This window comes from Stenella coeruleoalba, assembly GCF_951394435.1.
Source record: "Stenella coeruleoalba genome assembly, chromosome: X".
NCBI classification, from domain to species: Eukaryota; Metazoa; Chordata; class Mammalia; order Artiodactyla; family Delphinidae; genus Stenella; species Stenella coeruleoalba.
The window spans coordinates 11,346,350-11,634,707 of record NC_137152.1 but is presented as its reverse complement, the minus strand read 5'-3'; the positions used below and the strand labels follow the sequence as shown (position 1 = coordinate 11,634,707).

Here is a 288,358-nt window from a genome sequence, read left to right as displayed (position 1 = left end):
ACTCCAGGGCTTCCCTGGTGGCGCAGTGGTTGAGAGTCTGCCTGCCGATGCAGGGAACACGGGTTCGTGCCCCGGTCTGGGAAGATCCCACATGCCGCGGAGCGGCTGGGCCCGTGAGCCATGGCCACTGAGCCTGCGCGTCTGGAGCCTGTGCTCCGCAACGGGAGAGGCCGCAACAGTGAGAGGCCCACGTACCGCAAAAAAAAAAAAAAAAAAAATTTGGCTCCAAACACCAAGAATTTTCTAGCATAAGTATTCTTTTATACTTTATGACTGATTGCTATTCTTACCTCCCATAGATATTTTCTTTCAGTGAAAGAGCATTAAAAATACAGATTGGGAAAATGGGGAAAAAAGAAATCCCTCATAGCAGACATTTTAGTACTGGAAAGTGAAGTTCTTTTTGGCTTGCCTACCTGAGACAGTTGGGAGAGTGATTTATTCATATCTGTTATGATAAATGTCCTCTGTGTTCCATTTGTGCTGGGAGAGACTAAAAAACTTGTTTACAGCATTTTTGTCTTTGGATTTTGCCACCAGAAATAGACGTAAGTAGAGACATGGGTAGAGTTTGGTCTTCACTGAAAGCCTGATCAGGAAGCCCAACATGTGTTGATGACCATGCCTGAATTCTTTGGATTTCATGGTATGTAGTGGGCCAGCAAGCACAGGACAAGTAACCTTAGATGTGAGGATTTTCTCATGGACAAATTAACGCTGAATTGGGACACATGTTTATGCATTGACCTAAAAGTTACCATTTTCTTGGTTATGTGTTAATGTTTTTTTTTTGTGGAAGTGTAGTTGATTTACAATGTTCTGTTAATTTCTGCTGTACAGCAAAGTGATTCAGTTATACACACACACACACATATATATATATACATTCTTTTTTATCTTCTTTTTTTTTAAACATTGTATTTCTCATTTTTTTTTTTTTTTTTTTTTGCGGTACGCGGGCCTCTCACTGTCGTGGCCTCTCCCGTTGCGGAGCACAGGCTCCGGACGCACAGGCTCAGTGGCCATGGCTCACGGGCCCAGCCGCTCCGCAGCATGTGGGATCCTCCCGGACCGGGGCACGAACCCGTGTCCCCTGTATCGGCAGGCGGACTCTCAACCACTGCGCCACCAGGGAAGCCCTGTATTTCTCATTTCATTAAGATAATGACAGTGTCATAACATGAAACTTTACATTTCTTTCTGTAACACAACATTATTGAAGTACACATACAAATCCAGTTGCCCTTGCAGCTCTCATATAGATATATTCCCCTGAAAGTGGGCCAAATTGAGAGCATCCTTGCATTTGTGAAATCCACCATGCATTTTAGATTTGATACTTCACACATCATCAAAAGTTTGTCAGCAAGTCAGGAGACACAGAAATTTGGAGATGGAACATAGCATTTCTGAGTCCCTCTCAGACATGTCAAGTCTTTTGTTTCCCAGACTTTGTAGGAAGAAAAGCTTAGCAGTGTCCGTGGGGAGAAGTCTCTGTATTTAAAGGTATAGCAGTGTTTTCCAGTATTACACTTAACAGCCAGGCTGTGTTTATGTTGTTCAAAATGTCTGCATTTGTACATCACAATATTTAGTCTCTGAAACCAAAGGCAGCACCCTTTCACTGTTGTTCGCCTTCCCCCCAAAATGTATTGAACAATGGCTGGAAATTTGTAACCCAGTGAATACACTTAGAGTTTACATTTTTGACTTGCACCATGCTACTCAAGCCCTATCCATTAATATGAATTCTTCTGGGGATGTGATGGGGGAAAAATTAATGCCAAGACTGATAGAAACCTGTAGTTTAATTGTATGAATGTAGATGAGTAGCTTTTTTTTTTTTTTTTGCGGTGCACCGGCTTAGTTTCTCCGCGGCATGTGGGATCTTCCCGGGCCAGGGCTTGAACCCGTGTCCCCTGCATTGGCAGGCGGACTCCCAACCACTGCGCCACCAGGGAAACCCCGATGAGTAGCTTTTTTCCTCACCATCTTTTCTGGAATGGGAAGAGCCAGAGGCATAACAGTCTCCATCCTGTTTTTATTTTTTAAACTGTTGATGTTCCGAAAAGGAAACATCACATGTTTATTTAGGCATTCTCTCAGCCTACCTGTCAATCATTGCAAACTTATTTCTGGTTGATGAGGCTTTTCCTTGTATTATTTCTGATTCACAGGCTTGAAGCCATAGACTTATTTGGCCTCCCTCTTGCTTACTGGTCCATCCCAGCATTTGCCATGGCCCAAACCATAAGAAAGCAATTGCACAAGAAGACTTGGGTTTCACTAAAGAAGATCCTATGGTCATATCTCAGTAATGCTGAAGTGGCTTCTGTTGGAGACGGTGGTTTCTGATTTTCCATTGCCTACCATGGCACTAGTGCTCAATGTATAATCTGTACCTTCAAATACATAGGGTGTCAGTAGGAGTGGCTTACGGTAGCAGAACCACAGGGGCCTCCTGATGCTTCTCTGCTGCTTCCAGGAGTCTCCTGGGAACTCCATTCAGATCCTTGTAATAGGAAAGGAATCACACTCTTATGGGATTCCCACTTCCCATTTCCTATTTCAGACAGGATCGTGTACTGAAAAGGACCAGGTCTCTGGAGTCAGGGAGGTCAATGTTTGAGTCAAGTCTCTGCTCTCCGATCTGGAGTGAGTCAACTTAACTTTTCTGAATACCAGTTTTCCCCTCTGAAAAAATAAAGCAGAGTAACACCTATCTCACACAAAGCTGCTGCAATGAATAAAAGTACTAAAACAAGTAAAGCACTAATAATCATAGTAGATGCTCAGCCAGTGTTGATTCTAAGCTTTGCCCCTCTTCACACAAGCCTTGTCTCTCTTACTCTTTATTATATTATTCAACAAACATTGGTTGCCCATCTGTTATGGGATTCACTCTGTGGAAGGTCATGGGGAGAATACAAAGGTGAATAAGACAGTCCTGTCCCCAGGAAACAGCATTCTAGTATAATACATTGTTTCTCAACCTTAGCTGCACTTTAGAATTACCAGGGGAGCTGTAAAGAATGCCGATGTCCAGGCCACGCCCCAGGTCAGTTATATCAGAATCTCTAGGGGTGGCGCCTCAGTAAAAGTATTTCTAATTACCTATTATCCTAGGTAACTCTAACATGCATCCAACTTGAGAATCACTGTTCTAGAGGTAATTCTAATGTGAAACCTAGAGTCATAAAGTCCAATTCTGTGTGATACTGCGGATTCAGGGCCAGTGGAATGGATAGGGCTCAATCATGAAGTGTCTTATATATACATCATGTTATAGAACGTGGCTTTTATCTTAAAGATGTTGGGAAACCAATGAAAGAATGAGCTGATTAAGCTCTAGAATGATTCCTCTGGCATATATGTGAAGGATGTTTAGCAGATGCTGTTCCACCCATATAGTCCAGTATCTTGGAATTTACCATTGTAGACTTGCTACCAACTGCCTGTTGGCATTCTCTGAGTGATGGAAGTGTATTCTTTCTCCGCTCCTGTGTACAGCAGACTAGAAGTATGGGATAATTAGGCAACTCACAGTTCCACTGCTGTAGCAGCTACTACTGACTTACAGAGGACGTTGTTTAAATACCCTAGTTCTCACACCCCTTGGATGGGATAACTCTGAGACGTGTGGTCTGTTCTCTCTCCTAAAGTGGCAGAACTGAGCTGTGGTTGCCCACAGTGCTAACTAGCTTGATAATGTACCTTTATTGGGCTTCTTTCTCTTCACTGTCTCACTTCTGTACTTCTCCATTGCAGGGTTTCTCAACGTGGGCACTACTGGCATTCAGAGCTGACTAATACCTCACTGTTGTTGTGTGTGTGCCCAGGGGAGGGTGTCCTGTACCTTGTAGAATGCTTAGCAACATCCCTGATTTCTATCCACTAGAGTCCGTTGACCCGCCCCCCCCAAACTGTACCAACCAAAAATATCTCCATCTATTGCCGGATATCCCTGGGGGACTCAATTGTCGCTCCCTACGGGTTAAAACTACTGCCCTACTGATATTTCCTGCGACTTGCCTTTCAATCCTTGTCTCTGGATGTGCTTCTGAGGAACCTAAACTAAGAGGAGCTGAAGAGGGACACACCAGGGATATGGAGACGAATTGGGAGATAATCGTGTCAGTCTGAGACAGAGAGGATGATATCTGAACCTCGCATGAGGCTGAGGTGGTAGAGTGGGAGAGATGCATACGAGATACCAAGATAGACACCAGCTGATGGAACCTGGAGCCTCAAAGAGTGAGGAGTGAGGAAGAAGAAGAAATGTAGCATGACCCTGGTGGTGTCACTCAATGACAGGAATTCCAGAAGTAAGGGCGGGATTTTATAATAAAGTCTGGGGTGGTTTTTTAGGGGCTTTGTGAGAAGATGGAGGAGTTGGATTCCATGTTGTTTCTCAGCTAAGAGCCCTACTGTAATGTCGACATCCCCCTAACTCCCCGGGACAAAGGTCACTTTAGAGCAGTTGGTCTGAATCTTGGGATTCACACTGGCATCACTTGAGAACTTTAACAGATTCTGATGCTTCAGACTCCACACTCAGAGTCCTTGATTGAGTTGGTCTGGGGTGTGGTCTCAGGATATTTAAAGCTCCCCAGGTGATCCCAATGTGTAGTCAAAAATCCAGTAAAAAAAATTTTTTTTTTGCTGTATGCGGGCCTCTCACTGCTCTGGCCTCTCCCGTTGCAGAGCACAGGCTCCGGACGCGCAGGCTCAGCGGCCATGGCTCACGGGCCCAGCCGCTCCGCAGTATGGGAGATCCTCCCGGACCGGGGCACGAACCCGCGTCCCCTGCATCGGCAGGTGGACTCTCAACCACTGCGCCACCAGGGAAGCCCAAAAATCCAGTAACATTTAACAAGATTAGAGAAATTGTTTAGAGAGAGGATTTCTATCTCTCTCTCACACCCACACCCACACCCACACACATGTGCATGCACAAACACAGACACACCCCTCAACATTTCATCTCATACTTTCCTACTACAAATATGGCCATGGTATTAAGTTTAACTTTATTAAAATGAAGCTAAAGATAATGCTTGAACGGTTTAAAGTATTGTATGAACTGTCTTCCTTTGTCCAGATACTTTTCTACACACTTCTTATACTTGATCTCATTTAATCTTCACAAAAACCTTAGGAGTTAGTGCTATTATTGTATCCATTTTACTGATAGAGCAGCTGAGCGTCGGGGAGTTTGGTTTGCATGAAATCTGGTATGTGGCACCAGGGCTGCCTCACTCTAGAGCCCAACCTGTCAACCATGGCACTAGATGGTTAGTCTCATTTCCTCATTTTGCCCCAAGTTTATTGGGAAATTAGCATGTGGATGAGAAGCTTGAGGGAGAAAATGCAGCATTTTAAAATCTAAGTGGTAACCAGGACCTTTTCTACAGGTCACACAAATCAGAAGGATTCGACCTGATCAGGATAGAAAATGACCATTACCTTCATAACTGTACAAACATACAAAAATATTTTTGCTCTCTCAAATTCAAAGTGGAGCACTTAACTCAGAGCTTATCTGAGAAAGACTGATGGTTTGGGTAGAGTTTTAGAATGCTTTAGGAGATTATGTTGTTTTTTTTTTTTTTTTGGCGGTACGCGGGCCTCTCACTGTTGTGGCCCCTCCCGTTGCGGAGCACAGGCTCCGGACGCGCAGGCTCAGCGGCCATGGCTCACGGGCCCAGCCGCTCCGCGGCATGTGGGATCTTCCCGGGCCGGGGCACGAACCCGTGTCCCCTGCATCGGCAGGCGGACTCTCAACCACTGCGCCACCAGGGAAGCCCTATGTTGTTTTATTTAGCTATCTTTTTAGTAGCTAAATTGAGGATTGTAATCGTTTATTTATTAAAATTTCTGTGTAAATTTGAGGAGGGGAAACACCTACCTTGTTTCTCTGACATGAGTTTCCAGGCATCTACACCATCCCATTATGCTCATAAGTTTCCACTATCTTTTGATGTTTAGTTAATAGAGAGAATACCTTTACTGGCATTTGACACTTTACTTTGAAGCACATGACACGTGGCCTGTTGACCTATTTCTCTGTGCTTCTTTATAGTATCTTTTTTTTGCAAGGAGTGTGAAATACTTCACAACTATTTATTTTATTTTTATTACATTTTGGGGGTGTTCAGAATGGACAGAAATATTTAATGATCTTTTTTTTTTTTTTTTTTTTCTTTGCGGTATGCGGTCCTCTCACTGCTGTGGCCTCTCCCGTTGCGGAGCACAGGCTCCAGACGCGCAGGCTCAGCGGCCATGGCCCACGGGCCCAGCCGCTCCGCGGTATGCGGGATCCTCCCGGACCGGGGCACGAACCCGTATCCCCTGCATTGGCAGGCGGACTCTCAACCACTGCGCCACCAGGGAAGCCCTGGACAGAAATATTTGAGCTGTTTCAGATTTTCTTTTTATTGCACAGATGTTAGAAAAAAATTTACCAAGTGGTATTCATCTTTTAAGATGAATCGGGAATTATGATTTTTATGCTACTTTCTCTAAGCCTGGTGTCCGCATTTTTTTTTTAATGGCACTCATTTGAGTAAATGGTGTGTTTAATGCCATTGTGTACTATCAGTACATTAGTTTGTGGACTGAGACTGCAAAGGCCAGGGGTCAGCAAACTTTTCCTATGAAAATGCCAGATAGTAAATATTTCAGGCCTTACCGGCCGTACAGTGTCCGCTGCAGCTACTCAACTCTGTTATAGCATGAAAGCAGTCGTAGGCAGTACGTAAATGAATAAGCATACTGCTGGTGTTCCAATAGACCTTTATTCACAAAAATAGAAGGTGGACCAGATTTGGCCTGCAGAGCTATAGTTTGCTGACCCCTGGCATGAAATCATACGAGAAAGGCTATAATCTTGGCTTCACAGTGTCAGGGTACTAATTCCACTCTTCATTTGTGTGTGCCCTTCAAAGGTGTCAGATGACAGTCTCTAAATAAGAGTGGTTAGTTTGTGTAAACAAACACAGCTGGGCAAATCCTATTAGTTGGACCCCAAATGACTTCAACCACCTGGCCAGTCCTTGTTTACTAGGGTTCAGCCTCATCTCAGAAACTGGGAGAAACTTGACCTCAGTGAAGTTTGGGTGTGACTTACTGCCCAACAGCAGTCTAAGGCCATCTGCTCATTCATCAGGACAAATGTGGCCTTTAAGGTGACCACACTCAAAACATCACTAAGTCCTACCAGTCACTGATTTAATGCTAGTAAAAATAATGATTACTTTCTATTGAGACATCTGTCCTTTTTCTCCTGTAAACCTCATGATGTAAGACACTCTGATCCCTTCACAGTTAAGGCCACTGAGACTTATTTTTCCCCAAATCACTCAACTAGTGAGTGGTGGAATTGGTACTCACACCCACGTATTCTGAATGCAAACCTATATTCTTTTCACCTCGAAAGCCCCCTCCCCATGAACAACAGCTAATGGCGATTGAGTTTACAAGGTGGCTGGCGCTGCTTTAAGTGAACTCACTTATCCTTCCAACGGGCCTGCATCCTCTTGCCATCCCCATTTTCTAGATTAGGAAACTGAGGCGCAGATGATGACCCAAATAACACATCTCCAGGCAATTCGTAGAGTCAGAAAGCATCACTCACTCCAAGTGGAAACAGACTAGGCAGGAAATGCTTTCTTCATTTTCTGGTGTCAAAAGAGGAAGAAAAACCTTGGTGGTCTAGAGAAGCAGTTAAGCCCCAGCCTGGCTTTGTATTCTAACTGCATCCCTTCTTTCTCTACTCACGCTTTCGTGTCAGTTCCTTTTGTGCTGATAAATTCCAGCCGCCCTGGAGTCTTCGCTGTGCTGCCCGGTGAATCTCACATCAAAGCCACACATTTTGGAGAAACCTCACGTGGACAACAGCAGAGAATAGATCTGTCTCTGTCAAAACGTGAGACAAACCAATTACTTCTGCCTGTCCCTTTCCATTGTTCTGTTGAAAGCCACACAGCAGTGACACCAGAGCAGCCCAGGCAGCACTCCAGAGCCCAGGTATTCAGGACATGCCAGGCAGATGGCATAAAAGGAGAAGGGGAAGAGAACTCTACGGGTCACCAGCCGGGTCAAGTCGCTTCAACTGTGAATGCAGAAGTACCTTTTCAAAATATCTCCCTGGGGGATCTAGGCGTTTTCTTGTTTTTGCTGTTGTTAATAATAATGATGGTGGCATCAGATTCAGTCCCATCAAATTCTAATCCCTGCTGTGAAAGAAACTAGATGTCCTCTAGATCCTCTTTGTCCTGGGGGATTGTGAGGGGACAGGAGTTAGCCATCATTTCTTTCTTCGCAAATTTTCTGCCATTCGCCCCTCTTCCTTCACGTATTCTGAAGATCTTTCCATGCCTGAGGATAACAGTTGCAAAGCTTGGAAATGCCAGAGTAACCGAGACCACTTCTTGTGAACTAACCAATAACTAGACTAAGTGATAATCATAGGTTAGGTATCATGCCCATAGCATTGCTACCAGATTACAAGGCCAATGTCAGATAAAATGCCACTACACAAAAACGTCTTTTAAATGTTTATTTTTGAAACTTGTTACTTTAAAAAAGTCTTCAACATAGAGAAGAGCTGCTAAAATAGTACAGAAAGTTTCCAGATAAAGACCTTACCCAGCTTCCCCTAATGATTACATATTGCAGGGCCATAGTACAATGATTACAACCGGGAAATTAACCTTGACAGCACTATTCACCAAGCTACAGCTCTTTTGTGACTTTCTCCAATTTCCCCACTACTGTCCTTTTTCTGGTCCTGGATCTCACATTAGATTTAATTGTAGCTCCTTAGTCTCTGCCAATCTGTGACACAGAATGAATGGTTAAGTAACGTGCCAAAGGTTATACGCTTATTAAATGATATTGTTGAGGTTTTGAACACAGAGGTCCCCCTGTAAAAACCACTTTCTTAATCACTATATCATTGGCCTAAGTTTCCTTTTGGCCATTGACTGGACTGTACCTGAGTAAAAAATAAATGTCTGATTTTTATGCCTTTGACAGTTTAAACATTTATTTGTTTCAGTAGCTGGCATTATATTAACTAACATATGGACCCTATATGAGTCCATGTAGTATAGAGTTATAATAGTAGGTTAATAGTTTAGTGTAGTATAGGGTTACCTTAGTACTATACTACACTTGACACAAGAAAGCAACATAAGTGTACCTGTCCTTTAATTTAGGCCTTTGTTTTTTATATATCTTCATTTATCTTTGATTATTTTAAGGTTTAATCAAATGTTAAAAACTAAAATAAATTTACTTTTCAAAATAAATAGGTATCACAAAATAGTTTTTTTTAACATCTTTATTGGAGTATAATTGCTTTACACTGGTGTGTTAGTTTCTGCTGTATAACAAAGTGAATCAGCTATACATATGCATATATCCCCATATCCCCTCCCTCTTGCGTCTCCCTCCCTCCCACCCTCCCTATCCCACCCCTCTAGGTGGTCACAAAGCACCGAGCTGATCTCCCTGTGCTATGTGGCTGCTTCCCACTAGCTAGCTATTTTACGTTTGGTCGTGTGTATATGTCCATGCCACTCTCTCACTTCGTCCCAGCTTACCCTTCCCCCTCCCCGTGTCCTCAAGTCCATTCTCTATGTGTGCGTCTTCATTCCTGTCCTGCCCTAGGTTCTTCAGAACCATTTTTTTTTTTTTTTAGATTCCGTAATTCAAAAAGAGTCATGTAGCACAATGTTCATCGCAGCTCTATTTACAATAGCCAGGACATGGAAGCAACCTAAGTGTCCATTGACAGATGAATGGATAAAGGAGATGTGGCACGTGTATACCCTGGAATATTACTCAGCCGTGAAAAGAAATGAAATTGAGTTATTTGTAGTGAGGTGGATGGACCTAGAGACTGTCATACAGAGTGAAGTAAGTCAGAAAGAGAAAAATACCGTATGCTAACACAAAACAGTTTTTTTTAAATGGTGGAGAGGGCGAGTAGAGGCTATGTGTTAGGAAATCCAGCATCCTTACAGTATTAGGACCTGTCAGTATTTCATAAAGTTTGGCAATCTCTACTTTAGCATATGGTTGATGCTAACGATTTTTAGACTTCTGTGTGTGTTTTTTAAGTCTCATATCAAGACACTTGATAATTAAATTGAAAGTTGGAATCATTAATCAACAAAATGAAGTTAGAGCTAGGAAATTTGTGTGGGAGCTAATTAGAGCATAGCCTGTGGGATAAAATTTAATAAAAATTCAACTGTGGCATGTAGCAGCAAACAACCTTTTCCCAGCAGAAACACCTCGTAGAGCTGACTTCATTATTTCAAGCATCGTGTTTGGTCAAGGATTTGGAAGACAGCCCAGTCTGCTATAAGAGAGCATTCTATCTGAGAAAGCATCTGTACAACTGGATTTTGTTGTACAGATCCCACGGGCTAATGATGTGCCCTGTCAGGCTTCACTGTGGATAGACTGTGTGGTGGGCTCTATCCCTCCATACTCAGCAGATGGGTTAGGTGGGCTGGTGTGTATGCACTGGAGATGCTGACGCAGGCTGGTGTCGGCAAGCTTATTTAGAATTGGATGAAAGGCAGGAATGACTTCACTTGTCCTGGTGGCGCTCAACCTAACATAGAACCTGGCAGCTTTGCCTATTGTACTGCTGTAGCGACCGTGAAGGTACTCCTCTTAGATAGATCTTCAACTGCAGAGGGTGATGGCCCCAGCTTCTGCTCTCTGAAATGCATCACCACATTTTATAAGAAGAGCTTCATTGTGTACTGCGTCTGTTTCATGATTCTCGTTTTTAAAAATCCCACTCACCATGTATGCCAAAGTTTCTGTTTGACATTTGGTTATTAATTTCCATTTTTCATGATACACATCAGTTGTTCTTGCAAACTGATGCAACATTCGCATTTAAATCGATTTTAATGGGTTTAGAAGCCAGTAGGCCTTTGCATTTAAATAGAGTTTTCAGTTTAGAATATTCAATTTCAAGGCTTTTCTGTATATATTTATGATAATATTTTTATAAATGATATACTTACATCATTTTTGGCAAGAAATTACGTAATGCTGGAAAATTTCCCAAACATTTATTTTGAAAATGCTCTCTTCGAAAAATGTTACTTCTGCAAACTTTGCTAAAATGTTAATATGCACCTTGGAGACACATAAATGCATTAATTTTGTTTCAGTCTAAGTAGCCAACTACTGACAGCCGCTTGTCCTTATGCAAAACTTCTCTTCCTTGCCAGAAAACTAGGAAACTAGCCTTCTTATGAAAGAAAAATATTTAACTTATCTTTAAGTCAATAACTATTTTAAGTACTTTGCCACAAGATAGCCAGAAAATTCTGTAGCAAACACCGTGGAATGGTATACCATCTTGTTACAAGGCTTTCTAAAGAATCTACTGTGTAAAGGTCTTATAAAAGAAAACTTGATGACATCTTGTCGTATGTGAATTGAAATGTCACAAAGTGCCAATGCTGGATGAGAGTGTCAATCCCTCCACATTCTGATGGCCCCCTCTTCCTTTGGGACATCTGAGGGACTAATTGTGACCATCTGACATACAGTTGAGAGAACATGCCAGTGTCAGTATTTGTATAAAATGTTAGTGACGCTTTTCAGTTGTGGTAAGCTGGGAGGTTGGGTTTTACCACACATGCAGGGACTGGACACAAGGTCTTCAGTTGATGCAAGGCAGATAATAGGAACCAAGATCCTTGCAAAAAGCCAAGATTCTTAACGTGCTGCATATATAGGGCAAGAGTTGAAAAGTTTCATCCATTAGTATAATAAGGCAGCAACAAAACTTTTCTACCCATGAATGGGCTTTGGGTAGAAATAAAAATGGACTCCTTTTAGGTTTTATCATTATGGATGTGTGTTTCACGTGATTTAGGGTTAGACTTTAAGCTATGCTTCTGGATCAGGAATGCTTGAGCTGGAAATTGACACAGAACTTGAGTCCAAGCTAGTGATAAACTTAAGGTATCGGGAAGCAAATATAAAATTTCTCTGGCTGGGGTTGCCCTCCCCCGCTAAGCAATAGGGGCTTCTAACAGATAAGGCAACGGTGATCATGAGCTTACAGTTGTGCAGAACGTTCTCCAGTTGGCCCTGCAGATCTTTGTTCCATCCTTCTCCACTCTGCTTTGATCCCCCAGCAGATCGACCTGTATATACTGAATCAGCGGGGCTTCCCGGCTTTTCTTTCTTTCTTTTTTTTTTTATTGAAGTGTAGTTGATTTGCAATGTTTTATTAGTTTCAGGTGTACAACATAGTGATTCAATATTTTTATACATTATACTCCATTTCAAGCTATTACAAAATGATGGCTATATTTCCTCGTACTGTATAATATAACCTTGTAGTCTACTTATTTTATACGTAGTAGTTTGTACCTCTTTTTTCCCTACCCCTATATTTACCCTCCCTACTGGTAACCACTCATTCATTCTCTGTATCTGTGAATCTGTTTTGTTATATTCATCTCTGTGTTTTATTTTTTAGATTCCACATATAAGTCATAACATACAGTATTTGTCTTTCTCTGTGTGACGTATTTCACTCAGCATAATGGCCTCTAGGTCCTCCATGTTGCTACAAATGGCAAATTTTCATTCTTTTTTATGGCTAAGTAGTATTCCATTGTATATACGTACCACATCTTCTTTATCCATTCATCTGTTGATGGACACTTAGGTTGTTTCCACGTCTTAGCTATTGTAAATAGTGCTGCTATGAACATTGGGGTGCATGTATCTTTTAGAATTAACGTTTTCATTTTCTTCAGATACATACCCTGAAGTGGAACTGTTGGATCCTGTGGTAGTTCTATTTTTAGTTTTTTGAGGAACCTCCTTGCTGTTTACCATGGTGGCTGCACAAATTTACATTCCCACCAACAGTGTTTGAGGGTTCCGTTTTCTCCCCATCCTTGCCAGCATTTGTTATGTGTAGACTTCTTGATGATAGCCATTCTGACGGATGTGAGGTGATACCTCGTTTTGGTTTTGATTAGCATTTCTCTGATGATTAGTGATGCTGAGCCTCTTTTCATGTGCCTATTGACCATCTGTATGTCTTCTTTGGGAAAATGTGTATTCAGGTCTTCTGTCCATTTAAAAAATCTGGTTCCTGGCTTTTCACTGTGTTCAGCCAGTGGGAGGTAATGGCAGGATATGGAAAAACAATAGATTAGTAAGGTCATGATATTAGTTCCACCAGCTACTGGGCTGCTGGTTGGCAGTGTCAGCCAGCCTCTACCAAAGACCACATGGTTCCTGTCAGGCAACCCTGGCCTCCAACTACATGTCTGATATTCACTTCCTCCTTGTGCCACTCAGGTTTGGGGTAGCAAAAGCTTCGTGTTTCACTACCTTTTGGCTTCTGTTAGCACTTCCCACACCTTTGAAATAGTCCTTTCATTAAACTGTCCACAATTACTCTATTTGATATGCCATCTGTTTCCTGCCAGGAATTTGACTGATACATTATTGATAATTTTAAAACTTAATATTCGTGATAATAATTGAGGACAAAATCCACCATGATCCAAGAGTCCATGGACCTAACAAATAGAATAATTAGAACTCAAAGAACTTGAAATAATAGAACAGTTTACACGTACACACTGCTATATTTAAAATGGATAAGCAACAAGGACCTACTGTGTAACACAGGGAACTCTGGTCAGTATTATTGAGCTGGCCGGGAAGTTCATTCAGGTTTCTCTGTAACAGCTTACAGAAAGGCCTGAATGAACTTTTTGGCCAACCCAATATGTAACAACCTAAATGGGAAAAGAATTTGAAAAAGAACAGATACATGTATATATATAACTGCATCCCTTTGCTTTACACCTGAAACTAACACAACATTGTTAATCAACTACACTCCGATATAAAATAAGTTTAAAAATAGAACAATTTAGTGGAGACTATAAAAAATATGTTTAGCATAATTAAAGACATAAAAGAAGTAATCAAAATCATAAAAAATACAATGAGGGACTTCCCTGGCGGTCCAGTGGTTGCGAGTCTGCGCTTCCAATGCGGGGGGTGCAGGTGCGATCCCTGGTGGGGGAACTAGGATATCACATGCCGTGTGGTGCAGAAGAAATAAAATTACAATGAAAGAATAGACATTTGAAAAATAGCCAAATAGCATTTGTAGAAATAAAAAAAAATGGTTATTGAAATTTTAAAACTATTGGACACATTAAACACTGGATTATGCGTAGCTAAAGAGAGATTTAGTCACCAAGAAGGTGGATCTGATTATGTTGGTCAGAATGAAGTATGAAGAGGTAAAGGGATGGAAAATATGAAAGAAGGGTTAAGAGACATTAAGAGATTGGCAGAGAGGCAATACTTGCAGGATAATAACTGATAATTTTTCATAATGGATTAATGACATAATTCCTAAAAATTTTAAAATACAACACGTCCTGAGTAGGATTAAGCAAACATGCCTACATCTAGACATAGGAAGTGAAACTGCAGGCAAAGTAACAAAGAAAACATTTGAAAAGCAGCCGAAAAGAAACACCAGATTATCCACTATACTAACAGTCAGACAGTAGGTTTTGCAGCGCAGTAATATAGACCTAGTAACACTGGAAGGATATCTTCAAAATAATGAGAGAAATTAACTGTCACCTATAATTTCACACCCAGCTAAAATAGCATTCAAAATAAAGGACAGAATGAAGACTTAGGGAAAAAAATGGTTCATTTCTTACTCAAACATTTAAGTTATAAAATAGACCAAAAGAAAAAAAATTAAAACATAACCACTAAAGAAATAGAATCAGTAATCTAAAATCCGTTTATAAAATGAGCATTAGGCCCAGGTGGTTTTACAGGCAAGTTTTACTAAAAACGGAAACAACCCGAAAGAGAAACGGGCAAAGGATGAACAGCTAAGTCAGAGGAGAAATTCTCAATGGCTGACAAGCCCTGTAGAAAGTTCTCCAGCCTCATTTATAATCAGACGTATGAAAATTCAAATAATAATGAAATATCATTCCACCACTCTCAGGTTGGCACATATTATTCAAGTCTGAAAACACCAAATGTTGGCAAGAGTTGAATATAGAGAAATAGGAAGTCAAAGGCATTGGTGGTAGGCTATAAATTGGATTACTTACTTTGGGAAGCATTTTTGCAACATTTAATAGAGGTGTACATAAACATACACTCAACTGGGCAATTCCATTTCTAGAAACTTTCACACATGTGCACCCGAAGACAAATACAAGATAATTTAGTGGAACACTGGAGATACTCTAGCTCTATCCCTCAATAGAATAATGGGGAGCTGTAATATTCAGAAAATGGCTATCGCACGACAGTGAAGATGCATGGACTAAGTCTGCATGTATTATCTGGATAAATCTAAAGAGCGTAACATTGAATGAAAGTAGCAAGGAATACAGTATGCATCATTATATCACTTATGTAAAAACTAAAAACAAAGGAAAACAATGTAATTTCCTATGGATATGTGTTTATTAAAGTTAAAAACATACAGAAGAATACACATCGGCTTCCGGCTGAATGAGGACAAAATGCAGTGGTTACTGCCGTATCTCTTAACACTTTATAAAAAAAGATTTTAAAAAGGTAAGACATTTGCGTTTATTTAATATTGGTGTAGAAACAAAGGTATATTAGATGAGTTTCTGTACTGTTATGTTTGAAAATGCCTTATACTTCTAGACAAAATAAGACCAGTATGTTTTTATAAATCATCAAAATATTTTTCCTGGGGATTACATTCTTATTATTTTTTATACCTGTAGCAGAGGAATAGGACAGCCAGATGGATTTCTAAACAGTTTTATCATGCATAAAATTTACATTACACATATTGGTATTCAGGGCTGTTTTAAACCTGCTTCCTGCCCTCTGGGATATAAGTAGGGATGGAAATGGTTAGCCTTGAATTTGAGAATGAGCGTCTGACAATAAATGTTTCCTGTGAGACTATGCCACCTGCTTGCTGTATGGCCCCTTAAGAAGCTTAAAGGAGGCCACACAGTTATCATGTTTCCACTTTTCCCCCTGAGACACTCCTTGTTGTTATTTATTCTGGCTGCTGGCTTTCCAGACCTTTCCTTTCCTATTAAAGTACTGGCTGGTGACGCTAATTCAAGAGAAAGAAATGTAGAAGGAAATCCACCTGCAACCAAAGGAAATACATGAGTTCTTATGAACTCCTTTGCTTCCATAAAAGTTAGAAAGGTCGATTGAACTGAGCTCATTGAATTTCTGTTTCTAACTTTTTCTATGCTAAAGAGCCTGTTCTGTGCACACAGTGGCAGTTTGAAACCGCCTTGAAGACTTTGCTATATCCCAGAAGGGAACATTAGCTGTTGTTTCTAGGAACCTGTTGAAATTCAAAAATGAGTATGAATAAGGACCTGGACCATTGGATGAGAAAGAGGCTTCAACAGCGTATTTCATTATACAATGCGAGGTATTTGCTTTAGGGAAATAAAAGTGTTCATCTTTGGGTATGATTGGGGAAAAAAAAGCTTACAACCATGTTATCTCAATGAAAAATTGTAAATCTCAAATTTGCTCAGTTTCTAGAAAGACAATGTACTAGCACTGGCAAGAAATAGGGAAGAAAAATGTTGAATAATGTAATGACTAGATAGGGTCTCTGTCATGGAGCACTTTTAAATCTAGTTGGCAAAAGAGGACATAGGTTTGTAAAACAGAAGAACGGGCAGAAAACTCTCATAACATCCTCATGTTTGCATGTGTTAATCTCCAACTTGCCAGTGAACTTGTTCAGAACAGCAAACACTAATTGTGCACCCATTATGTGCCAAGGGTTGAGTTAAGCACAAGAAATATAAAATCAAGTCAGACAAAGTCCTTGCCTTGGTCTATAGGTGAAGACAACAATTAAATGGACTAATATAAAAGGATTATTCTAATATATAAATAATGGATTATTCCAATATGAAATGTGCTATAAGAAAGACCTGGTGGGGCACAGGATGGATGGAATCTTGAGTCAAAAGTAATCATTAGCCAGGCAAAGAAGATTATTCTAGGCACAATTAAAAGTATGAGCTAAAGGTTCTGAGGAGGGGAATTTCATGTAGTTTGAAAGAGTATCGTCTTTTTTTTTTTCTTTCACCTGAGTTTTAAACAGTGATTCTTTTTTCTGTTTGTTTTAGTATTTATTTATTTTTGGTTGCGCCAGGTCTTAGTTGCGGCAGGCGGGCTCCTTAGTTGCGGCACTTGGGCTCCTTAGTTGCGGCATGTGAACTCTTAGTTGCGGCATGCATGTGGGATCTTTTTCCCTGACCAGGGATTGAACCCAGGTCCCTGCATTGGGAGCGCGGAGTCTTATCCACTGGACCACCAGGGAAGTCCCTAAACAGTGATTCTTAAAGTGGAGAGGAGAATGCTCCAAAACACCTTTTGCAGAATATTTGTGTTTCCATGCAGTTTACTCTCCCTCTTATCCCTGGTGCCACAAGCAAAGTATAAGGAAGGGGACAAAGCAATGAGGGTAGACACATTTTTTTTGGCACTTCAGTGCCTGGCTCATGGATGGATGATGGATGGATGAATGGGTGGACAGAAAGGCTTAGAAGACAGAAGTGTATTCGTGTGTACGAACACACACATATCTATATCTGTATATAATATCTATCTAGAAGGCTTGTTGAATTGAATCGAACCACTAATTAACAAGCACAAACTAAATTCTTATTTACTTTACTGCATGGAGGTAAGATGGACATTGCTCAATTTTCTAGGTCCTCCCATCCAATTTAGATGCTTTATGACACAGAATTAGGAGACGCTAGGTCTACAGGCTCAGATATTATGTCAGTGTACAGGGGGAAGGAAATTCTCCCTTCCCCATCAACTTAAACGTGTGCCGGGTTTCCCTGTGGGAACCTAAACTTGTTAGAAGTATTGACTGCTCTCGAAGCCAAGTCTTTCTAACTGTTAAGTTGATTACTTTCAAATTTCATCCTGTGTCGTGGTGCCTGAGGCAAGCTGGGAACACCCACCAGGGCGCTGATGTTTCATTCTCATCCAACTTAATTGCATTATTTTTCAATGATTTCTCCATACTCCCGACCCCATGGGAGCAGAGTATTTTCTTTTGCACACAAAGGTGATTTTACTCAACGTATTTATTATTAGATATGTTGACAATGATATATATAACTATAAGAACTTTTACTTCTGCAGGGTAAAAAAAATGCTCTCGTTTCCAGCGTTTTGCCTTCTTGATCACTAATGTAATGTGTTCTGTCCTGGATCTTCATTTTCCTTTCTCCTCAAATGATGTTCTCTGGTGGACAAAACTTAATTATGTTGATGAAAGCAGTCTTTGAGTTTTCATACTCTGCAAACTTTGGTATTTATTTGCCTTCAGCCTAACCTGGTTTTGCTTTCCAATTGCTGTTCAAAGGAGCACTTTATAGAATTTGATTTGAGGTTCAGATTTCTAGAAGGCAGAAAAGTCTTAAAAGTAATGGGAAGAACATGATAGAAATGAAACTAATTTTTGAATAAGGATATCTATGTATCTATCTGTTTTAATCGTGGGTAACTTGTGATCCTCAGCTAGAACCTTCTGTTCTCAAAAAGTAAAATGATCCTCCAAACGAGGGGCAATGTCAGGAAAAGCCCTTTGGTATGAGAGTTAATATGAATCCATGCAACCAGTAAGGAAGTCTTTCTCTGTAGGTAAGTATCAATCAGGGCTCAGTCAGAAGACAAAAATCACACCAGCAATTTTAATAGAGAGAATTTCTTTTTATTATTGTCTTTTAAAATTAATTTTAAAAATTTATACAATTTTAAAGGTTACTTTCCATTTACAGTTATTACAAAATATTGGCTGTTATTCACCAGGTTGTGCAACACATCCTTGAGTCTATCTCGCACCCAGTAGTTTGTTTTCTACCACTGTGAGTCTGCTTGTTTTTTATTATATTCACTAGTTTGTTGCATTTTTTTAGATTCTATGTATAAGTGGTATGCAGTATTTGTCTTTCTTAATAAAGAGAATTTAATATAAAGAACTGTTAACTAGGTATAAAGTGTTAACTAGGTAACTGAAAAGGGCATTGTAGAAGTAGCAACTACAGGAAGCAGCTATTACGCCTGGGGAAACAAAGGGAAGAGGTTGGGATTGTAATGTTCTAGAACAGGGGTCCCCAACCCCCGGGCCGTGGACCAGCACTGGTCCGAGGCGTGTTAGGAACCGGCCCCGCAGCAGGAGGTGAGCGGTGGTCCAGTGAGCGAAGCTTCATCTGCCGCTCCCCATCGCTCGCATTACCGCCTGAACCATCCCCCCCCATCCCTGGTCCCGGAAAAATTGTCTTCCACAAGACTGATCCCTGGTGCTAAAAAGGTTGAGGACCGCTGTTTTAGAAGGTTGAAGGAGGAGGGGCCCATGGATTTAAAACTCTGAGCCCTGAGAAAGGCACACTGCTTGGCCGGTGGTGGAGTGCAGTGAGGCTGCCTGTGCCCGTGTTAAAAAAAAAAACAACAAAGTGAAATTTGAATTCAGCTGCTGCTAAGGACTTGCCACAGCCAGGGTAAAGAAGTGAGACTGGGGTGATGATAGAAACAAGAGTCCAACAGGAAGCCCATAGAAAACAAAGAGGAAACAGGAACAAATAAGCCCCTCTTCCTTCTCTGGCCTTACACTCTATTACTGGCATCCCCTAGTGAGAGCCTAACAGGCGTTAGCTGGCAACTTAAAAATGTGTTTTGCAGACTCCCAGCCCCAGCATCAAAGAGCCGAGTATACAAGGGCAGGTTTGGAACTGGGGGACAGTAGTTTAACAACTGGCACTTAAGTTTGCAGAAGTAACCCCATCTACGGTGTGAGCTGGTTATGAAATTATAAAGTACTGCCTATAGATCACTTGGATGGCCGTGCTAATTGACTCCACATCATTCAATGGTCCCTAGTGATTTATCTGAGCCGAAACCCATACCCCTTGCTAGTGACTGATATAGAAATGAGTTTCTCATATTTTATGTGTAACTTAAGAGTTTTATATGCCCTTCAGCAAATTAATTAAATTGGTCCAGTGCCAGTATTTTTAATAAGCCACAACCACTGGCATTAGGGCTTAGATCCAGAGAGCTGACAAGTAGCAAATTTGAGCCCTTATTGTCTGCTTCATATCAAAGACAGAGAAGAATTTTTGAAAACTTTAATAAAGTTTCTTACAAAGAAAAAAACTAAGCAAAATACTGAAAAAGGAGCAAGACAAGTTTGGCTGTTTTCATTCACTCAATCAACATTATCCTGGGATCCCTAGACAGGACATTTAGACAAGAAAAATAAATAACATACATATATGAATATTAGAAACTGTCACGATTTGGAGTTATTATCATTATCCACCTAGAAAAGCCTATTCAGTCAACTCAAACTCTAACAGAATATTGGAGTTCAGTAAGTAACCAAATGTAAGATCAACATATGCAAATCAGTAGCTTTCCTTCAAATCATCCACAACAAAGTAGAAAATATAATAGTGAACACAAAAAGAATTTAAAGTTTATTCATAGCAGTATTAGAAACTGAAATGCTATTGGTTTTGTAAATAAAGTTGTGTTAGAACCCAGCCACATATTATTCATATGTGTACCATGTATGGTTATTTTTGTGCTACACTGATAGAGTTCAGTAGTTGTAACAGAGACTCTGTGGCCCAGAGAGTGGACAATATTTATTATCTGGTCCTTTACAGAAAATGTTTGCTGATCCCCGATGTCTGTGATCACGTTATAAATGAGCCCAGTCCACATTTGCATTTGTGTTTTTAGTCACACTAGTGCCTGAAGTGCCTGTATTTAACTCTCTTTTTTTTTAACTGAAGCATAGTAAAGTTACATTGTTGTGTTACTTTCAAGTGTACAGCAAAGTGATTCAGTTATATACGTGTGTGTGTGTGTGTACTTTCTCAGATTCTCTTCCATTATAGGTTATTACAAGATATTGAGTATAGTTCCCTGTGCTATACAGGAATCCTTTCTGGTTATATATTTTATATATAGTACTGTATATATGTTAATCCCAAACTCCTAATTTATCTCTGCCCCCTGCCGCTATCCCCTTTGGGAACCATAAGTTTGTTTTCTATGTCTGTGAGTTGGCTTCTGTTTTGTAAATAAGTTCGTTTGTATCATTTTCTTAGATTCCACATACAGGTGACAGCATATGATATTGCTCTTTCTCTGTCTGACATACTTCACTTAATATGATAATCTCTAGGTCCACCCATGTTGCTGCAAATGGCATTATGTCATTCCTTTTTATGGCTGAGTAATACTCCATTGTATGTATGTACCACATCTTCTTTTTTCATTCATCTTTCGATGGACATTTACATTGCTTCCATGATACAAAAACAAGACCCGTACATATGCTGTCTACAAGAGACCCACTTCAGCCCTAGGGACACATACAGACTGAAAGTGAGGGGATGGAAAAAGATATTCCATGCAAATGGAAATCAAAAGAAAGCTGGAGTAGCAATTCTCATATCAGACAAAATAGACTTTAAAATAAAGACTATTAGAAGAGACATAGAAGGACACTACATAATGATCAAGGGATCCATCCAAGAAGAAGATATAACAATTGTAAATATTTATGCACCTAACATAGGAGCACCTCAATACATAAGGCAAATGCTAACAGCCATAAAATGGGAAATCCCCAGTAACACAATAATATTAGGGGACTTTAACACCCCACTTTCACCAATGGACAGATCATCCAAAATGAAAATAAATAAGGAAACACAAGCTTTAAATGATACCTTGAACAAGATGGACTTAATTGATATTTATAGGACATTCCATCCAAAAACAGCAGAATACACTTTCTACTCAAGTGCTCATGGAACATTCGCCAGTATAGATCATATTTTGGGTCACAAATCAAGCCTTGGTAAATTTAAGAAAATTGAAATCGTATCAAGTATCATTTCCTACCACAACGCTATGAGACTAGGTATCGATTACAGGGAAAAAAACTAAAAAATTCAAACACATGGAGGCTAAACAATATGCTACTGAATAACCAAGAGATCACTGAAGAAATCAAAGAGGAAATCAAAAAATACCTAGAAACAAATGACAATGAAAACATGATGACCCAAAATCTGTGGGATGCAGCAGAAGCAGTTCTAAGAGGGAAGTTTATAGTAATACAATCCTACCTCAAGAAACAAGAAAAATGTCAAAAAAAAAACCCCCTTAACTTACACCTAAAGCAATTAGAGAAAGAGGAACAAAAAAACTCCTAAGTTAGCAGAAGGAAAGAAATAATAAAGATCAGATCAGAAATAATGAAAAAGAAATGAAGAAAACAATAGCAAACATCAATAAAGCTAAAAGCTGGTTCTTTGAGAAGAAAAACAAAATTGATAAACCATTAGCCAGACTCATCCAGAAAAAAAGGGAGATGACTCAAATCAACAGAATTAGAAATGAAAAAGGAGAAGTAACAACTGACACTGCAGAAATACAAAGGATCATGAGAGATTACTACAAGCAACTATATGCCAGTAAAAGGACAACCTGGAAGAAATGGCCAAATTCTTAGAAAAGCACAACCTTCCAGGACTGAACCAGGAAGAAATAGAAAATATAAACAGACCAATCACAAGCACTGAAATTGAGACTGTGATTAAAAATCTTCCAACAAACAAAAGCCCAGGACCAGATGGCTTCACAGGTGAATTCTATCAAACATTTAGAGAAGAGCTAATACCTATCCTCAAACTCTTCCAAAATATAGCAGAGGGAGGAACACTCCCAAACTCATTCTACAGGCCACCATCACCCTGATACCAAAACCAGACAAAGGTGTCACAAAGAAAGAAAACTACAGGCCAATATCGCTGATGAACATAGATGCGAAAATCCTCAACAAAATCTAGCAAACAGAATCCAACAGCACGTTAAAAGATCATACACCATGATCAAGTGGGGTTTATCCCAGGAATGCAAGGATTCTTCAATATATGCAAATCAATCAATGTGATACACCATATAAACAAACTGAAGGATAAAAACCATATGATCATCTCAATGGATGCAGAAAAAGCTTTTGACAAAATTCAACACCCATTTATGATAAAAAAAAAAAACTCTCCAGAAAGTGGGCATAGAGGGAACCTACCTCAACATAATAAAAGCCATATTTGACAAACCCACAGCCAACATCACTCTCAATGGTAAAAAACTGAAACCATTTCCACTACGATGAGGCACGAGACTAGGTTGCCAGCTCTCACCACTATTATTCAACATCGTTTTGGAAGTTTTAGCCACAGCAATCAGAGAAGAAAAAAAAATGAAAGGAATCCAAATCAGAAAAGAAGAAGTAAAGCTGTCACTGTTTGCAGATGACATGATACTATACATAGAGAATCCTAAAGATGCTACCAGAAAACTAAGTTTTTTCAGTAAGTGAGTTCAGCTCCAGGTTCCTCTAACAGAGAATTACTGACACCAGGCTAGATATTTATTATTATTCCTAACTGGTGAAGGTATGCTACTGTGAGGTCACTCAGGGTATAATCGCTGGTTTCACAGTGGTTTAATTTACGCATTTGATATTTGGCTGATGGATTTACATTCTTTCACAAATAATGATGCAATTTTGTTTTTGTCTGATAACCTCACTTGCATTTCATATTGCTAGAAACCTACAGACTTTATTTAATGGACACACAGCCCACAGACTTTAATGTTTTTCTCATGACATGAGTAATAAATATTCATTATTGAAAATATGTGAAAAAAATTTTAAAAGTCCAAAGATGAAAATGAGCTATTATCCATACTATCAATATAACCTCAGGGTTTAACATGTGGGTGAATCTATATCCAGCATTTTATATGTAATATCAATATATATTCATAATACACATATACGTATTTTATATATGTTACAATGTACGTATACATACAAACTTTTAAAATACAAATAGATTTATACTTTACATGCTGTTCTGTAACCTACCACTTTTCACTTAACAAAGTATTAACATTTTTCATGACATTGAATATTTTCTACAACCTCATCTTTTTTTTAAAAGGATTTAAAATTTCTTTGTTTTTATTTTTTTAATTGAAGTATAGTAGATTAACAATATATTAGTTTCAGGTGTACAACATAGTGATCCAATATTTTTATAGATTATACTGCATTTAAAGTTATTACAAAATAATGGCTATATTTCCCCGTGCTGTACAATATATCCTTGTAGCTTATCTATTTTGCACATAGTTTGTATCTCTTAATCCCCTACCCCTATCTTGCCCCTCACCCCTTCCCTCTCCCACCGGTAACCACCAGTCTACAGCCTCATCTTTTATTTCTTCCCAGTAGTTCACTATATGACCATATCATAATTTATTTTTTTCCTCTTTAATCATAATTTCTTTAACCAAGTCCCTATTGTTGAAAATTGAGGTCATTTCCATTTTTTCCCAGTTATAAACAGGGCTCTGCAAGTATGTTGATGCTAAATCTGTGCATATTCATGGCAGTTTCCTTAGGAGAAATTTCTCGAAGTGGAATTGCTGAGTCAGTGGATGTGTACATTTTGAGTTTAACTGAATCCCCAAATCCTTTAAATATTTCTTCCCTTTGGAGTATTTTTCAAAGGTTTCTTCACATTTCGAAGTTTCCAGATCAAGATATAGACCATTTCCAGCCCTCCAGAAGGCTGCTTTGTGCCTCTTACCAATTTCTACCCACCCCACACACCCTACAAGTAACTTTTACCCCAGTTTCCATCACCACAAATTCGTTTTCCTGTTCTTAAACTTCTTATGAATAGATTCATAATTCTGTGTGTATGGCTACTCGTAGTCATCATCACGTCTGTGAAATTCACCCATGTTGTGTATATATCAGTACTTTGTTCTTTATAACTGCTATATAGTAGTCTGTTGTCTGAATTTATGTACCATTTACATATCCACTGTCCTTCTGATGGCCATTGGGTTGTTTCCAGTTTGGGCTACCATGAATGAAGTGGCTACGAACATTCTTATACACATCTTTTCTTGGACATACACACTCATTTCTCTTGGAATTGCTGTATCACAGAGCAGGCATATGTTTAGAAATATGTTTTCTTAAATGAGGGCAGAAAATCATGTGAGGAAAGGAAGCAATCGGTTAAGCCCCTGAATATAGGAATGGATGCTGACAGGTGCCAATAGAGAGGAAGAGCTGATCCCGATCACCTCGGTTGTCCTGGGCAGTGATACCATACAAAAAATTCCCTGGGCCAATTTTAAGGCTGCCAGTTTCCTCTAAAATGTATGTTTCTTTGGGAGTCAGAAAGAAGAATATTCAAAATGACCAGGAGGTTTGGAAAACGTGGAGCAGACTGCCTAGAGTAGTAGCTGGGATCCTCTGAGTTACTTCTGTCTCAAGACAAACTAAGTGCACTTTAATACCCTTCCCCCATAGATGTGAAAGAAGAAAGGCTCTACAGTAAACTAAGACACTGTCTTTCTAGGAGTCATTGTAGTTTTAGTGCAGTGTGCTGATTCATGGCAAGATAAGAAACAGGCACCAGAATGTAAATCAGTGCTCTGCTTACTTTATTGAGAAAATTTTGCTACCCAAAAATTTAGATGAATTAAACAATGTTCTTATTCATGTATTGAACTTACATTCTGGTTCAAGCTCCTGATCTCATCGTAGATCAATAACAGTTTGCTAAAAGGCAGCCAATCTGCAGACCACACAGACTTTAGAGTAATAGGATCTGGGTTCAGAGGTCCACTATGCTACTTACTATGTGACTTTGTATATATTTCTTAATCACCTTAAACCTCAGTTTCCTCATCTGTAAAATAGGAGTGATAAATAGTACCTAACATGGGGGTCTGGGAAGAATTTGAATACATATATGTAAAGTGTTTGCTCTTCACACAAAGTAAGTGACTCTGTGCATGCAGTCCAGAATCCATGAAATACGATAGGTCCCGGAGAAGAGACCTCAATCCTAGCTTTTTACCATGCAGCACAGGTGCTGCAAGCAACAGATGAGAAAACCATTTCTGAAATTTGGAAATGGTGTGGTACATGATGTATCCAATTTTCACAAGGTTGCCCAAGATTTAGAATCTCCTACCCCTTCTTTTTCTCTGACCAAGCAGAATTTTGATCATCGATTTTTGCGTTATTTGAAGACAGCATGAAGTTTGGTAAAGAGTTAAGATTCTGGACTAAAATGTATTCTTGGGTGAAAGGTGATGTGTCTCACCTAATTTATGGACCTCCTCACTTTCTCTTGACCCCTCCTGCCTCACTGGTCCTTGGCTAAGAGCCTAATGGAGAGGTTGAAGGCCATCGTGTCTGCCTCGTGTTCCAGCACCCTCTCAGTCCCACTTGCAGGGAAGTTGAGCCACTTCAGTGCCAGCCTGCCCTGCTCTAACTGAGGCTCTGGCCCCTCTCAGCACTCTGGAACTCAGTTGGAGGGCTGTACGTTGGGGGATGGCGCCTGGGGAAGGTAATGTTCTGTGGGACAGGCATTATGGGGGAGCCAATGCATTTTATCCCTTTCGGTTCAGTTCCTCTTGCCAGCTAAGTTGTAACAGTGTAAAAAGTCATGTTATTTGTCCTTTATCCTAAAAGGGATATTTCTGTGTACTTTTGGGTCAAATTTTTCAACTTGAAAAATTTTTTTTATTGCAGTATAGTGGACTTATAATGTGGTATTAGTTTCAGGTTACAGCAAAGTGATTCAGTTATACAAATATATATGTATATCTGTTCTTGTTCAGATTCTTTTCCACTATAGGATATTACAAGATATTGCATATAGTTCCTTGTGCTATGCAGTAGGTCTTTGCTGTTTATCAACTTGAATTTTTTTGTGCAATGAGAAAGGAGTTGGGTTCTGTTTTGTAGATGTAACACAGAAATAGTAATCACAAGCTACTCGTTTTAGCTCAAGTTCTCCAGAAAATAGTCTATGAGCTGTATGCCATAGACGGTTTACAGTCTGTACGGGGTACAATTCCAGGGCAGCGAGAGTGAAGGGAAAAAGTAAGTGAAACAGGAAATGAGAAGAGGCCGAGTGAAGTGTCACCGGGAGAGTGCTGCAGTTGTCACAAGAGCCAGTTGTGGGCATCTTTTTCCGACTGCATGTATGGTCACATCTCTACTGCTCTTCCCAAACCCAGAGCCTCATCGCCTCACATCCATCCATGGCAGCAGCTTCTTACCTGGTCTCCCTGCCTCCCGTCTCTCCTCGCTGCAGCCCAGCCTTCACGCCATTGCCAGAGCACAACTAATGCAGCTGAATCCTGATCACACCCTCTTCATGCTCAGAAACCCTCAACAGCTCCCCACTGCCCACAGATTAACACTCAGCTTCCCCACACTCCTGAAGACTGTCCACAGCTGGTCCAAATCCTTCCATGCCTCAGGATACCAGCTCCATCTAACTGTCTACTTAGGTCTGAACATGTTGTGTACTTTTCTGCCCATGAACCGTTATTTCCCCTGTTCAGTCTAAGTGGGATATCTTCCTGCCCTTTCTCCGCACTTCCCACCGCCCCCGCTTTCTTGACTACTGAAATCCAGTCTTCCCTTCAGAGGTAGCCCCAGAGCTGCCGGCAGTATCCATTCAACTCTGTACTTCTCTCTGGCTTAGATTACTTTATCCATTTTTTTTTTCTGTGTTTGCATGGCATTTTGGTTTGTATAGCGTGGCCTCTTTGGGTTTCGCATTTAATGATTTGCATTTTTAGTGATGTATGTGCATCTCCCCTGCAACCTGTAAGTTCCTTAAAAAGGACTTCTGGATTCCCGTATCTCAGGGATCCAGGAGTCATCTCAGACGGACTCAGTCCCTGACGCGTGCTAAGTAATTGAATTAAACCGTAACACATACCTTTGAGACAGCCTAACTTCATGTAGCTGTTCTCCTGTGTTATGTATCAGGGACCAAAACAATAACAGAAACCACCTCGCTAAAGGCATGCCGATGTTTAGAAAAGTTTCTGAGGCCTGGCGCAAGAGCAAAGCAATTTTTAATTCTTTTTAAATGCGGTTTAAGTACAAAATAGAAGGTATCGAACTTTCCATGACCAACTCCTTTTGATGAAAGACGATACTTTCTGTTCCAATAAAAACATTATAGTGATAATGAAATAAATTGCTCCCTTACCTAGAATCATCAAGTATCCGACACACTGTGCTGTCTGGAGTTATTTGTTTGCGCCCTATTGAGTAATTTTTTTAAGCCAGAGGGAGAAAATTCTATGATTTCAATCTATGCCGTCGCAATCGTTTAGCATTACACCGTAAACTCTCCGTACTGAAGTCAGTCTCAGAGCACTGCCCGCTTTTCAGCTTGGAGCTTAGACTATCTTTCAGAAAAGGAAGCTGGAGGTTGTGTTGACATAAAGGAAATGCCATTTGTAAAATCCCCACATTAGCTGTGCTCTTCTGGGAAGTGACGATGCTTGCATTTCAGAGGTAAGTGTCTATCTTTGCAGGGAAATGCATATTTATGTAATGTCATAAAGTCCCTTAGCAGTAAGTGACTGAGGATGCCTTCAAGTAATAGCTTTCAGAGAATCTCTGCAGAAGAAGGGCACGATCAACAGAATAATGTTGGAGGGTCTAATAAAGAAGACAAAGATAGCAAATGAAGCCAGCCTTATGTATCAAACAGTGAGTCAGTTTATAGGATTTAATTTGATATCCTGATGAAGTTGTACACTTAGAGATTCATTACTTTGGGCAAAATACGGTACCATATTTTTCCACTTTGATATTTCTAGTATTGACTATAAAACTCTAGTATTGACTATAAAACAATTTCGCTGGGATGTTTTCCTCACTGATTTCAAGGATAATTATGTGGAAAACTTAGGAAAGTCAAGGAAAACATAAGTAGAAAATGACTTGTAATCCCATCTCCCAGAAAGAATTCTGCTAACGTTTTGGAGCCTATCGTTTCCGCCTTTTTTCCCCTATGCAAACATAGACTTTAAAAAAAACTTATAATAATATCGTGACTGCTATCTTATGATCTGTTTTTTTTGGTTTGTTTGTTTTCCCGCATAAAGTAGCCGTTCTCAGCCCTACTGTGGATTAGAATCCCTGGGGGGTTTTAGAAACATGGTCGGGGGTGGTGGATGCGTCATGAAGAGTTGATTTGGACAAGGCTTTTTCAGCCTTGAGTGAACAGTAGAATCTCCTGGGGTGGTTTGACAAATCCCCATGCCCAGACCACATCTAGACCAATTGTATCAGAATCTCTGGGGTCGGCACCCCAGTGTTTTTTAAAGTTCCTACGTGATTCCAGTGGGTGGCTAACAGTTGAGAACCTTGGGTCCGGATGTAGGGTACACATCGGGCTGTCTTAAAAATCTTTCAGTTGATTTCAATATATTTCCCTAGGGTTGGAAAACCTATGCCCAGGACTCAGATTTCACTCAGCTCCATTTGAGGCTGTGACTGTGCCTAGGCAGGTGTTATACCTGGGTCCATCGGCTTCTCCTCCTTTCCACCCAGGTCAGTCCACCATTGGGTCCACTGCCTTGAGGTACCAGAAGGTTTTAGGTAGCAGTTGTAGAAAATGCACCGGAAAGGCAGGCCTAGCAAGGGCGTGGCGTAATCATAAAAGCTACTAATTTGTCATTCTTTCCCTTGCCTGAGGAGACAGATGTCAAACAGTGTGTTATGTTTTCTTCTAGAAGTTTTATGGTTTCAGGCCTTACATTTAAGTCTTTCATCCACTTTGATTTTATTTTTGTCTGTGCTGTGAGAAAATGGTTCAGTTTGATTCTTTTGCATATAGCTATCCAGTTTTCCAAACACCATTTACTGAAGAGGCTGGTCTTTCTCCCATTGTATATTCTTGCCTCCTTAGGAAGGGCCACGTCTAATGCAAGGTCTCCACGCTTCCAAGCCTTAGGTCTATCACTCCCTGGGCAGCCTTCAAAAATGACTAATGAAAACGCAAGTGCCTAGAGTAAGAGTGAACCCTTAAACTGTCAGCCGTCAACATTTCTGGGACTGAGCTCGCATCACCTGTGATGGTGGGTGGAGGCTGCAAGGCAGCAGAGGCAGGACCAGAAGCAGATGTCGCCTTACTATGCAATTTTGTTCAGGTCCAGCTGATGGCGAAGGGCCACTCCAATGTGGAAAGCGAGGTACTAGGGCAGCGGTCCCCAGCCTTTTTGGCACCAGGGACTGGTTTCGTGGAAGACAGTTTTTCCACGGAGCGGGGGGGACGGTTCAGGCGGTAATGCGGGCAATGGGGAGCGGCAGATGAAGCTTCACTTGCTCGCCCGCCGCTCACCTCCTGCTGAGCACCCTGGTCTGCGGCCCGGAGGTTGGGGACCCCTGTACCAGGGGGACGGGGAGGATGGGGGCGCAAAGGAGCGTGAGCCGGAGATGAGATGCTCTCCAACCCAGTGCTACCTCAGATGGCGGCAGCTGCTCTTCCTGGAAGCCTGTTCCCTGGGGCTCCCGTTGCCAGGCAAAACAGTGGTCTGTGTTCTCTGAGGAAGTTCTTTTGGGAACATGCCTACAGAGATTTGTGGCATGTTTTGAGAGAATGGTCACTGCTAGCGGTGTTATGAACCCAGAATAAGCACTGCTTTCTCCACGGCAGCACGTGGAAAATGGACATAGAAACGGCTGAACAGTGCTCTTTGGGGGTGGTGATTCCCCTTGTTAAAGGAGTCTTGGGAATTTGCTATTAAATCTCTAGTTGCACCTTTGCATTAAACTTATTGTAATTATGGCATTTTCCTTTCTTTATTCACCTGTCAGCACTATATCCGTGGCATGGCATTTTGGTAAACAACAGTATTTTTTTCTTTTCTTTTTTTTCCCCCAGAACCAATATCTTTTATTTTCATTCATATATTTAAAAAAATTTTTTGTTGGGATATAGTTGATTTACAATGTTGTGTTAGTTTCAGGTGTACAGCAAAGTGAATCTGTTATACATATACATATATCCACTCTTTTTTAGATTCTTTTCCCATATAGGCCATGACAGAGTATTGATTAGAATTTCCTGTGCTATACAGTAGGTCCTTATTAGTTATCTATTTTAAATATAGTAGTGTGTATGTGTCAATCCTGATCTTCCAATTTATCCCTCCCCCCATTATCCCCTGGTAACCATAAGTTTATTTTCTATATCTGTAACTCTATTTCTGGTTTGTAGGTAAGTTCATTTGTAGCCTTATTTTAGATTCCATGTATAAGCGATATCATATGATATTTGTCTTTCTGTGTCTGACTTACTTCGCTCAGTGTGATAATCTCTAGGTCCACCCACATTGCTGCAAACGGCATTATTTCGTTCTTTTTTATGGCTGAGTAATATTCCATGGTATATATATGTACCACATCTTCTTTATCCATTCCTCTGTTGATGGACATTTAGGTTGCTTCCATGTCCTGGCTATTGTAAATAGTGCTGCAGTGGACATTGGGGTGCATGTATCTTTTCGAATTATGGTTTTCTCCAGGTATATGCCCAGGAGTGGGATTGCTGGATCATATGGTAGCTCTACTTTTAGTTTTTTAAGGAACCGTCATACTGTTCTCCATAGTGGCTGTACCAGTTTACATTCCCACCAACAGTGCAAGAGGGTTCCCTTTTCTCCACACCCTCTCCAGCATTTGTTGTTTGTAGATTTTCTGATGATGCCCATTCTAACGGGTGTGAGGTGATACCTCATTGTAGTTGTGATTTGCATTTCTCTAATAATTAGTGATGTTGAGCAGCTTTTCATGTGCTTCGTGGCCATCTGTTTGTCTTCTGTGGAGAAATGTCTATTTAGGTCTTCTGCCCATTTTTGGATTGGGTTGTTTGTTTTTTGATATTGAGCTGCATGAGCTACTTGTATATTTTGGAGATTAATCCCTTGTCGGTTGTTTCATTTGCAAATATTTTCTCCCTTTCTGAGGGTTGTCTTTTCGTCTTGTTTATGGTTTCCTTTGATGTGTAAAAGCTTTTAAGTTTCATTAGGTCCCATTTGTTTATTTTTGTCTTTATTTTCATTTCTCTGGGAGGTAGATTGAAAAAGATCTTGCTGCGATTTATGTCAGAGAGTGTTCTGCCTATGTTTTCCTCTAAGAGTTTTATAGTGTCCAGCCTTACATTTAGGTCTTTGATCCATTTTGAGTTTATATTTTTGCATGGTGTTAGAGAATGTTCTAATTTCGTTCTTTTACATGTAGCTTTCTAGTTTTCCCAGCACCACTTATTGAAGAGACTGTCTGTTCTCCATTGTGTATCCTTGCCTCCTTTGTCATAGATTAGGTGACCATAGGTGCATGGGTTTATCTCTGGGCTTTCTATCCTGAAGGACAGTATTTTTCTAGCTGGGATTTTTTTTTTTTTGGAATTTTCTTTCTTTCTTTCTTTCTTTCAAGTATAGTTGATTTACAATGGTGCATCAGTTTCTGGTGTACAGCAAAGTGATTCAGTTATATATATGTATATATACATAATTCTTTTTCATATTCTTTTCCCAAGTTGTGGTTTTTAGATGTCTGGGATTCTAATATTGGCCTCTCAGGGGAGTTAAGTTCTTACTAACTTATTAAACTTTGGCCCTATTTTTGGTGAAAATCTGAAAATTAATTTAGGCACAATATAGATTATCAAGATGATCACCTTTAAGAAATGTGTTGAGCTCTTACTGCTTGGAGTTATTTTATTTTGGTAGTCATGGAAATTCAGTGAAGTGAGTTTATTTTTATCCCTGCTTTGAAGATAATTAAGGTTTGCACAGAGAGGTGAGCTAACCTGCTTTGGGTTAGTAAAAGGAGGAGGCACCATTAGTAAGCTAATCTCGACAGTGTTTTCGTGCCAACTTCAGTTGTCTCAGACTAATGAGCCAAAGCAGAGACTTCAGAACATAAATCAATTACACTTGAATAAAGGCTGATTATGTCCCAGTGTGCACTGATGTGCAGTGGAAAATTTAGTGACTCCTAAGAGAAAAGGTTTATCTCCAAATTGAGAATTAAGCAAACTGAGTGTTCAGTTGTCTTTGATTGCTAGAGAAATCTGCTAATAGCTGCTTGGAGGAAAAGCAGGACCTTTGTCTACGTTGGTTGAATTTTGCTTGGTACTGTTTGGTGCCATTGTGCTAATTGCCTCTGTCAGGGGATACGACCTTTGTTGCTTGGTACACCTAAGTGATACCATAGATAAGTGGCTTATTGCTTACATCTCATGCATATTACCTGTTATTTCATACATGTGTAGCAGTTATGGAAAGATGATCCTAAAGTCCCTATGCCCTAAATATTGACCCGTGCCACTTGGTAAAGAAATGGCCAGTTTGCTGCTGTGATAAGATGAGCACTCAGTGAGAGAAACCAGAGCCATCACTTAGGAACTGAGCTGTGTGCTCAGTCAGCCCCTCACTGAGAACACGTATGAGAGGGTAGCAAGGCAGGCCTCTTGGCAGAGATAACATTTGAGCAAAGATTTGAATAAAGTGAAGGAGAGAGCCAAGAAAAGATACGGGACGAACATTCCAGATACAGGAACAAGAGTAGGGGAAAACGTGTTTCACTGAAAAGCTCTACATTGTTTAGAGCAATGATTCTCAGCTGGTGGTGACTTGCATAACCCCTCCCACCACCCCATGATGTCCAGTAATACCTGGAGACATTTTTGGTTGTCACAGCTTTGGGGGGAAGTTGCTATTAGCATCTCATCGGTAGATGCCAGGGATGCTGTTCAGCATCCCATAGTGTGCAGAAAGGTTCCCCCCCTCTCCCCACACCCCAACCAAGAATTATCTAGCCCATAATGCCAATAGTGCTGAGGTTGAGAAATCCTGGTTTAAAGCACGCCCTTCCAGATTATTTGATTCTGGTTCTGTGACGGCTCTGCGCCTTTCGTTACCTTCGAGTTACCGTACAACTCAGTAAGTTGCCGGTAAGTGATAGGAATGCAAAATAATAGTGCTCTGTGGACATGTAATAAATTTTCCCTTGGAGATTCAATTAACGTCCCTCCCCACACTGGGGAAGGGGCTGATTTTGCTTCCATTTGCACATTCATTTCAATATCTCTAATCTATAAATGTGTCTGTCCTTTGAATTGACTGTAACATGCTACTGGTTCCTTCATTGATAATGAGTTAAATCCGTAACACAGGTTCATCTTATAGCTATATGAGTCATGATTTTACTATTTTTTTGAAAATTGTCCTTCAACACAAGCAAGTTTAACATAAGCAAGTAGAAAAACCCTGAAGTGTAACCTTCGCTCTTTTGAGAAACAGAGGAAGAAGTGTGTGGAATAGGGCCAATGAAGGAGAAGCTGGTAGGAAATTGAGTCAGAGATAGTCAGGGGCCAGATAATGAGGGCCTTGGAATCATTGGTGAGGACTTCATGTTTTACACCACATGTGCTAATTCTCCCACAGACTGCTTGAAAATCAGGGGAGGGTCTTGAAATAATTTCTGTTTTCTAAAGATCCTTCTGGGTCTTTAAGGATTTGAATTTATTAAGGTAAGATTAGAGTATTTTGAGCTAAGGGTTCATCAGGGAGGTCGACTTTGAGGCTTTCAAAATGATCCAGGGAGAAGAGAATGGTAGTTTAGACCCAGAACGTATTGATCAAGGTGGGGAGAACTGTTCAGATTCAGGATGGTAGATCTTGACATTTGCACCAAGACTTGCTGAAGCCATGCTGTCCAATTTGGTAGCCCCCGATACACATGGGTATGAAGCACTTGAAATGTGGCTAATTCAAAATGAGATGTGTCATAAATGTAAAATACACACCAGATTTCGAAGACATAGTAAGAAAAAAATGTAAAATATCTCATTAATACTTGTTTTTATGGATTATGTTTTGAAATGGTAGTATTTGGGATCTTATCAGTAAAATTAATTTCACCCATTTCTTTTTACTCCTTTTTAACATGGCTACTAGAAATTTTAAAATTACTTCCGTGCTCACATATTCCTATCAGACATTGCTGCGCTGAAGAATGGCAAGTAAGCTGTTATATCCAAAAGGGGAAAAAGAATATCGGCAAGGTTTTTTAAACTGAGCCAAAAAATATTAAATAGTTGATCATAGTTTTGATTTATGTAGCAGTCATTCTTCACAGTGGAAGAGGGACGTTAATTGATCCTGTTTTTATGTATAATAAATCATAAACATATAACTATATAAATAAATCTATGTCTAATAAAACTAGGGTACCCTTTAAGAATTTTAAAGGAAGAAAAATGGGGTCAGTGCCTTACTTGTGTTTGAAGAAGCAGGGGAGAGATCATTGGACTAGTAATTAGGAGACCCGAGTTACTCCTTCTTAACTGTCATACTCTAGGAAACTGTATGACCGTGGGAAAGTTGCTACCCGTTCTGAAACAGTTCATATTCTCTCTTTTACGTACCCCACGGTGTCATTGGAAGCCCTCAAGCCCTGAATATCTTACTCAGCTTTGTGTCTTCCGTAGTAATGTCTCGCATAAATAAAAAGATACATGGTGCTCCTTCTGGAACTGAAGAAGATTCAAATGGTAGTCCTGTCCTAAAAGAGTAAGTTAATTTCCCTAAGTCTCAGTTTCTTCATCTTTAAAATAGAGGTAATAACTGTGTATGACGTATAAGGTACTTGTAAGCCTTAAATAATTTGTTTTAAGCGTAGTATCAGTTTCCTAGGGCTACCGTAACAAAGTACTACAAACTGGAAGGCTTAAAATAACAAATTTATTCTGTCACATTTCTGAGGCTGGAAGTCTGAAATCAAGGTGTTGGTAGGGCCATGCTCCCCCTCCCCGAATCTTCTAGGGAAGCATCCTTCCTCGTCTTCCAGCTTCTGGTTGCCCCAGGCATTCCTTGGCTTATGGGAATGGAACTCCATCTTCACGTGGCCATCTTCCATCTGTGTCTGTGTCCAAATTTTCCTCTTACAAGAAACCAGTCATATTGGACTAGGGTGGGCCCACCCTAATCCTTTACATCTGCAAAGACCCTAGTTCTAAATAAGGTCACATTCACAGGTACGAGGGTTAGAAATTCAACATATATTTTAGGGAAGACAGAATTTAATTTAACCCATAACAGGCATTTTGCAGAAAACCCATGACACAATAAATATTATTGCTATTATTAATAGTCTAGAGCAGGGTTTAACACACTGGACTGTGGGCCAAATCCGGCTGCCACCCATTTGTCTTCATATTGTCTGTGGCTGCATTTGTGCTACAAAGGCAGAGTTGTGACAGACTTCAGACTTCAGTCTGCAAAGCCTGAAGTTTTCACTGTCTGGCCCTTTACAGAGTAAGTTTGCCGATCCTTGGTCTAGAACCTTGTTCCTTAAAGTATGCTCCACAGATAAGAAGCATCAGGGTCTTGTGGAAGCTTGTTAGGGATGTAACATCTCAGGTCCCATCTCAAACCTACTGTATTATATTAGAACCTGCATTTTAGCAAGATCCGCAGATAATTTGTATGAACATTTATGTTTGAAAAGCACTGATGTACAGATGATCTTTTAATGACTCACAATTGGTACTTATCAGTCTTTAGGGTTTTTTCCATGTTTTTTGTTTTAGTTTGTGGAAGTGGTAAGACTTGAATGTAGAAAAAATTTCAAATAGGACAAAAGAAAATGTAGTGAAAATATATCAAATTCTTTTTTATTCTTTGTTTTTACCCAAAAGGGACCATACTGTGTAGATTTTCATGGACATAGCTTTTACACACGACAGCATAGTTTAGCGATAGCCCCATTAGCACATAAATCCATCTCAGTCTCTGCATGGCTGCATGGTATTCAGTTTTGCTTATACTGTATACCATACTTAATTTAACTGGTTTCCTTATAAAGCGTTTGCAGGGATAAAACTTTTCATTTACTGAAGTTATTTTTATGATCACTGTTTCCCTTTGGACAACTTCAAGTTCATCATTGTTTTCTAGGGGATGGTTAGTCTAAAACGTGATCCCTGTAGGCCCCCCAAATTGGCAGTTTCAATGAACTCATCAGGAAATCTTATCATAGAATCAAGTATGGTAGAGCTTAACTTTTTTTGAGTTGTTGAGAGAGCCTGAACCAGCACAGCTTCACCAGGGTCCTTGGACTGGAATCTTCTCGTTGCCTTTCCAGATCCATACTCCATCTTTTCCTCCTCTGCTTTCTGCCATCTTTCTTCCAATTTAGTTAATGAGGAGCTTGGCAAGAGGCTGGGGGAAGGAGGAGAATGAAATCGGCGTTTGGTTTTGTTTTTCCTCTGGTTCTCTCCTGGACCTCCACTGAAGGTCAGTGTTCTTTCATAAGTGGCTTTCTCCATACGGCTCTCTCAGCTTTCTGTATTCTAAATCTCACGCATCCTGTAGGCCTGTGAGTGGCAGTGGCTGCCCTGCACCCAGCCCAGTGCTCTGCCTGTTCCTTGTGGTCCTGTGACACTCTCTCCACAGCTTTATATATAATCTCTTTGTAACAGATTTTCTCAAATTATCCGAAATTGAGAGTTGGATTTCCTATTGGGTCACTGATGCAGTCTCCCTCCCTCCTGTGCTCCCCAGCAATGGAAAGTGGTGAGTGGACCAGGCTTTACATGCGAGTAATCACCTCAGTAATGCAGTTGCAGAGATACTAGAAAAGATTTTGCGATATGGATCCCAAAGATACTTCATCTGTGGCTCCTGAATCAGTTAGGATCTTCTGATTGCAAGTGATAGAAAACCCAAGTCGAGCTGGCTTAGTACCAAAAAGGGACTAAACTGACTCATGAAGATGAAAAGTGCAAAGGTCAGTTTGGCTTCACAGTCAGTCAGCTGGTAAATCCAGGAAGTCCAGCCTTATCCGCAGGAGTTGTTCTTTTTGTATCTCTTTGATCCGTTCTTCTCTGTATTGGCTCGTGCTCAGGCTCCCATAGGGGACCCAGATGAAGGCTTCAGACCTACATCCTCCTGATTTAAGATCAGCAAGAAAGAGAGAGAGAGTCTTTTCCAAAAACCTTAACAGAAGCCTTAGCGCTCATTCTCACTGACTCAACTTCTAGTGAGAGTCATGGGCTCATCCCGGACGCAAGCACTGTGGGCGTTTATGGAAGAATAATACAAATGAACATTTATTGAGTACTCAGTTTGTGTCAGGCTTGGTTCCAAGCACTTTTCTCATGTGATAGGCATTATTATTTTGTCTACGTCACTGAGGGAAAAAAATGAGACATAGAAAGACTATGTCCCAGAGCTAATAAGTGGTAGAATTGAAAGTCAAACTTAGGTAGTTTTGCTCCACCCCCAGTAGAAACCACTATACTCTGTTCTCTATCTGGCTTAGACCTGCATTCCCATGTCGATCTCTGGAACTGGGGTGGAGTCACCTTCACATAAAAATCAATGGGCTTGGAATGGCAGAAGGGTACTCACCACAGAAAATGTCAGAAATTGTTACCGAAAAGAATTGAAATTGGATGGCTACCAGCTGTAATCAGTAAATTTCCACTTGAACAAGTTATGATATATTGCTAAGGTCAAGTTCTCATTTTTCCCCAATCAACGCACCATAAGGTGTGTGTTACCATCAATAAGAATGATAGTCACTCCCCTTTAGGGGTACCCCCCCAAAAGCATACTCTGCATACTCAAAGATAATTTTCAGAAAATGGTAAAATCATGACTCCCATACAGATATAAAAATAAACATGTGCTAAAGGTATTATTTAACTCATGAGAAAGCCATTTCAAGGGCAAAGTAAAAAAAAAAAGCACAAATTTATATGCAAAAAAGAAATATTTAATTGAGTGTGCAAATGGACACAAAACTGGTTTTTCCACAAGGGTCAAAGAAGTCAGACCTCTATCAGAGAGGACAGAATTTGCACGCCTATAAGAATGATTTTACATTGGTATCACTTAACTATGGTTTACAGAATTGTGAAATAGCTCAGACAGCGAAAGGCTAGAATCTGATACCTGGGCAGGGGGAGCTCTAGACCATGCATCGTTGTTCATTGAAACACAATATTTTTCTACAATTTTTTAAAATAGTATTTTATTATAGTAAGAAAACATAAAATCTATACTTTTAACAAAAATTTAAGAGTACAGTACAGTATTATTAACTATGGGCACAGTGTTGTATAGCAGATCTCTAGAACTTACTCATTTTGCATAGCTGAAACTATACCCATTGATTACCAATTCCTAGCTTCCCTCCAGCCCCAGGCAACCACCATTCCATTCCCTGACTCTGTGAGTTTGGTTATCTTATACACCTCATATAAGTGGAATCATACAGAGTTTGTCCTTCTGTGACCGGCTTACTTCACTCAGCATAGTATCCTCAGTGCTTATCCATGTTGTCACATATCGCAGAATTTCCTTCTTTTTTAAGATTGAATAATATTCCATTGTATGTATATGCCACATTTTAAAATCTATTCATCTGTCAGTCAACATTTAGGTTGTTTCTACCTCTTGGCTGTTGTGAATAGTGCTGCAAAGAACATGAGAGTATTGGGACTTCCCTCGTGGCGCAGTGGTTAAGAAACTGCCTGCCAGTGCAGGGGACACGGGTTTGATCCCTGGTCCAGGAGGATCCCACATGCCGCGGAGCAACTAAGCCAGTGCGCCACAACAACTGAGCCTGTGCTCTAGAGCCCATGAGCCACAACTACTGAGCCTGCGTGCCACAACTACTGAAGCCCACGTGCCATGAGCCCATGCTCTGCAACAAAGAGAAGCCACTGCAATGAGGAGTCTGCGCACCGCAACGAAGAGTAGCCACCACTTGCCACAACTAGAGAAAGCCCACGTGCAGCAACAAAGACCCAATGCAGCCAAAAAACAAAATTAATTTGAAAAAAAATACTTTAAAAAAAAGAACATGAGAGTATTAATATCTCTACGAGATCCCAATTTCAATTCTTTTTTTTTTTTTTTTTTTGTGGTACGCGGGCCTCTCACTGTTGTGGCCTCTCCCGTTGTGGAGCACAGGCTCTGGATGCGCAGACTCAGCGGCCGTGGCTCACAGGCCCAGCCGCTCCGCAGCATGGGGGATCTTCCCGGACTGGGGCAAGAACCCGTGTCCCCTGCATTGGCAGGCGGACTCTCAACCACTGCGCCACCAGGGAAGCCCCAATTTCAATTCTTTTGGTTATATATCTGGAAGTAGAATTTCTAGATCATACGGTAGTACTATTTTTAATTTTTTGCAGAACCTCCATAATGTTTTCCGTAATGGTTACATCATTTTGCATTCCCACAAAGAGTGTATAAGGCTTCCAGTTTCTCTATATCCTTGCCAACACTTGTTGTCTTTTCATAATAGCAATCCTAACAGGTGAGAGGTGATAGTTCATTGTGGTTTTGATTGCATAGGGCAGAGATCAGGGAACGTACCACATGTCGAGCTTCCTTTGTTCTCTCCTCATGGAGTCATTGACAGTGTTACTTTCCTGGCATTAATGTATGACAATACATATGAAGTATTACCAACCAGGGAAGCTCACTCAAGCTTTAGTGTCCAGAGTTTTTATTTGGGCCTGATCAGTTACTACCCATGTGGCTGTCCTTATTTTTGAGAGCCCTTCCAGAGGTAGAATTGATACCTCATGGTCCAAAGCTCCCATCATAAATCTTATTATTTGACTATCTTGTGACCAACGTCCCAAAGCAAACAAAGATATTCCAACCAGGCATGACATTCCAAGGGGTAGAGATCACTTCCCAGTAGTCAAGGGTAAAGGTGAGACTTCTTTTGGGTAAGGTTAATTCTTCACTACGCAGGGGGTCCCTAACCAAATTCTTTAAACTAATTTAACCCTCAGGTCTGCAAATTACAAATATGAATAACAACATGAAACACTCTCACATACTGAGTGCCTACCAAGTGTGATGCCTAGAGTTAAGACTTTTACATACATTGTATTATTCCATCTTGGGTCATATCATTATATCCTGTGAGGTGGGCCCCGTTAGCCCTGATTTATGCATAAGACAGTGACACTCAGAGAGTTGGGGGAATTTAGCAGGGACTCAGAGGCATTGATTGAGTTAAATTCCAGCCTTTGTCGGACAGACTCCAAGCCCTTCTTTTTAGCCATAAGACTTCATGCCCTCTAGTTAGTGTGCTTTGAATGAAATAATTCAGGCCAAAGTGTTGGCATAAAATAGATTTTAAAAAACTAAGTAATCATACTGGTAAAATGGCTTGTTATATCCTATCAACACTGAAGTGGAGAGAGGATGGTTGATCGCTCACTACTTTTGCCTGGGGCAACAAAGGAAGCTATTAGGCATCCAAACATCAGCCTTGCGAGGAGAGGTGAGGAAAGCATGGGGGTGGGGGAATTTTTTTCTTTTTTCCTAAGCTGTTGGCAGAGTCTTAGTCATTACGAAGAAGTTGAAATCTAATCTATCTTGCATGGTTAATGTAGTGGGCATTTGTCTGTCTCCATTTGGGAAATTTCAGTATTGTAATTTTCACCTGCCAAAGCTGTACAGGGAGGTTATGAGAAATAACAGTGTGATTTGAAAGAGCTCATAGCTATTGTTCATAAAGGTGAGGAATGGGAACAAAGTGTTCTCAGAGGAACTTGTAAATGTGCGTGTTGCTCAAAGGTGAATTTGCTCCACTAGTTCGCGGGCTAGTGGAATGATTTTGCTACAGGGTCCCTTTGAATGTCATCTGAATGATACCTGATTTTGGTACTTCTGTTGTCTGCACAGTTGTGTATCTGAGAGTTGTAAAGGAATGAAATGTTTTCCATTTCTAGAAAAGAAATCATGTGAACAGGCAGGCTGATGAGTTGTGTATCCATAAGAATAGATAAGAAATGAAGAAAGCTCAGACTTTCTTCAAGTGCCACTTACGGACGTGATACAAATGCTATCGGAACTTTATTTTTTGTTTGCTTTTTTGTTTTCTAATCCAAAGACATGCATGTGGAGGAGATTCACTGACAATTGTAGCAGAAGTGCCTTTTTTTTTTTTTTTTTGGCCTCACCACACAGCTCGCGAGGTCTTAGTTCACCGACCTGGGATCGAACCCGGGCCCTCAGCAGTGACAGCACGGGGTCCTAACCACTCGACCTCCAGGGAATCCCCATAGAACTTTAGATCAGCTCCTCATACCAGGACATTCTCTCTTTTCCAGAAAAAACAAGTCAAAGTAAACCCATGGTATCCTTGGAATATTCAAACCCCAAATCCTCCATGATATGTCATTTTTAGAATGGCCAGCACCATCACTAATGAACATGACTCTGTTTTAATATAGAACAATGTAAGCCCAGATTTTGCTGTGATTTGAAACTAGTATTCAAATGCTGTGTATTCACATATTATTTGTCCATAAACAGCCTTTCAGTAAGATCTCCAAAGGAAGTTGAGTGAGCATGGAAAAACTAAATAAACTAGCTTTGACAAGAGTAGAAGTTTTGTGTTGTTTAAATAGGGCTCAGCAACCCCACTTCTAAGAATCTGTCTCATGTATACACTAGCAAAAATATGAAAAAAATATGTGCCCAAGACTATTTATTGCAGCTCTGTTTATAATAGCAAAAAACTTAGAAACATCCAAATGCCCATCATTAGGAGATTGGTAGAGTAAACTAGGATACACCCACATAACAGAGAACAGTACAGCTGTGAAAACGAACATGGTATATCTCTAGTATTACTTTGGAATGACTGCCAGGGTATATTATCAAGTGAAAAAAGCATGGTGTAAAAATATATATATATATATATATATATATAACTAAAATATAAATAATAAATTTTAACTAAAAAGGATGAGAAGAATATCTACACCTATTTGTTTATATGTGTATAAACAAAAACTTTTACAAAGGAGGTTACCTATAGGAAGAGTGGGGGAAAGATATAAGGGGCAGAACTATAAGCTACGCTCCTGTAAGTATGCCTTACTCTGTAGATTTGACAAAAATTGCATTTAAAATAATGGTTTATAAGGTTTCTTTGCGGGGGGGAGGGGTGATGAAAATGTTCTAAAATTAGCTAGTCCGAGGTCATCTTCACTGAACTTAAACCAAAATGTCAGCAGGACCAGGCTCCCTCTGGAAGTTCTAGGGGAAAATCTGTTTTCTTGCATTTTCCAGATTCTAGAGCTATATACCTTCATGGCCCCTTTCCTCCATCTTCAAAGCCAACAGTGTAGCATCTTCAAGTCTCTGCTTCCATTGTCACGTAGCCTTCCGCCTTCCGTGTCAAATCTCCCTCCGCCTTCCTCTTCTACTGACAATTGTGATTACAGTAAGGGCTGATCCAGTTCACCCAGGATCCTCTCCCCATCTCAAGATCCTTAACTTAATCACATCTGCAAAGACCTTTTTCCCTTATGAGGTAACATTTACAAGTTGTAGGGATAAAGACCTAATATCTTTGGGGCCATTATTTAGCCTACTACAGATGATATGAAGAAATTTTCTATTTTGTTGAGTTTGAGACTGGCATTATGGCTATGTTTTTGTTTCAAAAGTCCTTATCTGTTAGAAATTCCCAGTGAGGTATTCGCCTGTGAAATAGTACGTTGACTGAGATTTGCTTTAAAATATTTGAGCGAGGGGAGGGATGAAAGGACAGAACGATGATAATTTTTGAAGCCGAGTGAGAGACGTGAGGGCTTATATTATTTTCTCTACTTTTGGATATATTTGAAATTTTCCAATAAAAAGTTTTAAGACAAGTAAATAAATAAACAAACAGACCTCTTTCCCTGTGGCATGACTATTCAGAGGTTGACTATTCTTAATTGTATTATTAATTACAAGTCCTGTTGCCTCCATATTCCCCTGAGTGAACTACCTCGTACTGTGAGTTAAGAGCTGAAGGCTGGAGGGATGAGTCCTTAATAAAGGCCTGGGGCCACCTAGGAGCACGTTGGAGGGATATCAGCTTAGATCGGGGGACCAGAATGACTTTTCTCTCCTGCGCAACTATGCGACTCACGCCCAGTTAATTAACCTCTGTGCACTTTGGTCCTCACCTCTGAAGAGGGGGGTGAGAACATTACCTATCCCACGGGCCTGTGTGGGAGGAACTGAGATAAGCCATGAAAATTCTTAGCATCCTGGCAGAGCCTGGCATCACTGACGAATCCTGGCAAATGATAAGCATGCCTCCGTGAAACAGTGTCCACTTCGCTTCCAGACCATCACTCTCCTGTGTTTCCTCCCGGCTGCCAGGCCACTCTGTTTCTTTTGCTGACCTTTCTTTAGATGTCAGTGCTTGTCTTAGTTTGTGTTCCCCCTCAAAATAGAGCTCAAACCAAGAACTTGAGAAAGAGGTTGTTGATTGGAGACTGGTTCCCAGGTTAGGGTTTCCAGATTTAGCAAATGAATATGGAATGCCCCATTCAATTTGCATTTCAGATAAACAGTGAATACTTTTTAAAGTATTTTTAGTAAAAAAAAGAAAAAAATTGAACTGTCCTCTGTTTTATCTGGCAACCCTATCCCAGGAGGCATCATGGAAAAAATGAGCAGCGAGACATAGAGGGAGAAAAATCCAAATGGCGTGTTAATGAGTCATTACACCCCTGGGAGGCCACGGAGGCCCAGTCCCACCAAGGGCCCTCTGAGGGACCATGCAGAATAAGGCTCACAATTGCCCTTTCCATGGATGGTGAGGCTGGAGCATCCCTTCTGAAGGTTGCCCTGGGAAACTGACTCTCCAGCACTCTCCTGTTTGGGCCAAGCAACCCCTCACAGCTTCCGAAAATGCCCTGTGAGAGATTCCGTATGACCTTGCATCTCTACTTTGCAGCCCTCTTCACAAGCGCCATCAATTATTTTGTGATTATTTTTAATGCCCTTATTTCCCTTCATTAAACTAAGTTCTACAAGAGCAGGATTTTGTCGTCTTCACTACTGTAGCCCTAGAGTTCAGCTGTGTCACATGTACTGAGAGAAGGAATGTGTGTTAGTTGCCATTGCTGTGCAGTAGATGCTGATGACGTAAGAAGGAGCTTACTCTTGGGCCCTGGATGGTGACCCCAGTGGGTGATAGAGTGGACAGTCTCATAAGTACTCCACTGGGTGGAAGAGGTTCTGGTCCTAAGCACCTTTTACCTGCTCCTCCATCTTAACACCTGTCATCCTGATTGATGGGCTGCTACAGGCAAGAAATCTGCATAATCCCACTCAAAATTAAACCTGCCGCTATACATATCCTTGGAGCACCTACTGTGCATAGAGCCTGTACCATGGTAGATGCCACGGAGAGATGCACACATGAGTTAGGCCGGGTGCTCCTCCTTCCCTCCGTGAACTAATCATTGTAGATGAGACATACATGAAAAGCTTTAACATGGGGTAGAACTGAAGTATAATTGATGACCTGCCTCCATCTTCCCCATCTCCCTGGAAGCTTTATGCACTGGTCTGTGGGCTGATCATCTCGGTCCTGCTTCCCAGAGTGATCCAGGCTCAGAGGGGAAATACTTAGGCACCTGAGTCATGAGGCTGATCTGGAAGTTCCCTGCAGGTTCCATCATTGTCCCTGTAAAGCCTCTGCTATTATTGAATGAGTGCAGATCACAGGGCCCCCTTCCTCTCTGTGGTGGCTCACTCCTCCTCCCCCATTGTTGTCTAACTGTTGGCAGCTGAGTTCCTGACCTGAGTTCCTCCTTCTCCCCAGCCTCTATGTTCTGCACATCTCAGAGCAGTGCTGTGCTTCTGCTTTGCTGTCTATCTACAGTTCCTCTGCCGGTAGTCTGTCTGGTTCTCAGCTTTTCTTTAAAAACCAGAGCCTGGTCTTGTCGTCCCTGACAATACTCACTAAACCACGTTTCTTGTCATTGGATAAGGCACAGTTACCGTGAACATACTCTCAGATGCTTGACCATGGGCTCTTGCAAAGACCAAGGGCCAGGGTCACGCAAGAAGGGCTCCATCCACCAGGGAGAGCACAGATTACTTCACCTCTTCCCTGGGTGTGAACATTTGCCTGAACTAAAGCTGGAGGTCATCTTGCCCTTGAACGCCGTCCATGCCTGGTGGCCAAATCTCTTCTGACAGCTCAGTCGAGCACTCCTGTACCTGACCAGATTTAGTGCCAGGCCCCAGCGTCTACCCCTACCACAGAATCTGCCTGGTGTGATTTGTGTAAACCCCCAGGCCTCATTAAGTGGTTTTGAAAGTTAGCACCCTGGCGGTTGTGGGCAGGGAAGAGAGTGACACTGATTGTCATGGCCTGGGATCACTGGGAAAATGGCATATGGGCTGGGATTCAGGATGAGTAGGACTTCCAGAGTCTACTGAATTACCAGTATTGGGTGAATTCTCTCTGTAGCCATAGGAGTCAATTAAAAATACATCAGTCATCTCTTCTTTCTCTGTCTGCTCTCTGCTCCCCAGTACCTCTGTTGGAAATATGTAGATGCTTCCAGGAGCATGTTGTGGTGAAGCCCTCAAAATTCCAGAAGGTTGTGGCAGCTTTGAAGCCTCTTGGGAAAGATTGTTCTCTTTCTGAATTAAAAGTGTCATTCCAGGACTTCCCTGGCAGTCCAGTGGTTAAGACTCCACACTTCCATTGCAGAGGGCGCGGGTTCAATCCCTGGTCAGGGAACCAAGATCCCGCGTGTGGCGCAATGCGGCCGAGAAAACAACCAAAAAAAGGGTCATTCCATGATAACTTCTGTATTACACTGAATTTTTGGGAGGTGAAAAATTACGTGGCGTTTCCTTCACAGGATACCTCTTTGGGGTTTTACATTTATGTGCAAATATTCACCTTCGGGATCTGAATTCAACTTCTCAATTAAATTTTTATGCAAAGCCAAATTAGCTGTGCAAACATATAGTATATTTGTAATTTTTGCTCATCTTAATTATGGTTTCAGTCAGCCCTCAACAGGAACGTTTGTTTTCTTACCTATAGATAGTCTGCAAAACAGAAAAAAATTCGTTTCAATTTTGTTGATTGCATTTATATCTTTCCAAGAAAAAGTGTAGTAGTATTATCTTATTTCATTTAAATTGAATGTTTTCTTCGGATAATGTTGTATAGGAAGACATATACCATGCTGTTTTAATGAAAATTTCCAAAATTACCTCCTTCAGATTATCCTATCTCCCTTCTAGAGGAAATAACTTTACTTAAAGGAATCAAATATAGGTTAACAATTTTCCATCAGTTTTTTTCTTATAATCTGAACACATACAATGTGCTTAAATGAAAAGAGAGAAATATATTTGCTATTATCATGGCTACATCAATGTATTAGTTAAGAAGTACCGCTTTCAAATGCATTTTTGAGATTTAAATTTCTCATATCCTTGTATGAACTCTTCTAATTCTTTCCAACCTATACATTGTATCTATTCAGTATTTTACATTTCTACTTGATGCAAAATATAAGGTAGGGAAATAGACAAATTCAGGCTTTTATGGAATCTACTCTAACATCCACAGAATGATGATTTGGGGTTAAAACAAAAAGAATCACTCTTTTGATTTCTCTGAAGTGAAAACTACTGTTGAAATTTACCCTTACTGGTGTGTTGTGTATGTACCCGAATACACAGAGGTATACATAGAGGTATGTACCTCTGTAATATCAAGGAAAAATGAAATTTAGGTGAGAGATAGCTGTAGACTTATGCCATCTTAAGACCCAGTTACGACATAATCTCATTGAGATCCTCCCAGCAGAACTCCAGAGGAAAGGGAAGGGAAAGGACATTGTTGCCTACCAGCCTCCTGCTCTCCTGCTCTACAACCAGCTTCTCTTGGACAGAGGTTGTCTTACCGAGTCCACAGAACAAACACACAGCAGGAACCCCCCAAAAAGGCAAAGTTGGAATGCATAATTCCCCTCTCCCTTTCTGGAACACTTCTCCCATGCTGAGTCACAGCCCCATCCTTGGCACTTGGCACTCGACTGGAAGCATGCCATTCAGGTGAGAAGGAAGGTTTCATGAAGTTGGCCCAAGTATGATTTTCGGGTAGGGGCGAGACTGCACGTCGGGAAACACGCATTTCTTTCCCAAATGCATCAATCAAAGTAAATCTAGCCTTTTCTGAAAGTTCCTTATATTTAGTAAAAATCACTAGCCTAATGTATCCACACTGTATTTCCTCATGGACAAGGTTTCAGGTTTCCTGGGGGCCTTTCCCCAGGCTCCCTATCAGAACTTGTATTTTCCTTTCGAACGCACCATTTCACCGGAAGTCCAGTCATGCAGGAGACTTGCATCACTCAGTTAACCTCAGCGCCATTGGCAAAGACCTCTCCTCTAATTCTGCAACAGGCACCTCTTCCACACCATCTAGTTAATCCTTCTCTTCTGCAAGGTTAAAGTAAAAGTGCTCCTGTGGATTTCTTTTTTTCTCTTCTCAGTGCTAAAGAGATGCTGTCGAAACATTTTATGGATGGGATGGAGGTATCACAGAGTTGAGAGAATTTACAGGTATCTATATCTTTTAGCCTGTGATTTTCCAAAAGCAGAGCCTTAGAAGAAGACTTGTGTGCAAGAGCGTTTATTTGAGACCTGATCCAAGGATGTAGGAGAGGAAGACTGGGGCCGGGGCGAGGGGGTCAGTTGGTAAATCAGGGAAGTAGGAAAGCCAATGCAAAGATGTGTCATTGAGTCAGCTCCTGCTCTAGGCTACTTGTACTTGATGACCCAGGCCCCTCCCAGGAGACTTAGGAGGTGCATCTCAGAACTGTCTGCCCAGGGCACAAAGAAGGGAGCCTTTATCCTTCAGTTGCCAACCCCACTGGCCAAGGGTGGATCTGCACGTGTTCATCCCCACACATACTTTCTCCTTGTATTTGCATGAGGGCCAAGTGGGTTCCTCTGAGTGGCTCATGCTGTGGTGTTGCAGAAGCCTTGGGGCACGAAGAAGAAGTAAGAGGTGTGACACGTGGCAAAGCACTGTCAGGTTGCATCTGTGTGAAACTGCTGGCCACCACAGCATATAACATGTGACCAAAACGCCATGCTTCCTTAGGATTTAAGCGTGATCGTTTTTTGAAAGTGGGAAGGCACTCCCGGCAGGGGAGTGGGAAAATGAGACAGGGGAGGGAAGACAGCCACGAATGGTGCATTATGAAGACTGCAGTCCCTGTGGACAATTGGAACCTAATCCCATTGCGGAGCTCTCAGAGCCAGTAATAGAAAACGTGCTTCTGGATTTTTCTATCCAAGGGTTAGGGAGCTGGGGTATTTATACCAGTTCACAGCAGTGATTGGTTGTGGGCTACCGCTGGGGAACATTTACTCCCTAGTACTTTGTAAGTATGGCCAAGCAGGCTCCAGCAACACTCTCAGGCAAAGAAATGTATGTACTGTCTGTTGGTTGCAAGGCAGACTGGTGGGCAGTGATGCAATAAAGTGAGCATATAGGGGCTGGACACTGCTGACAGTCTGCCTCAATCCTTGACAAACATATCTTCCGTTATTTGTAGTACTCTTATTTCTGCACGATAGTCTTTTAATAAAGGGACTGCTGGGTTAAAGTATATATTTATATTAGTTACAATAGATGCTACCTAATTGCTTTCCAAAAGAAATGTCATAATTCAGATTTCCACAAGCAAATTTTGAAAGTACTCTTTCCGCCTGTTAGCAATGAATGTTATGATTCTTCCAAATTTTTGCCAGTCTGGTAAGTGTAACATGATGTCTTGTTACTTTAAAAAGTATTATCCAGATTAGTATTTTTGTTCGTCGGCCAAATGGATTTACTCTTCTGGAAAATCTCTCTTCAGATTCTTCATCCATTGTTTTTGGTAGGTTGTTTTTCCCTTTTGGGCAATTTTTAAGAGTGCTTTGTGCATTATTTTTACTAACCCACTGTCTGTTCTCTGTGTTAGAAATATTTTTCCAAGTCTCTTGTTTGTCTATCAAAACTTGTTGAAATCTTTTTTATAATATATATAGAAGTTTTTAGGGAACATTTTCTGGATGTACTGTATTGTGATAAGTCAAAGATACCAAGACTCGCTGTTACATGCCACTAAGGAGGAAAAATCCCTGCCAATTAAACTGCTACAGTGCTTTCTCATGAATTGAATTTAAGCTTGTGCTGGCAGTAAGGACTTTCTTTGACCTTTAATATTGACAGTATAATTTTGTGGCACGTTGAAGAACACTGCGTTTTGTGACTACTGCCTACTTGCCTCATTCTCTTATATTTCCTCTATTAAACTAAACGTAGCTGCAAGTTTAGCATCAGCTTCTGTTCAGAGTCAGCAAGGAGTTTCTGACATGTTGATATTCTGCTCCTTAATGATAGTGCTGCATGAATTGGTCACAGTGGGCGCTCGTTCCTTCGAAACCTTTTTCATGTTTTCCAAGAAATTTGGCATTTTCTCCAGTCTCCGTCTCAAGGCTGGGTGTTGAGAGGCAGTACTTTTCCTTGTATCTCAACAGCAAAATGTAATGCAGTTTCACTCATTTGTGAGCATCTTCCTTTTTAATCCCACAAAGCTCTGTGTGAAGCATGGAACAGGTAGTTATTCCTCCAGTGGTGATGAACGTTTGCTTCTCTACTATTTTTTTCTTAACATCTTTATTGGAGTATACTTGCTTTACAATGGTGTGTTAGTTTCTGCTGTATAACAAAGTGAATCAGTTATACGTATACATATGTTCCCATATCTCTTCCCTCTTGCGTCTCCCTCCCTCTCACCCTCCCTATCCCACCCCTCTAGGTGGACACAAAGCACCGAACTGATCTCCCTGTGCTATGCGGCTGCTTCCCACTACCTACTTTACATTTGGTAGTGTATATATGTCCGTGCCACTCTCTCACATCGTCCCAGTTTACCCTTTCCCCTCCCCATGTCCTCAAGTCCATTCTCTACGTCTGCGTCTGTATTCCTGTCCTGCCTCTAGGTTCCTCAGAACTTTTTTTTTTTTTAGATTCCATATATATGTGTTAGCATAAGATATTTGTATTTCTCTTTCTGACTTACTTCACTCTGTATGACAGACTCTAGATCCATCCACCTCACTACAAATAACTCAATTTCGTTTCTTTTTATGGCTGAGCAATATTCCATTGTATATATGTGCCACACCTTCTTTATCCATTTATCTGTCGATAGACACTTAGGTTGCTTCCATGTCCTGGCTATTGTAAACAGAGCTGCAATGAACATTGTGGTACAAGACTCACTTTGAATTATGGTTTTCTCAGGCTATAAGCCCAGTAGTGGGATTGCTGGGTTGTATGGTAGTTCTATTTTTAGGTTTTTAAGGAACCTCCATACTGTTCTCCATATTGGCTGTATCAATTTACATTCCCACCAACAGTGCAAGAGTGTTCCCTTTTCTCCACACCCTCTCCAGCATTTATTGTTTGCAGATTTTTTGATCATGGCCCTTCTGACCGGAGTGAGGTGATACCTCATTGTAGTTTTGATTTGCATTTCTCTAATGATTAGTGATGTTGAGCATCGTTTCATGAGTTTGTTGGCAATCTGTATATCTTCTTTGGAGAAATGTCTATTTAGGTCTTCTGTCCATTTTTGGATTGGGTTGTTTGTTTTGTTGATATTGAGCTGCATGAGCTGCTTGTATATTTCGGAGATTAATCCTTTGTCAGTTCCTTTGTTTGCAAATATTTTCTCCCATTCTGAGGGTTGTCTTTTGGTCTTACGGTTTCATTTGCTGTGCAAAAGCTTTTAAGTGTCATTTGGTCCCATTTGTTTTTTTTTTGTTTTTATTTCTATTCCTCTAGGAGGTGGGTCAAAAAGGACCTTGCTGTGATTTATGTCATAGAGTGTTCTGCCTCTGTTTTCCTCTGAGAATTTTATAGTGTCTGGCCTTACATTTAGGTATTTAATCCATTTTGAGTTTATTTTTGTGTATGATGTTAGGGAGTGTTCTAATTTCATTCTTTTACATGTAACTGTCCAGTTTTCCCAGCACCACTTATTGAAGAGGCTGTCTTTTCTCCGTGGTATATTCTTGACTCCTTTATGAAAGATAAGGTGACCATATGTGTGTGGTTTATGTCTGGGTTTTTATCCTGTTCCATTGATCTTTATTTCTATTTTTGTGCCAGTACCCTTCTGTCTTGATAACTGTAGCTTTGTAGTATAGTCTGAAGTCAGGGAGCCTGATTCCTCCAGCTCTGTTTTTCTTTCTCAAGATTGCCTTGGCTCTTTGGGGTCGTTTGTGTTTCCATACAGATTGTGAAATTTTTTGTTCTTCTTCTGTGAACAATGCCAGTGGTAGTTTGATAGGGATTACATTGAATCTGTAGATTGCTTTGGGTAGTATAGTCATTTTCACAGTGTTGATTCTTCCAATCCAAAAACATGGTGTATCTCTCCATCTGTTGGTATCATCTTTAATTTCTTTCAGCAGTGTCCTATAGTTTTCTGCATGCAGGTCTTTTATCTCCTTGAGTAGGTTTATTCCTAGGTATTTTGTTCTTTTCGTTGCAGTGGTAAATGGGAGTGTTTCCTTAATTTCTCTTTCAGATTTTTCATGATTAGTGTATACGAATGCAAGAGATTTCTGTGCATTAATTTTGTATCCTGCTACTTTACTAAATTCATTGATTAACTCCACTAGTTTTCCAGTAGCATATTTAGGATTCTCTATATATAGTATCATGTCATCTGCAAACAGTGACAGTTTTACTTCTTCTTTTCCAATTTGGATTCCTTTTTCTTCTCTGATTGCTGTGGCTAAAACTTCCAAAACTATGTTGAATAATAGTAGTGAGAGTGGACAACCTTGTCTTGTTCCTGATCTTAGAGGAAATGGTTTCAGTTTTTCATCACTGAGAACAATGTTGGCTGTGGGTTTGTCATATATGGCCTTTATTATGTTGAGGAAAGTTCCCTGTATGCCTACTTTCTGGAGGGTTTTTATCATAAATGGGTGTTGAATATTGTCGAAAGCTTTTTCTGCATCTATTGAGATGATCATATGGTTTTTCTCTTTAATTTGTTAATATGGTGTATCAAATTGATTGATTTGCATACATTGAAGAATCCTTGCATTCTTGGGATAAACCCCACTTGATTATGGCGTATGATCCTTTTAATGTGCTGTTGGATTTTGTTTGCTAGTATTTTGTTGAGGATTTTTGCATCTATGTTCATCAGTGATATTGGCCTGTAGTTTTCTTTCTTTGTGACATCTTTGTCCAGTTTTGGTGTCAGAGTGATGGTGGCCTCGTAGAATGAGTTTGGGAGTGTTCCTCCCTCTGCTATATTTTGGAAGAGTTTGAGAAGAAGAGTATTAGCTCTTCTCTAAATGTTTGATAGAATTTGCCTGTGAAGCCATCTGGTCCTGGGCTTTTGTTTGTTGGAAGATTTTTAACCACAGTTTCAATTTCAGTGCTTGTGATTGGTCTGTTTATATTTTCTATTTCTTCCTGGTTCCGTCTCGGAAGGTTGTGCCTCTCTAAGAATTTGTCCATTTCTTCCAGGTTATCCATTTTATTGACATATAGTTGCTTGTAGTAATCTCTCATGATCCTTTGTATTTCTGCAGTGTCAGTTGTTGCTTCTCCTTTTTCATTTCTAATTCTGTTGTTTTGAATTTTCTCCCTTTTTTTTTTGATGAGTCTGGCTAATGGTTTTTCAATTTTGTTTTTCTTCTCAAAGAACCGGATTTTAGTTTTATTGATGTTTGCTATTGTTTTCTTAATTTCTTTTTCATTATTTCCTATCTGATCTTTATGATTTCTTTCCTTCTGCTAACTTAGGAGTTTTTTTGTTCTTCTTTCTCTAATTGCTTTAGGTGTAAGGTTAGGTTTTTTTTTTTTTTTTTTTTTACTTTTTTCTTGTTTATTGAGGTAGGATTGTATTGCTGTAAACTTCCCTCTTAAAACTGCTTTTGCCGCATCGCATAGATTTTGGGTCATCATGTTTTCATTGTCATTTGTTTCTAGGTATTTTTTGATTTCCTCTTTGATTTCTTCAGTGATCACTTGGTTTTTCAGTAGCATATTGTTTAGCCTCCATGTGTTTGAATTTTTTACAGTTTTCTTCCCTGTAATTGATATCTAGTCTCATAGCGTTGTGGTCAGAAATGATACTTGATATGATTTCAATTTTCTTAAATTTACCAAGGCTTGATTTGTGACCCAAAATATGATCTATACTGGCGAATGTTCCATGAGCACTTCAGAAGAAAGTGTATTCTGTTGTTCTTGGATGGAATGTCCTATAAATATCAATTAAGTCCATCTTGTTTAATGTGTCATTGAAAGCTTGTGTTTCCTTACTTATTTTCATTTTGGATGATCTGTCCATTGGTGAAAGTGGGGTGTTAAAGTCCCCTACTATGATTGTGTTACTGTGTTGATTTCCCCTTTTATGGCTGTTAGCATTTGCGTTATGTATTGAGGTGCTCCTATGTTGGGTGCATAAATATTTACAATTGTTATGTCTTCTTCTTGGATGGATCCCTTGATCATTATTTAGTTTCCTTCTTTGTCTCTTCTAATAGTCTTTCTTTTAAAGTCTATTTTGTCTGATAGGAGAATTTCTACTCCAGCTTTCTTTTAGTTTCCATTTGCATGGAATATCTTTTTCCATCCCCTCACTTTCAGTCTGTATGTGTCCCTAGGTCTGCAGTGGGTCTCTTGTAGCCAGCATATATACGGGTCTTGTTTTTGTATCCATTCAGCCAGTCTATGTCTTTTGGTGGGAGCATTTAATCCATTTACATTTAAGGTAGTTATTGATATGTATGTTCCTGTTACCATTTTCTTAATTGTTTTGGGTTTGTTTTTGGAGGTCTTTTCCTTCTCTTGTGTTTCTTGCCTGGAGAAGTTCCTTTAGCATTTGTTGTAAAGCTGGTTTGGTGGTGCTGAATTCTCTTAGCTTTTGCTTGTCTGTAATGGTTTCAATTTCTCCGTTGAATCTGAATGAGATCCTTGCTGGGTAGAGTAATCTTGGTTGTAAGTTTTTCCCTTTCATCACTTTCAATATGTCCTGCTACTCTCTTGTGGCTTGCAGAGTTTCTGGTGAAAGATCAGCTGTTAACCTTATGGGGATTCCCTTGTTTGTTATTTTACCCTTGCTGCTTTTAATATTTTTTCTATGTATTTAATTTTTGATAGTTTGATTAATATGTGTCTTGCCTTGTTTCTCCTTCAATTTATCTTGTATGGGACTCTCTGTGCTTCCTGGACTTGATTGACTATTTCCTTTCCCATATCAGGGAAGGTTTCAACTATAATCTCTTCAAGTATTTTCTCAGTCCCTTTATTTTTCTCTTCTTCTTCTGGGACCCCTATAATTCGAATGTTGGTGCGTTTAATGTTGTCCCAGAGGTCTCTGAGACTGTTCTCCGTTCTTTTCATTCTTTTTTCTTTATTCTGCTCTGCAGTAGTTATTTCCGCTATTTTATCTTCCAGGTCACTTATCCGTTCTTCTGCCTCAGTTATTCTGCTATTGTTTCCTCCTAGAGAATTTTTAATTTCATTTGTTGTGTTTTTCATCATTGTTTGTTTGCTGTTTAGTTCTTCTAGGTCCTTGTTAAATGTTTCTTGCATTTTGTCTATTCTATTTCCAAGATTTTGGATCATCTTTACTATCATTACTCTGAATTCTTTTTCAGGTACACTGCCTATTTCCTCTTCATTTGTTTGGTCTGGTGGGTTTTTACCTTGCTCCTTCATCTGCTGTGTGTTTCTCTGTCTTCTCATTTTGCTTAACTTACTGTGTTTGGGGTCTCCTTTTTACAGGCTGCAGGTTTGTAGTTCCTGTTGTTTTTGGTGTCTGTCCCCAGTGGCTAAGGTTGGTTCAGTGGGTTGTGGAGGGGACTGGTCCCGGTGTTCTGGTGGATGAGGCTGGATCTTGTCTTTTTGGTGGGTAGGACCGCATCCAGTGGTGTGTTTTGGTGTCACACTGATAGCCACAGCTTGTGCCCATCCTTGGGGCTTGTTTAGGTGGTGCTCTGAATCCCCTCTCCTCACGCACCCCGAAACAATGGTCTCTTGCCTCTTCGGCAGTTCCAGACTTTTTCCCATACTCCCTCCCAGCTAGCCGTGGCGCACTAGCCCCCTTTAGGCTGTGTTCACGCAGCCAACACCAGTCCTTTCCCTGGGATCTGACCTCCGAAGCCTGAGCCTCAGCTCCCAGCCCCCGCCCGTTCCAGCAGGTGAGCAGACAAGCCTCTCGGGCTGGTGAGTGCTGTTCGGCACTGATCCTCTGTGCGGGAATCTCTCCGCTTTGCCCTCCGCACCCCTGTGGCTGCACTCTCCTACGCGGCTCCAAAGCTTACCCCCTCCTCCACCTGCAGTCTCCGCCCGCGAAGGGGCTTCTGGTGTGTGGAAACCTTTCCTCCTTCACTGCTCCCCCCCACTGGTGCAGGTCCCGTCCCTATCCTTTTGTCTCTGTTTATTCTTTTTTTCTTTTGCCCTACTCAGGTACGTGGGGAGTTTCTTGCCTTTTGGGAAGTCTGAGGTCTTCTGCCAGCGTTCAGTAGTTGTTCGGTAGGAGTTTTTCCACATGTAGATGTATTTGTGATGTATTTGTGGGGAGGAAGGTGATCTCCCCATCTTACTCCTCTGTCATCTTGAAGGTCTCCCCCTGCTTCTCTACTATTAAAGTCATATCCCTATATAGTTTTATGCCTTTCTGTGAACCCAGTCACTGTTCATTTCAATCCCAAATCACAATGGAATCTTTGGAAGCCATTTTAAAAATGACAACTATACAAGTGAGACACCAACGATCCATGTATGTGACTGTTGAAGTGATAACAATATCAATAGTCACAACCAAATCTGAGCGTGCTTGGGCACATAAAACTATGTCACAAATGGACAGTTACATCCGGGTTCGGAGATGTGAAATGAGGGGAAATCTTGGGATCAATAAAATAAGGTATATATTTTCTTCTCTTCTTATGTAGACTGTAACAGACATGGTTTAAGCTTCCATTAAGGGTCAGGTTCAGCGAGAACATCTATCTTTACACTGTGTAATCAAGCAGAGATAACTTCTATGAGTATTGATATAGGTGACAGTTGCCCCAGGTCATGCCACTCAGGGAATGCTTTGACCCTTCATTTTCTACCTTCTTGCTAAATGTCAGGCAATGAGTCAATGCCACACGTGGCTATCTGTGTGGTCTCACTTCTCACATTCAATCTGCTGTGAGCTAGAAGACCACAATACCAGGAAAAGCTGCTTTCCAGGCCAGAAGTCTGAGGAAGGACAATTACAGAAGGTGGGCGGTGTAACAAAATTACACAAGCAGAGGTGTGGGGCTTCTCCCTTCTGGCTTTACCCACTAGCGTATTAAAACCTCTACATTTCTTTATCAGGGAGACGTTGCCCATCGATCGCTGCCTTTCATTTTGTTTCCGTCCCTGACGATGCGGCTTTCCCATTTTAGAGCTTATTTTAGCCCTAGGTCTGTGGCAGCCACCCAGGGCCCCTTTGTGCTTGAGCTGAGGCTACTGTTACTCTCCACCCTGCAGAGACCTTGGGACCACCAGGTAGTACCACCAAAAGACAGGCGTGAGTCACTGTCCTGGAATGGACAGGGGTGATTATTGCTGGGGTCCTATGTTGAGACAATTTCTCCCCCTTGTCTTGGGTACCTAGGAAACTTGACGCACTTGGGTCCAGGTCAGGGAGAGTGGACTGGGTCCTCCCACCACACAAGCCATAGCTGCGCCCCCTCCTTCCCTCCTTCCCCAGTGCCTCCTGCCCATCTCTCTGGGTTCTGCTTTTTGTTACCCCCAAACCGTTAAAACTTCTTATTGTGAAATGTAATACACATCCAGGAAAGTAGGCTAAAATACTAATACAGAACTTTTAAAAAAGTATTGCACAGTCAACACCCATATAATTAACACCTGTTTGGATCCCTGTAGAGCTGTCAAAGGGGAATTAGTTACAGCTGCACATAAAAGTGTGAATGAATCTCAAAACATAATGTCAAGTGAAAATATTTGTCCCAGGAGGATGGATACAGTGTGATGATTGTATTTTTAAGAGTTCAAAAGCATGTGAAATTAAACAGTTATAAAGAAAAAATAATTATAAAGAAAAGCAAGAGAAAGTTAAACACAGAATTCAAGACAGTGGTTATCTCTGAGGGGCAGGACGGGATGAGAATGGGTGAATGGGGACTTTTAAAGAAGGAAGTGTTCATACGTGCTTACATTTTTGGAATTCTTTATCATACACACGTAATTTTAAAATTATTTTGTATCTACTCAATATTTAATAGAAATATTTTTAAAAGAGTACATTAACCATAGAGGCTATAGTTAGTATCTTCTGATCTAACCCAGATCAGAAGAGCCAGTATATCACTGTCTCTCAGGTCTCACTTCTCCCATCCAGTCTACTGTGGGCTATAAAAACACAACACTTGACAGAGGTACTTTCCAGGCCAACAACATAAGGAAGGAAAACCAAAAAGTTTGGTAGTCCTTTGTAACGCTGTGTTCCCCTTACAATTTGCAACATATTTGAGTCATTCTGAGACCAAGGTCACGCCAATGAGAATTTAGCACTGGTCAGAAAGTAGTGCCACTCTCTTAGGACCAAAGAGCTTATCAAGTAATTTTATATATTAGTTTTATCCTAACCATGGGTAATAAAAAATGTATAAGATATTCTGGCTTAATGATAGTCCTGAGGGTGAGAGTCCAAGAAGGGACACCCTTTTGGAGCAAAAGCTCCATGTTATCAAGTGCTCAGGACTGTTTCGATTTTATTATACTTGTATATGTAAGAATACGTTCCTTATTGAAATTCCTCTAAGAGATAATTGCTTTGTTATTTCAAGTCTTAGCCCAGTGGAAGCCAGAGCCTACATCTATCCATGCCTTAAAATAAGAGTAAAGGTAATACTAATGGCATAGAACATATGGAAAATATTGAGGTCATGGGAGATAGTTTATTATCAACTGCAATCTCTTCAAAGGAATACCATTTATTTATTTTAAATCCAACTCTCAGTTTCTTAAAAACTTATTTAAAAATTCATTCTTCTTTATCTTAATTTTTTCCACAAGTAATATGTGAATTCATTCTTTGTGAACAAAATAAAGCAATACCGAATAAATAAAACACCTCATTAATTCTCATCCCACTCCTATCTAATAGACATAATAATAAAAGTTAGGATTGAGAACTTATGTGTCGGAGATTATGCTAAGGGCTTTTGTGTTTTCATATTTGATTACACCTACCCTCTGTGGTTGGTAGTGGTAGTATTCCTATTTTTCAGATAAAGAAACTGAGTCCCAGAGAAGTTAAGAAATTTTCCCGTGATCGTAGGACTCATAAGTGGTAGGGAGGGGATCGAAATCTGGGCAGTCTGATTGCAGGACACTTGCTACTAAATTCAGTTGCACTTTTCCATTAACATGAATCCTCTCCGTTCCTGTAACAAACACAGACCCCCTTGCATTAAGCATATATGTGGGTGTTTGTACTTACTCTTTTTTGACATATTAGAAGTTGGTAAATGGAAAATGAAAAAAGATGAGGCACAAAATGGAGCTCCAAGATGGTTGATAAAAGATGAGAAAAATGCAAGGATGAGCAAGGGAGAAATGACCAGGGAAAACTAAAATGAAGAAAGATGATTAGAGAATTAAATGTGTACACACCATGATAAGCATGGAAACAACAGAAGATGCAGTGAGGTGGTGACTCTACACAGTTTCTCAGAGAGTCAAAGACAGCAGAGAAAAGGGGATTTCAAATCTTCCTCATGCCACATAATGGTGCTGTGTAGTTGTTTTGTATAGACATTTTATAGACAAAGATTCCTAACCCTGTGGTCAGATGGACCTTATATTCTAGATATTTGGCTGAGCTCTACTATTCATGTCAATGATTCAACAATGAAAATATTGTTCAATGGACTCCACAACAGGACTGTATTCCCCAGAGGGTAGTCTAACTAAGGAGGAGGCCATGGTTCTATTCCTTTGTTGGAAGCAGCTGACAACATCCATGGCAATCACAGGAGTAATCTCTCTATGGAACCTCTGTGTGTGTGTGTGTGTGTGTGTGTGTGTGTGTGTGTGTGTGTAGAATGTTCTCAGTAAATATTGACTATGATGTTTAGAAGACTATTTATAAGATGAAACCTGTGATAGACATCTTTGGCTGTCTACCCAGCACCATTCTCCCTTATTCGTAGCTATCATAACCCTAATTTTACTTGGGAAAAAATGGATCTGGAACTAGAGGGTGAACCATGACGAATCTAAACCATAACAGCAGTCCTGTTCTCCTTTGCTTAGCAATCTGTTGATGTGTGAGTGTGACACAGTTCTGGCAAAAGAAATGGAATGGGAACCCTGTTGGGGAGATTCTGGGGAAGCAAAGAAGTTAAAATCTGCACAAAGAGAAAGCCCTTTTCCCTCTTCCTCCACTTAGTGCTTTGAACACTGTCTTGGGAAGATGTTCTATTTAGAGCTGGGCCAATAAGAACAAGAAGGTTTAGAAGCATGGTCCTTGATGACACCATTGCCCTGCTGAGCTAATCCTAGACCACCTACCAACAGACTTCATGTAGTAAACAAGATCTTTATGTTAGTTAGGTTTTCTGTGACTTGGATCACATAAAGAAGACATAATAAGTGAATGAATGAATGCTGATCTACATTCATACAATCACTTACTGTATTTTTGTTATTCACTCTTATATCCAAAGAACACATCATATTGACTAGCACTCAACAAATAATTATTACAATTATTGAAGAAAGGAAGGAAGGGAGGGAGGGAGGGAGGGAGGGAGGGAGGAAGGAAGGAAGGAAGGAGAGAGATGAAAATACAAAAATCAAAATCCAAGATAAACCCTAGTGGACACACTTTGATGATTGTTCCGTAAAACAATATACCTTAGTGCTGAAGCTCAGCCAGTAGTTGGAGATGGTGCAAATTGCCAATCTCATATTTGATTTGGTTAGATATATGCTAACTTTAAGAAGTGGAATGCAAATAAGCAGAGACTAAAAGCTTTTCCTGGCTCTGTCATAAGGTACTTTGGCAGGGGAACAACCCAATAGTGGAACTAGAATAAAGAATTCGGTGTAAATTGAAGAGGCTAATTTAAAGATTCAGCTTACATCATCTTTTAATATATTTCAGTCACCCAGAAGAATATATATAGCATTGTATGGAATATGTTGATCTATCACTTCCATTTGAAAATGAAATTCTCCCACAGAAATACCCACTAAAGCAGCTCAACATGCCTCATCCTTCAGTCCTTCCCAGTTAGCCTCTCAGCAGATCGTCTTAGATTAAAAACTGTACCGGAAGTCACTTAATGCATGTCATGATTTTGATCTTATTTACAGAAATTTCTGCCAGCTGGTCAGTATAGGTAGTAATCATGATTACAGGTGGTGTGGAAATGAAGAAATTATGGAGTACACAACTTGACGTATCTATCAACAATGGTACAAGTTATGAGGAGTCAGCTTGTCTAAATGATTATCCTTTTTTTTTTTTTGGTATGCTTACTCTCTCCCTGTCATTATTGCCTTCCCGTGAACTTTTAAATCTCTCCATTTAAAACAACAAAATAATCTCTCTTAACCTTATATCTCGCTCCAGCCAAGTCCAAATCTCCCTCCTATTCGTCATCTCCAAATTTCTTGAGTTATCCGTACTACGCTGAGGCAGATGCAGTCAGTGACCCCCTCAGCTCCACTCAACACTCAGCTCCTGGTACAGGCCAGTGGCATCCTACTTTAAGCACCTTGGATACCCATCTTGAGACTTCTCTCCAGTCTAGTGCAGGGCACACCAGAAGAACTGGGAAATTCGTGCCCTTGGGAATATGCCTCAGCCAGTGATGGGTGGGGGTTGGAGGAAAAATGCAAACTTCCCAGCAACTGGGTGAAATGAGCATGACTTTGAGTTACGTTCTACATCGTCTCCCAGAGATCCCCAGCAGGGCTGAACGACAGTTGCCCACAGCATTAATATGCTCAGTATCTTACCCTTCGATTGCTTCTTTCCCTTTTGTTCTCACTTCCCCTCTCTCTCCCTTACTGAGATCGTCTCCCAAATAAACCACTTTATGTCAAACTCTTGTCTCAGGATCTGTTTCTGGGGGAGCCGGACCTCAGACAACCCATTTCTATTTCATCACCTCTTACCACTCTCCAGTCACTCCCATGTGGGTTCTGCCCCATCGTGTCACTGAAGACTGCTGTGTTAATGAATGCAAAGGGCATTTTCAGTCCTTACTTACTTAGTCTCTGAGCGACATTACACAAATTGACTGCATACACCTCTTGCAATACTCTCTTGACACCTTGACACTATTTTTGTACCACTGGTTCTCTTTTTATTTCTCTGCTTCTTCCTGCCTGGTCTCCCTCACAGGCCCATCTGTCTCTAACTAAAGATTAAATGTGAAGGTTCTCCAAGGCTCAATTCTACACCCACTCCTCTTCTCAATCTAGACTCTCTCTCTGGATAATTTCATCTACATTTTCACTTTCAGTTGCCACCCATAAGGAAATAAATCACACATTTGTATCTTTAGCCCAAACCTTTAGTCTGCACTCCAGACCTGCATATCTAATTATCTACTTTATACCTCTTTGATCTGTTGAAGGCAGCTCAAACTCAACAGGATCCAACGGAAGATACGACCTTTCCTCCCACACCCTGTACTGTCCTGTTGATCTCTACTTCAGGGAATGTTAACACCATTCATCAAGTTTTGAAAGGCTGAAACCTAGTAATCATTCTCAATTCGTCTCTCTTCTTTATCGCCATTCCCCAGCACATGTCTAATCCATCATTAATTGGATCCTTTTGGTTTTACTTCTTAAATATTTTTTAACCTGTTCAAAACATTTTTAAAAATAAAAAATAAAAACCTGTCCACTTCTTTTGCCTCTCCACCATCTCCTGAACCTCTACAAACACCTCCTCACTTGCTTGCCCACTTCTTCTCTACCTCTATGATTCATTCTTAACACTATGATCCAACTGGTAGGATTATTTCCACCCTCATCCTCGTCCCTAGGTTTAAAACACTTTAAAATGTTTACTCATCAAATAGCCACAAAATCGTTAGTCTGTGCCACAAGATCCTTCCTGTATGGCCTCTACCCATTTATCCAGCCTCGTCTTATCCCAGACTTCCCCTCCATCCTCCTGATCTGGCTATAGTGACCCTCTTTTACTCCTTCACACATCCTCCCGTGACATGGGGGGTCTTTGTGTACACTGTCTTCTAAAACACTTCCTTCTCTCCTTCATTTGTTCCATAACTAATAATGTTTCAGACCTTGGTTGAATTGTTACTTCCTTAGGGATGGTTTTCATTCACATCTCTGACCAGGCTGATTCTTCCTAATATAAGCTTTCATCACCCTACGTATCTCGCTTGAATTACAGTTGAGATTCACAGTTATTTGTTCATTAAATGAATAACTGTGTTGAATTAGTGAATGAAGAAAAACTGCAGTCTCAAAGCTAGAAGAATTTTGTTCTCTTCTGTTATGGGCTGAATTGTGCCCCACCTGCCTCAAAATTCATATACTGAAGCCCTAACCCCCAGTATCTCAGAATGTGGCTGTATTTGGAAATGGGGCCTTTAAAGAGGTAATTAAGTTAAAATTGGGTCATTAGGGTGGCCCTATACCAATATGACTGGTGTCCTTATAAGAAGAGTAGATTAGGACACAGAAAACACAAACAGAAGAGCAGCCATGTAACGACCCAGCGAGAAGGCAGCCACCTGCAAGCCAAGGAGAGAGGCCTCAGAAGAAACTAAACCTGCTCACCTCTTGATCTTGCACTTCCAGCCTCCAGAAGTGTGAGAAAATTAATTTCTATTGTTAAAGCCACTCAGTCTGTGGTATTTTATTATGGCAGCCCTAGCAAACTAATATATCTTGGTTATATATCTTGGTTATCTCAATGGGTTGGTGTATACTATCTTGGAATACATCCAACACCATCTTATTCCTCAAGAACTGTTCTCACATACTTTGCCACTTTGCCAAATACAGTTTTTGATGCTGCCAGGATGTTCCCATCTGCTCTAAATGAAGCAGCATTCATCATTGTTGCATGTGTTCAGCTTGAAAGCCAATTTTTATAAATTGGGGGATTAAATGACCTTGGTGTTATGCGTAGTACCCTCACTCTGTGGGTAGAAATCAATAATACGAAAGACAGCCTTTTTAGAAGCAAGAGGCTGTACTTTTTAAGGAAGCTGACTTCGAGCTTTTCATGACACCTTTGTTGTTGGGGAATCTACAGTTTCCCTCTCTTTTTGAAGAACAACATTCCCTGCAAATCTTATGACCAAGAATTCTAATATTTCTACTCTTGCTATTCGTTTTTCTTAGAGCAGATGTGACAAATGATAAAGTCTCATGTTTGAAATGATAAGACACTTTAACTGGGAAGATGGCATTATTCAGTTGCAGGAGATATAATGTTTTCTATTTATTTTTACAAAATATTACATCTTGGTTTATTCATTCTTATAAGATACTATTAATAGTAGGATAATCATTTCCTTTGAATATGTTGTATCGTTTCTATCAGTGGCACTATACCTGGTTAATAGCCTAACCCTGAAGCTAGCCATATTTTCAAATGTGATTAATACTTCTCTGTCTTTTTCTTAATGCTCCATTAACTACTGCATAGTAAGTAGTCCTACTGCCAAAAGCCTTTTCCATTAAATGGAAAATACATTTACTCACTTTGTGAATTAATTAATGCCATATGGAATTTAGAGCAGAAGATTCTAACTTAGGCATTTTGTTTTAGAAATTTAGAAAATATGGAGCCATTTGTGTCCAACAGGACTCCCATATGCTTTCTTATCTTAAAACAAAAATACAGAAACAAGTGTTTCAACTTTTTCTCAACTATCACAATTTTCATGTCTCTGATTACAGCAAGATTCCAAAGTGTACGTGATTAATAGCAGTGAGTTTACACTGAACATCAGAACCTTTGAATGGAGGGATATTTTTCAGGGGGTTTTCTCCTGGTTCCATAAATCTCTAATATTTTAGAGATTTGAGTGTGTGGACAGGGGGCCTGGCCACATGGGTAGTTTAGGTGATGGATGGCCATATCCATAGCCTGAAAGAAATCCTGTGCTTATTCAACTCAACGGCTATGCTGAGCCAGGTACACAGGTATGGCATAAGGCGGCCCACAGACAGGAAGTTGCTTATTCTAGGATTTGTGTGAAGAAGAGATTATGGTAGCTTAAGCACTGGAACACATTGAGGACTTTTGTCCTTGGCATATCTTCCCTTCTTCAGTAACTACTCATTGAACACCTACTATGGGCCAGTGGTCCAAGCACACACAGAGTAGCTGAGCTGCATCTACACATTATGATGTGGCATACAGAGAGGTGGTAGTGGTCCTCTCTTACTGCTTGCTCCATGGAAGGCCAACTCTAAGGGTTGATGTCCATTTATGGACATCCATGAAGGAATTTTCTGGAAGTTTCTTGCCTCCAGAGGTACTGCTCCCCATCTAACATGAAAAAATCAAGGTCCCTTTCATCTCTTTTTCAAAGCCTAGCATATCAGCTCTAAAACTTGAATGCGCATCAGAATCACCTGAAGGACTTGTTAAAAAACCAGATTACGGGGCCTCAGCCCCAGAGTTTTGGATTCAGTAGTTTGCCGGTGAAGGCTGAGAATTTGCATTTCTAATATATTCCCAGTTGATGATAGAGTTGGTCTCAGAACCAGACTTTTAGAACCACTGGGCCAAGACATAGCCAGCCCCAAGCAACCAGAGCCCCTGTTATTCTCACCCGGATACCACTCTAGGCCCTCTCAGCTCTTCTGTCCCAAAGGCACCTTCCAAGAAGGCACATGGACCTCCAAGTTTCACCACCCAAGATGCCCCATTCAAAAAGGAAAAGAGAAGCATCATCAGAAGGAGGAGGTCTTCTATCATTGCTTCATTGCTATTTGCAGGAATTGTACCTCAATCTTAATAACAGACAATTTGTTGAACACTTAGTATATGTCAAACACTGTGGTAGGACTTTGAATAATAGTGAGTTAGCATACACTGAGTGCTTACCTGTGGGTTAAGCTGTAGTCATGGTCATTTCAATAGATTGTTTCATTTGATTTTCACTATAGCTCATTGTACATATGAGGAAACTGAGGTATATAGAAGCTAATAACTTACCCAGCGATATATGATGTATAGCTACTGAATAGTGGAGCCAAAAATATGAAACTAAGAAAATGTGAGTCTTAACCATTAAGATATAGTACCTTTTAACCTATGTCTGTAGCCCTGTCTGTCTACCTGTCTGTCTGTCTATCTGTCTCTATCTAAATTCCATTTAATCTTCCCAAGAACCTTAAAAAGTGAACATTGTAGCCTCATCTATAGATGAGGCAACTGAAGTTTAGAAACATTACAACTTGCCCACAAGGTCAGGGGTGGGTGGGAATGCAGGCTGGCTGACTCCTGAGCACGTGCTTCTGGTGCATAGAAGATTATATTTGCTTAAGCAGGTAGGACCAGCCATTGTCCTCCCAATGCTCATTGGCAGCCCTTGACCTGGCCAGAGCCCCTCTCCAAAGCAGCTGAAATGAATGGGGAAGATGAATTGGGGCCACCAGGATTTATAGCACCCGCATGTTGATGTACTCACATCAGAGGGCTAGAATAGCTTCTCATATAGACAGAAGGTTGGCCAGAATTTCCCTAAGTGCCAAGAACTCAGCAGAAACAGTTGGGGGGAAAGGCCATTCAGTGTGGGGCCCTTGGTTCTCCAGATTAAGATGGCTGCTCTGTAAGGGACCAACTGGACCCACATTTGGATCCAGCAATATTCAGGGACTTTCTAAGAGCCCAGAATGTAACTTATTGCAAAATCAGGCATCTCCCAATACTGCCCCCTTCAGGACTGAAACACTCATTCTTCAGCTGCTGGAAAGTTTGGTCAAGGACAGCTCACAGCTGAGTCCCTCTCTAGAAATTGCCCTTGGCTGAAGAGAGTCACCTCGTCCAAGGTTATGCCTCTTTGGGAGCTAAGAGGACATCCCCTATCCAATGACTGGTTGATACAGGAACATAAAGGCCCAGCCACCTGGTTGCAGTCAGGATATTTCTGCAGGGCCATCCCAGCTCTAGAGGCCCGAGGGTGACCAGCCCTCCTCGCTTGCCTGGGACTGAAGGGTTTCCCAGGACTCGAGACTTCAGTGCTAAGACTCAGGCAAACTGGGACAAGTTGATCACCCTAAGAGGTCCCCTTGTGATTGTCTGAGGCCTATTTTCTCCTTCTGCCCAAGCCTGCTTCCTTCCCTTCCCTTCCCTTCCCTCATAGGTGTTGATTCCAAGACCATCTCCCAATAGATTTCCCTCGTGCTAATCCCCATCTGAGTCTGCTTTTCAGACCTAAAACCTGACGGGTTTCCCCTAACATCTGTGACACCAGACTAGGGGACGGCCACCTCCCATAATTACTCCTTCCCTCACCTGCTGAAGGACTCATAGGAAGGGTCTGGAGAGATGGTGCCAAAGATGATGGACCAAATGAAGCTAACTGGGATCACAGCCAGATATTGAATTCACTCAGCATCTCCAGTAGTTGAAATCCGTTTATCAGAGATGAGGTCACAGTATCTGAAACAGTAGAGTAAATCTAACTGTGCGCTATAACGCACCTTCTAATTTGAATTTGTGGGAAAATCTGTTCATATTGAAAGAAATTCTTAAAGACTCTCTACCCCAAAGTCTGGTCTGTCTGTCTTTCTTCCCCACCACTCCCTTTTGCTTTTTTTTTTTAATTTTTATTTTATATCAGAGTGTAGTTGATTTACAATGTTGTGTTAGTTTCAGGTATACAGCAAAGTGATTCAGTTATACGTATACATGTATCAATTCTCTTGCAGATTCTTTTCCCATATAGGTTATTACAGAGTATTGCGTAGAGTTCCCTGTGCTATACAGTAGGTCCTTGTTGGTTATCTATTTTATACATAATAGTGTGTATATGTTAATCCCAAGCTCCTCATTTATCCCTTCCCCCACCTATCTTTCCCCTTTGGTAAAGTTTGTTTTCTAAGTCTGTGAGTCTGTTTCTGTTTTGTGAATAAGTTCATTTGTATCATTTTTTAATATTCTGCATATAAGTGATATCATATAATATTTATCTTTCTCTGTCTTTGTCAGGGTTTCTGCCTTTACCAAAACTTTTAGCTAATAATAATGTGTTTGCTGAGCCGGACTCCCTAAAGCTGGTGCAACATGATTGAATTCTAAATTTTGTATAACGTGGGCTATAATCAAGGTAGAGATCCTCAGCAAAAAATAATTAGCTTTGGGGTTAGAAAACTCAATAGAAACATAATAATTAAATTGGCTGTCTGTTTTTATTTTATTGAGAACACTAAGCTATATCGATCTTCTTTCAAACCAGATGCTGATTCATGCAGCCCCTTGCAGATCTTTGCTGAACTGCTTCTAGAAAAGGAATAAACTTGAAAATTCCACCCTAGTACGCTAACAGATTTTGGAAAATCCCAACACTTAGAGCTTCAAAGTGCCTGGCTTGGGGTTCTGACCTCCTCCAAGTGGGAGAAGTCAAGTGGGCGATGCTGATCCTTTAAATATCTGGTGGGTCTCCCAACATGGAGGGAAAATCTAGGAAGAGAACCAGATGGGTGGAGAATTTCAGTTTTGCCAGATGAAAGTTCTAGAGATCTGTTATAGAACAATGTGAATAAGATTAACACTACTTAATTGTACAGTTAAAAAAATATTAAAAGGCTAATTTTTCTATTATGTGATTTTTTACTGCAATTAAAAAAAAAGATAGTGGGGCATTCTAGGCCAAGACTGAAGTAGCGAATGACTGACTTACTGGTTCTGCTTGCAGCTCAGACGTGATCCTAGCAGGAGGCCTGTAGAAAAAACCTCAGAGGTCTGAACTGACTCCACTCTCTTGAGATGTTTCTCCCAGACCCACTCTTCTTCCTAATCTTCTGATCTTCTGACCTTGGTTCCCAAGCCTGTACCTCAGCTGTTCTTGTTCACTCTCTCAGGACCACCCTGCACCTCTGCACCCCATTAAATGTGTTCCCTCCCTGGTGAATGGCCTCCTCTAGGGCGGGCACCTACTTTGTATTGGATCCCCTTATCCAGGCGTCCCTCTGTGTACTGAACCAGAGGCTACCAGCAGCTCATGCTCTGGTGCTTCCAGCCTCCTGGTCTTTCAGAAGGGAGTTCTCTGCCTGAAATGTGCCCTCTTCATATTCAGGAAGTTAGACATACCCCTCTCTAATTTTCTTCCCACAACCCCATTTGGACCCTGGCCATGTTGTCTTTTAATTGTCCATTCACATTGTATCTGCTTACGCTTCTGTCTCTCCAGTCAATACCAGACTGTGAGCAACTTGAGGGCTGCAACCAGTATATAGCTGACTAGAAAGCTATTTTATTTTTAATAGCAGAGCTTGTTTTTAATTTCACAGTTTTTGATTGTCCTGATAAAATTGAGTTGCTTCTGAGAAAAAATTTGGTTTGAGAGAGATTTTGTTACTGATTGAGCACATAGCAATTTTAGAAGACATTGTTCTGATTTTACGTATCATAAAAGTATAAAAGTTATTAAATAATTGCTATAAGATAATTTCATTGATTTCCCCCCACGGGAAAAGTGTAATAGTCTTCCAATATTTATCTACTATGGAAAAATAGGTCTTTTAAAAAATAAAATCTTGATGTTAGTGTAAATAAATGGACTGTGGCATAAAAATGATTTCTTTTACTGTGAACATGCCTCATTCAGTCTCCTTTTTATTTATGTCACTCTTACTAAATTTACATCTCAAAAGAAAGAAAACCAAATCTATTTGCTGTCACCTTCTTTTAGCTAATTGTTGACGTGAAAACCATCAGTTCCAAAGAAATTTAGAGCTTAGGGTTTCTAAGAATAGAGAATGAACTAGATAGAACACAAGATTTGTTTTTGTTTCTTTAACTCCTACATTTATCAAAGTTATATTTCTATGTGTGAAGTTACAGTGTGCGTATAATGTTTTTACTGGTTTATATAAAAACCAAATGTCTGCCCTGCCATTTGCCCCCTTCCAGAGAAAAATCACTTTCTCCTTTTCTTAGATGATTTATTTTTACTTAACTATTCTATTTCTCTAAATAGGACATTTCTCTCGATAATCACTGCTTCTTGATTTTTCAGCTCAGGTATCATTAGTTGATTTCCCACTGTGGAAAATGAGCATTTAACATCCTCCCCTTTCCCCAATGTTCTTATATCTTAATTCCAGGTAGGCTAATATTGTTGTTTACCTCATGATGGCTATATAAATACTATATACTGGTGAGCTTTGTAGTAAAATGCGGTTACTTTTCCTTTCATACACTTTTGATTCTCCTGTGATTGATAATTGCATAGGAATTTGCATAGGAATGCTGTTTCCTATGTTTTTAGCTTTAAACATTCATTAAATACCATACTTTTTAACAAATGTCTGAATCTCTTTTCAAGAGGTCCCCTCACACTCATTGTTCTACAATGTTTACTTTTCTTTTAGAAACCTCTCTCAGCGCTCTCCCATCTGTGCTACTCCAGCTGCATTGCCTTCTGTGCCTTTTGCACTGCCGCCGTGCTAGAGAATTGCTACCTCTCTCCTGCGTTGGATCTCCTGGGGTTTCTGGTCTCTTCAGGGGTTTCTTCATTGGTAAAGCACACCCTGAAGTGGCTTCCTAATAACGAATATAAGATGGTAAGTAAGTTTTTGACACCTTATATATCTTCTCATTTGACATAAATTTGGTTGAATATAGAATTCTAGGTGGGAAATCTTTTTTTTTTTCTTTTTTTGCGGTACACGGGACTCTCCCTGTTGTGGCCTCTCCCGTTGCGGAGCACAGGCTCCGGACGCGCAGGCTCAGCGGCCATGGCTCACGGGCCCAGCCGCTCCGCGGCATGTGGGATCTTCCCGGACCGGGGCACGAACCCGCGTCCCCTGCATCGGCAGGCGGACTCTCAACCACTGCGCCACCAGGGAAGCCCGGTTTTTGGGTTTTGAATTGTCCTCTCCCTGCATAGCCACTGTAATATCTAACTGGCGTTTTTTCTGGTAGGCTGTGTTAGACGCTTTCTTCAGATATCTGGTAATCCTTGGTGTCTGCTCGTATTTAGGATTGTGAGATTAAATATCTTGTTAGAAACTCTGGCCAATCAGAGTCTCTCATCCCCCTGAATGAGTGATTAATTCGGGGATGAGCATATTGCTCCAGGCTGGGTTAATACGTATCCTCTTTGGACGATTAGGAAAAAACGACTTCCTATTCCTGGTGTTACTAAGCTAGCAGGACATGAGTCTTGATTTACTGGTGTGATCTTGCCCGATGCATGGAGAGAGATTTCAAGAGATGGAGAGACAGAATGTGTTGCTAGATGACATCACTTGAAGCGCTGGGTCTGATTAATCACATCCTTTAACTTCTCCTTAAGTTCAGCTTTTTCCTGCTTAAATTATTTTGAGTTGGGTTTCTATGACTTTCAACTGCAAGTTTTTTGACAGATACAATGTCTTTTCACAATGTTTATCTGTCTGCCTGAAAAGAATGCAATTTACGCACCTACAAATGCCAAGGGTCATCAACTATCCATCATTTCACCTCAGCTTTCTCATAATGGCTCATATATCCTGTGAGTCCCAGTGTGTCATCCAGTGTCCAATATAGCAACAGTGAGAATGGATGTATGGGAACAGACACAAAAATATCATCTGTAAGTAACAGTGATGATCAATTCACATTTTCTCTGAGGGCCATCTCCTCTCCCTCAAAGATCTCATTCGGTTCCAGGCTATTTAGATAGGGAGAAATTGTGCCAAGTATTGTTCTCTGATTTCTTATTTTTCACGCTTTCTGATTTCCTCTTGATGGCATATGTATTAATGCCTCTTTCTTAGAGTTTTTCCTCGTTTAGCTTGTTTGTGAGAATAGTGTCAACATTCCTTATTCATAATGTCCTTATTTCCCAGATGCAACTACGCTTGATCTTGAACATGTTTATATTACCACTTTAAAACTCAGATTTCTTACACAATTTCCAGTTACTCCTTTTGGAAGGTGAGAGTTAACTTCTCAATTTGGGAAGTACGTCTATTATTTAGCAAATTCTGGTTTAGATTCCTCTAAGATAAATGAGAATTTAGCCTATCATAATCATACTTTTTTTAGTTGAACCATGTCTGAATGTGAAATACCTTTAGCTTTCCAGTGCTTCTAAAGATAGCTGTCATAAACTTCATATTCCTGCAAAATCAGGTTGCTTTGGAAAGCAATTGAGAGTCTGTGTCTCACACTGCTGTATCCACAACACCTAATGCATTTTCTACATCCATAAAAAAAAGCCTCATGGGCTTCCCTGGTGGCGCAGTGGTTGAGAGTCCGCCTGCCGATGCAGGGGACACGGGTTCGTGCCCCGGTCCGGGAGGATCCCACATGCCGCAGAGCGGCTGGGCCCGTGAGCCATGGCCGCTGAGCATGCGCGTCCGGAGCCTGTGCTCCGCAACGGGAGAGGCCACAACAGTGAGAGGCCCGCGTATCGCAAAAAAAAAAAAAAAAGGAAAGCCTCATAATAATGACTAATTTTACTTGGAAACAGTTTTTCCTGTCAAAAATATTTTTAGTGCTTTGTTTAATCAATGTTCTTGATTCTGAAAACACTGGTAAAGTGGTGTTTAGCATATTTATTAGTCGATTCCATCACTCATGAGCCTCTGGGCATGCTTATAAGATCCTGGGGCTGGAGGAAAACAAGACAATCATTCATTAAGTTTCCTGCTCTAAGAGTAAGTGTAATAAAAACAAGAAATATGCTCTTATCTCAGCGCCAGGAGTTGCTTATAGGGCCAGAATTTTAAAATAAGGAACTGGGCATCACTGAAAAGAGGCAGTGCGCTTAGAGACGCTGGAGAGAAGGACCAGGTGTCCCTCAAACATCACCATGTGATAGTTAAGGCCCCAAGAGGACCCTTCAATCCTTGCCTGTCTCCCCTCTTACCCCCTTTTTTTCTATGGGATCCATGACTCAATCTCACTTTTTTTCTTTTTACATTTTGCCAATTTTTCCATTTTGAATATTTCTATTCACTCTCTCTCCCAAGATATGACTCCACAGATAAACCAGTCTGATTATTTTTCCTTTGGGCCTTGTCTGATTTTAAAATACTTGTTAGCTTTTCAGTCATTTGATCTGGAGGCAAATACACCATGCACCCTAATTTAAGGACAACTTGCTAGTATCACTACAGTGGAACAAATAAAGAATGATACATGAGCACATACAAAATTTTAATAATGGAGACAGACCCAGTCTAAAAGTTTCCATTACCTTTTTTCAAGGATTCTGGAAAGTACCTCCTTCCACCTGGAAAATATCCAAAAGGTGGGACAAGGAGGCGTTTCTTTAAAATTCACACCTTCTTCTTTCTCCAGCCAGTGGAAGAGTATTATAGAGTTTGATCTATAAAGCAGTGTGAAATTTCTTATGTTTAGAAAATGAAGTGTCCATGAAATCTGGCTGTGCAAAAGGAGCAGATTCATCTATACCAATGTCATTGTCATTGGTCCTAGCGGCCCAAAGTTAGAAGGTTTCTGGTTACATGATCATAAGGCTACGATCCTAAGTATATGTTTTCCCTGAAGTGACTGTGTGCTGTGCCTCTGGATTTATAAAATTTAGATTAGATCATTAAGGTCTTTTCCAGCTGTAACATTTTATGTTCTAGATCAATATGGCTGTGCCCTCTTGGAAGAATTTTCTCTCTTCATCTTTTCATTTTGAAGGGGAAAAAAAGCCTTATTTTGTTTTTGTTTTTTATAAATTTATTTATTTTTGTCTGCGTTAGGTCTTCGTTGCTCCGCGTGGGCTGTCCCTACTTGCGGCGAGCGGGGGCTACTCTTCATTGTGGTACGCGGGCTTCTCATTGTCCGCGTACCAGAGAGACAGGGGGTCTCTCTGCTGCCCAAGACCCTGAAGAGGTTGAGACATTCAGCTTTGGCCCCTTCCAGCCTCTCATCCTCCACAGCTTCTCATTACTGAGGTTATCTCACTGAGTAGGCAGCCATCTTGGCTGGCATATCAACAGGATGAATTGAATCCCTTTACTGCCTTAGTTCGGGTCCCCAAAAGCATACTGTCAGACAAGAAATGCAGAAAAGGAGTAGGAAGTGAGACAGAGAAAGGAAGCCAGCCAGTGAAGAGTGTATCAGCAAGCAACTTACCCCTTAGGGAAGCTGGAGCTCAGTTCCCTGGGAAACCCCAGGAGCTAATATAGAATGCGGGTCTTAGAGTTATCCTGCCCAAGGAGGAAGGGAGACGGATGCTATACAGACATCTTTGTCAGTCACGAGTTGAGAGTTATTGTCAAGGATGTAAACTTCGCAGCATTTTTGGCCTGTGTGAGCACGGGCAGGGTGGGCTCCAGTGGCCAGAGGAAGCTCTTTGGCAAAGAGACACATGCTAGAAGTTGGTGGTCCCCTTCATGGAGCCATCTCCAGTCTCATGCCCACAGGTCTACAACTGGCCAGGCCTGCACTGCTTTAGGATGCAGATCTATGACACAGGCCTCACTCCCTGACTCAGGCGAGAGGGACAGAGACTAGGTGGTGCATTCTCCCCACGGCAGGAGGTGCAGACTCCCAGAGAGGTGGGAGAAAGCACGCAAGGCTTTTTAAGGACTAGCCTTTGAAATCCCCCCTGTCACTTCAATGGTCAAGTCCAGTATTCATAGGGAGATGGGAAGAATACTGTTTCTCCCATGGAAACAGAGCAGGGAGCAGGGGAGGTGACTGCTTGGTAAACAGTAATGCCATCTACCACATATAGTTTCCAAGCATGGAAAAGATTTAAGAATCTCAAAGCGGATAGTAACAAATGTCCAGAGAGAACAAAGAAATGGCTATTGTGCTTGGTGGTTAAAGATGCTATTGCTTATCTTCTTTTTAAAAAAATTTTATTATTATTATTATTTTGGCCGCATTGGATCTTTGTTGCTGCATGTGGGCTTTCTCTAGTTGCAGCGAGCGGGGGCTACTCTTCGTTGCGGTGCGTGGACTTCTCATTGCGGTGGCTTCTCTTGTTGCAGAGTGTGGGCTCTAGGCACACCGGCTTCAGTAGTTGTGGCACATGGGCTCAGTAGCTGTGGCTCGCGGGCTCTAGAGCGCAGGCTCAGTAGTTGTGGCGCACGGGCTTAGTTGCTCTGTGGCATGTGGGATCTTCCCAGATCAGGGCTTGAACCCATGTCCCTTGCTTTGGCAGGCGGATTCTTAACCACTGCGCCACCAGGGAAGTCCTGATTACCTTCAGATGTATATTTTCACCAGAAAAGAGGAGACCGAACTAAGATTTTAGGTAGTTATTAGAAATTTTAAAATAATTTTAATTTATTAATAAATAATAAGTACTTTTATAATATAGCATTATAATAATTGATGTATTCGTTAGAGTAAAATATTAAGAAGTGATAACCGAGGCAGCTGGTGTATGGAACTCTTTCTTAGAGCTTTGCAGAGAGAAAAATGAGAAGATCGGGTAAGAGCCAGAGGAGAGATTCAGAGAATATCACAGAAAAGACATGTGACTTTTTGATGGAAAAGAAGAAAAAACATTATGAAGACAAAAAGAGAGGGGTTAACTGCAAAGGAACATTTCCTAAGTAGGTGGGAGTTCATTTTGGCAAAGAGACCTGTGAGGCCAGAAAGAGAATGCCAAATGTGGTTAACAACTTCAAAAAAATATATTTCTAAGGCCTTTGGGGTAAGATTCCAAACTAATTATTAGTTAAGATAACAATTATTAACCGTCGTTAATTTTGTCATGAAAACGAATATCTGGTATTTTCACTCCCTTTATTTTCAGTGTTCTCTTCTCCTACACCCTTAATTTAACAAATCAAGACCTGAAATAATAAGAATAAAGATAATAAGCTGCATAGCGGCTCCCAAAGATGCCCATATCCTAATCCCTGGAAACTGAGAATATCTTACCTTACGTTAAAAAGCAATCTTGCAGGTGTGATTAAGTTAAAGCTCTCGAGTGTGGAGATTGTCTTGGATTCTACAGGTGGACTTGATGTAATCGCAAGGGTCCTTATAAGGGGGAGATAGGAGGAGGAGTTTACGTGAAGAAGGTGGAGGAGAGATAGGAGAGATGCAGCCAGGAGCCAATGAATGAGGACAGCTTCCCGAAGCTGTAACAGGTGGGGAACAGATTCTCCCCTGGAGCCTCCAGAAGGCCCAGCCCTGTCAGCACCTCATTTCAGCCCCTTTTAACTTATTTCAGACTTCTGACCGCCAGAACTGTAAGAGAAGAAGTTTGTATTCTTTTAAGCCACTAGGTTTGTGGTCATTTATTCCAGCAGCCCTAAGAAACGAATCCAATAAGCAGCACTTATTGGGTGCTCCCTGTGTGCCAGGCACTGTGCTAAGTGCTATGAGGTGTCCTGTCTCCTTCTCCCGTGTTATAATCAGGGAGCTTGTCCCCAGCTACACGGGTGTTATGTGCTGGAAGTCAGGACTCAGATCTGGACTTCGGACCGCATATTGTTCCCATCCTGTTAAGAATCAGAGCCGTACTGTTCTCCACTAAAATGCACCAGAGCCTCTTAGGGAAATTGCTGCTTCTAGAACTGGAGCAGGGAAGACAAGGTGAGATGAGATGAGCCTCAAGCATCTTGCGGTGCCAGGGAGCAAGGAAGTACTCAGAAAAACAAAGATGGCGGCATGTCAAAGGGCCACGGGAGCCAACCTGAACATGCTCCCAATGGCCAAAGTTGGAACAATTTGAGCCACAAAATTAAGTAGTATTGGGTTATAACCCAAAGTAGAAACTAAATAGCCAGGCACCCATACAAATAGAAATAAATGATCAAATAAATAAATAGGGGAGAAAGGACATACCTTCCTTATAAAGGGTTCCAAATAATACATTTAAATACCCACCCCCTCCTGGAGGTGGAGTTTAATCCCCCACCCCAGTGTGGACTAGGTTTAGTGACTCATTCTAAGGAACAGAGGATGGACAGGGAAAAGTGGTAACTTTACAGTGGGGAAGCCTGGTGGACAGCACCGTATCCAAGTGGTCAAAGTTAACATACCAGCGATAAGTCATGTGGACATTATGTATGCCCTGAATTGATGTGATGAGAAGGGTACTTCACCTGCTTGGTTCTTTCCTCCAAAATCCGTATCTCCAGTCCAAATTATGAGAAAACGTCAGACAAACCCAAATCGAGGCACATTCTAAAACCAGTCTTCAGAATCATTAAGATCAAGGTAGGTGTGAGAAACAGTCACAGACCAAAGAGCCTAGGGAGACTAGGCTACTGACAGCTAATTCAATGTAGTATATTGGACAGGATCCTGGAACACAACAAAGACATTAGTGCAAACACTGGTGAAATCCAAATAAAGTAAAAAAAAAAAGATAAGAAAAGAAAAAGCAAAACGGGAGTGTGTGGGAAGTTGGTGGTCTGAAGAAAGATGAACTGTGGTTATAAAACACTGTGTTGGTGTTTATTATTCTTCATTACAAAGCAACAACAATTTGATGGAATCTATTGCTCTTTCCCATGTGTTACAGCACCTGAAGAGGTAAAGTTAGGCAGATTATATTGTGCTCATTATTTTTTGTTTTTTTTAAAAATTTTTATTGGAGTATAGTTGATTTACAATGTTGTTATATATTGTCCTCATTTTACCATATAATTCAGTGCTCCCAATTTATTGGGCACAGTTCTAAACAGATTAGATTATAACATCATGTAACTTGTTTAATCCTTACAGCAACCCTAGAGGGTAGTTACTATTTTCATCCCCGTTTTCCAGAGGAGGACACGGAGGCACAGAGAGGTTAATTGACTTTCCCAAGTTAACACAGTAAGTGGAGGAGCCTGACTGAGCAGAAGGGTTGGCTCCAAGTCTTGCCCGTAACCACTAAGCTACAGTGCTTTAGGTCTTTGGGGCTCAGAGAGCCTAAGTGATTGGCTCAAAGTCACGAAACCAGTTATTTCAGGACTGAGACTAGAATTGAAGTCTCCTCGTTTCCGGTTCAGTGCTTCACCCCTGTTTCCAGGCACCACCATCCACGCTCGTTGTTCCTTTTCCAAAGCACAGTGAAACTCTTGGAATGTCAGGAGCTAATCTGAACATGCTCTCAGGAACCATTTGAGCAACAAAATAAAGTAGTATTGGATTATAACCCAAAGTATAAGATAAATAGGCATGCATCAACACTAATATCTGTAAATGACGGACGAAATAAATAAATTGGGGAGAAAAGAATTCTTTGACCTTCACTCTACCTGAATAACTCAAAAATAGGTAAGAAGTCTCAATTACATATATTTGTGGTCCCAGGTTGAAAGTCGAATAGAGAGAAAAACTTTGTCACTGGTTTAGTTTCCCGACAGGATTCTGATGATTGTCTCAGAGCTGATGACAATTCAAAATTTCTTAGGCTTTGCAGATATTGTCCTGACCGTTCTTGACTTTTTTTTGATCCTTGAGGTTTACCTTTGTTTACACTGACTTTATCATTAATATCTTTTGGCACCCTTGGGAGTGTTACCTTCGTATATGTTCTCTGTAGTTGGATAGTAGTGTTGATTATCACCAGTTGTGCTCTTTAAAATATTTCATTTTAAAATGGAAGAATGGGGGCTTCCTTGGTGGCGCAGTGGTTGAGAGTCCGCCTGCCGATGCAGGGGATACGGGTTCGTGCCCCGGTCCAGGAAGATCCCACATGCCACGGAGCGGCTGGGCCCGTGAGCCATGGCCGCTGAGCCTGCGCGTCCAGAGCCTGTGCTCCGCAATGGGAGAGGCCACAACAGTGAGAGGCCCGCGTACCGCAAAAAAAAAAAAAAAAAAAAAAAAAAAAAGGAAGAATGTCTTTCAAGGTTTATAGGCTTTGGGAATGTGGTTAAGATTTTTTCCAAACCTTGAAACTATCTTTCCTGCTGTAGTATTCAGATTGACGCTGAAAGATTGCGGAATACTAACGGTGATCATATTTTCTTTAAAAATATGTCAGTATCTCAGGGTTTCTTGGATTTTCATGGAAAGTGGGTTGAAACTCTTAATTGAGAAAATTACCACTCGGATTCATGATTTAATTGTATTATGGTCTGAAAATAATCAAACTGAAGAAAAGCATTTCCAAATTTAGCAGCAATTGTAATAAACATAAAATTTGTAAAGGGCATTTCCATTTCCAAAATGTTCTTATTCGTGTTTTTTCCCTAGAGTCTCACAAAACCCAGTGAAGTTGGCATTATTGCCTTTCTTTTTATAAGTGAAGAAATGACCCAAGTTCACTCAGCTAGTTGTGGGCTAAGCTGAGATACCATCATTTCATGTTACCTTGAGTCCTTAAAGAGAGAGCATTATAGTAAGCCAAAATCTTGGCAACATGTCAATAATCATTGCTTTGAAAAGTACTACGTATTAATTCATTCTTCTTAGAGATGCCACTTTCGTCAAAATGACAACCAACATTCACTAGTTTATTATGGTAATAGAGGATGAAATAAAATCAAGATCAGTAGTGGCCATTTATTATGATTTTACCCACATTTCAGAAGTGGGAATTTAAAAAGTCATTGTGAAGCAAATGTCTACCATAACATAGTGAGATAACAGATCAAATCTCTCAAAGATAAATTTTGTAAAAGGAAAGATCACAGTGCCTTAAAAATACCTAGCATAAAAATTGATATTCAGTAATTATTTTTAAAAAATAGTAAGTGATGCATGGTGAGGGTGGGATCTTCAGTCTTGGACTCCAGCCTCTGGGACTTATTAGTTGGGATGTTTAATAGGGATGATAGAATCTTCCTTGCAAGGTTGTTGTATTAGAAATGAGAAATTTTATTTCCCTTGCCTAAGACACTATCTGGCACTCAATAATCATATTTTTGTTTATATTTTTATTAAATCATTGAATGTCCAGCTACCTGATTTAGGTAATCTATGAATAAAAGCTTTCTTTTCCCTGGAATAGAAAATGTCAGCCTTGAGATTTGTTCTTTCTCCATAGTTGCTACCATCCAATGCTTTCAAAATTAATGTGCCAGAGAATTACTTGTTTAATGCTCATAAAACCACTTCTTATTCTATTTACTTGGAAATGAATTCCGTGGAGGGGAAAACATCAGGCAATAGGGCAGGAGGAGAATTTTCTCTAAATGTGATATCAAGGAAGTGTGACGAGTATTGAACCAGCAGGTACTTCTGATGAAGAAGTACACGCTTTTCAAATAATGACAAAAGCCACATGAAGCAGAACAATAGAGACAAGTCCAACTTGTTAAACAATCTTAAGATGTAGAAGTAAAAGTTCAAACATATTCAGCCTCTGCCTTCACACCTGAAAGGAGTTTTCTTCCAGTAACCATGGTTACTTTATGTACTATTCAAATCCTCATAAAGTGAAAGAGATGAGTGAAGAGTAAAGATAAGCCCTACTAAGGCAGGGACTGGTAATACAATGGAATTTCCTTTTGCTTTGAAGATTTAAATTTGGCTAGATACTGATCTATGCAAAAAAAAATTTTCCCTTTTTCTTTTTTTAAAAAATTTATTTATTTTTGGCTGCTTGGGTCTTCGTTGCCGCGCATGGCTTTCTCTAGTTGCGATGAGCGGAGGCTACTCTTTGTTGCGGTGCGCAGGCTTCTCATTGCAGTGGTTTCTCTTGTTGCAGAGCACAGGCTCTAGGCACGCAGGCTCAGTAGTTGTGGTTCATGGGCTTCAGTAGTTGTGGCTTGAGGGCTCTAGAGTGCAGGCTCAGTAGTTGTGGCTCAACGGTCTTGGTTGCTCTGCAGCACGTGGGATCTTCCCGGACCAGGGCTCAAACCAGTGTCCCCTGCACTGGCAGGCGGATTCTTAACCACTGCGCCACCAGGGAAGTCCCTGTTCTAGTTATTTCTGTATTTGATCAGGTAGATAATAATGTCTTATAATCTAAAAACGCAAAACTTCTCATAGAAAAATAGTATACTAACTGGTGGTAGGATACTGGAAATAATATGGCAGTAATCAATTAAGCATAGCATATCAATTGTAAGAAACACTACAAATCACAGTGTTTACGAGAAGGACACACAATTACAGTCAAGGATAAAAAAATACAGGAACTCTTCCCCAGCGTAAAGCAATAAGTGAGTCCAAAAAGCTGAATTGTGTTACTGCATGATGAATGAATCATTTGCTGCAAGCCTGTGCAGCTAGCTGACCACAAACCCATTCTTTTTTTTTTAATTAATTTTTATTGGAGTCTAGTTGATTTACAATGTTGCATTAGTTTCAGGTGTACAGCAAAGTGAATCAGTTATACATGTACATATATGCAGTCTTTTTTAGATTCTTTTCCATATAGGTCATTACAGAGTAGTGAGTAGAGTTCCTGTACTATTAGAGTTCCCTGTCCTTATTAGTTATCTATTTCACAAACTCATTCTTGTCCTTGCTCTGGTTTAACATCACCTGGTGACAGTTGTGTGCTCCAGCTTAAATATTGATGGGGATGATTCTAAGAATCCTTCTGTTATATGGTACCCCTTTTGTTAACCCAGTGTATGAAAGTTGGTCTAAGAGAACACTCAGGTCACAAGGGCATACCTTCCACCTCTGCTTCCCAAAGTAAGGTTCCCTCCCATTTATTTTTCTAACAGATAACAATTTTAGAAAGGCCCTTAATATTAGTTGAAAGTCCCACTAATATTTCCTAGTCAACTCTCCTACTCTCTACAATGTCTAGTTTTCATTTTAAAAATGATTAAACTGAAGCATCTGCATGGTAAAAAGCAAAGAGGACTGGAGAGCTTATGAAGAAAAAGAATAATCTCTTACTTCACCCCATACTACCATCCAGTGATATTCCTTGATGGGACTCTTTAACCATTTCTATTTTTAGTTCTTCTAGTGATGATTTCTATAATTCTAAATAATATTCTTGACTTATCAGTTATGATAATTTTACTGATACCTGTAGGAAATGTGAGAATTAGCTCATTATATACTTTCTTCCACCTGTTTCCCATATCCTACATCCAATGTTTATAGTTAACGTTATTTGGTTACTTTTGTAATTTTAAATAATGTATTTATATCCCTGTTCTTGTTCCATCGATTCCAAACTTGATGTAAGATAACACTATTATGTTCCTGAAAAAGGGGAAATTAGCAACAGAAAACAAATAAAACAAACATTAAAAAGTAGAAAAATGATAGATTTAACCCCAAACATAAAAATAATCACAGTATGTGACTTCCCTGGTGGTCCAGTGGTTAAGACTCAGTGCTCCCAATGCAGGGGGCCTGGGTTTGATCCCTGGTCAGGGAACTAGATCCTGCATGCATGCCGCAACTAAGAGCCCGCATGCCACAACTAAAGATCCCGCATGCCGCAACTAAGACCCGGTGCAGCCAAATAAATAAATAAATAAATAAGCACAGTAAATGTAAATGGTGTAAACACTCCAATTAAAAGGCAGAAATCATGAGATTAAATAAACAATCAATACCCAACTGGGGGAAAGGATAGTTAGGGAGTCTGTGATTTCCATGTACACACTGCTATATATGCTCAACATTATGTAACAACCTAAATGGGAAAAGAATTTGAAAAAGAATAGATACATGTATATGTATAACTGAATCACTTTGCTGTACACCTGAAACTATCACAACATTGTTAATCAACTATACTCCAATATAAAATAAAAAGTTAAAAAAAAAGACCCAACTATATATTGCCTACAAAAACATCACTTTAAATATTAAAATACAGATAGCTTAGAAGTAGAAGGATGGAAAAGATATTTCATGATAACCCTAATCAAAAGAAATCTGGAGTGGCTATATTAATATCAAACAAAGTAGATTTCAGAACGAAGCATATTACCAATGATAAAAAGACAAGTTTCAAAATGACAAAGACATTAATTAATCAAAAGGACATCATAGTTCTAAATGACCTTAGACCTAAAACAGCTTCAAAATGCATAAAGCAAAACTTGATAGAACTCCATGGAGAAATAAATTCCCACAATTATAGTCAGAGATTCTAACATATCTTTCTCAGTAATTGATTAGAACAAGAAGAAAATCCACAAGGACACGGAAGACATAACATGATCAACCAACTTGACCCGTTGACAGTTATAGAACAAACTAGTGAAAAACAAAAAGTGCATATGAAACATTGACCAAGATAGATAATATTTGGGGCCAGAAAACAAGTGTCAATAGATTTTAAAGGATTTAAATTGTACAAAGTGTATCATCTGGTCACGATGGAATTAAATGAGAAATAACTAAATATATCTGGAAAAATCCCCCAAATATTTAGAAACTAAATGCATTAGTTTGCCAGGGCTGTTGTAACAACAATGACAACAACAAAAACGAAAACTGTGTGGCTTAAACAAGAGAAATTTATTGTCTCACCGTTTTGGAGTCTAGAAGTCCAAAATCAAGTTGTAGCAAGGTTGCTTCCTTCTCAGTGCTGTGAAGGAATCCAGGATCCCTTCTTTGTTCTTTTGTAGTAGCCACTTTCTTTTCCTTCTCACCACCTATTTCTCATGTCCCACGTTTCAAGCAACCCTCTATTTCCATTGGAGACCCATGGGTTTTAGGTGCACGCACTTGTCTCTCAGGCCCGTGAGTCAAACATGAATTCAGACAAGCTCGTCAGAACATTTCATCTTTCTGGCCATCTACTCATGGGCAGGCGCATCTCCTATGCCTGTCCAATGGAGTGAATCTCAGGACTTTTGGGGGGAACTCTGAAACACAAACCCTTTCTCCTTTGCATACCACAGTGGTATGCAAACGTGAAGACTGGATCTTCTTCCACAGTTTACCCTTATGGTGAAAGCCTGTCTTGGAAGAGCGCTGACTCCTGAAAAAGGGAAGGGCTGAGGGGATGACAAAGAAATGGAACCAGAGCCCTGCTCAGACCACACCAGAAGCATGACATTTAGGTGAGCTCTCTATCTCTACCGCAAATTCAGCAGATAATTTTTCCTTTTATTTCAAGGAGGAAGAAGAAATTATTAAACAGCCCATCACCAGATTTGCAAACCAAATTTACAGTGGTGGAATGTCTTTTCTTTTCTAAGCCTCAGGTGTCTCCCATGCTTTGGATCCCAGGTCTTTCTCTCTCTCCATTAACATTCAAAGTCACTTACACTTCTCCCAGTTAAAAATCCCTCACTCTATCCAATTTTCATCAAACAGATGGTCTTTTTTTTCTCCCTCTTCTCACCCAAACGTCACAGAAGGATGCTCAATACTTTCCATTTCTTCACTTTCCTCTCACACCTCACGTTCTGATTCTACAACTTCCATGTGATCAAAACTGCTTTTACCAAGATCATTGGTGACCTCCATGTTGCTAAATCCAATGGACAATCTTCAGACTTCTGACTTAACATCTCAATACCTTTGACAATATTGTGCTCTCTGTCTCTTCCTTGAAACTCTCTCTCTCTGTGGTTTACATACACCATGCCTTTCTGGCCGCTCTAAGGCCCTCTTCTTTTAATCAACTGAGACACTGACCCTAAGCCTGCTTCTCTTCTTCATTCTTACCCTCTACCTGAATGATCTCACCTCTTGCCATGGCCTCATTATTGTCAGTGTGTCAGTGGCTTCAGACTGGTTCTCTCTCATGAACTCTAGATACATTTATTATCTCTGGGACATGTTAGGCTAATTGTATCTAAACTTGAACTCATCATTTTTGCTTCCAAAACCTGCTTCACCTTCAGGGTTTGTATCTTAGTAGATAGCCTTCCATAATGTTGTCCAATGCTAAAAGCAGAAACCTGAGAGTCAAAAGTTGATGACCACCTCATCCTCTATCAAGTCCTATCATAGGAGTAAGAGAATGAGATAACCATACCATACGAGGTTATGAACTGAGAGCAGTGCTTCAGAGTCCACGATTTTAGAGGTGGAAAATTTTCAGGCAATGTTATGTTCCAAAAGGTGCCTAGGAGTGTAGAAGCCTTAAGTGGATGGGGAAGTGAAGATCATAGATTGAGAAGGTTAAGGCAGCTATGACATTAACATGTTGGAAGTTTCTACATCATTCTAGAAAAAGCTTAAATATCTGCATACATTTAATTAAAAACAAGCATTAGTTTTTCTTAATTAACATTCCCTCAGTGCAAATTGTTTTGCCAGCAGTTAGTGGACACGTGGTTCTAAATGATTTGCAGCAACATGCAAACGAATTCTGAGACAAATAGAGACATTCTATACAGGTAAACATTAAACTGCATACTTCTTTTTTCCCAGTTAGGAGAAAATGATTTTTTTTTTCTCCTAACCTTGCCCATTGAAGATAGAACTAATTTCAAAGCTCTGGTGTCTTAGCAACCATAGCTGATTCAAACACTTAGCGTGGATAGTACATGTGCTTTTCTGGAAAGATTTGAAGTTACTACCTAAACTTCACAGAGAATGTTTTTAACATGTATTTAAACAGGATAGAGCAAGGTATTTTAACAGAGATAAGAGTACTTTCATCTCAGTAGTCATACTTATACATAATCTTCATGACAGATCTACTCCAAGTTTCTTGACTTCCCACTCTTACCTGGCTACAGTGGTAGAACACGTTGGCTTGCTCTAATTCAGGGATTTGCATTCAAATTTGGTCTTCTGTGCCACTCACAATAAAATGTTAGTAAATTGTTATTCGTTACAACACTGTGTTTTTCTAGCCACTATACTGGTTGGTGCACAAGTACATTCTGACTAAAGACTCACTCCCTTGTTTGGGATTCAACCTCTACACTTCTTAACTCAAGAGCCACAAACTTTGTTGAAAAATCTCCTGTCACAGTCAAGGTTATTAATTATGGTAGTAGAGGAAGCTGTCAAAACATGGCACAGTAAGCTGTTTGTGGGAAATTTAGTCATGGCCGCGTGTTTTGTTTTGTTCTTTTCCCAGGGCAGAAATACACATTCATGTAATTGCTTTCAACGTACATCAGTAAGAGGAAGGTCAGAAGTTCTCAAGTTTGATTTTTGTATTTACCCCATAGGTTCCAACACTTCGTCAGGGGCTTTCAAATTGATGGAATTTGATTTATTTTCCTCCAAATAATGAATGTCATAGGCGCTTGGTCAGTAGTTTAAGGAAATTAAGAAAAAAAGTCTTACAGGCAATGCAGAAAGAGCACAAAGAACCAGAGAGAGAAGTCAAGCAGTTTTCAAATAAGCTTGAGGATAGAGCTCAACCCTGAGGAGGAAATTCATTAGAGAATAAACTTCCTCCCAGATGTAAGAGGTTTCTGGGACCATTTACAGTATTCTGGCTCTATTCAGACACCAGTTTTTCTGTTCCTTTCATCCCTAACTGGAGCATCTTCCAATCATCCTCTGTTGATAACTCTAACTAAATAAAAGCAGTGAAATTCCCTTAGTCTCCCTTGGTTCTCTTCTGCCTCACCTGGTTTAAATCATGAGCTCTCTCTAGCACAAGCCCAAGTACCCTAGGCGTCCATCAAATATTTATGGCATAAATAAACTCATCTTTCTGAAATACCAGTGAAATAAGTTTCTTTAATGTTTTATCTTGTGATACAACATGTGCATAAGACATAAATATTTAGTTTAACAAATTATTGAAAAACACCCATGTGTCCTCCCTGCAGGTCAAAACATAGAATGGCATCTGCCCCCTAGAAGGCCTCCACCTGTTTCTTCCTGATCACAATCCCGAACTACCTCCTACTGGAGACTGTTATCCTGACTTCCACTGTATTGTTTTGCTTCCTTTGGAGTTGTGCATAATTATTATATAGTTATATTATCATTATTGTATTGTATAATAATAATTTAATTTGGCCAGGATTTGAAATGTAAATATATTAATAGGATCATGCAGTAGGTAGTCTGGCTTCCTTAGCTCAGTCTTCTGTGCTTAAGATTTATCCATGCTGTCATATGGAGGTGTAGCTCGTTCATTTTCTTGCTGTAGAGTATGGTGTGGACCTGCCTCCATTTGCTTACCAGTTCTGTTGAGTTGTTCTTATTTGGAGCATCTACTAACAGTGCTGTTGGGAACATGCTAGGGCATGTTTCCTGGTGCGCATAAGCACGCATTTCTGTGGGCTATAGAGAGCCAGAAACAGAATCGCTAGGTCATAGTCTGTACACATTTTCAACGTTATTGTCAGACACTACTTAAATGTGAGTTTACACTGTTTAGTCCCATCAACGGTGCATGAGAGTTCTCATTGCTCCACATCCTTGTTAATATCTACCAAACGCATATATGTAAAAAAGTCTTGCCATTCTGATACACGCGTATTATCAGATGCCACTCTGATGTGTATGTAGTGACATCTTGCTGTAGTTTGAACTTGCATTTACCTAGTAGCCAATGAGGTTGAACACCTTTCCATATGATATTGGAATGTGCCTCTTCAGGTGGTTTTCCTATTTTCCCCTTGCATTGTCTGTCTTTTTCTTATTCATTTGTAAGAGGTCTTTATATAGCAATAGGAAGGTTGATCTTAATCTTCTAATTTGCCCTCACCAGGCACTGGACGTGCTAATGTTTACATTTTATCTGTATGTACTTTATGGTATTAATTTCCTTGATGGTTCATAGTGGGCTATCTGTAAAGTTGAAAAAGATTAAGATAATTAAGCTAAAATCTACTTTTCATTAAGCTAAAATCTAATTTTCAACATACCTTCCATTTTAATTCTTACACAGTTCTATTGTCAATATTTTCCTTTCGTTTTCATTATTTATAATGAAATGGTTTACTTAGCAACCATTTTATCACTTGGAAGTGTCTATCAATCAGTCCAACTAATCTTTCCCAAGTACAGGACAAATTAAAGTATATTTCTCAATGGAACCATGTTTACTAATACGTGTAATAATAAACTGAAAGTGATAGTATTCTAAAGTGATTAGCACACTGTATGAGCTCAATTGCACTAGTTATTAGATTCTATTTAAGAATAGCGTTAATATTACCTTCCTAAATCCTGATTCCTTAAAAGTAGATAACCTATATCTCGTGAAAGTTTTAGGAAACAGAACTTTGATTAACCAGAATACTTGATTTCATCTAAAATATTGCATAACTGCACTCTCATTCAAAATCTAGAAGAGAAAAATAGTCTTTTATATCTGACTTACAATATTTCATTTTAATACACCTTCAACTATCCTGTATCTTTGCAAACATTCTTTCTATTTTTCCTCCTCCTGAACTCTACCAAAAGAGGAAGCATTTATCTGAGAACAGTATCAGTTCTCTAGAGAGCTTGGTTTAATATGGAACCCTGCCTCCTGTGGTTACGTAACAAATTGCAAAAGGATATTTGCATAAATGAAAACATAACTCAAATTCCAATACATTACAAATTTCTCATCATTTTGCAACTCATTGGGCCTAAAAATTGTAAGACTAAGTGAGAAATTTTAGTATTAGCTGTAGAAGGCAATTTCTGGCAAGTCTCCCTGAAGAAAAAGAATTCTAACAGAGAAAAATATTTCTTCTGCTACTTTCTGAAGAATTTCTGTTTGCTTTAGAACCCACTTGGGACAGAAAGACACCAAGGGCTCCAGTGATCAATGTCTCCTTGGCATCATTGGAAACTGTGCTGGAGGAAACTTACGGACTCCAGAACCTCCCTCTTTAGCAGTTACAGCCTAAGTGGCCCTCTTAGGTATTTTACAAGACGTAAATGCTCAGTGCTTTGATAGACACCCTCAGTCTCAGAGCAGTGCAGGATCCTTTCATCATAAATGGTCTTTGAAAATCAAAGGTTCCCCATCCTCAGTGTGAAGACCCATGAGACTAACATCTGAAGTGCTTTTGTAACTTCTTCTAACTTACTACTTTAGCTCTAGGGCACCAGAATTGTGATTTCTCCTCCTTTTCAGAGAACACATTTTACAATGGATTTAAATATTATGCTCTCATACAAATTCAGCATGACAGAAAATGTATAGAGACTCTTTGAAGGCTTCGAATTTGATGGGATCCTTTCATGAACCTGATGGAACGGGATGTTAGCAGCATAATCTATATTTCTGCTTGGAGCTGGAGTCTGTATACTGTGATTATATTGGGCCAGACTCTAAGAGGATACAGACCCTCTACTAAGAAATGACTGAACTGTGAGAAGCTATCTCTGCTGAATTTGCATTACTATTCTAGGTGTAGGTATGATTTTTTAATAATGAAAAAAAATGTAATGACCTAAATACGTTCTGCCCATAGCATTCATGAATTACCAAGTGAACATGGAAATGGAACACTGAGATTATTGATTTAAGCAGGGGTGCTTTGTAAAAAAAAAAAATTAGGTATTTCGTGGTAAATAACTCACCTACACCACTGACCGCTAATGGCATGTATCAAGGTCCCTTTTACTAAAAAGCACAGAAAGCCTGCCTACAAAACATGCCTGGGGGCTTCCCTGGTGGCGCAGTGGTTGAGAGTCCGCCTACCGATGCAGGGGACATGGGTTCGTGCCCCGGTCCGGGAAGATCCCACATGCTGCGGTGCGGCTGGGCCCCTGAGCCATGGCCGCTGAGCCTGCGCGTCCGGAGCCTGTGCTCCACAATGGGAGAGGCCACAACAGTGAGAGGCCCGTGTACCGCAAAACAAACAAACAAACAAACAAACAAAAACATGCCTGGGAGTGTCCACATCTTAAAAAAAAAAAAAAAGAGGAGGGACTTCCCTGATGGTGCAGTGGTTAAGAACCTGCTTGCCAATGCAGGGAACATGAGTTCGATCCCTTCTCCGGGAAGATCCCACATGCCGCAGAACTACTAAGCCCCTATCCCACAACTACCGAGCTCTGTGCTCTAGAGCCCACGAGCCACAACTACTGAGCCTGCTTGCTGCAACTACTGAAGCTCACGTGCCTAGAGCCCGTGCTCCACGACAAGAGAAGCTACCGCAATGAGAAGCCCACGCACCGCAACAAAGAGTAGCGCCCGCTCACCACAACTAGAGGAAGCCCACACGCAGCAACGAAGACCCAACGCAACCAAAAATAAATAAATACATAAATTTATTTTAAAAACCTCTAACCATTATTATTCATATTTTTACATATAGATAAGTTAGGGAGCTGCCATCTTTGCTTGTCAATAATGGCCAACTATCAGGGACTTCCCTGGTGGTCCAGTGGTTAGGACTCCACACTTTCACTGCCGAGGACCTGGGTTCAATCCCTAGTCGGGGAACTAAAATCCCGCAAGCCACGTGGTGCAGCCAGAAAACGGTCAACTATCAGCACTTTCATACAGTTCAACCTAACACACACCATGAGAGCCCCTCTGATCTTGGGATCTGTCGGTTTACCCTTTAAGGCTTTGATTCAGTGACCTAGAAGCCGGCACCTGCTTTCCTGACCCTTAGCTACATTTAGAATTCTTAGAGCCTAGAAATATTTATCACCTTGTACTATTTCTTGTGAGTAAGGCTCTTCGTGTCAAATTCCCCTTGTGAGGACCTGGGCTTTTGCTGCCCTCATCAAGGGGTGGGCAAACTACAGCCATGGGCCAAATGGGCTGCCACATGGTTTTGTAAATAAAGTTCTTTTGGAACACAGCTCTGCTCATTCATTCATGTATTGTCTGTCGCTGCTTCTGCACAGTAACAGCAGAGTTGTGTAGTTGCAAACACTGTGTGGTTCACAAAGTAGAAAATATTTACTCTCTGCCCCTTTACAGAGGAAGTTTGCTGCCCCCTGGTCGAGACTAAAGATCTGTAAAAAAAAAAATAGAGTCCACACCTTTTAGGGACAAGATGTTCTAGTGTAGTACAGGGGAAAGAAAACTTTTCTTTACAGTTATTTTTCTCATTATTAATAAAAGGGAACACTTAGATCTTCTAGTATGTCCCCATATGGGCTCATGCATCTGGAGAAAGCACTGGCATCTCATAGTAGGGAGGAGTGGCCAGTGGCCTCTTTGCCTTCATTTTCTGGCTGTCAGTGTATCGTGAAATAGTGGACTTTACAAATGCCCATGCAGTGCGTCTCCAGATTGTATTATCGAGTGGTGACTAACTTGAACCCCCCAAATGGACAAATGACTTTTAAAAATACCAGTAAACAACAATAATATTAATAACACTAATAATGCCAGCCCCGGGGGGGGGGGAATGAGATGTGTATCAGTCATGTTAGGAATGAAAACCAATCAAATCTAACTTTAAAAGGTCCGCTAAGGGAAATTCAAAATGATCAAGAAGTTTACTTGAAATAAAGTTTCTCATGCAGTGCAATTAAGAATAAAATTCACCTGAAACTAACACAACGTTGTAAATCAACTCTACTCCAATAAACATTTTTAAAAAAAGAAAAAAATTCACATTAAGTATCTGTTGTGTTTCAGACTTTTAAGATCTCTTTTATTTCATCTGTATCACATTAAGTTTGCAAATTTGCTTTCTTTTACAATCTAGGTACTGTATCAACTATAATATATGCATATAATTAAAAACTATACAACCAAGCATGTAACAGTACGTAGGTACTCAAATTTCCCTTTATTTCCCCTTAGAGCAGTGTACAATACATCAAAACTAGGCACCAGGGGCTTCCCTGGTGACGCAGTGGTTGAGAGACCGCCTGCCAATGCAGGGGACACGGGTTCGTGCCCCGGTCCGGGAAGATCCCACATGCCGGGGAGCAGCTAGGCCCGTGAGCCAGGGCCACTGGGCCTGCGCGTCCGGAGCCTGTGCTCCGCAACGGGAGAGGCCACAACAGTGAGAGGCCCGCGTACCGGAAAAAAACAAAACAAAACCAAAAAAAAACTAGGCACCGTAAGTCCAGGCTTCTGTGTGCTGGAGCTCCTTTGTAATGCCTGTATTCAATGGTGTTTCTGTAGGTGCCCCCTCCTCCCTTCCTATGTTGACTTGTACCTCCAGTCTCCTTGTTCATCTAAGCTAGTGAAGTATCCAAGGCCTTGCTGGATGACTTGGGTAGCCTTTTTACTTTGAATAAATTTCCTCCAGACTCTGTCTTAAATATCTCTGCGGGAGTGGGGGGAAGCTGTAGCGACTAGAGAGCAATGTGTTAGAGTAGAAAAGTCATGCAAGTCCTAGGGATGTAGTGTCAATGTAAAGCAGACTTTCCTAACTAGCCCAGTACCCACGTGTGCTAACACATTTATTCCCCCAGCCTCCAAGGTGGAGGGCAGAGTCTAGGACAGCCAGAGACCACAGGTTGGTGGCCTCTGGCCAGAAGTGGCCTCTTCCCCTGGTTATTCCCGTTTCCCTTATAAATATCATTTTTCTCCTTGTGCCATGATGTGGGAAAAGGTTAGGAAGCAATTAAAAACCATAGGCAAACCCCTAACCTCGTTGAGTTTTCATCCTATTACAAGACCATACATACATAAAACAATAGTTTGTATAGTTATTATTTATGATTACTTCATTACCTTTGTGATAAGTGCTAAGAAGAAGTACTAGATGCTAAGAAATCTTATAACGGAGGTCTCACCTACCTGGGAATCAGGAAAGAGGTTTTTTGGTGGAAAATAAACTGAGAGCTACATAATGAGCAGGAAGTTTTCTATGTTGGGGGTGGAGGATTGGCGGAAGGAATGAGAACGTGAAATACCCCGGTAAGAATTTTGAAATTTATACTAAGGAGCAAGTGGAAGAAATTGAAATGCTTAAATATGGGCAGATTTGTGTTTTAAAAGGTTATTATTAGTAAACTGATTGAAGGGGACAAATTGCTTTTAAGGAAGACAGCATTGTTGTAGCAAGCCAGGGCTAGGCTGGGGCCATGGGGTTGGAGCAAAGTACAGAGTGTCAGATGTTTAACTGTCTGGATTTGGGATGTAGACATGAAGAAGGACGTATCAGGAGTGATTCCTGGGCCTCTGACTTTTCTGAACTGTGGGTAGGTGATGGGGCCATTCCCAGAGAGGAGCATCCCTAGGGTGGGAGAAAGGGTGCATGTCCAGTTTGCAGCATGTTGAGATGGAGACGCTTCTGCAATAACTGGGTGAAGATGGCAAGTTAAGAGTTAGGCATACACGTCTTTAACCTGTGGCTGAGAGGGGTACCATGGGTAAATGAAGCCAGAGAGTGAATGACACGGGTAGAAAATCGGAAGAAGAAAGGGGAGAAACAAAGGGGAAGGACTAGGCTTCAAGGTCAAATAGGAGAGACAAGGGGATTCCGAGGGAGCATCCTGAGCCTTAGGAAGACAACCAGAAAAACTGGTGTCGTGCCAGCACCATGAAGAGGTTGCTTTTGGAAAGGGAGCAGTCACCTGTGTTTAATGACGCCAAGAGCTCAGGAAGGATGGAAGCAGAAGAGTTTTTCTGGGATTTAGTGGCTTGGAAATCCTGATGACACGAGAGGGAGTTGTTTGGTGAAAGCCTTGTTGGGAAGTGAATAAATGCTGAAAGTTCAGACACAAAGTGTAATTTAAAGGGAGAGGGAAACGCGAGCACTTTCTGGGGGTGGGAGGTGGGGTCGAAATGGACTCGAAAGAGGTTTTCTTTCTTTTTATCCAGATGAGAGAGACTTGATCATGATCAAAACCTAATAGAAAGGTTCTTTGCTCAAAAGTCAGCTGCCTTCTAATTTTAATACCGTCTTATTCACGTGGGGAACACTGGTTCCCCCTAAATGCTAGATTAATGTCACCTGGTCCTTAATTACGAATGCAGAAAATGGGTTGAAATAGTTAAATAGGGGGCTTCCCTGGCGGTCCTGTGGTTAAGACTCTGCGCTTCCACTGCAGGGGGCACGGGTTTGATCCCTGGTTGGGGAACTAAGATCCCGCATGCTGTGCGGTATATCCAAAAAATTTTTTAAAAGAATAGTTAAACAATAGCACATACTTTCTAGTAAAAAAAAATATATATATATATATTATTTCTAATTCCAATTCTCCATATCTTACTATTCAGCAAATATTTATTGAGCATGTACTATGTGCCAGACTCTGAGCGAAGCCTGGATACAGAGGTAACCAAGATCTTCTTGTGCAGAAGACAGAATGTAAGTAGGTTAAAATAAATAATTTATACATATATTATTATTATGAAAATATAATGATTTGATCATTATATCATAATATAATGATTTTATTATAATATTATGAGAATAAGTAAATAATGTATTTTAAGTGGAGTTCAGTGCTCTGAGGACAATAAAGCAAGGTAAAGGTGTGGAGAGAGACAGATGACAGGGGTGGAAGCAATTGACAAGGGGTGGTCTAGGAAGGCCTTTCTGTGGATCACTGTTGGTCAGAGACCTGAATTATAAGGAGGAAGGAGGCAGCAATGGAAAGACCTGGAAGGAGAGCATTCCAGGGAGAAGGACCAGAAAACAGAAGTCTGAGAAAAGCGAGTGAAGGCAGCAGGATAAGACCTGGGTGATGCCCCAACCTGAGACGTAACACGTAAGGCATGGTAAGGGCTTTATTATACGTGCTCCCGGAAATCATGGAGGCTTGTCTGCGGGAGAATGACATCATTTTAACCTTGCTCAGCTTTTGCCCGTAACATCTTTCCCACTCCAGCTTTAATAAAGGATCACTTTTGTTTCACGGGTGCAGAAGTCTGTCCTAACAGATTTTCCATGAGATTAGAGTCTTGCTTTGGTTATTCTTGGTGTGTAAAGCAAAGTCATTCTTGAGTGCAGTATCAGAGAGAGGAATTATGGTGTGTGATTGTATAGTGATTTCTGCCTATTTCCAACATCCGTGGAGAGCAGCTGGTTGAAGGGCGACCTGAGCCACAGGGAACGGCCCTAGTGGTGCTTTGCAGCTGATCAAGGCAGCAGAAGCATGCGTGGCAGCGTCAAGATGTCCATCACCTTGGCCATGTTCATTAATTAGATAGGGGGAATCCTTTCACAGTATATACGTGTATCAGATCATCATGATGTACACCTTAAATAGTTGACAATTTTATTTGTCAATTGTACTTCAGTAAAGCTGTGGGAATAAAAGGATATCTGTCACCTGCTTGCTCGCTGGCGTTCGAGGAAGAGAGGGAGGAAAGGAGTTAAACACGGCCTTGAATTCAACTTGAGAGTGTGTCTGAATTCCCGTGAGGTCTAATCAACTCCAAAAGAGATCTCTGAGAATCCGCGGCCAGGTAGCAGGTGTTTATTAAGCAGCTGACCTCTCACAGAAAGACACATAAACCAGTGGAGTAGAAATTAGACTTGTGGGCTTTTGGCATTTGGAATATGTCAGAATATTTGCAATCATGCCCTGCTGTTCCCCAGCCTGGTTTTGTTTTATTCATTTTGCATAAAAGTTTGCCTCTGGCTTTGCATTTAAATCTCTTGATAGGAAAGGATGCCCCAGAACTGGCTTCTGGCGTGATTGTGCGGCTTTTGCAAGGCAGGTCTCAAAGTCATCGTAGTGAAATTTCTACAGGAGAATGACTGGACCCGGAAAGTATGGAATGACCCTAGAAATCTCAAGAGAATGCAGAGGAGGGGGCATGTGACCTCTGTAAATTCGGGCTAAGAATGCAGATGATGCTTCTAACTCAATGTTTCTGATTCTCTACGTAAAGCAAAGGGGATTTGTCTGGAACTAGGCTCAGGGATGGATGTGTGCTTAATGGTGGAATTATGCAGTTAAGTAATGAACGGGAATGCAATGGGTGAGGGAAATGCTAGAGGATCAGTCTTCCATAGATGGCCCAAGATCTCGTTATGCGACAGGAACAATGATGGTTTGCTGTAAACATACCATTTCTTGTGTTTCAGTGTTCAACTCCAAGACTTCTTATGGTTTACCAGACTGATGAGTTCATTTCCAAGAATTGCTTTTCTTCTTTCTTGGAAGAGAAGAACCACACTTCTTCAGTTCTAAGAGTCCTGATCATAGTTCTGGAAAAATGAGCTTTTCAAATGCACTTCCTAGGCTGGCAAGAAAGAAGGAAATCTATAAAGGTCAAAGGGGAAGGGAAAGTGGGAATCTCAAGAATTGAGGCGGGCTCTACCTGGTTTTCATCCTGAGGGTGTCTGATGACCCCCAAGCTCTGTTTTAGAGGCTTCATGGGGCCCAGGGAGCAGAAAATAAAGCTTAGGAAATACTAAGGTAGAGACTTTAATAGGAGAACCCTCCATAAGGCTAGGATCATGAAGAGTTTCACCCTTAGGGTTAGAGTGAACAAGAAATCCACCCATAATGCAGAGGAGAGAGCTCAGAAACTTCCCTGTCTCCACCTTTTCCCCAGATGGAAGGAATGGGGAACCAGGCATATTGATGCTGTGGAATACTATACAGCAGAGAAAATGAATACACTATAGACAGCTCCATGCACCAGCCTGGGTAAATCTCAGACACATAACACTGATCAAAAAAGCAGCAAGTCACAGAAGAGCACACGTATGATTCCATGTATGTAGTTATATGACCCCAGTCATACTGGATTAAAGACCCACCCTACTCCAGTATAATCTCATCTTAACTAATTACATCTACTACCACCCTATTTTCAAACAAGGTCGCATTTGAGGTACTGGGAGTTAGGACTTCAGTATATCCTTGGGGAGGTGTAATTCAACTCATAACAGCATAGGCCAGCGCCCCACAACAAAAGATTATCCCATCAAAAATGCCAATAGTGCTGCTACTGAGGAACCCTGGAGTACGGCAAAAAAGAAAGCAAGGGAATGACTGAAATACTTTTGAATACCTTTTGGGGGTGGGGGAGTAAAAATATGAGACTAGGGAAGGTACTTCAAAGATCCTGGAATGTCTTCTAGCTTCAGCTTGGTGGTAGGTACACAGATGTACATTTTATAATCCTCAAAGATGCTTATATATTGCATACACTTTTTGCCTGTATAATTAAATTTTTACAAGATACTAAAATTCAAGAATTATGAGGATACAGATAAGTTATAAGTGTAAGGAAACAGGCATAGAAGAAAATGAGCCTCTTCGGATGCCTGCATGCATTAATTCATTTAAGGTTCCCATAAGGTGTTTGAAGGTGTTATTTTGGGTCTCAGCCAGGAGCAGTCGTGAAAAATAGACCACGTAGTTGGCCAGGTGTGAGCTCCCTCAGAGCTTCTTCTTATGACTGTGCCACATGTGTTGAGGGTTCCCCAGTTGTTGGGGTTCCCTGATTCTGCCAGATACCTGCTCTGTTCAGCTGCAGTTTCATTCCTGAGAGAGAAGAGAAACCACACACACACACACGCACGCACACGCACACGCACACACTCTACCTTCCACTGGTGGTTGGATCTCCTCTCCCAGACCCTGAAACTGCCTAGTTCAGTGGATACAAGCCTGAGATCTGGAGGGAGACTGCCTTCGCTCTTAGCTCTGCCACTTGCAGAGTGGTCAAGTTCATTTCTCTGGGCCTCTGTTTTTGCCCTTGCAAAAGGAGAATATTAATAGTACTTAATAATCGGGTTGTTGTGGAGAGTAAATGAGGCAATCTGTGTAAAACTGTATAACAGTGGTGGCACGTGATAACCCCTTAATAGTGTTAGTTATCATCGTCATCATCATCATCATCACCATCACTGTTATTACCCCTGCCTTGTCTCCTCTGGTGAGGTTACTTGGACAGTCTGTGAATCGTCTTTTCATCATTCTCATTCTTTTTTTTAATTTTTATTTTATTTTTATTTTTTTGCGGTACGCGGGCCTCTCACTGTTGTGGCCTCTCCTGTTGCAGAGCACAGGCTCCAGACGCGCAGGCTCAGCGGCCATGGCTCACGGGCACAGCCGCTCCGCGGCACGTGGGATCTTCCCGGACCGGGGCACGAACCCGTGTCCCCTGCATCGGCAGGCGGACTCTCAACCAGTGCGCCACCAGGGAAGCCCTCTTTTTTTTAATTGAAGTATAGTTGATTTGTAATGTCATATTAGTTTCAAGTGTACAGTGAAGTGATTCAGTTATATATATATAATATATATATTATATATGGAAAAGAATCTGAAAAAGAATATAAATATATATTAATTAACCATATGTTAATTATATAATTAATATTAACTATCTAGTAATATTATTTGTTAATAATTAATCACTGCTTCTTGTTAATTATATAATTACTATTATTGTTTGCTGTATAATTAATAATTATAAATTATAATACTATAGTTATAATATTACTAACATATTCTTAATATATTAATAAATGATATATTAATAATCATTCTATCAATCAATTAAAATTAATATATTAATTATTAACTAATATATATTAATTATTTATATTGATATTCTTTTCCAGATTCTTTTCCATTATAGGTTATTACAGGAGAGTGAGTATAGTTCCCTGTGCTATACAGTAGGACCTTGTTGTTCATGTATTTTATATATAATAGTTTGTATATGCTAATCCCAAACTCCTAATTTATCCCCCCACCTTTCCCCTTTGTCAACCGTAAGCTTGTTTTCTATATCTGTGAGTCTATTTCTATTTTGTAAATAAGCTCATTTGTATCATTTTTTTTAGATTCCACCTATAAAAGATATATGATATTTGTCTTTGTCTGACTGACTTCACTTAGTGTGGTGATTAATCTCTAGGTTCATCTGTGTTGCTGCAAATGGCATTATTTCATTCTTTTTCATGGCTGAGTAGTATTCCATTGTGTGTGTGTACCACAGCTTCTTTATCCATTCATCTGTTGATGGGCATTTAGGTTGCTTCCATGTCTTGGCTACTGTAAATAGTGCTGCTGTGGACATTGTTGGTGCATGTATCATCATTCTCATTCTTAAAACCAACACAAGCAGTAGACCTAAGCAATCAGCTTCTCCTTGCTCCTTCTTTGGCTCCCCATACTCTCCTCTTAGTAGAGGGACTCTCCCAAGCCCTACTGCAACAGTCTAGCAGCAGAGAGGCATAGCAAGAGGGGTCCACAAGGAGGAAGAGACCCTCTTCCAGTCCTGCGACAAATACCTTGCTCTCTAGGATGGGATGGGGGCTATGCTGTGACCTGGGTGACCCATGGTTCTCTCTCCACATCCCCAAGTTCTTCTCCATGGAAGGTAGACCGTGTTGGTTGCAAGGTATACTAATTAAAATATGGCTAGCTGCTGTAAAGAATTACAAAAGGTGGAATGATTCAAACACAAAAGAACTGTATTTCTCCATAAAGTCAAAAAGAAGCGTTCCTAATCGGCAGGAAGCTCCCTTTCCATCTTGTGGGTCTGCCATCTGCAACACATGGCTTCCAAGTTGCTGAACTCATTTGCACAAAGTTGGCAGAGGGGAGAGCACTTAGAAGATCACATGGGGAGAGATTTTTATAGGCCCGGTCTGCATGCCATGCACATTATTTCTACTTACATTCCATTGGCTACAATCCAGCCACATGACCATACCTAAGAGCAAAGGAGGCTGTGACTGGTAGACCAGTAGGGAAGAAGATGATGGCATTTGGTGAACAGCTAGTGTGGGAAGTAAAGGGGGGGATGTCACTGAATAACATGTCCAATGCAAATCACACATTTCACAGAATTTGGGTGGTGGAGGGAAAGGGGAATGCCTGACGACTTAGAGATTCATTTGCAAGGCTTAGGCCGATGCACATCATGTGGAAGAATATCATGTCCTCTGAAATCTGATTTCACTGAGCAGTGCTAAACATAGGGTTGCTAAGGGCTCATTGAATCCATCAGTCTATCCAGAGGGGCACGGTATTCTATACCAGGAAATCCGGAGCATTTCATGCAGTGAGGCTAGGTAAGAGAAATTAGCATTTCAGCTGTTACTGGAGTTTCCTTGCCTCCTCGCCAAAGACAGGATATTAACACGCTCAATGGGGCTGAACAGCAGACATCCTCCTGACATTATCTGGGGTTTGCTCTGACTCCAGGCAAGCAGGAGGGTCTCAGCAACAGGAGATCTTTGCATTCAATGGAGCACAACTTTGCCGGTCATTTTGCTGCTTTTCTTGCACTTGAGATACATTGCGGCATCAGCTCCATCTAGGAGCTTGCTAGAAATGCAGAATCTCAGGCCCCACCCCAGGCCTACTAAGTTGGAATCTGCATTTTAGCAAGATCCCCAGGGGAATCCTATGCAATGTAAAATGTTAGAAGTGCCCTTCAGGACACTCTTGAGCTTGGGTGCACATTGGCATCACCTGGGCAGCTTCAAAAATGCTAATGCTTGGGCTTCCCTGGTGGCGCAGTGGTTGAGAGTCCGCCTGCCGATGCAGGGGACACGGGTTCGTGCCCCGGTCCGGGAAGATCCCACATGCCGCGGAGCGGCTGGGCCCGTGAGCCGTGGCCACTGAGCCTGCGCGTCCGGAGCCTGTGCTCCGCAACGGGAGAGGCCACAACGGCGAGAGGCGCGAGTACCGCAAAAAAAAAAAAAAAAAAGCTAATGCTTGAATCCACCTGCAGAGATTGTATTGTAATAGGTCTGGGCTAGGGCCTGGGCTTTGGATTTATAAAAGCTCCCCAAGTGATGCCATTTTGCAGTGAAGTTCGAGAACCACCACTTTAAACGGCCCACTCTTCCTCTCCAAAGATTCCTCCTTGGTCAGTGTGGGCGCTTGTTCAAAGGATTGTTCCAGTGCGTGTTTGATAGCTAATCCAACAGTCCAGATCCATTCACCTGAAAGTGAAAAAGACTAGGGGTATTGTGTGGACCGTGGTCAGCAGAGCAGCAGCTGACCCCGATGTCACAGCTGGGGGCTATGTTACAAAAGGCTTGGGCTGATGAACAATGACTATTTTTTCCCCTAAAGGCCACTGCAGGTACCCAGGACCGCCACCAGCACCTTCTTCCTGTTTGGCACAGGCTTGGATAGAAGAAAAAGAGTTTCAAATTTTTTTCTGTTCCTCTGTATCATTTTCTCAGAACACATAATTGATATAATGTTGTGATTTGAAGGCAGTCCTGTATTTCAGGTTTGAAATCTGCACAGAAATAGGTTACTGGCATTTTCCCCATTTCTTGAAAGATCCTAATAACACTAGAAGACATCCCTTCCTTTAATTTCACGCTCCGCCCCAATCCCATCATATGCTTAAAAAACAATGAAAGAGTAGACCTGGGTCGCTCCTGTCTGCTTGGGAAAAATGTAAAATGTACAAGAAGATCGCTCGCGGTGTATAAAACTTGGCCTGCATTTCTTCTTAGATTGTGTTGCCTTGTGTTTATTTTTATTCAGGGTTGGCGGGCAAAGCCTAGAGCAGTGGCTCACCTGTGGACTCTAAGCCTGCATCGTCATTATCCCTTGAGAACTTGCTAGAAATGCAAATTCCACAACCCACCCCAGGTGTTTTAACAAGCCCTCCAGCTGACCCTAATGAACACTCAAGTTTGAGAACTGCTGGGCTAGAGGTTGAGTTCAACTCGAGAAGCAAACAGACCGTGCTCTGCCATCTTCTGTCTCCGTAAGTTTTTCAAACTTGGTGAACCAGTTTTCTCAACTGTAAAGTAGCGATAATAATAATGGTACCTAATCTGTGGAGTTGATGTGAGTTTTAAATGTGTTAGTGCAAGGAAAGTTATTTGCATGCAGATAGCCAATGTCCTATGAATGGTAATCATCATTGTTTGCTATTATTCACTTACGTGCTTTTGTATTAAGTATCATTTATATATTTGTAAACAGTTTTAAGTACATTCCACGTGCCAGTGCAATTGTCTTAGGTAATGTAGATGCCAATTGGGACGAGGTCCCACACTCACCCCCAAGGGGTTTGTTCTGAAACGTAGGAGTTCGGAGCAGAGAGAGGTTTATTGCAAGGCCATGCAAGGAGACAGGTGACTTATGCCCTAAAAAGCCCTGAGCTCCCCGAAGGGTTTCGGCAAAGCACTTTTAAAAGCCGGGTGAGGGGTGGTGTCGCAGGGTCTGTGATCAGCTTGTGCACAGTTCTCTGATTGGCTGATGGTGCAGTAGCAGGGCGGTGTCACAGGGGTTAACATTATCGGTCCTTAGGCTCCAGGAGGCCTGGGGCTCTGTGCCCATGGTCGTCAAGTAGTTCTTCCATTTGTTGGAGAGGGGGAGGGTTCTTTTACATCTGCAAAACAACTCAGGGAATGTGCATCAAATGCTATTTTCTAGGTACTTCAGAGAGGAGCTAAGGCACAGGACGTGGGGGAAGGCCCCCATGGGGTCCTGCTCAGTTACAAGTTCTTGATGTAAAGGAAGAGTCAGGACGAACAGAGTTCCTAACTGGAGTACATCAGGCCTTGGGTGGTCTCTTCAGGGAGTCTGGGGGAGGGTAGAGAGGGGAACACTTTGTTCATGAGGAACATGGAGAGCAGAATATGCCACCCCAAAATATGCCTCTTTGGCATAAGGATTACTTTGAGCTGATTATTGTTAAGAAACAGCTGACACAGGAGAAGCTCTGAAAACAGAGTAGAAGTTACCCTTTTATTAGAGACGTTAACATTTATAAGGGAAACCTCCATTTGTTAAGGTGTCTCCCTCTGTACCAGGAAGAGAAGGGTGACTAAATCTCTAGAAACTATCAGTGGCGAAGGCATCAATTTAAATCTGCGTAACAGCTTTACCCTTGTTTACTGTGCTTTGCCTGAAAACCTCCCCTTAACTCACTCCCCTCAACCCGACATCTTCTGTCTTTAGCTGAAGATGGTATTTAAAGTGGTGGCTCGGGCCCTTTCGGGGAGATACTCAGTTTTGCTGGGTCTCACCCATGTACACAGGAGGTGTATACATGCTGTTAAACTGCTGTTTGTTTTTATCCTGTTAATCTGTCTTTTATTACGGGGCTGTCAGCCAAGAATCAATACCTAGAAGGGCAGAGGGAAAATTATTTTTCCCTTCTACAAACACAACTTAGAGTCTGAGTCTGGAAGCAGAAATTCCAATCCCAGTGTAACAGGGAAGAGACAGATCTGACTACGTGTTGGATCTGTTTCTTTTACTTTAACCTGTGCTTCCCATCGCTTTGGTTCACTAAAAGGATACTGTCTGTACATAGTGGCTGCCTCGGAGAACTCTTCCCCTCTGCCTGAATGTTAAACCAAAGTGCCTTTGTTCAGGGAAGCATCCGGACCCTGTCCACCTGTGAATGGCTACAGGCAAGAAGAAATTAACACATCCCCTCCCTGAGGCTGGCTATTCCAGGAGATATTTGCAAATCTTATAGTCTTTTTACTTTACTTCCTCATCTCCTCCCCCTCTCTGCTATAAAAGAAACTGGCATCCAAACCCTGATAAGATGGTTATTTTGAGACTGTAGTCTGCCATCTTCTCGGTCTGCCGGCTTTCCAAAGCTGGATAAAGTCGTCTTCCTTGTCTCAACACCTCGTCTCTGATTTATTGGCCTGTCATGTGGCGGGCAGAGCGAGCCTGGTCTCGGTAACACCAGGTCAGCTCCGCCTGGCTGTGAGGCCCCAGGGCATGTCACTTATCTCTTGGCATTGGGTACTTAACCACAAAATGATAGGGTGATCCAAGATCAGTTCCAAGTGTCCTCCCGCTACAGATATCTAAGTTTTAAAACTAAAAACAAAGGAACCCAGTGATGTTGTAACCACTTAAACCACCCATCTGAAAAACAGACACGTTTATGGATCAAGAATATTAAAATGAACATGCAAATGGGGACTGACTCCCTATAGTTCCTGGGAGGGAAATTTTAATCCTTGGAATTTCCTGAGTGATAGAAGCATCTGTTATTCATGGTGGGTCCTTGGACCACAACTGGGTTTATGCTAAGGAGACGACTCATGTGATTAGACCAACCGTTAGCGAATCCAGGCCCGCTCTGCTCGCTGCACGACAGGCCAATAAATGGAGAGACGAGGTGCTGAGGCAAGGAATAGCGACTTTATTCGGAAAGCCGGCAGATCGAGAGATGGCGGACTAGGGTCCCCCAAAAATCGTCTTATTGGGGTCTGGACACCAGTTTCTTTTATAGAACAGAGAGGGGGAGGAGGTGGGGAAGTAAAGTAAAAAGGCCGTTTATCTTGCGAACTAGGAGGGGATGTGTTAATTTTTTTCTTTTCTGCAGCCATTCACAGGTGGGCAGGGTCAAAATGTCTCTTGTGTGAGTTGAACAAAGGCCTTTTGGTTTAACAGTCAGGCAGAGGGGCAGGGTTCCCTGTGACAGGCTATTATGTATGCTTGCAGCTATAGACAGTGATTATAATAACAAAAGCAACGAGAAGCAAAGGTTCAAGTCAAAGAAACAGATCCAATATGCAGTCAGAATTGGCTCTTCCCTGTTACACAACCTGGTAATTAGAGGGTTGGGGCTTTGAGCCAGGTGATGTCAGCTGGACCTTCAGGGAGAGGAGGGGGACTGGATATTGAGTCCAATCATGTAGCCAATTATCCAATTAATCATGCCTATGTCATGAGACCCCAGTAAAAACTCAGGACACCAGGCTCCAGTGAGCTTCCTGGTGAGTGAACACACGTGTGCTGAGTGTGGCATGCCCTGGTTCCACGGGAAGAGGACACAGTAGCTCTGTGTTTGAGACCCTCTCGGACCTCACCCTATGTGTCTCTTCATTTGACTGGTCCTCATTTGTATCCTTTATCATAAAACTGTAATCTTAGGTATAGAGGTTTCCCGAGTTCCATGAGTCATTCTCATGAATTCTCAAACATGAAGGAGTAGTGGGCCTCCCTGAATTTGTAGCCGGTTAGTCAGAAGCGCTGGTAGCTTGAGGACCCCCAGCCTTGCAGCTGGCATCTGAAACGAGGGCAGTCTTGTTGCGGACCGTGCCCTTAGCCTGCTGAGTCCACCCTAACTCCAGGTGGCTAGCATCAGAATGGTATTGCTGAATGGTAGAGATCAAACCAGCTTCTTCCTTCTTCCCGTGGGGGAGGGAAGTTGATGGACCCTCCATTTGCATTTCTATAGGCAATAATTGTTTTGCTATCAGTTACCTCCAGCTTACAGAGTTGTTAAATGGCTTTCATAGACTCAGAATGAGATCATGGGGAAAGGTGAGCTATGGGCATAGCAGAGCTTCCCCTTGAAGCGCTGACTTTCCATTACATGCTCTCTTTACCTAAAGAAGAAATAGCACTCGAGACATCATTAAATCCATTCTCCTGCATCTAGGCCAGTCTGACTAAAACCAGCTCTGGCTGACCAATAAACAGTGGTCAAGTCCCAAATTTAAATCTTCAGGGAAGATGAACTCCACTTCCACTGGCACCATATCCCAACATCACAAACCTCCCAACTATGATATTCTTTCAGATGTGTAACTCAGCACAACCCTGTGCACCCAGCGGGCATCAATAATCATGAAATTAGTAAATAAATAACCAAAACCCTCCTGCTGCATCTCTCAAGGCTGCTCTGTCTTCCATATAAAAGATGAGCATCTCATCCACAAAATAACATCCCTTCATCTTCTGAGTCCTTCCCCAGTCCCACACACACTCTGCATTCTGCATGTGGGGTTTGGTATTTCCCTTTATGCTCCCAGCAGTTGTTTAATGTTATTTTTCTTGTTTTGCAGTCAGCTGCTGTTTTGTATATGAAACCAGAAGTTGCTGTCGCACCAGTCACATCACGGGCATCCACAGTCAGCATCTTCCATGTGACTCCAAATCCTGTGCTCACTTGACCTGCTGGGGTCCCAAATATCTACAAAGAAAGAGGTACTTGGGTGTAAGCGCTCAGAGTCATGTGTAAGTCATCCTTTGTGGATAAGAAATACCCAGAGCTGTCCTCAGAGCAGTGGCTCGAAGAGTATGATCCCTGGGCCATCAGCATCTTCTGGGGGCTTGTTAGAGATGCAAATTCTCAGGCTCTAGCACAGACCTGCAGAACCAGAAACACTGAGACACTGGGGGTGCATCTTAACAGGCTCTCCAGGGGATTCTGATGCACGCTGAAGTGTGAGAACCACTTGTATAGATTTTTAATTGTACTGGAATTTGAAACTCAGTACGGAAAAGCCAGTGGGCTTCATGAAATGCAATTGCTTCTCGTCTCTCTATTTCTGGCTGTAACCTGGAGACACAGGTTTGCCAGCAGAATCTCCTGAGCTTCCCGGCTGAACCTAACAGAGTCATTCTATTCCCTGGTTGAGTCATCTGTTTACCCCAGGACAGACTGCCCTTTGTGTGGGAAGAGGACCATGTCAAACCAGTGGGACGTTTAGAAGTAACATTTTCCTTCTAACCCGCATTTTCCTCGAGTCCACATCTCCATCTGCATGTGGTGAGAGCTTCCAGGGGGCTCAGCTGGGCGGAACCACCACAGTGTCTCCCAGATGTTCTGTGTGTTTGCTTCCAGATGGCTCAGCCCAAGAAAATCTGAGGCAGCGAGATTTCATCCCACTTGTCTGCCTTTAGCCATGGTTCAGAAGGCCCCTGTTACATGCTGTTCCTTGCTATTCACATTCACATCCCACTCGGTGTGACTCATCTTCTGGCATTCATCCCTTGCAGGCAGAGGATGGACTTTTAACCACAGTGCAAAACACCCGATTCTCTCTTATGACATTTAGTTAAACTTCTCTTCCAAATCTCCCTAAAGATTGCTGCCAGGGGTGGCATCTTCTCTCGGATGCTCATCTGGAAACTGAAAGTGTCCTCTGAAAAGGGGCAGAGAGGATATTTTAACTGGGGAAAATGTCTTCCACTACTGTGGAACCTAGGAGTGAATGCCGGCAGACAGCTTCAAAATGAAGCTGTCATTAGGCACGTCTGATGAAAATGACAGTCCGCAGGTGGCACACCGCTTTGGACGTGTGATCACAAACACCAGCCCCCCTCGGGAGATGAGGTAGAGGCAGTTAGGACTTAAATTTGTTTATCTCTAATTTGCATTTGATGTTGGTATAACATTGGCCCACCAGGAGGTAGAGAGTTGATGAGTTGAGAGTCACTGTTTTGCAGAAGAACTACTTTGCCTTCACATCTGTAGAACTGGGCATGCACGTGAACTCTGCATAGATCATGCCAGAGACTCTGACACACTGTAGGGCTCTTAGCTGTGGGAGGGGGCGATTTAGATTTGGAATACGGTGTTCCCAGGAATGATTCGCCTACAAGCATTCTCTGTTGCGTTTATGAACGCTTCACCACATTGTTTAGGAGTCCTTAGCTTGAACATACGACACGTTCTGCATGCCTGCTTGCCTTGTTGACTATTTTTGGTAGGATCTTTTGGTGCAAAGTCAGTTTCCCAACACTAAATCAAATCTCAGTTGGATCAGTTGTTTTCAAACTTAGCTGAACCTTAGGATCCGTGGAGACTCTTAAAAATCCCAAGGCCCTGGGAATTCCCTGGCGGTCCAGTGGTTAGGACTCCACGTTCCCACTGTCGAGGGCCTGGGTTCAATCCCTGGCTGGGGAACGAAGATCCCACAAGCCTTGCGGCACGGCAAAAAAAAAACAAAAACAAAAACCCAAGGCCCAGGTTGTGCCCCAGACCAGTTACATCAGGCCATCTGTGGGTGGGGGCCAGGCATCGGTATTTTTTAAAAGTCTCCAGGAGATTCTAAAACGCAGCAAATTGAGAACCACTGACTTAGGCAATTTACACGGCCATTGGATGCGTGGTTGGGAAGGGTCTTGTGAGCTCAGGATAGGTGAATCCATTTCACAAGGGAAAGGGGATATTGTGCTATGCTCTGGTAATGAGGCTAAGTGGCAAAAGTTGCCCAGCCTTAAAAACAGGTCATCAGTGATTTTGGAGGAACAGACAGGGTTCTCTCCCGCCCCCCAGCCTGTAAAGTTTTCTCCTACCTATGAAAGCATTCACTCTTGAATCCTGTGTGCCTAAACACAGCTGATATTGAAGCCAAATCCAGCCTCTGTACCCCAACACTGAATTAAATCTTGGAGGCAGAGTTTTGGGTGAAGTAGAAAAGAATAGCTTTATGGCTTTGCCAGGCAAAGGGGGCCACAGCAGGCTAATGCCCTCAAAACTGTGTGTCCCCACCTGGAGGGGGTAGTCAGAAGTTTGATAGTAATGGTTCACAGAGGGCGTGATCAGCTCGTGGACGTTCTTCTGATTGGCTGGTGGGGAGGTAAGTGGGCGGCAGCATCATCAACCTTCTGGTTCCAGCTGGTCTGGGGTCTACGTGCTTGTGGGCAGCATGCAGTTAACTTCTCTCACCTGGTGGAGTTTCAGCATCTGCAAAACAGCTCAAAGATATTGTTATGTGTGTGTGTCCCTTGAGGGGAACCAGGACCCTGCCCCAAGGCTGCACTGTTGTTTCTCTTGATTGTTCCTGCCTTGTCTCCGCATCCCCTTCCTTCCCTAATTAGCACCGACCTGCTGGAACTCAGGGAAGGTCAGGGGGGCTGAATGAAGCCTATTGCCTGTAATCAAGAAATGGGGGACACGGAAGGGCTTTCGTGCCCAGGAGCTCCACAGGGTCCTGCTCCGTAAGGATGTAGTTGTTGAAGATAAGCGAAGATGAATACCTAAACTAGTGGTTTTCGATTTTGACTCCATGTTAGAAGCCCTCGGGGAGCTTTAAAACTCCAGCTGACCTGACCGCACCCCAGAGCAATTAAATCAGGGTCTTTGGCTTTCAGGCGTCAGGATACTGAAAAGGTCCCATAAGTCATTCCAACTTGCAGGCAAGGTTGAGAGCCAGTGGCCTAAAACAGTGATCCTCAAATTTCCTTGCTGTAGGGGAGGAAAAATAATTTCCCTCGACCCTTCCGAGTTCTTAGCTGAGACCCTGTGATAAAAGATTAACAAGAGAAATACCAAGAGAAGTTTATTGACCTGTATACCTCACGTATACATGGGAAATACCCAAGGAGGATGACTAACTCCTTGAGGTGGCCTCGAGATGGCCTAAGTCACCACCTTAAATACCACCTTCCGCTAAAGACAAAAGAAAAGTGGTGGGAGAGGGAGTCCAGTTATGGGAGGTGACCAGGAAAAGCACGGTAAACAAGGGTAAGTTTTGTTACTAAGGCAGTGCGTTCTCCATTGATGAGTTTCTGGTGATTTAGTCATCTTTCTCTTCCTGGTAGACAGAGGGAGACCCCCTTACAAATAGAGACTTCCCTTGTAAATGTAAATGCCCCTTACGAGAAGGTAACTTCTACTGTGTCTTCAGAACGCCTCCTGTGCCTGCTGTCTCTCAAAATAATCTTTGTGCCAAAGAGTACAGCCTCTCTGTGCACCGGTGCCGCATCGAATCTTGGAGACAGAGGTTTGGGTGAAGTAGTAAAGGATGGCTTTATTGCTTTGCCAGGCAAAGGGGGACACAGCAGGCTCCTGCCTCGAAAACCTATGTGTCCCAACCCAGGAGGATTTGAGGAGGAGTTTTATAGCAATGCTTCCCAAGGGTAGGGTTGCTGACAAGATGAGGGTGTGTGCAGGGTCTCAGGTGGTGGGTCTTCTAACCTGGATGAGCTTCTCTGGTCCCTTTAATCTTGCCTCAGGTGTTTTCCTGGCTGTCCCTCTCTCGATTAGGAACTGTTCTAATGTGTCCTTTGGAACTCAGGGAAGGTCATGGAGGCTGGTGTCTTGCCTACAAGAAAGGGGGACCAAAAAGAGGCCTCCATGCCTGGGAGCCTCACAGGGCCCCGCTCGGTTTCAGAAGGTGAGAGAATATAAGAAGGCATCACAATTTAATCCCACCTGGTCAGTTTGCCCAAATCCTGTTCTTTCCAGTGGATAGAAATAGCTGTGTCTCTGGCTAGACATTAATGCTGGAACATAAAACATCCTGAGAACAAGCCGCGTTCTCGTATTCGGGGACTCAGTGTGAAGATAACCCTCAATCAGAAAGCTCCAAGTCAGCACCTTCCCTCACCTCCCTTCAGGCTCTATTTTATCAATTCCTATTAAGCGACATTCTTCATCCCCGAAGAATTGTCCTTAACCTTAGCCACACGTTAAGATCACGAGGGGAGATTTGAAACTCTCAATGCCCGGGCCATACTCTAGAATATCAGAGTCTAGAGGAGTGGGAGGATGGGAAGGCGGGTGGTAGTACTTTTTACAATTGAAATTTGTATTGAGATCATTGTAGATCCCAGCGCAATGGTTTTAGTTTGCATTTCGCTAATGGCTGATGTTGTTGAATGTCTTTTCATGTGCTGATTTGCCGTCTCTGTATCCTCCTTCAGTGAAATATCTGTTCATGTCTTTTGCCCATATTCTCATTAGATGATTTGTGTTTTTACTGTTGAGTTTGCGTCTTCTCTGGCTAGTCTAGATATGCGGTTTGCCAGCATTTTCTCCCAGTCTGTAGTTTGTCTTCTTCAGTGGGCTTTCACAGAGCAAAAGCTTTTAATTTTCATGAGTCCAATTTATCCATTTTTCCCTTTATGGATGGCGCTTACGGTATAAAGTCTAAGAACTTGCTGCCTAGCGCTAGATCCTGAAGCTCTTCCCCTATGTTTTCTTCTACAAGTTTATAGTTTGACATTTTACATTGAACCCTGTTGATCCATTTTGAGTCAATTTTTGTATAAGATGTGGGATTTAGGTCTAGAGTTTTGTTGCTTTGTTTTTGCCGATGGATGTCCAAGCATCAGTAATTTTTAACAGGTCTCCAGCATGATTTCCATGTGCAACCAGGGTTGAGAACCAGTGGCCTGGTGATTGAAGGACACACCTGTTAGAAATCTGAACTCTCAGATTTTTCAGGAGCAGCGTCACAATAGGATTTAGAAGCAACGGCAGGAAGAAATGTGTGCTTTTAGAACAGTGCTATCCAATAGAAATACATAATTTCTTAGTATATTTTATATATATATATATACAAAAGTAAAAATTTTCTAGTAGCCCCATTAAAAAGTAGGCCAAAGTAATTTTAATAATATATTTTATTTAACCCAGTATATTGAAAAATTACTTCAACTTGTAATCAAACTGAATATTGTTGAGATATTTTGCATTCTTTTTTCTGGACTAAGTCTTTGAAAGCCGGTATGTATTTTATATTTATAGTACATCTAAGCTGGACTCACCACATTCTAAGTACTCAACAGCCACATGTGGTTAGCGACTACTAAATGGAAAAATAGAATTTTAGACAGGGACACTCTTGTTCTCCCCCCCCACCCCGTTCTTTGCACGTTTGCTGACTGAATATGAAATTCTTGCGCTCTTTCTACCTGGCACAAATGTAAGGCTACTCATTTCAAATAATACAGGCTGTGTTTAGAAAACTTTGCTGCTTCTTACAGCCGCATGAAACAGTTCTCTTCTAGACACATGCACTCGCGGTGGAATGTACTTTCAAAAATATTTATGTTGCGCCAACAGTGATGGGCCCCCAGCCTTGCAGTCACGATGCTCTCCCCCCACCCTTGGATTCTTATTTTATTTTTCCTCGACTCAAATTAGTAAGTTCACATGAGTGTGCAGTGTCCTAAGTTCACGAGGACCCTGTTTATAGATGGAACTGTGCAGCCGTGAGGGCGGAACAAGGTAAATTTTACATGTCATCATTTAAACCGTCTAAGGAACAAAGACCAGAGCCGGACTGATTTCCATTCGACCAAGCACGGCAGTTTAAATAAATGTCCCCTTTGCCACACGGTGTGGGCTAGAGCCGAGTTTCTCATCCTCGGCACTGTTGACCGTTTGGATTGGAGCGCTCTTTGTATGGGGGCTGGTGGGGCTCTTCTCTGCACCGGAGGATGTTTAGCAGCGTCTCTAGGATCCACACATTCCACAGGTGTGAATGCATGCAGTGTCTCCGGACATTACCAGATGTTCCCTAGGGATCACAGTCGCCCCCTGCTGAGAATCACTGGGCTGGAATGAAATGAATTTCTGAGTCATATATGGCCTTTTTGGTGGATTTGGTTTTATTTGGCGTTTTTCTGGCCTAATTTGAAATTTTACATGACTGTGTTCGAACTCTTAAAAGATAAACTGAGGCTTATTAAAGAATTTGAGTTTATTTAAGCAACAATGATTCAAACTGAGCGTCCAATTTAGCAGATAGAAAACTCTGAGGAGCTGTACAAAATGAAAAAATGACTCTTACAGAAAGAAGGGAGTGGAAACAAGGAAGTTACGTAGGGGAAAAAAGCAGGCAGGTTACTGCAAGGTGACTTTCCTTTCGGGCAGATGACCTCACTAGTGCTGATCAGGTGATTCCTGATTGGTTTAAGATTCCATTTTGGGGAGAACTAAAACTGTAATTAACTCTTGGGTTGGTGATGTGGAGCTTAGCATAAGCCACTTCATTTGGGGCCTGTTGTCTGGTTTTGTAACACTTCAAATTATGGAATATTTCTCTGGTTGGTTTTCTTCTTTGGGAGAAATTATGTTTCTAAATGTACCTATAAGAGGCTTTAATCGTTGGGAAAATGGCCCCCTTAGTTTCAGGCCACGGTACTGTGGACTCTTTGAGACACAAAAACAGATTCTCATCTACTCTATGATGTAAGATTTATCTTCGAAAAAGACCTCTATTGGCTGCTTGATGAATTCTCGCTCATCCTGTAAGGCCAGCCTAAATGCCGCCTCATTTGTAAAGTCTTTGGTAATTTCCAAAGAAAAATGACGCCTTTGTCAGAGGTCTGAAGCTCCGCTAAAAGCATCTATTTGTTATTACAGTTATCCCTGCATAGTGAGTGAATGAAGGAATGATTCCAAGTGACATTATGGGCAGAAGCTGGAGGATGAGGCCTAGCCAACTCTTATTAAACCAAGAAGCATGTTTCATGCACCCACAGTCAATGGACAGAGCAAAAGTAATCAGAAGTAGATGCGTGCTTGGAACATGGCCGAGAAGCTCTCCAAACATATTAAAAAATTAATTAAGGGGGTGATAGCATCCATAAAGAGAACACCCAGGACCAGAATTGTTAAGAAAAACGGTCATCAGTGCTGTTCATACCCTTAAGTAAACTGGAATCAGTGTTGCAAACTCCTCTCGCCCTGTAATTTGTGACTTTCAAGATGTCTGAATCGACATTCACAGTAAATGTCCTTTAACAGTCAAGAATCTCTATAAAAAGTTACTGTGCAGATGCTGAAATACTCATTTACACAAAACATGACACTACTGTCACTGGATGGAAATTTTTTTAAAATAAATTTTATTTATTTTTGGCTGTGTTGGGTCTTCGTTGCTGTGCGTGGGCTTTTCTCTAGTTGCGGCAAATGGGGGCTACTCTTGGTTGCGGTGTGCAGGCTTCTCATTGCGGTGGCTTCTCTTGTTGCGGAGCACGGGCTCTAGGCGTGCGGGCTTCAGTAGCTGTGGCACTCAGGCTCAGTAGTAGTGGCTCGGGGGCTCTGGAACGCAGACTCAGTAGTTGTGGCGCACGGGCTTAGTTGTTCCACAGCATGTGGGATGTTCCTGGTCCAGGGCTCGAACCCGTGTCCCCTGCATTGGCAGGCGGATTCTTAACCACTGCACCACCAGGGAAGCCCAGATGGAAATTTTAGAGTTTTACTTTATCTCACTGCACATCAGAGACATGGCTAAACTCTCCAAGTAGTTCTGTCTGGCTAAGCTGGAATGTTTGGAAGAAACATAAATCAATTCACTTCCACCTGTGATCAAGAACAAGGATTCCAAACACGCCGAATTTTGCTTTCCTAAGTACCGACATCAAATTCAATTTGCCTTTAAGAAGAAATACTCAGTTCAGTCGTTCTCCACCTTGAAGGTACTTGAGAATTTCAGACGCTCAAGCTGCCTGATTTCCTGGAGGATTCTGATTCAGGAGACCTGCTGGGGCTTAATAATCTGCTTTTTAAATAAGCCCTGCAGATAATTGTGTTGTGCATTGGCCTATAATCGTTCTTGCAGAGAGAATGATGACCTCTAACCCAGTGATTCCCAGCGGGGGGTGATTTTGCCCCCACCCCCATTCCTCCACCAGGGGCGTTTGCTAATGTCTGGATATACTTTTGGCTGTAACAGCTGAGAGAGGGGTGCTGTTGCACAGAGCCCTGGGATGCTCCTAAACATCCTACAACGAACAGAAGAGCCCCGACAATAAAGAATGATCTGCCTCAAAATGTCAGTGTTGTCCCAGTTGAGGAACCCTGTGCAAACCCACTGGTTCTGAACCTCGGCTCCATACTGGAATTACCTGGAGAGCTTTAAGAGATTCTTACGCATATGTCTCAGCCCCAGAAAGTCTGATTAGTCTGTCATGTAGCCTGGAATTTGGGACTTTTAAAACTCCCAAGGTGATTTTTAATATGCAATCGGGGTTGAGAATCATGAATCCATGCCAGAATCACCAGGAGAACATTAAAAACAGAGATTGCAGGCCTCCACCCTTAGTGGGTCTGATTCAGTAGGTCTTGGGTGGGATCTGAGAATCTGCATTTCTGCAAGTTCCCAAGTTCTGCTGTCCTGGGAGGCATTGAAAAGTAATTCTCACTCTTTGGTCTCATTCTGATCTGCGATTTTAATTTTGAGACTGCTAAGCTACAAATAGTCCTGACGACATGAAGGAGAAGAGAGGAAGAAACTTTAATTGACATGTACACACTGCTATATTTTACTCAGTTTTTTTTTTTTTTTTTTTTTTGCGTTACCCGGGCCTCTCACTGCTGTGGCCTCTCCCGTTGCGGAGCACAGGCTCCGGACGCGCAGGCTCAGCGGCCATGGCTCACGGGCCCAGCCGCTCCGCGGCATGTGGGATCTTCCCGGACCGGGGCACGAACCCGCGTTCCCTGCATCGGCAGGCGGACTCCCAACCACTGCGCCACCAGGGAAGCCCCACACTGCTATATTTTAAATGGGTAACCAACAAGGAACTACTGTACAGCACAGAGAACTCTGCTCAGTACTCTGTAATGACCTAAATGGGAAAAGAATCTGAAAAAGAATAGATACATGTGTATGTATAACTGAATCACTTTGCTGTACACCTGAAACTAACACAGCATTATTAATCAACTGTAGTCCAATATAAAATTTAAAAAAATTTTTTAAATAAGTAAAATAAAGACCAAAAAAGCAAAAAACTTTAGATACCTTGACTTGAAGGAATGAAAAGCTCACCAGGACAGAGGGGAGGCAATCCTAACCATTGTTCAACATCCCTCCCCGCTTCTGCAGAAAGGGGCCTGAGACTTCCCATCCCACGGCTGAACAGCAAAGGTGCTCAAGATTTTGTCTTTTAATCTACCTTGAACATCAGCTTCCACGATCCCTGCTGAGGATGAACAGGCAGCTACAGATAGTGACAGAGCGTAGCACAGATGTGTGACTGTGGCTCATGGGCTGTCCTCAGGGTCTGCCCGGGGAGAGAATGCCCGGTTTCGTAGCTACTGGTTCCAGACCAGACTTGCAAATTACAGAGGGGTGAAGATGGAGTGAGTGGAGAGCAAGGATGTGAGTGACCAGCTTCTAGTGTGGGGCAACGCTCCCAGTACTGACTGCCCGCTCATTCTGTGAGAGGCACTCTTATGGTACCCAACAAGGCTGTGGGAGAAACAAGGATGGGTAAGATGCATTTCCTAAAGGTACGGAACTTATTTACATTAGTTTCTTCATGGTGCTTCTCATGACCAGCCTGAGAGCACACAAATCATACCTTCCAATTTCTTATTCTACTGGCATTTCTTGTTTAAGTGACCCTCACCTTGCAAGACAGGGGAGATGGGTAGAATCGCAGTTTTGGATCCATTGTGCTTGGCTTGGAATCTTAGCCCGGTCGCTCACTACTTTTATAGGCTTGGCCAACTATTGTCATCTCTGTGTGCCTCACTTTCTTCAACGGTAAAGAGGGAACAATGATAGTACATCTTGTGTAGGTTGGTCACAATGATTAAGTGAGATAATACATTTAAAGTGCTTAGCACTGTAACCCACACATAGTGAGCTCTCCCAAAGTATTAGTTCTTATTATTATAGCATCCCAGTCAGAACTCTTATTATGGAATATAAGCTTTATAAGCAGCATTGTAATAAATCAACAAAGTAAAATCAACCATGTTCTTTATTTTAAAAAAAAATACCAGGCAATAGCAGAGGGCAGATTACTTTTAAGAAGAGCTTCAGTAAAGATTGCAAAGACCTCGTTTCCAAGAACTTCAGGAAATCTGTTAGGTTGAGTTGTTCACATGCATTGGCCCAGTTGCCAGTGAGCATGTTTATCGCCAGAGTCATTGACCCTGCCAGAGTGAAAAAAGGATCAGGTCATTGAATGAAAACTCTCTGAAATGAAATGATTTCTCGGAGCAGTGCAAATAAGCATGAACAACTTTAGATCCATCGCTTCCTATTTTTCTTCAGCAAAACTTGTGAGAGCCTATTGACATGTGTTTGGAAAGTTATATTCAACAAGCTTAAACAGCAACTACAAGTCCAACAAGAAAAGAGTTTTCACTTAGTCCTGTTCGAGATGGTTGCCAGAAGGGTCAGCAGAGAATTTTGTGTAAGATGGACATCTAAGCATTGCGTTCACATTAGCGCTCGCACACATTCTAAGTGCAAGATTGAGAAACCAAGGAGCCAGCTGTCAAAAAACAAAAAAAAAACACCGATGAGAGGGGAAAAGAGTCACGAGGCCCTGTTGCAGCAAAATCATCAGACTGTGCTTCTCTTTTTGCTCTGCCTCGAAGGAATCAAGGGTGTCAGGAAGAGGGAAGAATCTTTGACACAAAGAAGAAGAAGGGCAGAAGATCATTATCAAATCTAACCCTGTGAGCATGTGACTTTTCCGTTGGTGGTTCTGATGGGAAGAAGCAACTCACCAACTGAGAAGAGGCACAGGAAAAAAACGTCTTGGGCTCTAAACTGGCTTCAGATTGTGGGTTTAGATCTTTAGATCAGGGTTTCTCAACCTCACACTACTGACATTTGGGGCTGGGTCATTCTTGGGGGGCGGGGGGGCCCTCTGTCCTGTGCATTGTGGGATGCCATTGAACAGCGTCCCTGGTCTCTCTCCACTACATGCTAGTAGAACTTGCCCCTCCTCTGCAGTTGTGAGGATCAGCAATGTCTACAGATATTGACTGGTGTTCCCTGGGAGGCAGGGTGACCCCCAAGTTGAGAACCACTGCTTTAGATCTGACCCAGATGAGAAAACTTCGAAGTGGCCCCCAAATGATCTGCAGAGAAAACCGGTTTTGAAAACATTTCCAATCCATTGTGAACCAAGACATTCTGAAACACGATAAAAATGAATTACTTAAAAAAAGTAAAGTAACAAAAGGACGTAAAATACAAACAATTTTTTAATGGTTAGATTCAAATGAAACAAAATTACTCTATGAAGTTGGCAAAAAGGTTTCCAAATGCTTACTCTCCATTTCTGTACTTATATGGATGAGTAATGACCAGTAGACTGGCTTCAGTCCTCAGCAGTACTCATTTGGAGCAAGTTCGACTAAGAAAAAATGCATTGAATCAAGTAATTGCAGCATAGTAAGAAATTGTTCTGAAGTCTCTATATCATGTTCAACATTTCGTCACCTTTAAATTAGATGATTTAGGGCTTCCCTGGTGGCGCAGTGGTTAAGAATCCGCCTGCCAGTGCAGGGGACATGGGCTCGAGCCCCGGTCCGGCAAGATCCTACAGGCCCCCGAGCAACTAAGCCCGTGCGCCACAACTACTGAGCCTGTGCTCTAGAGCCCGTGAGCCACAACTGCTGAACCCGCATGCCACAACCACTGAAGCCTGTGCCCTAGAGCCCGCGCGCTGCAACGAAGAATAGCCCCCGCTCACTGCAACCAGAGAAAAGTCTGTGTGCAGCAACGAAGGCCCAATGCGGCCAAAATAAATAAATAAATAAAACAAAATAATAAATTTATAAAAATATATAAATAAATAAGATGATTTAGGTTAGCTTTAGTGGTTTTGTTGGTGACTTCTATTTAATTTTTAAAAGGAATACATGCCTTTGGAAAAGCATGATAATTTTGTTTGTTTTGTTTTTTTGGCATGATAATTTATAGCTGTTATCCACCAGAAAGCTGGCTATGAAGACTCCCGCTGAAATACAGCATTTGTCTTGTAGATAGTACATCATTTCTTTGATTCATTCATTGATTCATTAATTCAACATGTATTTGTTCAACAATCCACAGTGTACCAGGCATTGGGTTGGGCACTGGGGATCCAAAGATAAGTGAGGAAGAAATTCCACCTCTGAGGGGAGGGTAGTGGCATTCAGAGAACCTTCCTGGAGGAAGTGATGTCCAGCAGGACCCAATGCATGACTAACAATTCACAGGACGAAGCAGAGGAGGCAGGGAGTGTTTCAGGCAGAGGGTACCGCATGCGAGGCAGTCAGCAGTTAGTCACCACTCTTCCAGGGAACTGAAAGTAAAACATGGCTGGAGTTGAGAGTAGAAGGGGAAGAGGCAAAAAAGATGATGCTGTAGAAATAATGCAGGCATCAGATCATGAAGTCCTTGTCAGCCCTTGCTATGCCAGGTATGGTGCCAAGGACCAGTAGCACTGGCATCCCCTGGGAACTTTCTGGAAATGCAGACTTTCAGGCCCTGCCCCCGGATCGGCTGATTCAGAATCTGTGTTTTGATAAGAACCCCAGGGGATTCTCAGTAGAGCCTGAGAAGCACTTCTAAGACATAGGAAGGCTGAATTTTTTATTGAGCCTTTATCCTCAGGGATACAGGTAACCATTACAAGGTTTTTAGGCACTGGAGGTTGGCTAAACTAGTATCCCCAGGCACTCCTGCCTGCCTTTACCATAGGTGCCAGGTAGATGTGCACGTAGCTTAATATTGACTTTCCCAGACTCCCTTGCTGCTGGAGGAAGGGCAGAGCACCTCAGTGGAGATCTTTACGAAAGCTGCTGCTTTCCTGATTAAAATAACGTGTGGCCGGCAGGTCCCTTGGCTGTTTCTTTCTGCCTTTAATGAGGTTGTATTCCTGGAGCTGTGGCAGCCATCTTGACTATGGGAGAAAGGCCAGTGTTAGGCGAGCCTTGATCTCTTGGACTGTGGAATCGAAGTGAGGAGACGCTTCCTCCAGGTACTATTTGTTTTTTTTGTTGTTGTTACTTGCAACTGAAAGCCCTCCTATGACTAGCCTAGAATGACACATCATTAATATATCAGTTGGTGTTGTGTTTGTACATACACAAAATCCAAAACAACATTTGCTTAAGCGAGATATATCTTTACCGCTCTCACATAGAGAAAAGAGCAATATGTAGTCTAGACTAGAATGGCAGTTCCTTACCACAAAACACCAGGAACTCTGTTTATTTGTCTTTTTCCCTGCTTGACTTCTATCCTCATGATAGTTGCTGACATTCCACCCATCACATCTCCCCTCCAGGTCAGTGAACCACTTCCTAATTTGTCAGGAGTCTTCCTTGAAATCCCACACCATACTTCTACATACAGTTCATTGGCCAGGACTTGCTGTGTATTTACACTTGACTGTGAAGGAGGCTAGGTGATGTATTTGTTTTCCTGGGTTGCCATGTACTAAACTAAAGACTACAACTGTATGACATAGTAAGTGGGAGGAAGAAGATGTTTGATATCCATACCTCTCTGGAAAATTCCATCACAGTCAGGTTGACAGTTCAGGAAGACCATTCTGCTAGCAGTGAGGAGAACAGGTTGTAGGGAAAGAACATTGGAGGTGGGCAGAACGATGGATTAGGCAGTGGAATACTCGAAGGCAGGGGGTGACAAACTACTGGCCATAAGCTGAATTTGGCCTCCTGGGACTTCCCTGGCGGTCCAGTGCTTAAGACTCTGCACTTCCACTGCAGGGGGCATGGGTTCAATCCCTGGTCGGGGAACTAAGATCCTGCATGCTGCGCGCGGCCAGAAACAAAAAACAAAAAAACCCCAAAAGAAACCCCAAACAAATAAATAAATGTGGCCTCCTACTTGTTTTTGTAAAGAAAGTTTTATTGCATCATGGTGAGGTCACACACTTAGATATAGTTGTGTAGAGGGAAACAATCGTTTTCTCCCTGTATCCTTCTGAGTTCTCAGCTGGGAACCTTGTAATCAAAGACAGTTTAATAATAACGTATACCTCCTGTATATATGGGAGAGACCCAGAAAAATTGAGCAAGAGTCCCTGAAATGGCCCCAAGCCACCACTTTAAATGTCTTCTGTTTAGTTAAAGACAGAAGACAGATGTTGGAGAGGGGAGGGAGCCAGTTCTGGAAGGTTAGCAGGAAAGGAAGCATGGTCACCAAGGGTCAGGTTATGCAGATTTAAGTGGGTGCCTTCTCCATGGAGAAGAGTTTCTGGAGATGTAGTGTCATCCTTCTCTTCCTGGTACAGAGAGGGAGATGTTAACCAATAGAGATTTCCCTTAAAAATGTAAATAGCCTTTACAAAAGAGTAGCTTCTACCATGTTTCTGCAGAGTCTCCTGTGTCTGCTGAATGTTTTGTTTCTTAAAAATAATCAGCTAGGGCTTCCCTGGTGGCGCAGTGGTTGAGAGTCCGCCTGCCGATGCAGGGGACATGGGTTTGTGCACTGATGTGGGAAGATCCCACATGCCGTGGAGCGGCTGGGCCCGTGAGGCATGGCCGCTGGGCCTGCGCGTCCGGAGCCTGTGCTCCGCGGCGGGAGAGGCCACAGCAGTGAGAGGCCCGCGTACCACAAAAAAAAAAAAAAAAAAGAAAAAAAAAGAAAATCAGCTCAAAATAATCCTCAGGCCAAAGAGGCACATTTTGGGGCGGCATATTCTGCTCCCCTTCAGGTGCTTTCTATGACAGCAGAGTTGAGTAGTTTCTACAGAGACTTGAGATGTATCATTATTTATGGTCCGTTAACTAAAGAACCAGAAAAGTAATTCAAGTTTTGAGATCTTGGCTATAATGAATAAAAAATGAAAGGGCCCTAGTGCTTGAACGGCCATGGAAACACGGAGTGTCTACAACATGTCACAGACTGTGCTAGAATTGTGTTTATGCTGCTTGTTAATACCCAGTGACAGTTCTTTTTTTTTTAATTTATTTATTTTGGCTGCATTGGGTCTTCGTTGCTGCGCGGGCTTTCTCTAGTTGCAGTGAGCGGGGGCTACTCTTCGTTGCTGTGCGCAGGCTTCTCAGTGCGGTGGCTTCTCTTGTTGCAGAGCACGGGCTCTAGGCGCGCAGGCTTCGGTAGTTGTGGCACATGGGCTCAGTAGTTGTGGCTCACGGGCTCTAGAGCACAGGCTCAGTAGTTGTGGCACACGGGCTTAGTTGTTCTGCGGCATGTGGGATCTGGACCAGGGTTCGAACCCGTGTCCTCTGCATTGGCAGGCGGATTCTTAACCACTGCGCCACCAGGGAAGCCCCAGTGACAGTTCTTTTTAATTTTGTTTTTTGATGATTGATAGTTAGCATTTTTAAAGTGTCAAAAAATCATATAACTAACATAAGTCAGAATTTGTTTTTATTTTGTCCTGTATCTTTATTCTTTGTCATTGTGTGATCTTTGCCTTGTTTTGAGTCTGTTAAAAAACAAAATTCAAGTGAGTAAATTTGAAAGATCTTACTGGCTTTATTCAACGATTCATGAAGGGCAGCATCCAGTCTAGCAGATAGAAAGGAGCTCTGAGGAGCTGTACTAAGAGAAAGAGTTTTTATAGGCAGACGGAAGCAGGGACAAGGAAGTCATTGTGGACAAAGAAGCAGGTTGGTTATTGCAAGGTTCCTTTCCTTCAGGGGATGGCAGGGGTCTATCAGGTGGATTACCTAACTTGCTGATCAGGTGATTTTCTTATCGACTGGTTTAAGTTTCCGTTTCTGGGAGAGCCGAAAATGTAATTAAGTCTTGGTTTGGTGACATGAGGCTTAGCATAAGCAGTTCCGTTTGGGGCCTGCTGTCTTGTTTTGAACAGTTCAAAACCATTCTGAGGATTTATGGGAGGTGCCTGGATTTGCACAGACCCATGTGAATTTCAAAGGTCCTATATTTCCTAACCTGGAGAGACACGTCCCCCACATAATATCCTGAACATCCCACCATCTACTCAAAGGGCTTTTTGAGCCAAGAGCCCTTTCCAGTACAACCAAGCACTTTCCTCAGTGGGGAAGAAGGAATCTAATCGTTGTGTTGGCAGCAAAGCCTGGGAGTTGCTGCTTTTGTTCAGTGGCTATTTGTAGAACCTGTTTGTAGATGCAAACTTGCCCTTTTACTCTCTCCTTAAGAGTGACAGGCAGGGTTGCTATAGTATGCAAAACAACTCTTCTTTCCCCATCTGCCTTCCAGTGACATTTCTTGGCTCTAATCATAATCTAAAAGCCCTGCCCTTCTCTCCAGTCCTGGCAATACTTGGTAGCTAGCCCTAGATTCAGGAATCCCCCCTTTTAAAAAACATTTTATTATTTATTTATTTATTTTTTGGATCTTAGTTGCAGCTCAGGTCTTAATTGCGGCATGTGGCTTTCTCTCTAGTTGTGGCGTGCGGGTTTTCTCTTCACTAGTTGTGGCGCGAGAGCTCCAGGGCGCGTGGGCTCTATAGTCGTGGCATGCGAGCTTAGTTGCCCCGAAGCATGTGGGATCTTAGTTTCCCGGCAAGGTATCGAGCCTGCATCCCCTTCATTGGAAGGCGGATTCTTTACCACTGGACCACCAGGGAAGTCCCTGGGAATCCCTTTTTGATATAAAGAAAAAGGAGACAAAGTAGTGGGGTTACGGGCTATCTAAAGGAGCTAAATAAGAAATGGAGTAATTTCACAGATCCAGCAAAACAAAAATCCATTTAATTAGTACCCAAAGAAAACATACTTCATAGGAGCGATTGCTAGGAGAGGATTCATTTAGTATTTTCTGTTTCTGAGGACCATCTTAGAGGGTAGAAAGTTGTTAATGGCATCTGTTAAGGTGTGTCTTTTATAGGTGCTTTGGAGAGCCTCAGAATGTTGAATAATTGGTCCCCAGAATAAATTGTTTAGCTAATGGATTTCGAACATTAAACGAATCCATTAATTCTCAGTGGAGCATTAAACATCTGAATTCGTTTTGCAAAGCTGAATATCAAAGTAATTTTTGAAATGAGAATAAACCTAGAGCCATTTATTACTAGTGATTGCACCAGCAGTTCTAACAACTAGACCCAACCAAATAGAGGTCAGGCCATACCCTGCCTTTTTTTTTTTTTTTTTTACTGTGCAAGATGAACCCTGCACAAGGGGTATGCTTTCACGAGTGTGGAAGAGGGTAAACATTAATTGCCTCAAGACCAGTGCAGGGATGTGTTATGGTTAGTGTTCTAAGCTGTTTCCCCTAAGGCAGATTTACATTTTCATTCATTCAGCAAATATTTATTGAATGCCTCCCCTGCTTCAGATGCGACATTTCCAGGATGAGTTTCGTTAGAATAAGGGCAACTATTTTCCACATAAGTCTTTTAGAAATTTGCCTCTCCTGTCCTTCTGCTTCTGAAAAGCCCACAGTCTCTAAACAGCTTCATTGCCAGCTCCCAGCATGACACAGCTGTATAAGTGGGAAGGAAAGCGTTAACAGCTGATCTGCAATCCAGCTTTTCCCGCCTTGAGGTCACACCCCGGGAAAATGACCTGAGCAAATCTTGTAGATCTGCTAGCTGGACTTCATGATGGTATTTGCTAATGGGGAGTCCTTACCTATGGAAAGTTTTTGTCAGGATATATCAAGTTTGTATAGGATTACTTATGGTAAATGTACCTGGAATCTATGGATTTCATGGCCAGCTGGAAAATGTCAGTGTCATCCTTTTAATTATCAGAGTATACAATGAATAAGTTTCATGACAAAAATAGCTCCTTTTGTGTAAGTGATACCCCATGTGTTAAACCTGGGCCAGGGCCACCCCATCCGAAGGCTGTGATTCCCTGAGGATATAGAGCCCGCATCTTATTCCTCTCTGTAACACTGCGTCCAGCACAGTACCCAGTACCTAGAGAACAGTCAATAAATGTTTAACTTATTTTAAAGAATATACATACGTAGCCCACTTATAAATGGCCACAAACTCTTTAGCGAGCAAAATCCATAAAAAGAGCATAACACCTTCTAACCAAAACTGCTGCAGCCAAGGGAATGATGGAAAGTCAGATAAAATGGGAAGGCCCTTAGGAAAAAGGACTTTGGAGCAAAACGAAGGAGTTGTTTAGATCAGTGTTGTTTAAACTTTAATGTGCATATGAACCACCTGGGATGGTGTCTATATGCAATTTCTTTTTTTTTTAACATCTTTATTGGGGTATAATTGCTTTACAATGGTGTGTTAGTTTCTGCTTTATAACAAAGCGAATCAGTTATACATATACATATGTTCCCATATCTCTTCCCTCTTGCATCTCCCTCCCTCCCACCCTCCCTATCCCACCCCTCTAGGTGGTCACAAAGCACCAAGCTGATATCCGTGTGCTATGCGGCTGCTTCCCACTAGCTATCTATTTTATATGCAATTTCTAATGCAGGGGATCTGCTGTAGGCCCTGAGATGGGCTTTTCTAACATTTCTAAAGCCTTGTGGTCGGGAGCTTCAGCGTCAGCATGACCTAGATGCTTGTTAGAAATGCAGAATCTTCAGCCCCGCCCAGCCTTTCTTAATCAGATTCTGGCTCTTTTTTCATAAGTTCTTTTTTTTTTTTTAACATCTTTATTGGAGTATAATTGCTTTACAATGGTGTGTTAGTTTCTGCTTTATAACAAAGCGAATCAGCTATACATATACATATGTTCCCATATCTCTTCCCTCTTGCGTCTCCCTCCCTCCCACCCTCCCTATCCCACCCCCCCATCCCACCCCTCTAGGTGGTCACAAATCACCGAGCTGATCTCCCTGTGCTGCTTCCCACTAGCTATCTATTTTACGTTTGGTAGTGTATATATGTCCATGCCACTCTCTCACTTTGTCCCAGCTTACCCTTCCCCCTCCCCATATCCTCAAGTCCATTCTCTAGTAGGTCTGTGTCTTCATAGGTTCTTGATTCCTTCAAACTCACTCTTTGAAAAGGGCCAAGGACTCTCTGTTGTGCTTGCTGTCTCTGTCTCTCTCTCTGTCTCTCTCTCTGTCTCTGTCTCTCTCTCTCTCTCAGGTTACCAGGTCCTTCTTGAGAAGTGATAATTTCTTTGGTGCCTCTATAGCTCCTTCATAATTGATTGGCTTTTCCAAGCTTATGTTTGAGGGGCAACAAAGCAGATTTCTATCTCTTGTAACTTCCTGAAACCATAAAACTTTGAACTTGCAGTCCGTTTGATTCAAGCCGTGTTTGTTTAGGGGGTGCCTGGCAAACAGTCTAATACTTTTACGCATGCTCTTTACTGGAGGACAGGTAAATCCAATATTGAATGATGAGTCCTGTGGGCAAGGGAAGGCACGTGGAAATTTCACCTATAATTGAGTCAAAGAACATTAGATTCAATAGCTAGAGAAAAATGTACCTGGAGTGAATAAAATGCATTTGTACTTAGGTACCTCACAGGAGTCAGTCACCTTTTCTCCCCTGAACCTTGAACAAAAAATGTATACTGATTTTTGTTTTTTTACATATTTATTTATTTTGGCTGAGTTAGGTCTTCGTTGCTGCACACGGGATTTCTCTAGCTGCGGCGAGCGGGGGCTGCTCTTCGTTTTAGTGCACAGGGTTATTGCAGTGGCTTCTCTTGTTGCGGAGCGTGGGCTCTAGGTGCGTGGGCTTCAGTAGCTGTGGCTCGCGGGCTCTAGAGCGCAGGCTCAGTAGTTGTGGCACATGAGCCTAGTTGCTCTGCGGCATGTGGGATCCTCCTGGACCCGGGCTCGAACCCATGACCCCTGCATTGGCAGGCAGACTCCCAACCACTGCGCCACCAGGGAAGCCCCTGTATACTGATTTTTAAGCCATGAAATGGAAGGGTTAATAGGTACAAGTAGCCAAAGATCGGTGCCAGAACCTTTGAAATTCAAAGATGTAAGTGAAGAAGAAGCTACTACTGGCATGAAGTGAAGTACTCAGCAGAATTTCTGTCTTCAGAGAGACATCAAGATGGAAAAGAAGACTCAAAAAGGAAATGCCATTAACACAGGGAGAGAGGCAGGCTGAGATGATAGGATTATACGCAGTTATATCCAAGTCTGCCAATACTTAGAAAATGCCATTAACTTGAAACATACTTACATTGAATGGCTGTAATGAAATCCCCTAAATTAGGATTCTCATAACGGCCTTGAGGTCTATTTGGATTTGCCCTTAGTGAAGGAAAGCCAACAAAAGCGGGTGTGTTTCCCGGAGGTCATAGCTGCCTATGGGCTGTGAGCTGCGGCCCAAAGTCATGCATGGGTTGGCTGAGGTCCTGTGGAGCAGAGAGCAGCAATGGCTGCCATTCATAAGCTTCCATCTAAGGGAGTCCCAGACACGTTTCACATATTTGATCCACAGAAAGGTTGCAGACAAATATTGGTCCAGATAGGGTTAGGAAGGAAGGGAGAGTCAGACATAGGCAGTCTGGTCATGACTAAAATATAAACTAGCTCTAGGGGGGGAAGTGGACATCGAAATGCAAATCTACAGGAAGGTCTTGGAGCGCGCAGGTAGCATTGAGTTAAAACAGACTTTCTGCCGTATTCAGTTACTTTTACAAATGGAATTTAGAAAATGAGAGTCTAAAGAGCTATACCAGGCTGAACAGTATAGATCTTATTATTTACATGCGTCATGGCATTTTAACTTGGAAGCATCACCTTTGGCACTGACAAATTTCTGTTGCAGGCTGGGCTTGCAGGCATACGGGATCCCTTCAGCATGTGTTAATACTCCTAACACGATGTTGTCCCGAGTGTATTCTTAGGAGACTGAGTCCCAAAATACATTGCTTGAAAAGAGGCTTCCGTGCTTTATAAAAACTGGGGAAACACATAATATTCTCAGATTTGTCAGGCACGTTAGTACACTGAAGAGTCTGAGGAAGTTTATGGGGGGAAACTTCAGGCTGGTTTAGTACAGTGTTTCTCAAAATTGTAGGACGATGGAAGCCTTTTGGCCCAGAGTAAACTGTAGAGTTAGTATTCTGAAGGATCTCCTTGGGGGGAAATGCAGGCCTATGGAGAGAGAAAGCAGCACTTAAGAAACTGCTCGGGCATGATATTAATGAAGCTATAGTCATTTTTGCTGAGATGCGAGTAGGGTAAGAAAAGCTGGGGGAAGCTCCCTGCTCACTCAACATCTGGGTGAGCCTGAACATGACGAATGACGGAAGGAATTCCATCATTGTGAGGCCTTGCTGACCTATAATTCCCCTCAGGGCTGCAAACCAGCTATTCTAGGTTCTTCGAGAACAGCCGCTGTCTGTTTTACTTGATATTTTTCCTATGCCACCAAGTTACATGCTTTGCCTAAAGCTGTGCTTGGTAAATGTTAATTAATTGACATTAACAATTAATTAATTCTTAATTAACAAAAGCTAGAAACGAGGAAGGGGAAGGCTAACCTTGAACTTCAGAAGAGTCTATTTTTTAAAACTAAGGAATTAATTCCTTCATCAAGTAGGCTCCACCCGTGTGGCAGGTATGTGCTAGGCGCTAGGGACTCGATGGCGAATGTCATCCCTTCCCCTTGTGGAGTTTATAGTCTAATGGGGAGAAAGGCATTAATAAATGTCACACAAGCAGCAACATGGATGGACCTAGGGATTATCATATTAAGTGAAGTAAATGAGAGAAAGACAAATATCATATGATATCACTTATATGTGGAATCTAAAAGAATGATACAAATGAACTTATTTATCAAACAGAAATGGATTCAAAGACATAGAAAACAGATTTATGGTTACCAAAGTGGTGGGGGGGAGATAAATTAGGAGTTTGGGATTAAGATAGGCACAGTACTATAGGGTTTCCCTGGTGGTGCAGTGGTTAAGAATCTGCCTGCCAGTGCAGGGGACGAGGGTTTGAGCCCTGGTCCAGGAAGATCCCACATGCCGCAGAGCAACTAAGCCCGTGCACCACAACTACTGAGCCTGCGCTCTAGAGCCCGCGAGCCACAACTACTGAAGCTCACGTGCCTAGAGCCCGTGCTCTGCAACAAGAGAAGCCACTGCAGTGAGAAGCCTGCGCACTGCAACGAAGAGTAGGCTCCTCTTGCGGCAACTAGAAGAAAGCCCATGCGCATCAACGAAGGCCCAAAACAGCCAAAAATTAAAAAAAACAACAAAAAAATATACACACTAATATATATAAAATAGATACACAACAAGGACCTACTGTATAGCACAGAGAACTATACTCAGTATCTTGTAATAACCTATAGAAAAGAATCTGAAAAAGAATATATGTGCATATATATATTTGTAACTGAATCCCTTTGCTGTACATTTGAAACTAACATAGCATTGTAAATTAAATATACTTCAATTAAAAAAACACATAAATATCTAAATATAAACAGCAATAAGTACTATGAAGAAAACATGGTGGTATCATGGGAACATCTGATAGCGGAAACTGATCAACCACGTCCTTGGAGAGAGAGAGGCCTTTTCTTCTTGAGATATCATTGATATAGAACATTATATTAGTTTTAGGTGTAAAACATAAGGATTCAATAAATATTGATATATATTGCAAAATGATCACAACAAATCTAGTTAACATCTATCACCACATGTAGTTACAGAATTTTTTTTCTTGTGTTGAGAACTTTTAAGATCTACTCTCTTAGCAACTTTCAAATATCCAATACAGTATTATTGACTGTAGTCACCATGTTGTACATTACATCCCCAGAACTTATTTTATAACTAGAACTTTGTGCCTTTTGACCCCTGCACCCATTTCGCCCACCCCCCACCCTCCACCTCCATGCTCTGTAGCTATGAGCTCATTTCTTGGTGATTCTTTAAGAGTCAAGAAATAAGTGAGATCATATGGTATTTGTCTTTCTCTATCTGATTTATTTCACTTAGCATAATGTCCTCAAGGTTGTCATTAATAGCAAGATTTCTTATTTTTTTATGGTTAAATAATATTCTGTTGTGTATATATTGTGTTTTATCCATTCATCCATCAGTGGACACAGGTTGTTTCCATGTCTTGGCTATTGTAAATAATGCTGCAGTGAACATGGGGGTGTGTATATCTTTTTGAATTAGTATTTTCATTCTCTTTGGATAAATACCCAGGAGAGGAATTGCTGGATCATATGGTAGTTCTGTTTTTAGTCTTTTTGAGGAACCTCCGTACTGTTTTCCGTAGTGGTTGCACTAATTTACATTCCCACCAACGGTGCACAAGTGTTCTCTTTTCTCTACATCCTCGCTAACACTAATAACTTGTAATAACACAAGTTATTACTTGTGTTATTATCCTCGCTAATAACTTGTAATAACACAAGTTATTACTTGTCTTTTTGGTGATGGCCATTCTGACAGGTGTGAGGTGATGTCTCATTGTGGTTTTGATTTGCATGTCCCTGATGATTAGTGATGTTGATCAGCTTTTCATGTGCCTTATACAGTTGACCTAAGGTACCTTGCTTACTGGCCATCTGTATGTCATCTTTGAAAAAATGTCTCTTTAGGTCTTCTGCCTGTTTTTTAACTGTATTGTTTTTTTTTGTTTGTTTGTTTGCTATTGAGTTATATGAGTTCTTTATGTATTTTGGATATTAGCCCCTTACCACATATATGATTTGCAAATATTTTCTCCCATTCTTCTAGTTGCCTTTTTTGTTGTTGTTGTCTGTGCAGAAAGAAGCTTTTTAGCTTGATGTTGTCCCACTTGCTCATTTTTACTTTTATTGCCTTTGATTTTTGGTGTTAAATCAAAAAATCATAGCGAAGACCACTGTCAAGGAGCTTACCCTCATGTATTCTAAGAGTTTTATGATTTCAGGTCTTACATTCAAGTCCTTCAGGTCTTACATTCATTTTGGAGTTAACTTTTGTGTATGGTATAAGATAGTGGTCCAGTCTCAGTCTTTTGCATGTGCCTATCTAGTTTTTCCAGCACAATCTACTGAAGAGACTATCCTTTTCCCATTACATATTCTTGGTTTCTTTGTCATAAATTAATTGACCATATATGCATGGGTTTTTTTCTGGGCTCTCTATTCTTTTCCATTGATCTATATGTCTGTTTTTATGCCAATACTCTACTGTTTTGATTACTGTAGCTTTATAGTAGAGTTTGAAATCGGGAAGCATGATGCCTCCGCTTTGTTCTTTGTTCTCAGGATTGCTTTGGCTACTCAGGGTCTTTGTGGTTCCATAATTTTAGGATTGCTTGTTCAATTTCTGTGAAAGAATGGACTGGAATTTTGGTAGGGATTACATTGAATCTGTAGGTTGCTTTGGGCAATATGGACCATTTTAACAGTATTAATTCTTCTAATCCATGAGCACAGAATATCTTTTCATTTATTTGTGTCTTCTTCAGTTTCTTTCACTAATATTGCTTCACTGTACATGTCTTTCACCTCCTTGGTTAAACTTATTCCTTGGTATTTTATTCTTTTTGATGCACCTTGTGTATGAGATTATTTTCTTAATTTCTCTGATAATTCATTATTAGTGTATAGAAATGCAACATATTTTTGTATATTGATTTTGTATCCTGCCAGTTTATTGAATTCGTATGTTCTAACAGTTTTTGGTGGGGTCTTTAGGGTTTTCTATATATAATATCATGTCATCTGACAGTTTTATTCTTCATTTACAACTTGGATACCTTTTACTTTATTTATTTTTTTGCCTAATTGCTCTGGCTAGGACTTCCAAAACCATGTTGAAGAAAAGTGGTGAGGGTGTGCAGAGAGGTATCTTTTATGAACAGATGAGGAGCTGAGAGCCACCTTGAAGAGATGAAGGTGGGAGGTTGAGATGGGGGGAAGTTCCAGGCATAGAGATAGAACCAGACTATTTAGAGGGAGAGAGAGGGGGAGAATGAGGCTGGGAAGGTCGTCCTTCAGCAGCTTGTAGGCCAAGTTAGGAAATTTAATCACAGGCTGAGAGCCATGGAAGACACTTAAGGTTTTAACCTGGGGAGTGTTATGATAGGACCTGGGGAGTGATATGATAGGATGTGCATTTTCAAAGAGTCCTCAATGTCCCTGACTACAGTATGAAAGAATGACTGCAGAGAGTCAGAGGGGAGGCCCAGACACTGCCTGAGATTGTTGCAGAAGTCCAGGTGAGAGATGCTGTGGATTGAAGAAGGGGGATGGCAGTGGAAAGGGGAGAGGCCCTGTACGGTCAAGGATGAAGGTCAGGTTTCTAGCTGGTGTAAATGTGTTACTGAACCAAACTGGGTTCTGCTCGCTCACGTGCAGTAAAGCCGATCTATTGACACTGGGTGTGGTGAAGGAAAGTGCAGCATTTATTGCAAGGCCAAGCAGGGAGTATGGGTGGCTAAGGCTCAAAAGACCTGTTGGCTTTCAGGGAAAGGTTTTTAAAGATGAGGCGAGGGAGAAGGTTCTAGGGTGTGTGATCAGCTCGTGGACATTCTTCTGATTGGTTGGTGGTGAGGTAATTGGGACTCAGCATCATCAACCTTCTGGTTCCATCTGTCCTTGTGGTCTATGTGCTTGTGGCTAACATGCAGTTAACTTCTTCCACCTGGTGGGAGTTTCAGTATTTGCAAAACAGCTCAAGGATATGGCTCAGAATATTATCTGTAGTCCTTGAGGAGGAACTAAATTGGTTCCGTAGCTAAACTATTGTTATTTTGTCTTGCTTGTTTTCCTTTGTTTCTGCTTTTTCTCATTCCTATGATTAAATTTGCTCTTTGTAACTCGGGGAAGGCCTAAAAGGCTAAAGTTTTCCTATAAACAGGAGGCAGGCAGAGGACCTGGCAGGGGAAAGGTCTGTCCCAGGAAGGCCCCATAGGGTCCTGCTTGATTACAATCCTCCCTTTTCCTTGATACTCCTAAATCTTGAGGGGGAATAGGTGTGGAACAAGAAAGGGAATAAAGTTTTGGATAGAGAGGTTAATTATAAACTCAGCAGAGGAACTCAGTTTTAGGGGTACTTGGTTTTACATGGATGGAGGGTGGTACCATCCATTGAGATAGAAACTGGACAACTAGGTCTGGGGGAGGATCATGAGTTGTTTTTGACATTTTGTGATGGACACCTGGAACTGCTGAGTTGATGGTGGATACATATATCTAGACCTAGAACAGGAGGCATGGTTAGAATATCGAAGGGTTAATGGCTTGCTGTTGCTAATTGCAGCCCTGGGTGTGGAGGAGATCACCTATGGAGAGAAAGGAAAGAGTCCAGTTCTAACTTTAACGTCTTGAAGACTTGGTGGAGGACTTGGCCAGTAAAGGACACTAAAGTGGGAGAAAAGAAAAGCAGGAGTTTGTTGTCTCAGAAACCTAGTGGTTGATACAGCCAAATGCTGCTGCAGGAACTCACTTCAGTTTCAGGCTGAAGCAAGTCCAATGGAAGAAGTGGTAAGGAGGTCGTTGCTGGATCGTAGCAAGTACCGTTTTGCTAGAATGATGGGAATAGACACTAGAATGGAGTGAGATAGCAGGGAGCAAGGTGGAAGTGGAGATGTGGTGAGGACCCTTCTTAAAGAGGTTTGTCTAAGAGGAAGCCCATATTTTCCTTCTGATTTTGGCCTTAACTATGTGAGCAACCTCACTTATATCTGGCTCTCAACTCTTAGAATCAAGATGGTCTCTTCCACTGTATATAGAATGGTAAATATGAACGTTTTCCTTTCATTCATTCTCAGTTCTCTTGTGTCTCTTAAGAGAATCTTGCTGATGGTGATTCTAGTTTTAAAGACAATACATATATTTATTATACTACATGACCCCCCACACACACACTATTAAGCAAACCAAATGCTTTATCTGGTGTTAGAAAGGTTTGGACTCACCAAGATATGGTTACTATATCCATCTCTATTTTGGCACCTTCCCAATGAATTTAGGAAAGAAAATTCTGACTATACTCAATTCTACCCTAAGCACTGAGTTGAGGATATAATTTCTCTATAAGATACACCTCCACCTTTAATGAGTAAGATCTTAAGTGGTTTCAGAGATCTCAGAGCAGTAAATACTGGGTTTACAAGGAAGCTTTGCTTTTTACATCAGTTTCCTTTTAAGCAACTTATTAGTTCAGCCACATGAAAAAAATTTAAATTTTGGTAGACTGCATCATACTATTGTTATTTCCCCTAATTATAACCTTCTCCCTCTCCACCCCTGCAAAAGGAAGTAGCTGGAGTCACAGAGTGTTGGAAAAGTACCTAAAACACATTTTTGACATTTAGTTTATGACTGAGAACAGTGATTTGGTATTTGACTCAAGCCCATTTGCCTGTTAGTGGGTGAAAACAGTTCAGGGCAAATTTAACTGCAAATAGTAAGTTGTACTGAATGAATCTGTATGACAATATTAGGGTGAGGGTTTGCTGCAGAAAAGAGAGAGGAATATTGGAATGGGAAAGACAGATGATTCACGTCTTAGTTTGTTATAGTCCCAGATCCTGCAAAAGGGGACAGTCATAATATTAGTAGTTTTAAAGTTTCTTGCAGTCAGAAACGAACATACATAGAAGGTAAAATCAAGTTTGAATTCATGGGGCAACAGCAAATCCATGCAGAAGGAGTTTTGGGTGACTTAAAAAAGCTAGTGACATTTTCAACACACACATACATGCACTGCTCTATAATGACCTGAAAATTTGCAGGGGACTTTTTGGAATAATTAGAATTCAAGGCACTGGACTTTGATACAAAGTAAATTAGATAGTAAATATACTGGGAATCATGATGCAAGTCTCCATAAGAAAATGATTTTTTTCCTTTCTTAGTTTTAATCTTTTCTCATAGCTACCTTAACAGAGCATATGTATGTCCGAGAACACTAATTTAAATAAACTAACTGAAATGGATTCTTCGGAAAAAAAAGGAAAGTTTAAAAAAACTAGTTGTTTTTCACTACAGCTTCATTTACAAAAGCACACAATTACTGGAAGTCCTCTTTGCCCTAGCTCATTAACTCATCATGAGAATGTTTCTTGAGTGTTTATGATCGAGTCAGTGTTTAAAATAGTGGAGACATACTTTCCCTTAACAAATGATTTATAAAAGTTTGAATATTTGTGTGCACTGAAGTTATGAGACTGGAGAAAGACAACCGGGATAGAGATATACTGTCCTCCTCGACTATCATTTGATGCCTGACACAGAAGTTGTAGTCTGTTTCTTTTCATGTGAGGACATCTGTGAATTCAAAGCAGTCAGTCAGACTGGGTAAGATTGGGTTCAGCTTTCTGACCCTCTGTCTCCTGGTCTGCAAAGTGAGGGGACCAGATCGGATGAGCTTGCAGGTTCTACCCAATACACACTCTGTATAACCCCTTCCATTGAGTGGGGGCTGGGGCTAGTGAATGGGATGGGCTAACACTCCCATGATTTAGGTAAGCTTGCGCGGCAGGAGGGATTTGTCAGATGTAAAGTTTCTAATCAGTTATCTTTGAGTTCATCAGAAGGGAGATTTGTCCTGGCTGGATCTGATCTAATCAGGTGAGCCCTTGGAAGTGGATCTTCATCCAGTTGAGCCTCCATGGAGGATGTCATTGGCTGACAGTCTTGTGAGACCTTGACCAGGGAACCCAGCCATGCTGTACCAGACTCAGCCCACACAAACTATGAAATAATTCGGGTGGTTTTAAGATGCTAACTTTGTGGTAATTTGTTACTTGGCAATAGAAAACGTCTATGATCTGATGGTATTAAACACATGACTCCTTGAGGTGACTAGACTATGGCGGAGACAACTAGTAGCTGCACACCCTACTAGGTGCCCTTCTACAGAGTGATGGATAAACCTCTCAGAAGGTTGATGCTGCACAGCACAGCCCTCCATCAAAGTAAACAGTACATTAACCTGTACGTTTCAAACCTTTCACAAAGTAAGTTCTGTCTGTAGCTTAGAATTCCAAGTACGTTTCCAACCAAGGGTCTTGAGTGGTTATTTGTGTTTTGTCACCTCTGCTTCTCAAGTATTCTATCTTCTCTTTTTCGTCCCCTGCTGTTTAGGGTAGGTAAAGTTCTCAGCTGTCCTTTCAACATTGTAACCTATTACTCAGATGTGGCAGTTCTGAGTGGTTGTAACAAGCAGTGGACTTGGGAGACTAGTTCAACTCTTGGCTCTGAAACCAACTAGCCTGTGACCTTGGGAAAAAGAATTATTTCTCAGGCTGTTGGTTTCCTTATCTGTAAAACACAAGGTCTTATCATGTATTCTCACATTGTTCAGACAAAGGAACACGAACAACTGGTCATTTCAAGGATTCTGTATTCTTGCCCGTTGAACCAGCTGTCTCAAATATTTTAACATGTGCAAGAGATTGGCTTTACTTTGCATGGCAGGGGACATGAGTAGGGTAGGGAAGAGAATCTTTGGACATTAGAGGGAAGTAATTATATTCAGTGTTAAGGATGAAATTGTTATGAAGATGTGAAAGAGCCTATGTGATATTTTGATGGAATTGTTACAAATGTAACGGGAAACTGTTATGGGTGGAATATTGCAAGATGAATTCCAGGTGTGGGTGTGCTGTTATGACGGGGTGTGGGTGCAGTGGTGGAAGGAAGCATCAAACCAAGTCTTCCTCAGACTGGTAAGGGATACTCCTTTACAGGATTCAAGGCAGTTGATCATCACTGGCCATCTACATGCGTCCCTTGACCTGGGCACCAGAATTCAGAGTGAAGTACCAAGAAGGCAAGGATGGGAGTACAGAGCAGGGAAACGTTTAGAGAACTGACATTTGGCTTTGAGTGAGATGGGATATTCAGGACATCAACCCAAGTGTGAAAAGTTCTAGGGAGCTGGAGTGGAAGGTGGTGGAGGCAACATCAACAAAGCCGGGCTAGCCTCTCCGGGGCTGCTTTTAAATGCAAGATTTCCTCTCACTCTCACACTCATCCTGGGAAGTTGTACTTTGATATCAGAGGCACTTAGGGATGAGGAAACTGAGGCTGAAAGAGGTTAATTAACATTCCCGGGTCACACAGGTAGCAAATGTCAGAGAGGGGACTTGAACCCGGGCAGTCTTCATTCAGAGCCCTCACTCCTGACCACCACTCCGTCAGCTGGGACAAATGGGAGGACTTCCATTCCGTGCCCTCGGGCCAGGAAGAAAAGGGGAGTCCTGTGCTTCTGGGGACCCATGTTGTTCTGACATCAAGAAACCTTGAGTTGCTGGTAGAATTTAGAGAAGAGCCGGGTCGCTGTAAAGTAACTGATCCTTTCCTAGCTGGAGCCTTCCCCGCACAGGAGCTCTTCCCTAGAAAGTTGCATCTTTTGGGAAAGGAGGCCACACCCTCAGAGTCCTGGGTAGGTGTGGGGCTCCTTGGTAGGTTACCGGTCTGTCTTTGTGGCTCTGTTTTGAATTTCTCCCATGGTTTTGTATCTCGACCTCTTTTGCAGTTTAGAAGATGGACCTGTCCTTTTCGTTCTATTTTATGGAGCTGCACTTGGGAGCTGTGTCTTCCAGTGGCGAGGGGAACCACACAAACAATCCCCAGGGCCTTTGCCATCACTATCCGGGGCCGCCCCTCCTGAACCACACCCACGTGCCGTGCTCCGGTGCCTTCTCGCCGGGACCACCTGCCATGCGCCCGGCAGCCAGGTAGGATTTCTTGTCAGCCTGCTTCCCGCAGGTTCCTGTCAGCAGGCAGGTGTATAGGTACTAGGATTGAGGGATGTAGGGCAATTCTGACATGTGTGGCCACTCTAGTGATAGGTTCTGTGATGGAGCCCCCAGCTGTGACAGTGAGGCCAACGCTAGGTCCGGAAAATGGAGAGATCCCCTGAAGAGCAGCCAGACCCTGACCCAGGGGCGAGGAGAAACGGGACACACTAGGGACGGGTTCACCTGATGACACAATTGTGCCTTTGGAAGTTTGTGATGCCATCCTTATAAAAAGGTAAGTAGGCGCAGAAGAAATTAATGTGATCTTTGGAAGGTCAGAGTGAACCTGAGCTTTGATTTTTAAGATGCTTTATCAATTAGAGACCAGAGGTTTTTCCTGATGATATTTATTGCATAAATGTAATTATTTTTCTAAAACATATTAAAATAGAAAACATGTTCTTTTGATCAGTTTATACAAAGAAAATACCAATATAGTAATAAAAATACTGAAAATATATGAAAAGCACCAGAACATTAGAGAAATTACACCGGCAACAATTCTAGGAATATATTTTTGTTTTTTGCAATTGTACAATAAAGTGCTATTAAATCCAGTCAAAATTAGTGGCAAGATATAAAAACAGTTATGGTATATTATGAAATTTGAGGCTAGGTTTACCAGCAATTGTATCTTTAGGCTACTTGCCTATAATGATATTTCATTAATGTTTTCATGGAAACTATGAATTTCCATTCCAAGTGAAGATAATTTAAATCTGAATGTTGGTCCTTGGTAATTTGGTCATGAACAGGTAATGACATATTAAAAAATAAAATTATTAATTATAGCGTACTCAGTCATACAGACGTGATTAAATAAAATCAAACAAAGACACAATAAAATCAAATGTAAATATATGTGATCAATTAAGACAAGTACAGAAGTTTAGATGCCTTTGATTTTATGGTTAATTTTCAATATATTTTGCTTAGTCACATTTAATAGACACACAAATGTTAACAAGAAATGTTATTAAATTCAACTGGCCAGACATCAGGGAAAAACATTTTAGTGAGTCAATGTAATTTTCATGTGAAACATTAAAGGGACACCGTCAGGACAATACATTTCCAATTTTGACTATTTCCTCGCTTATTTGCTGAAGAACAAAACACATACACAGATACTTCGGGATTAGATTATAACAAAGCCAGGAATCTAACATATAAGGGGAAATCGCTGTGCACACACACAGGGAGATACTATGGACAGTACTTAGGGTGGGCTGCAGTCAGTTTCACGTCTGGAGGTGGCAAACTGAAACAGAAAAACCCAAATTAAGACGAAGTATCAGACCAGTGTCCATTTAAGGTTTTATTTCCTAGGCCAATTTTGAAGGAACTCTATTTTTTCATTCTTCATAATGCCATTTGGGAATCATCACATTCTCAAGATGAAAGCCGCCAACACTACAACCTCAGAATAAAACATTCTGCAAACATGGCTCAATCAAAACTCAAAATTTATTTTACAGGCAGACTATTTTTTTCTTTCATATAAAGTATAGATTTATATGTGAACCAACATGGACCAAAACTGTTTATATTAAATGAGAAAACAAACTACTTGCATTAGGCTCTGCTCCTGCGAGGTGTATCATGTTACGAATTGAGGAACCGTCCTCAGTATTGCTGTGACAAAGGCAGAATATATCAAGTGAGTCAATTAACCCTGGTCTGAAGTTTTTACAGTATTTTTCACTCTTAAACCGAGAAGTGACACTTTCGATTTATTTTTTCACCCTTACCGAAAGTTCCCTTCTCGTGGCTGATTTTAGCAAGGAATTGAAATGTAAATGAATTATACTGCTCTGCATCTCAAAAACTAACTTTTCAAAAAAATTTTATCTAACTCCTTTCGTTTAGAAAGGAGGGTGAAGATGGTCCAATGGAGGATCAGGCCTTTATAATAAGTGAAGCAAAAGGGTCCCTGTCCAGCCAGAGAGAGCAACGTGAAACTGCGTAAAAAAAGACAGGAGAGGTTCTTCTTCTGGACGTTACTGACGGACAGAATTTAGAGAAAATCCAACCAGACTTAGTTCCCCAAATCCTAGCTAAATGAGAGTGTGAGTGTTCATTAAAAAGTCTGAGATTAATAAAAGGCAGGCAGGCCGTTAAGGAAGACGGATAAGAAACAAAGGCTAAAGGTGGTTTGGCATTAAGTAGTTGTACATTCCAAAAGAACATCGACTAGCATCTGTTAGTAGTTCTCAAAATTACAAAGTCATGGTTACAGAAATTACTCTGTATGTTTTTTCAATATACATGTTCTTCTATATACATAGTATAGAAAAGCTAATAAGTTGGCTCAGCTATAATAATTCTGTCAAAAAAAAGCAGATGACAGTTTTTGGCTGCAACAAAGCATGTTACTTTTCCGTTCAGCTAACATATATACATGATAAAACAAGCTTTAAAAGTATTAAATCAAAAGGGAAAAATAAATTATCTCTATTAAGTCACACAACAGATATACCTTTACTTACTTGACTAACTACCTATAGTTTCTTGTAATCAGTATCTTCAGCGTTTCCTTATTGTTAACAGTTTATTTTCAAGACATGTTTCAGTCCCCCCCCCCCCCCAAATGCCGTACATTTCCTTGGAGGAAGGAAGCACAGATGTGTGACACTTTCAGCATGGTGGAGAAGTTCTGGGAGGTACTTTTTCCAACTAATGAACGGAAAAGCCATGTTTCCTACCGAGCACCACTTCTTTAACTGTACAACAAATAGAAGAGAGAGATGACAAAAGCAAGCGAGACCACTGTTAAGGAAAGCAGCCATTGCTGGAACCAGATACAATGCTGAACTTGGTCTTCAAGCTTCCTATTGCTTTCTAGTAAACGATTGAGCTAAAGAGGGGAGAAAAGGATGAAAGGTTTGTATCAATAAAACAGTACAATAATCAAGTGCATGACAAATGGGAATATTAGAAATCCCACAAACATTTATGGGATAGAGTCCATCTACTCTGAAAGGCTGGGAGCTGGGAATGCAATTTGGTTGCCGAACGGATGTGTATCTGTTCTCATTTTGAAAAGGTCTAATTCTCTAGTTGAGAAAGGAACAAAGCAATCATTTCCTGGAGGTACTGAAACCAGCTATTCAGAAAGGGAGCCCCTCCACCTTTTTCAGATTTAAATGCACTACATGGTACCTTTTCCATGAGATCAAGTTCTTCGATACCCCCCAAAATACCATGCGCTTTGCTATAAGGTCCCTAGTCCAAATTGAAATAGCCAGAGCTTTCAGAAAGTTAGTTAGAAGATCTCCAAAAGTAACGCACCACTTACCATTTCTGATCTGGCTTCCCTTCACAAAGAAGAGAGCATTTCTGTCGTGGCTATGCCAAAGGTCTGCTTTATGTCAGTGGGGAAAAAATGGATTTCTAATATTGATTAACACTAAAGACTTATAGTTAGGAAGAAAGAACACTTACCTGTAGATAGAGCTCTTCACTGGTTTTATCTGACATGTTAAAGGCATGGTGTTTTAATGTAAGAGTGGTTGGCTTAATGCTCTCAACAATATGGCATCTTAACCTATGAAAGTACAAAGGAAACATAACTTCTTAAAGTTTTTAATGAATTTTTGAAAAGTAAAGTGTAAAATGAAAACAGTTAAACACAGAAGTGTATGTAACAGAGGTGAAAGTACTCATTCCTCTCCCCAGATATACCTAAGGGAGCAGCTAGCTCAACGTGTGTTTATCTTTGAAGGGGAGCAGAATTTGCCACCCCAAAACGTGCCTCTGGGGCACAAGGTTTATCTTGAGCTGGTTATTTTTTAAGAAAAAGCAGACAAAAGTGGAAAGCTTTTTCACTTTTCAGTAGAAGCTCTGAAAAGTGAAGAGAAGCTACCTTTTTGTGAGACATGCACAGTTACAAGGGAAATCTCCCTTTGTAAGGGTGTCTCCCTCTCTGCCAGGTACAGGAGGATGACTTCGTATCTCTCGAGACTCTTATCAATGGAGAAGGCAGAGACTTAAATCCGCAGGACAACCTTAGCCGTGTATGTTGTGCTTTTCCCACCATCCTCCCAGAACTGGCTCCCTCGCCCACAACATCATCTTTTCTCTTTAGCTGGAGGTGGTATTTAAGGTGGTGTCATGGGCCATTGCGGGAAGTTTTACTGTTTTCCTGGGTCTCTCAAAGTATACAGGAGGTATACATGCTAGTAAACTTCTGTTTTTTTCCTGTTTTCTTCTTTTCACCTGTCTGTGATTACGGGGGTATGGCGGGGGGTGGGACGGGGATCTTAGGCAAGAACGTAGAAAAATAAAGGGAAAATTATTTTTCCTCTCCTACAGTTTGGCAAGCTACCCTGGGAGCTGCTGAGATAGCATACTCACTTGGGAGCCTGCAGATGGGATTCTGGAAAACGGGCAGAAGCCCGAGAAGGGTAAGAATTCTTACTAAAGTCAGCTCTCCTGGATCTCAGTCTGGTGCAGTTGAGAGAGGAAGGTAAAAATTTCACCTTGTCCCTTCTTTTCCAAATTGAGATTAGCAGGAGAAAATATTTGTGTCAGCCAGTTCCTTAGTATTGTGACTTTGGTAGAGATTTTTGTTATGAGTATTTTTGTCTTCTACTGGTCCTCTTTCCTCCCACAGATGGTCATTGTTCTCTTTTATCTCTGTCTCTTGTGTTGTCAGAAGGAGAACCACAGGACAGATGAGCTTTTCCTTTCGTTTTACTCTGTCTTGAGAGCTTGGCTTTATGACCAGGGAGAACAGTCTCTCTGGTCTCTGCCAGAGGGATGATGCATGTGTCTGCGTGCATCTGGCGACCACCTGAATAGGCTGGGGATCCGGGACACTAACTGATAAGCAGCATTCTCTGATGCTACCGGCTCTCGTGGGCGTCGGTCATAAGGGCCCCTTGTGGTCTCCACCTTCTTGTCTTATTTAGGGCTGGAAAAGTCCTGTTCCAGTAGTGCTTACCCCGTGTCGCAGGTTTGTAACTGAAGGCATATCATTCTTATGGGAAACGGGAGACACTTTTCACGACCCCATTCTAACCACGTGTGACAATGAAGGTCTTTGCTTCCTTAGGCTAACTCTGGGAGTGAGCTTTCTGAATCGTGTGAGGGCTGCATCTTTTGCACCCCGTTTCGGGATGCCTCTTGCATCCATGGCTAAGCCATAAAAAGGCTTATAAGTTTGAGTTGCTATTGAGATTAATATAAGATCATACTACTCAGCAATGGCCAAAAGATGGATCTTTTGAATTGGAAAAACTTCTGTGTTTAAACATTTTTTAGAGAGCTCTCAGCCTAAACAATTGTTTTTCTTGGTATCTATGGAAAGACCAACTTGAAAGGAGGACGTGAAGGAGTATGGGGGCCAGCCTTAGGGACGTCCTTAGTAAGATGAAATTACAAAGCTCTTTTTACCTCCACTTTCAGAAGATATCTACCAAATTTAGAGAAGAGTTAAAAAAGACTAGTGGCCATTCAGTTCCCCACTCATAGGGACCTTGATTGGCTGCTAAGGGGTGTTCTTCACACCCATGATTATACTGTAGTTATCAGACAAGCCCGATGGCCCCCCTAGGGAAAACAGGCACACTCACACGGGCAGCATATGACCAGAATTCCTCCCAAATTATCAGGAAATGGATCAGCTGAAGGCCAATATTCAGGGGCTGACAGAAGTAGGGGCTTTTTCCCCTAAGGTGAATTGGTCCAAGGTTGAATTGTGCACTCAGAAAAAGGAGAGCATTCAAAGGCCTTTGTTGGACGCTTTCTACAGACTTTGTACAGATGCTGCGTTAAGCCCTGAAACTCCAGAACATAGAAATCATTTGATTTCCGTCGTAATTGGAAATTTCCCTGATATAAAGCAAACTGAAGAAAATGTAGCTGGATGCCATTCAGGCTGCAATCCAATTTTTTGAGGAATTAAAAGCAACTGTCTTTGTCTTGCAAATCTTCACAAAACCAGAAATTCGGCTCCAGAAGCAATTCAAAGTTCACCTATTCTAACCATTCCAAAACCTGCCCTGTTTATCTCAAAATACTTGCAGGTATTATAAAAGACCACATCACTGGAAACAGAACTGTTCTGTACTTAGAAAAGTAAGAAAACATTTAAACGGTAATTTCGCTAAACCTCTGATAATAGGTAAAGTACCCCCAAAACTCCAGGAAAAAAAACCTTACTTTCTCTGTCCCTTTGAGGTGTAAATTTTCTACCCCACCTTCTGTAGGACCTGATAGCCAGCTCATAGAAATGCAAACTTTAGGAAAATGAAGCTCATCAGAAGTTAAAGAAAAGGAGCTATTTTGAAATTGGGCAAATGAAAAAAGCAAAACAAAAACCCCCACAAATATTAGTTTTAAAAAAAAAAAAAGCTTTAGCACTCTGAGCAGGTAAACTTATTCCAACTGCCAGAAACACAGTTCGGATCCAACTGTTCTTTAATAAGCTAGTGAGTTTTGTGTCACTGTACCTTAATTCATGGCTAAAATTCTGGAACCAAAGCTATAAGGTCTCTGGTTTGCATCTGTATGTTTACATGTGTGTATATATATATGTTCTAAATGTGTGATATTTTCCTACTTCTGAATGGTACTGGCAAGATTAATTCATAAAAACTATTCAACTGGCTTAAAGAAAAATAAGTGCTTTTCAAATTGAATATTCCTAAAACTCAGAAATAGAGAAACTAACCCCAAATTTTTTTCAAGTTCACAGGATCTGGGATAATCTTTGGTAAATAAAAGCTGGGTTAAATCAAGACAGTATGGTACTGGCACAAAAAAAGAAATATGGATCAATGGAACAGGATAGAAAGCCCAGAGATGCACCCACGCACCTGTGGTCACCTTATTTTTGATAAAGGAGGCAAGAATATACAATGGAGATCAATTATACTTCAATACAAAACAAACAAACTGGGTTAACTGGTTGGTTTAATTATACAGGTCTTGATATAATAGAGACATGCAACCTTTATTCTACCTGGGCTTACTATTCAAATAAGTAAGTTCATGTTATCTCTGTTACAAAATTTGTCAGCAAGAACACCTTGGCATGATGGCTGATTTTGTGTAATGTCTCCTGGTGTTTGTGTGAAGAGTCTAAACAATTGTTGGTAGCAAGTGATTTAGATAAATGTCAGCGAGATAAACGTTAGGTGAACTTATCAGCAATGAGTATATTTTATGGTATATCTCTTATAAACAGTTTTCCAAATGTCTTTGGTAACTTGAAACTTTAGAGTTTTGCTAAGTTAAATGACAGGAAATTCACTGAATATCTAGATCATTTCCAAATAAGATAAAATAGTGAAACATTAATTACTACACATAGGTTTATCTACTTCTGGCTTCTTATTACAGAATGAAAGGTATTTGGGTATATTAGTAAACATATCTTGTGCCACAATGAAAAACCATACTGTGAGGAAGTATCTATTTCTAGAAATTATGAAATATATTCATAAATTTGCCAATCCAAAGAATGCTGGTGTAACAGACTGCAAGTGCTTATTTATCAGTTTTCACTAGAAAGTAACATTTCTAAGGATTATTAAAACGACTAGAAATAAGTATATCAACCCTGTACATAAGAATTAGGATGTGTTTTTGGCCAAGAGAAGTAGGGAGGTGCATTTTTGTTAAGGGAAGTGAAAGTGATTTTATCCTAAAGTAAAGCTATAGTTATTTCAGAGTAGAAAGTAGGAGAATAAATGGATACAGAAAGTTGGGAAGAGACAGAAAGAGAAAATTTTACCTTGTGTAGTCAAGCTGGCTAAAATTGAATAAATTTGTTTTAAGGGTTTTAAAAATAAGCTTAATATCAACAGTGTAATTACATGAAACTAAATTTTCTTTTTTTGCTAAAGGGACAGTTTTATTGGGCTCTTGGTGTGGTGTGGTCTGCTCCTGATAAGAGATTGTGAAAGGTTTTTCTTTACCTTTTTAAGTAATCTGCCTAGAAAGAAAAGATTTTGCATTTTATCAAAATAATTTCCTGTGCTTCATCTTATCTTTATCAGCAGGTCTTTAATTAAAACTCAGTTTTAAGATTAGGAGCTACGTTTTGCTCGCAACTATGTGACCTTCTGTATTTGCCTTTGAAATGTTTTTAACTGTCACTTTGGTTAATTAAGTATTGTTTCATAATGATATATGGTTCTATTTAGCCAAGTGTCCAAAACCTTTTGATATTTTTGACAAACGTCCCCAAATCAAATTCTAAATGAAGTCTTTTTGACCTCAAACTAACTTTGGGATTTTCCCCACGGCCCCTGGAACATCTCAAAAGATGTGTTCTCTTTATAAAAAGATACTAAACCACTTAGGCTTATTTGATATGTTAAATTATGTGGGACACATTGTCAAATAAGAATACTAAACCTTCTTGATTGTACTTGTATAGATACATGTTTCACCTTCAAAGAGATTCACAAAAAGGACTCTGACAAGTACTCTAGAACACAGGTTTCTGATAACTTTTAAGACCGTAAAACTGAGCTGGGTAAGAATTTCCAGAACTAATGGAAAAAACTGAATTCAGGCAGAACAAAAATTAATAACGTGGGATTGAATGAATTGATGAGAATGATTGAAACACGTTTTGTTTCTCCAGATTTAAGGAGAACTTTTCCTCTTAAGCTATCTATGATTTACTGCAATTTGGTGAATTATACCTTTGTAAGCAGAATTGAGACAATTTTTCTCCATACCTGATCCCTCCAGAATTTAGAAACTCTTAGTGAATGTTCTCATTTTCATGGTGATATAGTTATTTGCACAAGTTCAATGAGAATCTGTTCTCCTTGTAACAGGACACAGTTGGAAATATGGTTGTATTATCAAGCTTTTGACTTGAATGTCATATTTGAAAATGAAATGCATGAAGTCGGATATGACCAGATGGCTTTAAGGAACTAAAGACCCTTGGAAACAACTGACCTGGTACCTTGCTTACAGGGTTCCAGACAGCCTTACTAGGTGAGTAAGGAAAGTCACTTCCTGGCAAGCTCAGGAACCTCAGAATATTTTGGGGACCTCAAGAAGACAGGAATTTGCCTAAATTAGCATAATAACTTTATCCTTGTTTACCGTGCTTTTCGTGATAGCCTTCCTCCACCCCACAACATCTTTCTTTTGTCTTTCACTGGAGATGGTAGTGAAGGTGGTGGCTTGGGCCATTTGGGAGAGTTACTCAGTTTTCCTGGGTCTCTCCCACGTATACAGGAGGCGTCCATGTTATGAAACTTCTGTTTCTCTCCTGTTCGTCTGTCTTTTATTACAGTGGGTCTCAGCCAAGAACTTGGAAGGGTAGAGGGAGAATTATTTTCCCTTTCCTACATCCTCCAGCTTCTTAATGCAGGTATAAATTACACACAGTGCTCAATAACCTAAGAGAAGTTTTTTATATGATATTCAGTAGAATTCACCTGATCTTCCGATTTGCAGGAAGCCACCCTTTCTAGATGGGAGGCAGTGCTTTCACCTGGGCCTTCGGTACCAAACCACCAAGTCCCCCTGTTTCTGTGAGGTAAGTGCTTCATTCTCTTTTGACAGTTATAGAACAGAAAGCCATTAGAAACTGATTTACAAAGCAACCCAAAAAGAAAGAAAAAACCCCATAATTTTGAGGTACTGTTTGATAAGAACTTCAAAAGTAGGCCCTCCTGAAAAGTAACTTGAAAATTTAAACATCTTCTCCATCTAAAAACATGTCACAACTGTCACCACAACTGTCACAATGAGCCTTATCTAGATCCGTGTTCCTACCTCGGCTTTAGGTTCTGTTCCTTCTAACTTTCTCAGGAATTTCACTGTCAATGGTTTATTCTGTAAGGTCAGCCTCTCCTTCGGAAATGGTCCTTACTATGGTTTTAAACAACGCTCAAATATCTCCCATTACAAAATCCCAAACAACCCCTTCTCAACAACACAGTCTTCCTTCCAACTATGACCCTGGTCCCTCCCCGACAAGCCCAACGTCCAGAAGTCTTACTGCCTGTGTTTCTTTGGCATCTGGCTCCTACCAACTCACAGTGTTCCCCGTGAGGTCGTCAGTTACCTCCATCACGTCACCAGCAACGGCCACGTCTCACACCTCATCCTTGACTGACGTTGGTAGCACTTTGTTCCTCCTCTGTGAAACACACTCTACCCCGGGCCTTACTGACACAGCTCACCAACTGCTTTCCCTCCTGACGCCCTGTATTGTTCTCCTTCATTTGGCTACTAAATATTCCTCTGAGCTGTGTCTAACTTTCACCCTCTCTCGCTGGGTACAAGTTAGACCTAGCCTAGAGGAAATAAAGCTCGTCTTCCCAGGCCCATTCTTATTCTTGTTCTCCTTCCCTCTATGAATTGCCCGCAAAGGGTAATCTTGCCCAAGGCATTTCAGAGCAGGTCGACGTTCTCCCAGTGGTTTTACAGTGGTGCCCAAGCTGCTCCTCTGGGCCCTGTCTGCCTCCAACATGCTTTCTTACTATGGATCCTCTCACACCCTGTTCCAGCCACATCTGTATTCTTTCAACTCCTTATTTGAAGATTGAACTCAACTACAACCCTTACTAGGTTTCTCAGCTTCTCGTCTATAAAAAGGGAAAAATAACTACCTATGACCTAGGGTTGTTTTAGTGACTAAATGAATAAAGGAGAGTACCACACTTAAATAGAACTTGCTATATGCCAGCGCTAGTCTAAGTGTTGTTAACTCAGTATCACTCTTTCATCTATGTCTGCCCACAGTCTATTTTTCTACAAAGCCTCCCAGAGTAATCCTTTAAAAAAAAACAAGCCGATCACCTCATGGCTCTGCTCAGCACCAACTAATGGTTTCTCCTCTCAAAACCAGAAGTTCTCACTATGGCAATGATCTGGCATCCCGTACTGGATTCAGGTTACACTGACCTCCTTGCTGTTCCTCACCCAGGCCAAGCACACATCTTTTTCATTTATGGTTCGCTCTACCTGCAAAGCTCTTTTCCCTGTTATCTATGTGGCCTACTCTCATTTCCTTCAGGTCCTACTCAAATGTCATCAGTGTGGCCATCCTTAACTACCCTCAACTGAGCTTTCTCAATCTTGGCACCACTGACATTTTGGGCTGGATCATTCTTTGTCATGGGGTGCTGTCTTGTGCATGGTGGGATATTGAGTAGCATCCTGGTCTCTACCTATTAGATGCCCACAGCACCCCACTGTCCAGTTATGACAACCAACAATGTCTCCACAGCACCCCACTGTCCAGTAATGACAACCAACAATGTCTCCAGGTATTGCGTCCCTTGGGGAGCAAGACTGGGCACACTCCAAAAAAACCCCACAACCTTCTTCTCTATTCTCCTCCTCTTTCCTATACATCTTTTTTGCACACATGCACAGACATACGTGTATATGTCTATATAGTGACAGGGTTTTCTCTTAAATAGGATAATTGTCATACATACTTTTTTGTGAGTAGGTTTTTTTCTTTTCCTAATAGTATGTCACAGGTATCAGAACAAACAGATGCACTACACTCTTGAATGGCTTCAGAGTACTTCTCAAATGCATTTCACTATTACTTTACGGATGAACATTTAGGTTCTTTTCCATTTTCCACTACTAGACAATTTTTGTGAAACAATGTTTCACTGCAGCAAACATTCAAGTACATAAGGTGAGCATTCCTACAAAGGTAACTGTTGTAAGAGAAAATCTGTTTGTAATTTTGACACATTCAGATTCTTGCATTGGCCAGCAAACAAATCTCTGCTATTAGCAATCTCCTAGAGAAACTCCAGGTCTTGTACCTGAGCCTTGTAGGGGTTGGGGCCAACAGTGTAAGCCTAGATGTCTGCCAAATGCCAGGAGGAAGGGATGCCTGCTTATTAGCCCATGTAGGTGCATTCCTCTTTGGGATTTTTCCCATTGCAATTTGAGAGCCTGTAAGGGAAAAGCATACCTATGCTCCATTACTTTGTTTCTGGGAACTTCTTTCCAAAACTGAGTCAATTCTGCTGGGCCTGTGCCAGATGACTGTTCCATTTCTGCAGCCATTATCAGAAAACGGTCTTGGGCAGAGACTGTTAAACCTGCATTCCAAAAGGGTAACTTATTATATAATAAACAGGAACCTTTACAAAGGGACAAAGGGTTGGCTATGTGGCTTAAGCATTATTCTAGAAAACACTAAGGAAAACGAATAATATGGAACTATCTTATTATTTTTTTTTTTTGTGGTACGTGGGCCTCTCACTGTTGTGGCCTCTCCCGTTGCGGAGCACAGGCTCCGGACGTGCAGGCTCAGCGGCCATGGCTCACGGGCCCAGCCGCTCCGTGGCATGTGGGATCTTCCCGGACCGGGGCACGAACCCGTGTCCCCTGCATCGGCAGGCGGACTCTCAACCACTGCACCACCAGGGAAGCCCGGAACTATCTTAAAAAAGGAAAAAGTTCTCCTAAAGATGAATAATTTTTTTGTTTGAAATTCAATTTTAACTGGCATCAGTTTAAACAATTTTACTTCTTAAAAAAATTTTGTTCTAATGAGAGCCATTCACCCGTCTCATTTTACAGGTGAGAAAACAGATGCCCAGAGTGTGGCGAGGTGACTTGCTGATACCCTGCTAATTTCTAGATTCCAGTCCAGCTTTGCTGAGTCATCACCCAGCCCCAGGCCTCCCATAACACCCCACTGTGGCCAGCCAGGTGACAACTCACCCCCGTGGGGAGACACGACTATATCAACTGATGCACCCGGGTCACAACTGCTGTTGCTGGGCTTGACTCTGTACTTTTCTGGAGCAGTTGTTCTCACCTGTTCACAAAAAAACAGTAGTCACATAACCTTTATGCTCTTTGGGGGGAAATGGCTTTAAAATGACTTAAAAATCATTAATAAAGTCTATAAAACAATCTTGGTGGTTACATATATAGAATATATCTTTCCCCATCTGCAGGAAAAAAGCATCTCAATCTACTAGAAAAAAACACTCATCAGTCTGTTACTTAGCCTTCCTCTTAAACTAAAAACTGTTACATATTTATTCTGTTAATCACCTGAATTTAATAATTCATGTTCAAAAACAACACACATTAGAACACATGTTACAATAGTGTCCAGAAATTTAAAAGCAGCAATCAAAGGACATCTAGGAAGTAGGTGATTTAAGGAAGTAATACCCTACAATAAGGGGCAGTGGTGGAGTCAGTCCTGTTACACTTAATGCTCAGTGTCAGGTTAGTATCCAGTATAAACTATACTCCAGAATATACTACACTTGGGGGAAACTGCACTTTAGATTTTATAGTTTTATTTTTTCACTCTCTATGAATTAAATTATTCATACAATGAAAAGTGTCTTTTTTTTTTTTTTAAACAAACAAACCCTGGGACTAATTTGGACAGTACCCTATTACTGCACATTAAAGACTAAGATACAGACCTTAGGGAAAATTTTAGATAAGCTGTGACACACAGAGATAGAAGGCAGTATGACAAGCCTAAAAACAGAAATAAAACCACTGTGCAAGTTCAAAATGATCAATCTTTCAATTTTCACACACAATTTATATCTTTCAGGTATTTACCTTAAATGCCACTATGTTTTTCGTTACATTTGTCAACGTTATTAAAGCTTTCTTTTCTTCAGATTCTGTGCTTCCAAAATACAGTTCTTCCGCTGGGCTAGGTGACAACAAAAGCATAAGCCAATGGTATTGCTCAGGATAAATGACAATCTCATCATCAGCTTGAAGAAAAACATTTGGTTAGTACTTTACACTCATTTGTATAAAGAGATTTCATCAAAGGAGATTACAAAACAATACCTAATATATTTTGTATTTTAATCTTACTGATTCAATGCACACTAAAAAGTCCTATGGTTTCCCCCTAGATCTAAAAGCAAAATAGGGACGTACAGGAGCGAATTAGGAAGATTCTGAATTAGTCCTATAATCAGCACCATCTTAAGGTTTCTTTATTAAACCTCTTTGGTAGGTGAAAGATAAAAATCAGAGAAGAAACTGCTGCTTCAACTTTACCTAATTACAAACATTACAATGGGGCACATTTTTATACATCAAGAGAAAAGAGTATAACTCAAAATGGTCATCAGGGATATATTTAAGTAACAGAATAAGTCCTGACTATAGAAAGGTTTTTTCTAAATAATATGGAAGGAGAAAAACACAAAATATGGGGCAGGAATTACAGGAAAAAACTGTCAAAAAATCAGTGAGGCTCAAATGCAAATTTTACTATTACTGGCCACTGTATTTTAAAAATAAAAAGACTCAAGCAAAGTTTGTGTAGTTTAATTACATGAGCCAAATCGGGTGCCTCCAAATGATGCAGAAGACTGTGATTTTTATTTGTTTACTTACTTTTAAAAAAAATTTATTTTTATTTTTGGCTGCATTGGGTCTTTGTTGCTGTACGTGGGCTTTCCCTAGTTGCGGCGAGCAGGGGCTACTCTTTGTTGCGGTGCGTGGGCTTCTCATTGGGTGGCTTCTCTTGTTGCAGAGCAGGGGCTCTAGGCGCACGGGCTTCAGTAGTTGTGGCTCTCGGGCTCTAGAGCGCAGGCCCAGTAGTTGTGGCACACGGGCTTAGTTGCTCCGCAGCATGTGGGATCTTACCGGAGCAGGGCTCGAACCCGTGTCCCCTGCATTGGCAGGTGGATTCTTAACCACTGCACCACCAGGGAAGCCCAGACTGTGATTTTTAGATAAAAAGGTGAATTCTTCAGATAGCCCTTGACTATAAGCTCCACCTTTAAATAGATTCATTTTATATCAGGAATATGTGCGTTATCAGAGATATTTATTCATGTAAAGAACACACATTTTAAAAAAGTGCTCTCCCAGGAGAGCTGTGCCCAGCTTTGGACAAGACATAAATTAGCATGGTTGCTGGCATCTTTTTAAAACCCAATCTGAAATATACCACAGAAAAAACAGGAAGGTTAATGGATCTCAGAACTGCTCTCAGTATCCAGCACAAAAACCATGAAAAGCTCTAGGGAGACAGAGGTTGGTTAGGGGTGTGTGGTGTGTGTGTGTGTGTGTGTGTGTGAGTGAGAGAGAGAGAGAGAGAGAGAGAGAGAGAGAGAGAGAGAGAGAGAGAGAGAGAGAGAGAGAGGGAGGGAGGGAGGGAGGGAGGGAGGGAGGGAGAGGGAGGGAGAGGGAGAGGGAGAGAGGGCGAGGGAGGGCGAGGGAGGGCGAGGGAGGGCGAGGGAGGGAGAGGGAGGGAGAGGGAGGGAGGGAGGGAGAGGGGGAGGGAGGGAGAGGGAGGGAGTGCTGATTTTCTGGAGAGATGGGTGGGCACTGCAGAGTTGGCTTTCTCCCTAGCCGGATCTTCTAGCCATACCTTGATAGTTACAAGCCAGGACCTATGGTTTTGACAGGCCTCCAGAGAAAAAACTAACTTCCAAACTAGTAGAGGGAAAAATGGGAAACAAATTCCAAAGTGGGGGAAACTACAAAGAAAAACCACGGAAAAGAACATGCACGTGTGTTTCCCTCCTTCCCTCTCACACACAGACTCCTGCAGATGGTGAAGATAAATCCAAATAGAACAGTTTTCAAAATATATGTAAACAAACCAATCCTGTCGGAGAATTTCAGATTTGATGTTTAAAATGTCTGGCTCTGTTGTTCATGAGTCTTTAACAGTAACATACAAAGGTTTCAAGTAAAGGGATAGAAAATGATACAGTAGGCCATTACTAAATAAAGTTGGTAAAGCAGTATTAACATAAGGCTGTACAGATTTACCAACCAAAAGCATCATTAGTGAGAAAGGTCTTTACATCATGATAAGGAAACAATACTGAATTTTTTGGATTGAACAACCTAGACAGAAAAAGAGATGTGCTGAAATTCGGCTTTGGTAAAAACCCTATTTTTCTGGTTCAGCTTTAGCTTTTGGAAGGTCAAACTGATAAATGGCTACTTCAGTGTCATTTCTGGCAACCTCAGACTTGTGCAAGTCAAACACTATCAGTAAAATGAGAAAAATATATGTCATTCAGATTTGTTGTTAATATATGAATATTCACTCTTATTACCTGATGCGGGATAAAGGCCCTTTAAACACACTCAACAGAATAAATAACAAAAAGGTAGCTACAAATACCCACTATATCTGGAAACCAATGTGAGTCTTCAGATAACCCTTAATTTTATATTTCCACAGTTTCAAAAACAGGCCAGAAGTTTTCTTAATTTTGCAGTTCCCTCAAAAGGATCAAGATATATTATGAAAGCATAGTTAATAAAATCCTCAACTAGTACCTGATGTGTAATAAGGGCCCTTTAAACACACTCAATGGTTTCTTGAAAGCTTTCATTTTGGAATCAACTTTTTCATTCTCTTCTGCTTTGAAAGTAGGTTCAATTATGTTAACCTAAAGACAAAAAATATATATATATATATATGAAGAAAAACAGATAAATTGAATTTCACACTGACAGGCAGTTCATTAGGTCAAAAAGTAAGCATTATAGTGACTCAATCCAAATTGCAATCTTTAACATGGGTTTATTATATCTAAATTATATATTTAACATATAGTAACCTGATGATTGACCTATATTTGAGTGCCTACTATGTAAATAGGCCCTTTTAGAAAATGTAACATGGTCATTCCCTTAAGAGTTTTTATTTTTTTGGTCACCCCACATGGCTTGTGGGATCTTAGTTCCCCAGCCAGGGATTGAACCCAGGCTCTCAGCAGTGAGAGCGCAGAGTCCTAACCACTTGACCACCCGGGAATTCCCCTCCCTTTTAAGCGTTTTAAAATCTGTTCTACATTGCAATATATTTATCCCTCTATCAAGTCCCTGATATCTCATAAAAACATAACTAAGTGTTCTTTAAAAATGAAAAAGAGAAAGTAGATCAAGGTAATGTTCTGAGTTAATTACTTTTACTTATTTTAGATAGATAAAAAATACTTTAGAAAAAAAGGACTCTTGTAAGATGTGTTTAGCCAATTTCTATACAAAAGCAAGGAATCAACCTTTTATATACTGTAGCACACTACCAGTCAACTAGTGCCATCCTTCCTCTTTCTTTTTACGTACAAAGATATGGAAGGACAGCAAGTTAAGTGCATTACCTAAAATTACATAGCCAGCTATGGTAGAATTGGGGCTATGTCACAGCTTCTGTCTCAATTTCATTTTTTTGTGAAAAATACCTTTTTCAGGGGAAATAGACACTAACATAATCATAGTCGGGGACTTTAACACCCCACTTTCACCAATGGACACATCATCCAAAAACAACAGAATACACATTTTTCTCAACTGCTCATGGAACATTCTCCAGGACAGATCATATCTTGGGTCACAAATCAAGCCTTGGTAAATTTAAGAAAATTGAAATGGTACCAAGTATCTTTTCTGACCACAATGCTATGAGACTAGGTATCAATTACAGGAAAAGGTCTGTAAAAAATACAAACACATGGAAGCAAAACAATAAACTACTTAATAACCAAGTGATCACTGAAGAAATCAAAGAAAAAAGCAAAACATACCTAGAAACAAACGACAATGGAGACACGATGACCAAAAACCTATGAGATGCAGCAAAAGCAGTTCTAAGAGGGAAGTTTATAGCAATACAATCTTACCTTAAGAAACAGGAACCAACTCAAATAAACACCCTAACCTTGGACCTAAAGCAATTAGAGAAAGAAGAACAAAAAACCCCCCAAAGTTAGCAGAAGGAAAGAAATCATAAAAATCCAATCAGAAATAAATGAAAAAGAAATGAAGGAAATGACAGCAAAGATCGAAAAAATTAAAAGCTGGTTCTTTGAGAAGATAAACAAAATTGATTAACCATTAATCAATTAGACTCATCTCAATCAGACTCATCAAAAAAAGAAAACAGAGAAGACTCAAATCAATAGAATTCAAAACGAAAAAGGAGAAATAACAACTGACTGCAGAAATACAAAAGATTATGAGAGATTACTACAAGCAACTACATGCCAATAAAATGGACAACCTGGAAGAAATGGATAAATTCTTAGAAATGCACAACCTGCCAAGACTGAATCAGGGAGAAATACAAAATATGAACAGACCAATCACAAGCACTGAAATTGAAATGGTGATTAAAAATCTTCCAACAAACAAAAGCCCAGGACCAGATGGCTTCACAGGCGACTTCTACCAAACATTTAGAGAAGAGCTAACACCTATCCTTCTCAAACTCTTCCAAAACATAGCAGAGGGAGGAACACTCCCAAACTCCTTCTATGACACCACAATCACCCTGACACCAAAACCAGACAAGGATGTCACAAAGCAAGAAAACTACAGGCCAATATCACTGATGAACATAGATGAAAAAATCCTCAACAAAATACAAGCAAACAGAATCCAACAGCACATTAAAAGGATCATACACCATGATCAAGAGGGGTTTATCCCAGGAATGCAAGGATTCTTCAATATACGCAAATCAATCAGTGGGATAAACCATATTAATAAATTGAAGGAGAAAACCCATATTATCATCTCAATAGATGCAGAGAAAGCTTTTGACAAAATTCAACACCCATTTATGATAGAAACCCTGCAGAAAGTAGGCATAGAGGGAACTTTCCTCAACATAATAAAGGCCATATATGACAAACTCACAGCCAGCATCATCCTCAATGGTGAAAAACTGAAAGCATTTCCACTAATAACAGGAACAAGACAAGGTTGCCCACTCTCACCACTCTTATTCAATATAGTTTTGGAAGTTGTAGCCACAGCAATCAGAGAAGAAAAGGAAATGAAAGGAATCCAAATCGGAAAAGAAGAAGTAAAGCTGTCACTGTTTGCAGATGACATGATACTATACATAGAGAATCTTAAAGATGCTACCAGAAAACTACTAGAGCTAATCAATGAATTTGGTAAAGTAGCAGGATACAAAATTAATTCACAGAAATCTCTTGCATTCCTATACACTAATGATGAAAAATCTGAAAGTGAAATCAAGAAAATACTCCCATTTACCATTACAACAAAAAGAATAAAATATCTAGGAATAAACCTACCTAAGGAGACAAAAGAGCTGTATGCAGAAAATTTTGACGCTGATGAAAGAAATTAAAGATGATACAAATAGATGGAGAGATATACCATTTCTTGAATTGGAAAAATCAACATTGTGAAAATGACTGTACTACCCAAAGCAATCTACAGATTCAATGCAATCCCTATCAAACTACCACTGGTGTTTTTCACAGAACTAGAACAAAAAATTTCACAATTTGTATGGAAACACAAAAGACCCCGAATAGCCAAAGCAATCTTGAGAAAGAAAAACGGAGCTGGAGGAATCAGGCTCCCTGACTTCAGACTATACTACAAAGCTACAGTAATCAAGACAGTATGGTACTGGCACAAAAACAGAAAGATAGATCAATGGAACAGGATAGAAAGCCCAGAGATAAACCCACACACATATGGTCACCTTATCTTTGATAAAGGAGGCAGGAATGTACAGTGGAGAAAGGACAGCCTCTTCAATAAGTGGTGCTGGGAAAACTGGACAGGTACATGTAAAAGTATGAGATTAGATCACTCCCTAACACCATACACAATAATAAGCTCAAAATGGATTGAAGACCTAAATGTAAGGCCAGAAACTATCAAACTATTAGAGGAAAACATAGGCAGAACACTCTATGACATAAATCACAGCAAGATCCTTTTTGACCCATCTCCTACAGAAATGGAAATAAAAAGAAAAATAAACAAATGGGACCTAATGAAACTTCAAAGCTTTTGCACAGCAAAGGAAACCATAAATAAGACCAAAAGACAACCCTCAGAATGGGAGAAAATATTTGCAAATGAAGCAACTGACAAAGGATTAATCTCCAAAATTTACAAGCAGCTCATGCAGCTCAATAACAAAAAAACAAACAACCCAATCCAAAAATGGGCAGAAGACCTAAATAGACATTTCTCCAAAGAAGATATACAGATTACCAACAAACACATGAAAGAATGCTCAACATCACTAATCATGAGAGAAATGCAAGTCAAAACTACAATGAGGTATCACCTCACACCAGTCAGAATGGCCATCATCAAAAAATCTAGAAACAATAAATGCTGGAGAGGGTGTGGAGAAAAGGGAACCCTCTTGCACTGTTGGTGGGAATGTAAATTGATACAGCCACTATGGAGTAAAGTATGGAGGTTCCTTAAAAAACTAAAAATAGAACTACCATATGACCCAGCAATCCCACTACTGGGCACATACCCTGAGAAAACCATAATTCAAAAAGAGTCATGCACCAAAATGTTCATTGCAGCTCTATTTACAATAGCCAGGACATGGCAGCAACCTAAGTGTCCATCGACAGATGAATGGATAAAGAAGATGTGGCACATATATACAATGGAATATTACACACCCATAAAAGATACGAAATTGAGTTATCTGTAGTGAGGTGTACGGACCTAGAGTCTGTCATATAGAGTGATGTAAGTCAGAAAGAGAAAAACAAATACCGTTTGCTAGCACATATATATGGAATCTAAAAAGAAAAAAAAAAGTTCATGAAGAACCTAGGGGTAAGACGGGAATAAAGACACAGACCTACTAGAGAATGGACTTGAGGACATGGGGAGGGGGAAGAGTAAGCTGTGACAAAGTGAGAGAGAGGCATGGACATATATACACTACCAAACGTAAAAAGATAGCTAGTGGGAAGCAGCCGCATAGCACAGGGAGATCAACTCAGTGCTTTGTAACCACCTAGAGGGGTGGGATATGGAGGGTGGGAGGGAGGGAGACGCAAGAGGGAAGAGATATGGGAACATATGTGTATGTATAACTGATTCACTTTGTTATAAAGCAGAAACTAACACACCATTGTAAAGCAATTATACTCCAATAAAGATGTTAAAAAACTTACCTTTTTAAGAAGAGCTGTTTGTTCTTCATTAGGAATTGTTTCCAAGGTTTCTTTGCCATCACTTTCTATATCTTCTTTACTTGAAGCTTCATCCTCACTGGCAATAGGCCCATTTTCACACAATGGTGTCTGGAAGTCATCATCTACAAGTGGTGGATAGCTATACTTGAAAGGATCCTGAGAGAAAAGAATTTTGTATCAGCTTGCTAAGAGGTGGGTGGAGAAATAGTTCTCTTAGTAAAAGTTAAAATCCATTCCTCTGGCCAAGAAAACAGAGCTAATTAGATAGTGAAATTTAAAACAAAGCAAGCATTTTGAAACAGCAAGGGTAAAAGCAGGATGTGGTGTGGGACAACTGGCCAGCCATCTGTAAAAGAACGAAATTGGATCTTCAGCTCATTCTTTTTTAAAAAAAAAATTTACTTTTTATTTTTTTGGCTGTGTCGGGTCCTAGTTGTGGCATGTGGGATCTTTCGTTGCAGTGCACGGACTTATCTCTAGTTGTGACGTGCGGGTTTTCTCTCTCTAGCTGTTGTACACGGGCTCCAGGGTGCACGGGCTCTGCAGTTGTGGTGTGCGGGCTCCAGAGTGCATGGGCTCTGTAATTTGCGGCATGTGGGCTCTCTCATCGAGGCACACGAGCTCAGTAGTTGTGGCGCGTGGGCTTAGGTGCCCCGCAGCACATGGGATCTTAGTCCCCCGAGCAGGGATCGAACCCGTGTCCCCTGCATTGGAAGGTGGATTCTTTACCACTGGACCACCAGGGAAGTCCCTAGCTCATTCTTTATACCAAAAAGAATTTCAGATGTATGAAAGCTTTAAATGTATATGTGTATTTTTAAAAAAACGACATAAGCTCCAGAACAACACATAGGAGGATTAAAAAAACAACAAAACCCCAAAAACACAAAAACTAAGTAAGGGAAGGCCTTTTCTAAGTAAAACATGAAACCCAGAAGGCATAAAAATATGGACAAAAAATGAGCACGCCAAAATGAAACGTTTGTGATTGAGGACCGAGACAAGATGGCAGAGTAGAAGGACATGAGCTCACCTCCTCTCATGAAAACGCCAAAATCACAACTAACTGCTAAACAAACATTGACAAAAAAACACTGGAACCTACCAAAAAAGATATTCTACATCCAAAACCAAGAAGCCATAACGAGACAATAGGAGGGGTGCAATCACGATAAAATCAAATTCCATACCTGCTGGGTGGGCTACCCACAAACCGGAAAATAATTAGATAGCAGAGGTTCTCCCACAGGAGTGAAAGTCCCGAGCCCCACATCAGGCTGCCCAGCCTGAGGGTCTGGCATCAGGAGGAGCCCCCAAAAGCATCTGGCTTTGAAGGCCAACAGGGTTTGATCACAGGAATCCACAGGACTGGGGGAAACAGAAACTCCACTCTTGGAGGACGCACATAAGGTCTGATGAGCACCAGGACCCACAGGTAAAAGCAGTGACCTCATAGGAGCCTGGGCCAGACCTACCTCCTAGTACTGGAGGGTCTCCTTATGAGGTGGGGGGGTAGCTGTGGCTCACTGTGGGGACAAAGACACTACTGGTGGTAGTTCTGGGGAGTGCTCATTGGCGTGAGCTCTCCTGGAGGCTGCCATTTTCTCACCAAGACCTGGCCCCACCCAACACCCTGCAGGGTCCAGTGCTGGGATGCCTCAGGCCTAACAACCAACACAGTGGGAACACAGCCCCACCCATCAGCAGACATTCTGCCTAAAGTCTTCCTGAGCCCACAGCTGCTCACCAGAGGGACAAGACCCAGCTTTGTATACCAATGGGCAGGAACCAGTACCTCCCAACAGGAAACCTGCACAAGCCTCTTAAATAAATGGTTTTTTTTTTTTTGGCCGCACCGTGTGGCTTGAAGGATCTTAGTTTCCCCAACCAGGGACTGAATGTGCACCCTCAATAGTGAAAGCATGGACTCCTAACCACTGGACCGCCAGGGAATTCCCTGCAAAAGCCTCTTAGACTGGCCTCATCCACCAGGGGGCAGACAGAAGAAGCAAGGAGAACTACAACCCTGTAGGCTGTGGAACAGAAATCACAATCACAGCATGTTAGACAAAATGAGACCAGCAGAGGATTATGTCCCAGATGAAGGAACAAGATAAAAACCCCAGAAAAACAACTACATGAAGTGGAGATAGGCAATCTACCCGAAAAAGAATGCAGAGTAATGACAGTAAAGTTGATCCAAGATCTCGGAAAAATAATGGAAGCACAGACCAAGAAGACACAAGAAATGTTTAATAAAGAGCTAGAATACCTAAAGAAAAAACAAACACAGATGAACAATATGATAACTGAAATGAAAAATACACTAGAAGGAATGAAGAGTGGAATAAATGAGGCAGAAGAACAGATGAAGTGGAAGACAGAATGGTGGAAATCACTGCCACGAAACAGAATAGAGAAAAAAGAAAAGAAATGAGGACAGTCTGCGAGACCTCTGTGACAACATTAAATGCACCAACATTCACATTAAAGGGGTGCCAGAAGGACGAGAAAGGACCTGAGAAAATGTTTGAAGAAATAATAGCTGAAAACTTCCCTAACATGGGAAAGGAAATAGTCACCCATGTCCAGGAAGTGCCGAGAGTCCCACGCAGGATAAACCCAAGGAGGAACACCCCGAGACACATATTAATGAAGCTGACAAAAATTAAACACAAAGACAAAATATTAAAAGCAATGAATAACATACAAGGGAACTCCCAGAAGGTTATCAGCTGATTTTTCAGCAGAAACTCTGCAGACCAGAAGGGAGTGGCACGATATATTTAAAGAGATGAAAGGGAAAAACCTACAACCAAGATTACTCTATCCAGCAAGGATCTCATTCAGATTCAACGGAGAAATCAAAAGCATTACAGACAAGCAAAAGCTAAGAGAATTCTGCACCAGCAGACCAGCTTTGCAACAAATGCTAAAGGAACTTCTCTAGATGGGGGAAAAAAAGGCCACAACTAGAAACAAGAAAATTATGAATGGAAAAGCTCACTGGTAAAGGCAAACTAACAGTAAAGGTAGGAAATAATCCACACACAAATATGCTATCAAAACCATCAATCATGAGAAGAGGGAAGTACAAACGCAGGATATTGGAAATGCATTTGAAATTAAAAGACCAGCAACTTAAAACAATCTTATTCGTATATAGACTGCTATATCAAAACATGGTTAACCGCAAACCAAAAATCTGCAATAGACACACACAAAGGAAAAAGGAATCCAAACACAACACTAAAGTAAGTCACCATATCACAAGAGAACAAAAGAGGAAGGGGAGAAAAAAGACATACAAAAACAAATGGAAAAAACAATTAACAAAATGGCATTAAGAAGGGAATTCCCTGACGGTCGAGTGCATAGGACTTGGTGCTTTCACTGTCATGGCCTGGGTTCAATCCCTGGTTGGGGAACTAAGATCCTGCAAGTGATGCAGCATGGCCAAAAAAATAAAATAAAAAATGGCAATAAGAACATACATACAGATAATTACTTTAAATGTAAATGGATTAAATGCTCAAACCAAAAGACATAGACTGGCTGAATGGATACAAACCCATATACATGCTGTCTACAAGAGACCCACTTCAAATCTAGGGACATACAGACTGAAAGTCAGGGGACTGAAAAAGGTATTCCATGCAAATGGAAATCAAGAGAAAGCTGGAGTGCCAATACTCATATCAGACAAAATAGACTTTAAACTAAAGACTGTTACAAGAGACAAAGAAGGACACTACATAATGATCAAGGGATCAATCAAAGAAGATATAACAACTGTAAATATATATGCACCCAACTTAGGAGCACCTCAATACATAAGGCAAATGTAACAGACATAAAAGGGGAAATTGACAGTAACACAATAATCATGGGGGACTTTTAACACCTCACATCAATGGACAGATCATCCAGACAGAAAATCAATAAGGAAACACAGGCCTTAAATGACACATTAGACCAGATAGACTTAACTGATATTTATAGAGCATTCCATCCAAAAGCAGCAGAATACACATTCTTCTCAAGTACACGGGAAACACTCTCCAGGATTGATCACATGCTGGACCACAAAGTGAGCCTTGGTAAATTTAAGAAAACTGAAATCATATCAACAATCTTCTCCAACCACAATGCTATGAGACAGACATCAACTACAAGAAAAAAACCGTAAAAAACACAAACACGTGGAATTTAAATATGCTAATAAACAACCAATGGATCACTGAATTAATCAATGAGACAATCAAAAAATACCTAGAGACAATGACAATGAAAACACAAAGATCCAAAACCCATGGGAAGCGGCAAAGCAATTCTAAGAGGGAAGTTTACAGCAATACAATCCTACCTTAATGAAACAAGAAAAATCTCAAAGGAACAACCTAACCTTACCCCTAAAGCAACTAGAAAGAGAAGAACAAACAAAACCCAAAGCTAACAGAAGGAAACAAATCATAAAGATCAGAGCAGAAATAAATGAAATAGAGATGAAGACAACAACAGAAAAGATCAATGAAACTAAAAGATGGTTCTTTGAGAAAATAAACAAAATTGATAAACCTTTAGCCAGACTCATCAAGAAAAAAAGGGAGAGGGCTCAGATCAATAAAATTAGAAATGAAAAAGGAGAAATTACAACAAACACCACAGAAATACAAAGGATCACAAGAGACTATTACAAGCAACTATATGCCAATAAAATGGACAACCTAGAAGAAATGGGCAAATTCTTAGAAATGTACAATCTCCAAAGAATGAACCAGGAAGAAATAGAAAATATAAACAGACCAATCACAAGTACTGAAATGGAAACTGTGATTTAAAAATTCCCAAGAAACAAAACTCCAGGACCAGATGGCTTCATAGGTGAATTCTATAAAACATTTAGAGAAGAGCTAACAACTATCCTTCTGAAACTATTCCAAAATACTGCACAGTAAAAAACACTCCCAAACTCATTCTATGAGGCCCCCATCACCCTGGTACCAAAACCAGACAAAGATATCAAAAAAAGAAAATCACAGGCCAATATCACTGATGAACATTGATGTAAAAATCCTCAACAAAATACTAGCAAACTGAATCCAACAATACATTAAAAGGATCATATAGCAAGATCAAGTAGGATTTATCCAAAGGGATGCAAGGATTTTTAATATCCACAAGTCAGTAAGTGTGATACACCAAACTGACAAACCGAAGAATAAAAACCATATGATCACCTCAATAGATGCAGAAAAAGCTTTTGACAAAATTCAACACCCATTTATGATAAAAAACTCTCCAGAAGGTGGGCATAAAGGGAACATACCTCCACATAATAAAAGGCATTTATGACAAACCTACAGCTAACATCATACTCAATGGTGAAAAGCTGAAAGCATTACCTCTAAGATCAGGAACAAGACAAGCGTGTGCACTCTCACCACTTTTATACAACACTGCTGTGTACAGGACTTCCAAAACTATCAGAGAAGATAAAAGGAATCCAAAATGGAAAAGAAGTAAAACTGTCAACTGTTTGCAGATGAAATGATAATATACATAGAGAATCCTAAAGATGCTACCAGAAAACTTACTAGAGCTCATCCATGAATTCAGTAAAGGTGCAGGATACAAAATTAATATACAGAAATCTCTTGCATTCCTATACACTAACAATGAAAGATCAGAAAGAGAAATCAAGGAAACAATCCCATTTACCATTACATCAAAAAGAATAAAATACCTAGGAATAAACCTACGTAAGGAAGCAAAAGACCTGTACTCTGAAAACTATAAGGCGCTGATAAAAGAAACTGAAGATGACACAAACAGATGGAAAGATGTACCATGTTCTTGGACTGGAAGAATCAATACTGTCAAAATGACTACACTACCCAAGGCAATCTACAGATTCAATGCAATTCATATCAAATTACCAATGGCATTTTCCACAGTAGAACAAAAAATTAAAAAATCTGTATGGATACACAAAAGACCCCAAATATCCAAAGCAATCTGGAGACTATACTACAAAGCTACAGTAATCAAAACACTATGGTACTGGCATAAAAACAGAAATATAGATCAATGCAACAGGATAGGAAGTCCAGAAATAAACACACCAACCTACGGTCAACTAAACTAGGACAAAGGAGGCAAGACAGTCTCTTGAGTAAATGGTGCTGGGAAAACTGGACAGCTACATGTAAAAGAACGAAATTAGAACACTCTCTAACACCATACACAGAAGTAAACTCAAAATGGATCAAAGACCTAAATGTAAGACCAGATACCATAAAACTCTTAGAAGAAAACATAGGCAGAACACTCTCTGACATAAATTGCAGCGATATCTTTTTTGTTCCACCACCTAGAGTAATAAAAATGAAAATAAAGAAATAGAACCTGATTACACTTACAAGCTTTTGCACAACAAAGGAAACCAAAACCAGAAAGACAACCCACAGATTGGGAGAAAATATTTGTAAACAAAGCGACCAACAAGGGATTAATGTCCAAAATATACAAACAGCTCATGCAGTTAAAAAAACAAACAAACAAAATAACCCAATCAAAGAATGGGCAGAAGATCTAAATAGACATTTCTCCAAAGAAGATATACAGATGGCCAAGAAGTACATTAAAAGATGCTCAACATAACTAATTATTAGAGAAATGCAAATCAAAACTACAATGAGGTATCAGCTCACACTGGTCAGAATGGCCATCATTTTTAAAAAAAAATCTACAAATCATAAATGCTGGAGAGGATGTGGAGAAAAGGGAACCCTCCTGCACTGTTGGTGGGAATGAAAGTTGGTACAACCATTATGGAGAATAGTATGGAGGTTCCTTACATAACTAAAAATAGAACTACCATATGATCCAGCAATCCCACTTCCTGGGCATATATCCAGAGAAAACCATAATTTGAAAAGATACATGTACCCCAACGTTCACTGCAGCACTATTTGCAATAGCCAAGACATGGAAGCAACCTAAATGCCCAAGAGAGGAATGGATAAAGAAGATGTGCTACATATATATAAAGGAATATTACTCAGCCATAAAAGGAAAGAATTAATGCCATTTGCAGCAACATGGATGGACTTAGAGATGATCATACTAAGTGAAGTCAGACAGAGAAAGACAAGAATCACATGATGTCACTTATATGTGGAATCTAATAAAAAATGATACAAATGAACTTATTTACAAAACAGAAACAGACTCACAGATCTCGAAATCAAACTTACGGTTACCAAAGGGGAAACATGGGGGTAGTGATAAGTTAGGAGATTGGGATTAACATATACACACTACTATATATAAAACAGATAAGTAACAAGGACCTACTGTATAGCACAGGGAACTCTACTCAACACTCTGTAATATATGGGAAAAGAATCTGAAAAAGAATGGATATGTATGTATATATATGTACAACTGATTCACTTGGCTGTACACCTGAAACTTACACAACGTTTTAAAGCAACTATACTCCAATAAAAGTTAAAAAAAAAAAGAAATAATTGGATGTTTAAGGGGGAAAAAAGAAACATATTTTCAGCCACCTTTAATGACCATCATTCAGTAATAATAGAGACTTTTCATTTGCTTTTTCAGATGTCTGGGAATCAAGATACTCATAACCAGTTTAAGGTCCAATTTGGCTGAAGAAATTATTGTGCATGTCTGTATAGGAAAAATTCAATTTTCTGTTACCCCCACCCCACCCAGTTTCTCTTGCAGTGAGTTGAAGTGTGTTGGGAGTTCTGTGGAGGATTATGTTGAGTTCTGATAGTCTGGAAACAGAATCTTAGACCTAAGGATAATATATATTTGTTATCCTTTAAAATAAATCTGAGTCTCAGATCATAAGTGTTGTCTAAGGACTTTGTACTATTTCTTCTTTTCTTTTTTTCCTTTTTAAAATCATCTTTAGCTGGTTGCCAAAAGCTGTTGAGAACTTTCTGTATAACACATCATCCTCATGGAGAGTAAGAGTAAATTGTGGGGCTTCCCTGGTGGCGCAGTGCTTGAGAGTCTGCCTGCCGATGCAGGGGACGCGGGTTCGTGTCCCGGTCTGGGAGGATCCCACGTGCCTTGGAGCGGCTGGGCCCGTGAGCCATGGCCGCTGAGCCTGCGCGTCTGGAGCCTGTGCTCCGCGGCGGGAGGGGCCACAGCAGTGAGAGGCCCGCGTACCGCAAAAAAAAAAAAAAAAAAAAGAGTAAATTGTGGTTCAGATATTTTATTCAGTCGCTAAGAGATGATCTTTGATAGGTTCCAGATGTATTGTACAAATAAAATATGTACTATAAAAGTAAAAGATTGATAGCTCCCCCCAAAAAATATTGGTTCAACTTTTTTAAAATGAAAGAAAACAAAGAAAAGCACACACGAAAACTTTTCATTTTGCTAGTCCTTTGGTTCTAGTTGAATACAATTTTGCCAGTACAAAGTAGATTGTAAAAATCAAATAATTGAAATATTAATCAAATTAACCCAAAGCATACCAAATCCATAGGTTTCACAGTTTATTTAAAAAAGTCATTATCCAAATATGTTTCATTGTTATGGAGTATTAAAAATTTAACATATATCTACTTACTCCTGGTCTCTTACTTCTAAGTAGTAAGATTATTTCCAAAAAATGGAAATGACAGTATATATTAAAAACTGTTCAACAGTAAACAACTGGAAGCAAACTAAAGACACATCAAAAGGAAATTAAATAACTTATGGTTATTCCTTAAACAATTTATGGTTCATCTCTAGACACTGGAATACTATGCAGCCATAAACAAGAGTAAGACAGCTGATCACATATTAATTTAGAATGATCTGTAAGACGTGAAGAAAAAAGCAGGATACACAATAGTGTATAAATACACTACTTTTTTAAAACAGATGGGAGGGAGAAAGAATTATATATATACTATAGTTGCTTATATATGTATTACATATTTACTATAGTTGCTTATATAGGTAACAAAGATCCCTGGAAATAAAAATAAGAAATGAAACTAGGAAGGGGAACAGTGTGGTTGGCATAGCAGTCCAAAGACTTTTTACTGAATACTTGTTTCTTGTTTCTGAATACTTTTACTCCATAGGTTTCAGTTTAGAACCATGTAAAGACATGACCTATTCACAAATAAACATTTAACAACTTGAAAACTTAAATAAAAAGTGTCTGTAACACTGCTTGCTATTTTACGATATCTATGATTTTTCTTAGGATGGTAAGATATTGCTTTTCCTTTTTCCTTGAGGAAAGAATACAGCCTCATGTGCCATGACCCAGTCTTATTTTAGAAACAGGTTTCAAGTACTGTACTTACAGTTCCGCCCATGTGAAGAGGCAGGTATTCTACACTGACATAGTCTTGGACGTCATTTTTACTTGTAAACTTCAACAAACTCACTGCTTCTGGACCAAGCCAGGATTTCACAATTTTGAAAGCAGCTGAAGAAAAAACAGTCACTTCATTAAATTCCTTTCATTCTCTTTCTCGATTTACTTACTGTATGTGCTAACCCACGTCCTCTGAAATTAGTTCAGGCTAAAATCTGTTAATATGTATTTTTCCATGGCACAGTACTTAATTCACATTCTCTAATCTCTGTAGGCATCTACATTTTGACTGTCCCTTGTGGGTTTCAAATGTTCCAGGAAGATTCAGGAAGATTAAATTATCCTGATGTTCATTAATAAACCTATCAGGGTTTTGGCCTCTGTACAAATCCATCAATGATCCCAACTACTAAGATTTCCAGACAATGAATCAAACAGCATTGTGATTCACTAATATGTACAGTAGTATGAGAAGAGTCGTTTGCCTTATGCCTCTCTGATAAACCCCCAATCTGAAAAACCTTCTCAAATGAGAAGTCAGAAAGAGAAAAAAGCGGGCTTCCTCATTATGCGTGAGCCAGACCCAGACTTTCCATCCTAAGCCTGAACTTCTGTGCCTTTCTCCCAAGCCCTGCAGCTTAGAACTGTGACGTTCTTATAGAATCCGCAAGAATAAACTGTTATCAAACACAGCTGTTTAGTAATTACAATTTTGTTCTGTCATGCCATTCTGATTTACTTAAACTTTTAAACCTCGTTTCCATCATGACTTTCTCAGCACATTTTAAAGGAATTAAAAGAGAAATCCAGCATTAAATTTTCAGAAGTGTCAATGAAAAAAAATCAGGAAATAAAACCGCATGATAAAGATTAAACAGTGGTTCAGAAAATTGCATTTTTACTTTGGCTAATTGTGCTTAAAATTTTTTTACATAACATTTACATTTTCATTAATTTCAATTTAAAAAGTCTGAGTTGACATGTTTGAAGCTATGCTACTTGAATTAACTGAAGTGCAAAATCTGACTTTTTATAACAGCTTTATGGAGATAAAACTTACATATCATAAAATTCACCCTTTTAAAGTATACACATCAATGTTTTTTATTTAGTATATTCACAGAGTTGTGTAACCCATCACCACTATCTAATTTTAGAACACTGTCATCACACCGAAAAGAAATCTGCCCCCACTGGCAATCTCTCCTTATTCTCCCTTCTCCCATTCCCTGGCAACCACTAATCTAGTTTCTGTCTTTATGGATTTGCTCATTTTGTATAAATGGAATCATGCAACATGTGTTTTTTTTCATACTGGCTTTGTTCACTCAGCATGTTAAGGTTATCTATGATGTAGCATGTATCAGTATTTAATTCCTTTTTATGACTGAATAACTTTCCATTTTATGGATATGTAACATTTGTTTATCCATTTATCAACTGATGAACTTTGGATTGTTTCCACTTTTCACTATTATGAATAACGCTACCAAGAACATTTGTGTACAACTCTTTGTGTAGACATGTTTTCAATTCCCTTGGGGATATACCTAGGAGTGGAATTGCTGGGTCACATGGTAATTCTATGTTTAATGTTTTCAGGAACCGCCAAACTGTTTTTCCACAGTGGCTGCACCATTTAACATGCTCACCAGCAACGTATGAGGGCTCCAATTTCTCCACATCATTATCAACACTTGTTACTTTAGTCTTTTTAATTACAGCCATCCTAGTAGGTATGAAGTAGTATCTCATTCGGTTTTTACTTGCATTTCTCTAATGACTAATGATGTTGAGCATCTTTTATGTATTTATTGCCATTTGCATATCTTCTTTGGAAAAATGTCTATTAAAATCTTTCACCCATTTTAATTTGGCCATTTGTCGTTTTACTGTTGCATTATGAAAGTTATTTATGTATTCTAGACCTAAGTCCCTCATCAGATGTCTTATGTGTAAATATTTTCTTCCATTCTGAGAGTTGTCTTTTTACCTTCTTGATGGTGTCCCTTGAGGTACACAAGTTTTCAATTTTAATGAAGTACAATGTATCTATTCTTCTGTTGCTTGTGCTTTCTTGGTGTCATACCTAAGAAACCACTGCCTACTCCAAAGTCATATAGATTTACTCCTATGTTTTTTCCTAAGAGTTTTATAATTTTAACTCTGACCCATTTTGAGTTAATTTTTGTATATGACGGAAGGTAGAGGTCCAACTTCATTCTTTTGAATGTGGATATTCGGTTGTCCCAGTACCATTTATTAAAAAGACTAATCTTTCTCCACCTAATTGTCTGACCATTAACAAATCAATTAATCATAAATGTTACAGTTTATTTCTGGACTTTCAATTCTGTTTTACTGATCTATGTGTCTATTCTGATGTCCACACCACAACATCTTAATTATTATAGCTTTGTAGTGAGTTTTCAAACTAAGAGGTACAGGACCTCCCTGGTGGTCCAGTCGTTAAGAACCTATCTTGCAACACAAGGGACGCTGGTTCAACCCCTGGTTAGGGAACTAAGATCCCACATGCTGTGGGGCGACTAAGCCCACACATCACAACTAGAGACCCCGTATGCCGCAACTACAAAGCCCATGTGCTCTGGAGCCGGTGCGCCACAACGAGAGAGAAGCCTGTGCACTGCAACAAAGAGCCAGCGCACTGCAATGAGAACAAAAGATCCTGTGTGCCTCAACTAAGACCCAATCCAGCCAAAAAAAAAAAAAACAAGAGGTGTGAGTCCTTCCATTTCACTGTTCTTTTTCAAGATTATTTTTACTACTCTGGGTCTCTTGCATTTCCATATGAATTTAAGGACAAACTTGTCAATTTCTGTAAAAAAAAAAAAAAAAAGGGGGAGGCAGCTGGGATTTTGACAGGGACTGCATTGAATCTTAGCAATATTAGGTCTTCTAATCTATTAACAAGAGATGAGTATTTACTTAGGTCTTGCATTTCCTTCGATGGTGTTTTGTAGTTTTCAGCATGAGTCTTCAACTTCTTTTATTATTTCTAAGTATTTTGTTCTTTGTGATGCTATTATAAATGGAATTAATTTCATTTTTGTATTATTGATTGCCAGTGTACAGAAATACAACTGGTTTTGTGTATTGACTTTGTATCCTGCCACCTTGCTGAACTCATTTATTAGTTCTAATAGGCTTTTGTGTGTGTGTATTCCTTAAACGTTTCCATATAGAAGATGTCACCTGCATATATAGATAGTATGACTTCTTCTTTTCCAATCTGGATGCTTTTTATTTCTTTTTCTTGCCAAAGTGCCCTGGCAATGTAAGTGGTAAGAGCTGACAACCTTATCTTGTTCCTGATCTTAGGGGGGAAAATATTCATTCTTTTATTGCTAAGTATGATGTTAGCCGTGGGTTTTCATAGATGTTGGTTTTACATAGATGCCCTTTATCGGGGTGAGGAAATTCTCTTCTGTGAAAAATTAACTTTACCCAAAGAAAGGTCTGGCCTTTACCCTCAGCTTCTGGAGGTAACCTTCATGCCTGTTGGAGTGTCTTTGTTTGCCTAGGGACCCCGAGTCACACTGGAACAATACAATTTAGGGTGGAGGCTTTGGGTCACACAGTATCTGTAGACCTCTGGAGAGACTGGAGACTGAGATGAACCATGTGATAAACTGGTCAGGCCTAGGAAATGGAGCCCCAATAAAAACTCTGAACACTGAGGTTTGGGTGAGCTTCCCTGTTTGAAAATACTTCATGAGCACTGTCACATATTGATGACGTGAAAGTAACACACTCCACATTTGGTACTTCCCTGGATTCTACCATATGTTTTTTTTTTTACCCTTGGCTGATTTTAATCTGAATTGTTTCCTGGTAATAAACCATAACTTTGAGTACAATAGCTTTCAGTGAGTTCTGTGAATGATTCCAGTAAACCTGAGGGTAGTTTTGGAAACCCCTTGAACTTACAATTAGTGTCATAAGTGAGGGTAGTCTTGTGTGAACTACTGTGATCCAACTAACTTGGCAGTTGTCCCAACTCTTTGAACCTTCTATTCCTAGTTTCTTGGGTGCTTTTATCAGGAGAGTGTAGTGGATTTTGTCAAATACTTTTTGTGTCTATTAAGATGATCATGTGATTTTTTTTCTTTAGTCTATTAATATGTTGGATAACTGGTTGATTTTCATATGTTGAACCAACTTTGCATTTCTGAGATAAATCCCACTTGATCATAGTATATAATCCTTTTTATATGCTGCTAGATTCGGTTTGTTACTTTATTGAGGGCTGGTCCATTTATATTCATAAGGGATATTAGTCTGATATTAGTTTTCTTTTTCTGTGATGTTTATTATTAGGGATATACTTGCCTCATAAAATGAGTTGGGAAGTGTTTTCTATTTTTTGGAAGAGTTTGAGAAGAACTGGTGTTGATCCTTCTTTATATGCTTAGTAGAATTTACTAGTGAAGCCATTTAGGGTCTTAGCTTTTCTTTGTGACAAGTTTTTTGATTACTAATTCAATTTCTTTTGTTATACTTCTATTCAGAATCTTGAGTCCATTTCGATAGTTTGTGTCTCTCTAGGAACTTGCCCATTTCATCTAGGTTATCTAATTTCTTGGCACACAACTGTTCACAGTATTCCCTTATAATCCTTTACATTTCTGTAAGGTCAGTAGTAATGTCTCTTCTTTCATTCCTGATTTTAATAATTTGAGTCTTTTTTTCTTCATCAGTTTAGCTAAAGTTTTGTCAATTTTGTTGAACTTTTCAAAAAACCGAGTTTTGATTTCATTGGTTTTCTCTACTGCTTTCTATGTAACAATTGATTGGCAAACATGAATGAAAATGCACATTCTGAAAATAACATTAAATTTACAACCACATCCGAGTTGGTAAAGAATGTTTTTCAATGGTTTAAATTTTTTTTTGCCAAAAATATATACCATGACTGTCCTAAGGATTATGTGACTATAGAGATTTGGACTAAATTTTAGATTCATCCCATTTTCTTCCTCAACACCTGAAGCCCATGAGAGAACCTAGCCAAGGTCTGCATTCTGTGACATATCCCATCTGTAGATGACAAACAGGTCTTCTGGCTATAGTTTTACCTGAATGACCGAACATTTTAAAACTGTTTTTAGACAAGACTAATGGGTATCCCCAGAGCCTGGGGGTACAACGCTGGCCCAGTTTGCTTAGGAACAGCCTTTGCATGTTCTAGCTCCAGCCTCTTAAAATTACACACCAAACACAATAACATTCTTTTTTAAACAACCATAGAAATACGGCTAAATTGGCAAAGAAAAAAAAAATCAGACGTTTTATGTTAGGAAAGTATAAGTAATATACTCACCGTTCATTATCCAAGGCATATCAAAGATCACCATTTTTGCTGAAAGATAAAAAAAATTCATTGTCTGTGACTTAGTACCACAATAGTAGTCACTTATACCTGGCCTAAAAAAAACTAGTGATCTAAATATATCTAAAAACTGAGATGGATGACTCAGTTTTAATTCCATAAAGTGTGAGTGGTGCTAGAACTAAACTGACTTCTCACAATGGTGAGGGGCTCACCTAGGAGGATGGCTTGTGTGAAATGAATAATGTACTATCACTGCCCTTTGGCAAATAGCGTGTTCTTTTATTCATTTATTGCTTTTGTTGTTTGCAGAAAGGTACCAAACAAAATAGTAAGTGGGTAAGTGGAAACTCTGGATGTGGCATGTCATATTAGTGCTGAAGTCCACTGAGCTTTAAAATGATTTCAATGTCTAATTTATGGCTTCTAGTTTTCTAGATATTATATTGTTAAACCCACTCTGACAGTTGCCCCATTTTTAAGAAATCATTATGTTTTAAGAAACAAAAATGATTTCAACTTTTCTTAATATTATGAGCCTCAGGAAACCAATAATTCCAAAGTATACAGAAATTTTACTTGTATACTTAGATGAAGATATTAAGCAGCCCTATTAACAATTGTGAGAAAGAATCAGAACCCACAGAGGGGATTTTTGATAACAAATTCATTCTTCTATTCCAGATGAATCAAAACATAATTTCATTCTTCCCTGAACAGAGAACTTCCTAGAATGATTATATTAATGTAGGACAAATAATGCACATGTAAGGAACAAGGTACTTGCAAAGAGGTACCCTGGTGCTCAATACCTCAGTTTTCATCTGAGATATGCCTAAAAAGATTTTGACTCAAGATTTTAAGAATATTATATTTCATGACAAATTTTGAAACATGATCAACTTAAGATTCTATAAAATTCAATGTCTGTGGGCTTCCCTGGTGGCGCAGTGGTTGGGAGTCCGCCTGCCGATGCAGGGGACACGGGTTCGTGCCCCGGTCCGGGAGGATCCCACATGCCGCGGAGCGGGTGGGCCCGTGGGCCATGGCCACTGAGCCCGCGCGTCTGGAGCCTGTGCTCCGCAACGGGAGATGCCACAACAGTGAGAGGCCCATGTACCGCAAAAAAAAAAAAAAAAAAAAAATTCAATGTCTGCAAAACATTATGTAGCTAGAATAAATATATTATCTCTAGTTATTTGGAATGACAGTGTTCAGTTCATCTTGATATACACCCATGAATTTATTAATAGTTTTCTCAAAAGAATCTTAGACGTGTTTTATAAAGTAATAGTAATATTTATGTTCTTTATAAATAGCTCTTCACAAACCCCTTTGGATATTTCAGTAAACAAGTGGATATTTTATATTCATTTTTACATGAAAGAAAAAAATCTAATAATCCAGGGCAGTGATTCCCTACTGACCAATGACTGGCACCACTCAGCAAGTCTTAATGAATCAGGGTATATGCCAGATCCAGGAAGAATTCAGAAGGAACAGCAGATCCTACAGGTTCCCCAAACTAGACATTCTCTTTACCTAAAAATGTTCATCAACACTCTCTCTGAAGACACGAGAGCACAGGGCTAGGAGTGGCAATGATCCTCGATATCCACCACGCTTTCTGTCTGTTTCTCACATCACATTAACACTAATGTGAAAGCACGTCAAAATAAAATGACTTAGGCATTTCATGCTGTAGTGTCACCTGAGTCACAAGTCCCCAAAGACGCTAATTGTGGTATTTGCCAGGGGTGTGCCCAGGCAGACCTGTGAGTTTCCACTTCTGATGTCCCTGTTGCCTCTCTTCTGTCTCTTCACTTTCAACCCACTGGGGTTTTTAAAAATATTTGACTGTTTATGTGGAATGGCATCTTGATTTCCCTAGGGGGAAGCCATCATGTAAATCTATTAAATCAAAAATGAATATATAATATTTAGGAGTTCTTCATTCAGGTAATTAATAGAAGAGTCACAATTAAAAACAAACGCCAAATGCAACCAGATTCAAATGTCGTGCACACTAGTCAAGTGCTTTCTTAATGACAATTTAAAAAAAGCAACTAGAAACACAATGTACTTTATGTATGAGTATTGCTTATCACACAGTATACTTTACTTACCAATATTGCTCATGTTTCTTGCATGTAAGAAGTTCCAAATAATATTTAAAATTAATTTCTCAATTGAAAAATTAGTAAAAATGGGATAATCTTGGAAATAAATGTACGTTTTTACGTCTCTGTGTGTGTGTGTGTGTGTGTGTGACAGGATGGCATGTACACAGATTATAACTTGAACTCTTAAAACTAACTGTAAAGGACAATGATTATTTATGAAAAATTTCTCCTGTATCTACTAGGATATGTACTTCAACTTCTAGAACATATTTAAGCTCTTCACCAGAAAACAATGTCTCAGGTATTAAAGTCTAAAATAATACAAAGCTCCACAATTCTTAGACACTGTCTACAGTTTCGCTATATTGTATTTTTATAAAGGAGGAAGTTACTTACAGAGGTATTTAGGGTAATAAACCTTAAAGCAGTTGATGATGAAGCGTACAAAGTCCATGTCCTAAAAGAAAGATTATACATTTAAATCTTTAAGAGTGTCCACATTAGAGAATTTTAGATTGCATATTTCTAAAAGTGATAAATTATTAAATATAAATGAGGTAATTATTAAATTCTTTAAAAAATAGTTCATAAATAAATATTTATATTCCCAGGAGTTAGTTTTTAAGTCATTAAGCTACTTATAATAATCAGTCCTAAAACTGAGTTAAAGAAATTAGCTTAAACATCATTCATGTTACCCCAGACTAGTTAGATACTTCAGGCTGCTAAGGTAATGTGGCATTATAAAACGGATCTAAAGAGGAACCCCCGGGCTTCCCTAGTGGCGCAGTGGTTGAGAGTTCGCCTGCCGATGCAGGGTACACGGGTTCGTGCCCCGGTCCGGGAGGATCCCACATGCCTCGGAGCGGCTGGGCCCATGAGCCATGGCCGCTGAGCCTGCACGTACGGAGCCTGCGCTCCGCAACGGGAGAGGCCACAACAGTGAGAGGCCCGCGTACCGCAAAAAAAAAAAATAAATAAATAAAAAATAAAGAGGAACCCCCATAAAGAAATTCTAAACATCTGTCGAACAATTAAAGAATTATTAGAACAAGTATATAGTTTTCAACCTGACTACTTGGAACGACAATATATATGCATGTTAATTCTGATATGTTTGTTTTTTAAACCTAATTTCTATACCTCATAATAGTCAATAAAATATATTTTATTAATCTTTTATACAACAGTTAATCTGATCATATTGGTGTGCTGTATCTACTTCACTTCTAGCTTCTTTCCTCTTGTGTAGGAGCCTAGAATAAGAATTAGAGTTTTTTCGTTTATATTTAAAGGTAGTTCATTGACTTCAATTTCTAGGAGACACAGTTGACTATTGGTTCTACTGCACTGAACACAGCAACATGAAACTAGATTATTAGGGTTACTATTCACATGGATCATTTCATTCCGTGTGTTTCCACTGGCCACAGGCTGACTTACTGATCAACCATCTTATAAGGACTGTAGGATGAAAGATACAACCAGGCAAACTTAAATCTATCAGTTACTCAAAGGTGAGCTGCCCTAGAGATCTGAGTCTATAAAGTTATTCCTAGCATGTGAGTTGTAGCATCTTTAACGCTAATAAACTGAAAATAAGCATCCATAACTATATTACGTATTTATTATGGGATAAATTCTAGCATATAACAATACCTTTATAACTAATCATTATATCCACTGTGCACAGAGTTGAATAATTTGTAGTTAAGTAAGAGTCAAAGAAGGTATCTCAAAATAACTAGTTATGTAAAGATTTGGTTACCTAGTATATGATCTGTGGCTTCCAGACTTTGCCCCAAAAGTCTCTGTCCAATATTCTTTTCATCTTTAATTGAATAACCTTGCTTATAAAATCCCAAATTACTGCTAATTCAAGCCGATTTGATAGGATGCCACTGGTGTACGTGTATTGGTGGGTACTACATAAAGAAGTTCCGTGAAACCCACTGCTCTGCGTTCTGTGAGGATGTTTTCAAGGATGCTATTCATTATCTTGTAAAATGTCTTCCCTTTAAAGACCCATGAAAGACTTTTCTGGACTTCCCTGGCTGTTCAGTGGTTAAGACTCCACGCTTCCAACGCAGGGAGTGCAGGTTTGATCCCTGGTAGGGGAACTAAGATTCCACATGCGTGCAGCCAAAAAATCAATCAATCAGTCAATCAAAAAAAATTTTTTTAATTAAAGAATAAAACTTGAAAAAAAAAAAAGAAAGACTTTTCTTCTGGTTCAAGTATCAGCAATAGATAAACTTCCCTAAAATGCTGGTTTTAAAGTATGTCCACTGAGTTATTTTATTTGTCTTATCTTTACTGGAGTATAATTGCTTTATGATGTTGTGTTCACTGAGTAATTTTAAATGATTCCATTTCTTTCAGGCAAGCTTAAAGCCAAATTAGTGGCCTAACTCTAGTAAATAATTTAAATTTTGACTTGCAATTATGTATACATCTTTAAAGGTTGACTTAAATCTTTTCTGAATTACGAGGGTCATGTATAAACATAATTCAGTAAGATTCTAGTATTTGAAAACATTAATGATTTAACTACTTAGTAATGCAAATAAACTTTATAAATTAAAGATAATGAAACAGTATATAAGTAGCTTGAAAAATAATCAGCTCAATTCCTTGCCCCTGTATTTGTCAATAAAAAACATTAACATTTATTTTTTATGATTCTGGGTTAATAAATAGAAAACTATCATACATAAAGAATAACAGAATCATAATTTATTATTATGCAATATTTATTTATCTAGGCATTTTGATTTAGATTTTGGGTATAAAATGGTTTATTCTGTAATCTAGAACTCATTGACATGGAAACTAGATTGAAAAAATAACCCAGGGCAAATGACTCTTAGAGACAAAGAAAGATGAAAAAAAACTTGTAGTCCCACTGCCTAAAAAAACTCTAGCCTGTTTTTTGTTTGTTTGTTTGTTTAATGTCTAAGATTTCCCTTTTGGGGGCTATGTATCACTATGATATAACCCTGTCGCCCTTTTCTCTTAAAAAAAAAAGCTATTTTCCAATATTACTACAAATTCTTTACAAACACCATTTTACATACCTACACATACTCCATCAATTAGATACACCATAATTCACTTCACTGTATTGACATTTACATTTTTTTTACTTTTTCACCATTTTAAATGACACTCTGAAAAAACATTTTGATGTACACTTTTTCTATACTCAGGTTTATTTCTTTAGAATAGATTTCCAGAAGTTAGTTACCAGGCAAAGAGTATGAATACGAACACTTCAGGGATATTAACATACTTTGCCAACTAGAGTTTGAAAAAGATTTCAAGGCTGCCCCAGGCATGTCTCCGAACACCACTTCACTGCTACCAGAATTAGCCCAGCTTTGAGTGTTAAGAGACAACAGCTCTAATAAATGCGCCAACAAATTCCCATCGCTGCTGAAGGGTTTGTAGTTGGCACTAAGGTCACAAGGGCCCAAATTAAAGACCGGTAGGTTTTATTTATTTTTTAAGCTTGGCAAAATCACCTGAAGAAAACTGGTTTCCAAAGCTAACCAAATCAAACAGAAAGCGAACCTAAACGAGCAAACAAAAAACCTCAACAAAATCACAAAGTGCTGGATGTGCAAAAATGCAGGTGAACATCTCGCCACTGCAAAACATGGCATGCGGGTAATGGTACGCTGGAGAGCATACGTTACTGTACTCCACATTTCCTGAGTGCATTACTCTGTGCCAGGCACGGGGAGGTGCTGTATAGGGTATTATTAGCTCTAATAGAAAAGTTCACTGTTACCACATCTACTCATTACTCTGCCAGCCTCGACGTCTTCCTTCCATATCCTATGTATCAGACAAGGAACATTTCTAGGAAATCTACAGTTTCAATGCCAAATACTGAAGCACATTTAATTTTTTGCAAATCCTATTCCACGTTTGACTTCACTCACAATGCAGGGGTTGGAAATAAATCCCAAACATGACTTGGTTAGCTCTATTTTACAGGACAACTTGGTCAAGGGGGTAGTGGCAGGGAGGACAGGAGAGAGGGAGGATGTCATGATAAACAATGATTTAGAATTAATGAAAAATGCTTACTATGCTATTTATTCCAGTCTCTGACAGGTCAAACATCACTGTTACAGGTTTCCCATTTTCTCTCTTAGCATACCGTTCCAACCAGAACGCAATAAGCTTCTTTTTGTCCATTATGGTCTTCTGGTCTTTTATATGATACTTCACCCTGATCCAGACTTTAAGCAGGTCATAAGATAAAAATAAGAAAAAATATTTATGGCATTATAATATTATTTATGCATATATTATATCATTCCTTTTCCTTAACATTTGTCTTTATTTTGTTTCTCAGATTAAAAACATCTCTTTGAAATAGTATATACTAGGGAACCTTAAAGAGTAGCAGAAAGGTAAACTATTTTCCCCCCTTAGAAAATACACTTCCCCCCTTAGTAAGTAAGGGAAAAAACAATATTTGGTAATAACCTAAAAGTACTCTACACTGTGGTTAACAAAAAACAGAGCACTAGAAAAATGTTCCGTCCAGAGGAAAAGCCCAGACAGAAGCACGATGGCAGCATGAGCGGGTGTCGTGTGTGGGGACGGAGCCTGGCAACCATTCAGAGTGGTGGCAGCTAGGACAAGATGTGACGAGTGGTGAGAGGAGCAGCTAAACAGAGAGACAGGCGGGGCTTGAAGAAATCTGCATGAAATGCTAAGGGGGTAGGGGTTGGGAGTGAACTGAGGAAGTGCTACTGAAATCGGAGGAGGGGCTAAAGTGAAGCTCTGTCAGAGGAAGAGCCGACGGCTGTGGGCCCGAGCTGGGAGTACAGGGAGGGCGGGTGGTGGGACGCATGTGGTTCAGCTGTGTGTTGTATTGAAGGCGGCCAACCATCAATCCGGTGGGCAGCTGGATGTGTACATGCATGTGGCCTGGGGACAGCCTGGGGTCACCGCTGTTGGGGAGAAGGCAGCTGAAGGTGCCAACGTACTTGAGATCACCCAAGGAGACTGCATCAGCTGGAAAGGAAAAGAGGCCAAGAAAGGAACAAAGCCTGGGAAGCACATGTGAGATACAGGTGGAATAAGAGGAATGGGAAAGGAAGACTGAGGGGGAGCCAGCAATGGGAGGAAAACGCTACGAGAGCACTGTTACAACAGGAGCCGACCACGGGCCACACACAGGGTGCGCAAGGCGGGCACGACCGTGCAGCAAACTGCCTTGGCAGGACATCTGCTCAGGATGGGGCTCTGACACTCCTGCTGAGTCCCAGCATTGGTACAAACCAAGTTATTCCTCTATCCCCTTTGCCCCAAATTCGGCTTGGCCCATTTAGCCACCCTTAGTGACTATCAAAAAGATTTTCCATAAAGATACTGGGTTGAATTTTAACATCAGTAAATTAGAAAGAAGATAATGACTCTGAGTTACATCCTTTTGGCTGTGTGATGGGATGTGGCACTTGCCTTTACAGCCTACTTTATTATAATGCAAACGGTACATTCAACTACTAAGTATCTGACGCTTGGTCCAGCTGACCCTAACAATCCCTATTGTAGGAAACCTGACGTGTGGTACATACGTAGAAAGCTCTGCCTATTATTAATTCAGTTGAGATGGATGGCTACATCTCAAAATCCTGAAAAGCCAGTACGTACATTATACTTACACAACTTGTTGCCTTCTTTGTCATAACCGTGGAGATAAATACCACCAATTTCCAGTAACCACCTGGGAATGGAGGCTTCAGTCAGGTCTAAAAAGTGATAAAGTTGGATGAGTAATTGTAACTTAGACGCCTTTTAAAAACAAAATTTACAACATAAAGGTTACTGTTAATATAGTAGCTCTGACATAAAAAAAGATAAACTTATTAAAAAAAGAAAAAGCTTATGCAAACATCTGGAAAGAACCTCTGACGATAAAAAATGGTGTTTCTTACTAAGTAGAAAAAAACTACATAAAGACACAGATGACAGAAATGGAAAAAATCCATTTCCTCTTACATATCAGCCATTATGATGTGGACACATCTCCATGTTCTAGTTGTATTTCACCTAATGACTTGCAAACAAATATTATCACGATTGGACAATTTCAAAAGAACATGGCAGTAAATGTCCACATTATAGCCTCAGAAGTGGTATAAGAAATCAAAGTTTGATAACCAGTAGAGTCTAATACATTTATAATCTTGGGGCAGGTGGGAAATACTTCAAGAAAAATGCTAGATCCTTCAGCAGGAGGTCCACTCTCTAGTGAGGCCGAGAACCAACACAGCAAGGCAGCAAATGCCAAGGCTTCTGTGTCATTCATTAGTACTTCTCCGAGAACTCTCAAAGGTTTCTTTATCTTTCCCCAGCCACCTTTCATCATCTCTCTGCTGTCTGCCACTAGAAACTAGCAATTCTATGTAAGAGAAAACTATTCTTGAGTTTAAAGGTTTATTCTGTACTTAAATGATTTAGAAACATCAGGTTTACATTTCTTTGCTTGACTAATAAATGCTTCACTGTTGAAATTACCTACAGTTTTTATATCTCCAATCAAATTATTTTTTAAATACTCTCCTTCTGATAGATTCCTTCTCCAAGTAGGATAACTGCGGAGAGTATCTGCTCTGGATTTATTTGTTGACTATTTTGTATTAAGTCTCCAGACTCAGTCACTCCAGAGTTTATAATCCTCGAGGTCAGGAAATCCTTCTTTATACCTCATCGAAACTAGTAGTTGTGCCAGTTTCTTCCTGTTAAATTTTTTAGGAGGAGAGAGATAACGGGTAACCTCTCCTGAAAAGAGTTCTCCATGTACTTGAACACTATTATAAAATCCCCTCTAAGATTTAAAACTCCTTTTTGGGGGAGGTGGGGAATTGCAATCTAGAATTGGGCCTTGAAATCAAGAAGTTAAGAGGAGGCTGCTATAGGCATCCTTGGGGATAAGCCGGCTTTTTGGGGACTCCCATTCGTATAGTAATTCCACATGGAGCACCTATTAGCACAAGGAACTCTGGGAATAGAGACAGACACCAGGCAACAACTGAGAAAAACAGGCAAATAGTATCCCCTTATTTCTAGGCCTAGTAGCGAAGATGCTGTCTTGATATTTTAATGGTTCTAAACCAAATAGACACAGAATAGGAGACTCTGCTGTCAGTGAAGAATCTGTAATTCTGCTCCTTGGTGATCTGATTTCCTTATGAATAATCCTATTTTAAGATTTATTCATAAGATGTTCCTTTCAAATGTTACTGTGTCTTTATAAAACATTATATTCTGATATTTCTGATGACTGCCAAGAATATCTGCAAATACGCTATAAGTGTAAAATAGTAACATTTATGCAGGAGATATAGTACACAGTCAAGGTTAAACTGAAGAGCTTACCATTTATTTTTTTTATTTTTTATTTTTTTGCGGTACGCGGGCCTCTCACTGCCGCGGCCTCTCCCGTTGCGGAGCACAGGCTCCAGACAAGCAGGCTCAGCGGCCATGGTTCACGGGCCCAGCCGCTCCACGGCACGCGGGATCTTCCCGGACCAGGGCACGAACCCGCGTCCCCTGCATCAGCAGGCGGACTCTCAACCACTGCGCCACCAGGGAAGCCCGAACAGCTTACCATTGACAGACATTTCTTTCCTCCACTGAAAACTCTCATCAAGCATCTTCAGTGTTTCATCTACAACATTATGCCTCCAGCATAAGTAACTTTCAACCCAGTTATCATCTTGTTGTAGTCTTTCAACATCACGTAGATCATACTTATCTGACTTATCTAGGGGAAAAACAGTAATAAATATCCAAGTCAGATAAATTCAGCAGTGAATGATAACCAGCACTAATACCAAAGGAGAAGAAAGACCTGGAAGATAAAGCTAAGCTACTTGAAGATAGACACAGGGATGCAGTTCAGATGAAAATGCAATTTAAAGGATTGATGGAATTTCTAAGTATGACTAGAATAAAGTTATCTAAAAATTGCAGCTTTATTTTAAGACAAGCCACCACAGAGTTAAAAAATAAGACCATAGTAAAATATTTTGCATAACCCTCTAAAACCATAAACCAACATCTAGGAAGATCGATTATGTTATGTGAACTTAAAATACTCACCCTAGACAATGAAAAATGAACTTTTATGTATAAAGAAAGAACTAGGTTGTACTTAAAAAGACATGTTTGCCAAGTGTCTTTTTTGAAAATGAACTAAATACAAAATGGAAAACTATGTATGTAGCAGTCAACATTTCCCTTAATTCACTGGAATAATTGTTGCCAATAATTTCTCATTATCCACCTACACACATGCTGTGTTCTCACCAACCTCTACATACCTCTATATCCTCCTTCCATACCCTGCTCTATTTTTCTGTAACTAAATTTTCCTTGTCTCCTCACAACCACCTTTGCACATCCAAATTCTACCATTCTGCAAGAGTCCTTTCAAATACCTCCTCTTCCATAAAAATTTTCCCTGGGCCTAGAAGTAATTCCTTCCCTCCTGTGACTAGCTACAGGACCTAAACTACGCACTTAGCACCCTTGAATCAGAGTTACTCGTGTTTATGCCATATCTTCCCATATACAGATCGTAACAGCACAGTCTATATACATCCTAAGAAGCCCCCAAAGCAGATTACATAGTGCCAATGAAAAGGCCTTCAGGAAACATTTGTTGATTGAATCTATTCCGTCTCTATTTTTTATTTTCTCTGTCAATGGTACCCTCCCAGGGACCCAAAGAAGAAACTTCAGAAAATTGCCCGGCTCCTTCATCTCTTTTTTTTTTTTTCCCCTAGTTAGTTGCCAAATTGTATAGATTCTCTCTCCTCTCCAGTAGTTCTGAGTTATTTCAGGCCCTCAGCGATAACAGCTGAAAGGGTGGGGAAATATAAAGAGCATCCGTGGAATTATCCTCGAGTCCCAATTTCCTTACCTTTAAACTGTTTTAGATACTCACAGGGTTGTGTGAGGATCAGAGAAAAATGTATATATGAAAGTACTTGAAAGTTTCAAGCACTATAAAATATAAGATGAGGCCATAAATCATGTATTTGTAGAGTGTTACCTTGGATATGGCTCTCAATATCTGGGCTCTATTTTTCTAATCTTTACAATGAGTGGTTCTGTTGTAAGTTAACCTTGGAAAATGGTATTTTAGCTCTGTCTATTCAAAAGTTCATCAGTATTCAAAGGACAACTTTTCTTTAATTATGATTTATAAACATGAGTTGAGATATAAAAGAATTTATATACTGTTTAGCAGCAAAAAGGACCCTGGGAGCACCTGCCCCTAAAGTCAGATCATCCAGTTTGGCCACTGGACAGCACTCTCCACTGGACCAATATAGTGTTTTCCTTGAAATTACTGTCTGACTTCAAGAAAATTTCTCCCAAATACCCCAATCTGAATAACCATAGTTTACTTAACAGTTGTTCTTTCAAATAAAAATGGTGGTCCATGAAAAATGTGACTAATTTAGCTAGCAACTCAAATACACGTAAGTATTTAATGTGTACTTCCTGATTTTGTTACCCAGAACATTTAAAGCCCATGTACTCAAGGGTCAAGATTTAATAAAATTTACTGCTTCATCGGGGGCTTTCTAAAATAAAATTGACTTAAAAAAAAAGTTTTAACTGAGAGTGCTGACAGTGAAGACTATAATGGCCAAGTGCCTTGATTCGGGCCAACGAGGCAGCAGTTTTGCCCACTATTGCTTCTGCGTAATCAGAGCAAACAAAAAAGGGAAAAAAGCTTCTTAGCATCACTGTGGAAACAGCTTTGACCTCATGGGCTCCTGAAGAGTCCTGGGCATCTCCAAGGGTCCGCAGACTACCACTTCCCCAGGACAACATGTGGCAAGTGGTAAAAACTCAAAAAATATTAGCCATAAGAAGAAGAATCAAACATTATTGTTATCATTACTCCTACCACTGCTGATATTACCACTACGGACACCATAAACAAGACAGTGCCCATTACCAAGAAATGTAAAGCTTATTGCTCTTGGATAGCTTTTAGGGATACAGATCTTTGAAATCAGAAATCTCCATTTAGATTAAAATGATTAATTATTGTTATTAATAGGACATGTGCTTACATATGAGACACCTCTTGTTAAACATTTACCCCTAGAGACAGGTAGAGATGGAAACAGCTAGAAAAGACAGAGCAAGAGAGGATTGGGGAGGAGGTCATGTAGGAGTGGAGGGAGAGAGGCTGGAGAAAAGTAGGGGCAGAAGAGGACACAGAAGAGGGCTGAGGGGAGGAGAGGGAGAGACAGAAGGACACACAGGGAGAAACAGAGAGAAAACTGAGCATTCAAGGTAAGGAAAACTTGGCCTGGGACCACAAGGCCAAGTGTAATAATAACTGCTTATGACAACACCATTTGCCGCTTTGAAACACAGCTCCCAGACAACTGAACTGAGGGGAAGCAAACTACACAGCCCAAAACATACCTCTTTGGCATACTGATTATTTTAGGCCGATATTTTTAACAAACAGCACATACAGGAATCTTTAAAGTGAGTACAAGTCACCCTTTTATAAGAAACATTTACACGTATAAAGGAAGTCTCCATTTGTAAGTGCCTCCCTCTCTGTGACAGGAAGAGGAGAAGGATTGGAAATCTCCAGAAACTCTTATCAACGGGAAAGGCCAGGACGTAGATCTGCACAACCATACCCTTGTTCACTGAGCTTTTCTTGGTCACCTCTCATAACTGACTCCCCACCCTAGCATCTTCTGTCTTTAGCTGGAGATGGTATTGAAGGTGGTGGCTTGGGCCACTTCGGAGAGTTACTCAGTCCTCCTGGGTCTCTCCCACGTATACAAGGGATACACATGTTAAACTCGTGTTTTTCTCCGGTTCATCTGTCTTATATCAATTTAATTATTAGGCCAGTCAAAGAACCTAGAAGGGTAAAAGGAAAATGTTTTCCCCTCCACAGAACCCTCAAGTGTTAGGGAGTTTTCTGAAAACCAGTCCTTCAGTAAATCCAGATGTTACAGGAAGAAGCTGAACATGTACACTCAAAAGGTATCTGAAGATATCAAAACACACATGTGCGCACACCCCTCCCCACCACCTAGGACACATCACTTTGAAAGACTTTACCTCTCAGTGATTAAAGCATAGCGATGAGGAAGAGATTTGCCTTACACACAGATATATATGTGTATACTCTCATAATACCTTGTCCTTATTACTTTCATCTTGCTGAGGACCAGTGAAAACTTCACCACAAACCAACATTAATCTCGAGTGGTGGACTTTTAAGCCTCATCCTTACATTTGTTCAAAATAGCTCAAAGCTCATTTTTGGCCACTCCTCTGTTAAGAAACCTCAGTGAACCATCACCACACCTGTATGGTTCACTGTCTCTTTCTACTATTTATTTCTTCTTCCATCAATTTTGCTCTGTAAATTGGTCTTATATTTATACAGTGTATCCCCACCAAACAAAGTGGAAAGTTCCTAATTTTGCAGAGAAAGAACTAAATAAATGGCAATGGTAATTCACCTCCGGGTTAGACAGGACTAAATGTTCCAGGGTAAAGATGACCTCTCAGCTTTTTGTTTCTTCCTCTCTTCCCTGCGTGTGCATGCTCACCTCCTTCACGCTCTCTCTCACATACACAATTTTAAGTGCTGCAGGATAAACAGAATACAGTGCTTACTCATAAAACAGAGAATTCCATTATTAACTTTCCTTCTTCCCTCGTGCATTTGTTGGCTGGTGAAATTACCAACCAGCCAGAAACTGTGGTTTAAGGTTAACAAGTGTGAAAAAAATTCATAGCCTGATTCAGGATACCAGGCACAGTGATGAAATCAGAAGACCCCTGCTACTAACTATGTACAGGGAGACTGAGCAAGTCACTCTGGGCTTGATTTTCTTCTCTGTACAATGGAGATAAGGTCTGCCTATCTATCCACAGTCTAATGAAGATCAAGGGCACTTTGAAAATTTTAAACACAACGCCAATGAATTTTTATTAACATACAGTAGAACTCTCCCTATGAACAGAATATTAAATTCTAACTGACCTATTAGTTGGTTGAGAAAATCTTGAAAGTATATTATAGATATTATAAATGTGCCTAGAATTCATATAGAAAGGTTGAAAAAATACAAAAGTATTCTGACAATGAAAACCAGAAAATTTATTAACTGGGTGTCATACTGTTCAGATGCAGCAAATATACAACTATCAAACATCAACAGTAGTTTAAAACCTCTTAGCATCTGTTATTTCTCCAAGGACTCTGAGCACTGATCCACTTAAAGTCCTGGTGGGACCCCGGAAGAGCATTTGTACTGGATGGACCACTTCTATTGGCTGGACCATGTAAATATCAACAATGGGAGTGATCAGGCTGAAATAATGGAATATTCCCTTTAGGGCATCCTCTGCTGGTTGGCCACAACCTACCCTGAATCTTCTCTTTCCAGTGAAGCTAGCTGGTGAGAGACTGAGAGGCAGGTGATCATCTACGATGGGATTAAGCCATTGGCCTATAGCGGCGATTCTCAGACTTTAGCACCTCTCAGAGTCAGCAGGAAGGCTTGTTAAAACGGGGATAACTGGGCCCCACCTCTAGAGTGTCTAATTCATGGGTGGGATCCCAGAAACTGCACTTACAGCAAATTCCTACAGGATGCTGCTGCCGCCCCAGGGACCACACTTTGAGAACTACGGGCCTATTACAGGGATAGGCAAAATTGTTCGGTAAAGGGCCAGATGGTAAACATCTAAGTATCTTAGACTTTGAAGCCACATATGGCCTCTGCTGCCGATTCTTCCTCTTTTTTTTTTTTTTTTTTTAGCAACACTTTAAAAATACAAAAAATATTCTTAGCTCAAGGGCTATTAAAAAACAACAACAATGACAACAGGACTGAGCCGACCTCTGGTCTGTTGTAGAGAGGGGAGGTGCTTTGTGCTTCAGCTCCTATCCTTGAAGAGCTCAATTCATATGCTGGATATGTAAGAGATATTGTATCTTGGATGACTTATCTCCCTTTTGATCTATTGTTTTCAATGTTCTTTAATCATACTTTATAATTTTCTCCATAAAAGAAAAAAGTTGTATATTTCTTCTATCAGATTATTAAGTAGTCTAGAGATTTTTGTGTTGCTACCATGAGCCAATACTGACAAGACTGGCAAACGTTATACCTCTTATATTCCTTGCCATATTGATAACTAGGTTATTTTATATCCAGTAGAATTACAGAAATAATATTGTAGATCACTGTCTTTTTCCTGACGCTCTGGGAATCATTTTGAAGGGTCACAATTAACCATGACCTTTGCTGTAGAATTTTAGAAGGCACACTTCAGAGCTAAGAAAGTTTATCGTTTGGTAAAAGATTTGTTCGTTTTTCATAAAGGTGAATTATAGCCAGTGTGGTTTCTGTCTTTATTGAAATAAACATTTCCCCTCATTTAATCTGGTTACTGCAAATGTTTGTATTTGCTTAAACAAATATAGAAAAAAGAAACAGAAAACAAATATGGCTAGCTAAAGAAGGAAGAGGAAGAGGGAGTGAAGAGGCACAAGAGATGTAAGAGACTTTGCAATGTGTACCTTTTTATAGTTTTGGTTGTGAACTGTGCCTGTTCAAAAATTTCACTGAGAAGCATTTTGTTAACGTGGTAAATTCCTCTGCTGCATTTTCTGATTATGAATTATCTTTGCATTCCTGGGGCTAACAAAAGACTTTGGGCCTTACGAGTATGTGTGTGCCTTTGTGATGGTGGGGTGGGAAGAGTGGTAGAGGTCTGTGACTAGCAATTCAATTTCTTTAATAGTCATTGATGTATTTAGGTTTTTTACTTCTCATTGAGACAATTTTAGATGATTTTTCTTTTCTCCAGAAAGTTTTCCACTTAATCTAAGTTTTCTAACTTACTGTGATAAAGCTGGTCATTGAATTCTTATGATTTTTTTTAAATCTCTACCACATCTATAATTCCATCTGCTTTTTGTTCCTAGTGTATGTGTTTGCCTTCTCGCTATCTTCTTAATCAGTCATCCGAGGTTTGTTTATTTTACTAGTTCTTTCAAAAGGCCAACTTAGGTTTATTATACCTACTATCGTTCTTTCCTATACCATGAATATCTGCTCTTTTTTCCTCTACTTTCTCTAATTTACTCGTGTGCATTTTTTTAGCTCCTTGAATTGAATCTTTACCTGATTTTTATTGGGCCTTGTTTTCTAATAAATGAAAGTGAGACCACAGATATTCTCTTGCTCAGCTTTTAAGTATCTTGTAATTTCCATTGTGATATCCTCTTTACCCTATGAGTTATTTAGCAGAAGTAAGAATTACACACATTGCAGGAAAGTTGTTAACCCATGGGTTATTTAGAGGTGTTATTTTAGTTTCCTAACATTTGATTTCTTTTTAAGTACCTTACCTCTCATTTAGTTGCTTAATGGGGTGAGAATATGGTCTGTATGATCTAGCTGCTTTGGAATTTCTGAGACTTCCTTTATGACTTAATATGTGGTGAATGTTTGCAAAAGTTCCAAGAGCACAAATATATATTGTACCCACATAAAGTTACAACATCATATTATACTCTCTATTATCAAAGGCTTGATAGTTTTAGACATGTATTAAGGACAAAACTTGATAAACTCTTAACCCATCTTTTCCTCTTCTTGTGATCATGACAACTTTAAAAGGTTGACCTGGAGAATGTTGGAGTAGAATTTAAGGAAATCCAAGTGCCTGTGTGTGTGTGTGTCTATCTGTCTGTCTACCTACCTATCTTCTAAAGGCTTCCTCTCTTGGGGATAATACATAATTCATTAGTTATGAGGACTAATTTATTATCACCCACCATATGTTAGCTCAAAAGAGAGCTAGGAATTGCAGACGCAAAGATGAATAAAGCCTGAGCTGATCCCTGATGGTTCATAATCCAGAGAGTTTACGTAAAATGTCCAGGAGTGTAGTTCCACTTTGTGTTTTTTAACATTTTTATTGGAATATAATTGCTTTACAATGGTGTGTTAGTTTCTGCTTTATAACAAAGTCAATCTGCTATACTAATTCCACTTTAAATGCCATTTTCCTTACACCCTTCCTTTCCAGAGAGGGCAGTTGATAAGAACAATCCCGTTTTTATGTACCTTTACGTACAGAGTTTCCTTCTATTCACTGATCTTCCTGTCCTTGAAATTCTCCTCTCAGAGATCATCTATGATACTAACATTTCCTACTTCTTCTACTTCTCTAACTACTTTGTCTCCCTCAGCCTAATAAGACGAAGGCATTCTGCAAGGTTAACTGCACAATTTAAAGAAAACAGAGAAAATAAAGACATTTTCAAAATTAAGTTTACCACCAAGACCTCACCAAGGGAAAATCTCAAGGTTATACTTAAGATGAAGCAATAATGATACCAGATAAAAGATCTGAAACTTAAGGAATGATAGATAAAGATATTGGCAAATACATGGTATGTAAGCAACCACTAATATATAAAACAACAATAATCAATTGGAGGAGGGGTGATTTATGGGAAACCAGGTTAGAACTCCACAATGACCATACCTGTTAGGGAGTAGAAAAGAGGAAACACTGCTAACTCATTTTATGAAGGTTGCATAATTTTAATGTCAAAGTCACACAAGAAAAGTGCAAGAAAAGAAATTTACAGGCCAATTTTTCAATACAGATGTAAAACGCCCAAACAAAGTATCACCTAACCGACTACAGCAATATATTTTAAAAACCTGATTAATATAAGCCACCATATTAACAGATTAAAAGCGAAAAACCAAGTGAACATTTCATTCGATACAATGTGTTCAATAGATGAAGAAAATGCATTTAGTAAAATTCAACCCGCAACTGTGATGGGAACAAAAGAACAAACAAAACCCTAAGACTAGCAAAGCAGGAACAGAGGAAACTTCTTCATTTTGATAAAAGATAGCTACAGAGATCGTGTTCGGGGGTATCTCTCTAAGACCGGGAATAAGACAAGTAGGCTTTTATCAATGCTTCAATTCAACAGTGTTCTAAATGTTCCAGTGAGTATAAAACAGAAGCACTTAAAGCTCTAAAAATTGCAAAGTTTGAAAGAAAACTATCATTATTTCCAGGTGATATTATTGTCTACATAGAAATACAACTTATCTAGAGATAAATTATTGAAATTAATAAGAGTTAGTAAGGTTGAGTCCAATATTAATGTAAAAAAGTCAAATGTACTTTCTATAAACCAGCAACAATCATTTAGAAAATAAATTCTGAAGAGATACTGTCTAAACCACCATAAAAATAAAACATATAAAGTATCTGGAAATAAACTGAACAAAAATGGGTTAACCTTTATGGAGAAAATTATAAATCTTTCAAGAAGGAAGAGTTCAGCAGATAGGTATACCAGGTTCTTAGAAAATTTAACCAAGATGATGTCAAGTCCCCCAAAACTGATCTTCTGATTTCACATGATTCCACTCAAAATCCCAAAAGAGGTTTTGTTTTGTTTTGGGTTTTTTTTTTTGCAAAAACATGATAAACTGATTCTAAAATTTATATGGACGAACAAAGGGCCAAGAAGAGCCTGAAGAAGTGATTTTCATAAGCAGAAACCAAATGGCCCATAAAGATATGAAGAGATGCTCAAACTCACTGGTACTTAAAGAAATTCAAATTAAAACCACAATGAGATATCCCAACACTCCCATCAGATGGGCAAAAATTTAAAAAAACACTAACAATGCCAGATTTCAGGATGTAGAAAAATAAGGACACTCAAAAAGTGCTGGTTAAAATGAAAACAGATGCAATCAGTTTGGAAACTAGTTTGGCATCATCTAGTAAAGTGGACCATGTGCCTATTCTACTATCCACCCATTTCACTGTTGGCTACAAACTAGAGCAGCAGTTCTCAAACTTCTTGGTCTCCAGACCCCTTTTACACTCTTAAAAATGAGGGCTCTAAAGAGTTTGTTTGTTTGTTTATATGGGTTATATTTACTGGTAGTTACTATATTAGGTATTATAACAGAAAACAATTAAATATAAGGACACATGAGCACACATTCTATCATCTGTCACAGCAATATCACATGCCATGTAACCTCTGGGAAACGCCACTGTATGCTTGTGAGAGAATGCCAGTGAAAAAGGAAAATGATGTCTCAGTGTTACTATGCAAACAGTTTTGGAGTCTCAAGCCCCTTGAAATGGGCTCAAGGAACTCTAATTCCTATACCAACTTTGACAACCGCTGCCCTAGAGAAAGTCTAGGCCCCAGGTATATCTAAGAATGTTTAAAGCAGCATTGTACATAATAGTAAAATCTAGAAAGAACCCCAAATCCATCAACTGGTATTTTCATTCTGTGAGCTACAACACAGCTATAAAAACGAATCGATTACAGTATGAATGGCTCTTCAGCAACAGAAGCAAGTCATGGAAAAAGAATATTCAGCTTTTATTGATATTTCAAGTTCAAAAAAGAGGTAAACTTAATAGAGTACTGGTGAGGAATACGTCACAGGTGGTAAAGCTAATGAAAAGCAAGAGAACGAGTAACGGCAAATGTAGGATAAGCAGCTGCCCTGTGAATGGCCGGGTTGAGGATACCCACAAGGTTCTTTTTCTTTTGTTGAATAGCGAGTACATGGGTGTTTATTTCATTCATGTTTTATACATTTTGTACATACAAGATATTTCAAAGTTAAAAATAAGAGGCCAAGACAAAACAAAAAGACTAGAAAAAGTTATTGGATGAGAGACAATTATTAAACTTAACAGCAATGGGAGAAACCACAAAGGAATGGATAAGTTTGAATACATTCAAAAAAGGAAAAAAGTCCAAATGACATAAACAAGAAAAGCCCAAACCAATTTTAAAAGCCATACTAAAGAAAAAAAATTTTTTAACTACAAATGGATGTAAACATATGAAAAGAAGTTTATTCTCATTAGTAATCAAATGCAAACAAAGAAGCATGAGTTAAGAAATGATCCTAAAGCTGTGGCGAGACTAACACTTTCATATCTGCTGCTGGGAATGAATCGTGGTGCAACTTGTATGGAGGAGAATTAAGCATACATATGAAGTATCTTAAAATATTCACACTCTTCAAACCAACAATTCTACTTCTACACATGACTCTTAAGGAAAAAATCTGAACTACTGTGCAAAACATTGTATTAACAAAAAACTGGAAAGAATCTAAATGTCCAAAAGGGACTACTTCAGATAAAAGATAAGAAAATTCTCTTTTATTTATAGAACTGAATATTAAGTAGTAATGTAAAACGTGGCTTACTTCATAATATGGGGAAATAAGATCACGTCAATAAAAAATGCAACACAGAAAAACTACATACAGAATGACCTTTTAACTATTTTTTTAATGTATAGAAAAAAAGGCCAGAAAAAAATGCACCCACTGTTAGGAGAGCTATCTCTGGATGATAAGCTTATGGGAGATTCTCCAGACTGTTTCTGGTATCACCCAAATTTATTTAAATGAATTCATATACTTATAGAGTCAGAAAACAAACCTAAAATTACAAAACTCACAAACCTCTCAGTTGCTCTTCAAACTCAATAAAGTACAGATGCATCGCTTTGGTGGCCAAGGCTCTCTACGCTATATTCCCACTGTTTTTAGGCAGGTATGCTTACCCTCCTTAAGGCTCATCAAAGCGGACTTCCTATGGCTTCCCGAACAAGCCCCACACCTTCTCACTTAAGCATCTCAGCTTGGACTATTTGAGCCACCTGGATCACAATCTCTACCTAGCCGAATTCTAGCATCTTCCAAAGTTCTTGAGAAACACCACCCGAACAAGCCCCACACCTTCTCACTTAAGCATCTTTGAGCCACCTGGATCACAATCTCTACCTAGCCGAATTCTAGCATCTTCCAAAGTTCTTGAGAAACACCACCTTTTCTAAGAAGTTTTTCCTAACTCGGTGCTAACCCAGTCACCCCCATTAGGTGTGATTTTTTTCCTGCTCTTTGACTCCTACAGAAATGATTTTAGCACTCATTCCTCTTGATAGAGCTCTGTTTTGATGACTCTACTAGATTGTAGTCGTTCAGGAAGGGGCTCTATCCTTCTTCGGCGCTTTCTCTAATATTGACACACTGTTTCCCAGAATTAAGCACATAGTATGTGAGGAACTGAATACATTATTGTCACAAGGGATTAGTCTCTTTCCTTGGCCACAAGAAGGAGGAAGATAGAAGGGAAAATGTTCCTCATTCGAGGCTCAGCATGAAATTTCTTACAGAAACAATGAGGACAGAAACAGTAGTACTGCTACAACAATTATGGACTTAGATTTTATTCTTTTTGCAGCTACAAATCTATCCATAATTGGTAACTTAATTTCTGTGGAAACAAAAACATGCTCAGAATTCCCAAGAACCTACCCCCCAAGGACGTGTTGGAGTACAGCCAGTGTGTAAGGTAACATACTTGCAAATAATATTTTCCTTTAGGAAAAACATCATGTTTGCTTAAGCCTGCCTTAAGCCTCTTCTGAAACAAAATATTGTTAACAATAAGAGAAAGGGGAAAATGAAAGACAGAGGAAGGAGGAAAGTGGATGTTCTCAACACCTAACTTCTAAAAAGTAAACTTGAAAGGGAGAACACAGGCAAATCAAAAAACCCTTTTCACCACTTTCCTACTCTACCTTTACCCAGTGCTGTATTTCAGGAAACAGCTGAAACTTTAAGGGGAGAAAGTCTTTAAAGAACTTTTATTTTCCTTTCCAACGCAAGTCTTTAAATTAATTAATATTTGCAATGGCTGTGCAGATAACTCACCCACGTACATTCACACATCCCCAGGTGTGACAAAACCCTCCCTATACTTAATGCCAGACGGTGCTTTAATTTGAAATAACACTGGTCTTTAGGAGACATTTTGTGAGGGCTGCTCTTTGCCAGATTTTGGTGGGGGAGGGGAGACGGTCAGGACAGCTCTTAATACAGACTTGGACTCATCTTCATATGTATGTATTTAAGCATTGCTGTATTCAATCGATGACTATGTATTCAGAGCTGTGATAAGTATACAGAGGCGAGTCAGACCCTGCCCTCAAGGCCCAAAGGCTGCCCCAGACCCACAGACATTCTACTGAAGGAAATGAACAATAAGGAAACAAATGAACAGGAAATTACAGGTTATGGTAAGAGCCGTAAAGGAGACAAGACAGGGAGGCTACTTAATAATTGGCAAAGGCCTCTCGTATACATGTAAACCAAGATGGAAAAGAAAAGAAGAACGTAGCCATGCTCACTCCCTATAAAGAGCCTTCCAGGCAGAGAGAACTGGAAAGGTCCCGAGATGGAAACAGACTCAGTCCATCTGGAGTGCATAAAAGCAGCAGTGTGGCTAGCCATGTTATTCAAACTGTGGGTCACATTTGTAGGTTGAGATGTCAATTTTATGGGTCATTGTATCAGGGAGTCATAGGTTTTCAGCATAAGTATTCTTTAATGAACTTCTGCTTCAGTTATGTGTGTGCGTGTGTACTAAGTTACAACGTATAATACGTTTCTTACTGTGGGCAGTGGTGAAATCTGTACTAAGCAAGAGGAGTAGTAAAAGATGAGGGTGGAGCTCATCCAGCTCGTGCATACATGGCCTCACAGTGTAGGCCACCATAAAGAATTGGGGTCTACGCTAAACACAGCAGAAAGGTACTGAAGGGTTTCAAGCTGGGGAGTGCCATGATCTAATTAGACATAACGGTGCTGCCACAAGATCACTAGAGTGAATTCAGAAGACCTGAGCACCAGCCCCGGCCTAGCTACTAACACTAGGGCGTTTGAGCAAATCACTTCATCTCTCTAGAGCTCACTTTCTTCACTGTAAAAATGAGAAGGTTGGGCCAAGATGACCTTCAAGATCTTATCTATCGCTAAATTCCATGACTATATCCTGCTTCCTCCCTCGGGCCTAAGTAAATGACCATTAGGGAGAACTAGCTCATTAGGTCAACTTCTGGGTTACTTCTTACAATGTTATAAACCACGTAGCTCTAAGAGTTACACTTCCACAGAAAGCAATTTTAGAATTCTCTCTTTACTGGAACCAGCTATCTTATTAGAAATGAGATCTCTAGGCTACAAGTGAATCAAGTGCTTTTGCAACTCTCTGGTACAAAGTTTGGAATGTGAAGAAAACTGACAAGGAGGGATGAAAAGATTTACTGACTAGGTTATTCCAAACATATTTCTTTATTTGTTCTAGGTCATTAACTGACATACCATCTAGGGCAGTCTAAAGCTGTGGGGAACCTCCGCTCAGCACTAAAATCAAGATGTAGAAGCTGAACTCCTTTCACATAACCAAAAAGACTACTGAGGAAAAATACTGAGAGCCTACTATATGCTAACCCCATGCTACACAGTTTGATATATGCCTTTTCATTTAATTCTCCTAACCTAATTATTCACATTTCACACTTATGGAATCAGGGGCTCAGAGAAGACAAGCAAGCTAGTAAGTGGCAGGGTCTGGATTAGACTATTTATTCCATATTTATAATACATTATCCTACAGGCTTCTGAAAATTACTGTACAAAGATTAAATCATCAAATACTGGACAGCTCAAGTTATCTGTGACATCTGGACACAGAACGTTCACCCAATAAATCAATTCTGGACTCACAGGTACTTTGCTATGTACATGTGGGATAAAAAGATAAGAACTCGCTCCAGCACGAGAGGGCCTACTTCGCGGGGAGCCTGCTGGGTTGTAGGAAGTGCAATTAGGCAAAATGGCCGAGGAATTCAGATCCCCAATTAAGCACACGTGAGTAGTATTACAGCTGTTTCCAGGTTCATTTTCTAGATTGTTGCTCGTGAAAGGTCATCAGAGGTACAGTGTCACCTGAGCTGAGGGCCTGACAAGTGTCCTGCAAGTTCCATAAACTCGAGACGCTCAAAACACTTCCAACTTACGTTAACCCTTTAGGAATCAATGGACGCATCACTTGCCCAAGTGGAGCAGTGTCCTTGCCATATATTACGGAGAGTAAAACCTGGGAAACGTGGAGGGCACGGTCCCTAACCCCGTGAGGATCGAAATGGTCCCTAATGACTCCCGCAAACACCCCAGCAAAGTTGGGGACGCTCATTTCACACCTGCCTCAACACCGAGATTGCGGTACCCACCTGTCACATACTCAGCTTCGAACCTCCGTCGGACGTCAGAGATGAGCTTGGCTTTATTCTGGGCTTGACACTATAAGGGAGACACGAAGGGACGCTTAGACATTACGCGCTCCATCCCACTTCCCCGCTGCCCAGCCCACCTGCACCTGGGCGCACGGCCCCCGAGGCTGAGGCGGCTTCGGGGTCGGAGTTGGAGGGGCTCGGCAGCGGTGCGGTCGGCTCCTCACCTCGGCCATGGTCGCGGTCGTGGACGTGATTGCAGTTGCCGTCGCCACTTCCACGACACTGCGGTCCGACTATCTCATCACAGGGCAAGCCGGCCCGGAGGTAAAGAGGGAAGGGCGGGAGGTGGAGGCGGTCGCGTGACAACGGAAGGCGGGCAGCAGCGCCGCCGCACCGCCCAATCCGGTGCGGCCGCCTGGGAATGGAGGCGGGACCAGGCCCTCAAGCTGGCTTCCCATTCACTTCTTGTTCGGGCCCCGCCCCCCGACGTCTCCTGCACTGCGGACCCGCCCCCGCCAACCGGCGGATCGCGGGCGCTTCCCTCTTCAAGCTCAGCCCTGACTAGCTCCTCCTGCTATTCGCTTTCACAACATTCCCCGGAGGCCTCGCCTCCTCAGCCTCCCTTGGCAACCCGGTCCTGGCCGCTAGGCAGGCTCCGCCTTCTCTGCGCTGGACGCAGCCTCCGGCCTGGGCCTCCCAAGATGCAGCGCGCGGGCGGGAGGTTTGGAGCCTCCTGGCGCTGAGCGGTTTTGCGGCGTTGGGGACGTGGCGGCTGTGGTGTGCTAGAGCCTCACACGCTGAGGTAGGGCCGGCGGCGTGTTCCCTGACCCAGCCTTCGCCGAGGGGGTGGCGGCGGCGCAGGGTTTTGCTCCCCTAGTCCCTTTATTGCGGAAGAGCGCGAAGGAAGTGGGCTATCCGGGGCCTGTGCCCACCCTTCTCTGGAAGGATAACTAGATTATTCCAAGTGGTTACTCTATTCGAGGATTATTTCGCTTGACACTTTCTTCACCTCTGCAGCATCTTTCTCACTTGGAGGGTGAAATACTTAACAGAGAATATATCTTTGACATCTTTAAAACAGGTATATAGAGTTAAAAGATGTAAAGCGTCTTACGGTTTATTAATTAAGGAAGTGCTCAGCCGGGGCAATTTTGCCCCCCCCGGGGGACATTTGACCATGTCTGGAGACATTTTTGGTTTTCGCAACAGAAGACTACCAAGAAGTTGTAAGAACGGTCCCCATATTCCCACCAGCCATAGTCAACCACGATGGACACTCTTTTGCTCCAAACTTTCTTTATATGTTCACTTTTTTTTAATGGGGGAAAAATGAACATTGTTTAAAAAGTATTTGAATACGCCCTTGAAATAGTATTTCAGATATGGCTAAAGCCTCTCTCTGGCTCCACTCCCCTACTCTGATATTCCTCTTCTCCAAAATCAGTAGTCATTGGGATTTGGCATGAATCTTTGCACCTTTGCTTTTTTTGCTTTGGACCAGGCTGCCTAGGTTTGAATCCTGGCTCTATCACTTCCTATCTGTAGGCCTTAAACTCCATGCCTCAGTTTCCCCATCTGTAGAATGGGATAATACTGCCTACAGCATAAGGACGTCATGAGGAATGAATTAGTCCAAAGTGCTTAGAACAGTGCCTGGCATAGAGAGAGCAGTCAGGGAATACAGCCATTGCAGGTAAACAAAATATTTCATGCTGTTTTATGTGTTTTGATTTTGATACATAATGTACTACAGTATACATTTTTCTTCAACTTAATTTTTTTCATTTGACTTCTGAAGTCTAGCCCCGAGGATACACATCTAATTCATTCCTTTTAACTGTAGTATGATATTCCATCTGTATTCATTCCCCCATTGGTGGTCATTGAAGTTCTTGCTTTTCAAAAAAAAAATTGCAAATGACGGCAAAGTGAACATTCTAGAGCAATGTCTTTGTGCATTATTATGTAGGATTATTTCTCTGGGTTCATATCTAGAAATGAAATTGCTGGGTATATGCATTTCTGTTTACTGCCAAATTGCCTCCCAAAGTCTCCCTTTAATTAAGTACTTGTAATGATTTCCTAACTGATGGCTCCTCCTCCAATCTCAATTCACTCCGCCATCTTCAGCACTGTCACCAGGATCTTTATTATTCAGAAGTACAATCCTGTGATTTCTTTTTTTTTTTTTTTTTTTTTTTTTTTTTTTTTTTTGCGGTACGCGGCCCTCTCCCTGTTGTGGCCTCTCCCGTTGCGGAGCACAGGCTCCAGACGCGCAGGCTCAGCGGCTATGGCTCACGGGCCCAGCCGCTCCGCGGCATGTGGGATCCCCCTGGACCGGGGCAAGAACCCGTGTCCCCTGCATCGGCAGGCGGACTCCCAACCACTGCGCCACCAGGGAAGCCCCTCTGATTTCTATTTTTGAAATCTTTCAGTGATTTATCACTGCTTAGAGAAAGCTAGAATTCCTTAGTATGGTATCAAGAACCTTTAATTTAATCTTTCCTGATTCTCTCAGTGGACCACCATCCCCCCACATTCATCTACATTTCAGGTACACTAAGTGTTGTTGGGAAAGGGAAAGGGGAGACTGATTCTGGGCAAGCCCCAACAAATGACCTAGGTATATAGGTAGAAAAAGTTTTAACAGTGGACCCATTCTGTAGCCAAGTTAATCTACTTAGGTAAAGAATGTCCTATATGTTGGAAAAATGATATCTATGGGTATTACGCGCATACGTTTATGTTTAATATTATTAGGTGAAGTTTTTAGTTGGGAGTCTTAATTCTATCTTTTTTCCAAGGGTAGAATTCCAAAGACACTTTCCATTGGTCGCAATCTATGGATTGGTTTCTTAAGAGTTTTATAGCTTTCACCTGCAGATAATATAGTGTCTTTTAGGACCTTCCTGAACCAGACTTGTAGTTTATTTAAGAGTTCTGAAATTTATAATGCCAGTTGTTATTATTAGCATTGAACGGGAGCATTGTTTATTTGGTGGGAGGCTGGGAGAGAAGGGTGATAATTCGTTGCCCATCTACTATATTTAGGTTAGCATGTATTGTTTTTCTAGTATACTCACACATCTGTTTCCATTTTGTATGTGAAATATATACAGTCAACTTTGATGTGTGGTAATACAGAACGGGAAAAGCTCAAATTAACTACCTAGTATTTTACAAATAATCTGCATCCAAATCTCCCCTCCCTCCTTCCCTCCGCCACCCCCCTCCAGAGCTGAAACAGGAGGTAAAACTTAACTGGTTTGAGTTACCTGTTTCATTCTGCAGCCACTGTTATAAGAGTACCAAGTAAAAAGTCAAGTGACTAATAGGCTGGAATACTAAGCCTGGTGTCCTGATTTGATTAATCAAGGCTTGTTTATATTGGTTTAAGAACCTCTAAATTGAACCTGGGTTTGTTTCCGGATTATTTCTATCTGAAAAAAGAACATTACCACTTATTCCATAGCCTTAAAGGTTTGTCTTATGTACATATACTCAGAACTTTTACTTTTAAAAAAGATGTTGCATAGTATAAAATAAAACAGTATTCACAGATATGTGAATTCAGTAAGCCTTGAGATTACAGAAAGTTTGAGGAAAAAATTTATCTTTATAAATATATTATAGTTTCTAATTTTTAACCCTAAAGATGGTCCATTTAGAATAACTTACCTTAAAAATGTGCATGTTTTTGCAGTAGTATTTAAAAATAAAAAAATAATGACCTTTTATGTAGCAGTTATGTTTTTTAAATCTATTTGAGTCTAAGTCCATGAGAAGAAGTTTGCTTTTTGCCTAGAGCTCATGCTAAAAGCATGTTGGGTTAGGATTATAATAGGATAATAGGATTATAATTTAGCAGTGGCTTGCACCCTTTTATCTCTATGTCATTCATACGGTCAGTACACTGTTTCGCATCTGTCTTTCCAGGTAGTAGTTTAGGGATCATAGATCGTAGATATGGGGGGTGCGGGGGAGTGGCGGTAAGTGCATGCAAAGCTTTTAAATTAGGGGACAGTTACCCAGTCAAGTTTGTGTTTTAGAACAATAAGTGAGGTAGCATAAATGAATAGATATATTGCAGGGGAGAGAGACTAGATTAAGGAAGACTGATTAAAGGGCTTTTATCTCAACCTAAATGAGAGATGAAACCCTGAATCATCATAGTGGCAGTTGGATCAGAGAGTTGGAAGAAAGAAGTTTCTAAGTTAAGGAACTTGGTGATAGCATTAAAAGAATAGAATGTAAGGGGCCTGATTTTCCTAACTCATTACTTTATGAAGGTGCAACAATACATACTCCAAAGATTTTTGAAGGGGGCGGTTCTGTGACCTTTTACTTAGTGGTCTTACCACTAAGATCCTCCTTACTCCTGTCACACTTGGGTGTTGGTGAACAAGAGCATTGTGTTGATGACACATTAGTTGTGACATTTAATATTAAAATAACAAAATCCTTTCCTGGACAGAAGGTATTTTTGGTTGTTTTTAGTATTAAGAAATCTGAACACCTTTTGAAGTGAGTAGGTAGTAAAAGACAATGAGTTTTTAGATCTTTACCTCAGAATATATAATTTATATTTATAATATATAATGCTAAAAAAGAATATATCATTTAGTGCTAAAAAAGGAAACTTTCTTAGAAGTCTTCTAAGAGGTCTGAGATGTCTGTGGGAAATTTGAAATAAATTAGTAGTCATACATTTTGATGTAATATAACCAATATGTGTATTTCCTTTCAAGTAAAACGTAGTTTCGTAATTAAAAGCCACACCTTTGGTTACCCTACGTATCTTCTTTACTGATGAAGCTGAAACTACTCTGGGGTACCTGTTGTCCCAGATCTTCGCATGAATTGCTTAACAACAAGCCAGGAAACTGTTTGGCTTCTGCTAGTTTGTATTATGATCTAGTATCTCTAGTTACTTCACTAATACTTCTTGAAATTCTCAAAAGCAATATCATCGATTTGATTTGAAAAAAAACCCCAAATGCCATAGAGGAATGTATTTATCTGTTGCTGCATAACAAATTACTCCCAAATTGAGCAGCATAAAACAACAAACATTTATTAACTTAAAATTTCTGAGGACCAGGAATTTGGGAGCCGCTTAGCTGGGGTGGGTCTGCTCAGGAAAGCTTGACTGGAGCTGGGAGATGGGATCCCTGGAAGGCTCACTCACATGGCTCTTGGCAAAAGGCCTCAGTCCCTTGCTGGCTGTTGGCAGGAAGCCACAGTTCCTTGCCACGTGTACATCTCCGCGGGGCTGCCCGAGTGTCTTAATGATACGGCAGGTGGCTTTCCCCAGTGCAAGTGAGCCAAGGAACAGGTCACTGAGGAAACCACCATGCTCTGTCACCCAGTCTTCTGCTGTATTCTGTTGGCTGGAAGTGAGTCATAATGACCAGGCCTCACTCAAGGGGAGGAGAGTTCCTTCTTGATGGAAGGAATTTCAAAGAGATTTGTGAGCATATTTTATTTTATTTTTTTGGCTGCATTGGGTCTTCGTTGCTGCGCGCGGGCTTTCTCTGGTTGCGGCAAGCTGGGGCTACGCTTTGTTGCAGTGCGCCAGCTTCTCATTGCGGTGGTTTCTCTTGCTGCGGAGCACGGGCTCTAGGTGCGTGGGCTTCAGTAGTCGCAGCACGTGGGCTCTAGAGTGCAGGCTCAGTAGTTGTGGCGCATGGGCTTAGTTGCTGTGAGCATATTTTAAAACCACATGTATTTGGAAGTTAGACAATAAGGTGCAGCCTCTCCAATTCGAATGTAGATGCTGACTAATCTAGTCTGCTTTTAAGTAGAATTGCCTCTAAATCAAGTCATTTCAATAAAATGCAGGCTATATTAAGTTAAATTTATAGATTAATGGTTCAGTGATTTTTTTTCTAATTGGACTATTGGTAGATTTTTATATTAAAAGAACAAAACCTAAGCCTTTGGAGTTTGCTTCTCATTTGAAAGAGGAAAACAATATTACTTCCTTGTACATGACCTAGTTTTCATTTATTTCTAAAGTACTTTATTTTCCTGGTTTAAGTGATCCACAAATAAGAGAAAAGAGAGAGTATGAGTTAGAGTTACTTATAGTGAGTGACGGGAGACATTTCAGCATTCACAGACCATTAAGTATGCAACTATTCTGATGTTTCTAAGATTAGGTACTGTATGAACCAGAGCCAGCCATGATGATGAGAATGATAGTAGCTAGCCTTTATTAGCACTTTCTACGTGCCAGCTTCTATTTCAAGTGAGTTATATTAGCTAATTCCAGCACCTTGTGGGGTAGATACTGTTACTACACCCCATTACATAGATGTGGATGTGAGGCATAAAGGGGTTAAGAAACTTGCCATAGATCACACATCTAGTACAAGGCAGGCCCAACACTCAGAGGGTGTTCTAAAGGTGCACGGTTCTTAGCATATGCTAAGCATTTGGTAACTGTTACAGGAGTGACTCAGCATATATAGCCACTGGATAAAGAGACATCAACATCTTTTTCTTACATGTTTTCTTACATGTGTTCAGTGGAGGGGGTGTTCCTTTGTTATGTGTTCTACTTTACTAATTCTCTCAAGTTGCCTTTCTTAACCAGTGTTCAGAGTAAGGGAATGTGTGCCAGGACAGTGTAGTGGTTAAAAGTGTAGGTTCAGGAGGCATTGGGCCCCTCTTCCAAATCTAGTGCCATTGCTGATTAGCTTTGTAAGCTTGGAAGAATTTTCTGACCTTTGTTAGACTACGGTTTTCTTGTTTATAAGATGGGATAATAAGAATACTTACTTTAAAAGAGTAGTTGTGAGCCTTAAGTGAAATAATGCATGTATTGTACCTGGCATATAATAAGCGTGAATAATTGATAGCTATTATTTAATTCTTGTGTTCATTATAACAATGATACTCTATTTTAATCCTCTGTTTTATAGAGGATCCTCTATTTTATAGATCCTCCATAATCTCTATTTCCTTCTACTTTGAATGAGGATAGTTACTTCCTTAGGGTGTAAAACTGCACTGTTTTTGCAAAGTAAGATTTAAGATTTATTTCTGTTACGCTTATGGAGATTTTTTTAAAGCCATGTTACAGCATCTCCTGTTTTTCTTTCTGGGCTTTCATTTTGGCCATCGAGTCCGTTCGAACTCCTTTCTCAGGGAAGCAGGAACCCAAGCGCCTGGTCTGTGGGAGTGCTCTAATTTGAATCCTTGACTGACTGAGTTGTCATTGTAGAGGGACTCAGGCCGACAGGGAGAAACCAGATTAGGTTGGTAGGTTTGAGAGACAGAAGTAGAACCCTTAAGAAATTCCCTGAGCCAGAGAGAATGTGTGCAGTTCCTTATAATAGAGCACCCACACCTTTTAATAGATGCTGTTAACACATTCGGTTATCTTTTGTGGTGTGGTTATTTGCATTCTTTGCAAACTGTGTTTTTTAGCGGCTGTACAGAAATAACATTTGGGATACAGTTTTTTGATAAGTGTGACGTTGTTAAAATAGCATAAAAAGCTTAAAAATGTCAAAGTTTATAGTTACCTATGTGATGGTTCTCTAACAAAAACATGTGTTTTCTTTTCAGCTCTGCCTACTGGATGGCAGTTTCCCTCATTTCATTTTTAGGTTTAGAAGCATCAACTGGAATCGATTTACATTTGAAAATTGGACTTGATACTGTGGCTTTACTAGCAAACAAGCAATGTCATCTAATGAACAAGAAAGGCTCTTCTGTTATAATGGAGAAGTCCTTGTTTTTCGTTTGTCTAAAGGAAATTTTGTAGATGAAGGGCCTACAAAAACAACTGTGTTACATGTCCGAAGAATGGTATTTGACAGAGGAACAGGAGTATTTGTTCAGAAATCCACTGGATTCTTCAGCATAAAAGAAGAATACTCTCATTTAAGAATTATGGGTTGCGACTGTGTTTCAGATTTCAGAACTGGAATTAATCTGCCTTATATTATGATACAGTGCATTAAAAAGAGTAACGTTTTCAGATATTTTCTACTATTTCTTCACAGTACCAATAAATTTGAAAAGCGTTTGAGTTTTAGCCTACACTGTGAGTTGAAGGACAGCATAAGGGTCCTTAATGGCCCTTTAGTTTTATGGAGACATATCCAAACATTCTTTTATATCTCTTCCCAAACTGGCAAAGTTGTTACTATGTCCATTAAGTTTTCCTCTATTGAGTGGGCAGGGGAGATTGAAAATGTAGGTATGGTTTTGTTAGGACGAAAGAGATGTAACTTATCTGAGGAAGGATGTACCCCACAGCCTTCAAAATCAGATTATGCAACTTGGAATACTCAATTTTGTGTATACTCGCTCGAAAGGGAAGAAGTAATAAGTGATACATACATTATCCCTCCTGTTTATACCAGTGTGATAACATGTGTGCATGTCTGTGCAACTGAGATTGTCAACAACCGGTTAAGAATGTCGCTGATTGCTCTTACTCAAAAGAATCAGCTGATTTCATTCCAAGATGGGACTCCTAAAAGTGTGTGCCAGCTTCCATTTGGAGATCCTTGTGCAGTTCAACTTATGGATTCAGGTGGGGGAGACCTCCTTTTCGTCATATCCTTTAGGGCCAGTGATGCTTGTGCTGTTTGGGAAAAGAACTTTCAGGTATGGTACCTTTTTTTTTAAAGAAGATGTTGGGGGTAGGAGTTTATTAATTAATTAATTTATTTTTGCTGTGTTGGGTCTTCATTTCTGTGCGAGGGCTTTCTCTAGTTGTGGCAAGCGGGGGCCACTCTTCATCGCGGTGCGCGGGCCTCTCACTATCGCGGCCTTTCTTGTTGCGGAGCACAGGCTCCAGACGCGCAGGCTCAGTAGTTGTGGCTCATGGGCCTAGTTGCTCCGCGGCATGTGGGATCCTCCCAGACCAGGGCTCGAACCCGTGTTGCCTGCATTAGCAGGCAGATTCTCAACCACTGCGCCACCAGGGAAGCCCCAGGTATGGTACTTTTAATCATTCAGTTGGCATAGTCTTAGACCTACTAAGCATCCCTGTGCTTCATAGGGTTCATCCTGGAGTCTTATTATCCAAATCAATTTTTAGTGCTGCACTAAAAAGAAAATCATATATGTTACATCAGTCCTTTTTCTTAAAATTATCTGAATATTACTTGATAAGGATTTTGCCTTGTGATTTTGAGTCACAAAACCCTTGAGTTTTGGGGAATACATAAATACATAACTACAATTATTATCTATTTATTTGTCTTTTACTATAACTTTTTAATTTTCATAAGTTGGTAATAATTGGCTTTGTATTTTTACTTAGAATAAGATCATAAACCTTTCTAGAAAACTCAAATCAGTTGTTGAGCTTTTTTTATTTTTATCTATTTATTTTTTTTGCGGTACACCGGCCTCTCACTGTTGTGGCCTCTCCCGTTGCGGAGCACAGGCTCCGGACGCTCAGGCTCAGCGGCCATGGCTCACGGGCCCAGCCGCTCCGCGGCATGTGGGATCTTCCCGGACCAGGGCACGAACCCGTGTCCCCTGCATCGGCAGGCGGACTCCCAACCACTGCGCCACCAGGGAATCCCAGTTGTTGAGCTTTTTAAAAGTTGGTCATTATCGTTTTAAAGTTAAAATGAAATCTAGAGGAATTCCTTGAAATCTATCATTGTCCGTTTAGAGACAAATAATTGTTCTCCAGAGAAAAGTGATGGGTTAATTTTTCTAAAAACCATTGCTTAGAGAATGTTACATTTTGAAACTCAGAGTTGTCCTTTGAGCAAGCATTCACATTTTATCTACATGTAGTCATGTCTTTTAATGTAAGGTTGGGAAATTGCTTTAAAATACTCACTGGTATTGATCATTCAATAACAAGTAAAAAGGTGCAGAAAATGAAAAGGAAGTTGGAGGATTGTAACTGTGCGTCTCCGATAACATTTCTCTGACCCTGGTGTTTTGTTAACATTGCGTCCTCCTGGCTTAAGATGTTTATCAGCACATTCATTTATGTGATATGAAGTGTTTATAGTTTAAGATCTTCCAAAGTAGTTTTTTTTAATACATTATACAATCTTTTAAGTTCCTGTGCTGCTTTGGGAAAAAAAGCAGATACTGCCTTACTTGATGTGCCCTGTCCATTTAATTAGAAGCTCAATTAAATTTTCTATCACAGGACTTCCCTGGTGGTCCAGTGGGTAAGACTCCGTGCTCCCAATGCGAGGGGCCCGGGTTGGATCCCTGGTCAGGGAACTAGATCCCGCATGCTGCAACTAAAGATACCACATGCCACAACTAAGAAATTGTCTCTGCAAGTTTTGACAAGTATTCTATGTAGCAGGCATTTCAAAATTGAGATCATTGTCAGGTATATGTGAAACAGATAGTGGTGTGTTGTAGATAGAAAGAGGCTAATATATTCTAGAGGTGCGATATCTTATACGGTAGCCACTAGCCGCAGGTGGTGATTCAACATTTGAAATGTGGCTGGTGTGAATTAGAACATGCTGTCCATGTCAAATACACACCAGATTTCAAAGGCTTAGTAAAAAATGGAAATAAAATATCTCTTTAATAATTTTTATTGATTATATTGAATTGAAATAATATTTTAGATAGATTAAATAAAATAAGTTTCACCTTTTTACTGCTACTAGAGAACTTTCTTTTATTGGCTACTGGAAAATTTAAAGTTATATATGTGCCTTGCATTTGTGGCTCACGTATATTTCTTTCGGATGACGCTATTCTAGAGCTAGAGATTGCAGGCGTGTGTGTGCATGCATGCGTGCACAGCTCTATGGTGTTTGCGTGCTGAGCACATTCTTATTACCAGTGTCTCTTCACATGGTTCATTATAGTCCATGCTATTCATGGTGGGGCAGTGGGAGGAAGGGAGGATATGAGTTTACAGCTTTCTCCCTGCATGAGTGAAAAATCACTGCTTTGGAATTAACCTTATAGGGGAAAGATTGATATTTCATTATATAGATTGAGAGTCTTATGTTCTTGCTGTAATGCAGGCTACCCTCCACCTAGAGGATGATGTATCCATGCGGGATTCTAAGTGGGAGTTTCAGCTTTTCTGCCTGAGGGAGAAGGGATTTCTGATCCCCATGGTGTTAGTTTTCTAGGGAACCAATCTGGAAGCTTTCAGCTTTATGGATCTTTAAGAAGTTGTCTTCTGTTTTAAACTTGGGGTCTCACGTTCTTGTATAAACCTAAGAAATCATTTCATTAGGCTAGGATGATTCTAGGTGCCCTACTATTAGGATCCCTCCCCTTCTGTGCCCCTCATAATGACTGTTCTGTCCTACCAGAGTTTAGGGTATTAATTAATTTTATATGGACTCTTAAACGTTATTCTGCTTTGAGAGCTCTTAAAGTGTTTGCTAGTACCGTCTAGTTACCTAATGCCACTGAATTCCTTGTTTAATTGGTTTGATCATAAATACATATCCACTAAGGCTTATGGGAGTGAGGGTCATCCTTAAATTAACCGGTTAGAGAAAGAATCTTCACTAGAGTTAGTCATGAGAAGTGTTAGAATTTATAAATTATAAAATTTTAATATACAAATCAGGAACGTGACAGTCCCTGGACAAATGTTGATAAAGAAATGTCAGTACCTTGCTATTTATAAATTGATGACTGCTTATGTCTTCTCGTCTCCCAATATCTTTATTTTAGTTTAGTTTTCAGTGTTTACCCTACCATTTTCATGGCTTGTTTGTAAGACTGAAGATGACAAATTAGAGCTACGTGCAACAAAAGGATTTAGCTTACTTCACATCTGATTTTTTTCTTTCTCTATTCCTTCTTTAACACTCTCTTTCAGGTTGCTGCTAAGTGGGAGAAAGTTAGCTCAGTACTGATAGATGACTTTCTTGGAACTGGAACTGAACAAGTACTGCTACTTTTTAAGGACCCCTTGAATTCAGATTGCCTCAGTTCCTTTAAAATAACAGACCTGGACAACTTAAACTATTCAGTAAGTTCTGTTTACTTTTTATGCATTACTTAAGAATATTTTAGAAAATTTGAGCACTTTAAAGCTTTTGACTTACCCTTTAAATATTTTTGATTTCATACTTAAAGTAAGCTTTTAGAACTTTAAAAATACATACATTGAATCTTTTAAATAGTACATTGACTCTTCTTTCAACAAATGTTATACAAATTGACTTTTTAAAAATATTTATTTTTATACAGCAGGTTCTTATTAGTTATCTATTTTATACATATTAGTGTAGGTGTTTTTGTTATAAATTTGGAATATAGTATATCTGGTATTCACTCAAGTGACAATAATACTGTAAATTAACTATCGTTGCTTCTGAAAAGCACATTTTATACCAATAAACATGATAATATTGGATTAATTAAGGAACAAAATAAAGCGAAACTGCTTTACTAAAAGAAGCAACAGTTCATAATATCTTAAGATTTTGAGCATAAGGAAAATAATACTCTGGAAGTTTCAGATCTATATAAAACATCTCTGAGCCTCAGGGGTTTTTTTTTTCTGTTTTCTTTTTCCATTAGTAAAATGAGGATAATTCGTATTTTCTCTAGTTATGGGATTTTATAAAAGCCTAGTAAGCTGATTTTTTTTTTTTTTTTTTTTTTGCGGTACACGGGACTCTCACTGCTGTGGCCTCTCCTGTTGCGGAGCACAGGCTCCGGACGCGCAGGCTCAGTGGCCATGGCTCACGGGCCCAGCCGCTCCGCGGCATGTGGGCTCTTCCCAGACCGGGGCACGAACCCGTGTCCCCTGCATTGGCAGGCGGACTCTCAACCACTGCGCCACCAGGGAAGCCCAAGCTGATACTTTTTGAAGCAGTATACAAATGTTAGGTGGGTGGTAATAGTGGAAATAATAAGTTTTTTTCTAGTTATGAGAAGATGAGGGGGAAAATATGTATCTTGTCTTTTATATAACAGTGTGTATTGTGGCACACTGCCTTTTGGATAAACTTTAATTGTATTTTGTTAATCTTAAGAATTTTCAGTTTCTTTCAAAATTTTTAGTGTATTGTTTTAGTGTATTGTTTTATTTATTAGAGTGTAAAGTTTTATTAGAGTGTAAAGTTTATTTAGTTTATTTAGTTTATAAAGTTTATTTAGTAGAGTGTAAAGTTTTATTTATTAGAGTGTAAAGTTTTAGTGTATTGTTTTATTTATTAGAGTGAATCATTGGATTACAATGAAGATGACTTATTTGACGGCAAAGAGAATTATTTGGTGGTTCCACCTCTGGAAAGAAGATTGAAAGTTAGTGTCTTTGCTTTCTGCTTTTGCTTTTTTGGATTAGTCTGTTCTAAATGAAGGAAAGAACATTGAAAGAAAGGTCCTTACAGTATAAGAAGCTGAGTGATTGGGAGGGAAAAATATGGTACAGGTATCCCCTGCTTTTTGAAAGTTCGCCTTATGCCACTTTGCTTTATGCCACTTTGCTTTTACGAAAGACCTGCGTTAGCACCTGTTTTTGCTAACAGAAAGAAATCCAAAGAGGACTTTCACTTTTATGAGAAAAGGCGAAAGCGAAAATAGCGTTCAGCGTTTGTTTTGCGATGAGCCGTTATACCTCACGTCCCGAGAAGCGAGAGTAACCCCGCCAAGCTCCTTCCTGGGGACTGAGTTCGGCATCTCAGCATCCAGCTGCCATAGCTTTGACCTGTGTCTGTGAGCACCCGTGCTTTATCTCCCATTTATTTTGTGCATCCCTTAGCAAGATGTGTCCTAAGGTAATTGCTTCTTTGCTTTACATCATTTCATAATGGCTTTCAAAAGGTTTCATAGGCATGCTCTACTTTTGGGTAGTGGGGAAACCTGTATTTCAAAGGATCTATTTCCTTTTTTGGTACCTCTGTAAAAGCTATTATGACATTACTTATAAATGTGTCATCTAAACATGATACCTTTTTGTCGTAAGATTATGTAAATTTAATAAGCCTTATAAGATAAAATAGAGACTGACTTTTGAAAACACATTCTTCCTAGTTTTTAGGATCAGCATACCATAACTCTTTTAAAGGAGCAGCAAATATGATGAATCATGACATGTTCTAAACATGATCAGTTTACCTTCAAGTTTTCCATACAAAGCTCTCTAAAAGTTTTTGATTTTTTCCCAAATGTACGAAGGTAACACACATTCCCTGTAAAATACTCAGACTATGCCAAGAAATATTCAAGAGATACTCACAATTACCTATGATTCCACTACTGTGATGTAACCAGTTTTAACACTTTGACTTGCATATTCTTGTTGATGTTTTTAATGAATATATACAAGTTTACATGGAAATGTGATTATAAGATGCCTGTTCTTATGTAACCTGCCTTTTTTCATTCATAAAAATTTTCCAATATACAGAAAATTCATAGAATAAAACAGTGATTATCTCTAGTCCCCATGTAGATTCAACTATTGTTACTTTATAAAAAATCACATTTGCCTCATCTGTTTCTGCTTGTGCGTATGTACATGTATTTGTACGTTTTTGCAGAACCATTTGAAAGTTGCACATCTTCTAATACTTCACTCCTATGTGTTTTAGCAGGAATCTCCTAAAAATAAAGACATTCTCCTATGTAACCCTGATACCATTATTCACTTAGAAAGTTAGTATAATAATCTCTTAATCTTATTTACTATTCAGTCCATATTCAAATGGCTTCAATTGCCACAAAAATGTTTTTATATGGCTGCTTTTTTCAGGATCCAATCAGTTTACACTTGCACTTGATTATTATATGTCTCATTGGTCTTTTCATCTAGAATTATGCCCTCTCCCCGTTTTGAAAAAAGTGACACTAATGAGGAGGCCAGGCCAGTTGTCCCTCCTTTCTGATTTGTCTGTTTCCTTGTGTTGTCATTTATCTTTTTCCTTTATCCCTGGCAAACTTTTTTGGTGAAGGACCAGATAGTAAATATTTGTACTTTGCAGGCCCTTTAAAAGTTTTTTTTGCAAGTATTTTAATATTAAAGTGAATTCAGTAAATGCTTAGTGAACACGTATTAGATGTGAATGTAAACAGTAGATAAATAAAACATAATGGACATAGAACCATAAAGGAAAAGGTTGATTACATTAAAAACTTCTTTGCTCCAAACAAAGTAAAATAAATAAAAAGGCAAATTATATAAAAAGAAATCGGAACATATTTGACAAAGGATTAATTTTCTTAATATAAATAGGCATTATTCTAAAACAGTATTGAGTTTTGGGGTTTTTTTTGCGGTATGCGGGCCTCTCACTGTTGTGGCCTCTCCCGTTGCGGAGCACAGGCTCTGGACGCGCAGGCTCAGTGGCCATGGCTCACGGGCCCAGCCGCACCATGGCATGTGGGATCTTCCCAGACCAGGGCACGAACCCGTGTCCCCTGCATCGGCAGGTGGACTCTCAACCACTGCGCCACCAGGGAAGCCCTAAAACAGTATTGTTGAGTATGTAAAGTGGTCCAACCTCCTCAGAAGGAAACTTGTTATAGCTATTAAAATGTGAATTGCACATATCTTTTTACTCTTGCAGTTTCACTTCTAGAAATCTGTTCTAAACATATACTTATACATGTAAGCAAAGCTGATTTTACAGGAACGTTTAAGTAGTATTAATAAACAAAGTTCAATCAAAATCTAAATATCCATCATTAGGAGTATGGTAAATATGATATAACCGAACCATGGAATAGTGTGCAGCTGTCAGAAAGATTAAGGTACCTCTTTATACTGATTGTTAAATGATGCCAAAATAATTTAATTTATGAAAGCATGACTTTTAGAAATTCTACTTCTGGTAATATGTCATTTAATTTATTTGGATCAACTTTGATGATAAAAACAACTTAAAATGATAGATGAAATATGTTTTTAATATATTCTTAAAAGCTTCAAAAAGCTGAAAATATAAGAATAAATTAGCAGGCCAAACCCTAAAGGCTGGAACCCAGGGAGGCAAGCAGAACACTGATGCTACTATTGCCCTGGGAGCATTTGTATTTAACATAAAGCACGAGTGCCCTAGTCACCTGGCAGAAGCAACATAAAATGCTCTCTAGGAATACACATTTATCCTACGTCTCTTCTGAATCTCACAAGTAATTTTTTAAAGAAAATGAGCCACCTACAGAATAACTAAGCACATGAAGAAACAAGGCATCATGATTAATTATTCACAGAAAATAACCATTTCTATAAACTAAAAATAAATTGAAATTTAAAAAAACAGATGAGTTTAATAGTTGACTCAGAGATGTGGAGCAAATAAGCAAACTAGACTGTTAAGAAAATTATCTAGAAGGTATCAACAGAGACAAAGAAGGAAAATATGAAAGAAACGGAGAGGGAAGGCAGGGACGTACGAGAAATAGCTGAGCGTCCATGTTGTTTCAAGTATCCACATGTTACCACTAGTTCTCAATGTGGCTCAAAACATTTCTAAGCGCTGGAAGGCCTTTTAGAGATGAACAAATCTACCCTCTCCGCCATTTTGCATACAAGGAAGCAGATGGAGAGCCAGAAATGTGAGGTGGCTTGCAGAGCTACAGCTAGAGTTCGGCTCACTGTTCTTTCCCCTATGCATTTTATTTTCCAGCCACTTGTTGGAAGGGATAAGGAGAGGCCAGGACCTTGGAGACACTTGTGCCTAGGTACAGGAATGTTCACAGCAGCATTGTTTGTAGTGCTCCACAGCTGGGCATAACCCAGCTGTCCATCAGCGGGAGGAAGGAGAGGGGAACTGGTGTAGTGAGCCGATGGGATGCTACAGAGCAGTGAAAGGCACGAGCTGCAGCTACTAGCGACAAATAGATGACTCGAAAAGCGATTACATACAGAACGATTCCACTTATAAAAGTTCAGAAGCAGAACACACACACAGACTAAACATATTCTTTAGGAGTTCATATGATGATGGTAAAATGATGAAGATCAACAAGGAAGTTATCCTGAAAGGCCAGGGTAGTGTTGCCTCCGGCAGAGAGAGGTGCTCTATTGGGGAGGGCCCATGGGCTGCTCCTAAAGTGCTGCTTTTTTGACCTGGGTGTGGTTCCAGGGGTATCTACTTCACCATTAGTCTATGAACTGCTTTTTTGTCTTGCAAACTCTTCTGCACGTATGAAAGAGATCACAATAAGAACAGGAAAGCAACATTTGGTGTCACGCAGTGCAGTGTGCTCCTCTGTTTGGTTTGGGTTAGGTCTTGTTTATGAGGAGGAGAATGAAAGCATACCTTAACATATACATGGAAAAGTTCTGGAAAGGTAAGCAATCTTTTGGCTGTGCAAATGGGATTGAGGGTCTAGGAAGGGAAGGTGAGATGTCTTTTTATGTTGTTTAAATTTGTTATCATGGGCTTATTTTCATAATTTTATAATAAAACTTGTAACAACATAGAATATTTAAGAAGTCTAGTGACACACGATTTATTCCTGGAGTGGGGGTCATGTTGAAGAGAGTAGGGAAGAGAGACCACGGATAATTTCTGAGGGTGCCCTCATTGTCATTCTGCCCGTATAGCCTTCTCTTCCACTCCCTGCCCCTCCAGCAGCCTCACACTTGGCTCTCCACCCCAGACAGGTACATCTCACGGCCTCACAGTCGTGAGTTACTCGGCCAATGAATGATGGGACGTGAATGACGTGGAGCCCTCGGAGGTAGGCTAACAGATGAAGTTTTAAAACGTTAGGTAGACACTTGACGTGCTTTGTGCACCGAGGGAAGATAGAATTCAGTCTTTACTCTCCAACTTCTATTCATTGATAAAAGGAAAAAGAATTTATCTGCCTTAAAATGTAATTTAAAAGAAAGGCAAATACAGGCTGCATCTTGTTTTTTTTAGTCTAGAAGAACATGTTATATTAAAAGCTGAATTAATACTTAAACAGTCTCAGATATCCACCTGAAATGAAGCAGCTTCTAAATGTTCAGTGACGCGACTCTTTTTAAATTTTCAGGAGTAAAATATATTTCATGAATGTTTCATCCTTAGTGCTGAAATCTATTTATCTAGTATAATAAAAGGAACGGTTTGCTGTATGCCCAGTTCAGAGCCAGTTTTTACCCCCCGATAGTTAAGACTGGACCCGAGCACTGAATTTATTTGCACAACAATTAACGTGTGACAGTTACATGTTACCGTTAAAATTTTGCTCTAAAGGTCATATGAACAGAGGATTTCAGGCAGTATCAAATCAAAGGTAAGCATTTCTGTTCATAATGATACGTCTTGCTTTTTGAAGCAGAAATTATTTCAACAAGCAAAACAGTTTTCTTGTTGGAGTAGGAGTGTTGGTAGGCCTTGCTTTTTATTAATATTGATTGGACTTATTCATATTGATTCATTACTTAACTCACTAGTGAAACAGATGCAAATACATTGGCATTCTCTCAATTTGATATGTAAACTATTATAATTATTTGCTGTGTTTATTTTCCTTTGTAATTAGAGACTCAAAATTCGTAAATAGTTTTGCTCTGACACGTATTCTTTACTTGTCTATAGAAAAATGAATTAATAAGCAAATTTGGAGAAAATACTTACTGAATTATTGGTACGTTCGGTTTCATTTGAACTTATGTCTCTGGCAATGATTTTTCTTTATACTCTACAGGTTGGTTTGGTTTCTGTTCAGGAATTACAGCAGCATCTCTTGCTTAAGGAAAAAGTTATTTCAAAATCTTACAAGGCTTTAATGAACCTGTTTCAAGGGAAGGATGATAGTACATCAAGTGCAGAGGAGGTAAACTTGATCATGTGACCGTTTTATCATTTTATGAATTGAAAACCTATAAGCTATTGAAGAGTTCTTTAAATTAGAATATTGGAATATATTAGAAAATGCTGCACAATGGATCAAGAAGCAAAGTGGCAGGGATTCTGTAATGGTGGGCTTTTATGACATTGAAAACTATTTGGTTAAAAAGCCAATATTTTACCAATTTGCAAATTGTTCTGTAGGATATTAAAATCTCAGTTATCAGGAACCTCGGGGAATAAGTCCTTTTGTTTAAACAAGGTTTAAATATTAAACTGTTTTTTTTGTATAGTTTGAATAGAAATTACTCCTAAGTGAATTACAGTTAACCCTTGAACAACATGGGGGTCAGGGGCGCCGACCCTACACGCAGTGAAAATCCACAAGTAACTTTACTGTGGGCCATCTGTATCTCTGGTTCCCCATCTGCAGATTCAAGCAACTGGCGATCAAGTAGTACTGTAGTATCTACTATTGAAGAAAATCCACATATAAGTGGACCTGCGCAGTTCAAACTCCTTTTGTTCAAGGGGCAATTGTATATGTTTTCTGACTTCTTAAACAGAATATACTGAGTATTATTTTACCTTGTATTAATGGTGACATAATTTCATCATTAATATAATTATTCTTTTAGTCTGTTGCATGGTTCATTTCTAAGGATATTTATTCCTCTACTTAATGTCCCTAAATTGCTATGCTCTTCTAGTCCTCATATCTGCTTTTTATAATTTTACTCTAGTTTCCCTTGTGGTTGACCATCATAAGAACCTCTTCAGGTACCTTGCAGTTACTTGTGCCAGTATAGTAATGTAGAAAGTGAGCAAAAACTGCTTTGACTTCATAAAAAATAGGATTTATGCACATTCGTTCCCTACAGAGAAAGATAGCATAGCAGAGTTACAGATAAATCAAGAAAAGCTGGACATAGATACACTTGAAGTTGCATTTTCTTCCCTCAAGTCACTTTAGTGCCTTGCTTTGACTCCCTTTAAGATTAACTGTTCTTGTAATGCTCTTTGCCTTGTGTCTGTATTTCGGTCTTAGCCATATGATCATTTTGCCCCAAAATATGATTCCATTAACGTAAAAAACAAAAGCACATCGTCTTGCATTTCTGTATTACTGTTCTCATCTCCTGGGAAACCTCATGCGAGTCCTTGTAGAAAGTCACTGTTCAAAGTCTTCCCATTTCCCTTCCCCACTTGACCCCGGTGATTTTGCCGGTGTTAGAAAAGGGGAAGAAATGTTACAAATTAGTGCATTGAAGCCATTGCGTGCAAGGCACTGTTTTGGGCCCTTTACATTGTTAACTTTAAGAGCAATTCTGGCAGGTAATAAAAATTTCTGCGGGTTTCAGGTGAACAGCCTGCCTCAAATCTCACAGCTACTGGCAGAAGTGTCAGATTCCTAGGAACATGTTTCATTCACTGTAATGTAAGTGCCCATATCTTTTTTCAGTAATTACCACATAGAGGGGCAGTATAGAGTAATGGTTAATGTGCAACATGGGCTCTGGAAGCAGTTGCCTCTGGTTCAGATTCCAGCTCTGAGTCTTGCTAACTGGGTGACCGGGGGAGGTACCTAACCTCCCTGTGCCTCAAGTTTCCTTATCTGGAAAATGTAGATAATAATACTACCGACCTAGGGTACTAGAGTTATTGTGATGATTAAACAAATTGATGCATGAATGGCGTTCAGAACAGTGCCTAACATATAGCAAGCATTCAGTAAGTGTTGTGTATTATTATTATCATTACTCCTCCTCCTATTTCCATTTCTATCATAAATCCATATGTGTGCGGAAATAAGTGAGTGGCCTGGTCTTTAAGAAGAAAATTTTGGCATCAACTCTACTAGAATTTTTTTTAAATAAGGAAAAATAAAAGAAGAAAATTTTAGCAATAATCGATCAGCTGTCCTAAGATAGTTTAATCACTGTTATTCATACAAAAGTTTCCAGTTACAGTTTAGAGTTAGTCACTGCTAAAATAAAGATTGGATTGTTCTCAGCATGCCTTGAGCACATATTGTGAGATTATTTTTCAAAATGGACTCCAGGTTTACATCCCTGCTGGCTCTGTGTTGGGTACCCAGAGCCCTGTTTACAGTCAGGCCATGCTTCTTAATCCAAGTAGATGGTTAATTATATGTTTTATAAGTTTTATTTTAGTGAATTATGTATAATCTATAATATATTATTGATGATAATTTATTTTTAAATATGTAAGCCATAAGGCCCAGCCAAAAGCTGGTTTATATTATTTTTTTTAGTTTTGATACATTTGGCCGGTTTTTTTGTTGTTTTTTTTTTTGTAATCAGTTATTTAAACATTTTTCCATAAGGAATGTCTTGCCACTCTTTGTGGTGAAGAAGAAAATCCTGTCTATACCTTTGATGAAAAGTTATCAGATAATTTTCAAGATTCAGAACAGCTAGTAGAGAAGATATGGTATCGTGTAATAGAAGATAGCTTGGTTGTTGGAGTGAAAACCACATCTTCTTTGAAGGTGTAAGTAAATTCTAACATGATAACATTATCTTGATGCTCTACAACAGCACTGTCCAACAGAAATATAGTGCATGGAGGTATTTCATTCTAAATAACTACCAAAATCGACTCTTTTAAAAACTTAGTAGTTTTTTTTTTCTTGTTTAAGAGGAAAGGAGAAAAATCTACCTCAAAAATAAAATACAGGCATTACTTTACCTTTCCTTTCTCCTAAAAAAATTACTTCCTTAAGTCCAGCATATTTATAATGTCTTTGCTTTCCTATTTCAAGAGAAGTGCTATTACAGAATCTTTAAAAATGTGTTTGGGCTTCCCTGGTGGCGCAGTGGTTGAGAGTCCGCCTGCCGATGCAGGGGACACGGGTTCGTGCCCCGGTCCGGGAAGATCCCACATGCCGCGGAGCGGCTGGGCCCGTGAGCCATGGCCGCTGAGCCTGCGCGTCCGGAGCCTGTGCTCCGCAACGGGAGAGGCCACAACAGTGAGAGGCCCGCGTACCGAAAAAAAAAAAAAAATGTGTTTGGCTTTTACACTTAATTTTCTGATATATTTTACATTTGAAATGATGTTTCCTAGGAAAGCAGAGAATAAAACTTTTTGGTTGTTGTTTGTATGGCATTTAATCATCTGTTTGATTTTAAAGAATGAGCTTTTACTCTGTATTTTTTACAGGTCCCTGAATCATGTGACTTTATCGCTGTCAATGGATCAAGCCCCTAACTCCAGCTTTCTGCTCATTAAGTGTCAAAGTAGGGTGATCAAGTTGAGTAGGAAATGTTCCCCAGTACCAGGCTCAGTGCCATATGAAATAGGATCAGAGGTAAAAAAAATCAAGTTGAGTGTTGATAGTGAGGAAGAGGAAGAGAAAGAGGAAAGCGTTGTTTTTGTACAACCATCTGAGAAAGAGTATGTGCAGATGATTACTGCTGTAACATCTCTTTCGCCACTTTTAGCATTCGGTAATTTTTGTTGCATTGTGCTGCTACAAATTAGAGAGAGAGAGAATGGTAACCGTTCTGCAACTCGTTATGTTCAGTGTGGCAGAATTGCTTTAAGTCTAGAAGATCTTTCAAGTGGGAAATACCTGCTGACATTTCCAAAGAAGAAACCTATAGGTAATTTTTGTGGGTCCTTTTTAATCATATACCTAATAGAATCAGAAAATTTTAAGAACTCCCTTTATGTGATAATGGGCAGAGTTTAATGACAGCACTTGTGACATGTTTTTGCCATAGAACACATGGAAGATCTCTTTGCGCTTCTCGCGGCCTGGCAGAGAGCTTGTTTTCAAATCATATCACCCAGCTATGCTCTGACTTCAATGAAGGTATGGCTCTTAGAACACATGGAATGTGAAGTTATCAAAGAATTTCCAGAAATTTGCTTTTGCAAAAGGCCAGGAAGCTTCTATGGGACACTCTTCAACTGGAAACAAAGAACACCATTTGAAGGGGTTTTAATAGTCTATTCCAGGTAAGGCACATCAAATTGGAATTGGTCCAGGGAAGTGCGTGTGTGTGTGTGTGTGTGTGTGTGTGTGTGTGTGTGCGCGCCTGCGTGCGTGTGTGTGTGTGTGTGTGTGTGCGTGCGTGTGTGTGCGTGCCAACAGGGATCCCCGTGGTAGTGTTCTATACCACTGTGGGACATGTCCAGGTCATCGCCTGGTACAACGTGAATGAACAGGTGGTCTCATTTAGAAACTGAAGCCGTTTTGATTTTATGTTTGTTTTTGGCTTTTTGGTGGGGTTGATTAGGGCCTAATAATGACTTTAAGATTCCCCCTTACTGCTCCCCCACAGTGAAGTTTTAAAAATATAATTTTGATCTTATTACTCAGAAAAAGAACTTTAATCAGGAAGCAACCTGATTAATACTGAGTTGGTTTAGGATATGTATACGGCTGTTCCTCTGTATCCATGGAGGATTGGTTCCAGGACCCCAGTGGACACAAAAATCCACGGATGCTCGAATCCTAGAGGACGGCGTAGTATGGTCCGCCCTCCATACCCATGGGTTCCACATCTGCAATTCAACCAACCACGGGGCTGACCGTATTTGATTGCTACAGTCTGAATTATGTCAGTGACCACATGAATGCATTATTGGTTCTGATGATTACTAGAGAGTTTAGAAATGAATATTAATTGATTACTACAGTATGTTGTACATGACCATTTTTCACTGTCCTAAGTTGTGTAATATTGTGTTTGGTTTTTTATTCCAGGAATCAAACAGTTTTGTTCCAGTGCCTTCATAATCTCAGCAGTGTTCTCCCTATAAACAGTTTCTTCAAATATCTAAAATTAGGAAGTGAGGATTTCCTAATTGGTCATTTGGGATTAGCTTTGGAGAAGGAATTGGTTATCCTTGGTTCTTTTTCTTCTGCCTTAGTTAAGGTTGAAAGCAACTTGGTGCAGAGTTGTGAAGCAAGCAAAGAAAAGACTAGTGGTGATGTGGCTGCTTTATCAGACATAGAGGAAAGCATCCATGCCTACAGAAAAGAACTTCAGAGAGAAAAGAAGCAAAAGTTGGGGACGAACCTAAAAGTGAGTGGTGCCCTTTACAGAGAAATGACTTTGAAATTAGCTGAGGTTCAGCTGAAATCAGACCTTGCTGCCCAGAAAGTGACTGATTTATAATTACAATCTCGGCTTGGTTATATTTTAGAATATTTTTCCCTGCCAGAATGTTTTGGTCCTACTTGTTTTCATCTTACATTATATGCCTTCTCTGTAAAAGTAAAGATTGAGGCTTAGTGTAGAATCTTGAAGATGCACAAAATAGCATGCCTTAGAGCAGCACTTCTCACCTAGGCTCATTTTGCCTCCCAGGGGCGTTTGGCTATGTCTGGAGATATTTTTTGGTTGTCAGGAGTAGTGGCAGGTGGGGAGGGCAAGAGAGGGGTGCTATTCAGATCTAGTGGGTTGAGGCGAGGGATGCGGCTAAACTTCCTACACAGCAAAGCACAGCCCCCGACAGGGGAGGGTCCAGCCCAAATGTGAGTAATGCCCGGGGTGGAGAAATCCTGCCTTAGTGTTTCCACTTAAGACATAGGTGATGGAACAATATTTTGTTCTAAATCTTCAAAAAACCTTAAGTAGCCCTTTTATTATACTCTGCTTAGTAAAACCTAGCATATAAAAATGAGCTTCAGGGCTTCCCTGGTGGCACAGTGGTTGAGAGTCTGACTGCCGATGCAGGGGACATGGGTTCGTGCCCCAGTCCGGGAAGATCCCACATGCCGTGGAGCGGCTGGGCCCATGAGCCATGGCCGCTGAGCCTGAGCGTCCGGAGCCTGTGCTCCGCAGTGGGAGAGGCCACAACAGTGAGAGGCCCGCGTACTGCAAAAAAAAAAAAAAAAAAAAAAGCTTCAAACAGATAAACAAGGTTGTCACGATTCAGAAGTTTCTGTAAATATCAAGCCCCTGTGGAAGTTTAAATGGCAGAGTGTCTAGGTGAGACCATTATGGCGGAAACCCTTATTAAATTAAATTTTCTTAGAAAGCCTCTATGAAATTGTGTAAGTCTATAGGCATGTGAAAATTTGGGGGCATTTCTTTGAAAAGCATCTCTCTTTCAAAAGGCTAAGCAGACCTCATAGGCCACTATTTTTAAAAAATTGAAATTGCCTTTAAGCCATCTGAAATTCCAACTCTAGGCAAAGCTAAAATGTAAAATCCTAACTAAAGTAACTTAAAGAATATGGCACTCCTTAGGGACTGAGAAATTTAAAAATAAGTGAAAATTCACTTCAGTTAAGTGATTTTTTAAGGAGTCCAGTGAGGCATTTCAAAGGGATAAAAATTCAACCTATTCTCTTTTCTTTTTGGAAAAAATAAGAATTCTGAAGTAATAAGAGAATGTCAGGAGAAGGAAAAAGACACAAAAGGATATGGGCCAAAAGGAATGTTTCTGATCCTTTTTGCTCTAAAATCCATAAGTGAGATGGAAGTTTCTGTCTCACTTGAGAGACATAAAGATGATTATAGAAACCGGCATTTCACACTTGCAGCAGTGAACTGCTAATCCCCCCACCCCATGCCTCAGAAGTGCTTGTCCCTAATGATCTGGTGATGCAAGTGGGTTTTTGAGAAGCTAGGTTATTACTGTCTTGTCTCGGTTTTTATGGTTGTCCATATAATATGCTACCTCTTTTTTTAGTAATCCATTGCAAATTGAGTTCTATAACTCTATAGCTCGATTTCTATGAAATTTCAATGAAAAATATTTCAGACTTTCTGGAAATGAAAATGTGATAATTTCAGGATTAATTGTGGAAGTCAGAAAGCAATGTGTGTCAGTAGGTGTAGTGAAACTTCCCATGACATGTTCTGAAAGGACAACCAGGTAGAAAATATAGGAACTAAATTGTAAAATGGAGGCTGTCAAAAAACTAAACAGAATTTGATTGTAATAGTTTATCTATAGAAAAGCTAGGATAGTAAAAAAAAAAAATAGCATATTGCTTATTTTTTATTTATAAAAGCAAACAAAAGGTGTTAATCTGTATGTACCAAATAACCTCTTTACAAGTGAGCTTTGTACTCCGGTGTAATTTGTTTTTCTTTTTCTTCTTTTTCTTTTTCTTTTTTCACACACACACACACACACACACACTGTATTTTATTTTTACAAGAGATAAATAAACTGACAACAAGCATTGTAAATGGATGACTACAACAAAAGCAACAATGATTGCAATTACCAAACACACTCATACTATGTCATAATATTGACATTCAGTCCAGTAATCCTCCACTGTAACAGCTTCTTTACTTTGCGTGAAAATTTTTTTTTAACATCTTTATTGGGGTATAATTGCTTTACAATGGTGTGTTAGTTTCTGCTTTATAACAAAGTGAATCAGTTATGCATATAACATATACATATGTTCCCATATCTCTTCGCTCTTGCGTCTCCCTCCCTCCCACCCTCCCTATCCCACCCCTCCAGGCGGTCACAGAGCACCGAGCTGATATTCCTGTGCTATGCGGCTGCTTCCCACTAGCTATCTACCTTATGTTTGGTAGTGTATATATGTCCATGCCTCTCTCTCTGTCACAGCTCACCCTTCCCCCTCCCCATATCCTCAAGTCCGTTCTCCAGTACGTCTGTGTCTTTATTCCTGTCTTACCCCTAGGTTCTTCATGACATTTGTTTTCTTAAATTCGACATATATGTGTTAGCATACGGTATTTGTCTTTCTCTTTCTGACTAACTTCACTCTGTATGACAGACTCTAGGTCTATCCACCTCATTACATATAGCTCAATTTTGTTTCTTTTTATGACTGAGTAATATTCCATTGTATATATGTGCCACATCTTCTTTTTCCATTCATCCAATGATGGGCTCTTAGGTTGTTTCCATCTCCAGACTATTGTAAATAGAGCTACAATGAATATTTTGTTACATGACTCTTTTTGAATTTTGGTTTTCTCAGGATATATGCCCAGTAGTGGGATTGCTGGGTCATATGGTAGTTCTATTTGCAGTTTTTTAAGGAACCTCCATACTGCTCTCCATAGTGGCTGAACCAATTCACATTCCCACCAGCAGTGCAAGAGGGTTCCCTTTTCTCCACACCCTCTCCAGCATTTATTGTTTCTAGATTTTTTGATGATGGCCATTCTGACCACTGTGAGATGATATCTCATTGTAGTTTTGATTTGCATTTCTCTAATGATTAATGATGTTGAGCATTCTTTCATGTGTTTGTTGGCAGTCTGTATATCTTCTTTGGAGAAATGTCTCTTTAGGTCTTCTGCCCATTTTTGGATTGGGTTGTTTGTTTTTTTGTTATTGAGCTGCATGAGCTGCTTGTAAATTTTGGAGATTAATCCTTTGTCAGTTGCTTCATTTGCAAATATTTTCTGCCATTCTGAGGGTTGTCTTTTGGTCTTATTTATGGTTTCCTTTGCTGTGCAAAAGCTTTGAAGTTTCATTAGGTCCCATTTGTTTATTTTTGTTTTTATTTCCATTTCTGTAGGAGGTGGGTCAAAAAGGATATTGCTGTGATTTATGTCATAGAGTGTTCTGCCTATGTTTTCCTCTAAGAGTTTGATAGTTTCTGGCCTTACATTTAGGTTTTTAATCCATTTTGAGCTTATTTTTGTGTATGGTGTTAGGGAGTGATCTAATTTCATACTTTTACATGTACCTGTCCGGTTTTCCCAGCACCACTTATTGAAGAGGCTGTCCTTTCTCCACTGTACATTCCTGCCTCCTTTATCAAACATAAGGTGACCATATGTGTGTGGGTTTATCTCTGGGCTTTCTATCCTGTTCCATTGATCTATCTTTCTGTTTTTGTGCCAGTACCATACTGTCTTGATTACTGTAGCTTTGTAGTATAGTCTGAAGTCAGGGAGCCTGATTCCTCCAGCTCCGTTTTTCTTTCTCAAGATTGCTTTGGCTATTCGGGGTCTTTTGTGTTTCCATACAAATTGTGAAATTTTTTGTTCTAGTTCTGTGAAAAACGCCAGTGGTAGTTTGATAGGGATTGCATTGAATCTGTAGATTGCTTTGGGTAGTAGAGTCATTTTCACAATGTTAATTCTTCCAATTGAAGAACATGGTATATCTCTCCATCTATTGGTATCATCTTTAATTTCTTTCATCAGTGTCTTATAATTTTCTGCATACAGGTCTTTTGTCTCGTTAGGTAGGTTTATTCCTAGATATTTTATTCTTTTTGTTGTAATGGTAAATGGGAGTGTTTTCTTGATTTCACTTTCAGATTTTTCATCATTAGTGTATAGGAATGCTAGAGATTTCAGTGCATTAGTTTTGTATCCTACTACTTGACCAAATTCATTGATTAGCTCTAGTAGTTTTCTGGTAGCATATTTAGGATTCTCTATGTATAGTATCACGTCATCTGCAAACAGTGACAGCTTTACTTCTTCTTTTCTGATTTGGATTCCTTTTATTTCCTTTTCTTCTCTGATTGCTGTGGCTACAACTTCCAAAACTATGTTGAATAATAGTGGTGAGAGTGGGCAACCTTGTCTTGTTCCTGATCTTAGTGGAAATGCTTTCAGTTTTTCACCATTGAGGATGATGTTGGCTGTGGGCTTGTCATATATGGCCTTTGTTATGTTGAGGAAAGTTCCCTCTATGCCTACTTTCTGCAGGGTTTTTATCATAAATGGGTGTTGAATTTTGTCAAAAGCTTTCTCTGCATCTATTGAGATGATCATATGGTTTTTCTCCAATTTGTTAATATGGTTTATCACATTGATAGATTTGCATATATTGAAGAATCCTTGCATTCCTGGAATAAACCCCACTTGATCATGGTGTATGATCCTTTTAATGTGCTGTTGGATTCTGTTTGCTAGTATTTTGTTGAGGATTTTTGCATCTATGTTCATCAGTGATATTGGCCTTTAGTTTTCTTTCTTTGTGACATCCTTGTCTAGTTTTGGTATCAAGGTGATGGTGGCCTCGTAGAAGGAATTTGGGAGTGTTTCTCCCTCTGCTATATTTTGGAACAGTTTGAGAAGGATAGTTGTTAGCTCTTCTCTAAATGTTTGATAGAATTTGCCTGTGAAGCCATCTGGTCCTGGGCTTTTGTTTGTTGGAAGATTTAAAATCACAGTTTCAACTTCAGGGCTTGTGATTGGTGTGTTCATATTTTCTATTTCTTCCTGATTCAGTCTTGGCAGTTTGTGCATTTCTAAGAATTTGTCCATTTCTTCCAGGTTGTCCATTTTATTGGCATAGAGTTGCTTGTAGTAATCTCTCATGATCTTTTTTATTTCTGCAGTGTCAGTTGTCACTTCTCCTTTTTCATTTCTAATTCTATTGATTTGAGTCTTCTCCCTTTTTTTCTTGATGAGTCTTGCTAATGGTTTATCTATTTTGTTTTTCTTCTCAAAGAACCAGCTTTTAGTTTTATTGATCTTTGCTATTGTTTCCTTCATTTCTTTTTCATTTATTTCTGATCTGATTTTTATGATTTCTTTCCTTCTGCTACCTTTGGGGTTTTTTTGTTCTTCTTTCTCTAACTGCTTTAGGTGCAAAGTTAGGTTGTTTATTCGAGATGTTTCCTGTTTGTTAAGGTGGGCTTCTCTTGCTATAGACTTCCCTCTTAGAACTGCTTTTGCTGCATCCCATAGGTTTTGGGTCGTTGTGTCTCCATTGTCATTTGTTTCTAGGTATTCTTTTATTTCCTCTTTGATTTCTTCAGTGATCACTTGGTTATTAAGTAGTGTATTGTTTAGCCTCCATGTGTTTGTATTTTTTACAGATCTTTTCCTGTAATTGATATCTAGTCTCATGGTGTTGTGGTTGGAAAAGATACTTGATACAATTTCAATTTTCTTAAATTTACCAAGGCTTGATTTGTGACCCAAGATATGATCTATCCTGGAGAATGTTCCATGAGCACTTGAGAAAAATGTGTATTCTGTTGTTTTTGGATGGAATGTCCTATAAATATCACTTAAGTCCATCTTGTTTAATGTATCATTTAAAGCTTGTGTCTCCTTATCTATTTTCATTTTGGATGATCTGTCCATTGGTGAAAGTGGGGTGTTAAAGTCCCCTACTATGAATGTGTTACTGTCGATTTCCCCTTTTATGGCTGTTAGTATTTGCCTTTGTATTGAGGTGCTCCTATGTTGGGTGCATAAATATTTATAATTGTTATATCTTCTTCTTGGATTGATCCCTTGATCATTATGTAGTGTCCTTCTTTGTCTCTTTTAATAGTCTTTATTTTAAAGTCTATTTTGTCTGATATGAGAATTGCTCCTCCAGCTTTCTTTTGGTTTCCATTTGCATGGAATATCTTTTTCCATCCCCTTACTTTCAGTCTGTATGTGTCTCTAGGTCTGAAGTGGGTCTCTTGTAGACAGCATATATATGGGTCTTGTTTTTGTATTCATTCAGCCAGTCTGTGTCTTTTTGTGGAAGCATTTAGTCCATTTACATTTAAGGTAATTATCGATATGTATGTTCCTCTTCCCATCTTGTTAATTGTTTTGGGTTCGTTATTATAGGTCTTTACCTTCTCTTGTGTTTCTTGCCTAGAGAAGATCCTTTAGCATTTGTTGTAAAGCTGGTTTGGTGGTGCTGAACTCTCTCAGCTTTTGCTTGTCTATAAGGGTTTTAATTTCTCCATCAAATCTGAATGAGATCCTTACTGGGTAGAGTAATCTTGGTTGCAGGTTTTTCTCCTTCCTCACTTTCAGTATGTCCTGCCACTCCCTTCTGGCTTGCAGAGTTTCTGCTGAGAGATCAGCTGTTAACCTTATGGGGATTCCCTTGTGTGTTATTTGTTGTTTTGCCCTTGCTGCTTTTAATATGCTTTCTTTGTATTTAATTTTTGACAGTTTGATTAATATGTGTCTTGGCATATTTCTCCTTGGATTTATCCTGTATGGGACTCTCTGTGCTTCCTGGACTTGATTAACTGTTTCCTTTCCCATATTAGGAAAGTTTTCAACTATAAACTCTTCAAATATTTTCTCAGTCCCTTTCTTTTTCTCTTCTTCTTCTGGAACCCCTATAATTTGAATGTTGGTGTGTTTAATGTTGTCCCAGTGGTCTCTGAGACTGTCCTCAGTTCTTTTCATTCTTTTTTCTTTATTCTGCTCTGCAGTAGTTATTTCTAGTATATTATCTTCTAGGTCACTTATCCGTTCTTCTGCCTCAGTTATTCTGCTATTGAGCCCATCTAGAATCTTTTTCATTTCATTTATTGTGTTGTTCATCATTTTTTGTTTCATCTTTAATTCTTCTAGGTCCTTGTTCAATGTTTCTTGCATTTTGTCCATTCTATTTCCAAGATTTTGGATCATCTTTACTATCATTATTCTGAATTCTTTTTCAGGTAGACTGCCTATTTCCTCTTCATTTGTTAGGTCTGGTGCGTTTTTATCTTGCTCCTTCATCTGCTGTGTGTTTTTCTGTCTTCTCATTTTGCTTATCTTACTGTGTTTGGGGTCTCCTTTTTGCAGGCTGCAGGTTCATAGCTGCCGTTGTTTTTGGTGTCTGTCCCCAGTGGCTAACGTTGGTTCAGTGGGTTGTGTAGGCTTCCTTGTGTAGGGGACTAGTGCCTGTGTTCTGGTGGATGAGGCTGGATATTGTCTCTCTAGGGGGCAGGTCCACGTCTGGTGTTGTGTTTTGGGGTGTCTGTGGACTTATTATGATTTTAGGCAGCCTCTCTGCTAATGGGTGGGGTTGTGTTCCTGTTTTGCTAGTTGTTTGCAATAGGTTGTCCAGCACTGTAGCTTGCTGGTCATTGAGTGAAGCTGGGTGCTGGTGTTGAGATGGAGATCTCTGGGAAGTTTTTGCCATTTGACATTATGTGGAGCTGGGAGGACTCTTGTTGATCAGTATCCTGAAGTTGGCTCTCCCACCTCAGAGGCACAGCACTGACTCCTGGCTGCAGCACCAATAGCCTTTCATCCACAGAGGTCAGAATAAAAGGGAGAAAAAGTAGAGAGAAAGAAGTAGTAGAAGTAGGAAGAAAGAAAGAAAGAAGAAAGAAAGAAAGGAGGGAAGGAAGGAAGGAAGGCAGGAAGGAAGGAAGAAAGAAAGAAAAGGAAAGAAGGAAAGAAAAGAGGGAGGTGGGGAGGGAGGGAGGAAGGAAGGAAGGAAAAAAGAAAGAAAGAAGATACAGTAAATTAAAATAAAGTATAATAAAGTTATTAAATTAAAAAATAATTATTTAGGAAAAAAAAGAGGACAGATAGAACCTTAGGACAAATGGTGGAATCAAATCTATACAGACAAACTCTTACACAGAAGCATACACATACACCCTCACAAAAAGGGGTAAAGGGGAAAAAATCATAAGTCTTGCTCTCAAAGTCCACCTCCTCAATTTGGGATGATTCGTTGTCTAAAGGAGGGAAGGGAGGAAAGAAAGAAAGAAGGTAAAGTGTAGTAAAGTTATTAAAATTAAACTTAATTATTAAGAAAAGAAAATTTTAAAAAAACCGGACGGATAGAACCGTAGGACAAATGGTGGAAGCAAAGGTATACAGACAAAATCTCACACAGAAGCATGCACATACACACTCACAAAAAGAGGAGAAGGGGAAAAATCATAAATCTTGCTCTCAAAGTCCACCTTCTCAGTTTGGGATGATTCGTTGTGTATTCATGTATTCCACAGATGCAGGGTACATCACGTTGGTTGTGGAGCTTTAATCCGCTGCTTTTGAGGCTGCTGGGAGAGATTTCCCTTTCTCTTCTTTGTTCTCACAGCTCCCAGGGGCTCAGCTTTGGATTTGGCCCCGCCTCTGCATGTAGGTCACTGGAGGGCGTCTGTTTTTTGCTCAGACAGGACGGGGTTAAAGGAGCCGCTGATTCGGGGGCTCTGGCTCACTCAGGTGGGGGGAGCGAGAGGCACAGTGTGCGGGGCGGTCCTGTGGCGGCAGAGGCCGGCGTGACATTGCACCAGCCTGAGGCCCGCCATGCGTTCTCCCGGGGAAGTTGTCCCTGGATCCCAGGACCCTGGCAGTGGCGGGCTGCACAGGCTCTTGGAAGGGGAGGTGTGGATAGTGACCTGTGCTCCGTTTCTGGGTTTCGCGCTTTTAGACGCGGCTCGCACCCGTTTCTGGGGTCTGCGTTTTTAGCTGCGTTTCGTGCGCGTCTCTAGGGTCCGCGTTTTCAGCCGCGGCTCGCGCCCGTCTCTGGGGTCCGCATTTTTCGCCGCGACTCGCGCGCGTCTCTGGAGTTCTTTTAGGCAGCGCTCTTAAATCCCTGTCCTTGCGCACCAGGAAACAAAGAGGGAAGAAAAAGTCTCTTGCCTCTTCGGCAGCTCCAGACCTTTTCCCGGACTCCCTCCCGGCTAGCCGTGGTGCACTAACCCCTTCAGGCTGTGTTCACGCAGCCAACCCCAGTCCTCTCCTTGCTCTCCGACCAAAGCCGGAGCCTCAGCTCGCAGCCCCACCCGCCCCGGCGGGTGAGCAGACAAGCCTCTTGGGCTGGTGAGTGCCGGTAGGCGCCGATCCTCTGTGCGGGAATCTCCCCACTTTGCCCTCTGCACCCCTGTTGCTGTGCTCTCCTCTGCGGCTCCAAAGCTTTCCCCGTCAGCCTCCCGCAGTCTCCGCCCGCGAAGGGGCTTCCTAGTGTGTGGAAACCTTTCCTCCTTCACAGCTCCCTCCCACTGGTGCAGGTCCTGTCCCTATTCTTTTGTCTCTGTTTTTTCTTTTGCCCTACCCAGGTACGTGGGGAGTTTCTTGCCTTTTGGGAGGTCTGAGGTCTTCTGCCAGCGTTCAGTAGGTGTTCTATAGGAGTTGCTCCACGTGTAGGTGTATTTCTGGTGTATCTGTGGGGAGGAAGGTGATCTCCGCATCTTACTCTTCCGCCATCTTCCCCTCTGCCCCCCTCCAGTGAACATTGATTTGTATATTTTTTGCCTCTGAGTCCTTGTGGGATTTTTTTTTATTCAAACAGAAAGTCACAAAAATTTTAATCATCCTCATCAGTTCACTCAGTCCCATATAATCATTTTTTTGTCATCTTGATCTTCTGTTAGCACTTTCATGAGTTCAGTTTTCCGTTAGAGTTCTGAAAATGCTTATTCATTCAGTTCACCAGTATAGTCAGGTACCAGAAACCTGTACTTGTCAGAGTCTTTTCCGTGAATTTCTTGAATATGAAACCGTTTTATAGGAACATTTTTGCAAAAGCATCACAGTACACCCAGAACTGTCTGGGAATGACAAAAGACTTAAAAATGACCACGGTTAAAGATCTGCTGAAAGTTCATAATAATGCAATTGGCAAGGAAATTTACTTATTTCTGAGACATACATTTTAAAGTAATAAGTAGAAGTATGACTTATAACATTATACCAAAACATATAAGATTTTTAGAAATTTCATGTAATGTCTGCAACATTTATATTAACATATTTCAATACAAATAACCCAAAGAAAGTTTAGTATTAGTTGTTTTTTTGTTTGTTTGTTTATACTGTAGGTTCTTATGAGTCTTTAATTTTATACACATCAGTGTATACATGTCAATCCCAATCACCCAATTCAGCACACCACCATCCCCACCCCACTGTGATTTTCCCTTCTTGGTATCCATACGTTTGTTCTCTACATGTGTGTCTCAACTTCTGCCCTGCAAACCAGATCATCTGTACCATTTTTCTAGGTTCTACATACATGCGTTGATATATGATATTTCTTTTTCTCTTTCTGACTTACTTCACTCTGTATGACAGTCTCTAGATCCATCCACGTCACAACAAATGACTCAATTTCTTTCCTTTTTATGGCTGAGTAATATTCCATTGTGTACATGTATCACAACTTCTTTATCCATTCGTCTGTCGATGGGCATTTAGGTTGCTTCCATGACCTGGCTATTGTAAATAGTGCTCCAAAGAACATTGGGGTGCATGTGTCTTTTTGAATTATGGTTGTCTCAGGTATATGCCCAGTAATGGGATTGCTGGATCATATGGTAATTCTATTTTTAGTTTTTTAAGGAACCTCCATACTGTTCTCCATAGTGGCTGTATCAATTTACATTCCCACCAACAGTGCAAGAGGGTTCCCTTATCTCCACACCCTCTCCAGCATTTGTTGTTTGTAGATTTTCTGATGAGGCTCATTCTGACTGGTGTGTGTGAGGTGATACCTCATTGTGGTTTTGATTTGCATTTCTTTAATAATTAGTCATGTTGAGCAGCTTTTCATGTGTTTCTTGGCCATCTGAATGTCTTCTTTAAAGAAATGTCTGTTTTGGTCTTCTGCCCATTTTTGGATTGGGTTGTTTGTTTCTTTAATATTGAGCTGCCTGAGCTGTTTATATATTTTGGAGATTAATCCTTTGTCCGATGATTCGTTTGCAGATATTTTCTGCCAGCCTGAGGGTTGTCTTTTGGTCTTGTTTATGGTCTCCTTTGCTGTGCAAAAGCTTTGAAGTTTCATTCGGTCCCATTTGTTTGTTTTTGTTTTTGTTTCCATTACTCTAGGAGGTGGATTAAAAAAGATGTTGCTGTGATTTATGTCAAAGAGTGTTCTTCCTATGTTTTCCTCTAAGAGTTTTATAGTGTCCGGTCTTACATTTAGGTCTCGAATCCATTTTGAGTTTATTTTTGTGTATGGTGTTAGGAAGTGTTCTAATTTCCTTCTTTTACATGTAGCTGTCCCATTTTCCCAGCACCCGTTATTGAAGAGACTGTCTTTTCTCCATTGTATATCTTTGCCTCCTTTGTCATAGATTAGTTGACCATAGGTGCGTGGGTTTATCTCTGGGCTTTCTATCTTGTTCCATTGACCTATGTTTCTGTTTTTGTGCCCGTACCATATTGTCTTGATTACTGTAGCTTTGTAGTATAGTCTGAAGTCAGGGAGTCTGATTCCTCCAGCTCCGTTTTTTTCCCTCAAGACTGCTTTGGCTGTTCAGGGTCTTTTGTGTCTCCATACAAATTTTAAGATGATTTGTTCTAGTTCCGTAAAAAATGCCATTGGTAATTTGATAGGGATTGCATTGAATCTGTAGATTGCTTTGGGTAGTATATTCATTTTCACAATATTGATTCTTCCAATCCGAGAATGTGGTATATCTCTCCATCTGTTGGTATCATCTTTAATTTCTTTCATCAGTGTCTTACAGTTTTCTGCGTACAGGTCTTTTTTCTCCCTAGGTAGGTTTATGCCTAGGTATTTTGTTCTTTCTGTTGCAATGGTAAATGGGAATGTTTCCATAATTTCACTTTCAAACTTTTCATCATTAGTGTATAGGAATGCAAGAGATTGCTGTGCATTAATTTTGTATCCTGCAACTTTACCAAATTCATTGATTAGCTCTACTAGTTTTCTAGTGGTATTTTTAGGATTCTCTATGTATAGTATCATGTCATCTGCAAACAGTGACAATTTTACTTCTTCTTTTCCAATTTGTATTCCTTTTATTTCTTTTTCTTCTCTGATTGCCGTGGCTAGGACTTCCAAAACTATGTTGAATAATATCGGTGAGAGTGGACATTCTTGTCTCTTTCCTGATGTTAGAGGAAATGCTTTCAGTTTTTCACCATTGAGAATTATGTTTTCTGTGGGTTTGTTGTATATGGCCTTTATTATGTTGAGGAAAGTTCCCTCTATGCCCACTTTCTGGAGAGTTTTTATCATAAATGCGTGTTGAATTTTGTCGAAAGCTTTTTCTGCATCTATTGAGATGATCATATGGTTTTTCTTCTTCAATATGTTAATATGGTGTATCGCATTTATTGATTTCATTTATTGAAGAATCCTTGCATCCCTGGGATAAATCCCACTTGATCATGGTGTATGATCCTTTTAATGTGTTGTTGGATTCTGTTTGCTAGTATTTTGTTGAGGATTTTTGCATCTATATTCATCAGTGATATTGGTCTGTAATTTTCTTTTTTTGTAGTGTCTTTGTCTGGTTTTGGTATCAGGGTGATGGTAGCCTCATAGAATGAGTTTGGGAGTGTTCCCTCCTCGCCAATTTTTTGGAAAAGTTTGAGAAGGATGGGTGTTAGCTCTTCTCTAAATGTTTGATAGAATTCGCCTGTGAAGCCATCTGGTCCTGGACTTTTGTTTGTTGGAAGATTTTTAATCACAGTTTCAATTTCATTACTTGTGACTGGTCTGTTTATATTTTCTATTTCTTCCTGGTTCAGTCTTGGAATGTTGTGCTTTTCTAAGAATTTGTCCACTTCTTCCCGGTTGTCCATTTTATTGGCATAGAGTTGCTTGTAGTAATCTCTCATGATCCTTTGTATTTCTGCGGTGTCTGTTGTAACTTCTCCTTTTTCATTTCTAATTTTATTGATTTGAGTCCTCTCCCTCTTTTTCTTGATGAGTCTGGCTAATGGTTTATCCATTTTGTTTATCCTCTCAAAGAACCAGCTTTTAGTTTTATTGAGCTTTGCTATTGTTTCTTTGTTTCTGTTTCATTTATTTCTGCTCTGATCTTTATGATTTCTTTCCTTCTGCTAACTTTGGGTTTTGTTTGTTCTTCTTTCTCTAGTTCCTTTAGGTGTAAGATTAGATTGTTTACTTGAGATGTTTCTTGTTTCTTGAGGTAGGCTTGTATAACTATAAACTTCCCTGTTAGAACTGCTTTTGCTGCATCCCATAAGTTTTGGATCGTCATGTTTTCATTGTCATTTGTCTCTAGGTTTTTTGATTTCCTCTTTGATTTCTTCAGTGTTCTCTTGGTTATTTAGTAACGTATTGTTTAGCCTCCATGTGTTTGTATATTTTTCCCTGTATTTCATTTCTAATCTTGTAGCATTGTGGTCAAAAAAGATGCTTGATATGATTTCAATTTTCTTAAATTTACTGAGGCTTGATTTGTGACCCAAGATGTGATCTATCCTGGAGAATGTACCATGCACACTTGAAGAAAGTGTAATCTGCTGTTTTTGGATGGAATGTCCTATACATATCAATTAAATCTGTCTGGTCTATTGTGTCATTTAAACCTTCTGTTTTCTTATTTATTTTCGTTTTGGATGATCTGTCCATTGGTGTAAGTGAGGTTGTAAAGTCCCCCACTATTATTGTGCTACTGTCTATTTCCTCTTTTAGAGCTGTTAGCAGTTGCCTTATGTGTTGAGGTGCTCCTTTTTTGGGTGCATATATATTTATAATTGTTATATCTTCTTCTTGGATTGATCCCTTGATCATTATGTAGTGTCGTTCGTCGTCTCTTGTAATAGTCTTTATTTTAAAGTCTATTTTATCTGATATGAGTATAGCTACCCCAGCTTTCTGTTGATTTCCATTTGCATGGAATATCTTTTTCCATCCCCTCACTTTCAGTCTGAATGTGTCCCTAGGTCTGAAGTGGGTCTCTTGTAGACAGCATATATATGGGTCTTGTTTTTGTATCCATTCAGCAAGCTTGTGTCTTTTGGTTGGAGCATTTAATCCATTCACGTTTAAGGTAATTATCGATATGTATGTTCCTATTATCATTTTCTTAATTGTTTTGGGTTTGTTTTTGTAGGTCCTTTTCTTCTCTTGTGTTTCCCACTTAGAGAAGTTCCTTTAGCATTTGTTGTAGAGCTGGTTTGGTGGTGCTGAATTTTCTTAGCTTTTGCTTGTCTCTAAAGCTTTTAATTTCTCCATCGAATCTGAATGAGATCCTTGCTGGGTAGAGTAATCTTGGTTGTAGGTCCTTCCCTTTCATCACTTTAAGTATATCATGCCACTGCTTTCTGGCTTGTAGAGTTTCTGCTGCGAAATCAGCTGTTAACCTTATGGGAGTTCCCTTGTATGTTATTTGTCATTTTTCCCTTGCTGCTTTCAATAATTTTTCTTTGTCTTTAAGTTTTGCCAATTTGATTACTATGTGTTTCGGCGTGTTTCTCCTTGGGTTTATCCTGCCTGGGACTCTCTGCTCTTCCTGGACTTGGGTGGCTATTTCCTTTCCCATGTTAGGGATGTTTTCGACTATAATCTCCAAATATTTTCTCTGGTCCTTTCTCTCTCTCTTCTCCTTCTGGGACCCCTGTAATGTGAATGTTGTTGCGTTTAATGTTGTCCCAGAGGTCTCTTAGGCTGTCTTCATTTCCTTTCATTCTTTTTTCTTTAGCCTGTTCCACAGCAGTGAATTCCACCATTCTGTCTTCCAGGTCACTTATCCATTCTTCTGCCTCAGTTATTATGCTATTGTTTCCTTCAACTGTATACCAAACAGCTTGAAAACACACACATACCCCTCCCGCAGTAATATTCATACCTATACATATATATGGTTTAATCCTTCATAGCAGCTCATTAATGTTGTCCCCAGTATGAAAAAAAATGTTAAACCAAATTAAGGGGTTGCATGCAAGCAACTTGATCCTATAACCTTGTTAGAGGTTTTTTTTTAAAATCAGCAGACCCTTTAAGAATTCTAATAATGTACAAGTGAATCTTCTATTGTCCTGATAACATCCCTTTGTACTACATAGAATTGACCACTCAGTTTTCTCCCCGTCTCAGGAAGGAAAAGATCCAGTTAACTTCTTTGCCTGCCCTTCCCAGTAAAAGCAAAGCTTTGTATCCTTTCCTTTTTTTTTTCCGCAAAACTGGGCTAATACCAAATGTTGAAAGGTATCCTTTTTCTTCTATTCAAATTGTGAAAATATTACTTAACATCCTAAGAATTTGAGAGTGAGAGCTCTTTCCTGGTTAATCTTCTCTGGGGAACTTGAGGTTTTTACTGCTAAAGACAGTATGGTGCAATGGAAAGAATGCTGATCTGTAAACAGTGTATTTAATTGAATCCTTCAAAGGTTTTTTCTGTTTTCAGTTTTTGAGTTGAATTGCTTATGGACTCTACAAAATAGCCCTGTCCTGTAAAATCCTACTGTGTTGAGTTTCTTCACAGTGCTAATAGTGTGGCCATTTCCTAGGACCTTATTTCAATAATCCTGTGTTGCCTTTTTGTTCAGTAGCGTGGCAGGCACTATTGAGGTAGTGAATGTTCATAAGGGCAGAAAATCAGACCTGCTGTGCCCTCACTGTAGATTTTTCCTGTGCTACACTTGTGAGCAGCTATACTGGACAAGTGCCTGTGTGCCTAACTGGAGGTCAACATAATAGTCCTGAGTTCAGCTAGGAAACTTCTTTAGCATCTTTAACTTCATCTTGGATTATCCATTTCCCCACAGCAGCAGTCACTTACCCACAAAGTATAAGCAGTGTTATGGGCCAGTAAAACATACTCTTAGTAACCAGCCAAAGCATTTAGCACTAGATACCAAGTCCGCCAGGAGTGGGAGGTAAGTGTGATGCAATCGGTTGATTGCCTGGTCCACATCGATTTCCTCCTTTTCTCATAGCAGAGCTCTCATTTTCCTCCGGAAACTTCCTTCCCACCATTCATGTGACTGGGTAAGTGAACTCCATCCCCAGTTCCAGAGGTTAGTCCTGACTAGTCTAAGCCAGTTTAGTGCAGGACATTTCCCAGGCAGCCGTTACTGGGCTGGGCACAAAACCTAAATTGGGCCGAATCAGACTGAGGGGAAGGGCTTGGTTCTTCCCCTCAGTCCAATTAGGAAGAGGTTTTTCCTGTCCCGCTGGAAGTAGGTGGCCCTAACTTGAGAAGTTGAGAGAATCACAGGAAATTAGGCTTTAGAATGAATCTGACACTGTAGACTGAAAAATTGTTTTATTGTGCCACTGAATTGAATGTAAGCTCACCGTTTCCCGGGATTGCCCATTACTTCAGGAAAAAAAAAAAATTCCTTGTAACAGAAGTCAAGATTTCTGTTACTTGCAGCTGAAATCATTTCTCACTGCTTGAAATGGGGTAAAGAATCCCAGAGAACAAAGCTGACTGTCCACACATGTGCAGTCCCAGGACAGGAAGAGTTTCCTGCAGAAACAGGGTGCTTGTACCTGCTAAAAGCAGTGTAGGCAAAAGCTGCCCCTCCCTGCCCCCACTCCCCACAGTTTATTTCTGGGCAGTGGCTTGCTAGGCTTCTTTCCTGTTTTGTCCTTTTCTTTTCTTTTTTTTTTTTTTTGTAAGTTTACAACTCAAATTAGTTCATACCTGATAGTAGTTTATATCTGAGATAAGCTGTATTTTTTTTTAATTCTTTATCTTTTCTGTCTTCCTTAGCTTTCCTCTGGTATTACACCAGGCCACTTGTTTAATGATGCCTTCCTCATTGGGTTAGAGGTATATGTCAGATTATTTAACTATTTCTCCATATTTCGTGTTTTAGAATATAAAATTATCAATGTAAGAACCACATCTATTGTGTTACTTAGACAGCAGGAGAATTCAGACTTGTAATTCTCTTCTGACATCTTTTCTCATATTCTCAGCTATATCTTCTCCAATGGGAAGAGAAAGGAATCTTTACCAATTTTGATTGTTCTAGGAGTCTTTGTGTTAGGAAAAACAAATGTGATATTATGAGACTGTTTTGGAAATAGAGTAGTATTGCTGTATCAAAAGAGATGAACAGCCTTATTGATTTAGAGCTTGCAGCCTTTTTCAAGGTAACAAATATGTGCTAGAACATGAGTAGTTGCATTTTAATATATACCAGGGAGCAAAAGATAACCTTTCTAAACTTCACTGTAGCCTCATACAAAAAACAAGATGATGGAAATATTTAGTGTCGTTTTTATAAGCCTGATAAAATGTTTTAAGGTGTAGAATGACTAATTTGGTTATGTCAAGTGTGACAATAAAATCCTCTGATACATTATCCAAAAAGGAAATTAATATGCTGTAACACTTGAAAGATTCTGGTAAATGTAGTCAAAACATTGGGAGTGGGGGCAGCGGGTACCATCCGAAGGGAGCCAGGACCAAATGTGTTCTGACAGTCTTCAAAACCTTCAGAGAAAGTGACCATATAGTACATGCGTTGAGCCTAACAAGGGGAGATGGGGCTTGGTGTGCAGACTGGTCTGTTTCCTGAAGCCAGTGCCACCTGGAAGGGGAAAGAATTAGTCTGGAACTATAAATAGTAGGAAAAATGATTACATAAAATTTAGGGAAAGAGTTGAATAAAACTGTAATCTGCGCTTGGGTACTAGTTATCTATAATGTGATGTGCTGGGCAATAGCACTAGCTAACATATATTGATTATTGTGTGTCAGACATTGATTTGAATGCTTACCCCATATGATCCTTACAACTCTCTGAAACTATGCTTTCCAGGACATTGCCAGTAGTGTTGTGTGGCTGTTTACATTTAACTGAATTAAAACTAAATTAAAAATTCAGTTTCTTACTTGCATTAGCCACATTTCAAATGATCAATAGCTACATGTGGCTAGTGGCTACTATTTGGACAGTACAGAATAGAACATTTCCTTAGTCTCAGAAAGTTTTATTAGACAGTGCTGCTATAAGATGTGCTCTATTAACTATCTCTTGTTTACAAATGAAGAAACTAAGACCCACACAGGTTTAGTACTACACCCAGGGTCATATAGCTATAGTAAGGAACAGAGCCAAGATTGACATCCAGTGTAGCTCCAGGACTATGCTCTTCGTGGTGAAAGAGCAAAGGTCAGTTTGTAATAAAGTCAGTTTGTAATAATATAGTGCCATGTCTTCTGACAGTTTTATATTAACAAAATGCACTTACTGTTTTAAAAATTTACAAAAAATGTATAGTTCAATAAAAGTATAAGTTTATTAATATTGAGATATCGGGAAATGTGGGCCTTTTTTTTTTTTTTTTTTAGTAAAAGGCGAAAGATTTATACGATCTGGGCCATGTTATTTTTTTTAATATTTTTATTGAAGTATAGTTGATGTACAGTATTATGTAGGTTATGGGTGTACAATGTAGTGATTCACAATTTTTAAAGGTTATACTCCATTTATAGTTATACAATATTGGTTACATTCTCTGTGTTGTACAGTATATTCTTGTAGCTTGTTTTATACATAATAGTTTGTACCTCTTAATTCCCTACTCTTATATTGTCCCTCCCCGGCTTCCTCTCCCCACTGGTAACCACTAGTTTGTTCTCTATATCTGTGAGTCTGCTTCTTTTTTGTTATTTTTACTAGTTTGCTGTATTATTGTGGATTCCACATATAAGTGATATCATACAGTATTTGTCTTTCTCAGACTTACTTCACTTAGAATAATGCCCTCCAAGTCCATCCATGCTATTGCAAATGGAAAAATTTTCATTCTTTTTTATGGCCAAGTAATGTTCCATTGTGTGTATGTGTACACACACACACACACACACACACACACCCCCCATATCCTCTTTATCCATTTATCTGTCGATGGACACTTGGTTTGCTTCCGTATCTTGGCAATTATAAATAGTGCTGTTATGAATAATAGTGCATGTATCTTTTCGAATTAGTGTTTTTGGGGTTTTTTTGGATATATACCCAGGAATTTAATTGCTGGGTCATATGGTAGTTCTGTTTTTAATTTTTTGAGACACCTCCATAATGTTTTCCACAATGGCTGTACCAATTTACATTCTCAACAACGGTGTACTAGGGTTCTCTTTTCTTCACATCCTCACCAACATTTGTTATTTGTGTTCTTTTTGATGGTAGTCATTCTGACACATGTGAGGTGAAATCTCATTGTGGTTTTGATTTGCATTTTCCTGATGATCAGCGATGTTGAGCATCTTTTCATGTGCCTGTTGGCCGTCTGCATGTCCTCTTTGGAGAAATGTCTATACAGGTTTTCTGCCTAATTTTTTTTAACCAGGTTGTTTGTTTTTTTGATATTGAGTTGTATGAGCTGTTTATATATTTTGGATATTAATCCCTTATTGATCATATCATTTGCAAATATTTTCTTCCATTCAGTAGGTTGTCTTTTCATTCTGTTATGGTTTCCTTTGCTGTGCACCGTGTTATCTTAAATCCTATGAGTGAGCTCTTAGAGGTGATTGCTGGCCCCAGCTGAGTTTTATCTCTTGACTACTGCCTCCAACTCTATCTAAATACCTGAGTCTCTCTTTCTTATTACCTTTCAGTTGTCTTTGTTAGAACTATCACTCTCCAGAATTATTGCATTTACCATTGCTCATTTATATTTTGGGGTTTCTTAAATGAAATTGTTAGTTCTTTAAATAACCCTTAAGTAACTTCTCTTTGAGACGTCTCTAGGAAGTCTTGAGATTCTCTGAAGTGTTTGTCATTGGCTGGGAGTCAGTGCAGTAGAGCTTGGAATTCCAGGAAAAGTTAGCCCTTTTAGAAAACTACGTCTTTATTCCACATGAGTACATTACTTGAGAAGAAAAGGAATGGAATTCTGTTTTCTTTTTTTCATCCTGTGTGTGCTCTAATCCTTCCAAATGATGTGCCTATAGAAAACATTTTGTCTCTTTCAAAATATCAGTAGGGTATGAAGTGGAAGAGGATATGGAGATCTTTCATCCAGTCATGTGTTTATTGATGTTCCATTGAATACGTTGTCATGCCCAAATATATAAGTAGGTGCTAGAGATCTAAAGATAAATATGACTCTCCACAGCTTCCAGAAAGCTTGCAGTCTTAATGGGAGAGACAGTGGCACAGAGCTATATGCTATACTAATTCATAAAAGTATTCCTGGGGTCTCATAGGAATACCCTTATGGGGCACTGTACCCAGCAGGGACACCATCTGAAAGCAAGAGTTCTTAATTTTGCATAACAGGACTCTTCGGGGATCTGGTAAACTCTAAGGATATTCATGTTGGGGTGGTTGTGGATTAAAGTGGTATTATAATATACTGGAATTTTGCCTGATGCTTCAGGGAGCCTCCACCAGACCTGTTGCTGCCCCATGAAGAAAGGCCCAGAGAGATACGTATACACAAAGAGAGAAGTTCAAACCAGAGCACTTGGGACAGTAAACAGGGGTCTAAAGCATTTAAATCATGCAATTTTGAAATATTTATTGATCGAAAAATTGGTTTTACTGTATTGGTGAACCCATACTATAATTACATTCAAAACCCTTTTAGAAAACCAAATTTATTCTAAAAATTCAAATAACATATCTGTGTATAGTAAAGCAAATAATTTAAAATTGATTATCTGAATGATTTTGCCTATTCTGGCAAATATTACGTCTTAATCATTTTTAAGTGTACAGTTCAGTAGTGTTAAGTATATTCACATTGTTGTGCAGTAGATCTCTAGAACTTTTTCATCTTGTGAAACCAAAACTCTATATTCATTAAACATGAATTCTTAGTCCTCCTCTCCCTAGCCCTTGCTTTACACTAATAATTCTCAGCCATGGTTTTTGATAAGAATTACTTGAGGACTTCTTAAAGGGCTTTGCTGATCCTAAGCCTCACCCCGAAGATTCTGATCCAGTTGGTCTAGGTTCTGCCTTGGGCCTTAGCATCAGTTTAAAAGCTTCTGCGGTTATTCTGATGTATAGCTAGAGCCAGTGCATTACAACAAGCAGCAAATCAGCTTGACCATTTCAGGGGACATGTCTTCACAGACTTCTCTTTGTCATCTTTCTGTTCAGTGTAATAATGCCGTTATTTCCCAAGCTTTCATGTATATACAAATCACCTGAGGATCTTGTTCAACTCTACATTCTGATTTAGTAGGTCTAGAGTGGGACCTGAGACTGCATGTCTAACATGCAGTGATATTGATGCTTCTGGTTCATGGGCCACACTCTGAAAGGCAAGGTGATAAGCAACTTTATGGTATTGTCAAAGTCAAGACTTTTGTGTTGGGGAAAATTCAAGTTTCCAAATATCATCTTGTTGTCATTCCATAAAATCCTCACAGTCTGATGTGTTTTCTGGATGGCTAACTACAAGGTCATCCATCTCTGCTGGCATTGTGCTTCCATTGATGTAAATCCTACCCAAAAGTATATTGCCCTGCATTATCCCAACATCTTTGGTGATGAAAGGAAAACCAAGGAATACATAAGCTTAATCTTACTTTCTTCTTTGACATTTCCCACTTTAGGTTATCTTCCATATCTTATGTCCATAATCATTGTGGAAAGGTGTCTTTTCTTTAATTCGTAACCATGAAGAATTACTCCGAATACTGAAACAATGGAAAGATAATGATTGTACATTGCCAGATGACACCCTTATCCATTAGGACTTATATTAAAGGAACGTCCAACTCAAAACAAACTTACCAGCGAAGGAGATGTCATGGTTATTGTAACTGGTGGGAGGTGTGCAAGCTTGAGATGGTTTAATTAGGCAGCTCAGCAGGATATTAAGGTGTACACGTCTACACACCACTCTGTCCAGAGGGAGAAAGCTTACAGAAGAGTGAGGAACATCTCCCCCTCATGTCTTACTACCCACATTCAGTCCTGAAATGGTCTATGGTCATTGAATATCCTGTAGTGATTGGCTTAGGCCTGGGTTATGAGAGGGAGACCTCACTGCTTCCTGTTTAGTACTACCTAAATGTTTTTACGTAGGTATTCGTTATGGGTTGAATTGTGTCCTCCCCCCATCCACCCCAAGGTATGTTGAGGTCCTAATCCTTAGTACCTCAGAATGTGACTTAGTTTGGAAATAGAGTTGTTACAGATGTGATCAGTTGAGATGAGGTCATACGGGAGTAGGGTGGGCCCCTACTCCAGTATGACTGGTGTCCTTATAGGAAGATGTGAAGACAGAGACAGGGAGAATGCAGTGTGACAATGTAGGCAGAGATTGGAGTTACATAGCTACAAGCTGAGGAATGCCACAGGTTACCAGCAAGCCACCAGAAACTAGGAGGGCGCAAGGAAGGATTCCCCTACAGATTTCAGAGGGAGCATGACGCTGCCTACACCTCGATTTCCGACTTCTAACGTCCAGAACTGTGAAACAGATTTCTGTTGTTTTAAACCACTGAGTTTGTGGCATTTTGTTTCCGCAGCCCTAGGAAACTAATACAACACTTATCCATTACGTTAGTTTTAAATATTAAAAAATCAAGAGTGTATTGGAGGAAGGAGGGTAGGTTATTATAAAGGCAGTGAAAAGTACAACAGCATGATGTTTGCATAGGACTGTTAAGCCGATGGTTGTTAGTGTTAAAGTATTGGGTTGGCCCAAAAGTTCGTTTGGGTTTTTCCATAAGATGTTACAGGAAAACCCAAACGACCCTTTTTGGCCAATCCAGTATAAGATTCTGTCATCATCTTTCCATCGTTTCAGTGTTCCTTCAGTGACTTCCCATTACTTTTAGAATAAAGACCAGAATCCATATGTGACATGTGAGGTCCGGTGTCACCTAGTCTTCCTCACGAGCCTAGCTAGGATTCTGCTCCTGTCCCCATGGGCGCTAGTCACCGATAGCCCATCAGTTCTTCAAGCACAGCCTGTGCTTCCCACCTCATATTCTGCACATGCTCTTCCCATTATCTGTGCTGCTCTCTCTTCATTCCTGCTCTTCATTCACCTAGTTTCATGCCCATTCATCCTTCAGATCTCAGTTCTTAATTCACTTCCTCGTGGAAACCTCTGACCTTCGAGGACTAGGCCAAGTTCCCCTGGTGTGTAGTTTTGTAGTACACCGTCCTTCTTTCCAGGTACTATAGTTGTAATTTAATAGCTAACTAATTATAGGCAGGTACTATAGTTAACTCCAGTTTGAAATCAAGGCTGTTGACTCCAAAATTTAGAACCCCCAATACGCTTAACTTCCTTATGGGCAGGGCCCATTTTCTTTTCTTTTTTTTTTTTTTAACATCTTTATTGGAGTATAATTGCTTTACAGTGGTGTGTTAGTTTCTGCTTCACAACAAAATGAATCAGTTATATATATACATATGTTCCCATTTCTCTTCCCGCTCTTGATCACCTTTTTATCCCATCTGGCATAGTACTTTGCACATAACTGGTAATTAACTAATATTAGTGTAAATTTTTTAAAAAGAAAATGTTAATGAATGAAATGTAGTTTTAACAAATTCAAGTAAAGAGCCAACCTTGGTGTGTTTGTGTGGTACTAGGGGATTTCCATATCACAGACCACATTAGGAAGCTTGTACTTAATTCTTCCATCCGTGGTTCCCAGACTTTGATCATGTGAGCAGGTGTAATTTTAAAAATTGAGACCAGCATAGATTTGACATCCTTCTGTTTTACCACGTAAAATTCATGTTAAGAGATGGCACCCATGCCACCATCATTTCAGAAAACATAATATATTGGTGCTAAATATATAATCATAGAATGCAGATAATTTAAACTGAATAAATTTGGTTTCATAAAAAAATCACCATGTTTATTTTTTCTCAGTCTCATTGTGCAACACACCAGTGGAAACTTAGGGACTGGCACTCGTCAGTGGATCAGTGTTTAGGGATCGTAGATGGGAAGTTTTGAAGGAATTTATGTTGGCATGTGGCACAGCCTGATTTTTCTTTTACATATATATAGCCTTGTTAGCTGTTTGGAGGCTGAATTGTAAGGGACAAAGAGTAGATTTTAAAATAGCAACAAGGAGATTGCTAGAGTGGTCTAGGCACGAGATGATGAAGTATTGGTTTAAATTGGCAAAGGTAAAAATGAAGACGTATATTGCAGAGATATTTAGGATGTATGGTCAACAGGACTTAGTTTTTGATTTTTTAATGATTCCTGAAAGGTGGGGAATCACAATCACTGGAGTTGTGTGTGTAAACACACACACACATGCCTAGACTTGCCCTAGACCTGAATCAGAATGGTCAAGGGTAGAAGCTGGCTGTATGCTTTTTTAAAAGCTACAAGTATAATTCTGATGTTCACCATCAGAATAAAAACTATGGATAGATGGTCAGCAGACCAAGTGGGAGTAGTCAAGGAATACTCCCAGGTTTTTATTTTGGGTTAATGATAAAATTTAGGGAAAAGAGTAGTTTGAACTCCTTCAATGAATCTATTACATTTTACGAAAACAGTTTTTTTTAAATGGACTGAACTCAGTGAAGGCAATCTTTTTTCCCTACTCTCAAACAGTGTTTCTCACACATCCCTATAGCTTCTCTGCTACTTCTGGGTACTGAAGAGCAATCCCATTTTCAAGTATTGAAAAGTTCATTTCAATCTATTATCTGTGAAATGAGACTATATAAGAAAGCAGATACAGCATAATTACAGTAACAACAAAAAAATGCCCGTAACAAGAAATGTGCAAGATGTGAATGAAGAAAACATTCAAATACTACTAAAGGATCCTCCCCTCCAAAAAGGAAACATAAATAGTAACACATTATTTTAAGGTAGAAACTCAGTGTCATTAAGTTGTCAGTTCTCTCTATGTTTGTTTATGGATATAACCCAATCCCAATAAAAATACCAATAGATTTTCTTTGGAACAAGTTATCTTGATTCTAAAGTTCTTGTGGAAAAATCTGCAAGCCAGAAAGGTCATGAAAACTCTGAAAAGGAAAGCATGGTGGCAAGTGGAGAGTCACCCTACTGGATATTAAGATATGTAGTAAAATATCAATAAGTAAAAGTGTGTTTCTAGTGCACACATAGACACACCAGAATAGAACAGAATAGAAAGTTCAGAAATAGAACGAAATGCATATGAGAATTTGTACATTATAATGACAGCATTCCACTTCATTGAGTAAAAGGATGGTCTTAGGGAATCCAAATAGCCATCTGGGGAAGACAAGGGAGAATGTGCCCATTACCAGGATCAAAGTTTCAAGTATAAAAAAAGGTAACAAACAAAAAGATGAAAATAAGTAATAACTTCCATGTTAACTTAGAGTGGGAAAGACTTACCAATCTATTTCACAAATTCCAGAAGCCATAAAATTCAGTCACATAGAAAGAAAAAATCAAAACATCTTTATTAAAAAATAAAGTCAAAAGACAAGATAATATGGGGAAAACATTATTTGTGACATAGCTCAAAATAAGGACTAGTATCTGCAATACAGAGAAAATGTCTTGAAAATGGTAAAGGGAAAATGTCAGTAGAAAAAAAGGGCAAAGAAAAAAAACTAATGGAAAAGGAGATGCAAATAAAGATTTAACAACATGTGCAACTTCACAAAAGCAAAAAGAATCTGCATCAATAAAACCGACTTTGACAGCTTTCAGCTCTGTGATATTGGTAAACTGTTTGGATGTATATGTGGTTTCAGCAAGCCTAAACCTTGAAATGCATGCTGTAAAGAATGTTCAGACTGGTAGGAAATTTTCTACATAAAATTCAAAGTGTAACTGAAAATAACAAATACCCTTAGTGACAAAACCAAAAACCCTGGACTTTCATGTAGCGGTGAAATGAAATGTGTTGCCACAGGCCCACTCTCCCACTAGACAAAATTGGATACACTACGAAAATCACATTTTAAGGGGTTCAGAGAGCTGTGGAAACAAAGGACTGGATGAACTGAACTTACAGAAAAGGGAAAATTGTTACAAAGTGATTTGATAATTGCCAGCCCTTTGTTTATTTGGGGGCAGGATGTAGATCAGGCTTGTTCCAGGCAAAGGGCTTCTGCTTGAGGACAGAGAAGTCAGAAGCCTTTTAGCAGTTGCATAGTACTGTGGTGACAAATTGAAATATTAAGGGACCCTAAATGCACACAGTTTTCACCTTGGGATATTTTCATTGTTCTGTAGCTGTACAGGAAATGGTGGAGTTAGCACAGAAACTTCTAAAAGACAGACTGAGGTACCTTTCAGTTGCACAGTGCCGCGAGAGAGGAGCTCTTCTTCAAACACAGTGAGTTTTCTCTTAAAGACGTTTGCCAAGTTTTAAAGCTGCGTGAAGTAGGAGGCTAAAGGAGGCTGAAAACCTCTGAAGGTCAGAACTGTCTGTTAGCTTCTAGGGGTGAGGAGATCTGTATTTCCACAATCTACGAACAGGAACATACCAGAAGGAGATAGAGTCTTACTAAACTTACAGTATATTCCTGATCAAGCTCAATTTCTGACTGGATAGAGTTTATTAGCTACTCACCTTAACAGCCTAATGAAATAAAAGGGAAACCTCTTTTCTGTGAAACTTCTATGGTTCTTCTATACATACTACCTGGCACACAGTAACATTTCTAGGTGTGTAAAAAGGTCAGACTGGCAATTAAGAGGGAAAAAAATAGATGCAGATCCATAGATGTTGCTGATACTGAAGTTAGCTGATAAGAACTCAAATATGTTATATAATATATTCTAAATAGAGGAAAAGGACAAAATAGGCGAAAAGAATGGAAAATCTAAAACACTTGGGATGTTTAAACAATAATCAGGGCTTCCCTGGCGGTGCAGTGCTTAAGAATCGGCCTGCCAATGCAGGGGACACGGGTTTGAGCCCTGGTCCGGGAAGATCCCACAAGCCGTGGAGCAACTAAGCCCGTGAGCCACAACTACCGAGCCTGCGCTCTAGAGCCCGCGAGCCACAGCTACTGAGCCTGTGCTCTAGAGCCCGTGAGCCACAACTACTGAGCCCATGGACCTAGAGCTCTCTCAGCAAGAGAAGCCACCACAATGAGAAGCCCACACACTGCAACAGAGTAGCATCTGGTCACTGCAACTAGAGAAAGCCCGCGCACAGCAACAAAGACCCAGTGCAGCCAAAAATAAAATAAATAAAAAAACCACACTATTCACTTTATTAAAAAAAAAACAATCAAATAGAAAGTTTAGAACTGAAAAAGGCAGTATCTAGGGACTTCCCTGGTGGTCCAGTGGTTAAGACTGTGTTTCCCCTGCAGCAGGTGCAAGTTCGATCCTTGGTCAGGGAACTAAGTTCCCACATGCCGCATGGCCAAAAAATTTTTTTTAAAAAGGCAATATCTAAAAGTTAAAACGCAGTGTATGAATTTGGCAGCAGAGGGGACGTAGCAAAATGTAGGATTAGTGAACTGGGATATGGGTCAATAAAAAATGCTCAAACTGAAGCAGAGAAAGAAAGGGTGGAAAAAAGAGAGTATAAGAGACATGTAATACATACTCAAATGGTTTAACATTCATGTAATCAAAATTCTGGAGGAAAAGAAGAAAGAGAATGGGGCAAAAGCAATATTTGAAGAGATAATAGTTGAGAATTTGTTCAAAACTGGTGAAAGACATCAACCCAGGGACTCAAGAAGCAAGTAGGAAACTGCACTTATGTGCATCATGGACAAACAGCTGATAAAGTCAGTTAGAACATCTTAAAAGGCGTTAGAGAAGAATACATTGCCCTCAAAAGAACAAGAGTATAAACCAACAGTCAATGTCCTATCAGAAACAACTGACACCCAGAAAGCAAGGGAATTTCACCTTTAAACTGCTTATAGAACTGTTGGTGGGAATGTAAATTGATACAGCCACTATGGAGAACAGTATGGAGGTTCCTTAAAAAACTAAAAATAGAACTACCATACAACCCAGCAATCCCACTACTGGGCATATACCCTGAGAAAACCATAATTCAAAAAGAGTCATGTACCACAATGTTCATTGCAGCTCTATTTACAATAGCCAAGAGATGGAAAGAACCTAAGTGTCCATCATCGGATGAATGGATAAAGAAGACGTGGCACGTATATACAATGGACTATTACTCACCCATAAAAGGGAACAAAACTGAGTTATTTGTAGTGAGGTGGATGGACCTAGAGATTGTCATACAGAGTGAAGTAAGCCAGAAAGAAAAACAAATACTGTATGCTAACACATATATATGGAATCTAAAAACAAAAAAATGGTCAGAAGAACCTAGGGGCAAGACGGGAATAAAGATGCAGACCTACTAGGGAATGGACTTGAGGATATGGGGAGGGGGAAGGGTAAGCTGTGACAAAGCGAGAGAGAGGCATGGGTGTATATACACTACCAAATGTGAAATAGATAGCTAGTGGGAAGTAGCCATATAGCACAGGGAGATCAGCTTGATGCTTTGTGACCACGTAGAGTGGTGGAATAGGGAGGGTGGGGGGGAGGGAGACGCAAGAGGGAAGAGATATGGGGACATATGTATATGTATAACTGATTCACTTTGTTATAAAGCAGAACTGACACACCATTGTAAAGCAATTATACTCTAATAAAGATGTTTTTAAAAAAACTGCTTATAGAAAATAACAGCCTGGAATTCTAGGTATAGCAAAAATATGTTTCAAAAATGAAGATAAAATACATAAATTTTCAGACAAAGACTAAAGAATTTCATTGCCAGCAGGTGTGCTCTAAAAGAAATATTAAAGGGATTTCTCCAGGCAGGAACAAAATGGTGCTATATGGAAACATGAAAATTGCAGGAGGGAATGAAGAATGTATGTATTAAAAGATAAATAGTAAATATATATGAATAAATATTGTACAAAACAGTAATTGTCATGTCTTGAGTTTAAATTATATGTACAATTAAAATGCATGACAACAGAAGAGTGGCATTGCCAAGATTGCAGCAGGACACCCAAGCCTCTGTCTCCCTACAAAGAACCACAATTAGCAAATCCACAAAGAAAAATGGCTTTCGGTGTGCTCAAGAGTCCACTTGAGAAGCTTCAGCAACACAGTGGCCCACAAACCTGAGAATAACTATAAAACAAGAGTAGGAAGAACAGTTTCATCTTGCCTGCATCATCCCAGTGCCAAGTCAACACGGCTCAGTGCCAAGAGGGAGCTCCCTGGTCCAAAATAGTTCCCTTTGCTGGGAAAAGGAGAAAGGAATGAGTGATCAGCTCACCCAGGCTTTCGGGGCACTGCACAAGACTTGCTTGATTTCATGCTACCCAGAGACTGGCATAGCTGCGACATCTAGAGATGGCTGGGAACAAGGAAGAAGGGCAGGGGCTACCAGTATCAGCCATGCAGTGGGAGTGAATGTGGTTCCCAGTGGCCTGCTCTGCAGAGGACCCCAGTAGCCTTTGCCACTGAGGACCACGACGGCCTTCAGGATGCTGCAGAAACCCTACAGCTTTCATCATTGAGGACCTCATCACAGACCTCAGCAGACCTCTCCACAGATGATCCCAACAGCTTTCGATGTTGAGGAAACCAATAGCAGCACAGCCGCTGTGGGCCCTCTACAGCGTCTGTTACTGAGGGCCCCACAGGATTTTGCATTTGCAGACAGCAGCTGCCTCAGTCCCTTCCTGTTTTCCTCTACCTTCTGGTGACCTTGCTGCAGGATGCACAGGACCCGGGGTCTGCACTGGCAACTAGCCACGGTCTTTGTGACTGTGTGGGTGCATAATGCCAGCTTAGGTCCATGCATTACCACCGTGTGCATACCTGCAGCTAGCCCCAGTAGATGCATGAGTGCATGCCAAAGCCCAGGCACCACAGCTCTTTGTATGCCTGGAGCTGGCCCTGCATCCTTTCACTGGACCTTACTGCCATGCATGTACCTGCAGTTAGCCCCTGCAGCCACACAAGGGCATATTATGTAGCCTGGAACCCTGCAGATACTTGTGTGTCCACTGATGGCCCCAGCCCCTGACATTGGCCCTTATCACTGCATGTGTACCTGCAGCTGGCCTCTGACCCCACACAGGCACCTACAGCCAGTTCCCATAGTCAAACATGCACACCACCAGCTCTGGCCAGAACTGTTACCAGTCCCACACCCTCACCTCTGGACCTGGAGGCATCACTAAGGACCCCAACATCCATTGCAGCCAGCAGACACCCTGCAGCTCTCACCACAAAGGATCCTGGAGTTGTCAACATTGTGATAAACGGTTGCCTGAGCCGATGAGACACTATTTACCCGCTAGACCCAGAGACACCACATGCCCCACACTTGGCACCTCACACCACTAGACCAAGGGCCACAGCATGCACCAGCATGCCCTGACTCACAGGTGAGGTTTGTTCCTTACTAAAATCAGTCCATAAAATCTGAAAGAGGTGACTCCTTCTTCAGATGCACAGACACATAACACAAGGTTACACAGGTCATGATGAGTGGGGAAACATGACACCACCAAAGGAATAAGTAAACTTCCAGTAATTTATCCCAAAGAAATGGAGATCCACAAACTGCCTGACAAAGAATCCAAAATAACTGTTCTAAAGTTCAGAGAGCTACAAGAGGACACAGATTGGCAGTTTAACAAAATCAAGAAAATGATGCAAGAACAAAATGAGAAGTTCAACAGAGAAAACATTAAAAAGACCAAACACATTTTGGAGCTGAGGAATATAATGACAGAAATTTAAAAATGCAATAGAGGGCTTCCCTGATGGCCCAGTGCTTGAGAGTCCACCTGCCCATGCAGGGGACACGGGTTCGTGCCGCGGTCTGGGAGGATCCCACGTGCCGCAGAGCGGCTGGGCCCGTGAGCCATGGCCGCTGAGGCTGCGCGTCCGGAGCCTGTGCTCTGCAACGGGAGAGGCCACAGCAGTGAGAGGCCCGCGTACCGCAAAAAAAAAAAAAAAAAAAAATGCAATAGAGAGCTTCAACAGCAGACTTGGGCAAGAGAAGAGCGAATCAGTGAATTAGAAGACACTTCATTTGAAATTATCCAGTCAGAGGAGAAAAAAGAATGAAAAGGAGTGAAGAAAGCCTACAGGACAACATCAAGCCAAATGATATTCACATTATAGAAATCATAGAAGGAAAAGAGAGAAAGGAACAGAATGCTTATTTAAAGAAATAATGGCCAAAAGCCTCCCAAATCTGGGGAAAGATATGGATGTCTAGGTACATAAAGGTCAAAAGTCCTCAATCAGGTTCAACCCAACTAAGATTTCACTGAGACACATTGTAATAAAACTGAAAATCAAAGACAGAGCATCTTTCTAGAGAAAGGAAGATCAACAAGAGAAAATAAGCTCATTACATACAAGAGAAATCACATCCCCACTCCCACTCCCCAACATAAGTAGATTTCTGAGCAGAAATCTTGCAGGCCAGGAGAGAGTGGGATGATATATTCAAATAGCTAAAAGAAAAAAAAAAGCCAGCTGAGAATACTTTGCCCAGCAAAGTTGAAATTCAGGAATGAAGGAGAGAGAATTACACTCCTAGGCAAACAAAAGCTAAAGGAGTTCATCACAACTAGACATACTTTACAAGAAAGCTAAAGGAAATTCTTCAAGTTGAAAAGAAAGAGTGCTAAGTAGTAACATGAAATCATATGAAAGTATAAAACTTACCAGTCAGGGGCTTCCCTGGTGGCGCAGTGGTTAAGAATCTGCCTGCCAATGCAGGGGACATGGGTTCGAGCACTGATCTGGGAAGATCCCACAACTGGCTTTCTCCAGTTGCGGCGAGTGGGGGCCACTCTTCATCGCGGTGCGCGGGCCTCTCACTGTCACGGCCTCTCCCATTGTGGAGCGCAGGCTCAGTAGTTGTGGCTCATGGGCCTAGCCGCTCCGCATCATGTGGGACCTTCCTGGAGCGGGGCACGAACCCGTGTCCCCTGCATCGGCAGGCGGACTCTCAACCACTGAGCCACCAGGGAAGCCCTATGTGGCTTTATTTTAATAACCGCTGAAGGAAAGAACTCACATGTCCTTCAATAGGAAAACAGGTAAACAAATAGTGGTATAATATCCCTACTGTGGAATACTACTCAGAAATAAAAAAGAACAATGACATGGATTAATCTCATAAACAGTGTTGTATGGAACAAAAACAAGCAAATACTTCATGATTTCATTTATATGAAGTTCTAAAACAGATAAAATTAATCCAGGGACTTCCCTGGTGGCGCAGTGGTTAGGAATCCACCTGCCAGTGCAGGGGACACGGGTTTGAGCCCTGGTCCAGGAAGATCCCACATGCCACAGAGCAACTAAGCCCGTGTGCCACAACTACTGAGCCTGCACTCTAGAGCCTGTGAACCACAACTACTGAAGCCTGCATGCCTAGAGCCTGTACTCGGCAACAAGAGAATCCACCACAGTGAGAAGCCTGCATGCCGCAACGAAGACCCAATGCAGCAAAAAATTAAAAAATATATAATAATAATAATAATGAATTAATCCATGACTGGGGAAGATGTTATCTGGAAAGGGGCATGGAAATTTTCTGGGGTGATAGAAAGTTCTAAGTCTTGATTGGAGTGTTGGTTATGTAAGTGTATAATATATATTTGTTAAAAATCATCAAACTATACCTTTAAAGTCTGTGTATCTTATTTTATGTAAATTTACCTTGATAAAAAAAATATTGCCAAAACAACAACTTAAGGAAAGACTAGTAAAAATTTTATTAATTAAAAAGAAGGCAAAGGCACAAGATTGTAAATCAACTATACTTCAATTAAAAAAAAAAGGGCAAGTGAAAAGGGAAAAGGGAACATAAACCAGATGGGCCAAATAGAAAACAAATAGTAAGATGGCAGATATAAATCCAACGATAACTAATTACATTTAATGTAAGTGGATTGAATATTCCAGGTAAAAGTTACAAGTTGTTAGTGTTATTTGTATATTTCTTACTTTAGATTTGTCTGTCTTACATACAAGAGATATACTTTAAATAGATACAGAAAGGTGAATAGTAAAAGGGGGGACAAAGATACAACATGCCAACATTAAGCCAGAGCAGGCTAGCATAGTGATATTAATCTGCAGACAGTAAGAATAGACTAATTTTTCAGGTTCCATGTTGTCTAGAAACTACAGAATATACCCAGATATAAAGTTAACACCAAATATCATGTGATGCCCATTTTCACAGTGAAAAACTACCATGGTTCAGATTTGTGGAGATCATTCAGGTAAAAAGAGCAAGCAACATTTTGCAGTCATTAGAGGGAAGCAAACCTAGAAATATAGTTAATGGGAATTTTCTAGAGTTTGTAGAAATGGGAGAATCATTTCCCTCAACCACACACTTGGCTTCAGGAGGGTTCAGACCAAAAATTAATACCAGAATCCTGTGAATTATTTGCAATGAGTATGAAGTCTTATGGTAAAGTTTACTATTTTGTGAACTCTGCATGGAATGGCTCATTGTAGGTTTAATTACTCTCAGCTAATCATGCATGTTATTCTTATTTTAGGAAACAGTCTGGATTCAAATCTGGGATCCACCACTTAGTAGCTAGGAACATTAGGCTAGTTACTTAACCTCCACGGGCCTTGGTTTTTGTCTGGAACTCAGCTGAGCTGGAGAGAGCTGAGCTGCCAGGTGTCAAAGTAGCTGATTAAGACAGCCAGCCAAAATAAAAGTACTGAATAGCATTCAAGCATTTACTTACCTACTGTGATAGTATAAGCAAGAGCGGAGAGAGCATGGGCCCACGTGCAAGGGCCCATTGGTGGAGGATGAGTTGGATCAGCACAGAGGGGTCATCTCCCTGCTGAGGGAGCCCCATACAAGAGGCTGCTGCAGTTTCATGGACCTGGGGGCCAGGGGGAGGGAGAGGGGAAGGACTCGGTGTGGAAAAGGACTGAGTCTGAGTGGAGGAAAGTGTGTTCAAGGATCTTCTCTTCTCCCCCCTGATAAAGAGGTCTCATGGGAGGCACCAGAGGGTAAGAAGGAGGCCTCTGAATGAAGGTGCCTGGGCTAGGAAGGCAGATATGCATCAGGACGCCTGCCAGGTAAAGCCTTTGTAATCGCCTCTGGTTGGGCCTGAGAAATCATGCATAGGTTTTTGGCTAGAAGCTGGACTCCTCAGTTTCAACTGTAAAATGAGGGATCATAAATGACATGATGAATATAAAATGTTTAGAACATCTGGCACATGGTAAACTCCCAATAAGTGTCTGTATTGTTATTTTAGTATTGTTATTATTAGTATTACCCCTGAGTTAAAACTTCTTGTGATGTTGTGATATATAATAAGACATATATATATATATATATATATATATATATATATATATATATATACAGTTGACCTTTGAACAACACGGGTTTGAACCTTGAGGGTCCACTTATACATGAATTTTTTTCAATAGTAAATACTACTGTACTACGTGATCTGAGCTTGGTTGAATCCAAGGATTTAGAAACAGGAATGTGGAGGGCTGACTATAAGTTACACTCTGATTTTTGGCTTCGAAGAGGGTCAGCGCCCCTAACCCCTGCATTGTTCAAAGGTCAAATGTATTGGGTCTTCATGCTCATTTCTGGCACAGAGCTCCTAAAACCCTTGGAATTTCCTGTAAAGAGAGTTACAATGGTGTGTTTTGTTATGTTAATGAGGTGACCTTTGGACTGCACTTAAGGTTGGGGGCTGGTTGTCAGTGGAGCCAGCCCTGTGATTCAGAGGGTTGGAATGTTCAGTCCCACCCTCCCGCCCCCAGGGGAAGGGAGGGGGGAGAGGGGCGGGGTGTGGGGGGGTGCTGGAGATTGAGTTCAGTCGCCAGTGGCCAATGATTTGATCAATCATGCGTATATAATGAAGTCTCCATAAAAACCCCAAAGGACGGGGTTTGGAGAGCTTGCAGGTTGGTGAACATGCGGGAATTTGGGGAAGGTGGTGCCTGAAGAAGGCAAAGAAGCTCCGGGCTCTTTCACCACACCTTGCCCTATGCATTTCCTTCATCTGGCTGTTCCTGAGTTCTATCCTTTTATAATAAATTGGTAATCTAGGGAGTAAATGGGTCTCCTGAGTTCTGTGAGTTGCTCTAGCAAATTGATGGAACCCAAGGAGGGGTCATGGGAACCTCTGATATATAACTGGTTGGTCAAGAAGTACAGGTAATAATAACTTGGGCTTGCGACTGGCATCTGAAGTGGGAGGGCGGGCTGCCTTGTAGGACTGAACCCTTAACCTGTGGCATCTGATGCTGCCTCTGGGTAGATAGGCACCAGCTGGTGTCCAGAGAATTGTTTGTTGGAGGTGTGCGGAAACCTCCCCCACATGTTGAAATTGGGTCCAAAAACCCGAAACTTGTAATTGCTTACTTGTAAGCAATTCCTATAAATAATTGCAGTGAAGACTCTGCTGTCTGCCCCTCCTATGCTACTGGTGAGAATAAAACAGGTAAAACTTTTCTACAAAGCCACTTTAGAATATGTATCACAGACAATAGATACTCAAACTCTTTGAGCATGGGCACTGCTAGAAATTTATTATAAGGAAGCAATCCAGTATGTGGGAAAAGATATATATGCTTAGAGATGATCATTGATTTCAAACAGTAAAAAAATGAGATGTCTAGCAGTAGGAAAAATGGTTTTAGAATTTGTTTCATACATGTGATGAAATGTTCAGCAACTCTTAAAAATCATTCAGTTTACTGAGATAACAGTTTTCATTGATTGGATTGGCACAAATTTAAATGTTCTTTGACGGTACCCTCTGCCATCAAGGACATGGAGAAACTGGCGCTCTTATGTTTTAAAGGTGGGAGTGCAAACAGATATATCCCTTAACCAGGCAATTTGGCGATATCTAAACGAAATTACAAACATGTATACTCTTTGACAAATCCTACTTCTAGGAATTTATCTTAAAATATATTTGCAAACATATGTATCTGTGTGTACGTATTTACTTTGACATTGTAACGACAAAACTGAAAACTGAAAGGAAGTAAAGAAATTGCATACATCCATTCAGTGGTATTCTGTGCACCTGTCAAAATGGAGTATGCCCTCTATGCAGTAATATGGAAAGATCTCAGTATATATTGTTCCAACAGTAAAGCAAGGTACAGAGCTGTGTATGGCAAATCACCTTTTGTGTTAGAATATGAAACAATGTGAGTATATTTTCCTGTGTGATTGCATTTGCTTCTATCTGGAGAGATGCATAAGAAACTGGTAGGCTAAATAATGGCCCCTAAAGATAGAGCCACTTCGTAATCTCTGGAACCAGTGACTATTACCTTATTTGGCAGAAGATGCGATTCAGTTAAGGAGATTTTCCTGGATTATGCAGGTGGGCTTTAAACGCCATCACAGGAGAGGCAGACAGTGATTACAGACACCAAAGAGAAGGCAGTGTGACCATGGAGATGGCGAATAGAGTGGCGCAGCCGCAGTCAAAGGACGCCAGCAGCCATTAGAAGCTGGAGGAGGCAAGGAACAGGGTCTCCCCTAGAGCGTCTCCAGCGAGCGCGGCCCTGCTGACACCTTCATTTCTCCTCGGTGACACTAAATTCAGACTTCTGGCCTCCAGAAATTTGAGAGAACACGTTTCTGTTAAGCCACCACGTTTGTGGTAATTTGTTACAGTAGCCTTAAGAAACTCATTCGGAAACTGATAAAAATAATTACCTCTTATGAAGAATTAGGTGATTGAAACAGAGGTGGGAGTAAGATTTTTCACTGATAATCTTTTATACTCTTTATTTTGTCAAATGAGATGAGTACATTTACATTTAAAATGTAAACTGTAGGGCTTCCCTGGTGGCGCAGCGGTTAAGAATCCGCCTGCCAATGCAGGGGGACACGGGTTCGATCCCTGGTCCAGGAAGATCTCACATGCCGCGGAGCAACTAAGCCCGTATGCCACAACTACTGAGCCTGCGCTCTAGAGCCCGCGAGCCGCAACTACTGAAGCCCACGCGCCTAGAGCCCGTGCTCCGCAACAAGAGAAGCCACTGCAATGAGAAGCCCATGCACCGCAACAAAGAGTAGCCCCCGCTCTTTGCAACTAAAACCCACGTGCAGCAATGAAGACCCAACGCAGCCAAAAATAAATAAATAAAATAAATAAATTAAAAAAAATGTAAACTGTAAATCTCTCCTTTAATACAAAGATTTCCTTCTCTTCTCAGCTCAGGCTGGGCCCTCAGTTCTGCAGACCGGCGGTGAGGAAGAGGACTAGACTGTATCCGGACCTCACGCGCTCAGCTGTCCAGGCTGGCTCCTGACGTGGAGATTCAAGGCAAGGAGCAGTCCCTCCGGATTGGCCTTAGCACAGTCTGGCTGTTGGTACCTCTGTCCCAGCAGCCTGCCCAACTGAAGGCTCTTCATTTCAAGGCTTGTTTGTGTGAGCTATTCAGAGATCCTCCTGGAGGCGTTGGCCCTGCTGCATTCCATGACCAGGGTGAGAAATGACTTCCTATAATTTCCCTTTAACTCCTCTCCCTTTGAATCTTGGGAAGCAGGTACGGAGTTCTCACATATTTTCCCACACTGAATAATGGGTGCCTTCCCCTCTTCTATTTACATCACCAAAGGAGTTCTGTAGCTTTTATAGAACAATGAAGATCATTTCAGGGATACCACCCACCATGGGCACTCCATTCAATATCTGCCTTAACAGGCAATCTATTACACAAGCAGCCACAAAGTTCTGCCCTTTTGAATGCCAAAATGTTTCTCAGTTCCATTCATTTGCCTCACCACCACCTTGTTCAGGCCACATCTTTCACCTGGGTTATGGTGGCGGCTTCCTGACGTTGCCTGCTTTGAATTGCTCTGTTCCAATCCATTCTCCAAACAGTAAGCAGAAGACCCTTTGGAAACGCGAATCAGATCATGTCACCTCCTTGTTCAAAACAAGTCAGATGTTTCCCATTGACCTCCTAGTGAACCCCTTAACATGATTTTACATGACCGTTGTGATCTACATACTTCTTCAGCTTTACGTGTCATCTTCCTCTGCCTCTGCCACTGCTTACCATTCCCTTCCCTTCTTTCCTAATCCTATCCTCCCATCTCCCCAAAGGAGTTTCTTGTTGCCTCCTTGACCCCCTTGACCTAAGTTTGAAGGAGGAGAGAATGACCCCACGAGGAAGAAAACAAAAATACCAGGATGTTCTCATTTCTTTTCACTTTGAGAAATCACCTCTCTTCTAATTTTTCTAATAAGTCTCTCTGGGTTTCTCCTGAATAAGCTGGCGGAGGTGGTGGGCACTGAACCAGTCACTTGGGTGATTAAGTCCATCACCTGTCTTTAGAATGACTAGACACGTGACACCCATTGGCCTCAGCTCTGAGGGCTTCATGGGACCTCTCAGACAATAAGAAAAGCACCATTTAATATCACTTTACATTAGCTTAACAGGGCCTGCTTACGTGACTATATGAATAGCAGACTAAAAGAGAACCTTCTGGAATAATAATCTGTTTAAATAATTAGGTTATATATATCATAAATCACATTAAATGTTTTATTCTATTTTATGTTCTATGTCCTATGTCATAACCATTTGTCATCCGTATGACAGAGGGTTAATTTGTTAGAGGGCAACATTTTCTGAATACATATTTTAAAATATAATGAAAACATGAAATTAGATAGATGCCTTTTTTCCTGCTTTACTGGCTTTCATCAAGCTTATACCCTCAGCATGGGGCTTCACTTTTTTTTTTTTTTTTGCGGTACGCGGGCCTCTCACTGTTGTGGCCTCTCCCGTTGCGGAGCACAGGCTCCGGACGCGCAGGCTCAGCGGCCACGGCTCACGGGCCCAGCCGCTCTACGGCATGTGGGATCTTCCCGGACCGGGGCACGAACCCGTGTCCCCTGCATCGGCAGGCGGACTCTCAACCACTGCGTCACCCGGGAAGCCCGGGGCTTCACTTTTCATGTGGTATTTTTTTTCTCTGTCAAGGGTTTTCTGTAATTGAGACTTGTAACCTATTACTGAACTGTGGTACAACGGTAGTGTATGTCAACAAAATTGTTGTGGCAGTTTCTTACCTAAAAATAATATTTTAGCCATTGTAGGCATTATGGAATTTTGAGAATCAAAGCTGTTTACAGTAAAAATATCAATTTTCTATATATGCTTTTATATTTATAGAGATAAAAGAAATTTGTAACAGACCGAAATCATTATACTTTTAGTAAAGCAATGAATAGAATATTTTAGGCACTCCAAATATATATCTGAATTTCTAGATCAGTATTAACTTTGACAAATGTTCCGGTTCTCATCTCTTTTGTCTTGACATATCTGTGGAATTCATTTTTTTGAAGGGGATTACATAGCTAAGGGAAGAATGCATACAAAAAATCATTTTTAAAAACTTTTAAATTTGAGTTCCTATATAGAGTTCTTATATACTCTCCTTATGCTAACATCTTGCATAACTATAATAAAATGCATTTTAATAATAAAATAATAAAATACGATTTTTATATCAAGTTTTAGACAGCTGAGATTATTGCCATCTATCTTTCTCAGTTATCTTTTTTAGATTTAAACTTCAAGAAGGTAAAATCTAGGTCTAACTGGATTTGTACCATAACAAAGGCTATTTATTACCAGTGCCCTGAATTTAATAGTTTAGTTACTTTTGATATTAAATTTTATTAGGTTTTATTTCATGTATGTGACCTCCTGCGGTTACATTTTTATTCTGTACCTCCTATCGACTAAACTCTTAAAAGTCCCTGCCCTCAATGAGCTTCCCTTCTATTTAGGAAACAAAGAAAAGACAGAACACATGAGATGGGCAATTATAATACCAACATGATAGGTATTACAATACAATAAAATTAGTTCAATAGTTATGAGAGCATATAAAACATGACTCTTACCTAGTTTTGGGGGATCAGCAAAGACTTTTTCCATGAAGTGGCTTTTAATTGTGACGTAAAGGAGAAGTATGAAGCATACCAGTGAAGAATGGAAGGAAGATTATTTCGGACTGGGGAACAAGAAGGGGAAAGGCTGGGAAGTGAATGGTAGGGGAACAGGGACGGGGAGAGAGATTGGTTGATTGATTAGTATTTGCCAGAAAGGGAAAATAAATCAGGAGGATAGGACTAGGAAAGAAGGGAAGGGACTGGTAAGCAGTGGCAGAGGCAGAGGAAGATGACACGTAAAGCTGAAGAAGTATGTAGATCACAACGGTCATGTAAAATCGTGTTAAGGGGTTCACTAGGAGGTCAATGGGAAACATCTGACTTGTTTTGAACAAGGAGGTGACATGATCTGATTCGCGTTTCCAAAGGGTCTTCTGCTTACTGTTTGGAGAATGGATTGGAACAGAGCAATTCAAAGCAGGCAACGTCAGGAAGCCGCCACCATAACCCAGGTGAAAGATGTGGCCTGAACAAGGTGGTGGTGAGGCAAATGAATGGAACTGAGAAACATTTTGGCATTCAAAAGGGCAGAACTTTGTGGCTGCTTGTGTAATAGATTGCCTGTTAAGGCAGATATTGAATGGAGTGCCCATGGTGGGTGGTATCCCTGAAATGATCTTCATTGTTCTATAAAAGCTACAGAACTCCTTTGGTGATGTAAATAGAAGAGGGGAAGGCACCCATTATTCAGTGTGGGAAAATATGTGAGAACTCCGTACCTGCTTCCCAAGATTCAAAGTTAGGAAGACCTGTAAACTTAGGTCAGAAAGACCTCTTCTGAGAACCAGTGGCAGAGACAGACAATGAAATCCTGTAAATGCAATGACTGAGTAAAGGGGGCTTGTGAACAGGGACCAGGACAGGGGTTTTGGAGTTTATGGAGAAGGGCTGGTTTAAGCATAGTCTGTGACTGGTGCTGGAGGATCCTCCGGACCTAACCTCCCGAGCTATCATGGTACATGATGTGACATGCCTCGCAGCCTGAGATGGGCTCTGGAATAGACTTTCCAGCAGCAGTCGCTGTACAGAACTTGTTTAAAACACAAAATTGTGGGAGAACTCTGTCAGATAGCAGTCCTCTAGTTGGTTCTCCAGTGGGTGTTTGTATGAAGAACCAATACCATCCTTTGTGTCCTGATCCCACCCCTGGGATTGGGTAAGGCCTTGGAGGCCGTGGTCAATTACGGGGAGATGTGATATACAGGGAGGAAATGGACTTGCTGCTACCAGCAGGGATGGAGCCTTGAATGTATAATTGTTCGTGCCTGTATTGTCCTTAGTGATGGTGAGACAGGTGACACTGGTTCTAATTGGGTGTTAGGAGTGAAAGAGAAGGAGGAATCAAGGATGTTTCTCAGGATTTTGTTTTGGGATCTGGATCAACAATGGCACCATTCCCAGACATGTGGAATTTGCTTCCTATCTGTCTTATACTTGACTAGGTTTTTATGTCTCTATCCAGACACCAGACAGTAACTAATATTTGCATAGTGCTTTACCATTTGTCAGGGGCTTTCACATATATTATCATATGTTATGCTTTCCAATGCCCTGAGAAGTTCACTAGGCAGTCTACTATTTCTCTTTATTATGATAAGGAAATTGAAGCTCAGAGAAGTGGAGTGAATTGCTCTAGGTAGTAAGAATTCTGGTTCTGAATCCAGTTCTTCTTTTTTAAAATAATTAATTAATTAACTTGTCTGCGTTGGGTCTTGGTTGCTGTGAGCAGGCTTTCTCTAGTTGCGGCGAGCGGGGGCTACTCTTTGTTGCAGTGGGCGGGCTTCTCATTGTGGTGGCTTCTCGTTACGGAGCGCGGGCTCTAAGCACGCGGGCTTCAGTAGTTGTGACTCGTGGGCTCTAGAGCGCAGGCTCAGTAATTGTGGTGCACAGGCCTAGTTGCTCTGCGACATGTGAGATCTTCCTGCACCAGGGCTCGAACCCGTGTCCCTTGCATTGGCAGATGGATTCTTAACCACTGCACCACCAGGGAAGTCCTCAGTCCAGTTCTTCTGATTCATTTGCTTGTTCATTTATATATCCATGCTTTATTTCTTACACAAATATTTACTGGGTGCTTCCTAGACCAGTTACTGGGGTAACCTCTGGAGATACAAAGATGTGCATGAGAGTCCTTCCCTGAAGGTCTGGCGCAGTCAGATGCATTCACACATAAGAAAAACACAAGTAGATTTCTCCAAAAGAGTAGAGATTTTGGAAGGGCACAGAGGAGTCCACATTAATGATGTGTAGGAGATGTCAGATGGAGGGGGAAGAAAGACACCCCAGGCAACTGCTTTTTCTTACTGCACGTTCCATGGTCCTCTGATTTCAGAATCTTGAATGTCACTGAGAGAAGTGTGAAGTTAATGAGACTGAATTCTACCTTTTATGAAAAATTTGGAAAGAAATAAGGACTGAATTGAGGTACGGCATTGTTTTATGCGCACTGTTGGATTTAATGAATAAATTGTTCCTTTAAAGGTCTTTTTTTTTGTTAAGTCAACTATGCAATAAAAGCAATTATGTTTCCAAGATGGGTAATTTTCTCTATTGTATTTCACAGCTTGAACCGAGAATACTAAACATTCCTCCAAATTACAAAGCAGGCAAAATAGAATTTTCATAACTAACCAATGTAAAATCATAATTGTTCACCAGGGTGGGATAGAAATCTGTGTTCCAGCAAGTGAAACTATGGTGGCCCCTTTGAGCCTTAAGGGAAAATGTTATGACATTTCTATGGAAAGAGAAGTTACAAAGTTAGACCTTTCCATCCCAAGTCAATTTGAGCACTACCCCTTTCCGAAGTTAAATGGTATAATGTGTCATCAGTTCATATTGAACGGAACGTCTTCTGAATTTTCTTGCATCATAATTTGTCTTTTCTATACCTTCACACCCATCTTTTTGTATCAGCTAATGGATGGGAGACCAACACCTATTTCCCTCTCCAAAGCCCTGTGCTGCCTCCACACCATCACTACTGTAAAGGAGAAGACTTCTCCCTCATCCCAACTCTACACAGCCCCATCTTTTCTTTTCCCTTTAAAATGTGAATCTAACTACTTTGCTCTTGGTGGTAAAAGTAAGATCTTCCTTGAAGAGCATTCTTAGAAATGGCAAATGAAACATCAACGGAAAAGAACATGATTTAGACTGACCCATCTCCAAGGCCAGAACGTCGCCAGTGACACCGTGCATGACTCCTGCTCTGTTGTGGTGTAGGAGGCCATCGGGGATTCAGTCCTGGCTGCGACCCTAGCAGGGCACTCTTCCAGTGTGGCCCACCTCACTTGTATGTAGAATGAGAACACCTAGACCTTCGTCTCAGTAAATGTTGGTCAAGTGAATGAGGCCCTGGAGCAGACCCCTAACCTGTCTGGTTCAGTCACTTTGCCCATTAGAAACATTCCTCAGAAGGCTTCTCTGTCCCTGGAAATGTATTATCCCTGAGGTGGCCCGTGTCTTCTCACTCTCCATACCTCCCTGGGTGATCTCACTCACTCAAATGGTTTGATCTATCTTCTATTTATTGGTAAATCCTAAATTTAGAATTTATAGCCTCTCCCTCTGTCTCCTTCTCCCCTCTCCTCTGTTCCTTCCTCTCCTCTCTTCAGCTCTTGTCCATATTAATAGACCCTTTGCATTCCCAAGTGTTGCACCTGAAGAATCCATGAACTCCTGGAAACCGCTATGCGCATAGAAGAGAGAAGAGAGAAAAAACAAACACAAAACAAAACCCCAAACAAAACACAGAACAAGCCAACATAAACCAGGTCCCTCTGACGTCTTCAGCCAGTGGCTCTACTTATGTGTCCCACCCATTCTTCAGTCTTGTCTGTTCTTCTATCCAACAAACAGCCTCTCGGATCATCAACTCCCCCTCATTCCTCCTTCCCACCTCCGGTTCCAGTCCTTGTTATTTCACATTTTACTTATTACAGTTAACTGTCCATTGGTCTTCCTGACTTTGCTTTTTCTCTGTTTTGTTTTCTCTATCCTGTTGCTGATTAGTCTCCCTAGAAATCTGTTTTTGTCTTGATATCTCCTTTCTTCTTGGCAGGTAGGACAGGGTGGCACCGTTTTGTGTACTAGCTCCTATGCAGAGTCTCCCTCCAGGCACTCGGAGTAAGCCTTCCAAGGGCTGCATGTCACCTGGCCATCCTGCTTCCCACCCCTGACACGCACTTCTAGACCTGTGCAGCCTAATGCGTAGCCACTTTTTATTTAATTTTAATTGACTGGCTTTTAAATTTAGGAACTGAAGCACCTTTGTCAATGTGGATGCAAATATTAACAGAAAATGATTTTTAGTATTTGATTCAGTTACAGGGAAACTTTCTTTTTAAAAAAATTTTTATTTATTTATTTATTTATTTTTGGCTGTGTCAGGTCTTCGTTACTGCGCGTGGGGTTTCTCTAGTTGCAGCGAGCGGGGGCTACTCTTCGTTGCGGTGCGTGGGCTTCTCATTGCGGTGGCTTCTCTTGTTGCAGAGCACGGGCTCTAGGTGCGCAGGCTTCAGTAGTTGTGGCACGCGAGCTCAGTAGTTGTGGCACATGGGCTTAGTTGCTCTGCAGCATGTGGGATATTCCCGGACCGGGGCTCAAACCCATGTCCCCTACATTGGCAGGTGGATTCTTAACCACTGCACCACCAGGGAGGCCCCAGGGAAACTTTTATGTATAAGTATTTGGAACAACTTGGGTAAACGAGTTCATCTTTTCAGTTGTAAATTTTACAATATCTAAATGCAGGTTAATTATTTCAGATGAATTTAACATCCAAATGGAGATATGCTGTAAGTGTGAAATGCACATTAAATTTCTGAGACTTAGTATGGGTAAAAGAATTTAAAATATCACATTAATAATTTTTATATATAGAGTACATATTGAAATAACATTTTAGATATATTGAATTAGATAAAATATATTTTAAAAGTGAATTTAATCTGTTGATTTTTGCTTTTTTAAATACGGCTACTAGAATATTTTAAGTTACATGTGTAGCATGTATTACATTTCTATCAGGCAGTGCTATTCTAGAACAATTGGGCCATTTTCCTTGTTCTCTCCTCCCTTCAACTTAGATTTTCCAGGGCAGGCTAAATTTTTAATATTTCCTATAACCACCCCCTCCATCTTCATAAATAATTCATAATTGTTAGATAACCTGTTCGAATGAATGGTTTAGAAAATGTGATCCAGGCTTCCACCCCCTTCTAGTGTTTTCTGTCATTGTTCTTTGCATCTGGAACATCCTTGTTTTCTTTTCCAAAGTCTACATTGCCTCTGGGTCCAACTCAGATGACCTGTCCCATCCCACCCCTGTGCCATCCTTGACCACATGCCATGGGTTGATGTCTCCCATTTCTTAATTCCCAGAGCACACAGACTTAGTTTCTACATGCGCAGATTCGTTGCCACACTCTGTACCCCTTTTCATTGTTCTGACATCTTACATGTAAATCTTCCCTTCCCTTCTAGAAAGTTCAGTCACTGAGTCAAGCATCTGCTTTCTGGGAATGTAATTAATACAGCCACTATGGAGAACAGTATGGAGGTTCCTTAAAAAACTAGAAATAGAATTACCATATGATCCAGCAATCCCACTACTGGGCATATACCCAGAGAAAACCATAATTCAAAAAGACACATGCACCCCAATGTTCATTGCAGCACTATTTACAATAGCCAGGTCATGGAAGCAACCTAAATGCCCACTGACAGATGAATGGATAAAGAAGATATGGTACAATATATACAATGGAATATTACTCAGCCATAAAAAGGAACGAAGCTGGGTCATTTGTAGAGACATAGATGGACCTAGAGACTGTCATACAGAGTGAAGTAAGTCAGAAAGAGAAAAACACATATTGTATAATAACATATATATGTGGAATCTAGAAAAATGGTACAGATGAACCGGTTTGCAAGGCAGAAATAGAGACACAGATGTAGAGAACAAATGTATGGACACCAGGGGGAATAGCGGGGCACGGGTGGTGGTGGTGATGTGATGAACTGGGAGATTGGGATTGACATATATACACCAATATGTATAAAATAGATAACTAATAAGAACCTGCTGTATAAAAAATTCAAAAATAAAATTAAAAAAGAAAGCATCTGGCCTTCCCTGGTGGCGCAGTGGTTAAGAATCCACCTGCCAATGTAGGGGACACGGGTTCGAGCCCTGTTCCGGGAAGATCCCACATGCTGCAGAGCAACTAAGCCCGTGCACCACAACTACTGAGCCTGTGCTGTAGAGCCTGTGAGCCACAACTACTGAGCTCACGTGCCACAACTACTGAAGCCCACGCGCCTAGAGCCTGAGCTCCGCAACAAGAGAAGACACCACGATGAGAAGCCCGTGCACCTAAACGAAGGGTGCCCCCGCTCGCCCCAACTAGAGAAAGCCTGTGCACAGCAACGAAGACCCAATGCAGCCAAAAATAAATTAATTAAATAATTAAAAAAAAAAAAAAATCATGTTTTCTCTTTCATTTGACACATCTACTGGATTTAAACTATGATTTTTTTTGGAGCAACACGAAGGCTCAATAAGGACCAGTGCAAGAATATTCCATATAGTTGAACTGTACCCTTATTGAGTTGCCAAATATTAAACTTGGCAATTTTAACTAATTAAAGAAATATATTTATATTTTTGAAGATGTGCTGTAGTCGAAAAAGAATTTGCCGCGGAGTCAGCAAGCTAAGATTTTAGTTCCATTCCTGCCTCTATGGGCAACCTGCTCTTGGACAAGTGCACTTCACCTTTCTGGAACTTTCTTCATCTAGAAAAGAGATTAGGTAAGCTCTAAGGTATATTGCAAATCACATATTTTATAAGTCTATGTTGGAAATCTTTCTCAAATGCCTTACATACTACTCTGAATTTTTAAAATAGAACATGCTGAACAGAAATTAGCATTTTTTAAAATGTCAGAGTCATTATTAGGGATGTCAATTATTATGCACTGACAGTGTAATGCAGCTAAGGGGTTATTGTGTTGTGAATGAGTGCTTACTCTCCACAGCAGTGGTTTTTATTTTTTAATTAATGTCTGCCCTTTAATGTCCTCTTTTAATGTCAGACTGTCACCTGTCACTTATTGCTAACGCTGGCCCTGCCTGTATTAATACCTTCCCTGCCCTCGTCCCAAGTAATTTGGGACTCCTAAGCTAAGGTGACGTGGGGAAACCCAGTAATGGGGAGCTTGTTTGACTTACGTCTGAAGTTGGGCATGTAGTCCTTCAGCAACCATTTGCTGGGTGCCTGTACCTGTGTGACAGGCACAAGATGGTACAGGGGCTGAAGAAGAAATAATTTATAAACCATCTTAATAACCTTGGGGGACTGCACAGTGAGAAGTGTCTGAACTTCAGTGCAGAGCTTCTGCAGGCCTTTTTCTTCACTTCTCAGTTTCAAGCTTCTTTCCTGATGGCTGAGTTTCCCAGACAAGTCACCAACAGATAATAGTGGGCTTAATGATAACAATGGTTAATCTGTACAGTGACGAACTCTCACAGAAGTGCGCAAAGAGACAGAACAGAACAGAAAGTCCAGAAATAGATTCCATGTATATATAGGAACTGGATGTATATAGAAGTAGTTTTCCAAAACAGAGAGAAAAGAATGGGTTACTTAGTGTCTTATTTAATTCTTACAAAAAGCTTGTGAACCAGGTAACACTTCTCCCCACTTTATAGATTAGGCAAAGAGTGGTTCAGAGATTGGCCTAAAGTCTCCGTGGTAGATCTGAGAGAAAGTGTATTATCTTTGGTCTAAGCCTGTGCACCATGGGCTTAGAGTGGCCATCTGTATGTCTTCTCCCCTTCTTCAGCAGTGGGTCCCACCATCTGTTAGATGACCTGAACACTTCTAGTGGTCAAAGGAAGCAAATAGAAAAGCAGTTCTCAAGCAGGAGTAATTTTTCCCCCCAGGGTAAAATGGGAAAGTTGCTCTTGGTATCTAGTGGGTCGAGACCAGGGACGCTGCTAAATATCCTGCAACACAGGACAGCTCCCCAGAATGGTGCAGCTCTAAAGGTAGATAACGCTGAGGTTGAGGAACTGTACAATAGATGAAAGAAAGCTCAGTCCTTCACTTGTATTGTGGATTGGATTAAAATGAATAATTATTTGAAGTCTATTTTTATTCTTTTTTTTTCTTGGTCACACCATACTGAAGCAAGGAACAAGTAGGAGGAAGGTGGCAAAGAGCTTCTGGTGCTTGAGAATACCTGAAAACATTTTTATTTTATCTTTTCTATATGAATACAAGGAAAATCTAAAGATCTGCTACAGGGAATTCCCTGGTGGCCCAGTGGTTAAGACTCCGTGCTTCCGCTCCAGGGGGCATGCGCTCGATCCCTAGTCAGGGAACTAAGATCCTGCAAGATGCATGGCACGGCCAAAAATGTAAATCAATCAATCAGTCAATCGATCTGCTACATATCTGTAGTAGACAATGCTAATATTTGCCCCCAGTTTTTGTGGGTGGGGAGTGTGTTGAGTACACGCCTCTTGAAGTTAGGTGTGGTCATGTGACTGAAATGTGAATTATGAGTGGAAGCAAATTCATGATCTTCCATGCTCTCGTCCTAGACCACAGCAACCATGGGAGTGTATGTTGGTATGGAGAAACCATAACATCTGAGCAATGTGGAAAACCGCACCAGTGGAGAACAGCAATCCCGCCCAGTCTCCCAGATCTGCTAGACTTTGCGTGAGTAAGAACCAATCTTTTGTTGTGCTATACTACTGAGAATTTTGGAATTCTTATTGTAGTACATTCTAACTTATCCTGACTAATACATCCAAGTTAATTAGCAACTACTCTGGAATTCTTGAACCCCCAAATTTCTAGAGTGTTGCTTCTGCCTTGGGAATCAGGATATATTAATATTTCACATACATATTCATTCACACTGCTTTCTCAAATTCTGATTAGCATTGAGGTTCTAGAGAGATGTTAGTCTGTATAAAACTCCAGTGACTTGGCAGTAAGCAGCAAATGTTCTCTCATATAGTTTCTGGGCTGCATGTGAAGGAACTTTTTTTTTAGGCTTTGGAAATACATTTTATGTCTGAAATGATTTTTCTGTTGACATTAAAATATATGCTGAATTGTGACATCTCAAGTTGGATGACTTTTACCTGCTCATTGTATAAATTCTGTTATGTAAGCTATAATGTAGACTTTATTTAGCTTCCTGAATTCTAGATTAGAGAGTGTGAAAATTTCTAGAACAGTGGTAAACAACCTCTCTCTCTTCTCATCCACACACTTCACTCTCTCTTTCTCCATAATTTGAATCAAAACTATGTCATCATTTCTCTGACCTGTTGGAAACAATTTACCTTTTTTGGTAGGTTAAGGCTTCAGAGACTGAAGACCAATCTTTTCTTTTTAAGTTATCATCAGTACTCTTGTAACGTTACTTTATATCTACCATCCCATGTGCTTTTTACCAACCCCTTCTAAACATAAGCTCATCCTTTATAGTTTATATCTAACATATTTATTATTGCATTTATTTACTTACTCAAAAGTGTTTATTTACTTCGTAGCAATCCTGTATCTTTATTGCATGAGCTGTAACTGTAACACAAGGGTCAGCTGCCTGGAAATCCTCAGTTCTTTTTGCCTTTGGGAGTTTCGTCTCCTTTTCCTCTCATGTCAAGTAAAGTAGACTGCCCTGAGGTGCAGTCTCTCAGGTGATAGAAAATCTAACTTGCTGACGAAGATATCCGGGCTGTTCCATGTATCTGACTTTCTTGTGGTCTGTCCACACTGTGTCCGGGGGGTGTCACCTCTGGACCCCAGTGGCTGCTATCTTCTCTCCACACCAGCAGCACTCTCACCAAGTGTACATCCCCTCTGTTAGAGCACCGCTCTGCGCTAGCACACAGGGCTGTTGTAGCAGACTTTGATGGAAGGGTTAGGGGTACTAGAGGGGGACCGCAACTCAGAATAGTCAAGACAGGCCATATGACGTTGAATCACAGGCACGCCAGTTCTCTAGCATCCCGTGGCCGTCCTCATTACTGGGAATTGCTTGGTGGGTGTCTTTCTTTTCAGGCATAGCCTGTCACCATGATACTGGGCTCTCTTTCATTTTCACACTCTCTAACATGTTCCCTGCCCTCCTTTCTCAGGGCTCTCCCTCCATCTCTCTCAAACTCTCCTCACCCCATCCCTTTGAAGCCCATAATCACCCTTACTCAAGTATGTGCTACACTTTGACTTTCCTGATCTTTAACTCAACCCTGGTCCTGCTTCTTTTATTTTATTTTATTCTATTTTTAATTTTTAAAAAATTTTTGGCCGCGCCATGGGGTTTGCGGGATCTTAGTTCCCCGACCAGGGATTCAACCCACGCCCTTGGCAGTGAAAGTACTAACCACGGGACCGCCGGGGAATTCCCCTGCTTCTTTATTTTATAAACTTCAGCCAGGCATTCTGCCAAACAAAGGCCGTCTACTCTGGGTAGACACCCTTTGGGAACACATGGTTTCAGTTCAGCGTTTTCTTTAATCGAGCACATTGTTTGAAATGGGAGTTCCTAATTTCTAGAAAAAGGAGGAAGCAGTATGAGGCATCGAGTCATTTGAGGAGCGTGAGAAGGAGTAGAGAACTTTGTGCGGAGGAAGAGTAGCATGTGAGAGCACAGGAGCTTGCTGAGCTGTAGCCGATGGCACTGGAGTGGTCAGAATGGCCTGTGTAATGGAGGCTCTTGGGGAGTATCATGTGGGCAGAAGGAAGCTTTTTTTTAAAATTTTATTTTATTTATTTTTTTATACAGCAGGTTCTTATTAGTCATCAATTTTATATACATCAGTGTATACATGTCAATCCCAATCACCCAATTCAGCACACCACCACCCCCACCCCCCAGCAGTTTTCCCTCCTTAGTGTCCATACGTTTGTTCTCTACATCTGTGTCTCAACTTCTGCCCTGCAAACCGGTTCATCTGTACCATTTTTCTAGGTTCCACATACATGCGTTAATATACGATATTTGTTTTTCTCTTTCTAACTTACTTCACTCTGTATGACAGTCTCTAGGTCCATCCACGTCTCAGCAAATGACTCAATTTCTTTTATGGCTGAGTAATATTCCATTGTGTACATGTATCACAACTTCTTTATCCATTCTTCTGTCGATGGACATTTAGGTTGCTTCCATGACCTGGCTATTGTAAATAGTGCTGCAATGAACATTGGGGTGCATGTGTCTTTTTGAATTATGGTTTTCTCTGGGTATATGCCCAGTAGTGGGATTGCTGGATCATATGGTAATTCTATTTTTAGTTTTTTAAGGAACCTCCATACTGTTCTCCATAGTGGCTGTATCAATTTACATTCTCACCAACAGTGCAAGAGGGTTCCCTTTTCTCCACACCCTCTCCAGCATTGGTTGTTTGTAGATTTTCTGATGATGCCCATTTTGACTGGTGTGAGGTGATACCTCATTGTAGTTTTGATTTGCGTTTCTCTAATAATTAGAGATCTTGAGCAGCTTTTCATGTGCTTCTTGGCCATCTGTATGTCTTCTCTGGAGAGATGTCTATTTAGGTCTTCTGCCCATTTTTGGATTGGGTTGTTTGTTTCTTTAATATTAAGCTGCCTGAGCTGTTTATATATTTTGGAGATTAATCCTTTGTCTGATGACTTGTTTGCAAATATTTTCTCCCATTCTGAGGGTTGTCTTTTTGTCTTGTTTATGGTTTCCTTTGCTGTGCAAAAGCTTTGAAGTTTCATTAGGTCCCATTTGTTTATTTTTGTTTTTATTTCCATTACTCTAGGAGGTGGATCAAAAAAGATCTTGCTGTGATTTATGTCAAAGAGTGTTCTTCCTGTTTTCCTCTAAGAGTTTTATAGTGTCCGGTCTTACATTTAGGTCTCGAATCCATTTTGAGTTTATTTTTGTGTATGGTGTTAGGGAGTGTTCTAATTTCCTTCTTTTACATGTAGCTGTCCCATTTTCCCAGCACCCCTTATTGAAGAGACTGTCTTTTCTCCATTGTATATCTTTGCCTCCTTTGTCATAGATTAGTTGACCATAGGTGCGTGGGTTTATCTCGGGAGAAGGAAGCTTTTGAAAGATGTTAAGGAGCAGAATGTCATGCTCAAAGCTACATTCTAGAAAGATCACTCTGGCTTGGGTCAGAGGGCCACAGCGTGGAGTCAGAGAGAACAGTCATAAGACTTTGACTGCAGAAGGAACTCTGAAACGTGTGGGCTGAGGCAGGACAAGGGGAGGGGCATGAAATGGATTTGAGAGCTATTGCGAAGGTGGGATTGAAGGGGCTCAGCAGCTGTGTGGGTAGGTGAGTCAGTGAGAGGATGGACCTGGCTTGAGCAGTGGAGGCGTGCTGGTGCCCTCTCTGAGACGAGGGAACATGGAAGGAGGAGCACTTTGCGGGGGGCGGGAGTGGAGGAAACCATGGATTCAGTTATGCCTATGGTTAGTTTGAGGTACCAGTGACACCCTCTCAAAGATGTTGAGTCGGCAGCTGTAGACCCCCAGATGCCGGCACCCACAGATTTAGCATGCTTGGTTTTGAATGTTCTTAAGGAGCATGACATTCCTGTAGCACAAATGTAAATCAGTAGGTGAAAAACTGGTGTTTAAGAATGAGTCATGGGGCTTCCCTGGTGGTGCAGTGGTTGAGAGTCCGCCTGCTGATGCAGGGGACACGGGTTCGTGCCCCGGTCTGGGAAGATCCCTCATGCCGTGGAGCGGCTGGGCCCGTGAGCCATGGCTGCTGAGCCTGCGCGTCCGGAGCCTGTGCTCCGCAACGGGAGAGGCCACAACAGTGAGAGGCCCGCATACCGCAAAAAAAAAAAAAAAAAAAAAAAAAAAGAATGAGTCATGTAGCCTATGAGTGAGACTCACACGTCTATTTTTGGGGGATCAGGAGAATTCAAGAAGGGTGGGTTCAAAGACAAAAGCCAGAAGTGCTGGCTAGTAGGGTGAAAAGGAGGAGACGATAAATACAATTTCAACCTGTGGAGTTTGAGCGGACAGAGTGGCATAGAAAAGCCACTAAAAAGTCAGGATTGGAACTTGGGTGGTATCAGAACTGGAGCTGTAGGTTAGGGAAACAGAAGTCGAATCCATTTTGCCAAACTGTAGCTTTTGATTTCTTGATTTCTTAGCTCTGCTAAATGGCGTGGAGCTGAGAAGCGGGCCCTAGCCTTTTGAGTTTGCTCTACTTTCTTCAAGGCACGCCCCCCCCAACAACTGGCAGAGACAGGTAGTTCTTTAACAATCTGAAAAGGGATTGAGGTGAGTAATGAACTTGGAAAAGAGGGTGAAATCTAACCCACATCAGCAGAACTATATCTGTTACCTCTGTGGGCCGAGGATGAACACCAGGCATGGTATTGGAAGGCAGAAACGTGCTAAATTTTTACTTCTGACACTTTTCCTTATTTTAACTTTACTGATAGCTACATGATGCTCCTTCTGCCCTCCTTCCCTCCCCCCCGGAAAAAAAAAAGAAGCTTGTCAGGTTGGCGTGAGCTTCTTTTCCTCCCCAACACTCCTCTGCCCCACCCCACCCCTCCCCCGCTCCCCCACCTACACACACCCAGAGTTATTAGTGGGTAGCTTATCTAAGGCATTTCAAAATGCAATCTCTTCATCGGTGAGGAAACACATGGTGATCATTTTAAAATATTGAGTGGCGGAAAGAATTCCGGAGGTCTTTAAGGTAACAGATTAAACTGGAGTCTTGTTCTGCAATAACATTTTCTGGCACCAAGTTTATTGCTGAAATCCAAGTAGCACGTCTGCTTTGCTTCAGCACCATACATGCCTGTGGCTAATCGACAGACAGGTCTCGAAATCCCTGGGTGATCTGCACATTTGTCCCTAGGAATAAACGTTACTCCCTTTGGGAGAGCTCAAGGCTAAATGATTCAGAACCCAGTCCTTTTGGCATGTAAAAAACAGTAGCTTTCTTGGAGTCAGAGACAAATTCATGACTCTTTTCCACCACTGCAAATGTCTTGGCTCTCAAAATGAAGGTTGGTCTTCATATCCTGGAATGAAGAGAATTTATTCAAGTCTCAGCAGTACCTAGATCTGAAGATAGCAGCATTGGGGCCCTAGTTTTTCCAGAATTTCTTGTATTCAGTGCATGCTGAATCTTTTCTCCTGAAATACATTTTCAAGGACCATAGTAGAAACCACTGCCTGGTGACTTTAAAGGAAAGTGTTGCTTGACTTAAGGCCTATACATTTCTTGGGTTGTTTGATTGCATTTCAGCTTAGAAAACAAAAGAAGGTACCAGATTCAATTATCTAATATCCTAATTCATTTGGATGTCCTATATTCACATTAATTCAGTTTAGCCCAAACTGAATTTATCATCTGTGCCCAGTGTTTCTTCTCCTCCCACAATTCCTGTCCTAAAGAATAGTACCACCACCCATGCAGACACCCAATTGAGAAGGATGGGAGTTACCCAAGACTCCTCTTGGTTCTTCACCAGTCGCCAAATTTTCTTGATTCTATCTCTTCAATCTCTTATTTCCATTTTCTCCTCTGCCTTCCCACCACTGTGATGAAGGTCCCCATCACGTCTTACATGATCTATGGTAACAGGGTCCTATCAAACTTTCCTGCCTCCAAAAGCTTACTGCCCCTGATCTCAGCAATCGGTCTTGGCGTCCTTACACAATGACCCTTCTGTGTTGCAAATCTGATTGTTTTATTACAACTTAAGACCCCTGGGTGGTTTTCCATGACTACAGGGTAATGCCTGAACTCTTTAGTATAACCACCAAGCCTTTCCCTCTGTGACCTGGTCTCTGCCCTCCCTCCTTACCCTATGGTCTGACATTCTGCCCTGTGACCCAATGTTTTAGCCACATCATGTGATACCATACCATCCTATGAGGTGCCTGGCTCCATGGCCTCGCCATTCCTTTCACATACCCTGCATATTCCATTCTCTGCCTGGAGGGTCCTTCCTCCTCTCCTCTGATAGGGAAACTCCTAGTTATCTTTTCAGAACATCTTATCCTTGGTAGCACCCTCAATAAATCACTCACAGCATCACCTTACAATGGTACTATCTGAAACGTCCTTCTTTGCTGTCAGTCCAGGAGCACCTTCAGGAGGAGCCGTGATCCATTTATCTTTGACTCTCTTGCCTAAATAGCCACAAGAAGAGAGGAAGACAGGTCATATGGCCTCGGTCCCAAGGTTTCAAGGAAATCACAGAGCTCTTAAAGGAGAATAAGCCACAAAGCTCTTCTTATTTTCCATCTTGCCCTGTTCTTTGTGTTTCCTAAGGCCTGGAGTCTTTGCAATTCATTTTTTTCCTAGCAGGCACCAGTACTGTTGGCCTGGGAACATGGTGTTAATAAAAAGAAATGGAGGAGGGGTGGCTGTGTTAGCAGTGCGAGGGTCTAGTGGTCCTTTAGATGGAAGGCAATCTGGGAATCATTATTATGCTGCGAGCTCTGTTTTTCAAACTTTTAAAAACATGATTCCCCCACCAGAAGGATAAACGGTTTTGTTATGATCTAATACACATAAACACATACACAAACATATGTGAAAAAACAAGTGAAAAAGAGGTTCATGCAGTGGTTGAGAGTCCGCCTGCTGATGCAGGGGACACAGGTTCGTGCCCCGGTCTGGGAAGATCCCACATGCCGCGGAGCGGCTGGGCCCGTGAGCCATGGCCGCTGAGCCTGCGCGTCCGGAGCCTGTGCTCCCCAACGGGAGAGGCCACAACAGTGAGAGGCCCGTGTACAGCAAAAAAAAAAAAAAAAAGGAAGCATTTTGATTATTTAAATATTTCCTTTAATGAAATTGAGTTCTTTATCAGAGGACATTTTCACACCCACTGGCATGATATGGTGCAACACTGGGGCTGGTAAAGCGCAAATCACAGGGCTGTGTGCTTGCTGTCTAAGGACTTGTGTCTTCAGAGACACAAGAGTAGATGCAGATGTTAGAGGGAAGACCTGGCTGCTCATTAGAATCACCTGGCGATCTTTAAAAAAAAAAAATCCCAGACTAATTAAATCAGAAGGGCTAGGTGTGATAGGTAGCTAGGTGTCAGTATTTTTAAATCTGTCAGATTCAGTGGTTTAAAAATACACCCACACATTTTGTGATACTCCTTTCTTCAAGAGGTAAAACTTAATTCCTTCAGCTCACTGAGAGTGAGCTGGACTTAGTGACTTGCTTCTAACAAGAATATATGGAGGCAGTGACCATATGACTTCCAATACTAGCTCATAAAACACTCTGAGGCTTCCTCCTGGCTTTCTCTCTTGAATCACATGCTTTGGGGGAAGCCAGCTACCATGGCCATGAGGACACTCGAGCAGCCCTAGAGAGGATCTCATGTTATAAGGAACTGAGGCCTCCTACCAACAGCCAGCGAGGAACTGAGCCCTTTGTGATGGTTAATTTTATGTGTCAGCTTGACTGGGCCATGGGGTGCTCAGACACTTGGACAAACATTATTCTGGGTTTGTCTGTGAGGGTGTTTCGGGGTGACATTAATATTTGAATAGATAGACTGAGCAAAGCAGATTGGATGGGCCTCATGCAATCAACTGAAGACCTAAACAGAACAAAAAGACTAAGAGGGAACTCCTCTTGCCTAAGTCCTTGAGCTGGGACATCAGTCTTCCTGCCTTCAGACTTTAACTGAAACAGCTGCTCTTCTTGGGTCTCAAGCCTGCTGGCTTTGGGACTGGAACTGACACCGTCAGCTCTCCTGGCTCTTGGGCTATTGTACTTGGACTGGAACTACAACATTGGCTCTTGTGGGTCTCTAGCTTGCTGACTACAGGTCTTGGGACTTCTCAGCCTCAGTAAGTGTGCAAGACAATTACTTATTTTATACACATTTATATCCTATTGGTTCCTCTCTGGAGAACCTAGACTAATGCAGCCTTCTGCCAATAGTCTTGTGAGTGTGCCATCTTGGAAACCCCAGTCAAGCCTTCAGATGACTGCAGCCCAAGCTGACATCTTGAGTGCAGCCTCATGAGAGATGCTGAGCCAGATCCCCCACCTAAGCTATTCCCAAATTCCTGATCCACAGAAACTGCATGGGGTAGTAAACGTTCTTTGTTTTAAGCTGCTAACTTTTGTGGTAATTTGTTATACAGCAATAGATGACTACCACACTAGGTGATTCCATTATGCAGCCAAGCTTAAGGCGAACTGCTTTACTCTCCCATCAGTAAAAATCATGAAATACCTGCTTTTTAGGCACTCAAAGGGATCTTGACCACTTATTTATATGGTAAGGGGCCTGTCAAATGTCTAGGCGAAGCAACAGACCTGTAGTGGTGACTTTTCTTTGCTTCTCAGTATTTTCCAGTTTCATCCTATGTCCAAGCCAAGCCTCCCATCGGTGAGCTTCATTCTTGGACCATATTACATTGCCTTGGTCCTTGTCTCTTTGCACTCAGAATTGACTTTGCAGCTCCAGTAATTCTGTTATCTCATGTTTGGGTGTAGACATCTTTGTGTTTGGAACAGAGTAAAAGCCCTATGAAAGACAAAATATTGTTCTAAATTTTTCTGCTAGTTTGAACCTTTCCTCTTGATTTTCAGAAGAAAATTCCATAGGAAAAATAATAGAAGCCACTAGACACAAATTCTCTTAATTTTCTTGTCATCAAACTGCTTTTGTATCCAATCTTTTCTTCTCCTCTGGCTGTTATTCTTGAAAGTTGATGTCCTCTTTTCACAGGCTAATATTCCCACCTGTGCTCTGCATCACATTATCTCTCCCTCTCCTCAAGGGTGAGTCTACATCTTCACTGCTTCTTCTCTTCTAGCTTCTTCTCATTGAAACTACTCATGGTTGAAGCCTGCACTCTTTCCCCAGCTCAACTGTTGTAACCTAGAAGGCAAGGGAAGTGTCTTGTTAATGAAGATACATTGAATACATGAGTAAATGTATTAATTTTGAAAATACTGAAGCATTTAATAGAGAATAGAGTTATTCTTTTTCAGTGTCTACCCCAAAGTTTGTATTTCCTTTTCTTGAAAATAAAACCTAAGATGGAAGTTACAGCCTCTTCACCAGAGATGTAGTAAAAGAAGCTACAAAGGTATTCAACTTAAAATGGAGATGTGTCTGGTTAGTGGTCAACTACCAATTTGGCAACCTAATGGCCACTTTACAACATTTAAAGCATCATATTGAAACTAAGAGGCTGGAGATCCAAGACACCTTTCTTTTATTGCTACCTAAGTGTTCTTGATTTCTCTTTATTTTGCCAAGTCTGAAAGTCACATTCACTCAAAGAGCATAATGAAAATTTCCCTAGGAAGCCATTAATACGTGTGAGAATCACTGTAGCAGGGTGGCTACTGTCTCTCTCTCAATCACACCATTTATTACATTCTCCATTTGGAATGTAAACTACAAACTGACTACATTTGATTTTTCCATCACACCCAATATTGTATGTACCTGTTCTCTCCTCATCCTATAGGCTTTTCATGGAAGAGTCTATCATTGCCATGACTTAGAGAGCGTCAGCTAGACACAGAGGAAAGAACATGGACTTTGTATTTAATAAGAGTTATTTGAATGCCAGTTCTACCACTTATTAGCTATATGATTTTGGGGAAGTGATTTAGTCTTTTAGAATTTCAGTGTCCTCATCAGTAAAAATAATGTACAGCTCAGAATTGTCATGGACATTAAATGAGATAATTTTGAAAACATTTATTATGGCGGCACTTTCTTTGCCTTCCATATTCACAGATGACTTCCAAATGTATGTAGCCCCACTTTTCTCCTTAGATCCAAACCCATGATTCTAACTGCATATCTCAAAGGTATCTCATAAAGGCATCCTCACCACAGTAACACAGCTCATTATCTTTCCTTTCATCCTTTCTCCTCTGGTGTCCTCTAGTTTAATTAACAGCAACATCACTCAGTCATCCAACCTAAAAACCTTTGCATCATCCTTCATCTTTCATTTTCCTCTCCCTCAGTCTTCATCCGCAGGATCTGTCAGTCAACAAACTGTTGATTCTGCCTTTAAAATTATAACCTGTCTTTTTCCTCCCCACTTCTGCCTTGGTTATGACTCTGGACTTTTCAACCTGGACCATTACCTGGCTCCAGGTAAACAGAAGCATGTCACTCATCTGATTACACACAAGACATATTTGTAACAGTGTCCTAGAGGACCCCAACATCCCTTGTAGCCTCTGTGGACCCCCTAAAGTGCTCACCAAGGACCGTGCAGTTGTTGATGCTGTGGGCCATGGTACCCAGAACCACCAAGTCACCACAGCCTCTCAGACCCAGAGTCGCCACATACCCCTGCACCTGGCACCTTGTACCACTAGGCCCAGGGTCATAGCATACTCCAATATGCCCCACCCACAGGTGAAGGTCTTTCCTTTCCTTTCCTTTCCTTTCAGCCAGTAAAGTGTGGAAGAGGTGACTGCTTCTTCAAATGTATAGACACCTGTGGTAGGCTATAGAGATCACAAAGATTCAGGGAAACATGACTTCACCAAAGGAACACAGGAAACCTCTAGTAACTGACACCAAAGAGGTGAAGATACAGGGATTGCCCAACAAAGAATGAAATAATTCTTTAAATAATTGTTCTAAAGATGTTCAGAGAGCTACAACACAAATAATCAATTTAATGAAGTCAAGAAAACAATACAAGAACAAAATTAGAAGTTCAACAAAAGGACAGAAAAAAGTAAAAGAAATATCAGAGCTGAAAAAAACAGTGACTGAACTAAAATTCAATAGAGAGCTTCAACAGCAGATAGGACCAAAAGGAGAAAGAATCAGTCAATTCAAAGACAAATCATTTGAAATTATCCAATCAAAGGAACAAAAAGTAAAAAGAATGAGGGTGTTCTCTGGTGGCCTAGTGGTTAGAATTCTGGGCTTTCACTGCTGTGGCCCAGGTTCAATCCCTGATCGGGGAACTGAGGTCCCGCAGGCCATGCAGTGCAGTTGGAACAAAAAAAGGAGAGAGAGAGAAAGAAAAAAGAATGAAAAGAAGTGAAGAAAGCCTATGGTCCTTAGGGATACCATTAACAGAAATAATCTATGCATTACTGGAGTCCTAGAAGAATAAGAGAGGGAGAAGGGGTAGAAAGCTTATTTAAAGAAATAATGGCTGAGAACTTCCCAAACCTGGGGAGAGACTTGGAAATTCAAGTTTGTGAAGCTAATAGGTACCCCCAAATTTCAATCCAAAATGATCTTCTCCAAGATACATTATAATAAAACTGTTTAAAGTCAAAGACAAAGAGAGGATTTTTAAACAGCAAGAGAAAAAATTTCTCTCAGGTAAGTGAACCCCCATAAGGCTATCAGTGGATTATTCAGCAGAAACCTTCTAGGCCAAGAGAGAATGGAATGGTAGATTCAAAGGGCTGAAAGAAAAAGAAAAGCAGCCAGCCAAGAATACTTTACCCAGCAAAGCTGTCCTTAAGAAATGAAGGTGAGATAAAGACTTTTCCTATCAAAAGCTGAGGGAGCTCATCACCACTAGACCTGCCTTATAGGACATGCTGAAAGGAGTTCTTCAAGCTGAAATGAAAGCACAGTAACTAGTAATATGAAAACATACAAAAATATACAACACACTGGTAAGATAAGTGTAGTCAGATTCACATACTCTAATACTATAATATGGTGGAGTGTTAACCAGTTAACTCTAGTATAAAGGTTAAGGATGAAAGTATTAAAAATAGATACAGCTCTGGGCTTCCCTGGTGGCGCAGTGGTTGAGAGTCCGCCTGCTGATGCAGGGGACATGGGTTCGTGCCCTGGTCCGGGAAGATCCCACATGCGGCGGAGCGGCTGGGCCCGTGAGCCATGGCTGCTGAGCCTGCGCGTCCAGAGCCTGTGCTCCGCAACGGGAGAGGCCACAACAGTGAGAGGCCCGCATACCGAAAAAAAAAAAAACCCATAAAATGTGGGGGTGGGAGTAAAAGGATAGAGTTTTCTGTGTAATCAAAGTTAAGTTCTTATCAGCTTAAAATAGACTATTATCTCTATAACATGTTTCAAGTAAGCCTCAGGGTAACCACAAAGAAAAATCCTGTAGTGGATACACACAAAATTGAGAGAAGGGGATCAAAGTATACCAACATGGAAATTTATCAGTTTGCATAGAAAGGCAGCAAGAGAGGAAGAAAGTAACAAAGGACATACAAAACAGCCAGAAAACAATTGACAAGATGGCAATAGTAAGTCCTTACCTATCAATAATTACTTTAAATGTAAGTGGATTAAATTCTCTGATCAAAAGTTGTAGAGTGGTTGAATGGATGAAAAACGAGACCCAACTATATGCTGCCTACAAGACTCTCACTTCAGCTTCAAGGATACAGATAAGCTGAAAGTGAGGGGATGGAAAAAGATATTTCATGAAAATGGAAACTAAAAGAGGACAGGGTCGCTATACTTATATCAGGTGAAATAGACTTTAAGTCAAATACTGTAATAAGAGACAAGGTCATTATATAATGATAAAGGGATCATCAAGAGGATATAATGATTGTAAATATATATCAACCCAGTAGTGGAGCACCTAAATATATTAAGCAAATACTAACATCTGAAGGGAGTAATAGACAACAATAAATAATAGTAGGGAAGTTTAATACCTCACTTTCAAAACAACATAAGTGTCCATTGACAGATGCATGGGTAAAGAAAATGTGGTTATATACGTATACGATGGAATATCAACCGTAAAAAAGAAGGAAATCTTGCCATTTGTGGCAACATGGATAGACCTTGAGGGCATTATGCTAAGTGAAATAAGTCAAACAGAGAAAGAAAGATGCTGTACAATCTCACTTATATATAGAATCTAAAAACATTGAACTCAGGACTTCCCTGGTGGTCCAGTGGCTAAGGCTCCGCTCTCCAATGCATGGGGCCCAGGTTCAATCCCTGGTCAGGGAACTAGATCCCACATGCTGCAGCTAAAGATCCCACATGCCACAGTGAAGATCCCGCACGAGGCAATGAAGATCCAACGTGCTGCAACTAAGACCCGGCACAGCCAAATAAATAAATATTAAAAAAATATTAACTATGAATATAAACTGTTTAAAAATAAAATAAAAACATTGAACTCGTGGAAATAGAGAGTGGAATGCGGGTTGTCAGGGGCTGAGGGGTGGAAGATATTGGGAGATGTTGGTCAAACTTCCATTTATAAGATGAATAAGTTCTGGGGATCTAATGTACCACATGGTGAAAAAAAGAAGTGAAAATTCATGTTAGAAAAAACCTGCACTTTAAATTCCTTATCCAACAACACAGATACTAAATGGCACGTTTCTGTTTTTCAATTTACAGTATTATAAATGAAATATTTATGACAAAGTGTCTAGATTACTTCCAACTTACTTTTTGTGTTTTTAACTCTTGACAAATTACAACTCCTTTTACAATGAGGCAATAGGTCTAATTTTTTTTAAATGGGGCATTAATATTGAAACCTAGCCTCTGATTTCTGTTGGCCAACAGGGTTCAATGTATATATTCATCCCAGAAAATTGCTTAGCTTCAGGGAGGGACAGGTCAGCCAGGTGGGGAGGGAGAGTCAGGTTCTAACCAAAGTAGGGCATGATGAAGTGACTAACTTCTGTGGAGAGCCTTGCTTTTTCTTCAGATCAAACATATTCAGTGTCTTGAAAAACTCCTCTCACTAATTTGTGCACATATTTCTTTTGAGATTGATGCTTTCGGAGGGAAAGTACAGAATGACAGTGTCTAAGCGCAGCGCTTTTAGGAAGATATTCCTGACCTAGTTAAAGAATCTCAAATTTCAGGCAAAACCCGTGCTCCCAATTTCCACGGCATTTCTATGACACATTTGAGTGGATTCATTACAATTTTTAAACCTTTCCCAATATAAAATATTATGAATATAAATGTAAGATTTTTAGGTGTAACACAGTTGTCATCCATTTTTTGTTTTTGTCATTCTTACCCTAGAAAGAATGGAGGCTGCTCTGGAAACCAGGCTGTTAAAATGTCCCTTTTTCAAATGTGTTAACAAATGTAATTGGTTCATATAAAAGAGGACATGGGCTCTCAATGGCCACCTTAGGAGGAAAAGGTATATTAACAATTGAGAGGATAATAGGAGGGTTTATCACTGCTTCAAGTATAATGAACATACAGAACACACCTTTTGACATTCTGGGTTATAGGTCTAGCCGTTGCAGGTTGTAGCTTTCTCACCCTTTCTTGAAGTGGAGCTGAGAAGCGGCAGGGTAATTGCTCAGCTCCAGCACATCCTTCTAGGGACTCTGTAGATGTCTTTAGTGCCCATGTCATCTCCCTCACCTACTTCTAACTTCAGCCATTGCTGTGTCGCACAGTTCCTTGCGCGCTCAGATGCACCACAACAACGTCTATATCAGTTTGCTAAAGCTGCAGTGACAAAATCGGGTGGACTGAGTGGTTTACACAACGGAAATGAATTGTCTCACAGTTCTGGAGGCTAGGAATTCCAGATCAAGTTGTTGACAGGCCATGCTCCCTCCAAAGGTGCTAGGGAAGGTCTGTTCCCGGCTTCTGTCCTAGCACCTGGCAGTTCCTTGGCTGTGGTAGCAGAACTTCAGTCTTCATGTGATATTCTCCTTGTGTGCTTATATCTGTGTCCAAATTTTCCCCTTTTTCTAGGGATACCAGTCGTATTGGATTAGGGCTTATCCTAATGAACTCATTTTAATTTGATTACCTCTGTAAAGAACCTATCTTCAAATAATGTTACCTTCTGAGGCGCTGGAGGTTAGAACTCCAACATATAAATTCTGTGGAGGAACACAGTTCAACCTATAGCAGTGTCACATTTTAAACTCGCACCGTGCTTTCTGTCTCATGGCCTTCTCAGAGCTGAAGCCATGGAAGCTGCTGGGCTCAGAAGGTGAGCCTGTTGACACCCTTGGGGCAATCCTCAATCAGTCAGGAATGGGACCCGTGAAAAAATGCACCACACTCCTCTCCTTTGGATGGATTATTCTGGCAAGCAGATATTCCATCTTTTCTCAGAAGTCCTGACAAGACTGCGTCCCATTTGCTACAACAGCAACTTTATTAACACACCCTGACGTTGGCTTTCTCCCGTCTCACTGATCCTTTCCCTTACTACAACTTCTTGGGATTCCCCTCAAACAAATTACCAACACTCTGCTGAGATGATCTCTTTGTCTCAGACTCTGCTTTTGCGACTATCCAAACAGCTGCTTTTGCTACCTTCAGTAGAAAAACTAAGTATGCCTCTGTAAGGTTGCATCTCAAGTTATACATGATAGTAGTGCCTCTGATTATGATATTAACTATGAAAAGTATATTTTTCTAGTCTTCATAAATGTGGCCTGTCTTGCTAGTATGATTATAGTAGATGTATAGAAAATATAACTTTATTGTTGAAAATACCTACTCCCATTTTGGCAGGTGAGAAAAACTGAAGCTCACAGAGTATAATTGATAATACAAGAAGTTAGAGGCAGAGATAGGGCTAGAACCTAGATTCTCTGATACCTGAATTAGCATCTTTCCCCACTATATATTTAATTCCTGTTTCCAGGAATACTTCATATGTTAATAAATGTTGTTCCTTTTAGAGGGTGTTTTACAAGCTTTTAAGGTAATAGAATATAAACTTCTTAAAGACAGGGAAGATTCCTATTTATATTTGTGACAAATGGGGTTAATGTCTTTTACAGAACGAGTGCTCACTAGATATAATGTTAGCTCCATAATGGCACAGATTTTTGTCTGGTGTGTTCGTTGATGTATCCCAAGAACCTGGAACAGTGCATGGCACATAGTAGGCATTTGACAAACATTTGTTGAGTGAACAAATGAATGTAGATATGCTTAAAAGACGAGAAATAATTGTTTCTGTCTCTTTTGCCTTCTGTTAGAGGGCCACCTAAAATCCATTAATAATAGCACAGTTATACATGTCAAAGAATGTTCAAGATTGTTTACGTATATCCGTGATCTAATTTAATCCTCACAATATCCCTATGAGGTAAGGAAACCAAGACTTAGAGGAACTTCATAGCTATTCAATATCACAAAGCTTATGATTGACCCAACCACGTTTTGATCATGTGGCCTCTGATTAGCATAACTTAGATAACTGCATTGTTAACGCAACAGAAAATGAGGGCAGACGAAGTTTTAGTCTCTACTCATAAATTAAGCAATCATCTTGCAAACATCATAATCGAAAGGTGAAGGATTCAATCCAAGATATTTCTACACATTGAATCTGATGGAGTGTGATGACTCATCACAAAACCAGAAAGAACCTTTACTTCTCCCCGTTTGGTTGTTGCAAGTCTGCTGGGAGTGAATTTTACTGAAGTGAAATTACTTTCATTGTCATAATTCCTTATGTTATTAAGCCCCATTATTAATTGTTGGTTTTCTTGGTGTAATTTATTTTTTTCTGAGGAAATAATGTTCTACTGAAAAATGGCAAGCAAATAAAATCTCCTCTTTGTGAAATATCAGCTCCCTTTGACAGCCTGAGACAATGTATGCCAGAGGTTAAGTCAAGGGCTCTGCAGTCAACTGTGTGGCTTTGACGAGTTCCTTACCCACTCTAAACTCCAGGTTCTACATCTGTAAGATGGGATCCAAAAAGTACTTAGCTCTTAGTGTTGTGCTAGTAAATGAAATACTGAAACCAAAATACTTTGCACAGGACGTGGCTCTAAATGTAAATGCTTAATAAAATATTGCCACTACCACCACCATCACTACCACCACCGTCATTGTATTGAAGAAGAGTCCTTTTTTTAATGGCATAATACCATTATTTGTTTGAAGAAAGATCACCTTTGCTAGAGTATGGATGGTTTCTCTGGGTCTGAAGATACAGCATAGAAAGTGAAACTTACAAGATGCACTGTGTTCCTTCTTATGTGATTTAGGGCATCACCATCTCCTACTGCTGTGCTGTCCAACATAATAGCCACTAGCCACATGTGGCTCTTGAGCAATCCAAATGTAGCTAGTGCAAGTGAGGAACTGAATTTTTAATTTTATTTAATTTCCATGTATTTAAATTGAAACTTAAATGGCTACTTGTAGCTAGTGACAACCAGACTGGACAGCATTGTATTTTGTCATGCTGGGGATGGCACTTTGCAAACCTTTGCCAGCTGATGCCCTGTTAGGCTCTGCCAGTAGGGGGCACTAGATGGAGACTTCAAAGTTGGGAGGAGACGGGACCTGTTCCTTCCTGTCCACTTTTGTTCCTTCAGTTAATGTCAACACAGCAATGGTTCTTCACTCTGACAGTGGCAATTGGTTTCAGTACTTGCCACACTCCTAGAACTAGCCCCATTGTACTCAGAGATACCAGGACCAGCTGGGCAGTGCCTGCCCCTTCCACCCATGCCCCCAGGGCTGGGCTCCAATTCCATGGGGGCTCTTCCTCCAAACCTTTAAATTCCACTAACTCTAATCTCTCATATAGGGACAGGTTGCTGCTTTAGTTTCCTGATTTTGTCTTATGGTTTCTTTGACAACAGTTCAGTGAATTCTCTAGATTAAATCTTTTCTATTAAAATACCTGGCATGGTGTCTGTTTTCCTGTCTGGACCCTGATACCAGCTTCCTGGGATCTCAGTCCATGTGGGGCATATTCCTGCTACTTCAGCCAAATGTAGCTCCAGCCCCAGGACTTCACCTAGAACTTCACCTCTGGCACAATCTAGCCAGATTTTCCCTTTTTTTCCTGCTAATTCTTTTTTTAAAAAAATATTTATTTTATTATTATAAAATATTTTATTATTATAAAATGTGAACTGAACACATGGGTTGAGTCCACATTTTAGCTATTGTGAATAATGCTGCTATGAACACGGGTATGCCTCATGTATGTTTTAAGAGACTTTTCATGAAGAAAGCAAGAACTGAATGAATCTCAAAGGGCACTGATGAGAGAATATTTTAAATGCTGAGGAAAATGGAGGTTTTTCCTTCCTCTCACTTCCTTGCATTTACTTCTCTGACTCCCCCTAATGGATCCCCCCAGCCTAGGTGGGCATGTTCTCCCAAGAAATTCACCATATAGTGACCGAGGCCATATAAAAGTTACCTGTCCTCAGAGTCATAATCCCCATTTTGCCTTTGACCCATTTTCTTCGCTGAAACATTTTGCACGCTGACGTTTCACATCATTCAACTCACTGGGCTCTAAATCCATGGTCTATGAAATATATTATCATTGGATTCCAGACAAATCCTTCTGGAGTCACAAACATGGAGAGCTTGGCACTAAGGAGCTGGCAGCCAGCGCAAGGTTGAACTCATGGAGTTCTTGGGTGGTAATGAACTTCTTGATACCACTAGAGGCCCAATAAAAGATTATATTGCTGCTTCTTGGACAATTTTACCCCATTCTGCTTCCTGCATACTAATTATGGGGTTCTTTCTCCTCACTTTATCAGGAACATGGTAAGGCTCATTCAAGGTACAGTTTTCCTCAGCTCCCTTTTCTTGCCACAAGGGCCAAAGAGAGACTAGGTGAAATAGGCATTAGCACAAATAGGAGTTTAAAAATAGTTTCTTTCCTTCGGGGGAGGTTCTTTGATTTTTCAGGTTCCCTTCTTGGCAACCAATGACAGGGAGAAGGGCCAGACCCCACCACTTTTATTTATTTTTTATTATTTTTATTTTTTTAACATCTTTATTGGAGTATAACTGCTTTACAATGGTGTGTTAGTTTCTGCTGTATAACAGAGTGAATCAGCTATACATATACATATATCCCCATATCTTCTCCCTCTTGCGTCTCCCTCCCTCCCACCGTCCCTATCCCACCGCTCTAGGTGATCA

The 288,358-nt window shown here is 40.4% G+C and overlaps 2 protein-coding genes and 2 long non-coding RNA genes across 8 annotated transcripts; 3 read left to right on the top strand and 1 right to left on the bottom strand.

Moving 5' to 3' along the window:
• Nucleotides 1-136,970: 136,970 nt before the first annotated feature.
• Nucleotides 136,971-196,819, bottom strand: MOSPD2 (motile sperm domain containing 2). 3 transcript variants are annotated; one of them, XM_079911161.1, is made up of 15 exons: nt 196,694-196,819; nt 196,467-196,536; nt 181,890-182,045; nt 179,941-180,027; nt 178,352-178,506; nt 174,653-174,713; nt 172,125-172,163; nt 166,767-166,891; nt 157,399-157,575; nt 152,753-152,865; nt 150,047-150,143; nt 149,177-149,273; nt 148,419-148,548; nt 139,940-140,042; nt 136,971-139,218 (listed from the first exon to the last, which is right to left on the bottom strand). In XM_079911161.1, exons 1-15 carry the CDS (start codon nt 196,700-196,702, stop codon nt 139,039-139,041), a joined length of 1,599 nt encoding a protein of 532 aa, XP_079767287.1. In that variant the 5' UTR covers nt 196,703-196,819; the 3' UTR covers nt 136,971-139,038. The 3 variants fall into 3 exon arrangements, with proteins under 3 accessions (XP_079767287.1, XP_079767289.1, XP_079767288.1); XM_079911163.1 differs by having other exon boundaries at nt 136,975-138,130; XM_079911162.1 differs by having other exon boundaries at nt 139,077-139,352.
• Nucleotides 140,165-149,161, top strand: LOC307180764. Its single transcript, XR_013825778.1, has 4 exons — nt 140,165-140,901; nt 145,294-145,459; nt 145,928-146,009; nt 149,033-149,161. It is a non-coding gene; the product is annotated as an uncharacterized lncRNA (long non-coding RNA).
• Nucleotides 196,820-196,980: 161 nt separating the features above from the next.
• FANCB (FA complementation group B) lies at nt 196,981-257,776 on the top strand (the record flags this gene model as incomplete). Of its 3 annotated transcripts, none has more annotated exons than XR_013825839.1 (11): nt 196,981-197,271; nt 204,045-205,094; nt 208,273-208,425; nt 209,622-209,708; nt 215,052-215,180; nt 217,542-217,708; nt 218,378-218,820; nt 218,941-219,178; nt 220,097-220,251; nt 236,497-236,545; nt 257,708-257,776. XR_013825839.1 is itself a non-coding variant. In XM_079911696.1 (8 exons), the coding sequence occupies exons 1-8, from the start codon at nt 204,162-204,164 to the stop codon at nt 220,342-220,344; spliced, it is 2,565 nt and encodes an 854-aa protein (XP_079767822.1). In that variant the 5' UTR covers nt 204,141-204,161. The 3 variants fall into 3 exon arrangements, 1 of the variants encoding a protein (XP_079767822.1); XR_013825840.1 differs by lacking the exon at nt 196,981-197,271 and adding an exon at nt 198,073-198,162; XM_079911696.1 differs by lacking the exons at nt 196,981-197,271; nt 236,497-236,545; nt 257,708-257,776 and having other exon boundaries at nt 204,141-205,094; nt 219,930-220,344.
• Nucleotides 257,777-257,817: 41 nt separating this feature from the next.
• Nucleotides 257,818-269,164, top strand: LOC307180991. Its single transcript, XR_013825841.1, has 4 exons — nt 257,818-257,979; nt 262,802-262,893; nt 267,149-267,288; nt 269,086-269,164. It is a non-coding gene; the product is annotated as an uncharacterized lncRNA (long non-coding RNA).
• The last annotated feature ends 19,194 nt before the right edge of the window (nt 269,165-288,358 follow it).

Coding starts and splice junctions, on each gene's coding strand:
- MOSPD2 (XM_079911161.1), bottom strand. Junction 180,028..181,889: donor GAAAGAAATGTCTGTCAATG/GTAAGCTGTTCG, acceptor ATCACTTTTTAG/ACCTGACTGAAGCCTCCATT. Junction 152,866..157,398: donor AAACAGCTCTTCTTAAAAAG/GTAAGTTTTTTA, acceptor TTTTGTCTTTAG/GTTAACATAATTGAACCTAC.